Raw genomic sequence first — 282,219 nt, forward strand, 5'->3', positions numbered from 1 at the left:
TATATCCCCCCCGGAAGTGAACTTAAAGTTTTTGTCTCAAAACTGGCGGTAGCACCTGGTGCCCCAAAGGCGGAGACTGGCCTTTGCGTTTGGAAGATTGTGTATGGGTATTTTTGTATTAAAAAATATTTAAAAGCAAAAAAAAAAAAGTCTTTTTAAATTTAAATTTTCATTTCATTTTATACCAGTTACATGCGCATGACTGGAATCGTTTACTAAGAATATATATGATGGTTATATTTTAACTAAATCTAACATCAATCATAAATCTTTTATTATACAGTGGTAACAGGTAATTTAAAAGAAATCTCTTAAGGGTTTAAAATAATCTCTGTCTTTCTTCGCAGGTAAGAATTGAAAGGTATAAATTACCTGGAAAGAGATAACTAATAGCTTTTAGTCAATTTATCAGAAAGGAGCAGCCTCTAGCTAAAACCCAGCTCTAAAAATGCAGGAAACCAGAAAGTATCTATCATACCTACCCTCTTGGTGCCCAGGGGCCTGCTTGGTGCTTCTCCCCATCTGTTTAGTCGTCCTGAGGCCCATAGCACTCTCCAGATCGCGGCCTTATTCTCTGGAATATGCCATGGAAGAAACTAGAGGCTCAGAGAAGAGGGTCCTGCTGAGTGTCGACCTTCTGATGGAGAGCTTGCTGGGGAATTTGTGGGTGGGAGGACGAACTTCCTTTTGGTCTGCCTTCTGACAGGAAGGGAAATTTTTTAAAAGGGTGTTTTAGCATCCATTCTGAGGTTTGGTTTGTGGTTCTTTACTTCTCATGAAGGTGGAATTATTTCTGAGGTTAGTTGTCAAGAACCACATATCAAGTCAGCAACACAACCTCAAGCATTGCTGTAAAGCTGGTTTGCTTTTCAAAACCCACAATTCATTGTTTTATCACTCCCAGTCTTAATATATCAAATAGAAGGCGGGTGGCGGAAACACACGTTAAGGTTAATTTTTTTTTTAAAGAAAATGCACTATATATAATAAAGGTTATTATTCCCTCTCATTCTATTTCTTTGTACCTGATATTATGAATTGCAACTATAACCCCTCATTACTTTATTTTCCCCATGTGTTTGGTGAACTCTAAAGGGTCATGCAAATGGAACTATTTTTTAAATTTACAAAAATCTAATTAAAGAACAACTATCATCCACCAGAGTTCCCAAAGTGCTCCCATACAATCTATTTGTTGTCGCACTGTCCTGCTTTCACTTCTACTGATGCCTGCAGAGTGTTTTAAAACATTCTTTAAAATAGACATGTTTTACTTTTCTTAATAGCACCTAAATTAACTCATGAATCTCAGAATCACAATAAATCACAAAGAGTCAGACATGCTGGGTTTGACTCATGGGTCTCTCACCAAGAGTTTGTGTTACTTTAGCAAGTAATCGAAACTCCAAGTCTGTAAGAATGTGTAGGGTTGTGAAAGTGAAATGAAATCATGTATATATAAAAATCCCCTTCATGGATCACAGCCTTGTCACGGTGAAAGGGCTTTTGTAACTCAGTGAAGTTATAAATCCACCCAAGATCGATGATGAAGAAGGCTGAGTACCAAAAAACTGATGCTTTCAAACTGTGGTGCTGGAGAAGACTCTTGGGAGTCCCTTGGAGTGCAAGGAGATCAAACCAGTCAATTCTAAAGGAAATCAGTCCTGAATATTCATTGGAAGGACTGTTGCTGAAGCTGAAGTTCCAATTCTTTGGCCACCCGATGCAAAGAGCCAACTTATTGGAAAAGAACCTGATGCTAGGAAAGATTAAGGGAAAAAGAGAAGGGAGTGGCAGAGTATGAGATGGTTAGACAGCATCACCAACTCAATGGACAGGAATTTGAGCAAACTCCGGGAGATAGTGGAGGACAGAGGAGCCTGGCGTGCTGCAGTTCATGGAGTTGCAAAGAGTCAGACACAACTTAGCAACTGAACGAGAACAACAAACAAATATATAAAAATACCTAAAAGTGCCTTGCTTATAGTAGGTACAAATAAACCAGCTACCTTCCTGCCTTCATTCTTTCCTTGGAATTTAACGTTACTGTGAGAAGTTCCTATTCCCTTTGTTACAAGAAATGAACCAATATTTGTTATACTGTTCACACATAGCATGGATCAATGGATTGATTGATAGCTCTGTATGCACCAAAGAAAATGCCAAGCCCTGGGAAACCAAAGTAAGAAAGCCCTGAAATTTTAGGAGTCAGATTTGCAAATACTCATCCACAGTAGAACTGAGATGATGAAAGTTTAAAACAGGAAATGGTATGTGTATAAAAAAAGGGACTGAAGACATATGTAAGCCCAAGTGGCTTGGTGGTAACCACCCTCAGACTGACAGTTTGCCATGGAAGCTTTCAGGCAAATTTTGAGACGTTCATTTATAAAGCCTTAAGTGGAAGGACTGATGCTGAAGGTGAAACTCCAATACTTTGGCCACCTCATGCGAAGAGTTGACTCATTGGAAAAGACCCTGATGGTGGGAGGGATTGGGGGCAGGAGGAGAAGAGGACGACAGAGGATGAGATGGCTGGATGGCATCACCGACTTGACGGACATGGGTTTGAGTAAACTCCGGGAGTTGGTGATGGACAGGGAGGCCTGGCATGCTGCGATTCACGGGGTTGCAAGAGTCGGACACAACTGAGCGACTGAACTGAACTGAACTGAAAGTGGAGGGAAGACTGCTGGTCTTGTGTCTTTGCACAGACAATGACAGTGATCAGAAATGTTATCTTCAAAAGGGGAAAACAGCAACTCAAAACACAGCTTATTTGATTCATCACTGAAATATATTGCTTTTGCTCATTTTACATTATTTTGGGTGTTACTTAAATTTATGCAACCTGAGATGAAAAGTTATACTTCCTTATTTCAAAAGGTATGCAGTTAGACCTGCAATGACAGCATGTGGATTTAGGATCATAGGAGACTCCTTACATTCCAGAATGGGACAATCCCTCAGTTGAATTGATTTGATAAACCCTTGAGGCCATATGTGTGGTAGAAGAGGCACAAATGAGGGTTAGTAAGTTCATTTGAACAGGTACTTGCTGATGTTTGACTAGAGTATGTTAAGGCAGTGGTAATGGGTCTCTGTCGTTTTTGCTGTATAACTTCTAATGGGAATGTCAGTTTTCTCCTGGAGAACCATCGTTCCACAGTCAATCCATGTGATCAGGCAATGGCACCATCACCCCTGCCTCCTGACTCTAAGGGTTGGCACATGACCCAGGAATAGCTTTTCTAAGCATTGCTGAACGAGCCAACAAGCCTGGAAGATGCACGGGGCCCTCAGTGGGACAGCTGGGAGATGGGTCTCTTTTTTTTTTTTGGCCACACAGCATCTGGAACCTTAGTTCTCAGACTAGGGATCAGACCCCAGCCCCATTCAGTGGAGTACAGAGTCTTAACCACTGGACCTCCATGGAATTCTCGAGATGGGCCTTTACATACCCCCAAGATCACACAGACTGTGTGCAGTGGAAGAAATGAGCAGGAGTGAAAGTGTGGGAGGGAGAGAGCCTTGAATGACAGACAAAAGCACCTGAAACAATTTTTCAGCAACAGGAAGCCGGGAAGCTAGTGTTTGAAAAGTTGCATATGAAAATTGGTGTTTTTAGAGGATTAGTCTGGCAGCTGTGTGGAGGATAGGATGGGGGTGAGGAGAAAATGCAGGCCAAGAACCATTTCATCTTTACAATACACTGTAATTTACTACAGAGGTGAATTTACATCCTTGTCCAAATGTGAGTGAAACTCATATTTGAAATTTTAAAATGTCTTTTTATGGCCCTTTATTTTGGGTGACCTTTTTAAGCATTCATTGTCTCACACCATTTGATTCCCCTGTAGGTTTGCATATATGCATAAAAATGATGTATTCCCAAATGTCAACAGAGGAACTGAAAAACTTAAATAAGGAAAATATTATCATTTTTGCTGATGTGAATACTGTTTGACAGGGACACAATGTCCTGCTGCATATGTTAAAGCATAAATAGTTCTTGTTCATTGAAATACGGTTGATTTACAATGTTGTGTTAACTTCTGCTGTACAGCGAAGTGATTCATTTATACACATATATATTCTTTTTATATTCTTTTCCATTATGGTTTATCTCAGGATATTAAATATGGTTCCCTGTGCTATACAGTGTAGGTATGTTAGTCCCTCAGTTGTATCTGACTCTTTACAACCCTATGAACCATAGCCTGTCAGGCTCCTCTGTCCATGGAATTCTCCAGGCAAGAACACTGTAGTGGGTAGCCATTCCTTCTCCAGGGAATCTTCCCAATCCAGGGATGGAACCTGGGTCTCCTACATTGCAGGCAGATTCTTTGCTGTCTGAACCATCAGGGAAGCCCATGCTATTCAGTAGGACTTTGTTTATCCATTCTGCATGTAATAGTTTGTATCTACCAATGCCAAACTCCTAGTCCATCCCTCCCCTACACTCTCCCTCTTGGCGGCCACAGGTCTGTTCTCTATGTCCATGAGTCATTTTGTTTCATAGTTAGGTTCATTTGTGTCATAGTTTAGATTATACATATAAGTGGTACCATGTGATAGTTGTCTTTCTCTTTCTGACTTACTTCACTTAGTATAATAATCTCTGGTTGCATCCATGTTGCTGCAAATGGCATTTCCTTCTTTTTATGGCTGAGTAGTATTCCGTTTTATATATGTGCCACCTCTGCTTTATCCCTTCCTCTCTCAATGGACATTTAGGCTGTTTCCATGTCTTGGCTATTGTGAATAATGCTGCTATTAACATACAGCTGCATGTATCTTTTTGAATTATGTTGCTGTTATTGTTCAGTCACTAAGTTGTGTCCAACTCATTTCGACTCTGTGGACTGCAGCACACCAGGCTCCCCTGTCCTTCACCATCTCCTTGAGTTTGCTCAAATTCATGTCTGTCCATTGACTTAGTGATGCTATCTAACCATCTCATCCTCTGTCGTCCCCTTCTCCTCCTGTCCTCAATCTTTCCCAGCATCAGGGTCTTTTCCAATGAGTTGGCTCTTCGCATCAGGTGTGCCAAAGTATTGAAGCTTCAGCTTCAGCATCAGTCCTTCGGATGAATCTCCAGGGTTGATTTCCTTTAGGATTGAATGATTTGATCTCCTAACAGTCCCAAGGGACTCTCAAGAGTCTTCTCCAGCACCACAATTCAAAAGCATCAGTTCTTTTGAGTTCAACATTCTTTATGGTCCAGCTCTCACATCCATACATGACTACTGGAAGAACCATAGCCTTGACTCTGTGGACCTTTGTTGGCAGTGATGTCTCTGCTTTTTAATATGCTGTTTAGGTTAGTCATAATTTTCCTTCCAAGGAGCAAGCATCTTTGAATTTCTTGGCTGCAGTCACTGTCAGCAATGATTTTGGAGCCCAAGAAAATAAAGTCTGTCATTGCTTCTACTTTTCCCCCTTCTATTTTCCATGAAGTGATGGAACCAGATGTCATGATCTTCATCTTTTGAATGTTGAGTTTTAAGCCAGCTTTTTCACTCTCCTCTTTTATCTTCATCAAGAGACTCTTTAGTTCCTCTTAGCTTCCTGCTATTCATGGTATCATCTGCATATCTGAGGTTGTTAATATTTCTCCCAGAAATCTTAATTACAGTTTGTGAGTCATCCAGCCTAGCGTTTCACATGATGTACTCTGCATAGAAGTTAAACAAGCAGGGTGAAAATGTACCACTTTATTGTATTCCTTTCCCAATTTTGATACAGTCTGTTGTTCTATGTCAGGTTCTAACTGTTGCTTCTTGACCTGCATACAGGTTCCTCAGGAGACAGGTGAGGTGATCTGGTATTCTCATCTCTTTAAGAATTTTCCACAGTTTGTTGTGATCCATGTAATCAAAGGCTTTAGTGTAGTCAATGAAGCAGAAGTAGATGCTTTTCTGGAATTCCCTTTGAATTATAGTCTTGTCCAGATATATGCCCAGGAGTGGGATTGCTGGATCCTGTGATATTTCTATTTTTAGTTTTTTAAGGAAACTATCTATTGTTCTCCATAGTGGCTGAAGCAACTTACATTCCCACCAACAATGTAGGAGGGTTCCATTTTCTCCACACCCTCTCCAGCATTTCTTGTCTGTAGGCTTTTTAATGATGACCATTCTGACCATTGTGAGGTGTTACCTCTCTGTAGCTTTGATTTATGCACGAATAGTTTTTAAAGGTTCTTCTACTTTTCAGTTAAGCAATGCCTGCCCTTCTACATACACAAGATTAAATCTCTCTTGTCTACACCTATAAGCTTACTTTGAATTATCTACACATCAAGATGATTGAGCTAGAAAACCACAGCTTTTGTGCTGCGTTTGGCTTCCCCAAAAGGGAACAACACAGTGTGGGTGATTCTCAATATGGCATTTGGCTGAAACACTTAGGATGCCACGGGTGGGGTATGAGAGATGGGAAGAGAAGAAGACGGACAAGGAGAAAAGCTGAGACTGGGCGGCGAGCACTAAAATTTGTTTTAGCAATCCTCCTCCAGCCTCAGGGGTCTCACTCACCACACACATGTGTCATGGTGCCTTGACATGGTATGATTTCCAGCTGCTTTCTTAGTGAATATCTTTATGTATAACAATTTATTTCATGCTCCAGATTTTGAGAGAAAGTCTGTACAAAGAGATGAACAGATATGTTAAAACCTGAAACCCAGCTAACGAAAATCAGCTAGAGGAGATTTTGCTCTGCTTTTGCCGTGAGGAGGGCAAGTGAGCGTTATCAGTGATCAACTAAAAATTGCACAGTCAGCACCTGAGAGCATAATTTCCTGTGTTTCGTACCCTGACAATGTAGAACACAGGCTCAAATTGGTGATTCTGGAATCTACAAAATCACCAATCATTTAAAAAATTAATTTGACGACTTGTCATTTAGAATTTATTCTAAGCTAAAGCACAAAGGTGGATCCAAGTGAGTCAGTTGAGAACTTTTAGAACTAGTGAATCTGGCTCAGACAAGAGAGAAAGTTCCACAGATAGAACACCAACAGCTTTCTTGTACACCAATGAAAACCAGCCGGGCAGGAATGATCTCATTTACAGCAGAAAAGAAAGCTATAGAGTAACTAGGAACAAATTCATGACTGAAGAGATTTAGCATGCATACAATGAATCTAAAGGTTTGATATAAACTGAATCACACTAACAAGACCTTTTCTGGAACATGAACCTGATTGCAAATTCATATGGAAAGGTAATGGCAAGATCACATTGAAAAAGAATAGCAAAGAGAGAGAATGTCCTTCAAGGATGGCAAGATCTTATACATCAATAGTGAGTAACAGTGGATTAATGAAACCTGCTATATGATAGAGACAGTTAAATGGTGAAAAGATGGACAGTTCAAGAAACAGTATTAGGAGGGTATTTTGCTATTTATAGGAACCGTACAATTTGTATTCCTGCCTCACTGTATATACAAAAGTAAGATTCAAATAGATCAAATATCTCACTTTAAAATATTTTAAAAATTATTAAGAGAGAATATGTGAGAATCTCTTAATAACTTTTGTAACAGGTAAAGCTTTCTTTAAGTAGAAAAATCATAAGACATAAAATTCTGATAAACCTGAACACATAAAATTCAAATTCTGTGCCATTAAGACAACAGAAAATCATAAAACAGGGTATAAACTCAGAGAAACTAATTATACAAGTAATGTTCTATTTTAAAATTATAAGATACAAAACAAAATGTAATTATGAAATATTTTATTTATAATTATAAAATAGAATATTATATAATATGTATTATCTAAATTTTTAAGCATTTATTCAAACAAATTAAAATACAATAAAAATTCAATGTAAGGTTAGGCAAAGACTAAATAGAAAATTCCTAGAAGAAACAAAAACGGTCAGTAAAACTATGAAAAGGGATTCAACTTTCTAAAAATAAGAGAAATACAAAAGAAAGCAATAATGAACTAGCAGGTTGGCATAAACTTAAAAGGCTGCTAATATAAATTACTGGTAAGACTGTGGAGAAACAAGTCCTCATATGTTGTAGGAATGTAAATTCATATGATCACATTGGAGAGCAATCTGACCTCTGTACGTTCCCTAAAGGAACTCTTACACGTGATGCAAGGAGACATGCCTGAGACTGCTGCTTGCAGCATTGTTTGTAATAGGAAAGATCAGAAACAACCTAAATGTCCATCAACAGGAGAATGGATAAGTATGATATAATCATGCAATGGAATATTTTACAGAAGTTACCAAAAATAAGCTTAATTTTTAAAAAAATGAAAACAACAAGTTGCAGAATGATGAGGGGTAGGCACAAACCAATCTCTGTTTTCTATAACAACAGATAAAAATTTTTAAATGGACACATGTTAACTTTGCCTCACAGTCAAGATAGAGTAAGAGGGTGCAGATTTATCTTCTTGTTTGAAGCAATAACAACAGCAACAAAGCAGACAAAATACATGAAATGACAGGTTTTTAAGGCACTGCACATCAGACAAAGAAGGAAAGTGATCCACAAGAGCTGGCATATAAACAAGGTGATTCCTAAGATTGCCACAGCTTACTGCCTTGAGAGAATTTCCAGACTGCAGTGCAGAGAAAGGGAACCCAGGCAGAGCCCAATGGACTCCCTGACTTGAAGAGATGCAGCTAGAAGTCTGAGGAGACCCAGGCTGTCCTGTCTAACTCACAGGACAGAGCTCTATAGAGACTGACCAGGAAGATGCCGGGAGATGATGGCGTGTCCCCCTTGACTCCTTAGCATAACACTCACTGATGGTAGGTGCGCTCGTGTTGGAAATGACCCCAAACTCAGGAAAGGACCACTGGGGGGATCTGTGAGAGGATTAGAGGGAGCAGTAATTGGTGCTTACTTGGGGCCAGTAATAGTGCTGTTCGTACCAGTGAGACTGAGAAGAAAACCTTATATTTCATGGGCACTTGGTAGCGCTCACAGAAGAGTTTTGCCTCTTCTGGGACAAAACTTAGTCCCTAGACTAAGCAAGCACTATCTCAGTTCAGCTAGTAGGGCTTAAAAGCAAGACCCAAAAGGATAAAACTTAAAAAATTTTTTAAATTGAAGGATAATTGTTTTACAGAACTTTGTGGATTTCTGTCATACATCAACAAGAATCAGCCATAGGTACACCTATGTCCCCTCCCTCCCAAACCTCCCTCCCATCTCCCTTCCCATCCCACCCTTCAGCCTGTCACAGAGCCCCTGTTTGAGTTCCCTGAGTTACATGGCAGATTCCCATTGGCTATCTATTTTACATGTGGTATTGTAAATTTCTATGTAACTCTCTCCAATATCTCCCCTTCTCCGTCCTCTCCTCCCACCATGTCCACAGGTCTGTTCTCTATGTCTGTTTCTCCATTGCTGCCCTGAAAATAAATTCATCAATGCCCTCTCTTCAGATTCCATACATGTATGTCAGTATACGATATTTATTTGTCTCTTTTAGATTTATTTCACTCTGCAAAATAGGCTCTAGTTTCATCTACCTCATTAGAACAGATTCAAATGTGTTCCTTTTTATGGCTGAGTATATTCCGTTGTGTATATGTACCACAGCTTCTTTACCCATTCATCTGTCAATGGACATCTAAGTTGCTTCCATGTTCTAGCTATTGTAAATAATGCTGCGGTGAACATTGGGGCATCTGTGTCTTTTTCAGTTTTGATTTCCTCAGGGTATATGCCTAGCAGTGGGATTGCTGGGTCATATGGTGGTTTTATTCCTAGCTTTTTAAGGAGTCTCCATCCTTCATAGTGGCTGTAACTGTTTACACTCCCACCAGCAATGCTAGAGTGTTCCCTTTTAAACATTTTTTTAATTGAAGGATAATTGCTTTACAGAATTTTGTGGATTTCAGGATAAAACATTTTTCAAATAACTTAGCTGCATCCCAGAGCTAAGTTACATTCCAAGTAACTTAACTGCATGCTCAAGAAATACAGACTACAGAAACACAGGCACGTCCAGTACCCATAAAGGTATGTGCATGATATCTGGAATACACAGATGGCCAGGTTTGGAAGAAGAAGGAAAATACAGGCTCATACTCAGAAGAAAAATTAGTCAATTGCAACAGACCCAAAATTGACACAGATGTTAGAATTCACAGAGAAGGACATTAGCACTTTTATCATAACTGTATTCTACAGGTTCAATAAGCTAATCAGAGATGTGGTGGTGCATAGAAAATATTAAAAACCCAAAATAGAACTTTCAGAGATTAAAGCTGTAATACCTAAAATGAAATATACACTGACTGGGATTAACAGCTGATAAGGCATTGCAAAAGAAAAGATTAGTGACTTGTGTATGTGCTCAGTCAATAATTTGTATCTGACTGCTTGCAGTCTCATGAACTGTAGCCTGCCAGGCTTCTCTGTCCATGGGATTTTTCAGGCAACAATATTGGAGTAGGTTGCTGTTTCCTCCTCCAAGGTATCTTCCTAACCCAGGTGTCAAACCTCTGTCTCCTGCATTGATAAGCATGTTCTTTACCACTGAGCTACCTGGGAAGTCTTTAGTGACTTGAAGACATAGCAACTGAAAATATTGAAAATGAAACTCAGACAGAAAAAATCATTTTTTTTAAAAAGTGAAAATTAACTGTGGGACAGCTTCAAGTCACCTAGTAAATATGTAACTGAAATCCCTGAAATGAAAGGAAGAAGGGGGACCAAAAATGTTTAAAGAAATAATGGCTGAATGTTTCCCAAATTTGATGAAAACCTTAAACTAACAGATGGAAAAATCTCAGGGAATCCCAAGCCCCAGAAATATGAACATGACTTCACCAAGGCACAACATAATCAACTTATTCAAAGCCATTGATAAAGATAAAAATCTTAAAGCAGCCACAGGAAAAACAAAATGCATTACAGAGAGACAAAAATAAGGATGACAACAGATTTCTCATCCATGCGACCCAGGAGACAGTGGAGCGTCTTTAAATAATTGAAAGAAAACACTGTCAATAGAGTTTATACTCAGTAGAAGTGTTTTTCAAAAATGAAGACAAAATTAACTTTTTCAGACATACAAAACTTAAGTTAGTTTATCTCTGGCAGACCTGCATTACAGAAATTGTTAAAGAAAATCCCTCAGGCAGACAGAATGGCACTAGATGGGAATTTGGATCTATGCAAAGAGTGAAGAGCACCAGAAGTGATGAATATATGGTTAATAAGAAAAGGAGTTTTCTTCTTATTAAGAGTATTTAAAGGCTCATAGATTTTTTTAAAGCAAAAAAGTAACAATGTATGTGGAATTTATACCATGTGTAGAGGTAAAATTAATATCAACAGTGGCTCAAAAACCTGGAAGAGACAAGTAGAAGTATATTCTTCTAAGTTTCTTAGACAGAATTGTTATATCATTTAAAGATATACTGTGACATGTTAAAGATGTATACAATAAACTCTAAAGCAACCACCAAATAACACAATAAAATTTATGGCTAATAAAGCCAATAAAGGAGGTAAAATGAAGTCAGATATAATATAGTTTTGCAGTTTCTTAAAAATTAAATGTACACCTACTATATGATCCACTACTATATGATCCAGTTATTCCACCTTTAGTTATTCACCTAAGGGTAATTAAAGCATATTTAAAACAGGTGTTCATAAATATAAAAACTAACTGTAAAATGTCAAGAAGAAAGCAGAAGAAATTTTTGTGGCTTTGGGTTAAGCAAAGATTTCTTAAGTACAATATCAAAAATACAACATCAATTAAAAAATGGAAATATTGAGCTTCATCCAATTTCAGAATTTTTGCTTTTCTATAGAAACTTAGAATAATGCAAAGACCAGCAACTTCTGGGAGAAAATATTTTCAAGGATGTATTTGACAAAGGGCTTTTATTCAAAAATTAAAAAAACCCTTAACATATAAGGAAACATACAACCCAAAAACAACAAAAGAAACTGGACAAAACCTACAAAGAAATACTTCACCAAAGAAGATGGCAAATAAGTATATGAATAGATGGTCACATCACCAGTCTTTTGAAAAATTCTAATTAAAACCATAATGAGATACTACTTAACACTTGTTAGAATGGCTAAAATATAAAAGACTGACCATATCATGTGGTGGCAAGCATGTGGAGAAACTGGAACTATCCTGTCCTAATGGTTGCCATGTTAAGGGGTACTATCTCTTCAGAAAACCATCTGGCACTTTCTTAAAATTTTACATATACATCTACCACATGATCTTGCTGTGGGTCATACATGGTCCATGTATGATATCTACCCAAGTTTTTAAGAAGCACATGTCTAGACAACAACTTGAACACAAATGTTTACTGTACCTTTATTTGTAATAGCTCTAAACTGAAAACAACTCAAATGTTCATTAACAAGTGGATGAGTAAAAATATTGAGGTTTACCTTTATAATGAAATATGTATGTGCATGCTCAACTCTTTGTGATCCCATGGACTGTAGCCCACTAGATTCCTCTGTCCATTGAATTTTCCAAGCAAGAATACTGGAGTGGGTTGCCATTTCATACTCCAGGGGATCTTCCTGACCCAGGGACTGAACCCAAATCTCTGGCATCTCCTGCATTGGCAGGGGGATTCTTTACCACTAGTGCCACCATAATGAAATACTATTCAGCAATAAAAGGAATGGATTCTTGATACACATAACAACATGGATGCATCTTCAAATGGCCATGCTCAGTGAGAGAGGCCAGGAAAAAAAAGAAAGGAGTACAATACTGTATGGCTCCATTTATATTAACCTATTGAAATTTAAGCTATCTATAGCGACAGAAAGCTGACCAATGGGTTCCTGGGTCTGAGGATGGAAAGGAAGAGTAGATTACAAAGGAAAGTGAGTCAACTTTGGGCATGATGGATATGCTTGCAACATGGTATTTGTGGTGGTGGTTTCATAGGTATAGGCACATGTCAAAACTTATAAAATTGTATATTTTAAATTTGTGCACTTGATTATCAGGCAATTATTCCTCAGTAAAGCTGGTTTTTATTTAAAGAATGGATGTGTGTCAAGCTCATAACAATGGCTGATAATAACTATATCTGGGCAACAGGAAAATGATCAGGAATGAGAAAAAGTAATACTTAAAAGGAGATTTTAGCTTTGCCTGTAATTTATGTATACCTCATTTAATTAAAATTTTTAAATAGAAAATTTGGAAATGATTTTCATAAAGGTGCTTGCTTAACAAAATCAAATTTGATCCAAGAGAATGCTCAGTCACTTCAGTCGTATCTGACTCTTTGCGATCTTATGGACTGTAGCCCGACAGGTTCCTCTGTCCATGGGATTCTCCAGGCAAGAATACTGGAGTGGGTTGCCCTCCTCTAGGGGATCTTCCCAACCCAGGGAAACCTGGGTTTCCTCAAACCCACGTCTCTTACTTCTCCTGCATTGGCAGGTAGGTTCCTTACTGCTAGCATCACCTGGAAAGCCCCCTGATACTCTTGCCCCTCCACACACTGTTTCACAGGCTGATCTATTTGCTAAGCTTCAGTCAACTGCAAGGTTTTCTTTCTTCTCATTTTCCAGACTATGAAATGTTCAAATAAATAAGTAATAGTTGATTTTTTTCATCTATTTTACAGAATAACTGGTGGTTAGCCTATTTAACTTGAGACTTTTCCTTCCTGTATTTACACCATTGGCATTTTGTTCCTTTGTGTTTGTTATATTATTTTGATCCCTTTTTAAAGGTAAACAGTTTTATGCTATTACCGATTAGTTTTATCCAACCAGGTTTTTCTCTGGGGAACATGGGAACATTGTGAAAGGAAGAAAAACTGAAGAGGAGTCAGGAGATGGAAGTTCATAGAGAGGGAAGGCAGGGGGCACCAAAGGCAAACACAACCGCAGAGGACCTGTGTGTGAATTACCATAACCAACGCGGGTGACATAGCAGTCTCAGCGGGAAAACCAGTACTTCTTCATCAGTAAATCACACTGGGCACCAGCAGCATGAAGGGAGGTTTAAATCAGCTAAAACACAAGGGGAAGCTTAGGGTGCACATTGCAGAATAGAATTTCTCATAGGTTAATAGAAATGGATGCACCTTACTTGCATCTTAGATATGTCCATCACCAGTAATTTAATAAAAGCTCTCTCAGTTTCACACCTTCTCACGTCTTCTGTAGAGAGAGGGGATTATACCATTCATTGTTTCAATAGGCAACTTCTTGTGATGTTCAGAGATTTTTTCATTTTAATTCGTGCAACTGCCAGAAGAGACCAGTACCCTTCTCTCTCCACTCCCCACCCCTGTCACAAAAGGATCCAATCGATTATGAATACTTTAGTCATTAAAAAAAAATAGAGTTTGTGATTGAGGATTATGGATGTGAATTTTGAATCTAAGAAGAAAATTATACAAAAAAGTAATTTTCAGTGCAGGAAGATAATCATTTCAGTTGAAGTATAAAAAAGAGATAAATGAAAATAGTAGCACCTAAATATTCAATGATAAGAGAGTGGTTGAATTATGATCCATCCATGATGACCACAGAAGTAGGTCAACACAACAATAAAATAGTCATTTTGCTTTCAATTATGTAAAACTTTATAATGGCAAGCATGTAAGGAACTTGGAAGTCACCACTTCTTCCTAACAGAAAGTTCAACAAAGTGGAACATCAACAATTATTCTTTGATTGATCAAAGGAGTGATGTCATGGAGAAACTGGAGAGACCAATGAATGGGTCAATACAGAGAATCATGATTTACCAGAAGCAGCACACAAACAGACACCTCCATAAGCCAGTACCAGGGTCCTGAACGTGAACCGTGAATGACAAAAATCCTGGAGGTCTCAGTGCAGACCAGTCTGAGAGAGAAGCTCTGGGCGGGGGCAGGGGGCACATTTATGAGTTTTACCTCCAAGATTTTTTCCTTCTTTTTGCTGCACTTCACAGCTTGCAGGAACTTAGTTCCCCAGTCAGGCACTGAAACCAGATCCTCGGCAGTGAGGCTACCGAGTCCTAACCACCGGACCACCAGGGAATTACTCTACCTTCAGGATTTTGGCCAGGTTCTTACAGTGAATATAAGCAGGGGAAGCAGGAAAAGGAATGATTTGAGATACCCAGAGTGAGTGAGTGAAAGTCACTTGGTCGTGTCTGACTCTTTGCGACCTCGTGGACTATACAATCCATGGAATTCTCCAGGCCAGAATACTCTAGTGGGTAGCCGTTCCCTTCTCCAGGGGATCTTTCCAACTCAGGCATCGAACGTAGGTCTCCTGAATTGCAGGCAGATTCTTTACCAGCTGAGCCCCCAGAGAAGCCCTGAGCATTCTATTTTTAGCAAGACCTGCCCTCCAGAGAAACTATCCTACCAAAGCCTAAACCATTGGGGTTTTATAAGAGCCTTACCAGCCTGGGAGAAGAAAATGCCCAAGTCAGGCTGCCTCTAACCTTCCACATGAGGGAAAGGAAATATCCAACTCCAAACTATCAACAAAATCTACAAGAGCTGCTGCTTGGTATCAAAATCTTAATGATGGAAGGCCATATGAACTAAACATGATGATGATGACAATGCCTAAGAAATTAATTAGCAGATCTTTTTGTTTATAAAATGAGTGGTAATTTTTAATTTAATTATCATTTCATTAAAGAGGCATATCCCTTACCTCAAAAAGCTTACATATTCTTGGGAAGATATGTACAGGTAGTGAAATGAAAATATATACAGCTGGATAATGGATTGTCAAATGATTGATACAGACAGTAAATGCTACAAAAAGTTTAGAGGAAGTAAAAATATGACAGAAAGAGATCCTTTTGAGTTGTAAAATTCACAAAACGAACAGAAGTATAGTTAGCCCTTGAATGAATGGGAGCTGGGGTGAGGCGACGTGGGAGCAAATATACAGACGAGAATACAGCGTGGGTCATCATATAGTGAGAAGTCAAACAACGAGGGCAGATGCCTATTAAAGTAAAGGTTCTTGGGACTTCCCTGGTGGTCCAGTGGCTAAGATTCTGCACTCCCAATGTGGGGGGCCGGGGTTTGATGCCTGGTCAGGGAACTAGATTCCACACGTCGCAACCAAAGAGTTTCCATGCCGCACTTAAGAGGTCCCACATGCCACCGTGAAGATCAAAGATCCTGCCTGCTGCAACTAGGACCTAGCACAGCCAAACAAATAAACATTTGTAAAAATTAATAATAAAGTAAAGGTTCTTACAGGAGGTGAGGTTGGAAAGGAGTGGAAGAGTCCGAGAAAGACTTTAAATGTCAGCCGGAGACTTGTTCGTCCTTTTGAAGATGGTAAATATTATGGGTTATATGATAAAGTTTTAATCAGGTTAAAGTTTTAATAAGTTTTAATGTGACAAATTAATTTTGTTTGGATTATGAATGCTTTATAATCAAAATTCTATGTCTGGAAATGCTGGGGTCCAGCCTCGGCAGGATCCAGGGGGTACCCTCAGGATGAACGGCGTCTGCGAGACAGAGAGAAAAGACACGTGAGACTAGCCTTGATAGGGCCAAGTCTGCGAGGGAGAGAGAGAGAGAGAGAGAGAATGACCAGACGGGGGTGTTTGCAGGGTCTGGCAGAGTCTGGCACAGTCTGGCAATGCTTTATATTTTACCATAGCTTTTATACCCTAAGTTAGTACATTTCTAAGGGGATGATAGTTTAACATTACCTCAGCTTGTCCTTCATGAAACCAGGGTGTTTTCTGCATACTTCTTTGTTTATGAGGGTCTTGTACATTATCTTCTGGCCTTGGGGCCTATTAACATTTTATGCAGGTCAGGTGAATGTAAACCTATTTTCTGTTTCTCTGGTGACCATAACTGAAAGGTAGCAGTCTCATAGGGCAACAGTAGAGAGTAGAAGTATAACCTTGTTAACACAAAAATTAATCCTTCTGCAGAAGTTGTCAGTTGCGTTTATCTAAGAAGTTTACCCCACACAGACTCTGCGACTTTGGTGAGGCAGCTTCTGCCTAGCACTCCTGGCTGACAATTAACAACCATCTCATTGTTACCACACTAGGGCTAAGTTCTTATTTCTCTAGATCTTTAACTATATTAACAATGGTTTCTATAACACAACCTTAGCACATTAAAAGCAAAAACACAGCAAGCAAACGTCAACCCAATAACCACCATTAGAATAATTTTTCTTATGTTTTCTAATAGGACTCCTCCACCCCTCAAAAAGGCTCTATGTCTATTAGGGCTTTTATATAATCAGGTTCTTTATGCTAATTTATGATTAGGATATTATAAGCAATCATGCATATTAGTACCAAGGGCATAAATGCATTTGGCTAACAAACTACTAGCCAAGGAGTTTAAATTAAAATACTCCTTTCACCCTGGATAATCTTATAAAATACCACCACCTGAGAAACTTATTGATTAAAGTTCTAAATTGATTCTTATTTGGGTAGAGATCGGGGAAGGCCTTCTGACTGTGTCACAGAAATTAGGGAGTAGTCTATTGAAGCAAGCATCAGAAAAAGATATCATCTTTAAGGTGAGCGCCGGGGGCAGCTTTGGGGCAGCTTTTCGGAATCCCTGAAAACCTGATCCGCCTTGCCCGTCAGGTTTTCTCCTCATGACCTTGTCATGGGTGGGATCTCGTGTGCCGGCTGCCGGCATAGAAAAATATCTTTCAAAAATGAAAATGAAATAAAGACATTTTCAGTCATACAAAAAGTTGAAAGAAATCAGTAGCAAGAGACCCATACTCTAAGAAATGTTAAAAGAAATCCTTTAGATAGAAGGAAAGCAATTATGGTTGGAAATTTAGATCTATACAAAGAATGAAAATCAGTGGAAATGACAACCACATGGGTAAATATATAAAATCTTTTCCTTATGATTAAAATCTTTTAAAAATATAATTGGCGGTTAAATAAAATTTATCATAATACATTGTTGTAAATTTTATTTAACAGCCAGTTATATTTTTAAAGGATTTAAATCATAAGGAAAAGATTTCTGTCACATTAAAACTTTATCATATAACCCATAGTATTTTCCCAAATGGATCACATTGTGTACCATAAAATAAATTTTAAAAGATTCAAGTCATATGAAGCAGATTCTTTGACAACAATTAGATTAAGTTACAAATCAAAAACAAAAACATCAGGCTTACCTGGTGGCTCAGTGGTAAAGAATCTGCCTGCCTATGCAGCAGGGAAACTCAGGTTTAATCCCTGGGTCAGGAAGATTCCCTGGAGAAGGAAATGGCAACCCACTCCAGTATTCTTGCCTGGAAAATCCCATGGACAAAGGAGTCTGGCGGGCTACAATCCATAGGGTCGCAAAAGAGTCAGACATGACTAAAAAACAACAAAGACATCTCTGGAAAGTCGCCAAATACTTAGACTTTAAAGAACACACTCCTAAATAACCTAAGGTACAAAAGAGACATCAAAGGGGGAAAATTAAAACATTTTGAACTAAGTTAAATTGAGAATATAACATATCAAAATTTATGGGATGCCATTAAAGCAGTTTTTAGGGAGAAATTTATATCACTAACACCTAAATCAGAAAAGAAGAATGTCTCAAATCTATGACTTTATTTTAAGAACCAGGAAAAAGGAGCAAATAAAATAAGTAAGCAGAAAAAGGAAATAATAAACATTGGAATGGAAATTAATGAAATAGAAAAGAAAAACAGCAGAGAAAATCAGTGAAACCCAAAGCTGGTTCTTTGAGAAGATCAATAAAATTGATAAACCTGTAGACTGAATAACTAGGAAAAATTATCTTCTCTCTGAAGATATACATTGCCAGTATTAGGAATGACAGAAGTGACATCATTACAGATTCCACATATAGTAAAAGGAAAATGTGAATAATTTTATGCCAATAAATTCAACAATTTAAATGGCTCAGAGCCATTTATTAACTCATTTTTAAAAATTAAAAATAAATTCCTGCATGTTAACATAAATAATATATATTTTGCAAAAAACAACTACTTTTTTCCAAAACAAAAGAAGTCATAAGAAGTGTAGCAATGTTTTAAATGTTTGCAAATCTCCTTGTGCCTGGCTTAAGACAGCAGGATTCTTGTATTTGCCTCTGTATTTAATCTCTTGTGATATGTTTCAATGTAAATATATGAGGAAAACCTAGCCTCACAAAGATGTATGGTAGCAAAATGAAGGGTTATTTTAATTGTATTCTGAAACAGTTTTGAATACTCTTCTTGGATACCAGATCAGAACTTGTAAAAAGAAGCCTATGTTCAGTAATTAATGTTACAGTATCTTATTTTAGTTGGGAATGACCTATTATTTAATAAACTTCTACCATTTAGCTTAATTTAGTAAACTCTAAAGTTTCAAGTTATCAAATTCTGGAGAGATGATTTTTTAATTTTTATTTTTGGCCATGTGGCTTGTGGGATTGTAGTTCCCCAACGAGGAATTGAACACAGGGCCCTGGCAATGAGAGCACTGAATGCTAATCTCTGGATCCCACAGAATTCCCTGGAGAGACTATTTTATAGTAGATATTCCTAAAACATAATTATTCCTAACCAGTATACCTAAAAGCTTTTATGTCATTTATATATATATATGACTCATTGGAAAAGACCCTGATGCTGGGGCGGATTGGGGGCAGGAGAAGGGGACGACAGAGGATGAGACGGTTGGATGGCATCACCGACTCGATGGACATGGGTTTGGGTAAACTCTGGGAGTTGGTGATGGACAGGGAGGCCTGGTGTGCTGCAATTCGTGGGGTCGCAAAGAGTAGGACACGACTGAGCGACTGAACTGACTGACTGATTGACTTATAAAAATTTCATTATACCAAGTTTTTTCTTTTTTTTATGACCAATCACTTTATTTATTGTAGTAAACTACAGGTAACATTAAATTTACCATTATAACCTTTTTAAGTGTACAATTCAATGGTACATTCATATTGATGTGTAATCACTACTACCATTCATCTACAGAAGCCTTTTCATCTTGCAAAATTAAAGTTGTATGCTTATTAAACAATAACTCTTTATTCTCTCCTCCCTCCAGCCCCTGGCAACCACCATATTGATTTTTTTTTTAATTTTTTTTTCCAGTGGGTTTTGTCATACATTGATATGAATCAGCCATGGATTTACATGTATTCCCAATCCCGATCCCCCCTCCCACACCATATTGATATTTTATGCCTCGTGATCTTGACTGTAAGATCTTGACTCTAAGTGACTCTATAAGTTTCTCATATAAGCAGAATCATACAAGTACTTGTCTTTTTTGTAACTAGCTTATTTCACTTAGTACAATGTCCTCAAGGTTTACCCAAGTTGTAATATATGTCATAATTTCATTCCTTGTAAGGGGTGAATAATATTCCATTGTATGTATACATACATTTTGTGTTTCCATTCACCTATATAAGTTATTTTTCTTGCTGACAAATTTTGCAACAGATATAAAAAGATCTTATTTGGCTTCTAGAACCTAAAAGTATTATGCTTAATGTCTGTAATAATTAAAGCAACAAACTTAGACTAACTTTATTACTAAACATGGCCCCACCCAACAGAACAAGACTCAGTTTCCCCCTCAGTCAGTCTCTCCCATCAGAAAGCTTCCATAAGACTCTTTTCCTTATCCATCAGAGGGCAGACAGAATGAAAACTACAATCACAGAAAGCTAACCAAACTGATCACATGGACCACAGCCTTGTCTAGCTCAACAAAACTATGAGCCATGCCATGTAGAGCCACCCAAGGTGGACAGGTCATGGCGGAGACTTCTGACAAAACACGGTCCATTGGAGAAGGGAATGGCAAACCGCTACAGTATTACTGCCTTGAGACCCCATGAACAGTATGAAAAGGCAAAAAGATATGACACTGAGAGATGGAACTTCCCAGGTCGGTAGGTGCCCAATATGCTACTGGAGAAGAGTAAGAAATAAGTACAAAAAAAATGAAGAGACGGAGCCAAAGCAAAAACAACACCCAGTTGTGGATGTGACAGGTGATGGAAGTGAACCCCGAGGTTGTAAAGAGCAATATTGCATAGGAACCTCAAATGTTAGGTCCATGAATCAAAGCAAATTGGAAGTGGTCAAACAGGAGATGGCAAGAGTGCACATCAACATTTTATGAATCAGTGAACTAAAATGGACTGGAATGGGTGAATTTAACTCAGATGACCATTATATCTACTACTATGGGCAAGAATCCCTTAGAAGAAATGGAGTAGCCATCGTAGCCAACAAAAGAGTCTGAAATACAGTACTTTGGGTGCAGTCTCAAAAATGACAGAATGATCTCTGCTCATTTCCAAGGCAAACCATTCAATATCATGGTAATCCAAGTCTATGCCCTGATCAGTGATGCTGAAGAAGCTGAAGTTGAACAGTTCTATGAAGACCTACAAGACCTTTTAGAACTAACACCCAAAAAAGATGTCCTCTTCATTATAGGGGACTGGAATGCAAAAGTATGAAGTCAAGAGATACCTGGAGTAACAGGCAAATTTGGCCTGTACAAAATGAAGCAGGCAAAGGATAACAGAGTCTTGCCAAAAGAATGCACTGGTCATAGCAAACACCCTCTTCCAACATCACAAGAGAAGACTCTACACAAAGACACCACCAGATGATCAATATTGAAATCAGATTGATTATATTCTTCACAGCCAAAGATGGAGAAGCTCTATACAGTCAGCAAAAACAAGACCAGGAGCTGACTGTGGCTCAGATCATGAACTCCTTATTGCCAGATTCAGACTTAAACTGAAGAAAGTAGGGAAAACCACTAGACTATTCAGGTATAACCTAAATCAGATCCCTTATGATTATACAGTGGAAGTGAGAAATAGATTTAAGGGACTAGATTTGATAGACAGGGTTTGATGAACTATGGGCAGAGGTTCGTGACATTGTACAGGAAGCAGTGATCAAGACCATTCCCAAGAAAAAGAAATGCAAAAATGCAAAATGGTTGTCTGAGGAGGCCTTACCAATAACTGAGAAAAGAGAAGTGAAAGGGAAAGGAGGAAAGGAAAGGTATACCCACCTGAAAGCAGAATTCCAAAGAATAGCAAGGAGAGATAAGGAAGCCTTCCTCAGAAATCAATGCAAAGAAATAGAGGAAAACAACAGAATGGGAAAGACTAGAGATATCTTCAAGAAAATTAGAGATACCAAGGGAACATTTCATGCAAAAATGGGCTCAAAAAAGGACAGAAATGGTACGGACCTAACAGAAGCAGAAGATATTAAGAAAAGGTGTCAAGAATACACAGAAGAACTATATAAAAATGATCTACATGACCCATTTAAGCACAGTGGTGTGATCACTTACCTAGAGCCAGACATCCTGGAATGCGAAGTCAAATGGGCCTTAGGAAGCATCACTACAAACAAAGCTAGTGGAGGGGATGGAATTCCAGTTGAGCTGTTTCAAATCCTGAAAGATGATGCTGTGAAAGTGCTGCACTCAATATGCCAGAAAATTTGGAAAACTCAGCAGTGGCCACAGGACTGGAAAAGGTCAGTTTTCCATCCAATCCCAAAGAAAGGCAATGCCAAAGAATGCTCAAACTACCACACAATTACACTCATCTCACACACCAGCAAAGTAATGCTCAAAATCTCCAAGCCAGGCTTCAACAGTACATGAATCATGAACTTCCAGATGTTCAAGCTGGATTTAGAAAAGGCAGAGGGACAAGAGATCAAATTGCCAACATCAGCTGGATCATAGAAAAAGCAAGTTCAGTTCAGTCTCTTAGTCATGTCTGACTCTTTGCGACCCCATGAACCACAGCACGCCAGGCCTCCCTGTCCATCACCAACTCCCAGAGTCCACCCAAACTCATGCCCATCGAGTCGGTGATGCCATCTAACCATCTCAACCTCTGTTTTCCCTTCTCCTCCTTCCCTCAGTCTGCCCTAAAAGCATTAGGGTGTTTTCAAATGAGTCAGCTCTTCGCATCAGGTGGCCAAAGTATTGGAGTTTCAGCTTCAGCATCAGTCCTTCCAATGAATACTCAGGACTAATCTCCTTTAGGATGGACTGGTTGGATCTCCTTGCAGTCCAAGGGACTCTCAAGACTCTTCTCCAACACCACAGTTCAAAGGCATCAATTCTGCGCTCAGCTTTCCTTATAGCCCAACTCTCACATCCATACACGACCACTGGAAAAATCTTAGCTTTGACTAGATGGACCTTTGTTGACAAAGTAATGTCTCTGCTTTTCAATATGCTGTCTAGGGTGGTCATAACTTTCCTTCCAAGGAGCAAAAGTTTTTTTAATTTCATGGCTGCAGTCACCATCTGCAGTGATTTTGGAGCCCAGAAAAATAGTCAGCCACTGTTTCCCCATCTATCTGACATGAAGTGATGGGACCGGATGTCATGATCTTAGTTTTCTGAATGTTCAGTTTCAAGCCAACTTTTTCACTCTCCTCTTTCACTTTCAACCAGAGGCTCTTTAGTTCTTCTTCCCTTTCTGCCATAAGGGTGGTGTCATAAGGGTGCATATCTGAGGTTATTGATATTTCTCCCGGCAATCTTGATTCCAGCTTGTGCTTCCTCCAGCCCAGCATTTCTCATGATGTACTCTGCATATGAGTTAAATAAGCAGGGTGACAATATACAGCCTTGATGTACTCCTTTTCCTATTTGGAACCAGTCTGTTGTTTCATGTCCAGTTCTAACTGTTGCTTCCTGACCTGCATACAGGTTTCTCAAGAGGCAGGTCAGGTGGTCTGGTATTCCCATTTCTTTCAAAATTTTCCACAGTTTATTGTGATCCACACAGTCAAAGGCTTTGGCATAGTCAATAAAGAAGAAATAGATGCTTTTCTGGAACTCTCTTGCTTTTGCGATGATCCAGCGGATATTGGCAATTTGATCTCTGGTTCCTCTGCCTTTTCTAAAACCAGCTTGAATGGTTAACGGTTCATGTATTGCTGAAGCTTGGCTTGGAGAATTTTAGGCATTACTTTACTAGCATGTGAGATGAGTGCAATTGTGTGGTAGTTTGAGCATTCTTTGGCATTGCCTTTCTTTGGGATTGGATGGAAAACTGACCTTTTCCAGTCCTGTGGCCACTGCTGAGTTTTCCAAATTTTCTGGCATATTGAGTGCAGCACTTTCACAGCATCATCTTTCAGGATTTGAAACAGCTCAACTGGAATTCCATCCCCTCCACTAGCTTTGTTCGTACTGATGCTTTCTAAGGCCCACTTGACTTCACATTCCAGGATGTCTGACTCTAGGTGAGTGTGAGTGATCACACCATTGTGATTATCTGGGTCATTCCAGAAAAATATCTACTTCTGCTATATTGACTACACCAATGCCTTTGACTGTGTGGATCACAACAAACTGTGGAAAATTCTGAAAGAAATGGGAATACCAGACCACCTTACTTGCCTCCTGAGAAATCTGTATGCAGGTCAAGAAGCAACAGTTAGAACTGCACATGGAACAACAGACTTGTTCAAAATAGGAAAAGGAGTACATCAAGGCTGTATATTGTCACCCTGCTTATTTAACTCATATGCAGAGTACATCATGAGAAATGCTGGGCTGGAGGAAGCACAAGCTGGAATCAAGATTGCCGGGAGAAATATCAATAACCTCAGATATGCACCCTTATGACACCACCCTTATGGCAGAAAGGGAAGAAGAACTGAAGAGCCTCTGGTTGAAAGTAAAAGAGGAGAGTGAAAAAGTTGGCTTAAAACTGAACATTCAGAAAACTAAGATCATGGCATCCGGTCCCATCACTTCATGACAAACAGATGTGGAAACAATGGAAACAGTGAGAGACTTTATTTTGGGGGGTTCCAAAATCATTGCTGACAGTGACTGCAGCCATGAAATCAAAAGGCACTTGCTCCTTGGAAGAAAAACTATGACCAACCTAGACAGCATATTAAAAAGCAGAGACATTACTTTACCACCAAAGGTCCATCTAGTCAAAACTATGGTTTTTCCAGTAGTCATGTGGATGTGAGAGTTGGACTATAAAGAAAGGTGAGTGCCAAAGAATTGATGCTATTGAACTGTGGTGTTGGAGAAGACTCTTGAAAGTCCCTTGGACTGCAAGGAAAGCCAACCAGTCCATCCTAAAGGAGATCAGTCCTGAGTGGTCATTGGAAGGACTGATGCTGAAGCAGAAACTCCAATACTTTGGCTACCTGATGCAAAGTACTCACTCACTGGAAAAGACCCTGATACTGGGAAAGATTGAAGTTAGGAGAAGGGGATGACAGAGGATGAGATGGTTGGATGGCATCACCGATTCGATGGACATGAGTTTTAGTAAGCACCGGGAGTTGGTGATAGACAGGGAAGCCTGGCATGCTGCAGTCCATGCGGTTGCAAAGAGTCAGACACAACTGAGCGAGTGAACTGAACTGAACTGAACTTTAATATCAAATATTAATTTAATGGTAAATATTTCCCAGTTTATATGAACCTGAAATGTATTGGGGTTAATTTCTTTTGTATTTCTGATAATTTATATATTCTGTTAATTTAATTAAATCTGTTCATTTATAAATAAATTTTGGTAATACCATTCATAGGTAAATATATATCAGGCCTATAATGTATACACAGACATATAGACAGACACAATCAGAGATCTCATTAGCTTCATTTTTAAACAGTCATGAATCAGGTATTACAATATAAAACTCACTAGTTTATAACAGTTGGAATAAGTTAAGTTTACCCATTTGATTTCCAAAAGGATTCGTTTTCCTTTTTTTCCCCCAGTCTCAGGAATTAGAGATGGTCTAGATAGGATAAGAATTTCTGAGAACCCTAGGAGAACATTTACATTTCAAGGCATAGAAAGAGAAATGCAAGCTCCTCTAAAAGGACTTGTTCTCTTAGGGTCAGAGTTCTGAAAAAATGTTATATCAAGCTGACTTTCTCTAATTCTAACTGCATATGCAAAAAACTGGTACTGGATTGTCAAAAGATCCCCATTTTAGCCACTTTCAGCACAAGATTTTCTTTAATTCCTAATTAAGTACTTGTAAGTATAAGTTTCCCTTGTACATAAACCTGGCAGGGGTATTAGTTAGAGACTGGCTTTCTGATGTCCCAAAGCTCAACATTCAGAAAACTAAGATCATGGCATCCAGCCCCATCACTTTATGACAAACAGATGGGGAAACAGTGGAAACATTAGCTGACTTTATTTTGGGGGGCTCCAAAATCACTGCAGATGGTGATTGCAGCCATGAAATTAAAAGACGCTTACTCCTTGGAAGGAAAATCATGACCAACCTAGACAGCACATTAAAAAGCAAGAGACATTACTTTGCCAACAAAGGTCCGTCTGGTCAAGGCTATGGATTTTCCAGTGGTCATGTATGGATGTGAGAACTGGACTATAAAGAAAGCTGAGCGCTGAAAAATTGATGCTTTTGAACTGTGGTGTTGGTGAAGACTCTTGAGAGTCGCTTGGACTGCAAGGAGATCCAACCAGTCCACCCTAAAGGAGATCAGTCCTGGGTGTTCATTGGAAGGACTGATGTTGAAGCTGAAACTCCAATACTCTGGCCACCTGATGTGAAGAGCTGACTCATTGGAAAAGACGCTGATGCTGGGAAAGATTGAGGGAAGAAGGAGAAGGAGACGACAGAGGATGAGATGGTTGGATGGCATCAGTGACTCAATGGACAAGGGTTTGGGTGGACTCCAGGAGTTGGTGATGGACAGGCAGGCCTGGCGTGCTGCGATTCATGGGGTTGCAAAGAGTCGGACACGACTGATCGACTGAACTGAACTGAACTGTTTATGAAAGACATTAGGCCAGCCTCCCACCTAATCACCCCAGTCCAGACCTCTCATTGTGTTTCAGTTGAGCAAATCCCAGAGTATTCCAACCAGGTTCCCCCAGTATTTTTTTCAACTGGGAGGCATTTTTCCCTAGTGTCTTTCAACTGGGTTCTCCCAGTATCTTTCAAAGGTGGCCGGGGGGGGCGGGTCAAGTACTTGTGTTTCATCACCAAATAAGATCATGAACAATAGTTGGGAGATTGGCGAACCAGGAAAGACTCACCCAAATTCATCTGGACTTGCCAAGGAGTCAGATGGGCAAAAAAGCCTGCTGGTACCAAGGCTCCTGATCCTTGTAGAGTTCAGGCAAAGGAGAGAAGTCTGCTCTAGGTCCCTTTAGAGTTGCAAAAACTTGTCAACTGAAATAAAAATGCACAACATGAGACCTGTGAGTTTCAGTTTCATTGAGAAACTTACTGAGGAATATAGCCCAGGATCTAAGAAGAGGTGGCAAGAATACACAGAAGAACTGTACAAAAAAGATCTTCACGACCCAGATAATCACAATGGTGTGATCACTCACCTAGAGCCAGACATTCTGGAATGTGAAGTCAAGTGGGCCTTAGAAAGCATCAGTACGAACAAAGCTAGTGGATGTGATGGAATTCCAGCTGAGCTATCTCAGATCCTGAAAGATAATGCTGTGAAAGTGCTGCACTCAATATGCCAGCAAATTTGGAAAACTCAGCAGTGGCCACAGGACTGGAAAAGGTCAGTTTTCATTCCAATCCCTAAGAAAGGCAATCCCAAAGAATGCTCAAACTACCACACAATTGCACTCATCTCACACACTTGTAAAGTAATGCTCAAAATTCTCCAAGCCAGGCTTCAGCAATACGTTAACCTAGAACTTCCAGATGTTCAAGCTGGTTTTAGAAAAGGCAGAGGAACCAGAGATCAAATTGCCAATATCCGCTGGATCATCGCAAAAGCAAGAGAGTTCCAGAAAAACATCTATTTCTTCTTTATTGACTATGCCAAAGCCTTCGACTGTGTGGATCACAATAAACTGTGGAAAATTCTGAAAGAGATGGGAATACCAGACCACCTGACCTGCCTCTTGAGAAACCTGTATGCAGGTCAGGAAGCAACAGTTAGAACTGGAAATGGAATAACAGACTGGTTCCAAATAGGAAAAGGAGTACATCAAGGTTGTATATTGTCACCCTGCTTATTTAACTTAAATGCAGAGTTCATCATGAGAAATGCTGGGCTGGAGGAACCACAAGCTGGAATCAAGATTGCTGGGAGAAATATCAATAACCTCAGATATGCAGATGACACCACCCTTATTGCAGAGAGTGAAGAGCAACTAAAACGCCTCTTGATGAAAATGAAAGAGGAGAGTGAAAAAGTTGGCTTAAAGCTTAACATTGAGAAAACTAAGATCATGGCATCTGGTCCCATCACCTCATGGGAAATAGATGGGGAGACAGTGGAAACAGTGTCAGACTTTATTTTGGGGGGCTCCAAAATCACTGTGGATGGTGACTGCAGCCATGAAATTAAAAGACACTTACTCCTTGGAAGGAAAGTTATGACCAACCTAGATAGCATATTAAAAAGCAGAGACATTACTTTGCCAACAAAGGTCCGTCTGGTCAAGGCTATGGTTTTTCCAGTGGTCATGTATGGATGTGAGAGTTGGACTGTGAAGAAAGCTGAGTGCCGAAAAATTGATGCTTTTGAACTGTGGTGTTGGAGAAGACTCTTGAGAGTCCCTTGGATTGCAAGGAGATCCAACCAGTCCACCCTAAAGGAGATCAGTCCTGGGTGTTCATTGGAAGGACTGATGCTGAAGCTGAAACTCCAGTACTTTGGCCACCTGATGGAAAGAGCTGACTCGTTGGAAAAGACCCTGATGCTGGGAGGGGTTGGGGGTCTGGAGGAGAAGGGGGTGACAGAGGATGAGATGGCTGGATGGCATCACCGACTCGATGGGCATGAGTTTGGGTAAACTCCGGGAGTTTGTGATGGACAGGGAGGCCTGGGGTGCTGCGATTCATGGGGTCGCAAAGAGTTGGACACGACTGAGCGACTGAACTGAACTGAATTTATTTATTTTAATTGGAGGCTAATTAATTTACAATATTATGGTGGGTTTTCCATACATTGACATGAATCAGCCACAGCTGAACATGGGTACCCCATCCTGAACCCCCCACCCACTTCCCTCCCCATCCCATCCCTCTGAACTGAACTGAACTGAACTGATAGCCCAGAATACAGCCTCTCAGATAGGCTTCAGGCACTGAGGTAGGGGGAGAGGTCAGTTTATTCATGATTTTGGAGAAGGGGTATGTGCAATTAAACACATATCTCAGGAGAAGATTACTGCTAGTCATGGGACACAAAGATCTCAGTTAATGATTTTAGTGCTTTCTAAGCATGGGAATATACCAAGAAAATTGGGTTCGTAACATTTTCTCCTGAAAATATCTGACTACCTGCAGCCCTTTTCTGATAGTTTTCCCAGAGCACAGAGTACCTCATTCCTGATCCAGGGGTGTTGAAGGTCAGTGACTGCAGTGGCTAATGACCTAGCCCTTATAGGGCTGAATGGTGAGTGACATTCTCTAATTGGCAATGTATTATACTAAATGTATATTGCATTGTTTTTCATTTGGTCCTTAAAAAAAAACTGTATAATTTATTAATATAATTTTTATAGATGAGGAACTTGGGCTTAAAGGGGTTAATTAATTTGTCCAAGGTCACATACCCAACAAGTGATAATGCTGGGGTTTGGCCCTAAGTGTGGCTTCCAACATTCTAGCCTTCTCTCGTACTCCGACATTTTCAACTAAAAATCTCTGGGTTTCTCATGGCACTTTAATGTGTGTGAGTCATTTGTGCACAATCCAGGATGTGTTTCCTGGGTAGGAGATGCAAAACCTACTTGGCATTTGAGGTCAGTACATTATAGGAATAAATTGTGCTTGTGTCTAGGCTTTTAAGTATCTAAATGACTGAGACTTTGTCTTCAAAAGGGAAAAATAACAGCCTTGTAAAACAGGATTACCAGTACAGAGCTGAGTGTCTTAGAATCTTTAAGCCTCAGAACACAGAGAGCAGAAGAGAAAAAATGTTTCTAGGTACAAGAGAATTAATGAGCTCCAAAGGAAAGAGCCTGTCCTTTTGCTTAGCAACACCAAAAGCAGATTATTTAGTGCTTGCTCTCTGGGCAAAAGGCAGAAAAACCAAGTGATGAAAAGATACCACCTCATTTAACAGGCACTTAAAGCATTATCACACATGCTACTTTACCAAAAACAGTCTCCATTTTAAACACTAACCTTAGTTGAACACCAAGTGTCTTATGCATGCTGGGTGCTCAACAGACCCACAGTCTCAGAATAATTTTTATCACCACCTAAGATAGCTGTGTACAAATACAGATTGAGAAAGTAAGGCCAAGAGATGAACAACTGGCCCGAGGTCACACAGTTCTTCTCAGTAGAGCTGAAACAGAGCCTAGGTCTGTGGTAGGTAACAACCCTGGACTCGGAAGTCAGACTGCCTCAATCAACTGAGGCAGACTTAAGAGTTGAGGGTTCGGCTCTTACATTTAGTGATAGAGTTACCCAGGCCAGTGTACTTGATCATGCCTGACTCATAGAGTTATAGTGAAGGGTCCTGTGATAATACAAAGGGAAGACTAGCCACGTGGTACATGAGCTCTCTGTAAATTCACTGCCCTTAATGCCATTATTACTGACCAGTTTCTCTGAGCACCCTCTACCACATAGATTGACAGTTCTACACAGCTTGACAGCTCTTTCTTTCTTTTTTTAAAGATTTTTTTTTGTTTTATGTGGACGATTGTTAAAGTCTTTATTGAATTTGTTACAATATTGCTTCTGCTTTGTTTTTTTTTCTTATGCTTTGGTTTTTTTTAGCTTTAAGGTGTGTGGGATCTTAGCTCCCCTACTCAGGATTGAACCTCACTCCTTGCATTGGAAGGTGAAGCCTTTACCACTGGACCACTGGGGAAGTCCCATGACAGCTCTTTCAACAATGTCTTGAAGGCTACCAGACTAGCCATGCCAAAGTATGACTCTTTGGCACATGGATTACCTTCAGCTACAGGGGGCTTTCCCTCACAGCTCAGGTGGTAAAGAATCAGCCTGCAATGCAGGAGACCCGAGTTCGATTCCTGGGTTGGGAAGATCTGCTGAAGAAGGGATAGGCTACCCACTCCAGTATTCTTGGGCTTCCCTTGTGGCTCAGCTGGTAAAGAATCCACCTGCAATGTGGGAGACCTGGGTTCAATCCCTGGGTTGGGAGATGCCCTGGAGAAGGGAACGGCTACCCACTCCAGTATTCTGGCCTAGAGAATTCCATGGACTATACAGTCCATCGGGTCACAGAGTGTCGGACACAACTGAGCGACTTTCACTTTCACAGGGAATTAAGAGCCAACAGATGCAGGAAAAGTTCCTTACCTCCCCTTAACTGACTATAATAGAGTATACATTTCCTCACAAAGGAAATTTCTGGGACTTTCTTTTTGGTCCAGTGCTTAAGACTCTACAATTCGAATGCAGGGCGAAGTGTTCCATCCCTGGTTAGGGAACTAAGATCCCACATGCACATGGTGAGGCCAAAAAATACAAATAAAAGAGAAAAATGCATACATATGGAATTTAGAAAGATGGTAATGATGACCCTATATGCAAGACAGCAAAAGAGATACAGATATAAATAACAGACTCCAGTCTTTAACAGACTCCTTTGGACTCTGAGGGAGAAGGTGATGGTGGGATGATTTGAGAGAATAGCACTGAAACATGTATATTACCATATGTGAAATAGATCACCAGTCCAAGTTCAAGGCATGAAACAGGGCACTCAAAGCTGGTGCACTGGGACAACCCGGAGGGATGGGGTGGGCAGGGAGTTGGGAGGGGGGTTCAGGATGGGGGACACATGTTCACCCATGGCTGATTCATGTCAATGTATGGAAAACCCACCACAATATTGTAAAGTAATTAGCCTCCAATTAAAATAAATAAATTCAGTTCAGTTCAGTCGCTCAGTCATGTCCAACTCTTTGCGACCCCTGCACCCCAGGCCTCCCTGTCTATCACCAACTCCCGGAGTCCACCCAAACCCATGTCCATTGTGTCAGTGATGCCATCCAACTATCTCATCCTCCATCGTCCCCTTCTCCTCCTGCCTTCAATCTTTCCCAGCATTAGGGTCTTTTCAAATCAGCTCTTCCCATGAGGTGGCCAAAGTATTGGAGTTTCAGCTTCAACATCAGTCCTTCCAATGAACACCCAGGACTGATCTCCTTTAGGATGGACTGGTTGGATCTCCTGCAGTCCAAGGGACTCTCAAGAGTCTTCTCCAGCACCACAGTTCAAAAGCATCAATTCTTCAGCACTCAGCTTTCTTTATAGTCCAACTCTCACATCCATACCTGACCACTGGAAAAACCATAGCCTTGATTAGATGAACCTTTGTTGACAAAGTAATATGCTGTCCAGGTTGGTCATAACTTTCCTTCCAAGGAGTAAGTGTCTTTTAATTTCATGGCTGCAATCACCATCTGCAGTGATTTTGGAGCCTAGAAAAATAAAGTCAGCCACTGTTTCCCCATCTGCCATGAAGTGATGGGACCAGATGCCATGATCTTAGTTTTCTGAATGTTGAGCTTTAAGCCAACATTTTTACTCTCCTCTTTCACTTTCATCAAGAGGCTCTTTAGTTCTTCTTTACTTTCTGCCATAAGGGTGGTGTCATCTGCATATCTGAGGTTATTGATATTTCTCCCAGCAATCTTGATTCCAGCTTGTGCTTCCTCCAGCCCAGCATTTCTCATGATGTACTCTGCATATAAGTTAAATAAGCAGGGTGACAAATAAAAGAGGAAATTTCCATTTGTAAAGTTGCTTCAGTGTCAGGAAGAGGACCACCCCTAGAGACAACTCTGATCATCTGAGACCCTTAACTGCACAATATATTTCCTCCCTTCAACTTCTCCTAACTTGCCTCTACTCTCTCAGAAGTGCTGAACTTTTTTTCCTATGTTTAGTCTAAAACAGTCTTTAAGCCTCAATCACTTGGTCATGACTGAAGCGATTTAGCAGCAGCAGCACTTGGCCACAATCTCGAATATATTTTCCTTGTGGAACTCTAACACATCTTAATCCCCACAAGTCTTTTGTCAGTTTAATTCCCAAGGCCCTTCTCAGGTGGCACAGTGGTAAAGAATCCACCTGCCAATACAGGAGATGCAAAAGCCATGGGTTTGATCCCTGGGCCAGGAAAAATCTCCTGGAGTAGGATATGGCAACCCACTCCAGTATTCTTGCCTGGAGAATCCCGTGGACAGAGGAGCCTGGCGGGCTATAGTCCACAGGGTCACAAAGGCGGACATGACTGAGCAACTGCGCGCGTGCACACACACACACACACACACACACAGAGCTGCAGAACCTAGCTGGGCAGAAGAAAAAGGTTTTTGCCTCCTGTACAGTCTGCTTGAAATAAAGTATTTGTTGGGCTCACCTATTAAGGAGAAAATTCTGGGTTCTTTTTAAATACTCCTGCCAAACTTGTAACCTAGCAGGACCCTATAGGGCCTTGCCGGAAGAGGACCACCTCCACCACGTCCTCTGTCTACTTCTTATCTGTAGAGAAACTTTAGCCTCCTAGGTCTTCCCCAAGTTTCAAAGAGGGAATTTAATCAGAGAAGTGAGAAAATACAGAAAGGAAAACAGTCAAACAAGACAAAATAATAATAGTTTAGCCATTAAATAAAGTCAAGAAACTAAAGACTCCTTTAGTTCCTTCTCAAGGGCTATAGATACTATTCTGAGCCATACACTTTAAGTTGTTTTGGGGCTACTGAAACCCTTACCAGGAAGAAGTTAACCACATGCTGCCCAGACTGGCTGGAACCAGAAGGCTGATGACGGTAACTCTCAATTTCCTCACTATCAACCAATAAGAAGAATGTACAGGAGCTAATCAAAAACCCCACAACCCATCTCCCTCACCCAGTCTTTAAAAACCTTTGGTCAAAGAAAGATAAAGATCATTACAGCATACTAACACATATATATGGAATTTAGAAAGATGGTAATGATAACCCTATATGCAAAACAGAAAAAGAGACACAGATGTACAGAACAGACTTTTGGGCTCTGTGGGAGAAGGCGAGGGTGGGATGTTTCGAGAGAACAGCATGTATATTATCTATGGTGAAACAGACCACCGGCCCAGGTGGGATGCATGAGACAGGTGCTCGGGCCAGGTGCACTGGGAGGACCCAGGGGAATCGGGTGGGAGGGGGGGGGGATCCGGATGGGGAATACATGTAACTCCATGGCTGATTCATGTCAGTGTATGACAAAACCCACTGCAATGTTGCGAAGTAATTAGCATCCAACTAATAAAAATAATTGAAAAAAAAAGAAAAACAAAAAACCTTGGCCAAAGGCCTGCAGGCAGTTTGGTCTTTTAAGCACTAGAGGTCCCGGACCCCTTCCTAATAAGCACCTTATATAAACCTGCACTTTCCTTCATCACCACTAGGTGTCAGTAGATTGACTTTACTGCTAAGCTCCTGCGGGCTAGGGGACCCAAGTTTGGTGCCCTAACGAAACCAATAGAAAGTTGTCAGCGACCAGAACTTGGGATTGGAATACTTTGTCACAACCTAAACTTGAACTAGGTTCATTCAGGGATTTTATCAAGAGAAAGACTGCAGAACGGGGCAGACAGCTTCCTTACAGGAGATTCATGTGTGGCAGTTTCATCCGGCAGTCGTGTGAGCAAGGCAACTTGTAAGTAGGTCTTGGTCCTTGTGCTTGCAAATATGGGCTACGCAGGTGCCCGGTTTCTGAAAGCAGCCTCTGTTTACAGTAAGACGAAGGACCGGAGGACAATCCTATTTTCCGATAGTTCAAGCCAGATCCTGGGCCCTCAGGGCTGTGTAAGTTCAGGGCAGAAGTGCAGTATTTAGAGCTTCTAAAGAAGGAGGCGGGACTGCGAGGACGGCAGGTCGGGTGGCAGGGGGCACCGTTCCTTGCGCCCGCACCTCCCTGTTTCGGATGCCCGCGGGGTCCCGCCTCTTTCGCTGAGCTGGCGCAGGAGGCCGGGGAGCTGAGCAGCCCCCTCAGCTGTTCAGTTTCTAGGTTTGCTCGGCCGCAGGCCCCGCCTTCCTTCCTGGGGCGGACTTAGCGGGCCCAGAACCACAATTCCCACAAGGCGCCGCGCTCGGGGGGCGTGGCCAGGAGGGGCGTGGCCAGGAGGGAGAGCGTGGCCTCGGCGGCTGGACGATCAGCGATGCTGAGAGTCTTGGTGCTTACCTTCTCGGCTTCCCTACCGGGCTTCCCAGAGCTGGGGAGCTTTCTCATCCTTGGGGTGATGTCTGATCCTCTGACCCCTAGAGTCACTCAACATCTGGGAGCGTCGCCTCAGACAGGAGCTCGACGGGCAGCATGTGCCAAAGAGTTGTGTGGGAAGCCCAGGGTGGGGACCGTGTTACATGGAAGCTGCTGACGGTCCTGGACTTCGTGGGGGAACCTGTTTGAGACCCAGGAAGTTACAGGTGCTGGTACGGGAATCCCAGGGAAAACTGGGGCCAAAACCAGCACTGCGAGCCGGAAGCCAGCAATAAGAGTAAAGAAAGTGAAAGTCGCTCAGTCGTGTCCCACTCTCTGGGACCCCATGGACTATGCAGCCCATGGAATTCTCCAGGCCAGACTACTGGAGTGGGTAGCTGTTCCCTTTTTCAGGGGATTTTCCCAACTTAGGGATTGAACCCAGGTCTCCCACATTGCAGGCAGATTCTTTATCAGCTGAGCCATCAGGGAAGCCAAAGAGTATTGGAGTGGGTAGCCTATCCCTTCTCTAGCAGACCTTCCCAACGCAGGAAACGAACTGGGGTCTCCTGCATTGCAGGCGGATTCTTTACCTGCTGAGCTACCAGGGAGGCCCAGAAGCCAGCAATAACTCTGCGGAAAATCCCAACCTCTAAGATGCTTGAATTTTGGCAATGAAGATAATCAGGAAAGTTGACAGTGGAATCAATGTGATGTCTGTGGAGCAATGCTGAAACTTTTAGATTTGTCCTCCAGATCTTTCTTAGCTATCATTCATAGCTTTTATCCTTTCATCCCTTGTGTTGCATTCTGAGAGAATACCTTGGCTTGGTATTCCAGCTGTCTGGTTTGATTTTCAGTAGTGGCCATTCTGCTATTCAACCCATCTCTTTCAGTAGCTGTTTGTATTTCCAGTATCTCTGGTTAACTTATTTTCATAACTGCCTGCTCTCATTTCGTGATGTGATATTCTTGTTTATCCCTGTGTTTAAATAATGCTGATTTTAAGGTCCTGATCACTTAAAAAAGTTTCCTCAGGTGTAAATTCTCTTTTAAAAAAAGAAGAAAATGTATGTTGAAGTTGTTCTTTTTTGTTTTGGTTTTCTTGAAATATTTGAGATTGTTGGTTATGTGTCACTTTTTTTTTTTTTTTTTTTTTTTTACCCAAGAACCGTAATTTTTACTCTTTGCAGAGGGAAGAGGGATAAGGAGAGGACACTGGGGTTTAAATATTTTTTTCTTTTAATGAAAGTGGAAAGAAGCAAGATTTGTAGCCTAGTGACTATCTGGGGAACCCCATCCTTCCTAAACCTGGGATTTTGTGTATTTCTCTTACTGAAACTCTCATACTCTTTGCTCCTAGCTGGAAGCAGAGATCCCATCTTCTGCTCCCTGAGAGCCTGTATTTTGTGAAGCCTCTTATTCTGTTATCACAACTAGTTACCTTTCTGTTTCCCTTGGCTCCCTCTCTCCAGGTTTTCAACCCCCTTTCCTCATGTGCGAATGGGGATGGTAGGAAAGAGTGATCCAAGGAGCCTCCCTCAATTATTTCAGTATCTTTTTTCAGTATTTAAAAGGGAACCAACAATCCTCACTAGGATTCTCAAAAGATGAATGAAAAACAATGCCAGTAATAAATCTGCTATAGACATGAAAAGGCATCTGTTCTTTATATTGCATATAAATTTTTTTAATTAACATTATGTGAAACATAAGAATTAGCTTGAGGTAATCATTTCGAAGGGCTTCCCCGGTGGCTCAGATAGTAGAGACTCTGCCTCCAATGTAAGATACCCAGGATCAGTCTCTGGATTGGGAAGATCCCCTGGAGAAGGAGATGGCTACCCAATCCAGTATTCTTGCCTGGAAAATTCCATGGACAGAGGAACCTGGTGGGACACAGTCCATGGGGTTACAAAGATTCTGACATGGCTGAGCGACTTTCACTTCCCGTCACTTCAATCATTTGAAAACTGATGTCCATATACTTTTATATCTTAGTAAACAAAGATGCTGTAGGGTCTTACTGATCATTCTTACTCTATATAAGAACTCTTGGAGTTCTGTTAAGATAACACCATCCATTTAAAAAAAAAAAAAAAAGGTAAAACTGGAACAGTGATCAAGCATTAACTCCTATTTGTGCCCTGAACCCCTGATGGTGGGCATAATTAAAAATTTGAATATTTACCCTTTAAATTAAGAACTTTGAGGGTCTGTTGTTTCAGCACATAAGCACTTCATTGACAGAGGTGTGATTTTCATCATTCTTTAAGCGGGTAGAAGAGGACACACAAAAATAAAGATATTGTTTAGTTTTAGGTAAAAAATAAATAAATAAATTATTATGGTGTGTAAAACCTTTATAGTACCTAGGTTGGCATACTGCATCCCCGTTTTGAATCACAGCAAATTCAGGCTGAACAAATGCTTTTGCTTCCATAACATAGTCATCATCCTCACTCTGGATATTTCTACATCTGCTTTCACAGCTGTAGGCAGGTACCTAAGTTCCCAAGCTCCACTAACGGTAGCAAGTACAGTGTAGAATCAGACTTTATCCACTTCAGAGTTTAATCCTTTTGTGCTTTCTATTTCTCCCTTCTCTTTCAACAGCTAAGAAAACCTTGCTGAGCAAAACTTGTATTTTTGACCAGTTCATGAAAGATACAGTAAAAATACTAAAATCAGTTAACTAGCTATTACTGATTGGTATTAGCCAGTGATAATAGCGGGGGCTTCCCTGGTGACTCAGCTGTAAAGAACCCACCTGCCAATTCAGGAATTGTAGGAGATGCAGTTTCAGTCCTTGGGTTGGAAAGATCCCCTGGAGAAGGAAGTGGCAACCCGTTCCAGTATTCTTGCCTGGGAAATCCCAAGGACAGAGGAGCCTGATGGGCTACAGTCCATGGGGTCGCAGAAGAGCTGGACACGACTTAGCAACTAAACAACAAAACTGATAATTATTATAAATAATTTGAAATGTTGGTGGAAACATTGATGATGAAACTCTTTTCACAGCCTGGTAATAGAGCCAGAGCACAAACAGCTCAGCTATGAAGAATTTACACACACACACAGATGCACTATAAATGTGATTACCAGCTGGATTCCGTTGGTGGTTTCTTCATACCCAACCCCACTCTTGCTTGGGTAGAAGAACTTCAAGCAGCTTCATAACAATCAAATAATTTTATTATTTATTTATTTTTAATTTTTTTGAACTTTTTATTTTGCATTGGGGTATAGCTGATTAACAATGTTGTCATAGTTTCAGGTGGACAGCAAAGGGACTCAGCCACACAGATACATGTTTCTATTCTCCCTCAAATCCCCCTCCTATCCAGGCTACAGCCTCACACTGAGCAGAGTTACAGCAAAGCAAATCAGCTATAAGAGGTTGGTTGGTGCCTTTTTAAGCAACCACTTGGAAGCATCACTATAAACAAAGCTAGTGGAGGTGATGGAATTCCAGCTGAGCTATTTCAAGTCCTAAAAGATGGTGCTGCACTCAATATGCCAGCAAATTTGGAAAACTCAGCAGTGGCCACAGGACTGGAAAAGGTCACTTTTCATCCCAATTTGAAAGAAAGGCGGCAATGCCAAAGAATGTCCAAACTACCGCATAATTGCACTCATCTCACATGCTAGCAAAGTAATGCTCAAAATTCTCCAAGCCGGGCTTCAATAGTATGTGAAGCGAGAACTTCCAGGTGTTCAAGCTGGATTTAGAAAAGGCAGAGGAACCAGAGATCAAATTGCCAACATCCACTGGATCATCGAAAAAGCAAGAGAGTTCCAGAAAAACATCTACTTCTGCTTTATTGACTATGGCCAAGCCTTTGACTATGGCAGAGCCTTTGACTGTGTGGGTCACAACAAACTGTGAATAATTTTTCAAGAGATGGGAATACCAGACCACCTGACCTGCCTCCTGAGAAACCTCTATGAAGGTCAAGAAGCAACAGTTAGAACCAGACACAGAACAATGGACTGGTTCCTAACTGGGAAAGGAGTACGTCAAAGCTGTAAGGTGTCACCCTGCTTATTTAACTTCTATGCAGAGTACGTCATGCAAAATGCTGGGCTGAATGAAGCAGAAGCTAGAATCAAGATTGCTGGGAGAAATATCAATAACCTCAAATATGCAGATGACACCACCCTTATGGCAGAAAGGGAAGAGGAACTGAAGAGCCTCTTGTTGAAAGTGAAAGATGAGAGTGAAAAAGCTGGCTTCAAACTCAACATTCAAAAAACAAAGATCATGGCATCCGGTCCCATCACTTCATGGCAAACAGAAGGGGAAACAGTGCAAACAGTGACAGACTATTTTTTTGAGCTCCAAATCACTGCAGATGGTGACTGCAGCCCTAAAATTAAAAGACGCTTGCTCCTTGGAAGAAAAGCTAAGACCAATGTAAATGGCATATTAAAAAGCGGACACATTACTTTACCGACAAAGTTCTGTCTCATCAAAGCTATGGTTTTTCCGGTAGTCATGTATGGATGTGACAGTTGGACCATAAAGAAATCTGAGCGCTGAAGAATTGATGCTATTGAACTGTGGTGTTGGAGAAGACTCTTGAGAGTCCCTTGGACTGCAAGGAGATCCAACCAATCCATCCTTAAGGAAATCAGCCCTGAATATTCATTGGAAGGACTGATGCTGAAGCTGAAGCTCCAGTACTTTGGCCACCTGCTGTGAAGAACTGATTCTTGGGAAAGATCCTGATGCTGGGAAAGATTGAAGGCAGGATGAGAAGGGGACGACAGAGGATGAGATGGTTGGATGGCATCACCAACTCGATGGACATGAGTTTGAGTAAACTCCAGTTGCTGGCGATGGACAGGGAGTCCTGACATGCTGCAGTCCGTGGGTCACAAAGAGTCAGACACAGCTGAGCGACTGAACTGAACTGAACTGGACTGATGCAGCTATACATATACATATATCCCCTCTTCTTTGGATTTCATTCTTATTCAGGTCACCACAGGGCACTGAGTAGAGTTCCCTGAGCTATACAGTAGGTTCTCGTTAGTTACCTATTTTATCATGTTCATGTTAGTCACTCAGTCATGTCCAACTCTTTGCAACCCCATGGACTGTAGCCTGCCAGGCTCCTCTGTCCATGGAATTTTCCAGGCAAGAATATTGGAGTGGATTGCCATGCCCTTCTCCAGAGGATCTTCCCAAACCAGGGATTGAACCCAGGTCTCCTGCATTGTAGGCAGCTTCTCTACCATCTGAGCCATGAGGTGAGACCCATCTATTTTATGCATAGTATCATTAGTATCTCCTGGAGCTTGCTCAAACTCATGTCCATCGAGTTGGTGATGCCATCCAACCATCTCATCCTCTGTCATCCCCTTCTCATCCTGCCTTCAATCTTTTCCAGCATCAGGGTCTTTTCCAATGAGTCAGTTCTTCGCATCAGGTGGCCAAAACATTGGAGCCTCAGCTTCAGCATCAGTCCTTCCAGTGAATATTCAGGGTTGATTTCCTTTAGGTTTGACTGGTTTGATCTCCTTGCTGTTTGAAGGCATCAAAACCACAATTTGAAGGCATCAATTCTTCAGCACTCAGCCTTTCTTATTGTCCAGATCTCACATCTATACACGACTCCTGGAAAACTCATAGCTTTGACTAGATGAACCTTTGTTGGCAAAGTAACGTCACTGCTTTTTAATATGCTGTCTAGGTTTGTCATAACTTTTCTTCCAAGGAGCAAGCGTCTTTTAATTTCATGGATGCAGTCACTGTCCTCAGTGACTTTGGAGTCCAAGAAAATAAAGTCTGTCACTGTTTCCATTGTTACCCCATCTGTTTGTCATGAAGTGGTAGGACTGGATGCCATGATCTTAGTTTTTTAATGTTTTTTAAATGTTAAAAACATGATCTTAGTCTTTTAAATGTTGGCTTTAAGCCAGATCACTCTCCTCTTTCACCGTCATCGAAGTGAAGTCGCTCAGTTGTGTCCGACTCTTTGCGACCCCATGGACTGTAGCCTACCAGGATCCTCAGTACATGGGATTTTCCAGGCAAGAATACTGGAGTGGGTTGCCATTTCCTTCTCCAGGGAATCTTCCTGACCCAGGGATCGAAGCCAGGTCTCCTGCATTGTAGACAGACACTTTACCATCTGAGATACCAGGGAAGCCCTCGCCTTCATCAAGGGGCTCTTTAATTCCTCTTCCCTTTTTGCCATTAGGGTGGTGTCATTTGCATATCTGAGGTAATTGATATTTCTCCTGGCAATCTTGATTCCAGCTTGTGCTTCCTCCAGTCTGGCATTTTGCATGATGTGCTGTCTTCTGAATATTATTTTAGAAAAGCCTAAATTTAGGATTTCATCCTGGCAATTTGTTAGCACACTTCCTAGAGTAGGGATGAAAGAAAGCACAAATGTGACAAGAACACCTCATTCTTGAACAGATCATATTCTAAGGTGCAGCGTTTGGTAATATAGCCCACCGCACACTCCCTCACCTACAAGCTTCCTCATCTCTCTAGCTCACAGATATCAAGCAGAAACACTGATTTTAGATTTTATTGAATTTTTATTTTACAGATTATATGGTCACATTAACAGAAGTCTTAAAAAGGTAAAAGTTGCCCTAACATTTTGCAAATAAATTAAACTCTTGTTTGAGGTAATTGGTGTTTTCTTTCTAGATTCCACATGCATATTATATGATTTATGTAGTTTTACTTGTAGTTGAATATGAGAACTGTCCACTAACTTATGCTCTCTTTCCCCAAAATTTTTGTTGTCAATCTAACAGTAGAAAATCAAAAGTATATTGCTTTGCAGGTGAAACTTCTTTTGAAATTATTCTATTTAAACTAATTACTGGGAAATTGTTCATTAATGTAAAATTAATGTACAGTGTAAATTAATGAACAGTGAGAGAAGAGAAAGTGCCATCAAATTTCCCATTCAGAAGGAATTTGTTTGAGGTTAGATTATTCTCTTGTGAGAGAGAGAGGAGAGAGAATAAATGACCAACTTAAAATAAGTTCAGACTTACGTTGGAAAATCAAAAGCCCTTTCTAAATGCCTCTCTTATAAATAATTGTATTAAAATAGCAAAACCAATAGAGTACAAATTTATTTGTTCCCAAATACATACCCTTGAACTTTTGTTATCATGTAGAAAGCAATGGCACCCCTCTCCAGTACTCTTGCCTGGAAAATCCCATGGGCGGAGGAGCCTGGTAGGCTGCAGTCCATGGGGTCGCTAAGAGTCGGACACGACTGAGTGACTTCACTTTCACTTTTCACTTTTATGCATTGGAGAAGGAAATGGCAACCCACCCCAGTGTTCTTGTCTGGAGAATCCCAGGGGCGGGGGGAGCCTGGTGGGCTGCCGTCTATGGGGTCGCATAGAGTCAGACACGACTGAAGCGACTTGGCAGCAGCAGCAGCAGAAAATTATCCATTTGCCCTCGGTTGGAATTTTGAAAGGAAGCTAGTGTATAGAATAGGATGGTTTTTAGCATTGAGTGAGGGTGAGGAAATGGGTCCCTTAATACTGCCTGCACAGTGTAGCAGCAACTTTCTGAGGTCACGTTCTGATTTCGGATGGCCATCCTTTCCCTCAAGGAGATCCAAGACTCCGGAGCTGTGCCTATCTCACTCAGTAGTGAATGAGACTTACTGGTGGCTTACTGCTTCAGATATTTGCATGATAGACTCTAGTTAAAATCCACAACCGGCTATTTACAAATTATTACAGGCACTGGACCTTCAGAGACCTTTGAAACCAGGTACAGTCCTGGCTGTTAAGAACATAGAACAGGGTACTATGTAGCATACATTATGTGAAAAAATGACATTAGTATATTCGCTCAGTGGTTTCAGTAAGTTGTTGTCCACTAGACTGTAGGGGTGAGAAACATCTGGAAGTTTCTCAGGAAGTAATGGTTTTAGGGGGAAAGAAGATGAGAGTAGGATTACCAGATTTAGGAGGTAATGAATAAAACTTGAGAGGTAGGCTTGGAATCATGAACTTTTGCTATTGTCTTGGCAGGAGTTGAGGTATAAGAGTGTCCTGGGGCTGCATTGCAGTGAGTCGACCATGGGGAGATGGTGAGGTGACTACACAGGGGAATCACCATTTGGGTTTGGTATCAAGAAGCAATCAAAGAAAAAAAGTAAAAAAAAGAAACTTCTCTGGGCGGCCCAGTGGTTAGCACTCTGAACTTCCAATGCAAGGGGCACAGGTTTGACCCCTTGTGAGGGAACTGAAATCCCACAGGCCGCAAGGTGTGGCCTAAAAATTTAAAAATAAAAAAGAGAAAAGAAAACATCAAAGTAATTTAGCCAGAGAATCCCACTTGCAGGGTGTGTCTGTGTGTTAACTCTTCATAGCTGAGGATACTGTGTTAATTGTTTACAGATACCAGTTGCAACATTCCTTATGTCTGGACTTGGTTCTGCTGTCAACCAGACCTCAGGCAATTCCTCGACCTCTGATTCTATCACAGTGTGATAAGGTCGTGTGTCCCAAGCCCCAGTGTTTGTTTTATCTGTAACCAGTCCTTTGGTCCCTAATCTCTTAACTGGACTGACCATCACAGTGCAGAAGGTGCAGGTGAGAAGAAATGGTTCACTTCCCCTTGAGGAGAGCGGTCAGACCACAAGGGGAAACCAGCTAGCCTCTGGGGGCACTGGGAAGGGTGTGCTGACAACAGACTTCTGGAAGGAGAGCAGGAGATGCCACCGCTGGTTCCGATGCAGTCACAGAACCGGGGTTGGGGGCAGGACGGGGAGGAGGGAGGTGATGGAGCAGCAGCAGGCATGCAGAATGACTTAGCTGAGTAATTAGAAGGGAAATGTCTTGTTATCATTTTTTATTTTATGAGCGTGTATATGTGTGTGTGTGAGAGAGAATGTGTTACGTTTTAAACAAGAGAGATAGGTGATATTTACTTTTGTTTCTGGTAAGATCTTCTCTGTGATAGCAAGAAATTCATATGACTGTAAGTGGAGTGCTGGTGCTGGACCTCATTCACAGTTTCAAAGAGTTGAAGAGGGACATCTGGGGAGTCATTCTCTTCTTTGAAAAATTTTGGTTTGTTTTATTTTGATTTTTATTTTTAATGCAGCATGTGGGATGATAGTTCCCCGACCAGGGATCAAACCCATGCCCCTGCAATCTAAATTAGAGTCCTAACCACTGGACTGCCAGGGAATCCCTCTTTTTATTTAATTTTATTTTTAATTTTTTAATTGAAATATAGTTGATTTACAATCTTGTGTTAGTTTTAGGGGTACAGCAAAGTGACTCAGTTACATATATATATGTCTATGTACATGTATATATATGTGTGTTCTTTTACACATTCTTTTCCCTCATAGGTTATTACAAAATATTGAGTGGAGTTCCCCGTGCTTTACAGTAGGCCCTTGTTGTTTACCTAATTTATATATATGTCTAGAGATCCATTCTCTTAATAAGAGAGGTAAACGCTAGTCACAATAAAATCAGAGGTCCTCCATGACTGATGTCATCTGGACCTTGTCACACAGGTCTGGCTGTTGCAGCACTTTCACAGCATCATCTTTCAGGATTTGAAATAGCTCAGCTGGAATTCCATCACCTCCACTAGCTTTGTTTGTAGAGATGCTTCCTGAGGCCCACTTGACTTCACACTCCAGGATGTCTGGCTCTAGGTGAGTGATCATACCATTGTGGTTTCTGAGTCTTTGAGATCATTTTTGTATAGTTCTTCTGTGTATTCTTGCCACCTTTTCTTAATATCTAATGCTTCTGTTAGGTCCATACAATTTCTGTCCTTTATCGAACCCATCTTTGCATGAAATGTTCCCTTGGTATCTCTAATTCTATTGAAGAGATCTCTAGTCTTTTCCATTCTATTTTTTCCTCTATTTCTTTGCATTGTTCACTTAGGAAGGTTTTCTTATCTTTCCTTATTAGTCTTTGGAACTGTACGTTCAGATGGGTATATCTTTCCTTCTTCTTTGCCTTTTACTTCTCTTCTTTTCTTAGCTATCTGAAAGGGCTCCTCAGAAAACCATTTGCTTTGTTGCATTTCTTCTTCTTGGGGATGATTTTGATCATCCCCTCGGTACAATGTTACAATGTTACAAACCTCTGTTTATAATTCTTTAGGCACTCTATCAGATCTAATCCCTTGAATCTATTTGTAACTTCCAGTGTATAATGCCTGGTGGCTCAAATGGTAAAGAATCAACCTGCAATGGTGGAGACCTGGGTTTGATACCTGGATCGGGAAGATCCCCTGAAGAAGGGCATGGCAACACACTCCAGTATTCTTGCCTGGAGAGTCCCATGGACAGGGGAGCCTGGTGGGCTACAGTCCAGGGGGTCTCAAAGTGTCGGACACAACTGAGCAACTAAGGACAGCACTGTATAATCATAAGGGATTTGATTTAAGTCATTTAATGGCATCTGGTCCCGTCACTTCATGGCAAATAGATGGGGAAACAGTGGAAACAGTGGCTGGCTTTATTTTTCTGGGCTCCAAAATCACTGCAGATGGTGATTGCAGCCATGAAATTAAAAGACGCTTACTCCTTGGAAGGAAAGTTATGACCAACCTAGATAACATATTAAAAAGCAGAGACATTACTTTGCCAACAAAGGTCCGTCTAGTGAAGGCTATGGTTTTTCCAGTGGTCATGTATGGATGTGAGAGTTGGACTGTGAAGAAAGCTGTGAAGAAAGCTGTGGACTGTGAAGAAGCCCTGAAAAATTGATGCTTTTGAACTGTGGTGTTGGAGAAGACTCTTGAGAGTCCCTTGGACTCCAGGGAGATCCAACCAGTCTATCCTAAAGGAGATCAGTCCTGGGTGTTCATTGGAAGGACTGATGCTGAAGCTGAAACTCCAATACTTTGGCCAATGAGCTGACTCATTTGAAAAGACCCTGATGCTGGGAAGGATTGGGGACAGGAGGAGAAGGGGACAACAGAGGATGAGATGGTTGGATGGCATCACCGACTCAATGGACATGCGTTTGGATGAACTCTGGGAGTTGGTGATGGACAGGGAAGCCTGGCGTGCTGCAGTTCATGGGGTCACAAGGAGTCGGACACGACTGAGTGACTGAACTGACTGACTAAATGGTCTAGCGGTTTTCCCTACTTTCTTCGATTGAAGTCTGAATTTTGCAATAAGGAGTTCACGATATGAGTCCCAGTCAGCTCCTGATCTTGTTTTTGCTGACTGTATGGAGCTTTTCTGTCTTCAGCTGCAAAGAATATAATCAATCTGATTTCAGGATTGACCATCTGGTGACGGCCATGTGGAGTTGTCTCTTGTGTTGTTGGAAGAGGGTGTTTTCTATGACCTAAAGGAAATCAACCCTGAATATTCATTGGAAGGACTGATGCTGAAGCTGAAGCTCCAATACTTTGGCCACCTGATGGGAAGAGCCTGACTCAGTAGAGAGGACCCTGATGCTGGGAAAGATTGAAGTCAGGAGGAGAAGGGGATGACAGAGGACAAGATGGTTGGATGGCATCATGGGCTCAATGGACATGAGCTTGAGCAAGCTCCGGGAGATGGTGAAGGACAGAGGAGCCTGGTGTGCCGCAGCACCTGATTCACAAAGGGTCAGACACGACTGAGCGACTCAACAATAACAACTCCTCTTTTCCAGGCACTGTGCTATGACCTGAGTTTATAGAGGTGAAATAAAAGCAGAAATAAAAATAGATGTGGGCTCTACTCCCAATGAAGCTGAAAGCCATCTGTTTTTTTTATTTTTATTACTGTCCATTCTCTTCTGGTCTTCTATGGGCACTATGTAGCCCCTCTAAGCACTTACAGGGGTGAAGTGCCTGATTCTGCGAAAGGATTTCACTGTCCTGTGTTCACAAGGATGGCTCTGCCTTGGTTTTTCACCAGTCAGGGATTGAACCTGTGTCCCCTGTATTGGAAGTATGGAATCTTAACCACTGGACTGCCAGGGAAGTCCCAGGATGGCTCTGCCTTTGAACCTTGGGAGAACATGCAGGGCATTTCTTCCTCATGTTTGTTAGTGATTTTATCATCTGGTGGTGATTTCTGGTTGCTGCAAGGGGGACATTATCTGGCATGGCCAAGTTTATAAGTGCAACATAAGAGTGTTAGAAGATAGATATTGTGGAACAAGAGCAGTCCCTGAGGGGTCCCTTGCACTCACGGGAGAGAAGCAGGTTCCAGGAACTTGATCAGTGACCTGAGGATGGCAGGCGTGCTATGTGGAATGGGTGGGAGATAAGAGACAGCACTAACAGCCTGGTTCTGTGACCTGATTTTCTGAGTGCGTTTACGGGAAGCACCTTGTGCTAGAAGAAGACAGTTTGTGGGACAGAGGGGAAGCTTTAGAAAGGAAGTTTTACCAGTCATTGAATTTATTGCGTCTTTCCATCCTGGGCTCAGCACTCATTAATCTCTAGTCCAGTCAATCTGTTGGTTATAAAAATAAGCTTTCTTCTAACTGGTATTTATCATTTTGTAACCTCTTTGAGCAGTGAATCATTCTAGTTTATCTCCAAATACCTAATCCTGACTAATAAAGAAAACTTGAGAGTTTTATAACTCCATAAACATTTAAGAAAAACAATAGATTCATTCAGGTTACTTTTTAATCCTGTTGATGTGCCAAAGAAAGGAGATAGTAAGTACCAAAAATCTTACTACAAAGCACAAATTGCAATTTATACTTGTCAAGATGCCATCAGTAAATAAATATTCTGCCTTCTCCAAAGCCTGTTACCCACCTTCTAGTATCTCTATTATGCCGTATAAATAAAAGCAGTTACCAGTATCCAGCTGTCATTAACCACAACTCAGCTTTCTCCCAGAAGTATAAATAAACTGTTCATTATGTTTTTATCCCATCACTTTGCCACTGTTGTGGAATTGTTCATTAGCTGATTCCTAAAATCAGGAACCACAAAATTTTAATAGAACAGCAATATCCTTGATGGTCTCATGGAGAGGTAAGTGCCCAGTGTAATTTTCTTAATTTGTAAAATTACATTAAAATTACAGTAGATGGGCCAAGGCCATTGTCAAACCTCCATCAAGAAAGGTCATTAATTTGAGAAATATCCCCTTGTTTTTCACGATGACAGCCTCTGAGTTATTCCATTAGTTGGCACACACATTTGAGATGAGAGCCTTGTGGACTTTTTGACAACTGAACAGCATATCTGTGTTTAAAGCATTCTGATCCTTTTTCTTAATACAAAAATGCCAGTTTTTTCACCCTTCATGTTACTGTCCTCATCAGGAAAGTTCCTGCCTCAGAAGGTTGGACCAGTTCTCCAAGGGAATTTTCAGGAGAACTACCTCCAAAGTGATCACCTGAAATACCTCCAAGATAAAGCTGAAATTCTAAACATCCATAATAACTTTAGTAATATTGATAAGGAAAAGATTTTCCCCTTAATACCATAATACTACATACGTGTATATATATGGAATGGAAGAAAGAATAAGCACAAAATTTCAGAGGAGTTACACCACTGATATCTGAACTCCACGAGAGCAGGATTTTTGCCTTTTTTTTTTTTACACTACTGTGTCACCAGCACCTAGAACAGTGCCTGACACAGTAGCCACTCAAAGTTTGATTGTTTTGAATAAATCACTTTGGCCTTTGATAGTGAAATAGTTCACATCCTCAGGCAAGGGATGGGATTTGGGGTGGGTCAGAGTATATTTCAAACATGATTCATAATGATTGTGGTCTGTTCACATGTTGATTATTTTCTTTCTTTTAAGATTTTTTTTGATGTGGGTCATTTTTAAAGTCTTTATTGAATTTGTTACAATATTGTTTCTGTTTTTATGTTTTGTTTTTTTGGCTGCAAAGCATGTGGGTTCTTAGCTCCCCGACCAGAGATGGAACATTAGAAGGTGAAATCTTAACCACTGTACTTCCAGGGAAGGCCTGATCACTATCCTTTGAAAATGTGAGGCACATAGATGTTGTCCACATTGAATTCTCTTTGTTCATATACAGAATCACAAAACAAGTCATCCTGCCTGGCCTCAACCCATAACCCTCCAGGATTATACACATCTCTCCCCATGTCTTTCTGGGAAATTGGATCTTGAGGATTCAAACCAAAGATGAAAAAGGATTGATGCCCCCTTATTCTGATGGCCCATTCATTTTTGCTTTCTTGGTTTTGGGGTCTACCATAGTTCCTGACTTTCTGAAGATAAGGACCACTTGACTGAGAATGATGTTCACAGAGTCCCTCTGCAGATGTTCACACAGTCCCATGTGGGTCAAGGGCAGGGAACATAATGGATCTCTGGAAGTTTTTAAAAGATGCCTTTGTCCCTGTTGTAAAGGACCATTCAAGACAAAATGTTCAGGTAGAGTAGAGGATGATTAGAAAAGGTGAAGTTATAGCTGCTCACTGATCCTGTAGCTGATGGAGGGACAGAACTATACTCAGCTACAGGGCTGGGGTGTAGAGGTGAAGTATGGGAAGGGAGAGACATAAATCATCTTTGTCTTTCACAACAGCCCCTGAGATCTTCCTCACAATGGAAAATGCCGCAGTGAGGTTCTTCTAAATTCTGGCAGAAGCCTTAAATTGAAGGCTGGGAGACAATTTTCCATTTTCCATTGATCTCACTGTTTCTGCACATCTTGTGAGCAGAGGCACTGAAAGCCCTTGTTCCAGACTGCTTTTCAAAGTTGTTTATGTACTGAACATCCTTGAGACACAGAAGCAATGTCTCTTTGAAGAGCAGAAGACAGGTTTGCTTACTGTCCAGTACAACAAAGATAATGTCTCCATCTAGGGAAAGGTCAGCCAGATTTAAAATCCATTATAAAAGATTTGGGGTCCCTATGTTCAGGGCTCCTCAACTGTAATGCAAACCTACTGAGTGCCCAGCATCTGCCTGGCTGCTCCATGTTACCCCCGAGGAACCTGAGGATTGAAGGTTGGAACCAACATGAACACGAATCTCATGCCCCTTGCTGTGCCTGAGTAATAAAATCCTCTGTTATTTTGACCTAAATATTGAGAAAGCTAATTCTTTGGTCGGTTGATAAGGAGTCCAGGGCCCTCAGGGAGGAGGAAAGGACAAACAGTGTTTCCTACATTGCTTTGTCTTAGTCACATGAGACATTTTTTCTTAAACTTTGAGTTGTTATGACAACAGTCTTTAAGACTGAGTTTCCAAAGACATACTTTCCAAAAAGACATACTCTTTTCCCAATTTTGATCCAGTCTGTTGTTCCATGTCTGGTTCTAACTTGCTTCTTGACCTGCACTTAAAAGTCCAGAGCTAATGATTACACAACAGAACAACTCATCTTGCTTAAGGGTATGTCTTTTCTTAAGCTCTGTACTAATTATTATATAACAACAATGTATATTGCTCAAGGACATGTTTCTCCTTCTGACGATCTTGTTAATTTAAGATGTATTTTGTGGGAGTGGGTCTGGTAAAAGTATATAAGGCCTTGATAAGACTAGTGAGTGGGGCACTCTCCATCTCCCTTCTGATGGCTACGTCAGATGCTTTCTCTGCTCTTTTTCGCTGTAATAAAACTTTTGTCACACAGAAGCTCTGAGTGATCAAGCCTGGTCCCTGGTCCTGAAGCTAAATCTTCTTCAGAGACCATGAATCTGACATCTTTCACTGTAAGCTGTCAATATATTGTATTTTCTGACAACATCCATGAAACTGGCAGGCTAGTTTCCAGGTAGGGTAAAATTTCAGATGCTTACAGTTCTTGGTAAAAAGTCAAGGAAGCAGTTGAATGTATAAGTATGGAGTTCACAGGAATAGTGTGGAAGGTGTAAGTCCTGGAATATCTCTAATTTGTGGATGAAGAGCCTGACCATAGGATGGATAGCTTATCCCTAGTTATGGCAAGATTACAGCAGAGCTGAAACTAGAGTCATGTCTATGTGCTTATTGGTTAAACCTGACTGTAAAGTTCAGCTGTCTCCAGTCTTGGTTCTTTTGCCACTTATTCTCTGACCCTGTTTTGTAATTTAGGAAATAAGGGTAGTAACAGTACCTGCCTTAAAGGGTTATTCTCTCTCTCTTTCTCTCTCTCTTTTTTTCTTCTTTGGTTGTGGTGCCCAGCGTGTGGGATCTTAGTTTCCTGACCAGGGATGGAACCGAGGCCCCCTGCACTGGAAGGACAGAATCTGAACCACTGAACCATCAAGGAGGTCCCTAGAGAGTTATTCTAGTTTTTTATGTTTCAGTCCTTGTCAGACATTTGCCGCAGGGTTTAGCACACACATGGAAAGTGCTTGGCCCTCAAATAACTGTTCTCCAATATTGAGATTACTTATCAGTGCACTTTGTACTCACTGCTAATCGGCTCTTTTGCCAAGAACTGATTAAAGCAGAATTGTCATGTGAGAAACTTCTAAGCCAAACAGTGAAGGCTGTGAGAACCCGGCATCTGGGAGGTTTTGTGTTGGCCACGTACCCATGGTTAGAAGGTGACAGAACAGACCTCAGAAACAGTTCACCCCTTCAGGAGCCAGTAGGTCAGGGACTTTGTAAGAGTGTGAAAGCCTCAAATTGCAAAGACCACCAGGAACAAGGCTGTTGTCTGTTAAAATCAGAGGTATTGACTTAATACAGTGAGAGGAGGGACTTCCCTGGTGGTCCCACATGCCACAGCTAAGAGTTCTCATGCTGAACCAAGACCTAGTGCAGTCAAATAAATTAACTTTAAAAAATACAGTGAGGGGGGCTTCCAAGCTGATGTTGTCGTTGCTCAGTTGCTCAGTCATGGCCAACTCTGAATCCATGGGCTGCAGCACACCAGGCGGTCTGTCATTCACTATATCCCAGAGTTTGCTCAAACTTGTCCATTGAGGCAAAGACATACTCTTTCCCCAATTTTGATCCAGTCTGTTGCTCCATGTCTGGTTCTAACTTGCTTCTTGACCTGCATACAAGTCTCTCAGCAGGCAGGTAAAGTGGTCTGGTATTCCCATCTCTTTGAGAATTTTCCAGTTTATTGTGATCCACCTAGTCAAAGGCTTTAGCATAGTCAATGAAGCAGAAATAGACGTTTTTTTGTTTTTTTGTTTTTAAATTCTCTTGCTTTTTCTATGATCCAACGGATGTTGGCAATTTGATCTCTGGTTCCTCTGCCTTTTCTAAATTCAGGTTTTACATCTTGAAGTTCTCCATTCACATACTGTTGAAGCATAGCTTGAAGGATTTTGAGCATTATCTTGTTAGCATGTGAAATGCGTGCAATTGTGTGATAGTTTGAACATTCTTTGGCATTGCCTTACTTTGGGATTGGAATGAAAACTGACCTTTTCCAGTCCTGTGGCCACTGCTGAGTTTTCCAAATTTGCTGGCATATTGAGTGCAGCACTTTCACAGCATCATCTTTTAGGATTTGAAATAACTCAGATGGAATTCCATTACCTCCACTAGCTTTGTTCGTAGTAATAATTCCTAAGGCCCACTTGACTTTGGACTCCAGGATGTCTGGCTCTAGGTAAATGATCACACCATCGTTGTTATCTGGATCATTAAGACCTTTTTTGTACAGTTCTGTGTATTCTTGCCACCTCTTCTTAATCTTTTCTGTTTCTGTTAGGTCCATACTATTTCTGTCCTTTATTGTGTCCATCTTTGCATGAAATGTTCCCTTGGTGTCTCTAATTTTCTTGAAGGGATCTCTGGTCTTTCCCATTCTATTGTTTTCCTCTATTGCTTTTCATTGATCAATTAAGAAGACTTTCTTATCTCTCTGTGCTATTCTTTGGAACTCTGCATTTACATGGGTGTATCTTTCCCTTTCTCCTTTGCCTTTCACTTCTCTTCTTTTCTCAGTTATTTTATGGCCTTCCTTAGACAACCATTTTGCCTTTTTGCATTTCTTTTTCTTGGGGATGGTTTTGGTCACCAACTACTGTACAACATTACAAATCTCCATCCATATAGTTCTTCAGGCACTCTGTCTATCAGGTCTAATCCATTGAGTCTATTTGTCACTTCCACTGTATAATCTTAGGGATTTGATTTAGGTCATACCTGAATGGCCTAGTGGTTTTCCCTACTTTCATCAACGTAAGTCTGAATTTTGCTTCCCTGGCGGCTCACTGGTAAAGAATCTGCCTGCCAATGCAGGATACATGGGTTTGATCCCTGGTCCAGGAAAGTCCCACGTGCCTCATAGTAACTAATCCTATGTGGTACAACTACTCAGTCTGTGTTCTCAGGGCCCAGAAGCCACAATGACTGAAGCCCATGTGCCCAAGAGCCCGTGCTCTGCAACAGGAGAAACCACTGCAATGAGACGTCCATGCCCTGCAACTAGAGAATAACCACCTGTTCACTGAAACTATAGGGGGAAAAAGCTCTGGCAGCGACGAAGACCAAGTGCAGCCAAAATAAATAAATAAATAGAATTAAACAAAAAACAGTAACACACAGTAAAAGAAGACATTTCTCAGGATGCTGCTGGCCGAGAGGATAGAGGAAAGCATCTTTTGGAAGGGCTGAGCGCCCTCTGAAGGAGTCTGCAGCACACCCAAGGAAAGTGGTTCTGTGCTGGTTGCTCTTTCTGAGGTGGAATTAGTAGGAGAGGGATTAGTTAGGACTTGGGTGCTGTCTTAATGCAGGCTACTGTCAACCACAGATTGGCACTTGTCATGAGCACTTGTCATCTGCCTGTACAAGGATCAAATCACGTGCTGCTGAAGCTGCTGGCCTCCAACAACCCCCTGAAAGAATTCAGGGTGGAGAGCAGAAATGAGGCACTCTGTGCTCTGGGAAAACTGGCAGGACAGGTCTTGAGAGTCAGATATTCTCAGGAACAGATTTTATGAGCCCAGTTCTTGAATCGCCTCTTATCTCGAAAAGCACTAAAATCCTTCATGGTGCCGATTGTTTCTTGTGACTAGCAGAAGCTTCATGAGATCAGAAATTTTCTACAAAAACTATGTGCTTGATTGCATGTACTCCCCCTTTACCAAAATCACATATATGCTATCCTACACCGCTCCTCCCCCCGCACCCCTCTTCCCCCCAAAACCTCTTTGGAGCAGTTTCTCAGAGCTATCCGAGGTGCTGTCTTCTGGGCTGCAGTCCTCACATTGCCCCAAATACTTAACTTGCAACTGTCACGTTGTGCACTTTTTCTTTTTTTCAGCTGACACTAGTATAACAAGTAACCTTGCACTGGGTGGCTTTAAACAACAAACCTTTATTACTCGCGGTTCTGGAGACTACAAATTTCAAGATCAAAGTGCTGGCAGATCAGCTCTGATGTCTGGTGAGGACCCGAATCCTGGTTTGCAGACAACCATCTTCTCATGCTGTCCTCACAGTGTGCACAGCAGAGAGAACACGCTTGCAAGTCTTTTCTTACAAAGACAATTATTCCATTCATGAGGGCTCCATCCCCATGACTTAACCACCCCAAAGACCATGCCTCCTACTCCCATCACTTTGGGGGCTAGGGTTTCAACACATGAATTTGGGGGAGCATAACCATTCAGTCTCCTAACAAGTGCTGCCATGAGAACGGGGTGGTTTAGCAATTGGGTGTCCCCAGTGATTTGTTAATTTTGTTGGTCTTAAAAAAAAAAAACAACTCTTGGTTTTGTTAATTTTCCTTATTGTTTTTCTATTCTCTATTTACCTCAGCTGTAGTTTAAATTGTTTCCTTCCCTCTGCTAGTATTGGGTGTTTGTTTGTTTGTTTTTTCCCAATTTTTTAAGATGTAAAGTTAGATTGTCGATTTGAGATCGCTCTTCTTTTTAATACAAGGACCTGCAGCTCTAAAATTTTCTCTTAGCACTGCTCTCAGTGCATCACATAAGTTCTGTCATTAATGTGTTTAATTTTCTTTTGTCTCAAGATATTTTCCAATTTTCTTTATGATTTCTTCTTTGGATTGTTGGTTAAGAGTTGTTTAATTTCCATGTATCTGTGAATTTTCCTGTGTCCTGCTATTGACTTCTAGTTTCATTCCATTTTAATCAGAAAAGGTGCTTTGTATGAATTCAGTAACTTTTTAACGACTTGTAGCCTACTGGATGGTTTCTCCTGGAGAACATTCCATGCCCCTTGAGAAGAATGTGTATTCTGCCTTTGTTGGGTGGATGTTCTATATATGTCTGTTCACGTGTTCTATTTTCTTATGGACCTCGTGTCTAGTTGTTTTATTCATTATTGAAAGGGGAGTATTGAAGTCTCTTTCTATGATGGTACAGTTGCCTATTTCTCCCTTCAATTTTGTCAGTGTTTGTTTCATATATTGAGGAGCTCTAATTGGTACACATATTTTATATGTATTTTACTTTATAATTGGTACATATATTTTATAATTGTCATGTCTTTTTGGTGAATTGACCTTTCAATCACTATATAATGTCCTTTGTCTCTTGTGATGCTTTTTTATCTAAATCCTACTTTTTAAATTGGTATAGCCACCTCTGTTCCCTTCTGGTTGCTATTTGTATGGAACTAATCATCAACTCTTTCCTCATTTGACAAGTCAGCCAAAAGGCAGGCATAATAGAATGACAATACATTTGCTGGTGTCATGGAAATGCAAATACTAAGTGCAATTTAATTCACCCAATCATTAACATTACAGTAATCTTACAAGGAGCTCTGAAGACTTTGTTGTTAAAAAATATCCTTAGCCATTTGAAGTAGAGCTTCAGAGAAAACTTTGAGCTGACAGGATTCTATGCATTGGTACCAACATGTAGGATAATCAATTAGACATTTTGTCTTTCTGGTGTCCTTTATTTAAAGGAAGCTATAACTCTTTTGTTAACGAAAGATCATTTTCCATCTTACTGCCTTTTCAAGAAATGCGATATTAAGCCACCTAAAAGAAATATTCAAGATATTGGAAAACCAAGATTCACATTTTACTGTTAAAAGTCATAAAATGTATTTTTCTGAAAATGGCCTGAGAAAGAATGTTAGGAAGAACGTCTTAGTGCTTCCTGCCTAAAAAGTAAATTTATGCTAAATATATACTGGTGAAGTTGTAGAACAAAGGTATAAGGTCAGATAGAAAACTAATCATCACACTGATGGTGTATAGGTTGAAGTTTGGGTGAGTAAATTAAACTTCTACAACAAAGAAAATTATATTTCCCAATAATAATCACATAATAAATACACCGAAAGTGAAAATGTTAGTCACTCAGTCGTGTCTGAGTCTTTGTGACCCCATGGACTGTAGCCTGCCAGGCTCCTCTGTCCATGGAATTCTCCAGGCAAGAATACTGGAATGGGTAGCCTTTCCCTTCTCCAGGAGATCTTCCCAGCCGGCTCTCCTGCATTGCATGCAAATTCTTTACCATCTGAGCCACTAGGGAAGGCCAAAATAAACCCAATATCTTACAACTAATATGTAACTATAGATTCAAAGATTAAATTCCATAAGAGACCAAAATTTTATACTTAAAAATAGATTATTACAGGAGGATGTTTTCCTTTTCATAAAAAAAAAATTGTTAGAAGCCCAACTTCATAATGCTAAAATTAAAAGATTCAGAACATATTCAGTCCATTACCCGCTTGTGTCATTATGATGACTGATAATATTTTTCAGCCTTCTCTTTCTCTGTCCAAGAGTGATGACAAGTTTAGTGTTGCTTTCTCAACAGCACTTGCATCATTGATTTTATCCTTTCAAGGAAATGTTATTCTGATCTTCTTTCTTTTTTGCTGATGGCATTGAATTTAGTAAGAACTAAATAAAAATATTTAGGGTTTATAGTTTTCTCTTTCCACAAGGGGCACCAACTCTAGGATGGTCATTTGGGATATCCTTTGAGATTACAAGAAAAATTCATGGACTTTTCTGGTGGTCCAGTGATTAAGACACTGCACTCCCAATGCAGAGGGCATGGGTTTGGTCCCTGGTTGGGAAACTACCCACATGCTACATGGCATAGTCAAGAAAAAGACAAAAGAAAATTCAAACAATACAGTGATTCAGTCAACAAATGTTTATGGGCAACTGTGTATGGGTACTGTGATTAATAATCAGAGAGCTATTACATAAGTAAGGAATTCTCCAAGGACATTACAATCTGGAAATTCCCTGGTGATACATTGGTTAAGTCTCCGAACGTTCAATGCAGCAGCTGTGGGTTCAATCCCAGGTAGGGGAACTAAGATCCCACATGTCTGGTTCAGTTCAGCTCAATTCAGTCACTCACTTGTGTCTGACTCTTTGTGACCCCATGGACTGAAGCATGCCAGGCTTCCCAGTCCATCACCTACTCCCGGAGCTTGCTCAAACTAGTAGCCATTGAGTCAGTGATGCCATCATACCATCTCATCCTCTGTTGTCCCCTTCTCCTGCCTTCAATCTTTCCCAGCATCAGGGTCTTTTCAAATGAGTCAGTTCTTTGCATCAGGTAGCCAAAGTATTGGAGCTTCAGCATCAGTCCTTCCAATGAATATTCACGGTTGATTTCCTTTAGGATGGACTGGGTGGATCTCCTTGCAGTCCAAGGGACTCTCAAGAGTCTTCTCCAACAGCACAGTTCAAAAGCATCAATTCTTCAGCACTCAGTTTTTTTTTTATGGTCCAACTCTCACAGCTATCCATGACTACTGGAAAAATCATAACTTTGATGAGACCAACCTGTCAGCAAAGTAATGTCTCTGCTTTTTAATATGTTTCTAGGTTGGTCATAGTTTTCTTCCAAGGAGCAAGCGTCTTTTAATTTTATGGCTGCAGTCACCATCTGCAGTGATTTTGGAGCCCCCCAAAATAAAGTCTGTCACTGTTTCCATTGTTTCCCCATGTATTTGCCATGAAGTGATGGGACCGGATGCCTTGATCTTAGTTTTCTGAATATTGAGTTTTAAGCCAACTTTTTCACTCTCCTCTTTCACTTTCATCAAGAGGCTCTTCAGTTCCTCTTCGCTTTCTGCCATAAGGGTGGTGTCATCTGCACATCTGAGGTTATTGATATTTCTCCCAGCAACTTTGATTCCAGCTTCTGCTTCATCCAGCCCAGGATTTTGCATGATGTACTCTGCATAGAAGTTAAATAAGCAGTGTGGCAATATAGACAATATACAATCTTGATGTACTCCTTTTCCAGTTTGAAAGCAGTCCATTGTTCCATGTCTGGTTCTAACTGTTTCTTCTAGAACTGCATACAGATTTCTCAGGAGGCAGGTAAGGTGGTCTGTTATTTCCATCTCTTGAAGAATTTTCCAGTTTGTTGTGATCCACACAGTCAAAGGCATTGGTGTAATCATTAAAGCAGAAGTAGATGTTTTTCTGAAACTCGGTTGCTTTTTCCATGATCCAACAAGTGTTGGCAATTTGATCTCTGGTTCCTCTGCCTTTTCTTAATCCATCTTGAACATCTGGAAGTTCTCAGTTCATGTACGGTTGAAGCCTGGCTTGGAGAATTTTGAGCGTTACTTTGCTAGCGTGTGAGATGAGCTGCAGTTGTGTGGTAGTTTGAACACTCTTCAGCATTGCTGCCTTTCTTTGGGATTGGAATGAAAAGTGACCTTTTCCAGTCCTGTGGCCACTGCTGAGTTTTCCAAATTTGCTGGCATATTGAGTGCAGCACTTTCACAGCATCATCTCTTAGGATTTGAAATAGCTCAGCTGGTATTCCATCACCTCCACTAGCTTTGTTTGAAGTGATGCTTCCTGAGGCCCACTTGACTTCGAACTCCAGGATGTCTGGCTCTAGGTGAGTGATCACGCCACTGTGGTTATCTGGGTCATTAAGATCTTTTTTGTATATTTCAGTGTATTCTTGCCATCTTTTCTTAAAATTTTCTGCTTCTATTAAGTCCATACCATTTCTGTCCTTTATTGTGCCCATCTTTGCATGAAATGTTCCCTTGGTATCTCTAATTTTCTTAAAGAAATCTCTAGTCTTTCCCATTCTATAGTTTTCCTCTATATCTTTGCATTGATCGCTGAGGGAGGCTTTCTTCTCTCTCCATGCTATTCTTTGGAATTCTGCTTTCACATGGGTATATCTTTTCTTTCCTCCTTTGCCTTTCACTTTTCTTCTTTTCTCAGCTATTTGTAAGGCCTCTCAGACAACCATTTTGCCTTTTTGCATTTCTTTTTCTTGGGGATGGTCTTGATCCCTGCTTCCAATACAGTGTCATGAACCTCTGTCCATAGTTCTTCAGGCACTCTGTCTATCAGATCTAATCCCTTGAATCTATTTGTTACTTCCACTGCATAATCATAAGGAATTTGATTTAGGTCATACCTGAATGGTCTAGTGGTTTTCCCTACTTTCTTCAATTTCAGTCTGAATTTGGAATAAGGAGTTCATGACCTGAGCCACAGTCAACTTCTGGTCTTGTTTTTGCTGACTATACAGAGCTTCTCCATCTTTGGCTGTGACGAATATAATCAGTCTGATATTGGTATTGAACATCTGGTGATATCCATGTGTAGAGTCATCTCTTGTGCTGTTGGAAGAGGGTATTTGCTATAACCAGTGCATTCCCTTGGCAAAACTCTATTAGTCTGCCCTGCTTCATTCTGTACTCCAAGGGCAAACTTGCCTGTTACTCCAGATATCTCTTGATTTCCTACTTTTGCATTCCATTCCCCTGTGATGAAAAGGACACCTGTTTTTGAGTGTTAGTTCTAGAAGGTCTTGTAGGTCATCACAGAACCTTTCAACTTCACCTTCTTTGGCATTAGTGGTTGGGGCATACACTTGGATTACTGTGATATTGAATGGAAAAAAGCAGAGATCATTCTGTCATTTTTGAGACTGCACCCAAGTACTGCATTTCAGACTCTTTTGTTGACTATGATGGCTACTCCATTTCTTCTAAGGGATTCTTGCCCACAGTAGTAGATATAATGGTCATCTAAGTTAAATTCATCCATTCCAGTCCATTTTTGCTGGGAGCCAACACACAAGACCCTACCCATGACAAGGCCATAAGGGAGAAAACCTGACGGGCAAGGCAGATCAGGTTTTCAGGGGTTTCGAAAAAGTCAGCTCACGAGACTCTACCCCTAACAAGGCCGTAAGGGAGAAAACCTGACGGGCAAGGCGGATCAGGTTTTCAGGGGTTTCAAAAAGGCCAGCTCACGAAATCCCACCCATGACAAGGTCACGAGGAGAAAGCCTGACAGGCAAGGCAGATTAGGTTTTCAGGGATTTTGAAAAGCTGCCCCCGGCGCTCACCTTAAAGATGATATCTGTCTTTCTGATGCCTGCCTCAATGGACTACTCCTAATTTCTGTGCCACAGGCAGAAGGCCTTCCCCGATCTCTTCCCAAATAAGAATCAATTTAGAACTTTAATCAATAAGTTTCCCAGGTGGTGGTATTTTATGAGATTATCCACGGTGAAAGGAGTGTTTTAATTTAAACTCCTTTGCTGGTAGTTTGTTAGCCAAATGCATTTATGCCCTTGGTACTAATATGCATGATTGCTTATAATGTCCTAATCATAAAACAGCATAAAGAACCTGATTATATAAAAGCCCTAATAGACATAGAGCCTTTTTGAGGGGTGGAGGAGTCCTATTAGAAAACATAAGAAAAATTATTCTATAGGTAGTTATTGGTTTGAGATTTGCTTGCTGTGTTTTGCTTGCTGTGTTTTTGCTTTTAATGTGCTAAGGTTGTGTTATAGAAACCATTGTTAATATAGTTTAAGATTAGAGAAATAAGGACTTAGCCCTAGTGTGGTAACAATGAGATGGTTGTTAATTGTCAGCCAGGAGTGCTAGGCAGAGGCTGCCTCACTGAAGCCGCAGAGTCTATATTGCGTAAACTTCTTAGATAAATGCAACTGACAACTTTTGCAGAAGGATTAATTTTTGTATTAACAAGGATATAATTCTACTCTGTACTATTTCCCTATGAGACTGTTACCTTTCAGTTAAGGTCACCATAAAAACGGAAAATAGGTTTATATTCACCTGACCTGCATAAAATGTTAATGGCCCCAAGGCCAGAAGATCATGTGCTAAAATTACTATAAGAATTAGAAAGCAAAAAACATCCTGCTTTTCCTAAAAAACAAAATGATGTAATACTAATCCTGTGTAATCATGAGTAAGCATCTTGTACCTTGAAAACGTTCTGCAAAAGGGTATAAAACCGGTTGTTAAAAAGTAAAACACAGACTTGGCCCTATCAAGGCTAGTCTCACGTGTCTTCTCTCTCTCTCTCTCTCTCTCTTTCTCTCTCTCTCGCAGACGCCGTTCATCCTGAGGGTACCCCCTGGATCCTGCCGAGGCTGGACCCTGGCACATTTTATTTTGCTGAATATCGACATTCACTCTTGCCATCTCCTGTTTGACCACTTTCAATTTGCCTTGATTCATGGACTTAACATTCCAGGTTCTTATGCAATATTGCTCTTTACAGCATCGAACTTCACTTCCATCATCAGTCACATCCACAACTGGACGTGATTTTTCCTTTGGCTCTGTCTCCTCATTCTTTCTGGAGTTATTTCTCTACTCTTCTCCAGTAGCATATTGGGCACCTACCAACCTGGCAAGTTCATCTTTCAGTGTCGTATCTTTTTGACTTTTGATGCTGTCCACACCTGGTAGTGTGACCAAAACAAAACAAAACAAAACAAAAAACCCACACACACAAAAAAAAACAGTGTTACAGTGTGAGTAGGCTAGGAAGCCCACCAAACTCCTCTGCACAAGGGATTTTTCAGGCAAGAATACTGGAGTGGTTTGCCATTTCCTGCTCCAGGAAATCTTCCCAACCCAGGGATCGAATCTGAGTCTCCCTTGTCTCCTGCATTGAAGGTGGATTCTTTACTGGCTGAGCCATTGGTGAAGATGTTGGGTCAAAGAAGAGAAGATTATTTCGACCTGCAATTGTGAGATTGGCTGTACCTCTGGCTAAAGACGGCTTTGGAGCAACTAGAGGAGTTAAAGGATCAGTATCGGATAGAGAGAAGGGAACAGCTAATATTGAAGTGGGAGAAGGGGAGATACTTCCAGAGTAAACTGAAACGATCTGTCATGAATTGAAATGTGCTTTAGTAGGTTGGAAATTAATTTAGTATATTTCTAATATATTGATCTGTGCATATTTTCACAATATCCCTTTGGGAAGGTGGAACATTCATCTCTGACTCTGTTGGCCCCATACAGAGGACTCTGCCAAGGCCATGATGAAATCACCCTACTCCGAGCCTTCCCCCACTCTTGATCTCTTTCATGTCCTAGACTTTCAAGCCAAGCCCCTCTTCCATATCCAATACTTTGTTTCAATATGGATTAGGATTTATAATCTTACCATCATCAGGTCTCACAGAAAATTCCCAGCCTTTGTCTATGTAATGATCTTTTAAATTACAGCACTGCTCAGAATTCCATCTTCTAACAGGACCTGGATCAATGGTCATTTTCACTTCAAAAAATTTCATTAACAGCTTCTCGTTAAAGATTTGAGTTTCAAACTTGAGCCATGATTTTAGTAGTCAGGATCAGAACAAAGAGTGAGTGGGGCTCCAGAAATAAAATAATTAAATTAAAGAATTCAGGGGAAAATTCCACTAATGTCTGCCTGTACACATACACCCCTCCCTGGAGGTCCATTGTAGGGGGCTCAAGAGAAAGATCAGAAGTCCCCTCTCACACCCCCTACCCCACCCCACTTTGTAAGCCAGACAGTCGCCTTCCTCACTAGGGAAAGCTATGATCCCCCGCTGACTGTTGCCAGTAATTTGTGATGCAAACTTCTTTAACTTGCTGGTATCTCAGTATTAACCTCATGGGTTGCTGAGAGAATTAGATAATAACTTCTAAAGGGAAAACAGCAGTGGTGAGCGGCAGCAGCAGTAACCAGCAGAAGCAGCTGCTCACCATATAATCCAATTTCAACCACAGTGTAGCCTTCGTATGGTGGATAGGGGGCTTGCCAGGTGGCACCAGCAGTAAAGAACCTGCCTGCCAATGCAGGAGACTTGGGTTTGACCCCTGGGTTGGGCAAATCCCCTGGATGAAGGGATGGAAACCCACTCCAGTATTCTTGTCTGCAGAATCCCATGGGCAGAAGAGGCTGGCGGGCTATAGTTCATGAGGTTGCAAAGAGTGGGACATGACTGAAGTGACTTAGCATGCACACACGTGATGGATAGGAATGGTACAGAATAGGAAGACGGAGCAAAGAAACTGTGAGAATTCACTGCTTTATTTCTCAAAATTGGTGGAATATCTGTGGAGTTTGAATTGTGAAGATGTTTGATGAGGAGGATGATAATTTCTTTTAGATTAACAGTGTTGTTGTTGTTTAAATAGTTATTTATTTAATTAATTAATTTATTTAGCTGTGCCAGGTCTTGGTGGCAGCATGTGGGATCTAGTTGCCCGACTGGTGATCGAATCCAGGCCCCCTGCATTGGGAGCACAGTCTCAGCCGCTGGACCACCAGGGAAGTCCCAATAGGATCCATCATTTTGAACCCAGATGAATGTATTCCTATTGGTATAATCACCACAGTCTTCATTCAGTATGTTCACCCCATTAACTGGTTACGTTTCAACAGTTTTGTGGATTTGCTACTGCAAGCTTGGACCTAATGGTGCATGTGTTAAATTGTATAAATAGGTAAGAAATCTATGCCATGATGGAGTAGTGGTTCTTAGGCAATTTGGCAGACATTTTTGACTGTCACAACTGGGAAGGTCCTCCGAGCTTTTAGTGGGTAGGCCAGAGACACTGCTAAACATCATACAACGAGCAAGACAGCACCCCACCCCCAACCTCTGCAAAAAGAATTATCTGGCCCCAAATGACTAACTTGCCAAAATTGAGAAACCTGGTGTAGAGGGAGGAATACCAAGACTTAGAGTGATGGGGATGCTGATTTTGAGCCATATGAGTGTTCCTCTCATTTATGACTTCACTATTGTTCCAAAGAGCCAAAAAACATACTTCTATCTCATTGCAGATGAAATTTTTAATTAGGAAACGAGACAACCTGTTTCTCTTGCCAGCCCAGTGTAATCATGAATCTATCATCCCTAGCGGCTGGACTTCGTGTTATGTCAAAGTTCAGTAAGATAGACTTTCAGTCACCAAAGCTGTCACTGTGCAGCTAATTTGCCTAATTTGTGGGCCAGCACAATTCACAATGAGCTCTCTGTCTGGCACCCTGATCTGAGATGACCAGCCAGCTGCCTAGTGGTAGGCCAATAACTCTGGACTCTTTCTTCTCAGAAAGGATAGCAACTTTTCCTCTACTGGGACAGAATCTGGACTTGTGTTTCTACCTGTCCTGTTTCTACCTGTCCTCTCCCAACATCAGTTTCTGTGAATTCACTTTTGCAACAGGAAATGATCAAGAATGAAGTAATGGGATGACAAGGCAGTTTGAACTGTAAACACAGTGGCAATACATTAGAAAGAATAACCAAAGGATTTTTTAAAGATCCTTAATCTGCTGTAAATCGTTTTATGATGGCTCAAACTTGATTTCTTAGGGAAAAGAAATAATATTAAGGCAAGTGTTCAATTAGTCATTGAAATGTTAAGTAACAAATAATGTTCTAACTTTCCTTTGGATAATTTGGAAAAACAGAGTTCTACTTTAAGCAGTACGCTTTTAAAGTAAATTAGAAGTGAGCAGCAGAAACACAGGGATGTAAATCTAGTAACCTTTGTTAAATATTTAAACAACATCACAGAAAAGATTGCAGACTACCTTCCCTCAAGATCACAAGATAGCTGTGAGTAGCTTGTAGGACAAGACATTTCTTCACTTTCTAAATCCCAGTTGTAGAATGAAAGCTCTTCCCATACACCAGACTAAACCAGCTTTGGTCAGTTCCCTATCCCTAAGCCAATAATCACTGCCTGATGTTGTCATGTGTTGATTGCTTCCAACTTGGGTTTCTGATTCTCTTATTGTGTTTGAATAGACTAGTCAGGACTCCTCTCTGTGGCTGGGAATGGGATTTTTATCTCTGAAGTCACATGAGTCCTAAGGGGAATAAATGGATGATTGATGGAAATTGGGGTTCTGACACAAAGGAGGAAGTAAGAAATAGATGCTAAGGGAAGGGTGTCCATTGGAGTAGAACTCTCTTGTAGAGAGAGTCAGGGTCACAATCCCTCCAACACTTATATCTTCCTTCTCATCTGTTTTCCTGATTATGCAAAAAAGCCAAACACAGCCAAGTGGCAGTGTCAACTTTTATTTCAGTGACAGACTTACTATGTCTTGAGGATGGAGTGGGAAGGATGGAGAACATGTCAGTAAAATCTCAGATCACAGAACCAAGACACTGGGGAAAGAAAGCAGGCAGTTAATGAGCTGTAATGGCGTAAAGAATCCTCTTGTCCATCACTCAGTTCTACTCTTGGGTTCCTATATCTGTGCATTTTGCCATGAGAAATATAATATATGCCAATAATTCAAAGCATATGTTGCATCTGAAAGGTGGCAGACAATCCCCCATTGTGTCGCTTTTGATAGCACAGAAAAAGCTAACCACAGAGAAGGGCAGAACAAAGAGAAGACATGAGAAATTAAGCTGAACCTTCGATCAAAATGTGCCTGAAACCTATTCTACCTCTGACTTCATGTTCTTGAATTCTCAAGAGTTCATTGGTTTTGATTCAGTTTTCTAAAATTTAATATTTTATTGAAGTATAGTTGATTTACAATGTTGTGTTAATTTCTGCTGTACAGTAAAAGTTATTCAGTTGTACATATGTATATATGTACATTCACTTTCTTTTTTAAAATACTCTTTTCCATTTTATAGGATATTGAATATATCCTAGGTTTATAGGATGTAGATTTAACATAGGATATTGAATATAGTTCTCTGTGCTATACAGTACAAACTTGTTTGTTCATGCTAACCCAATGAATGAAAGTTTACATACGCTAACTCCAACCTCCCACTCCATCCCTCCCCTAAGCCTTTCCTTCTCGGCTACCAGTCTGTTCTCTATGTCTGTGACTCTGTTTCTCTTTCATGGATAGATTCATTTATGTTCTATTTTAGATTCCACATATAAGTGATATCATATGATATTTGTCTTTCTCTTTCTGACTTACTTCAGTTAGTATGATAATCTCTAGGTCCATTCATTTTGCTGCAAATGGCGTTATTTCATTCTCTTTTATGGCTAAGTAATATTTCATTGTGTATGTGTACCACATCTTCTTTATCAATTCATCTGTCAATGGATATTTGGTTGTTTCCATGTCTTAGCTATTGTGCAATGAATATAGGAGTGCATTTATCTTTTTGAATTAGAGTTTTGTTCAGATGCATGCCAAGGAGTGGGACTGCTGGATCATATGACAACTTTATTTTTAGTTTTTTAAGGAACCTCCATACTATTCTTCATAGTGGCTGCACCAGTTTACATTCTCACCAACAGCGTTGGAGCCTTGCCTTTTATCCATACCCTCTCCAGCATTTGTTAACTGTAGACTTTTTAGTGATGACCATTCTGACAGGTGTGAGGTGGTACCTCTCTATAGTTTTGACTTGCATTTTCTAATAATTAGCAATATTGAGTGGTTTTGATTCAGTTTTAAATGGAATTTCTGTTATTTATTTTCCTCCCCAAAGATCCAAATAAATGTACTGATACAGGGGAGGCCATGAAGAAAGTGGTGAGAATCTGAGGTTCACTCTGGACTCTTCCTTAATTACTATTTCCGATGAGAAAGGTGCTTGAAGACTGCGCTCCTCCTACACTGCCAGAAGAACTGTGGAATATGGTGATGTTGAAATAGAAGTGTGCTTTTTCTTCCCATCATTTAGAGACCAGTCTTCACCTTCCACATGGCACTTGATATCTTAATCCAGTTACTTTAAGATCAGATGGGAAGATGGAATTAAATGTGCAAGAAATTTATTGGGGAAATGCTAATCAGAGAAAATGAGGGAGGAGGCTGGAGATGGTGGCAGGGTGGTGAGACTTGGATACAGGTCTGATTAAAGAAGAGAGAGAAGATAGGAAGGAGGTGGAGGAGCATGGGCTTTGTGCTAACCTAGTGATAGTCCTCAGAGGACAGCATCTGGGCCCTGCAGTTGGAGATCTGAGAGGTGCCTTCCCTTTGGCTGCATAATCAGTGATAGAATGGAACTTGCTGGACTATGCACGCCCACCACCAGGGCAGTGAGATTGGGTTGGGTCAATGATATAGCCTTTCAGGAATTTTCATTTCCAGAAAGAAAACTCATACAGAACTTAAGGTGTCAGAAGCAGAGTGACACAAAGCAGGGCCCACTTCTGCTGAGGACTTCGGTACTGCCTTGGTTGTGTTTCAAGATTTTATGGTTCAACATTTTCTTTAATTATGTGGATATTTCAATATAAGTACAATACATCTCTTTGTTTTGAAGGACTTTAGAGTTATTTTCTACTGCTTATAAACATCAGAGACCCTTGGCTGAGGTAGGAGGAAGGGGTTAGTTTTTAAAATAAGTAAATGCTTTTAGAGAGCTAAAAGCAGGTATTAGTACTGTTTAAAATTTTTTTAATTACATACATGATTTCATATTGAATGTGTCCTGGAAAGTTGCTTTTTTGTTTAGAATTATGTTTAAAGTTTCATCCATGGCTATAGTTCAGAATGAGATTTTCTATTAAATGGATATGTATATTTCATTGAAAGACTGCAGTCTTTTGTAAATACAAAGGTGAATGTATGTTTATGTGGCAACTGTGCAAACATTTCTTGGACTTCCCAGGTGTCTCTAGTTAATGAACACACTTGCCGGTTCAGGAGATGTAAGAGATGAAGGTTCAATCCTTGGGTCGGGCATATCCCCTGGAGGAGGGCATGGCAACCCTCTCCAGTATTCTTGCCTAGAGAATCCCATGGGCAGAGGAGCCTGGTGGGCTATAGTTCACAGTGTCTCAAAGAGCTGGACATGGCTGAAGTGACTTAGCATGCACATATATGCACACAAGCATTTCTACAGAATACATACCTAAGAGAGCGATTGCTGTGTCCTGAGGTAAGCACTTTTTAACTATGATCATATTGCCAATTGCTCTTCATAGTGGTTGTAACAATTTACTCCCCAGTTAGGAATACAGAAATCTCCCATTGCTTCACATCATGGAAATACTTAGTATCTTTAGATTCTTAAATATTGGGTAGTCAAAAATTGAAATATTATCTGGCAGTAAAAAATGAAGTATTGATACTTACCACAACATGGATGAACCTTCAAAATATTACGCTAAGGGAAGGAAATGAGTCCCCAAGGACCACGCATTTTGTATAATTTCATTTATATAAAATGAAGAAGAAGCAAAACTACAGGACAGAAAACATATTAGTGATTGCCAGGGGCTGAGTGGGTTGGAGGGAAACATGCAAAGAGTTACTTTGGAGAGCAATGGAAATACTGTAAAATTTATGTGGTGATGGCGTCACAGTTTTATTTTATAATTTTATTTATTGGTTGATTTAATTTTTGGCTGTACTGGGTCTTTGTTGCTGCACAGGTGTTCCCTAGTCATGGGGAGTGAGGACTACCCTCTAGTTGAGGTGTGGTGGCTTCTCTTGTTGCCAAGTGCCAGCCCTAGGGCCCAAGGGCTTCAGTAGGTGCAGCACATAGGCTCAGAACTTGCAATTCCTGGCCTCCAGAGCACAGGCTCAGGAGTTGGGATGCTCAGGCTTAGTTGCTCTGCAGCATGTGGGACCTTCCCGGATCAGGAATAGAACCCATGTCTTCTACATTGGCAGGTGGATTCTTTACCAATGAGCCACCAGGGAAGCCCCACAGTTTCACTAATATACTAAAGCCATTGAATTATACACTTTAGATGGGTGAATTAGATGATACGTAAATTATGCATCAATAAAACTGTTACCAAAAAAAAGTGTTTGGAGGATGCTGGTCTAAACAGAGCATTGTTAAGTATGTGTTGCGTGTGTTGCGTGCTTAGTTGTGTCCGACTCTTTCCAACCCCATGGACTGTAGTCTGCCGTGCTCCTTTGTCCATGGAATTTTCCAGGCAAGAATACTGGATTGGGTTGCCATTTCCTGCTCCAGAGGATCTTCCCGACCCAGGGACAGAACCCACGTTTCCTGCATTGGCAGGTGGATTCTTTACCTCTGCGCCACCTGGAAAGCAGAGAGTTAACTATAGCAATATAGTTAACAAAGCACCTGATGGAGAAATATGGAAAAAGAAAGCCACAATTTTTTCAAACCGTTAGGCATTTCACACAAGTGAAAGTCCAAATTTTTTTGTTTTATTTTTTGAACATTTTATTTGTGTTGCAATAGTTTCAGGTGAACAGTGAAGGGACTCAGCCATACACATATGCTGGGGTCCAGCCTCGGCAGGATCCAGGGAGTGCCCTCAGGATGAATGGCATCGGCGAGAGAGAGAGAAGACACGTGAGACCCGCCTTGATAGGGCCAAGTCTGCGAGGGAGAGAGAGAGAGAGAGAGAGAGAGAGAATGACCAGACGGGGGTACAGAGAGTCTGGCAGAGTCTGGCAATGCTTTATTTTTTACCATGGCTTTTATACCCTAAATTAGTACATTTCTAAGGGGAAGATAGTTTAACATTACGTCAGCTTGTCCTTCATGAAACCAGGGTGTTTTCTGCATACTTCTTTGTTTATGAGGGTCTTGTACATTATCTTCTGGCCTGGGAGCCTATTAACATTTTATGCAAGTCAGGTGAATGTAAACCTATTTTCTGTTTCTCTGGTGACCATAACTGAAAGGTAGCAGTCTCATAGGGCAACAGTAGAGAGTAGAAGTATAACCTTGTTAACACAAAAATTAATCCTTCTGCAAAAGTTGTCAGTTGCGTTTATCTAAGAAGTTTACCCCACACTGACTCTGCGACTTTGGTGAGGCAGCTTCTGCCTAGCACTCCTGGCTGACAATTAACAACCATCTCATTGTTAGCACACTAGGGCTAAGTCCTTATTTCTCTAGATCTTTAACTATATTAACAATGGTTTCTATAACACAACCTTAGCACATTAAAAGCAAAAACACAGCAAGCAAAACACAGCAAGCAAATCTCAAACCAATAACCACCATTAGAATAATTTTTCTTATGTTTTCTAATAGGACTCCTCCACCCCTCAAAAAGGCTCTATGTCTATTAGGGCTTTTATATAATCAGGTTCTTTATGCTATTTTATGATTAGAATAATATAAGCAATCATGCATATTAGTACCAAGGGCATAAATGCATTTGGCTAACAGACTACCAGCAAAGGAGTTTAAATTAAAACACTCCTTTCCCCCAGGATAATCTCATAAAATACCACCACCTGAGAAACTTATTGATTAAAGTTCTAAATTGATTCTTATTTGGGAAGAGATTGGGGAAGGCCTTCTGCCTGTGTCACAGAAATTAGGAGTAGTCCATTGAGGCAGGCATCAGAAAGACAGATATCATCTTTAAGCTGAGCGCCGGGGGCAGCTTTTCGGAATCCCTGAAAACCTGATCCGCCTTGCCTGTCAGGCTTTCTCCTCGTGACCTTGTCATGGGTGGGATCTCGTGAGCTGGCCTTTTCGAAACCCCTGAAAACCTGATCTGCCTTGCCTGTCAGGTTTTCTCCTCATGACCTTGTCATGGGTGGGATCTCGTGTGCCGGCTCCAGGCACACATACATGTATCCAATTTAAGCCACAATTTTTGATTCCTTATTGGAGATAGAGTAAGATTAGAGGTGACAGATTGCAACCCAGGTAGATGTGCAGACATGTTGTATTATGAATTGAGATGAAGCCAACATAGAGAAAGCATAGATAGCACCGTGTGTCTTCAAAGGCTGTGATATCAGAGTCTGTCAAAGCCTAGTGGTGCTGCATGGCAGAAAGCTTTGGGTGCTGCTTTTCTTTCTGACGTACTGTGATTAGAGTAATATGTGGAAGTTAAAGATAAACAAAGACCACAAGTTGCTTTATAAATATTTAAAAGGACAGAAAGTAATTTTAATTGTGTCAGTGTGGTACAGCAAGGACTAGGATTGCACATATAAGACTTCAAAACACCATGCGTACTTCCTGTTCTTTCTAGATAACACAATTGCTTGTCAGCAAAACTTTCTTGTTCCCAGTAGAAAAATGATAAATACTCCTTATATGATATAGTACATGCCCAAACTGATACTAAACATAACAAAAATCTGTAATTACTGGTCAGTCTCAATTTTGGCTTTGATGATACTATCTTTGTTCATATATACTGAAAGCTAAATGGACTTTCATTATAGATGGAACTATAGTTCTAGTTTTTCCAGAGACTTTGATTTAGCATGGTGTAAGTATTGTCAAGAATGAGTTGTGAAGTAGATCTAAAAATAATACAAAGTAGGATATTCTTTTAGAAAGTATCAAATCTGTAAAACAATAACAACAAACACAGGCCACTTATTCCAATTTGGAGGACTGAAAAACTTCTCATAAAGAATTATCATGAAGAAAATTCTCTCTATGAAGGGTTGTCTTATTCAGTTATGTATCTTCTATTTCAGGAATTTTCAATAGTCCCTTCATAAGTTGGCTACACCTGATCATCATTACAGCTTTCTGCAGGCAAGACTTTGGAACATATTATCTATATAATTCTGGCACTTCATCTGTGAAATGAAACGCAATTCCCTAAAGTCTTAAAGTATATATTTTATGCTCTGAAGACTATTTATCATCAAGTAAGTCCTGCCAAAAGGCCATTTGATAAAATGGATTTTCTGCATGCCTGAAATTCTCATTATTAACACCATTCCCTTAATGGCTTTGAAGGAGATGTTTGCATTTTAGCAAGGCTAAGGGTTTTTTTTTTTTTTAAACCTGGATATAGCCCCTAATTGAGCAAATGAAGTAAACAGATCACCCAGAAAAAGTACTCGACATCTGGTGAAAGGGGCTGATGTCAGGGAAAAGGGGTAAGAGGCTACAATAAGGATGGTCACTTTGGTGGCTATTAGGAGTCCAGGAGGTCTGAACATTAGTGAAATGAGCTGCTGGGGGTGGAAATTGTATTCATGTCTGTTCCAATGACAGCAGCATTTGTTAAACTCCAGCTAATGACTGATTGTGGCATTGTTGTCAGACCTTCAGATTTTTCAATAGGCCAGCAACTTGGATATAACTGTGAACACTTCCATGCCACCTGTGTTGGAAGCATCAAATGTTAACCACTGGACCGCCAGGGAAGTCCCCAAACTCTTCTTATTGCCAAATGTGGACAACTAATAACATTAAAAAGAAAATCTGTAGGTCAACAATTTCCAAGTCAAACAGGTTAGTTCTGTGGGCTGTGTGAAGCCACAGGCCACCAGTTTGAAACTCTCACAGTAGAACATTTCCCAAAGGAAGCTGAAAAATAGTGGGGACAAACACTGGCCTGTTCTCTGTTGAACCCACAGCTGGCATCATAAGGAAGCTCACCTCTGCTCTTTGCAAGTGTTTCTATGAGCTAGGCCAACTCCCTCCCTCAAGATGGAGTTCAAAGACAGTTTTCCACTCTCAACATGTTTAGAACAAGCAGAGGCCCTGTCCTGTCCCAGAAGTCACAAGTCAGTCTTCTGAGTTGAATAGGGGGATACTGCTGTTACTTCTACCAGGGATTTAGAGCATAAAAGTTCCTAGATATTTACCTTGCTCTTCATTCCTCCCATATATTGGTTAGTACTTGGTTTCTTCAGTGACAAATCCGTGGGAGCTGGGAGTATGAAAGTCTAACCAGGGACTCCCCTGGTGGTCCAGTGGCTAAGACTCCAAGCTCCCAATGCAGGGGGCCCAGGTTCAATCCCTGGTCAGGGAACTAGATCCTACATACAACTAAAAGATCCTATGTGCCACAATTAAGAGTACCACATTTAGTTAATCCATTCATCTATTTAGTTAACCCATTGATCTATTGGGTTTTGAAACAACCAGGTATTTCATTTCCAAGGTCTTTAAAAGTTTGAAAAATATATGTAGTCTCTCTTTTTTTTTAATGTTTGAAGATATTAATTATAGTTTCAAAATATCCCCGCGCTGTTGGCTGACTCACTGCAACTCCTTTTGGAGCTGAGGGGAGGAAACCCAGCCTAGAGGACTAGTGTTCAGCCTGCATCTTCCCCTTGCTTTACACGCCCCTTGACTTCCTCCCTTTTTTGCCCCCAGGTCATGGGCTCCTCTGCTTATTTCTCTCACTGCAAATCTCCTGCTCTGCTGGGGACCTGGAGACCATAAGAGAAGATTCCAACTGTCCCAGTGCAACTGTGGAAAAGACTGGCTGAGAAGGAAGGGGGAGGCCAGGGCCCTGTGGAGGATAATAGGAGGGTTCCGAACTTTTCAGGTGTCGCCTAGGGCTACTAGAAGCTGCAAGGAGACTTTTCTGCCCTTTTTAAGTGATTGAGTCACTGATTTTGCACTCTCTTGTCTCCTGAGACTTATGCTCTAGAAGCAGAACAGTCTGGGCCATGGTGGCCAAGAGGTTCCTTGTGGTGGTGGGCTCCCTGGGGCACTCCTCCGAGGCACCCACCAGGATGCACGCGTGGGCACGGATGTTGGCCAGGGCACAAGAACAAGTGCCCAGAACAACCAGGGTAGCCAGGCTGAGGCCTGTGAGGTGGCTGGGGATAGGATGGGCCCTTTGTGTGATTTCTCTGCTACAGAATTTGATGAGGAATGATGACATCATATAAAATATATGTGGGTCAGTATTGGAACTTTTAAATGTATCTGCCATGCCTCTTAACTTTGGGTGAAATTTTTCATCAGCTGCTAGTCTCTTTCACCTATGTTACCCAAAGTGACTCTCTTTTTTAATTGTGGTAAAATTTATACAACATTACCTTTTAACCAACCATTTTACCCTTTTTTAAGAGAACAATTCAGTGGCATTAAGTACATTCATAATTTATATAACCATTATCACTCTTCATTTCCAGAACTTTTTTCATCATCCCAAACAGAAGCCACACCCATTAAACAATAACTCCCCATCTTCCCCTGCCCCAGCCCCTGGAAATTTCTGCTATACTTTCTGTCTCTATGTAATTGCATATTCTAGGTGCCTCATAAAAGAGGGGCCATAAAGCATTTGTCTTTTCATATCTGGCTTACTTCACTTAGCCATAGTGTTCTCAAGTGAAGCATACTTCACTTCATAGTGTTCTCAAGTTCACCCACATTGTAGCCTGTGTCAGAATTTCATTCCTTTTTAAGACTGAAAAAAAGTCCATTGAGTATAGTTACCACATTTAGTTAATCCATTTATCTGTTCATAGCCCCAAGGGATTTTGAAACAACTAGACATTTCATTTCCAAGATCTCTAATATTTTAAAATGTATGTAATAACCTTTCACATATGCGACCTCATTTTATTTTTTATTTTATTTATTTATTTTTTTCACGTATTTTTCTTAGTTGGAAGCTAATTACTTTACAATATTGTAGTGGTTTTTACCATACATTGACATGAATCAGCCATGGATTTACATGTGTTCCCCATCCTGAACCCCCCTCCTACCTCCCTCCCCATCCCATCCCTTTGGGTCATCCCAGTGCACCAGCCCCAAACACTTGTCTAATGCATCCAACCTGGGCTGGCGATCTGTTTCACACTTGATAATATACATGTTTCGATGATATTCTCTCAGATCCTCCCACCCTCGCCTTCTCCCATAGAGTCCAAAAGTCTGTTCTATACATCTGTGTCTCTTTCTGTCTTGCATATAGGGTTATCGTTACCATCTTTCTAAATTCCATATATATGTGTTAGTATACTGTATTGATGTTTATCTTTCTGGCTTACTTGACTCTATATAATTGGCTCCAGTTTCATCCATCTCATTAGAACTGATTCAAATGAATTCTTTTTAATGGCTGAGTAATATTCCATAGTGTATATGTACCATAGCTTTCTTATCCATTCGTCTGCTGATGGGCATCTAGGTTGCTTCCATGTCCTGGCTATTATAAACAGTGCTGCGATGAACATTGGGGTACACGTGCCTCTTTCAGTTCTGGTTTCATCGGTGTGTATGCCAAGGAGTGGGATTCCTGGGTCATATGGCAGTTCTATTTCCAGTTTTTTAAGAAATCTCCACACTGTTCTCCATAGTGGCTGTACTAGTTTGCATTCCCACCAACAGTGTAAAAGGGTTCCCTTTAAAAAAAAAAAAAAAAGGGTTCCCTTTTCTCCACACCCTCTCCAGCATTTATTGCTTGTAGACCTTTGGATGGCAGCCATCCTGACTGGTGTGTAATGGTACCTCATTGTGGTTTTGATTTGCACTTCTCTGATGATGAGTGATGTTGAGCATCTTTTCATGTGTTTGTTAGCCATCTGGATGTCTTCTTTGGAGAAATGTCTGTTTAGATCTTTGGCCCATTTTTTGATTGGGTCATTTATTTTTCTGGAATTGAGCTGCAGGAGTTGCCTGTATATTTTTGAGATTAATCCTTTGTCTGTTGCTTCGTTTGCTTTTATTTTTTCCCATTCTGAAGGCTGTCTTTTCACCTTGCTTATAGTTTCCTTTGTTGTGCAAAAGCTTTTAAGTTTCATTAGGTCCCATTTGTTAGGATCCTGCTGTGATTTATGTCAGAGAGTGTTTTGCCTATGTTCTCCTCTAGGAGTTTTATAGTTTCTGGTCTTACATTTAGATCTTTAATCCATTTTGAGTTTATTTTTGTGTATGGTGTTAGAAAGTGTTCTAGTTTCATTCTTTTACAAGTGGTTGACCAGTTTTCCCAGCACCACTTGTTAAAGAGGTTATCTTTTTTCCATTGTATATTCTTGCCTCCTTTGTCGAAGATAAGGTGTCCATAGGTATGTGGATTTATCTCTGGGCTTTCTATTTTGTTCCATTGATCTATATTTCTGTCTTTGTGCCAGTACCACACTGTCTTGATGACTGTGGCTTTGTAGTCGAGTCTGAAGTCAGGCAGGTTGATTCCTCCAGTTCCATTCTTCCTTCTCAAGATTGTTGTGGCTATTTGAGGTTTTTTGTATTTCCATACAAATTGTGAAATTCTTTGGTCTAGTTCTGTGAAGAATACCGTTGGTAGCTTGATAGGGATTGCATTGGATCTATAGATTGCTTTGGGTAGTATACTCATTTTCACAATATTGATTCTTCCAATCCATGAACATGATATATATGTCCATCTATTTGTGTCCTCTTTGATTTCTTTCATCAGTGTTTTATAGTTTTCTATATATAGGTCTTTTGTTTCTTTAGGTAGATATACCCCTAAGTATTTTATTCTTTTTGTTGCAATGGTGAATGGTATTGTTTCCTTAATTTCTCTTTCTGTTTTCTCATTGTTAGTGTATAGGAATGCAAGGGATTTCTGTGTGTTAATTTTATATCCTGCAACTTTACTATATTCATTGATTAGCTCTAGTAATTTTCTGGTAGAGTCTTTGGGGTTTCCTATGTAGAGGATCATGTCATCTGCAAACAGTGAGAGTTTTACTTCTTCTTTTCCTATCTGGATTCCTTTTATTCCTTTTCCTGCTCTGATTGCTGTGGCCAACACTTCCAAAACTATGTTGAATAGTAGTGGTGAGAGTGGGCACCCTTGTCTTGTTCCTGACTTTAGGGGGAATGCTTTCAATTTTTCACCATTGAGGATAATGTTTGCTGTGGGTTTGTCAAGAGACCTCATTTTAATGTTTGAAGACATTAATATATTCCTGCCCTGTTGTCTCTGCTATCTTTGTGTTCTCCCAAGTCAATAAGTCCCTTTATTTTCTCTCTTCCATAGTGTCAGCTTGCCCCAGGTATGTGGTCATTCTAGATCATGGACTTATCTTCCCAGAAGAGATTCTGTAGAATGTCTATTGCCTTCATTTGTACATCCTCTTGGGAGAGGGGGAGTGAGAATCCAAGGAAACATCACTGACTTATATCTTGGCCAATTCCTGGTGGGAACAAGGGAGACACAGGATGTGATATCCTCACTCACAACTCCAACCAAGAGACAGATGGCCTCCCCTCTTAATGCCCCAGGCCATAAGAGAGATGGGAGGGTCCAGGGCACTGGGCAACCTTTGCTTCAGTCTCCCAACCAATCATCAGCTTAGTGGTTGTCCCAAGTTCTCCTTCTGTGATTGTTTCTCCCACCTCCATTTCCACATCTGTAAAATGGGCATAAAATAGAATGATTCTAATTAACATTATTTTTTTAATCGTCTTTTCTTCAGTATTTCCATTGGAGAGAATTTTTTCTGGCAATATCAAGGATGAATATTTAACTCTTTTTAAAAAAGTATTGTACATTGTACCTATGGGTGTGTGATTCTCTGTGTGTGTGATTTTAAGTAATTCCATGTAAAAAGGAGCTGTGATTTTTAAAATTTATTTATTTTTAATTGGAGGATAATTACTTTACAATATTGTGTTGGTTTCTGCCATACATCGGAACTGCTATTTTTAAGTTATGTTTTCAAAGTGAAAACATTGGAAGTAAATGTTTCAAAAGGAGACATTAAAATATTTACTTAGTGCTAGGAACTGGGGGGTCATACTGTACCCTAAATTAACAATAAAATGATAATCTATTCTTCTTAGGTAAAAATAATTCTGTTCAAGCTATATAAAGAAGTTAACGTAATACTTAAAAATATATAGAGAACATTGATTCAATATAATTGTCAAATTAGTTCTTATCTGGTACAATAACTATAAGTTAAACATGGAGTCAGTGTCTTTAGTAGAGAATTTGTGTGTGTGTGGGGGGGGTGGGGTCGGGGTGCCGGGATGGGATAAAGATTTAATCCTAAACAAGAAAAGACAGGCAGGAAAGACAAATACAAATTTCTAAACCTCATATATGATTTTATGAAAAATAAAAGTAAATGATGATGAAGTAGAATGCTTCAAAGTAACAAGTTTTTAATACAGAATTCCTATTTTAAGTTATCATAATTTGGGGATGAATAAAGTGTTGCAAGCCATACAAAGCCCTAGCAGTTTATAAACCTGCCCTTAAGAAAGCAGGCATTCCTCAGTTCCCAGGCTTTCTGGCCAGGCTCAGCTCAGTACAACCAATGCCAGGATCAGGTTTTGCTCAAATTATCAAAAGTAATCTTTCTTTTTCTTCTTTCCTAATGTCCCTCTTTCTTTTCAGGTGAAAGAAATGTTTGGTCCAAGGATCCTAGGTGTATTTGTCTGGCTCCTAAGATAGAGACAGGGCTTTTAAGATATTTATTTATTTATTTGGCTGCACTGGGTCTTAGTTGGGACCTGGAAACTCTTAGTTGTGGCATGCAGGATCTAGTTCCCTGAGCAGGGGTGGAACCCACGCCCCCTGGACCACCAGAGAGGTCCTGAGACAGGATTTTTAACAAAATGACCTGGAAATAAAAAAAACTTATGTCATTATGTGCTTAGTAGCTTGAGTCATAGCCAACTAACTCTTCACGACCCTATGGACTGTGGCTGCCAGGCTCCTCTGTCCAGGGGATTCCCCAGGCAAGAATATTAGAGTGGGTTGCCATTTCCTACCCCCGAGGATCTTCCCGACCCAGAGATCGAATCTGCGTCTCTGATGTCTCCTGCATTGGCAGGCGGGTTTTTTACTTCTAGCGCTACCTGGGAAACCCATGTAAGGAGACACATTCAACCCTTCCTTTGTAATACAACTACATAACCTGGTAAAAAAGAATAGTTACTAGAACCAAAACTGAATGAACCATGATTAACAATCAATTCAGAAACCACTTTAGCTTGCACCAAACTACTGTCCACTACCTTCCTAATAAGGTTTGAAGAGCCCTTAACTCTGTACGACATATCAAGTAATACATTGCTATTCTGTCTCATTGCTAACCGCATTGCTCATATCTGCAATTATACAATGTGTAGGGTTCAAAGTCAAACACAGAACACTGCTTAAACAAACAAATAGAGTGCCATTAGCATACATTTTCCAAATTCCTCCCTCCTTGGTTGCCTTCCATATCAGGTAGACCGTCAAGCACTGCACTCAGATCCTACAGATGGACAACTTGCTCAGTCGGCTTCTCCAACAAATATTTATCAGGGCTGTTCTTCAAGGCCATTAAGTGACTGGCTTTTAATTGCTTCTTGGCCTGGGACTGAGCATTCAATTAAGATCAACACAGATCCCTGTTCCCGCCTTCATGAAGGTTAAAGTCTGGTGTCATTTGGAAAGTTTTCGCATTCTTACTTTGCAAGTCTTATAATCCAAAATATGGTTAGAGTTCTAGTTCTTGTCTTATGAAGTTGGAATCTCCAATGAATCTTCATTGAAATGAAAGGGAAAATGCCTGGAGATATAGCAAGGAGTCAGTACCAACAAATCTTATGTGTTATTTCATTTTACTCTTGTGGCAGCCTTATCAGACTTAAAGTAGGCAGGTATTATTGTCCTCACTTTACAAATGAGCTTTTATAAAGGGAGGTTGTAGACAACTTGTCATGGTCATAAAAGCTACCAGTGGGTAGAAAAAGGGATCTCAACTTTGGTTTCCTGCCAGACAGCCTACCAGTGAGTGACATGGCAGTTCTTTGTTCCTTTTCAGTAAAATTGCCTTTGTACTTCCTCCAAAGTGTCCAGCTTTGCCTAAAAAAAAAAAAAAAAAAATTCAAGTGTGTCACATCCCAGTGAAAATTAAGTGTGATCAAAATTAGTGTTCCTTGGGCTTCCCTGTGGCTCAGACCGTAATGAATCTGCCTGAAATGAGAGAGACCCAGGTTTGATCCCTGGGTGGGGAAGGTCCTCTGGAGAAGGGAACAGCTACTCACTCCAGTATTCTCGCCTGGAGAATTTCACAGACAGAGGAGCCTGGAAGGCTACAGTCTATGGGGTCCCAAAGAGTCAGACACAACTGAGTGACTAAAACTTTTACTTTCAAGGACCCTTGATGAGTCAGTTGTCTCATCAAATTCCCACTTTAAGACATCCTTTCCAGAGACATTACAAGTTCTGACACTCTGAATTTAGGGCTACTCCTAGAACTGGTAGTAAACCTTCAGCAACAGAAAAGGGCATATAGATATCTATCTAGAAGTTTCCTTAGGTTTGAAAGATCATTTTCTTCAGAAAAAGATTTGCTCAGACTTACCTGCCTGCCCCCATCTGATCTCCCTCTTTCACCAGTAAATCTTTAGTGTTATCACTAACTTTGATATCTTTACTAATTTATTTCATATATAAGGTTAATGTTAATGCATGCTAATGCATGTTAACATGCATTTAACTAAAAAATTTACCTATATTCTTGCAAGCATATCAAATTGCTTTCATTTGTCTGTATTTTCTGTTCAGATCTGATTTATGTGCAAACAAAAGCCATATATAGTTTTTAGTCATGACACAATCTCATATTGGTCTGTATTTATAGCGAATTTAAAATAGGGGGCTAATGTTAACCTGACCTGACAACAAATAACAAAATAATAGCTCCTAATATAATAATAATTCAGAATTTCTAGGTAACAGTACTATTAGTCAAAAGTCTGGAGAAGACTATTCACAATTTCAAATTTTTCTCTAATTTGTATATTTGCATGGTGGTTTGTTTTCAGTTTTTGTTGAGCAAGTGACACGGATGGCTTACTTCCAAGAGTAGAAGTCTGAATACTTCTGCCCACTGTGTCTTGGTGTGGGAGTTGCCAAAAAAAACAAAATGCAGTCAAAGCACTGGATGGAACAACACTTTACTCACATGGAGACAGAGGAGGGGGGCTTCAGCAGTGGGTACTGGCCACCAGGTGCCTCCTGGCTGCCTATTCAGGGCAACTGTCTCTCATGCACCCCTCTTGATCTGCACCAGAAGGATCCCACACCCTCACCATAAGGGACTAGATCAGTGGTGTTAGCCAGGTGTCATATGACCCACATGCTGAAGCAGAACAAAGGGGTACAGGTTGAATCTGAACTAGGGAAAAGGGTTTCCACACAGGATGGTAAGTCCAGCACAGGCTGTACGGACTCTATCTCTTTAGAAGAAAGTGTTCCAGGCTTACTGGGGCAGAGTGGGAGTTGAAAAACTGCACACATGAGACTCCTTTCCCTACAGTTTTAATTTTAGTATCCCCCCACCTTAGATTCAGTTTGCATAAGGCTATTTCATGTAACAGTTACCTAAATGGAGAAGGTTCACAAACTGAGATCAATCCCATTTTCCCTCACTGCATTGGCCTGGGGATACTATTCCTGCTTCTCTTGAATGCATCCCAGAGCCACAGCCTTTGAAGGTACTTTTTAGGTGATGAGATAATGCCATTAATAACTGCCCGAGTACCTACTGTGAGCCTTACAGTGGCACTAACAAGTGAATTACGTCACACGTATCATTCCTAGATCAAGTGTTAGGTTTTGCTTTTGATCTTTCTTCCACTGACTGGCCAAGCTAGAACAGTACACACTGTTCCTTGCTGTCATGAAGTATTTTTATAGAGTTTCCAGTGAACAGGATCCCAGGGCTTCTGGGCTGTTGCTAATAAACTGGACCCACGATGGCCTAGCTATGTAGCACTGAATGGTTCCCTTACCACACATGTTCAAGAAAAGTAAAAACACACTGACAATGTAGTGTTTCCATTTAGATGTAGCAAATCTTGGGAGATTGGAGATTGCTGTTACTTTTCACACTCTATATGGACTCTGTGGATAACATGTGTGTTGTGATGTACTGCAACTTTGTTGGTGGTATACTTCATTGAGCAGAAATCATTAATTTTGTTGTAATAAATGTATCAGGTTTGTGTTTTGAAGTTGTGTTTAATAATTCCTTTTTTTTTTTTTTCTTAATTGGAGTATAGTTGCTTTCCAGTGTCACACAACAAAGTGAATTAGCTATATGCATTTACCTATATCCCTGCCCTTTTTGGACTTCCCTGACTCTCCCCCCAGTCCACCCTCTAGGTTACTATGGAGCACCAAACTGAGCTCCCTACACTACACGGCAGGTTCCCACTAGCTGTCTGCTCTGTACATGGTAGTGCACTCACGGGAACTCTCTTGCACTGTTGGTGAGCATGAAAATTGATATGGCCATGATGGGAAACGGCATGGAATTTCCTTAAAAAACTGAAAAATAGGACCACCATGTGGCCCAGCAAGCTGGTCCTGGACATATACCCTGAGGATACCAAAATTCAGAAGGACACGTGCACCCCCATGTTCACTGCAGCACTGTTTGCAAAAATCCCTTCTCCAAGGATGTTCCAAAGAGGTTCTCCTGTATCACTTTCTACTCTCTTCATAGTTTTACCTCTCAAATTTAGATATTTAATCTTCCCAGAGCCCTTTCATATGGTGTCATGTAGAAATAATTTAATTTTCTTCATACAGTAAACTGGTTTTACCAGTGGCCTATAGTAAATAACTTGTCCTTTTCCCTTTGGTGTGTGGTACTATTTTTATGGTATATTGGGTTCTCATCTATTCACAAATCTATCTCAAAGCTCTCTCTTCTGTTCCCAGGGGGTATTTATCTGTTCTTTGACCTCTGTCACCATTTAAAAATTTATTTTAAATTTTAAGTTATTTCTTTGAGGTATGTCTTAATACCTGAAAGGGAAAGTTTTCCCTCCTTTTTTTAAAAGATTGACTTAATTATTTATGGACCTCTATTTATTAGGTAAAGCTTAAAACTTCCCTAGTAGCTCAGATGGTAAAGAATCTGCCTGCAATGCAGGAGACCCAGGTTTGATCCCTGGGACGGGAACATCCCCTGGAGAAGGAAATGGCAACCTACTCTAGTGTTCTGGCCTGGAGAATTCCATCGACAGAGGAGCCTGGTGGGCTACAGTCCATGTGGTCACAAAGAGTCGGACTTGACTGAGTGACTAACACACACCCCATGATATTGGGTATCACTTGTCTTAAAGCTATCTTGAAGATTTTCCATTAAGTACAATGGTTGTAGTATTTTTGGAATATAAACCTTACTGAATAAAGGATGTTCTCTTCTATTATTAATTTGCTAAGAGTTTTCCCCCTTAATCATAGCTATTGAGCTTCATACTTTCTGCATCCTTTGATGATTATATAGATTTTCTTCTTCCAGTCTTTGATACATTGGATTGTGTTAATTGATTGTTTTTAATGTTATTGCACTCTTACATTCCTGGTATATACTCAATTTTGTCATCTTCTTTATATGCTGCTAGATTCAGCTTGCTAATATTTTATTTGAGATTTTTAACATCTTATTCATGAATGACACTTCCTGTCATTTTCCTTTCCCAAACTGTCTTTGTTTAATCTCACTTTTAAGCTTACACTAGTCTAACAGAATGAATTGGAGACTATTCCCTTTGGAGACTTCCCTCGTGGCTCAGATGGTAAAGCGTCTGCCTACAATGTGGGAGACTCAGGTTTGATCCCTGGGTCAGGAAGATCCTCTGGAGAAGGAAATGACAACCCACTCTGTACTCTTGCCTGGAAAATCCCATGGATGGAGGAGCATCATGTGCTACAGTCCATGAGGTCCCAAAGAGTTGGACATGACTGAGCGACTTCACCTCCCTTTGTCTTTATTTTCCAGAGGAGGTTTTGTAAGTTTGAAACAATCTATTCCTCTCAAATTTGGTAGAATTTGCTTTCAAACTGGCCAGATACAGACATTTTTCTTTCTTAAAAAAAAAAAAAATATATATATATATATATATATGAAAATATATATGTATATACACATGTATGTGATCATACTTTAACTATGTCTTACACAGTTATTTTATATTCAGAATCTGATCATTCCTATATGGGCATACCTAATTTTACTGTGCTTTGCAGATATTGTATTTTTTTTACAAATTGAAGATTTGTTGTTGTTGTTGTTGTTTTTCATTTGCTAAGTTGTGTCTGACTCTTTGTGACCCCATGGACTTCTCAGTCCTCCACTTTCTCCCAGAGTTTGCTCAAATTCATGTCCACTGAGTCTGTGATGCCATCCAATCATTTCATCCTCTGTCACCCTCTTCTTCTCCTGCCTTCAATCTTTCTCAGCATCAGGGTCTTTTCCAATGAGCATCTCTTCGCATCAGGTGGCCAGAGTATTGGAGCTTCAGCTTCAGCCTCGGTCCTTCCAATGAATACTCAGGGTTGATTTCCTTTAGGATTGACTGGTTTGATCTCCTTGCAGTCCAAAGGACTCTGAAGAGTCTTCTCCAGCACCGCAATTCAAAAGCATCAATTCTTCAGTGCTCAGCCTTCTTTATGGTCCAACTCTCAGATCTGTACGTGTGAAGGTCTGTGGCAACCCTACATCCAGTGAATCTGTCAGTGCCACTTTTTCCAACATTAATTGCTCACTTTATGTTTCTGTGTCAAATTTTGGTAATTCTTGCAATACTTCAAACTTGTTATGCTGATCTGTGATCAATAATCTTTGATGTTACTACTATGACTTGCTCAGATGGCTAGCATTATTTAGCAATATGATATTTTAAAATTAAGTTTTATACATTGTTGTTTTTTAGATATAAAGCTATTGAACACTTAGGAGACTACAGTATAGTGTAAACATACTCTTTTCTACACTGGGAAACCAAAAAAAATTGTGTGACTTCCTTTATTGCAATATTCATTTTATTGTGGTCTTCTGAAAATGGACTTATAATATCTCTGGGGTATGCTTACAGTTTGACTCCTCAGAGGTCTAAATCTGTTATTTATTGTTTCTGCTGACTTTTACTAAACTGGTGATTCCTGTGTGCCTGGTGATTTTTTTCAAAATTGTGAGTTTACATTTGACAGTGGTTAACCTGTGGGAATTCATAATGCCTAAACCGGAGTTTTTCCCTTCCAATAGAGGATTTTGACTTTGTTTCTAAAAGGAACAGACAATGGTATCAGCATGAGATCATTTTAGCCTGACTTGAGGGTCTTGGCTACATGGGGAGCCTTAAACTGGACTATTTCATCATGCCAAGGGTTATAGGCTTAATCTAATAATCACAGTAACACTGTCTACAGTTGCCTTGGAGAAAGAACAAATTTCCTTTGTTTTCTGTTCATCAATCAGCTTTCAACTCACTAGTCCTTTTAATATCTTCTTATTCCTTGGTTCCTAGCCTATTTGTTGAAATAACTTCTTTACAGTATAAAGCATAGAACTGCTTCCCCTTCCTCACGGGATAGGACCTTGTTTTGTTTTGATCATATCAGAGCTCTCCAAGCTTGGATTAAGAGAGGCTACTTAATGTTTCCTCTGGAGAAGGGAGGAGGACTCACAAGGAGATGGAGCACTGAGGAAAGATTAATCCAGGCCCTGAAAGTAGATGCACGGAATAGGGTACACAGATAGGAAAACCTCAAAGAGAAATTGATACCAATCGGGGTTCTTGGCCTCCTTAATCAATAGAAATTGATAAGAGTCCAGACAAGAAATTCAGGCAAGGCTTTACTGAGGCTCCTGCTGCAGTAGTGGGGAATAAAAACAAGTAACAGATTCCATTACTCGCTCCCCCATGGGAGTGAGCTGGTTACTTTTATGCAGCGAGGGAAGGGGTGTGTTCAGGGGTTGGGCTGGAGGGGTGGTTTAGGTGGTTTGCTCACCCCTTTGGTGGTGGTGTGTGCAGTGGGGCATGCGCAGTACCCTGCTTTTGCTTCCAGCTCCTTAGATGTGGCAGTGGGGTTTTTGGTATCTTTGTATCTTCTTATCCATAATTTGCCCCACTGTACAGGCACAGTTTTTATTCCCTTATAGTTTCTTTTATTTTTGTTGCTTGAGGAGATGTTTGGCCAGGTACAAGCACTGCAGCAAAGGACCCCAGGTCCCAGCCTGCCTCAAAACCTCAAAGTGGAACACTGGTATAATTTGTTGTTGTTGTTCAGTCACTAAGTCATGTCTGACTCTTCGCGACCCCGTGGACTGCAGCATGCCAGGCTTCATGTCCCTCACTATCTCCCAGAGTTTGCTCAAACTCTTATCTATTGAATCGGTGATGCCATCCAACCATCCCATCCTCTGTCACTCCTTTCTCCTGCCTTCAATCTTTCCTAGAATCAGGGTCTTTTCCCAATGAGTCTGCTCTTCGCATTAGTTGGCCAGAGTACTGGAGTTTCAGCATCAGTTCTTCCAAAGAGTATTCAAGGTTGATTTCCTTTAGGATTAACTAGTTTGATCTTGCTCTCCAAGGGAGTATAATCACTCCACTGATTATGACTGAATTTCTGGTAAACCTCTTTATAAGCCAAAAAGAAGGTTTGAGAGAAAGATGTAGTGGTGAAGCATTTACAGTGCCCATTCCTGGGAGGAGCTCCTGTCCTCCATAAAGTAAAACCACAGGAGGTTGTTTTTTGTTGCTGTTCTTTGTTTGTTTGTTTTGTTTCTGCCACGCCACATGACTTGCAGTACCTTAGTTCCCCTCCCAGGGATTGAACGCAGGCCACCCAGGCCACAGCAGTGGAAGCACTGAATCCTAACCGCTGGACCACCAGGGAATTTCTGTGTTGACGTTTCTGTTGATGTGCCAAACATGAGAGGGAAATTAAGCCAAGGAAATCCCTAATGATATTTGATCTTTTGTTTCAGATGTCTGTTTATTCTGAAAAGCATGCATATAAGAATCAAAATGAAAATCCTATCCCGGACTACAAACACAGCTTGAAAGAATTCGGAGAGATTGACACCCTAGCCATCTCTGGGGATACTGACTCATTGGACATAAGAGACAGCTATTTGACATTCCTATTTAAAGATTGTTGAAATATACTGGGGCTTATATAATACAGATACTCTTTAGCTATTTATTTATTCTGTTGCAATGATTCCTACTAATGTCAACTCCTCCTAGGTGTTGTCAGTTGCTATCTACACAACATGTTTTAGTTCTATAAAGTCAGAAAAACTACAATATCTGTGCCAATTGATACTTTTATTGAGGAACTTGGCTATCCTTTCTCTCTTATAACTCCTTCCCCCCTCCAAGTCAACAGTGTTGAAGAGTTTTGTTGAATCCTTTTTATAAGAGTAACAGCAGACATCAACACAGTCCTTATCCCAGGCTTAATAGGATGAATGGGGATTCAGCAGTGATCAAGTCAAGCACGATCCTTCCTTATTCTCATTGATCTTAAAGTTGTCTCTTCGTTTTTGAAAATCCCACTTTTTTTCTTATTTAACCTCTTTTGTGGTGCTCAAAGTAAAAATGGTTGCCCCAACCTTACCATAAAGTACTCACTGCCTTTGGGAAATCAGACTGAACTTTAACTAAGGAGTGGCAGAACTCCCCGTGCTTCCTTTCCAACTGGGCTTTTTCTGCCTTCACGTATCTGTATGTCCACCAGATGAACCTCTATTCTGAGAGAACCCAAAGAAGTACAGTAGGGAGTCACTAGTTGGAGTCACTAGTCACTAGTTGTTGGATAACAAATGATACAACTTTGGGTTACTTATATTGTGATTCTACATTTTGCCTCTTGACTCTGAACCAACAATAGTGTAGAGAACTTTCCCTCAATGTCTTCTGGTACTTGGAGAACCAGAAAAATCATTCATGGGTTACTTTCACTATTTGTCTTGGTACACTGATTTAGTTGTGCTAAAGAGAAACCTAGACAAAGAAGCTATGACAAGCCTAGACAGCATATGAAAAAGCAGAGACATCACTTGCCAACAAAGTGATGTCTCTGTGACTAAAGTGCCTTATAGTCAAAGCTATGGCTTTTCCAGTAGTCATGTATGGATGTGAGAGTTGGACCATAAAGAAGGCTGAGCACTGAAGAATTGATACTTTCAAATCATGTTGCTGGAGAAGACTCTTAAGAGTCCCTTGACAACAGGGAAATCAAACCAGTCAATCCTAAAGGAAATCAACCCTGAATATCCACTGGAAGGACTGATGCTGAAGCTGAAGTTCCAATACTTTGCCCACCGAAGAACTGACTCATTGCAAAAGACCCTGATGTTGGGAAAGATTGAGTGTAGGAGAAGAAGAGGATGATAGAGGATGTCAATGAACATGAATCTGAGCAAACTCCGGCAGTTGTGAAGGACAGGGAAGCCTGGAGTGCTGCAGTCCATGGGGTCCATGGGGTCGCAAAGAGATACAACTTGGCTAGTGACTGAACAACAACAAAACAGAAAACATAATCTTATCCTTAGCCAGGGCAATTGTATCAATATTACCCTAACTGCTCACAAGGTTTCTTTTGTTAACTGAGGATTGTAGGATTTCTAACTGCATCCTGGATTAGAAAGTATTTGACCACAAGTCTAAACTATTATTCATTCATTCAACAAATGGTTATTGAGTGACTACTCTGACTGTAGAAGATATAACAGAGGACAAATAAAGCAAATATTCCTACTCCTATGGAACTTACATTTGATCTGAAAAGAAAGGAAAGAAGCAAGATAAGTAAAATACTAATTTAAAGTAATGTTAAGGAGAAAATAAAACAGAGGAAAGAGAGAAACACCAGGGAAAGGGGGATTACAATTCTTGATATGAAAAGCTCACCAAGGAATTGTATTTTGAGTGCAGATCTGGAGAAGGTGAAGGAGTGAGCTATGTAAATATTTGGAGGGGAATATGCCAGGCAGAGAAGAGCAGGTGCAAAGGCCCTTGTGAAAGCTTGCTCACTATGTCTGAAGAACAGCAAGGAGGCAAATCTGGCTGAAGATGAATGAGCCAAGGAGAATGTAAATAGAGGTAAAGTTAGAGAAAAATGGGGCAGATTACATAGGGCCTCATAAGTCACTGTGAAAACTTGGGCTTTTATGAGAAGTGAAAAGGGAGCCACTAACGGTTATAAGGAGGAATGACATGATTGATGTATGCTTTAACATGAGTGCTACTATTTTGTTGAACTAAAATTTAAAGAGGGGCAAGGAGGGACTTCCCTGGTGGTCCAGTGGCTAAGACTTCACACTCTCAATGCAGGGGGCCAGAGTTCAATCCCTGGTCAGGAACCTAGATTCTATATGCTGCAACTAAGAGTTTGAATGCCAACTAACAATCCCAAATGCCAAAAAAAAAAAAAAAAAAAAAAACCCATGTGCTGCAGCTAAGACCCAGCACAGTCAAATAAATAATTTTTTTTTTAAAGGAGCAAGGAAAGAAGTAGGAAGAACTGAGGAAGATGTTGCAGTATTCCGTATGAGAAATGATGGTAACTTGAACTCGAGGGGTAGTAGTGGAAATGGTACCAAGTGATCGAATTCTGGATGTATTTTGAAGAGAGAGCCAGTAAGATTTACTTGTTGGATCAGATTGGGGTGAGAGAGAAAGGGAAGACAATAAAACACCAAGGATTTTGGCCTGAGTAACAGGAAGAAAGGAGTTGCCATTTACTGAGATGAGGATGATGGCAAGGACGATAGAGCAGGGATGCTTGTCAGATATCAAAGCAAATGTGCCGAGTAGGCAGGGGAATGTGAGTCTGGAACTGAATGCAGAGGTCTGGGCTGGAGATTGAAATTTGGGAGTCACTGTCATATGATTGCATATAAAGTGACTAGAGGAGGGACTTCCCTGGTGGTTCAGTGACTAAGATTCCTTGCTTCCAATGCAAAGCATCCAGGTCCAATCCCTGGTCAGGGAACTAGCTCCTGCATGCCACTACGAAAGATCCTACCTGCTGCAATTAAGACCTGGTGCAGCCAAATAAAGTTAATTAATTAATTTTAAAAAGTCTAACCAGGGAGCTGGGAGTTGGTGTTCTGTGTATGACTAAAGAGTCGGACACGACTGAGCAACTGAACTGAACTGAAGCCAATCAAGTTTCCGCAAGGTTCTGAAGATTTAGGATTCTGTGCTGCACAGGAGATGAATGATCCTGCCTGCTGTGATTAAGACTCAGAACAGCCAAATAAATAAATATGTATTTAAAAAAAATTTTTAATAAATTTATTAAAAAATAAAGTGACCTCCATGGAAGTGAAAATAAATAAAACAGCATATTCAGAGGTCATGGAGATGAGGAGGAACCAGCAAAGGAGACAGGGGACAAAAACCAGCAGTGTGGTGTTCTGGAAGTGAAGAACGTGTTTCTAGGGGAGAGTGATTAACTGGGCCAAACACTGCTTTAGGTCACGGAAATGAGAACTGAGATGTGACCTCTGGATACAGCAATCTAGAGGCCTGTGGTGAGCTCTGATAAGAGCAGCTGGTGGAAGAGTGAGGACAAAAACTTAATGGGTTCAGGTCAATGAGGAAACAGGATGAGCAAAATTGGACACAGGCGAATGTAGAGAATTAGTTCATGGAGTGTCCTGTAAAAAGAAAGGCATGGCAGAAGCAGGGTCAAGAAAGGGTTCTTAAAGGATGGTTATCAAAAAAAAGGATGGTGCAATGATACTTTGTTCTGTTTTGTTTTGTTTTGTTTTTTTACTGTACCTCTTGGCATGTGGGGTCTTAGTACCCTGAGCAGGGATCAAAACCATGCCCTCTGCAGTGGAAGCATGAAATCTTAACTGCTGGATGACCAAGGTAGTCCCCGACAACATGTCTTTATATATTGATGAATAAGTCTATAGAGTGGCAAGGTGGCACCAGGAAAGAGAAGAGAGAATTTATTAGAGCAATGCTTTTAAATTGACAAAAGGAATAGGGCTAGTGTGTAAGGGGAGGGGTGGGCAATGAAGAAAGGCAGATGCAGGCCCGGTAGATGTTGCAAGAGACATGACTAATTTGGTTTCTATACACTTTTTACAAATGAAATAAAACTTTTGGTTAATGTACTTATACATAATGATAGTGATGGCTGACATATTCACTTTGGGATGACCAGATTATCTTTGTTTTTTTTTTAAGATTTTTTTTATGTAGACCATTTTTAAAGTCTTTATTGAATTTGTTACAACATTGCTTCTGTTTTATGTTTTAGTTTTTTTGTTGGAGAAGCATGTGTGATCTTAGCTCCCTGACCAGGGATTGAACATATACAGCACCCCCTTCTTCATTGGAAAGTGAAGTCTTAACCTCTGGACCACCAGGGAAACCCCAAGAAGATTATCTTTAAAATTTGAAAAGTGTACATGTTGCTAATGCTATTGCCATCAACACTGGGAGCAATGTTACAGTAATATTCCAAGACAGTCTGGTGATCTTCCTCCCAAATTGTTCTTCCTGGATATGCCTCTCTGGTGGTTTTAAAGCGTTTCCTTAATAATCAACTCTACTAAAATAACCCCACAATAATTAGCTCCCTTCATCTAAACACCAGCTATTTTTTAGTTTGGATCTTTGAGTCATAAAGTTTTTCTTTTTTTTTTCCTCAAAGTAGCCTACATTCTTGTTTCCTAAGCTTGATTATAGGTAGTCTAGTCCATTTCAAAAATTGGTAAAATACAGCTGCTGACTGCTCCATTCAGTTAATTTTCAATTTATAGCTACTTTCCAGTTCAAACGATTAAAGGTAGGAACATGAGATAATGGGTCATTTACTAGGTTGTTGATACTGATGCTCATACTGAAAATGGGAAGGGATCATTCTAGAATGCTTAAAATATGTAAGAAAAAGACTTTTTGTTGGTTGGTTGATAAAAGGCTTGGCATAGCTCTCTGTTCTTTCGGTGAGATCACAAAAGTCAGGATTGAAAAACCTCTTAAGGATCACCTGGCCCAATCATTCATTTGATGCTTCAACTCCCCTGTAATATCTCTGCTAAGTGTGTCCACACTTTCCTTAGCTCTAATGCCAGGAAAGTGACTACTTTACTCCTCTACATCATAGAAATTTACATACAAGAACACATATGAAGGTTTCTATTTAATGATGATGAATTGTATGAAAGTTTTCAGGACAGTCAAGAGATTTGTCAGTTGCTACACAAAGGATTATAAATCAGAATTCTGGTTTTACATAGATACAAGCGGGGACATGCAGGTGGAAATGCAGGCATAAGTAATTTGTACAGCAGGCTGAGATGCTGAGAGTCCTAAGCTAATTCTGGTCTGAAGCACTAGTCACTTCACAGTTGAGGGCAGAGGATGATGTGGGAAGTCTGAGCTATAGGCTGATCTCCCAAAGCTATCCTGTGTCTGAATTTTCTTCCTTAAACTTGACAGCATGGCTGACAGCTTTCTTGTCTTTGATTTAGCTCAAGGTACCTGGTTTGCTGCAAGATTTAAAATCCCCCCTTCCTGGTTCATCATTTTGGTCAGAAGATTTAGTTCATAATCATTAATGTTTGATAAGATAACTGGACAAAACTATGCATCCTTTTTCCTCTTAAATACACATAATACAGACAGGGTGAAGTCATTTCAGGTTAATGAAGTTGATGTTTTATTTTTGCTTTAATCAATGTTGTTAGCATTAATTCCAGCTGAAATAATGTTTTCCATTTTTTATATAAACCTCAGGATAGTAAGTTTACTAAAAAATTATTTCACTGGGGAGAGAGGGATGAATAGGTGGAGCACAGAGAATTTTAAGGGCAATGGGACTCTTCTGTGTGTGCGTGCTCAGTTATTTCAGCTGTGTCCAACTCTCTGAGACCCTACGGACTGTAGCTCACCAGGCTCCTCTGTTCACGGGATTCTCCAGGCAAGAATACTGGGATGGGTTGCCATGCCCTCCTCCAGGTGATCCTCCTGACCCAGGTATTGAACCCACGTCTCCTGCATTGCAGGCAGATTCTTTACCGCTGAGCCACCAGGGAAGCCCCGGAACACTTCTGTATGATACGCTAATGATGTCAATGTACACTTATTGAAACTACATTATATATGTAGAACACAAAGAGTGAACCCTAATATAAACTGTGGACTTCGGGCAATAATAATGTGTCTGTATTGGTTCACTGATTGTAACACAGGTACCTCTGTGTTGGGGGATGTTGACAGAAAGGGAGGCTGTCCTTGTAGGGGGCAGGGGTATAAGGTAAGGGGTATTTTCTGCTCAGTTTTGCTGTAAACCCAAAACAGTTTGAAAAATAAATTCTATCAAAAAATGGTTTCACAAAGCCTTCAGGTAGAAACACCAGGTTTTGAAGAAGCACAATTACTCATTTCCAAAATGTTCTTTTGTTGTTAGAAAATTTGGAGTCATTTAAAATAAATTGTTACCAATGGCAATAAAAAACTATAGTGAAAGCATTTACTTCTTTGTTAAATTATTTTGTACAGTGAAGAACCAGTCTTATTTAGTTGTATGATAAACTTAGGGGTGTCTGAAAAAAAGCACCATAGATGAGGAGCATTAGATTTTCAGAATTTTTTTTAAGGCAGAACCTGAATCCTGGGCAGAAAGATTCTCTCAAATAATTGAAAAGTAATCTCTGGGATAACTGGATATTTTCTCTGGGTCTTCTGATGGTTTTATAACCTGGTGGCAACTTCAGACTAGTGAAAATAGGTAGCATTTTCTAAGAAATAGTCAGTTGATTTTATTGTACAGCATGATGGAAAGTGAACCTCTGGAGTCATAGAAGAAAGGAGAGGCATAAATGACCTGTTTCATTCTTGGGAGCTGGGAGAACCCCTGAAATGTAGTTTAGTATGATGCCTCATCCTGCCTCCATGGGTGTCTAAGACAATTGTCGCAAACAATAAGAATTCCACTGGGATTCCAATCCTAAGAGGTATTAGGTGAGGGGCACTTAGAGTGCCTTGTAGAGTATGTGTTATGCTCATCTTTTTCCCAGGAAAGTGCATGGAGTTTTTTGTTTAATTAAAAAAGAAAAAAAAAATTTTTTTTAATTTTTTGGTCGCGTTGAGTCTTTGCTGCTGTGTATGGGCTTTCTCTAGTTGCGGCAAGCAGGAGCCACGCTCTAGTTGCAGTGCTTGGGCTTCTCATTGTGGTGGCTTCTCGTTGCAGAGCACGTGCTTAGTTGCCCAGCTGCCCCACACCATATGGAATCTTCCAGAAGTAGGGATGGAACTCATCCCCTGCACTGGCAAGTGGACTCCAACTACTAAACCATCAGGGAGTCTTTTTTTTTAAGGCACCAAAATTTTTATTAACCCACTTTCTTGCACAATTTTATCATTATAAACCAAATGAATCTCTTTTTGACCCAGAGTTGTGATGGGAATTATCAAATTACAATGTGCTTTTAAGTTTCTCTGGCTCCTCTGAGCCTCTGGCTGTCACTTTTCTTGTCCTCTCTCGCTTAACAGTACATTCCAACCCCTGAAAATAGGGACTAAAACTACCAGTCTCTTTGCTCTGAGGTTTAAGAGAATGCCAAGCACTAAGCCAGGCTCTCAGGAGCATTCAAACTCCAACAGTTCCTCCCCACCCTTTGACAAATCCCCTTCTTCCCTGTCATGGGCTGAGGAACCAATGAACTTGTCATCAAGAACATGGGTCTAAAGTCCACAGGCCAAGCGAGGGCCTGGATGGTAAAGTGCATGGGCATGGTGCCTACCACTGCCAACTTCCCGCCTAAGGAAGGACTAACTAAGTGAGCAGTTAAAAAACCCCTGAGCTCAAGGCTCTTTCCCTGTGGGTAACATCTATATACCTCCATCATGACCAGGGCTTGAGGGAGGACTTTTCAATTCCCCCTCCACACTTGGGACAGCATGAGGAATGCAGCAGAGGCCAAAGACTGAGTGACTAGCCCTAGGGAGTTGGGGTGGGGGGGACATTACTGAACCAATTTCAAAGGTGGTGGCATTTTTGCTCTTGGGGAGGAGAGGTAGGGAGCTTCCCAGGTGGCATGTGGTAAAGACTCCACATGCCAATGCAGGAGATGCCAGAGATGTGGGTTTCATCCCTGGGTGGGGAAGATCCCTTGGAAGAGGAAATGGCAATCCACTCCAGTATTCTGGCCTGGAAAATCCTGTGGACAGAGGAGTCTGGAGGGCTACAGCCCACAGGGTCTCAAAGAGTCAGATGGGACTAAGAGACTGAGCTGCTTGCAGGAGAGGTGGGACCCAGGAAAGGACAGCAACTGGCAAGCAAAGGGCAGGCTTGGTTCTTAGTGGTCAGGCTGGAAGGGGCCATCATGGGACATGCCCAGGTACTGGGCCTGCTTCTCAGTCAGCTTGGTCATTTTCACATTCAGCTTGCCCAGGGGGGCTTTAGCCACTGCTTTATCCAGGTTCTTGGGCAGGAAGTAGATCTCCACAGGGTGCTTATCTGGGTGGGTCCACAGCTCAATCTTCACCAGCACCTGGTTGGTGAAGGAGTCACTCATCATGAAGCCGGGGTGCGCCATGGTGCAGCTGGCCCTTGGCCAGCCCGATGATCAGTGCCCATTCTTCAAGTCCACCTTGGGCTTGATGTTTGCCTTCTCCACAGCATTCTCATTTAGGCACCTGATATCACTCTCCATGTTAAAGCATCTGATTTACACACAGTGGCATCATCTCTCATCTGTTCAAAGTGTGGATTGATGGACGATGTTGATACAGCACATAGTGGTGACAAAATGCTGCCCTCCTGATGGGTCTCATCCATGGTGGTCACCTCACACCCCTCCACGGCAGCCTAAAGTGCATTGATGGAGTCCATCTCCCCTATGATGAATCGGGCCCCGAAATCCCTTAGGGCCTAGGCACAGCCCTTGCCCTTGTTGCCACAGCCCACTTCCACCGCCATCTTACCCGCATTCCTCACGTCAGGAGTCACTGACATTGACAGCAGGCACCTTCAGGATCCCATTGACCATCCTTTTATACAGGTTGTGGACCCCCGTTGTGGTCTCTTCAGAGATGCCTCAGATGTCAGACCGGAGCTGCAGGTACTTGGTGTGGATGCAGTTGGTGAGGTCAGCACCATTGTCCAGCATCATGTTCAAGGGCACATCCCTGAAGCACAGCGTCTGCTGGATGCACCACAGATACCCCTCATCCATGTCACTCTTCCGGGCATGGTATGCCAGCCTTGGCAATGGCAGCTGTTGCGTGGTCCTGGGTGGAGAAGATATTGCAGCTGGACCACTGCACCTCACCACCCAGACCGACGTGGGTCTCACTGAGGACAGCTGTCTCCACGGTCAGGTGCAGACGGACAGCAACATGGCCCCCTTCAGTGACTTGGAGGCGGAGGACATCTCCTGCATGTGTATCAGGCGTGGCATCTCATTCTCCGTGAGGCCCAGGGCTTTGCGTCCCCAGGCAGCCAGGCTGAAGTCAGTGGCTTTGTAAAGCAGCTTGTTGGACAGGCTGGCAGCATTTCTGTTTCTGCAAGAAGTGGTGAATGCCGGCAAAGGGGGCTGAGCCTCAGTCTGGGAATAAGAGCTGGCAGGGCAGCACCGTGCAGGGTGAGAACAGAATTTTTTAGGTAACATTCTAAATGTTGGTCATCTTGCTCAAGTGGTTGTCTTGCTGGTCGTCTTGCTCAAGTGGAAGGGGATACTTGAATGTGTATATATGAGAGAATATAAAAAATAAACAAGCTACAAGGATATATTGTACAGCACAGGGGATATAGCCAATGTCTTATGATAACTTTAAATGGAGTGTAATTTATTTAAAAAATGGAATCACTATGTTTTATACCCAAAACCAATAATCAACTATACATCATTAAAAAAAAAAAAAAAAACAAAGAGTTCCCTGGCAGTTCAGTGGTTAGGACTCTGAGTTCATACTGCTAGGGCATAGGTTCAATCCCTGGTTGAGGAACTAAGATCCTATATGCAATGCATGGCGTGACAAAGAAAGCAAACAAACAAACAGAAAAGTTCCTAAATAGAACAAAGGAAATAATACACAATGGAATCCAGCAAGTATGTGATTCTGTTAAGGCCAAATGGAATCTAAATCTGAGTCAGGATGTTGGCCAATAGGTGAGAATGATGGAATTCAGGTTCTTGCTCAACTGAGACTGGACAATCAAAACCAGACTCTACTGGGGGAAGGGGTTGTGGAAGGGAGACAGTAGGGTAGGAAGGCTGGCGAGAGGAAGTGGGAATGTGACCACTGGAGAAGCAGCAGGACAAAGATGAAGCAGCTGACTGAACTCCATATATAATATATGCTTGATTGGACTCAGGTAAAAGCACTGAATTTGAAGAAACTAAACTTCTTGAGGTTCCCTATTACTGGGGGTACAGATTGACAGGAGGAAAGAACTCAGTCATTGCTGACATAGAAACACCTCCAGCAGGCACTGAATGACCACCTGGAACCATCTCTGCTATCCCCTGTCTGCAGTCACTGTCTCTGTGACTTTGGTACCCTATTCTATTCCCTGGGGTGTTCATTTCTACGTTATGCAAGCATTCTTTCGTGGTCGTGTGCCCTGGTCCCTTTGTGGAGTGGATTGGAATAGGAGAGTGGATAGAAGACAGACAGTGTGCAGGAAGTGAGTAAGGACTTTGTGATTATACAGTCTTTTAAATTCTAGAAATTAGAGTGGGGGGGGGATAAAATCAGCAGAATCATGACTCTAGTTTTTCTATTTACATTTAATAGGAGTTTCCCTGATCACATAATATATGAACTTCTAGAATAATACCATAAAATGTTTGTTATATAAAAGAAAGTTTTATCCAAACTACGTATATCACTATGTAAACTCCTTTAGAAATGGAAACAATTCTGACTCAAGTTTATCAGCTTTAATGCTGTTAAGTGAAAATACGTAAGTGTCACAGCTGAATAAATATTCAAGAAAAACAATGAATGCTTTAGGTAGGCAACGAATAACAAGCCATGGGCCAGCCAAGTTCTGTTTTTAGTACTTTTCATCTCTATTGTGAATTGAAAAGGGGAAGAAATGCCCTCAGTAAAATTCAGAAATCCTATCATCAAGCAAAAATTCTCTTTATTGCTAAGTTACAGGTATAAATTCACTTTTAAAAATGCTGTGGCCAGTTGTTAACACAGAATTACCATCTACAAATACAGTTCTTTAAACACAACAGATTGTCATTACTCAGCAGGTTCATTAATCACAATTCAGCTTGCTATCAGGAGTGAAAATTACTGGTGTTATTAAATTTCCACCCCATTACCTTGACTTTTATTTAGAAACATTAATCAGCAATCTCCTCCTTCATTAGAAGTCACAAGTTAACCAAGCCAAAAAAAAAAAAAGTCATCAAAGAAGCACACCTTGATGATATCTTGGAAATATAAATACTTAACGCAATTTGACTAATTCACAAAGTCTCTTAAGCATTACAGTAATCTACTCTAGACAATTGTCAAGCCTTTGCTTCAACTGTTACCTATGGACATTTCAAAAAGTGCTTGAGAAAAAAACAGAACTCTTGACATAGTAGATTTCTAGTAATTGGTCTCAACCAGTCCTCTGACAATTACTCCTTCAGTTGTCTTTGTTTTTTTGCTAGTCCCCCAATACCCTCTGTTAAAAGAAGTATAATTCACTGCCTTAAAGAAAAGCTGCAGGTTTCATCTTAGTGCCTTCACCAGAAATGTTCTGGTCTAAGGAAGACACTTCCCATCTGTCCACAGGAAAAGTCCTGGGTACCATACCCAGAACTGGTTCTCAGATAGACGTCCTCCAAGATAAATTAAGATCCTAACTGACATTAACCAATCAACAAATGTTTACCAATTACTGCTCATAGGAACTGAGATAGCCGTTAAAGAGAACAAAGAAGCTCGAGTCCTCCACAGCTTTACCCTCTAGATGTCTATAGTATATGTATTCACAGGACAAGCTAATACAGAACAGCAGATTGTTGGTGCTAAAGGAATGTGCTAGGTAGGAACTATCAGAATGAATGTCTGAATGTCTCACTCCTGACTACAGAGATGAGAAAATTTGGTCATCCTCTCAGAGCAGGAGTGAGATATGCAGTGAAAAGTAGGGGAGGGAAATCAAAGGGTCCAGAGAGGCGTATTTGAAAGCAAAGCGAAATCTGCAATAAATATGGGGTTGGCCCAAAATTTCATTTGGGTTTTCCCATAAGAAGCTATGGAAAAGCTTGAACTAACAGTTTGACCAACCCAATATAAATATATTTTTGTGTATGTTGTAAATGTGACAAATTTCAAGTATAAATATTAATCTTGACTTCGCACATTTTGACAGTAATCATTCAAAACGCTGAAGCACACTCAGGTCATCCATGGCTGATTGCTTGGTTACATGAAGAACCATGGGAAACACAGTCATGACTGACCCTAGTAGGATCACCATCGACATGACGATTGTACCTCCAGGTTAACTGCCTCAATAATCTGTCCTAGCCAAATCAATTGTAAATTGCCATTATTTGAAATGAGAGAGTTGTACTGACTGACACTTCTCAGATTAATAGATCTGGGAGGTCTGGAAATATTTTCATTTGAGAAATGTGGTCAATTTTTCTACACCTTCAGTTCAGTTCAGTTCAGTCGCTCAGTCATGTCCGACTTTGCGACCCCATTAACTGCAGCACGCCAGGCCTCCCTGTCCATCACCAACTCCCAGAGTTTACCCAAACCCATGTTCATTTAGTTGGTGATGCCATCCAACCATCTCATCCACTGTCATCCCCTTCTCCTCCTGCCCTCAATCTTTCCCAGCATCAGGGTCTTTTCAAATGAGTCAGCTCTTCGCATCAGGTGGCCAAAGTATTGGAGTTTCAGCTTCAACATCAGTCCTTCCAACGAACACCCAGGACTGATCTCCTTTAGGATGGACTGGTTGGATCTCCTGCAGTCCAAGGGACTCTCAAGAGTCTTCAACACCACAGTTCAAAAGCATCAATTCTTTGGCACTCAGCCCTCTTTATAGTCCAACTCTCACATCCATACATGACCACTGGAAAAACCATAGCCTTGACCAGACGGACCTTTGTTGGCAAAGTAATGTCTCTGCTTTTTAATATGCTGTCTAGGTTAGTCATGACTTTCCTTCCAAGGAGTAAGCGTCTTTTAACTTCATGGCTGCAATCACCATCTGCAGTGATCTTGGAGCCCTAAAAAAACAAAGTCAGCCACTGTTTCCATTGTTTCTCCATCTATTTGCCATAAAGTGATGGGACTGGATGCCATGATCTGAATGTTGAGCTTTAAGCCAACTTTTTCACTCTCCTCTTTCACTTTCATCAAAAGGCTCTTCAGTTCTTCTTCACTTTCGCTTCAGGTAATTAGGGTCATCTAATCCAGATGGTGTTAATAGATAAAAAATTACAGAAAGTACAGAAGGCATTTGTTGTTATTGCTGGTGTTCAGTCACTAAGTCCTGTCTGACTCTTGGTGACAGAAGGCATATTGTTGCTATTTTGGGGCTACCAGTGTCCTGAGGTGTGTTTTTTTGGTATTCTAAGCTCAGGATGTCGGGGGTAATTTAATGAATGTGTGAATACATGCTGAGGTTTAAGGGAAAAAAAGTATGTGCAAAGGGAGTAGCTGAATAAATCCATGACTTTCTGAAAGGGACAACAGTCGGTTTTGTCTGACCAGCATCTTTTTCCCCTTCCATTAATGATTGAAGGCAGTAACACTTACTCTTCATCTGTGTTATCACCTTGTGCTCATCCCACATAGTACTGTACAGTTATCAATCAAATAGCTTGTTCCCTCTCCCCGAGGTAAACTCTAGAAGAAATCTGAATTTTGCTAGGAGGGACAAAGACTAAAATGACTGGAGTTGCTCAATCCAATGTCAGTGTCCTAGAAAAGACTCTACTTGAAGTCTCTGAATGCTGTCCTGATGGACTTTCCTTTCCTGAGGTATGAGCAGCAAAATCTTTCTGCATACTAAAAACTATTCCACACTTTTAAAATTTGCTGAAATTTAATTTTTTTTTTTAAAGCTAGAGCTGATTTTTGTGACTTACAACCAAAGGGAATTAGTGCATTCACTTTACCTCTGTTACAACTTCCAAGCATATCAAGTAAAAACTATTTTTGCTTTTAAGCCAGGGATGAACTAGACATGTTTGGAGGCAGGAGAAAAAGGTGTTGAAGAAAAGGACAGCAGGGCTGACTTCTGGGCATGTGACCTGTGTGTTAATGTTCTGCTGTCATTGTCTTGAAACTCTATTTTTTTTGAGCCAGGACCTTGCATTGTCATTTTGCATTGCTGCTGCTGCTGCTGCTGCTTAGCCACTTCAGTTGTGTCCGACTCTGTGCGACCCCACAGACAGCAGACCACCAGGCTCCACCGTCCCTGGGATTCTCCAGGCGAGAACACGAGTTGGTTGTCATTTCCTTCTCCAATGCATGAAAGTGAAAAGTGAAAGTGAAGTCGCTCAGTTGTGTCCGACTCTTAGCGACCCCACGGACTGCAGCCCACCAGGCCCCTCCGTCCATGGGATTTTCCAGGCAAGAATACTGGAGTGGGTTGCCATTGCCTTCTCCATCATTTTGCACTAGGCCCAGCCAATTATGAAAGTGCTTCATTTGATATAAAGCACTATGTGAAGGCTGATTAATGCCCCCCCAGAGATGCTCACACCCTAATCCCCAGGTCCTGTTAAGTATGTTATCCTATGCGGCAAAAAGGACTTTGCAAATGTGATTATGTTAAGGATTTTGAGTTGGGAAGATTATTTTGGACTATCTGGTGGGCCCAAAGTAATTGCAAGGGTCCTTTACAAGACAGAGGCATAGAATTAGGGTTAGAGAGGGAAAGCATGTGACAACAGAAACAGAGGGAGTGAAATCTGACTGCGCGATGCATGGTTATGAGCTGAGGAATGTAGGTGGCCTCTTTGGTGTTACTCAGTCACTCAGTCGTGTCCGGTTCCTTGAGACCTGTGGGCTTCAGCATGCCAGGCTTCCCTGTCCTTCACTGTTTCCCGGAGTTTGCTCACTCATGTCCATTGAGTCAATGATACCATCCAACCATCTCGTTCTCTGTCTCCCCCCTTCTTCTCCTGCCCTCAATCTTTCCCAGTATTAGGGTCTTTCCCAGTGAGTTGGCTCTTTGAAAAAGCTGGCCAAAGACTGGAACTTCAGTTTCGGCATCAGTCCTTCCAATGAAAAGGCAAGGTAACATATTTTCCCCTAGAGAAAGCCTCTAGAAAAAATGTAGCCCTGCTGATCTTAATTGAACTCCTGATCTCCAGAACTGTAAGATGATAAATTTGTTCTAAGTCACTAAATCTGTGGTAATTTGTTATAAAAGTGACGGGAAACCTACACACTACAAGATTACTACAAGGTCACCTTAAGGTGATGCCTTACTAGTTTACCAGAAATCAAGACTATTAATAAAACTCATAGCAGCTATTTATTGAACATTTCTTTTGTCCTAGGACCATACTAAGCCCTTTATGTATGAAATCTTATGCAATCCTAGAACAATGTTTGAAGTGAGTATGCGTGTATTTAGAGACAGACAAACGGAGGTTCAGAGAGGTTAAGCACTTGTCTAAAGTCACACAATCAACTAGAATGTTTAGAGGTGGGAGCTGAACCCAGTTATCACTCCCAAATTTTCTGTTCAACCCCATTGCCAGATTTTATATAAACGTGGGTTTGTTCCCATCCTTTAACGTGCATTATGTTTGTATGTGTCAACACAGGGGTCGGCGCTTGACCAGTCAGAGGACGACATCCACATCTGGGGCGTGTAAGATGGAGGAGCCCAAGCCAACTCCGCAAGTCTCAGGGGGCTCATCTAGGCACCAGCGATAGATCGGAGGCTACAGAAAAGTGGATGAGCCAAAGAAAGCGCCAGACACTGAACGTCGAAGAGCCCTTGTTTCTCGTTTGCCTGGATCCTGGGCGAATCCTGTAGCCTCGGGGCGGTGCGGGTATCAGGGGACAACGACAGGGGGAAGGGCCCCCGCCGGGTATCCAGTAGCAACTGCCAGGCGAGGGGGCGCGGGCGGTGTTCCGCGGGAAGAGTGGGCGTTCCTCTCCACCCGTCCGCACCGCCTCTTGTTTTGAAGGCCCGCGTGGTCCCGCGTCATTGGCCGCCGTGGAGCCCAGGCTTCGGGGAGGCGGAGCGGTCCCTCAGCGATAGCTCTCCAGTTACCCCCTCCGCCGGCCCCGCCTTCCGGCCGCCGGCGCCCACCGGGCCGCGCTGGACCACAATTCCCACAAGGCCTCGCGCTCAGAGGGGGCGTGGCCGGGCGCAGGGGAAGCCGGGGGCGGGGCCGCCTGGGGGATGAAGTGGGGGCGCTCGGCTCTTCAACCTCACTCACAGCTGCCGGGCGCCGGGGAGAGCGTCCTCCGCCCCTGGACCGGCGTGCTGACCTCTGACCCTGGAGTCTCTCGGCCGCCGGGAACAGTCCCCTTGGGTCGTCGCCCCGGCCGCCCGCCGTTTCCCGGCCCCGAGGGGCCCGGCCGGCCGCGGCGGGGGGAGAGGTCAGCATGAGCCCGGGAGTCCCGCGGGCCGGCGCAGGGCAGGGGGCGGCGGCCGCGGTGCAGCTTCTCGTCACCCTGAGCTTCCTCCCGAGCGTCGTCGAGGCCCAGGTGAGCCGGAGTGATGGCGGCGCGGGGACCCCCGGCCGAACGCCGGCGGTGGAGGCGGCGACCGGGCCGCGATTGAGGCTCAGGCGGGCCGGGGCTGGAGCCCCGAGAGGTTTCTGTCGAGCGGAAAAGCCGGGGGTCTGAAGCCCCGATCATCGAGCCCAGGAAACGCCTGCGAGCCGCTTGCGGTGTGAGGGGTGGCGACACGGGGTGATGGCAGGAAAAAGAGGAAGATGGTGACGGTCCCCTGAGGTGTTTTCGTTTTTATCTTTCTGATGTTTCAGCGGCTCCGAGTGTGGCGGGAGATGGGACGGGGATGAAAATCTCTGCGTCTGTTCTGGGACGAGAGCACACAGAGAAATGGGGACGCTCTCCCCGCGGGGAACTCAGGGGATGGGGGGCAGGTGGGGGGTGGGTGACAGACCCAGCGGCCCTGCAGAAGCCAAGTGGATCGCGAGGGGTACAAGTCTGAACTTCCTTGACTTTTGGACTAGAGAGTCCCTCGCCTCTCTTACTCAGGACCGTTGTATTTTTACCCAGGCTGTACTCCGTCTGCTGAGTGGCATCGCCAGGTGAGCTCAGGTACGAGAGGGGGGTTCGTGTCTGACCTTGTGGCTCCCTCAGCAGTGAGTGATGACCGATAAATTAGAGTTTGGGGGTTCTTTGTGAGGCGTAGCTTACAGAAGGGTTCTCAATATGCTAGAAACCAGAGTTAGCTTCCCAGGGTCTTTTGCCTTAATAAAAGCTTCTTTTTTAATACAGTAGAATTTGAATAAGCTTCTGCCAAGTGCTGTCTAGTGTGCACCTGCTGCAGAGTGGCAAAACTGCTAAGAGCTAAAAAAAAACAAAAACAAAAACAAGAAAAGGTATCTCAGGTGGCCGGGTGATGACTGGAGACATGGTTTGAAGCAATTATTGCTGATGGTTAAGTCAAATTGAAGGTAACTATGACGGTAACAGAGCAAACATGTTTTTCTGACTATATTCAGACACTTTTTTTTCATGACCCTATGGTGTTCTGAACTCCAGAATGCCTGAATACTCAGTTTCTGTCCCTGTATGAATATTTCCTAAATGAGTAATAAAAATAAAAGGGGCAGACTTTTAGTTTGGGAGGGCGCGATGTTAAAAATGCAGATTCTCTGGGCCCACTACCAGCTTTTCTGATTTAGTGGATCTGGATGTGATCCAGGAATCAGCATTTTAAACCAGGCCTGCAAGTAACTAATGTAGTTATCCTTTTAGCTATCTTACAACACCGCTTGGAAACACTTGAAATAGATAATGGCACTCTACCAGACTTACAAAAAGTATGTTTTCTAAATTGTCTTTGATAAAATTACTTTCTAGTTATTACTGGGCTATTTCTTTTTGAATAGAATTTACATTTAGATATTTTTCTAAAATTTGTTTTTTTTTTCTCATTTTCTTTTTAGATAGTATATTTTAATTGGATACTCTCTCACCAATTTAGAAGCTTCATTTTAGGTTCCTGTCACAAATTATGTGTATTAATGTTTTATAATTGCATGTGTACTTTAAATGTTATTATATCCAAATGAATATATATGATTTAAATTTCATTATGTCCAAATGAATATATGTAGTTCAACAGTTAAGGATTTGTGCATATTCAAGGTAGGATGTGCCAAAGAGGCCTCAAAATTGAATACATAGGTTTTTGTTTCCGGTGGTACTTTCTCATATAGTGTTCAATCATATTTTATAATCTGTAACATGTTTAAAAATACATTGTCTCATTTCATTTGACACATCTTTCCCACAGTGAGGTAACTGACATTCAAAGAGCTTACATGATTAATATCGCACATGTTAAGTAAGTGCAGGAGAGTATCTTTCCAGTCTATACCGTTGCATCTCAGTATGCTTGCTTCTTTGTGGTATAGAAATAAAGTAGAGGGAGACCCAGGAAAATAAAAAGGTAGAACTAAGCCAGTTCTTTCTCTTCTCCTTCATTCACTAACTTGGAAGAAAACCAGTAAAAAATAAAGAAAAGAATTAATTTTTTGAAGAATACTTCTGTTCACAAGTAGGCATTTGTACAACATATACCCCATGTTCTTGTAAATGAAATGCAAGTGTGCTTTGTACTGTATTTGAATGAACTTTTTGGCCAACCTTGAGTATGATGAAACACTAGAAACTTAAATAGTAGTGCATACAAATGATGTAACAAGTTAATCTTCCCATAAAGAAGTAACTTCGGATCGATTTTAAATTTTTTCTAAATGCATTTCTGAGCTGGCATGGAATCAAGGAATATATGAAGCCTCCCCCAACCCCCAAAATGGAAAGCCAGAACTTTAAGACTCAGTGCTGCTTCAGTGCCATTACCCTGATGACTTCCCCTGAACTCTGAAGACCTTGAGCTTCTACTCTGACAAACTGCATGGAGTGGTGTAAACAAGAAATAAAACCCGCGTCTGCCCAAACAGAGGGAAGTGAAAGGGGCCCTCACTGTAAGCTTGGACTCCCAAGAGCTAAATCTTAAATATAAGGAGAAGTGAAATCCACCACAAGTAAGGGGAAAATGAACAGACTTGTTAGGGGAAGGGGTGAGGGGGAAGCTGCCTTGATAATTTGTAACCATGAGCTGCCCTTATACAGGTCAAATTCATGCTACCTGTGCTGGGAAAACCTTTAAGTGGAAAATTTAATTTATAGCAATCTCAGGTTGGTGTGCCTGGAAAATCCCATGGATGGAGGAGCCTGGTAGACTGCAGTCCATGGGGTTGCTAAGAGTCGGACACGACTGAGTGACTTCACTTTCACTTTTCACTTTCATGCATTGGAGAAGGAAATGGCAACCCACTCCAGTGTTCTTGCCTGGAGAATCCCAGGGGTAGAGGAGCCTGGTGGGCTGCCGTCTATGGGGTCGCACAAAGTCAGACACGACTGAAGCGACTTAGCAGCCCCAGCAGCAGGTTGGTGTGCTCTGAATTTACAGGTGAAAACAGATATCCATCCTCTCTGGATGGCTTCTCTGGTGGCTCAGTGGTAAAGAATCGCCTGCCAATACAGGAGATTTAGGAGACATGGGTATGTCATCCCTGGGACAGGAAGATCCCCTGGAGAAGGAAATGGCCACACTCCAGTATTCTGATCTGGGAAATTCCATGAGCGAGGAACCTGGTGGTCTACAGTCCATGGGATTGCAAAAGAGTCAGACATAACTTAGTGAGTAAACTATCACTATCACCATCTCCTCTGGAGAAATTCATTGTCTACCCAAGCCTTAAAGAATTTTGGAAGATAGAGTGTCAAAAAAAATAAGCTAATAGTAAAAATCAGAGAATACACAAAGGCAACATGAATGAGATATTTAGAAATATAGATTATAGAAATAGGTCTATAATAAGTGTAGATTTTTTTCAAATAATCAGGTATTATTTAAAATCACCATGTTTAAATGGGGCTTCCCTGGTGGCTCAGACAGTAAAGAATCTGCCTGTAATGAGGGAGACCTGGGTTCAATCCCTAGGTCAGGAAGATCCCCTGGATAAGGGAACAGTTATCCACTCAAGTATTTTTTCCTAGAGAATTCCATAGACAGAAGAGTGGTGGGCTATAGTCTAGTTCAGTTCAGTCACTCAGTTGTGTCTGACTCTTTGCCACCCCATGGACTGCAGCACACCAGGCTTCCCTGTCCATCACCAACTTCCAGAGTGTGCTTTAACTCTAATCAGTGATGCCATCCAACCTTCTCATCTTCTGTCGTCCCCTTCTCCTATTGCCTTCGATCTTTCCCAGCATCAGGGCCTTTTCCAATGAGTCAGTTCTTTGTATCAGGTAGCCAAAGTATTGGAGTTTCAGCTTTAGCATCAGTTCTTCCAATGAACATTCAGGACTGACTTCCTTTAGAATTGACTGGCTGGATCTCCTTGCAGCCCAAGGGACTCTCAAGAATCTTCTCCAACACCACAGTTGAAAAGCATCAATTCTTCAGCACTCAGCTTTCTTTATGGTCCAACTGTCACATCCATACATGACTACTGGAAAAACCATAGCTTTGACTAGACTTACTTTTGTCAGCAAAGTAATGTGTCGCTTTTTAATATGCTATCTATGTTGGTCATAGCTTTTCTTCCAAGGAGCAAGCGTTTTTTAATTTCATGGCTGCAGTCACCATCTGCAGTGATTTTGGAGCTCAGAAAAATAAAGTCTGTCCCTGTTTGCATTGTTTGCCCATCTATTTGCCATGAAGTGATGGGACCAGATGCCATGATCTTAGTTTTCTGAATGTTGAGTTTTAAGCCAACTTTTTCACTCTCCTCTTTCACTTTCATCAAGACGCTCTTTAGTTCTTCACTTTGTGCCATAAAGGTGGTGTCATCTGCATATCTGAAGTTATTGATATTTCTCCCGGCGTTTGTAATTCCAGCTTGTGCTTCATCCAGCTCAGCATTCCATGGGGTCACAAAGAGTCAGACAGGAGTGAGCAACTAACACTTTCACATGTTTAAATATAAAGACTTAAAAGTATGAAAAAGAACAAGAAATTTTAAAGAATGACCCCAAAGTTTAAAACATAATGAAATAGAAGTTTTAGAAATCAAATTAACAACTCGATGGATGAAGTGGTTGATTATATCAGCAGAAAAAAATGATTATTGAATTGAAGAATCATTTTATGTCCTTTTTTTCCTACTTAATCTCCCAATACCTCCTTTTCCATCCTAACTCTTAGCTTCATACTTTTCTAAATTGGAATAATCAGAATAATCCACATCTCTCCACCTACTAGTCTCTGACCCACATATTTTGACTTCTGTAGATTATCATAGATAAACTGTTTGTACTTTTATCAGAGACCAATCCCTCCACTTGGATTTTGGTCCCATTCCTTCTTTCCAATTCAAGGACATGGCTCCAGAAAATTTTCCCTTTCTCTTCTGGTTCATTGATCTTTTTTTTTTTTTTTTTAACCTTCTCTAATGGACTGTTGTTGTTGCTAAGTCATGTCTGACTCTCTTTGTGACCCCGTGGGCTATAGCCCACCAGGCTCTTCTGTCCATGGGATTTCTCAGGCAAGAATACTGGAGTGGATTGCCGTTTCCTTCTCCAGGGGATCTTCCCAATTCATGTATCAAACCTGAGTCTCCTGTATTGGCAGGTGGATTCTTTACCACTGAGCCTGTTACTGTCATCATAAAACATGCTGTTAATTCTACTATTTTAAAGTTCTCTCTTGACCCACCAATCTATTATGACTCCGCTTAGTTTTTATCTTTCCTATAGAAAAACCCCTCAAAAGAGTTTTCTTTACCTTTCCTATTCTGATCATTCACCGCATTTCAGTCTGACTTTTGCCTCTACCACTTTTCCAAAATGGCTCTTGTCAAAATCACTAATGTCTTTCTTGCTGCTAAAGCCAATTTTTTGCTAAAGCTAAGATTTAAAAACTATTTGCAGACTTTTTTCATAGCTCATCACTCACTGTCTTTGACATACTTTTGTTTTGTTTTGTTTTTACTTCCAAGATAGTATATTTTTCTGATTTCTTTCCTTTCTACAGGCCAGTCTTTCTTAGAATTCCTTGCATTTCATCCTCTGCCCTGACTCCTAATTGTTTGAACCTCAAGGTTCAAATCTTATACTCTCTCTTCTCTCCACCTTGGCCATCTCATTTAGTGTCTTGGCTTTAAATACCATCTATATGGTATTTAGTATCTATATCTCAGAATCTCCAGAGTAGGATTCTCAGCTCTAGATCCATACATCTAACTACTTTTTCAGTGTTTCCACTTGGATAGTTAATAGGTTTGACGTATCAAGAACTAAATTCCTGACTTTTTCCCCCTCAAATCTGTTCTTCTCACTGTCTCCTCCCCGTTAAACATATGCTGTAGCTGCACTGACCTTGCTCTCCCTCAAAGCTGGCAGATATGCTCTTGCTTTGAGTCCCTTGGACCTGCAGTTTCCTCTGCATAGCTAACACACTTCTCATGTATTCAGATGATTCACTCGCTCACTTTCTTAGGTTTCTGCTTAAGTGTCACCTTACCTGCCAGTGTCCACTTACCTAAATTGTCACCTTCCATGATCATACAACATGAAAGAGAAACCCTTCATCCTCACCTCGTACTTCTCCATATTCCTTTAGCCTCTGCTTTAAAACTTTTCGGTGGTTTCCTGTGTAACCCAGTGTGGCATAATACAAAAACATGCTTGCTGTTTGTCCCCTGTTGTTGGCACAGAGCTCCTAAAGCCTTGGAATTTCCTGAGAAATAGGAATGCTCCTTTCAGTCATACCTGAGTTTATGCTGTTGAGGTGACTTAGGTGGGAACCCCTAGAGAGCTTAAGGTTCATGATCCTGGTCCAAAAAGGCCAAGTGCTTAGAGGATTAGAACTTTTGTCCCTACCCACTGACCTCTAGGTTTGGGAGAGGATGAGGTAGCTTGAGCTCTGTAAAAACTCTTAAGAGAGTTTTTGATGAGTTTTGATGAGCTCCCAGATTGGTGAACACATAGACTTACTGGGAGGGTAGCTCAGAGGCATGGAAGTTTTGCACGCGCACCCCAATACCTATCCTGTGCATCTCCTCCTTTTGTCTTTTTTTGAGTTGGACCCTTTGCATAAACACAAAGTGTTTTCCTGAGTTCTGTAAGTCATTCTAGCAAATTATCAAACCTGAGAAGGAAGTTGTGGGAACCCCTTTTTATAGCCAGTCAGTACAGGTGACCCAAGGCTTGAAACTGGCATCTGAAGTGGGAGCAGTCCTGTGTGACTGAACCCTTAATCTGTGGATTCTACTCCAATTCTAGATAATATCAAAATTGAATTGGGCACCCAGTTGATGCTGGAGAGTTGGAGAGTTGGCTGGTGTGGGAAAACATTTGACTCAGAAAAGCCAAAATTTTAATAATAGGTCCCTAATTCTCCTTTTGTTGTGGTTTAGTCGCTAAGTCATGTCCGACTCTTTGCAACTCCATGGACTTCCCAACACAGATATTGAACCTGCGTCTCCTGCTGGGAAGGTGAATTCTTTACCAGTGAGCCACCTGGGAAGACCCGATTCTCCTTTTCCCTACTAGATAATCTTCCTTGTTGTTTCCTGTTGTTTTGTGGTGGCATTGGGCCTTACTGCATCAGGGCCTCTGCATTTAGTATTCTCAATGCCTGGAATTCTTTTCACCCTCCCCCTTCAAAAAAAAAAAAAAAAAAGGCTTGATTTGCTCCTTTCCCACTTTAACTTTTGCTGAAACTTCAGTGAGACCTTCTGTACCTGTCTCTCTTCAAAAATGAGTAATCCCAATTTTGTGACACCTGTCTCAATTTTCTAGTTTTCCTCCATATTGCTTTATTATCATCCGACAGACTATACTTTGCTGATGCATTTTTTCCTCTCCTATGAGAATGTTAACACCCGAAGGAGAGAGATTTTTGTCGTTTTCTTTTCTTTTCTTTCTTCGAATATTACATCCCCAGTACTTAGGACAGTGCAGAGCTTATTAGGCTCTCAATAAATACGTTGGGTAAATGAATGGAAAATAAGTGCAAATAAATTATTCATAATGAAGCTCAGAAAGGTAACAGGATAGTAAATGCTATAGAGAGCTTAAGAAACATGAAAAATAAAATAAGAAGGTCTAGTATGATGAGTTCCAGAGGTTAAAATAGAATAGGGAAAAAGCAATATTGATTACTACATTGAAAAAGACAACCCAGTAGAAAAATGAGCAAAAGATATGAACAGAAATTTTGCACAAGCAGAAAGACAAGTGTTTTATAAAACATTAGAACTTTGTACCTCATTAGTGCAAAAAAAAAAAAAAATCAGATATCCTTTACAATCTGTTCTCTGTATTCATGAACTTGGGTTTGTTGTTGTTTTGTTCTGTTTAGACTACACATGAAAGTGAGATCATATGGTATTTATCTTTCTTTGACTTATTTCACTTAGCACAATGTCCTCAAGTTCCATCCATGTTGCAAATGGCCAGATTTTTTTTCCCATTACTGGGTGTATTGTGTATATATCCCACATCTTCTTTATTCATCCTTCGATTGATACTTAGGTCACTTCCATACTTGGTTATTGTAAATAATACTGCAATGAGCATGGGGCTACATATATCTATAAGTTAGTATATTTGTTTTCTTCAGGTGAATACCAAAAGGTGAAATTGCTGGCTTTTGTGGTAGTTCTATTTTAAAGTTTTTCTGTAACCACCATACTCTTCTCCATAGTGGGTGCACCAATATACAGTCCACCAACAGTGCACAAGGGTTTTCTTTTCTCTACATCCTCACCAACACTTGTTACTCTGGTCTTTTTGATAATAGCCATTCTAACAGGTGTGACATGATATCTCATTATAGATTTGATTTTCACTTCCTTGATGTTGGTGATATTGAGCACCTTTTTGTGTACTTGTTGGCCATTCACATGTCTTATTTGGAAAAATATTTAGATCCTTAAATAAAAATATTTTCCCATTTAAAAATATTTTTATTTATTCATTTATTTTTGGCTGTGCTGAGTCTTCACTGTGCACAGGCTTTTCTCTAGCTGCAGTGCCTGGGCTTCTCACTGCGGTGACTTTTCTTGCTGAAGGGCGTGGGCTCTAGGGTTTTCGGTTTCGTTCAGTAGTTGTGGTACAGGGGCCTCGTTGCTCCTTGGCATGTGGGGTCTTCCCAGATTGGGGTTGAACCAGTGCCACCTGCATTGGCAGGTGGGTTCTTTACCACTGAGTCACCAGGGAAACCTCCTCTGCTCATTTTTTAATCAGATTGTTTTTTGCTATTGAGTTGTGTGAGTTCTTTATATATTTTGGATATTAACCCCTTATTAGATATGATTTGCAAATATTTTCTTCAATTCCATAGGTTGTCTTTTCATTTTGTTAGTGTTTTTGCTTTGCTTTACAGAAGCTTTTTAATTTGACATAGTCCTACTTGTTTATTTTTACTTTTGTTACATTTTAATTTTGGTATCAAATCCAGAAAGTCATCACCAAGACTGATGTCAAGGAGCTTAAAATCTGTATTTTCTTCCAATAGTTTTATGGTATCAGGTCTTATTATGTTCAAGTCTTTGATCCGTTTGAGTTAATTTCAAATGTGTATGCTGTAAGGCAGTGGTCCAATTTCATTCATTTGCATGTGGCTGTCTGTCTGGTTTCCTCAAGACTGTTTGTTGAAAAGACTGTCCTTTCCCCATTATATATTCTTGGCTCTGTTGTCAAATATTAATTGACCATATATTCATGGGCTTCTTTCTGGGCTTTTTATTCTGTTTTGTTCTTCTGTGTTTGTTTTTCTGCCAGTATCATACTGTTTTGATGACTATAGGTTTGTAATCTAGTTTGAAATTGGGGCACATGATGCCTCCATCTTTGTTCTTTTTCATGATTGCTTTGACTATTCTAGGTCTTTTATGGTTCCATACAAATCTTTAGGACTGTTCTATTCTGTAAAAATGCTGTTGGAATTTTGACAGGGATGTATTGAGTCTTTATCCTGCTTAGAGTACTAAGGACATTTTAACAATATTTTTCTAATCCATGAGAATGGAATAGCCTTCCAATTATTCAACATTTTCCATCAATATATTACAGTTTATAGGCATTTCACTACTTGGTTTATTTTTTCCCTTTGGTATTATCTTATTCTTTTCAATGTAATTGATTGTAAATGAATTATTTTTTAATTTCTTTGTCTGAAAGTTTGTTATTAGTGTATGGAAACACTGTACACTATTTTCATATATTGATTTTGTGTCCTGGAACTTGCTGAATGTTTTAGTTCTAACTGTTTAAGTGAATGAAGTCTTTAGGATTTTCTGTACATATCATCTGCAAATAGTGAGAGTTTTCTTCTTGCTTTCCAGTTTGGATGCCTTTTATTTTTTTTTTCCTATCTAATTTTAAAAAACTTGGTTATACACAAAGTTTTTGTCTTAATAGTAGTCTTTAGGAGTTAGAAATAAGTACATGGTAATTTTGTATACCTTACTCCAACCGCTACCACAAATAATATGTTTGTAAATGCTGCAGTTTACTAACTAAAAGTCAACAATTTAAGAAAAATTTGTAAAGTATTTTTAAAGCCTAAAAAGCTTTTTGGTATGTATTTTGTTTCCTTTCCCCCCCTATTATTATTTAGGGGCCTAGAGTGTAAATGGGACACATTTACACTCCCAGGGAAACAGCATGAGACAGAAACAACTAGAAAGTTTCCATTTTTTAAATCATTCTTTGCATATATTACTCCTGTGGATCACATGAATAACCTTTAACAGGCTGAATCCCATTTTTATTTTTAAATTCTAGTTTTAATTGTGATAATTGTTCATGCAATTGTGAGAAATAATACATAAAAATGTCATTTACCCTTTATCCAGTTTTTCCCCGGTGGTAACATTTTGTAAGTGCTTCCCAGGTGGCACAGTGGTAAAGAATCTGCCTGCTGATGCAGGAGATGCAAGATATGTGGGTTTGATCCCTGGGTCAGGAAGATCCCCTGGAGTAGAAAATGGCACCCTACTCCAGTATTCTTGTCTAGGAAATCCAAAGAGGAAATCACCAGAGGAGCCTGGTGGGCTACGGTCCATGGGGTCACAAAAAGCCAGACATGACATACACACATTTTGTAAACATATAGTGTAATATTATAAATAGAGCATTGACATTGATGTAATCATGTGTGTTCATTTCACTTGTTTCATTTGTATATCTGTGGATTAGTTCTATACATTTATATCACATGTTTGTTTGTGTGTCCACCGCTGCAGTCAAGATACTGAAAAATGTCATCACTGCATGGATCCTTTCTGCCCCTTTATAGCCACACCTGTCTCCTTGCTTCCCCACTCCAACTCCCATCCCCTACTCCAGTCCCTAAGTGCTGGCAACCAGTTATCTGTTTTTCATTTCTAAAATTTTGTCATTTCAAAAATGTTATATAAATGAAATCTTGTAGTATCTCATCTTTTGGGTTTGTCTTTTTTTTCACTTAGCATAATTCCATAAAGATTCATCCAAGTTGTGCATGTTAATGAGTACCATTTTTAAATTTAGCCGAAGAATGTTTTGTGGAATTTTTCAACTCTGAATTCACTTTGTAAATATCAGTTTCTCTTCTTTGATTACTTTGAGTAGTCGTAAAGATCATTTATTTTAAAGTACAATAGACTTGGGACTAAGTCTTATGTCTACTTTGGAAAAAATTATTTTAACCTTGCTAAACCTTAATTTCCTTTTATGTAAAGTGAGAAGAATAGTGCCATTTCATAAGGTATTTAAAGGGTAAATGTGTTAACATATGTAGCGCTCTTAGCATCATGTCTGTCATAAAAGGGTTCCATAAATTAGAATCTAAAAGAAAGAGTTACTGCAGCAGTATTATTACAGCCTGTGATTTCCAGGTTAATCTTGGAAGTAGTTGCCTTAGTATTCCAGTGACTGTTTGGATTCTGTATATGTTTAGACAAGGGTGAGAGTATTCAATACCATTCTTTTTGACCACTGAACAAGAATGTTTATTTCTTCAGAATGGGTATATATAATCCTTCTGTTGCTTTTTATTTAACTGACCATTGTAAAAAGTGACAGCTTTAAATGTTATATATTTTAATCAGCAAATACTAAGTTGAAGGCATAATTTATCTTATTACATAATAGTACAGATTTTCTAAGGTTGAAACATTAATTTACATCTTTTCTATTATATATGTGTTTTTTTCCCTAGGTCACCGGAGTCTTGGATGACTGCTTGTGTGACATTGATAGCATCGATAACTTCAACACCTTCAAAATCTTCCCCAAAATAAAAAAGCTGCAAGAACGAGACTATTTTCGTTATTACAAGGTATGGTATAACTTTTGATTCCATCGGTACTGAAGATTTTTCTATAGCTTTCTACAGATGTGACTTTTATGACTCGGGAAAATCCTTTTCTATTCTTCTCAGCACTCTGTGTATATCCTTTATCACTGGACTGTATTAACTCTTGTAGTGAAAGCCTTTTAGTCTTTTTGAACATTACGAATCTGAACTCCCTTCCTGTGTTTGGGGAATTTCTCCTTGGTCAGTTTGGGTTTTCAGGCGCAAAGACTCATTCCTCTGTAGACATTGAAAATACCTGAGACTTATTTTGTCAGCCTCCCTTGTGAGTTAGGTTTTGTCATCTAGACACACTTACCCAGGCTTTAAGTTGTGCTGTTGGCAGTGTTGTGTGCTATCAGTGTTAGAGGTGCAGTTCAGTTCAGTCGCTTAGCCGTGTCTGACTCTTTGTCACCCCATGAACCACAGCACACCAGGCCTCCCTGTCCATCACCAACTCCCAGAGTTTACCCAAACTCGTGTCCATTGAGTCAGTGATGCCATCCAACCATTTCATCCTCTGTTGTCCCCTTCTCCTCCCACCTTCAATCTTTCCCAGCATCAGGGTCTTTTCAAAAGAGTCAGCTCTTCGCATCAGGTGGCCAAAGTATTGGTGTTTCAGCTTCAACATCAGTCCTTCCAATAAACACCCAGGACTGATCTCCTTTAGGATGGATTGGTTTGATCTCCTTGCAGTCCAAGGGACTCTCAAGAGTCTTCTCCAGCACCACAGTTCAAAAGCATCAATTCTTTGGCACTCAGCTTTCTTTATAGTTCAACTCTCACGTGCAAAGTCCCAACAAATGTCTTTGTTGGGCGGCTCACTGGAGGAGTGATAGAACAGCCTGAGGACATAAGCAGAACAGCACTGTAGTAAGACTGCAGCATTGGTTCTTAAGTCTGAGGGCCCACTCTCGACCTTCACAGAATAACCAGTGGTAGTTTACAGGCAGTAGCAATAACACAGCTTCAAAAGAACAATAGTTTAAAAGCTGCTGTTATACTTTTTTGCCTCTACTCTTGCTCTCAATATTCATTTGGGTTTATACTTTCTTTGATTTTCATTTTTAGTTTATTTTTAAAATTGAGCATGATTTTTTAAATCCTGTTTCTGTATAGGTTATCTTAGTCTTTTAAATAACTTTGAGGGTTAAAAAATATACTGTATGTGAAGTTTTAAGTTGTACAGAAAGATACCAAAGTAGAGACCTAAAGATTTGGGAACCCGTCCCCTTTTCCCATCAGCACTAAGAATATACAAAAAAGTGGATATATCTCCTCAATACAAAACCCTTTAAAGATGCAGATCCCATAAACTTATTTCAAAAAGAAATCTATGCCTAAGCAAACTGTTCTAATATTTTAGACATTTTTCATACAAACAACACAGGTTAGAATACCTTTTTCTAATTCCTAGTCCAAAATTTATGTCTGTCTGCATTTGTAACTGCTTTCTCTTGCTTCCTTTCTATTACTAGGCTTACCCATATGAAACTGTTGCTTTTAGAAGTTGGAAAGGTTGACTGTTGCCTGTTTCATATGGTTCAGTCTAATACAATGAAGGAAGTGTTCCTTCTGTCAAAGATCATCCCTTCACGGAATGTCCAGATCACATGTCCATTCAAAATGTCGTGGCCTCATTCTCCCACCCCTCCCTTTTTGGAACTGTTTCTTCTGTTTCTGTATCTTCACCCATCTGGTCAGTAATAAGCACTCAAATATTCAAATACGTGGATGAATATCTCATTTAATTGTTCGTTACACTGAAATCCTGTTAGGTCAACATCATCCACATTTTCCAAAAAAGAAACAGTGGTTTACATATCCTAAGGTAGCATACTTTTGTTGGCTTACAAACAAAACAGAAGTTTTAAGAAATGTGAGGCAGCTCACAAAATTGAAAGATAAGCTAAAGAAGTATATTTCAGATGAGACAAAAATTATAGCAGGGATTAATGGCCATTCTCTTTGTGATACCAAAATTTTGAATTAAATTAACCATTGCCCTATGTTTTTATATTATACAAGAGTCAGACTTCTGGGAGGAAAGGTCTAAATTGGTCTTGGTAGGGTTACATAGCCTTACCCCTTGACCAAAAGACAATTTGGTTAATAGTCCTATTTGTATTTGCATATTTGCAAATTGTTTCTCAAAGGAAAATTAGGGCATGTTACAGAAGGAGGAAAAATGAAAGTCAAGTAGGCAGAAATAACAGTGTGCTTGGATAGCCAACATACAGTTCATCCTTATGCATGGGATTTTAAAAATGTTCCAACCAACATATTGAAATTACTCTGAATGTAACCACAGTGTATTCATACCCTCTCCTAGAGGAGAGTAATGCAATGATCTAGTTAATCCGTTAGCTTCAAGTCTAAGATATTTGGGTGCTATCTACTCTTCGAATTCTGTCAACATATGAATTTAAAAAAAAGAGGAAAGCTAAGAGAAAAGGTTAATTTTAAACACACATACAAAAATAAATAAATAAGTAAAATAAACACACATACATAGTTTTGATTCATCTAGCAAGGAAATACAAGTAGAAGTAAGAGCCTAACCTCTGACAACTGATCAGTTGGCTGCTGTAGCTGGTATTTATATTTTCTGTCTTCTACTGTCCATTCCATTCTTTTATTTACCAAATATTTATCAAATTACTTTGTAGCAAGCAAAGTGTATTCTAGGTGCTGTGGATAAAGTGAATAAAACAAAGCCTCCAAACTTATGAAACTTTTTATTATGATTAGACAGACCTTGAACAAGTAGGAAATAAAATATAATTTCCTGTGATAATGTAAATATTATGGAGGAAAATAAAGCAAAGTAAAAGAAATAATAGGGGTGGGGAAGGTAGATAGCCCAGTTTTACAGAAGGTGGTCAGGAAAGGAAGGTATTTTTGGCTGCACCATTGGAGCAAAGACCTACCTAAGGTGAAAGAGTAAACCATGACAAGATCTGGAGAAAGAAGATTTTGGGGAAGGGGAGTAGAACTACAGGTATAAAGGCGTAGGGTGTTTGAAGACCAGTATAGCTGGAGGAAAGTGAATGAGAGGGAGAATTGGAGAGGTAGTTAGGGGCCTGATTTAAAAAGAAAAAAGTTAGGCAATTCCCTTGGTGGTGCAGTAGTAGAGATTCCGTGCTCTCACTGCCAAGGGCATGGGTTTAATCCCTCATCAGTAACTAAGATCCCACATGCCGCACGGTGTGGCCAAAAAATAAAATAAAACTATGCTTTCATCTAAGCATTTAAATCAAAATTTGAGAATTAAACAATGACTTTTAAAAAACTGGAGGGCCGTATTATCGCATAAAGTGTGATAAGAAGCTATTGGAGGAATTTGTGCAAAAGAGACAATAAGGGTGGGAGACAGGAAATGGAGAAGTGATTTCTGAGGCTATTGCAGTAGTTCAGATGAAAGGTGATGTGGATGTAGAATAAGGTGGTAGAGTTGGAAGAGGTGAAAAATGATCCAGTTGATGTCATATGTAAAAGGTAACACAGCACTTTTTTGATGGATTGAATGCAAGGTGTGACAGTAACAGTGAAATCAAAGATGATTTCATGTCTAAGTTTTGCATGTGTTACCAAAAAAATATATCATGACCAAGTGGATTTTATTCCAGGAATGTAAAGATGAGACTTTTAGGTCTTCAACAAGATTCAGTACACATTCTGACTTTTTTTTTTTTTTTTCCTTTGTGACATATTTATTTTTCTTCCTAGTACACGAACAATAAACACAGATCAGAAAAATCAGTTGCACTGAAACACTTCAGCCAACTGTAGAACAGAGAGGGTGTGGACACTGAGAGGGCAGGGGTGGCAATTCCAAACTAGCTTCCCCCAAAGGGCTCGTGGTCCAAGCCCAAAACCAGAGGGTGCTCTGGGCAGGACCGTGCAGTGCAGACTCTGGGCAGGCAGACAAGAAGGACCAGTCACAACAGGGGCTACTGCTGGGCACGAGTTTATTAGCTTCTGGCCTCGCGCTCCTGCTTGATGAAGTTGATCAGCCCATTGGTGGAAGAATCGTGAGAAGTCACTGGGCTGCTGCCGTCAAGCTCAGGTTCAATTTTCTTAGCCAGCTGCTTTCCCAGCTCCACTCCCCACTGGTCAAAGCTGTTGATGTCCCAGATGACGCCCTGAATGAAGATCTTGTGCTCATACATGGCAATCAAGGCTCCAAGAATGAATGGCGTGAGTTTGGTGAACACCATAGAATTGGTCGGGCGATTTCCTTCAAAGACCTTGTGGGGCAACAGCTTCTCAAAGTCCTCTGGACTCCTTCCAGCAGCCTGTAGCTCCTTCCGGGCCTCCTCTGTCGACTTCCCCCTCATCAGGGCCTCAGTCTGGGCCAAGAAGTTGGCCAGGAGGATCTTGTGATGCAAACCATTCCTTATGGGGTGCTGGCTCTGGACCGGGATGAGGAAGTCGCAGGGTATCATCTTGGTACCTTGGTGGATGAGCTGGTAGAAGGCGTGCTGGCCATTGGTCCCTGGCTCCCCCCACACAATGGGGCCTGTCTGGTAGTTCACACGGGCGCCGGACTTGGTGATGTACTTCCCATTGGACTCCATGTCACCCTGCTGGAAGTAGGCAGCAAAGCGGTGCAGGTACTGGTCATAGGGCAGCATGGCGTGCGTCTCACACCCAAAGCAGTTGATGTACCATATGCCCAGCAGAGCCAGCAGCACGGGGGCGTTCTTCTCCAGGGGCGTCGCACATTCTGACTTTTAAAAATGATGAAAGACAAGAGGAATGATAGCCAGTGGTTAAGAGGGGCCAGAGAAACATAAAAGCACATTGTAACTTGATGGTTCCCATCATAACTCTGGGTCAAAAAGAGGTTAATTTGGTTTATAATGTTAAAAGAGCAAGAAGGTGGGTTAATAAAAATTTTGGTGCCTAAAAGAAAAAAAAAAAGGATAAGGAAGTATCTATAATTCTTTCTGGAGAAGGAAATGGCAACCCACTCCAGTGCTCTTGCCTGGAGGATTCCATGGACAGAGGAGCCTGGAGGGCTACAGTCCATGGGATTGCAAAGAGTTGGACGCGACTGTGCGACTGACTTTCACTTTGACTTTTCATAATTCTTTACCCTGATAATTTCAGTCGTAAATCAGCATTGGCAGCATCTTACTTGTGGGGAGACACTAGAATTCTCCCTTAAATCAGGAACCATGCTGAAAAGGCACCTCCTATTTCCTTTAATACTGGACCCTTAAATGAAATAGCACGTGTGTATGTGTATTGTGCTTAGTCAACTCAGCCATGTCCGACTCTTTGTGACCCCATGGACTGTAGCCCGCCAGGCTCCTCTGTCCATGGGATTCTCCAGGCAAGAATACTGGAGTGGGTTACCATGCCGTATTCCAGTAGATGTTGAAATAGCACCTACTATTTCATTTAATATTGGACCATATTGGCCAATAGGGTTGAACACGAAAAAACAACTAGAGACAAAATTCTTAAAAGGATAAATAAAGCCATGTCCATGTATAAATGACAAAAGTAGACCTAGAAAACTCTAAATAATACATTGCACACAAATAATAAAAAATACATTAAGACAGCAGGTTGTAAATTTAATATTGAAAAATCAATATCTTCATAAATACAAGCAATGTTAGAAGATATAATGGAGAAGAAATCCCCATTTACATTAGCAAAAAAGATAAAATATACAGGAATAAATCAATCAAGAAATGCATTTATTATTTCTAAAAGAAGAAAGCTTCAAAACACTTCTTCAAGACACAGAAGTAGGCTCAAACAAATGGGCAGATGTCTTTTGTAGCATAAAGATGTTACCTCTCCCCCATGTTGTGGTTCAGTCCTTAAATTGTGCCTGACTTTTCGCAACCCCATGAACTGTAACCCAGCAGGCTTCTCTGTCTCTGAAGCAACAATACTGGAGTGGATTGCCATTTCCTTCTCCAGGGGATCTTCCTGACCCAGGGATCAATCCTGTGTCTCCTGGGTCTCTTGCATTGGCAGGCAGATTCTTTACCACTGAGCCACTTGGGAAGCCCCAGAGTTAATATATAAATTTAATGTGATCCCCCCAAATAGCAGTAGTTTATTTTTCTGGAGCTGGACAAGTTGTCACAGGTTAAGTTCCTGGGAAGCTGACTCTGAGGCGATGTTTAGCGTCCAGGAGGTTAATTAGGGGCAGCTCTTGGAAACAATGTAGAGAAGGAAAAGGAAGGGAGACTCAGGACTGGGCAAAGGGGGAAATAAAGCTGTGACCTCAGGTGACACTTTGGGGGGAGTTCTTAATTTTTTGAATGTACTTACTTAATTTTGGCTGTGCTGGGTCTTCATTGCTGTGAGGGCTTTTCTCTAGTTGCAGTGAGTGGGGGCTACTCCCCAGTTGCAGTGCTCAGGTTTCTCCTTGTGGTGGCTTCTCTTGTTGCTCTTCTCTGGAGCTTGGGCTTCAGTAGTTGTGGCTTATGGACTCAGTAGTTTTAGCTCCTGAGCTCTAGCGCTCAGGCTTAATAGTTGTGGCACACCAGCCTAGTTGCTCTGAGGCATGTGGGATCTTCCCAGACCAGGGACCAAACTTGTGTCTCCTGCATTAGCAGGTGGGTCCTTGACCACTGAGTCACCAGGGAAGCCCCTAGTGGGGAGTTCTTAAGATAGTACAACCCCCAGAGCTGTCCCCACTTCAGGGGGATGTCTAGCCTTATATTTCCTTACACCAGTCATTGGATGTAGTGACATTGGGCAAAGCGGCTCTCGGTAGCCAAGGTTGGCTGCCTGCGACATTTCCAGGCCTGGGGTAGAGGCCCTTTCTTCCTGAAGGGTACCCTGAGCAGCCTGTTACAGTGTGTGCACAGCCTACGCCTTGCATTTTGTATTAGTTATCTATCACTGTGTAACAGATTAGCCTAAAATGTAGCAATGTAAAACAGCAAACTGAGAAAGTACCATTGGAGCAACCCTCAAGGGAATGAGAAAGCAAGCCTTCTGGCTACCTAAGGAACAAGCGTCAAGGCTCAGGGACCATGGTGTGCTTCATGTATCTGAGGAACAGCAGGAGGAGGCCAGTGCGCAAGGGGCAGGCAGCTAGGGAATCAGCCTGTGGGAGGGGCTCTCAGCCACTGAATTGGACTTGGATTTTGACCTGACCTGATTTTCAGAGGTATCTGTGTGGGGTGAGAGAAGAGTTAGGGTGATCCAGGATTTTGGTCTGAAGAACTAGAATAATGGAGTTGGTATTTACTGAGATGGCAAGAATTACTACAGGGCAGAGCACAGTTTGGGGTGTCTTAGTACATTTGAGATGCCTGTGCCTGTCCTGTGGAGGTGTCAGGGAGGAGCTAGATTTACAAGCCAGCAGCTCAGGGGCACCTGCAGTTTCCAAGGGTGCCAGCTGATCTGGGTATGGCTTACCTCACCTCACATTTATTTTATTGAGGTGTCTATTTTGTGTTGTAGATACTGGGGTAAAATAATGAACCAGGTAAAATCCCTGTCCTTACAGTGAGGGGTTCAGACAATAAGTAGATAATATTCAGGTAGTGATAAATGCTATAATGATACAGTGTGTAGGGTGCATACTGGACACTACTTTAGGGAGTCTGGTCAGAAAGGTCTCTCTGCAGAGGTGATCTTTGAGAGAACCCTGAAGGAGGTGAGGGGATTGAGCCATAAAAGATCTGGAGGAGCCACTGAAAAGGCCCTGAGACAGGGAGGAACTTGGTGTGTTCCCAGCCAGAAGGCCATTGCACCTGGAGGTCTGTGGGAGGAGACAGGTCAGAGAGGTGGTAGGAGGCCAGGCGAATGAGGGCCTGTGGGTTTACTCTAAAGGTGATGGGAAGCTGTGGGACGGTTTTGAGCAGGCCTTGGTATGCTCTGAATTGTGTTTCAAAGAGCTGATTGTAGCTACTGTGTTAGAGACTAGATAGCAGTAGATGCAGGAAGACTTGCAGTAGTCAGGACAGGGCTAGGTGGTGACAGAAGAGATGGTGAAAAGTGAACAATGAATTGTTTTCAGGGGATAAAGAAAAGGGCAGAAATAAGAATAAAGCTTTGAGTTTTGGCTTGAGCAATCCACATGGAGGTCCTATTGAATTAGTGCCTTCCCGTTAAGTTTAGAATATGAAAACCAGAGTTTGTCCCTGCTGACATGTCCTGCATAGTCTTGCCTATCTCTCCCTCATTCCCTGACACTCCCTGCCTTCCCCTCTAAAAGTCAGTGAAACTAAGTCAGCTTCTCAATTCCCAGAACTGTCCCCAGTCCTGTTACCTTTCCATACACACATTTCCACTAACTAAGACACCACCTCCTCAGATGCCTCCAGCCACCAGCCCTGATATTTTCCATCACAGAACTCTGGATTTTCCTTTGTAGTACTTGCCAGAATTTGTAATTAAGTAAACACTCAAATAGGTGATTCCTGGTTCCCCCAGGAGACTATAAGCTGCAGGGAGGGTGTGCTTTTTCTGCCTCTGGAGCCTACACAAGCCTGGTGCAGAATGGGTGCTCAGTGCACGTCTATTAGGGGAGTGGGTGCCTGGGAGAACCTGGCCAGTGGGTGATGGTAAGGAGATGGGAGACATTATAGAGTGGTCCTGTAATGCTTTCCAGGTTCTTCAGATGAGCAGTATGCTTGGACTTCATTCCTTTTTGAAGTGTCAGAGGACTAATAGCATTTATTTATAAAAATTTATATTAGACCTTGGATGTCTGAAAAACTTGAGTGGTTTTACCTTCTGAACTGCACAAATGCCACAGGGTGGGATGCTTTTCCTTCACCACCAGGTCCCTGGTGCCCAGCACAGTGACACTTAGCACTGTAAGACTGTGACACATGTTGGACTGATGCTCATTCATTCTTTCTCTCAAGGTTAACCTGAAGCGACCGTGTCCTTTCTGGGCAGAAGATGGCCATTGTTCAATAAAAGACTGTCATGTGGAACCTTGCCCTGAGGTAAAATAAATTTTTTAAAAATCAAGAAAAGAAATGCTTTGTCTTGGGCTTTTAGATAGGCATGAACTCTACATTTCAGGCTTATGTCAAAGCGTTTGGACTTGGCATCAGATTCACATGCCCTCAGCTTTCTTCTTTTTAACCAGGTTATGGAAGATTTAGTCTGTACTTGCCACCAAAATGCGTTTGAAGACACTCATGTATCCAGTGATGTTGGTGACTAGATGTAGAACTAGAGTCTGATTCTAAAATGGAGGCCTATTCTAGGACAGGATCTACAGTTGACTGTTATTTCATGCTTTATTAAATCTGCATCTTGTTTCACGGGCAAAGAAAATGCTGCTGCTAAGTCACTTCAGTCGTGTCCGACCCTGTGCGACCCCATAGATGGCAGCGCACCAGGCTCCCCTCTCCCTGGGATTCTCCAGGCAAGAACGCTGGAGTGGGTTGCCACTTCCTTCTCCAATGTGTGAAAGTGAAAAGTGAAAGTGAAGTCGCTCAGTCGTGTCCGACTCTTAGGGACCCCATGGACTGCAGCCTACCAGGCTCCTCCGTCCATGGAATTTTCCAGGCAAGAGTACTGGAGTGGGGTGCCATTGCCTTCTCCAAGAAAATGCTACTGGACCTTAAATTTCAAATTTAGAGTAGGAATTAGAGTGCAAAAAGTTGGGAAATTGAAAGCTTGGAATTAGGTCTTCACTTGGTCTTGTTACACTGGGAGGAAAAAGGGCTGTACTTATTAGTAGGGGAATGCTACAGTTCAGACTTTAATTTTTGACATCTAGCATTATTAATTATATTCCTCTTTGACAGTTTCTTGCTGGGAAAATCCCATGGACAGAGGAGCCTGGTGGGCTACAGTCCATAGGGGTCGCAAATAGTCGGACGCGACTGAGCGACTTCACTCTCACTTTTGACAGTAATTAGTTATAAGCTGTATTTTCATTTTACTTTTTTTGTTCTATTACCTAAAATCAGTTAGTCTAGTTTTTGCCTTACAAACAGGAAAAAACATCTGAACCAATGTCCTTTCTAAAGGGAAAATTTCTTTTAAAAATTATTTACGTTTTCCTTTAAGAATAAAATGTTTTAACTCTTCAGTTTGAAATAATTTCAGACCTACAGAAAAGTTGCAAGAATAGTACAAACAATTCCCATATACTTTTTATCCATATTTCCCCAAATGTTAAATGTTGACCAAGTTTCCTTTCTTCTATCTATATGTATATATTAATATTATTATTTTTTGAACCATTTAGATATGTTACCAACATGATCTTTTATCCTTAAATACTTCAGTGTGTATTTCTTAAAAAACAAGATTATTAACCACAGTGTAATTAACAAAATCAGGAAATTAATATTTATGTAATACTAATGTCTATAGCTGTGATTCACGGGGTCGCAAAGAGTCGGACACGACTGAGCGACTGAACTGAACTGAACGTCTATAGACTTTAATCACAGATCACCAGCTGACTTAATCATGTGCTTTTACAGAAATAGCAACAATAACAGCTAAGTTTCTGACCCAGAATCATACCTTGCATTTGGATGTCATATCTCTTTAATCTTCTTTAATCTGGAATAGTCCTTCAGTGTTCCTTTCTCTTTTGTTGTCTCTTTAACAAACCCCTTCCCTCCCTCCTTTCCTTTTTCCCTTCCTCCTTTCCTTAAAATACACCAGTTATTTTGAGACTACCTCTTATTTTGGTTTTTTCTGGCCTTTTCTCATGATTGCATTCAGGTCATGCACTTTGGACAGTACAGCATAGAAGGGATGTTGTGTCCTTCTCAGTGTCCTGTTGGGAGGCACATTACATCATCATGATTACATGATTGGGCTTGTATGGCTGTATTTCTTCATGGTAAACTGGGAAACATTTTTTGAAACTATGAAAACATCCAGTTTTTTTATTGTATTTTTACCATCGTGGTTTTAGCATCCACTCATGATTCTTGCCTGAATTATTTATATGATGATTGTCTGATAGTGATTTTTCTGATTCCATTTCTTCTACATTAGTTGACATTCTACTGCATAAAGAACTTTTCCTTTATTTATTGTATGTTTATGTCAATATGAACTTGAATTATTATTTTAATATCATTACTATCATTATGGTTTTTAATAACAGCTTTATTCAGACATAATTCACCTACCATAGAATTCACTCATTCTAAAGTACACAATTCAGTGAGTTTTAGTATATTACAGAATTGCACAACAGTCATCACTGTCTAGTTGTAATACATTTCACTACCCCAGAAAGAAACCACTATCCATGAGCAGTCATTCCCTGTTTCCTACTCTCTCCTGCTGGAAACCACTAATCCATTCTGTCTCTATGAATTTGCTTATTATGGACACTTCATGTAAATAAAATCATACCGTATGTGATCATTTGTGACTGGTTTCTTTTGCTTAGCATAATGTTTTGAAGGTCCATCCATGCTATAGTGTGTATCAGTACTTCATCCCATTGCTGAGTAATATTCCATTGTATGGGTATACCTCATCTTGTTTATTTATTAGTTGATGGACATTTGGATTGTTTCCACTTTTTGGCTACTATGAATAATGAATAAATATCCAGGCACAGATATTTGTGTGTACATATGTTTTTCAGTTCCCTTAAGTATACTTTGGAGTGAAAGTGCTAGATCATGTAGTAACTTTAACTCTTGAGGAATTGCCAAACTGTTAACGATTATGGCTGCATCATTTTACATGGACTCTAGCAATGTGTGATGGTTCCAGTTTCTATGCATACTTGTCAACACTTATTGCTGTCTTATCTTTTTTTTTTTTGGCATGGGCTTTCTCTAGTTGCGGCAAGTGGGGGCTATTCTTCATTGTGGTGCACAGGCTTGGAAGCCATGACTTCTCTTGTTATGGAGCACAGGCTCTAGGTGTGTGGGCTTCAGTAGTTTCGGCACACAGGCTCAGTAGTTGTGGCCTGTGGACTTAGTTGTTCTGCAGCATGTGGAAGCATGTGGAATCTTCCCAGACCAGGAATTGAACCCATGTCTGCTGCATTGGCAGGCAGATTGCTATCCACTGTGCCACCAGGGAAGTTCTCTGTATTATGTTTTATTTTAGCCGTCCTTACAAATGGCATCTCATTTTGCTTTTGATTTGCATTTCCCTGATATCAGGCATCTTTGCAGTGCTTATTAGCCATTTGTATGTATTCATCAAAAGCATGTCTGTTCAAATATGTTGCCCATTTTTAAATTGAGTTGCTGTTTTATTGCTGAGCTGTAAGAGTTACTTTGCACAGTACATGTTTCTAAGTTGTTTTTATGTTAAAATATCAGTTTCTTTTTGTCTACAGTGGCTTATCCTCTGTAGTCTTAGATTTCTTTTTTTTTTAACTTTTTATTTTGTACTGGGGTATAGCCAATTAACAATGGTGTGATAGTTGCAGGTGAACGGTGAAGAGACTCACCATGCATATACATGTATCCATTCTCTTTCAAACACGCCTTCCATCCAGGCTGCCACGTAACACTGAACAGAGTTCCATGTGCTGTACAGTAGGTCCTTGGTTATCCGTTCTAAATACAGCAGTGTGTACATGTCCAGCCCAAACTCCCTGTCTCTTCCCTCTGCCCTACCCCCATAAGTTCCTTCTCTTAAGTCTGTGAGTCTTTCTATTTTGTAAGTTCATTTGTATCATTTTTTTTAGATTCCACATATAAAGGATGTCATACAGTATTTCTCCTCCTCTGTCTTGTAGTCTTAAATTTCTAACAAAAATAAGTGAAAGTGTTTATTTGCATGTAAATCCCCAACATAAGAAATCTAACACAAGTATTTAAAAATTTGTCTCTTCCCTTCCCAATGCCATCTTCTTTCATTTCTTTCTGGAGATAAAAACTATCCCTTTATGTTGGTTCTTTTAACTAATGTGAGGATGTTTGTATTTCTCTCTCTTTGGGGGAGGATTTAGTAGGCATTTCATATTGAACCCGAACTTGTCATGATATGGAGTTGCAATTTGCATTCTATAATTTGAAGTCTAATTTAATCATGAGGCTCAGTTAATTTTGTAATTTGCCTACTGCTTCATATTGTTAGTGGCAATGGCGAGGTTTATTTCATGTTTGATTTTAGTTATTAGCTTTACATTTGTCATTGCATTCCCTTTTGTGATTTTTATGTTATACATGACTATCATCTGTGGTGCCTATCCCAATATTTCTCAATAGCCTGTATTAAGATTCACTTAAGTCACAAGTTACTGCATTTAGCATCAAACCTTTTAAAAAGCTGCAAGTACACTTTTATTTTAGCATATTATGTGAGTAGAAGACAACAGTGAGAGGGCACTTTTGATAAGTATTTCATACTTTAAATTCAGGGTCTGATAACTGTAACTGTTATATTTGGCTTGAGTTTTATAGTTTTCTCTCTTCTGCCCTCTGTTAGTGGTGCTAGAAGACACTGAAATTATAAAATGTTGGCAGCAAGTAATGTTTTACTACATGATCTCTTTGTTCATTGGGGAAAAATTTTTTATCATTATTGTTACTTACATTCTTCAGCCTGACAGAAAAATATTTATTCTGAAAATTTGATTAAGTTTTATCTATGAAACATGAAAAAGTTTTAATAGGTAATTTGCTATTAATTTGTTAATCCATAGATTCAGATGTTGGAAATCAGTCCCCTGGTATGATCCGAGGATCAACCCGAGACTGTCTGCTTTCAGATATGATTTTTGTTTAAGATTGTGCTTGATAAACCAGTTGTAATGATTCATAGATTTATTTATGCTTGAAATGAATTATTGGTTTTACAGAAAAGATAGACCTATATACAGTTCTTAACACTGATGCAGTTCTTACATTGGTAAACCTTTAGGTTAATCATGAACCAAAGAGCTTACTCTTTAAAAAAAAATTATTGAAGTGTGGTTGATTTTGTTGTTTAGACATTACATCATGTTCACAATGTTGATAATTTCTGCTGTATAGCAAAGTTACTCAGTTATACATATAATACTTTTTAATATTTTTTCCCATTTTGTTTTTTCACAGGATGCTGAATTTAGTTCCCTATGCTATACAGTAGGGCCTTGTTGTTTATCCATCCTACATACAGTAGTTTTTATCTCCTAACCCCAAACTGCCAATCCTTCCCTCCCCCACACCCTCCCCCTTGCCAACCACAGTTCTGTCAAAGAACTTACTCTTGCTTTTTAGTATTAATTCAAAATTATCTAAACTTTAAATGTCAACTTTGAGCAAAACTTTTAATTGAACATAATAAATTTCAAATAATTTTGAATTTTTAAGAAGTTTCTGTGGAAAGAAAGTTTATGGAAAAAGTGATTTTGCTAGGGTCTTTTTGAACCTAAAAATTATATAAACTATTATTTACTGCGTTGAGAGTTATTAGAGCTGATTATGACAACCTTTGTCTTTCAGTTTTCTGTACTATGATTTACAAGCCTGTACATTGGGGTAGTTCTTTACCTTTCATCTCAAGAGGTAGTATGAAAATAGAATTTGAATGAATGTATATTTTCTCCTCGTGGACTAAAACAGTTTTTGAATTAGGATAATGGCATTCATAATCTGTGAAAAAAATCTCAAGAAATAGAAAGATCATTTTCTAAATTTTTATTGTTGTTCTTTTAAGAGTAAAATTCCAGTTGGAATTAAAGCTGGGAATTCTAATAAGGTAAGTCACTTTTCTTCATTAAATATTTCTGCTTTACGTAGTGAAACTTGCCCCCTACTGGTTGATGTGGTTGCAAAAGAGAACCATGATATGGTTAGCTGAGAACAGACACATTTTTGCCTGAAAATCCCAAATCCCTAATTTTGTAGCAAGTCATGAGGTGTAATATATTCTTACAATTAAATTATATAGCATCTTTTGAAATACTTTAGTTCTGTTTTTAGAACTTCTAGAAGAACTATAAAACATAACTACAGTGTCAGTTTACCTAATCAGCAGGTGTTTTATCAGGCATGTGTTTTTACTCTTCTTTTTCAACAAGATAATCATACCCTCTCTCTGCTTCCTAATGCATTTGCTCTCCATTTTGTTCTTATACTCTCTATCATTTGCAGTCTTTTGTGCTCACCCTTTTTTATGTATTTTTGTTTCAGATCTAAAATAAATAGTATAAAGATAATTGAAATCCCTTCTGAACTCTGTCCCAAGTCCCATTATATAATAATATTTCCTCCCTCCTTAGAGCTAGTCACTTTGCTGAAGTTGTCGTGTATCCTTCTGTGATACTTTTTATGATGTATTACACACGTATCTACAAGTAAGATATAGAGCTTTTACTTGAAATTTTTGAAACTTTAAAATAAATTTATATTTTGTGTTTCTTCAAGTTAAAAACATTCTTTACTTAATAGTTTTACTCAGTATTGACTTTTAACATTTTGTCTCTGCTGATATATGTAGATTTTGTTAATTTTAGTAGCTGTAAAATACTCAGTTGTATAGATATTTGTATAATTGTGTGACTAGCCATTCCTCTGTTGATAGACATTTCAATTGTTTTCAGGTTTTTGCTATTACAAACAATGACGCACTGGCATCTTTGTCTTTCGTCGAATTGTGCACATATGTAAGAGTTTCTTTAGGTCTATATTTAGAAGTAAGATTGCTGGGCCAAAGGGTATGCATATCTCAACATTATGAGAGAGTACCAAATAATTTTCTAGAGTGATTCTTGTTTTTAAATGTTGCTCTGGATATAGATGCAGCTGTAGGACTGCTGGCTCAAGGATTTATTCATATTTGCAGCTCTACATAAATGTTGTTACTTTCCCAAGAGGGTCTTCTCAGTTCACATCATCACCAACATACCAATGCAAACTGCTATATTTTTAATGTCTTTGCTTACTTATTAGGTGGAAATTTGTGACATATTTTCATTTGTATTTCTTCTGTATGTTAGGGATTTTGATGATAAGATGTATCTATATTTAGTATATATTATCATTGACAAATTGACTCTTCTGCCAATGGAAAATGAAATAAAGATAATAATAATCACTAAACTTACTTATTATGAACTTCCTTTCAGTATTCAAAAGTGGCAAATAATACCAAAGAATTAGAAGACTGTGAGCAAGCTAGTAAACTGGGAGCAATTAACAGCACATTAAGGTAAATTTATTTTAGTAGTGTTAAGAAAATATTCTCTTGTTTAATTTATTTGCATTAGAAATCTTTTATTTTTCTTGTGATTTTGATTAAATACTAGTTTCAACTAATTTTTAAAAGGAAGAAGTTACTCTTTATCCTACATTGCATGATAGCTTTCCTTCTTCTTGTTTAATTTGTTCTTAAATTTCTGTCATCAATAATGACTATATTGTCATCAACAATGACAATAATGACTATTAAAAAAGACTATTAAAAAAGGCAGTTTATCAGCTAACAGGGTTTATGGGTCATTCTTTATGATTATTATAGGAAAAGAAACTTGAATATCTAAGTTTTTTTAAAATAGCAATTCATTGCAGGAAGGGGAGGGTGAGATGATTTAAGAGAGTAGCACTGAAACATATGTATTACCATATATAAAATAGATAGACAGTGGGGATTTGCTATATTCCTAAAGCCAGTGCTCTCTGACAACCTGGAGGGTTGGGATGGGGAGGGAGGTCTAGGAGGGAGGGACATACGTATACCTGTGACTGATTCATGTTGATGTGTGGCAGAAATCATCACAATATTATAATTATCCTCCAATTAAAAGTAAAAATGGTAATTCAATCTATATGTTGCATTTTGACTATTAAAGGTTTCTATTAACATAACTGTTACAATTCATAATTTTTTTTTCTGTTGACTTTTCTTTATTTGCTCTAAGTACAAACCTGCTTTTGAAGGCCAACATAAATAATTTGCAAGTGGTCTCAGATAATGCAGTATAAAATGACTGAGCAGTATTCTAGAAATGATTTTTCTTGTTTAGATATGTAGTTGTGTACTATAAATGTTAAAGACTTAATAAAGTTAGCAGTTTTATGTATCTGATTTACTGATGAAAATTCTAATGTAGAAAAGTAGAAATGATGGTATAATAAACACCCATATATCCACTACTCCAAATGAATTAAGTGTTAATGTTGTCTACTATGTTTTTGAGAAGAATGTCAAAGACAAATTTGAAATTCCACATGTTTCTTTCTCAGTACCTGTTTTCTTCCCTTTTTTCTCAGAAGTAAATGAATTTGGTGTATATGTAGTCCATATTTTTGTTTTTAGTTTTTAATATAAACTATATGTAGATACATAGATGTAGTTTGTGTAGAAGATTTTATTTTTCCTTTATGTAAATTATGTGTTAAATAACATTCTGAAACTTTCTTTTTACACTGCACATTTTGCTTTCTAGATATATCCATGTTAAAACTCAGAGATTTGCCTCTTTCTCTTAGCTCATGAATGGTTTTCATCATATAAAGTGAAAGTGAAAGTCACTCAGTCATGTCTAACTCTTTGGGACCCCCGGGACTATCTACAGTCCATAGAATTCTCTAGGCCAGGATACTGGAGTGGGTAGCCTATCCCTTCTCCAGTGGATCTTCCTGACCTAGGAATCAAACTGGGGTCCCCTGCATTGCAGGTGGATGCTTTACCAACCGAGGGAAAGCTGTCAGGGAAGCCCAATGTTCATCAGTGGGCAATAGACAAGTAAAATATGGTATTCCCCTACTGATGAACATTTTTTACTTTTACAAATTGTTGCTATTACAAATTTTTTACTTTTACGAATTATGCCACTTTGATCATCCTTGATAATTTTTTTAATATACACCAGAAGTGAAATTGTTGAATCTTAGGACTGCCCTCTTACAACTGCTCTTTTTTTTTTTTAAATGTTTCTTGGCATATAGTTGCTTAGCTGTTCTTGATATTGCCTAATGGCTTTCTAAAATACTTATGTGGCTGTGTGTTGCCTCCAACACCAAGAACTTGTTTTGTTGTCCACATCTTTGACAAAAATTGATAATGTTTAACTGTGAAATAGTATCTCATTTCTCATTTTTGTTTAATTTATATTTTTTTGATTACCAGTGAGTTTGGGCATTTTTTCCCTCTGTTTATTGGGCATTTGAGTTTCTTATTCATTCAACAAATGAATGCCAGGCACTATCCTAGGGATATAGCAGTGTACATGAGAAACAGATTCCTGCCCATGTACAGCTTATAACAAGTAAAGTCAATGAGAAGTAAGTCAAATGATGATGAGTGCCAGGGAGAAAATAATGCAGGGAAGACTGAGAGAGGGCTTGGAGTGAAGGTGCTTGGAGTGAAGGTGCTTGCACTGTTTTAAATTGGTGGTCCAGTGGTTAAGAGTCTGCCTTCCAATACAGGGAGCCCACTTTTGATCCCTGGTCAGGGAACTAAGATCCCACATGCCTCGAGGTGCAGCAGTAGATAAATAAATAGTCCAAGAAGACCAGAGTGATAACAGACAAAGTGCTCTTGAAGGCATGAGTCATGATAATATGGCTGCAGGGGAGGGGGTGGTGGTGTTGGGGTTGGTGGGTGGGGGAGATGAGTACTCCAGGCATGCATAATGGTTAGTAAAAGGCCCTGAGGTTGGAGTGTTCCTTGACTTCTTGAGGAATCACATGGCCAGTGTGGCTAGAGTACAGTGAACAAGAACAAAATAGAAGAAGATAAGATCAAAAGGGGCTGGGGGAGGAGTGGCCAAGGGCAGGGTAGGGTGGAGATCTCATAGAGTCTTGAAGACACTTAACTATGAATATTGATTTCAAACTGAGTGGAATGAAAAATTACTGGAGGATTTTGAGAGAGTGGGTTTGGCGGAGCCAGGTTTTTGGAAGCCTGGTTGTATAGTTATAGTAGTATCCTGCTAAGACATGATGGTGGTTTAGTTTAGACTGGAGTGATAGCAGTAGAATCCCCAGGGAATTTGGAGAGTAGTGGGATTTGATTCAGTTCAGTCAGTTCAGGCGCTCAGTCCATGTCTGACTCTTTGCCACCCCACAGACTGCAGCACAAGACTCCTTGTCCATCACCAACTCCCGGAGTTTACTCAACCTCATGTCCATTGAGCCGGTCATGCCATCCAACCATCTCATCTTCTGTCATCCCCTTCTCCTCCCGCCTTTAATCTTTCCCAGCATCAGGGTCTCTTCAAATGAATCAGTTCTTCGCATCAGGTGGCCAAAGTATTGGAGTTTCAGCTTCAATATCAGTCCTTCAATGAATATCCAGGACTGATTTCCTTTACGATGGACTGGTTGAATCTCCTTGCAGTCCAAGGGACTCTCCAAGAGTCTTCTCCAACACCACAGTTCAAAAACATTAATTCTTCAGCTCTCAGCTTTCTTTATAGTCCAACTCTCACGTCCATATATGACTACTGGAAAAACCATAGCCTTGACTAGATGGACCTTTGTTGGCAAAGTAGTATCTCTGCTTTTTAATATGCTGTCTATGTTGGTCATAACTTTCCTTCCAAGGAGCAAGAGTCGTTTAATTTCATGGCTGCAGTCACCATCTGCAGTGATTTTGGAGTCCCCAAAAATAAAGTCTGCCACTTTTTCTATTGTTTCCCCATCTATTTGCCATGAAGTGATGGGACCAGATGCCATGATCTTTTCTGAATGTTGAGCTTTAAGTCAAACTTTTTCACTTTCCTCTTTCACTTTCCTCAAAAGGCTCTTTAGTTCTTTGCTTTCTACCATAAGGGTGGTGTCATCTGCGTATTTAAGGTTATTGATATTTCTCCCAGGATTCTTGATTACAGCTTGTGCTTCATCCAGCCCAGCGTTTCTCATCATGTACTCTGCATATAAGTTAAATAAGCAGGGTGACAATATACAGCCTTGACCTACTCCTTTTCCTATTTGAAACCAGTCTATTGTTCTATGTCCAATTCTAACTGTTGCTTCCTGACCTGCATACTGATTTCTCAGGAGGCAGGTCAGGTGGTCTGGTATTCCTGTCTCTTTCAGAATTGTCCACAGTTTGTTGTGATCCACACAGTCAAAGGCTTTGGCATAGTCAATAAAGCAGAAGTAGATATTTTTCTGGAACTCTCTTGCTTTTTCGATGATCCAGCGGATGTTGGCAATTTGATCTCTGGTTCCTCTGCCTTTCCTAAAACCAGCTTGAACATCTGGAAGTTCACGGTTCACGAACTGTTGAAGCCTGGCTTGGAGAATTTTGAGTATTCCTTTACTAGGTTGTGACATGAGTGCAATTGTGTGGTAGTTTGAGCATTCTTTGGCATTGCCTTTCTTTGGGATTGGAATGAAAACTGATGTTTTCCAGTCCTGTGACTCCTGCTGAGTTTTCCAAATTTGCTGGCATATTGAGTGTAGCAAAGGGATTTGATTACAGAACTTAATACAGGACTGGGGGAACAGACTCTTGGAGGGCACAAACAAAACCTTGTGTGCACCTGAACCCAGGAGAAAGCAGTGGCTCCACCAGAGACTGACCCAGACTTGCCTATGAGTGTCCAGGAGTCTCTGGTGGAGGTGTGGGTTGGTGGTAGCCTGCTACAGGGTCAGGGGCACTGAGTGTGGCACTGCATTCCTGGGACCGCACGCATGGGACCTTTTGAAGGAGGTCACCATTATCCTCATTACCTCCACCATAGTTTGGTCCCAGGTCAAACAAGAGGGAGGGAACACAGCCCCGCCCATCAACAGATAATTGGATTAAAGATTTACTGAGCATGACCCATCAGCAGAAAAAGACCCAGTTTACCCCATAGTCAGTCTCTCCCATCAGGAAGCTTCCATAAGCCTCTTATCCTTATCCATCAGAGGGCAGACAGAATAAAAACCACAAATCACAGAAAACTAATCAAACTGATCACATAGACCATAATCTGTCTAACTCAGTGAAACTATGAGCCATGATGTGTAGGACTACCCAAGAGAGATGGGTCATCATGGAGAGGTCTCACAAAACGTGGTCCACTGGAGAAGGCAGTGGCAAACCACTTCAGTATTCTTGCCTTGAGAACCCCATGAACAGTATGAAAAGGCAAAAAGATATGACACTGAAAGATGAACTCCCCAGGTCGGTAGGTGCCCAGTATACTACTGGAGAAGAGTGGAGAAATAACACCAGGAAGAATGAAGGGATGGAGCCAAAGCGAAAACAATGCCCAGTTGTGGATGTCACAGGTGATGGAAGTCAAGTCCGATGCTGTAAGGAACAATACTGCGTAGGAACCTGGAATGTTAGGTCCATGAATCAAGGTAAATTGAAAGTGGTCAAACAGGAGATGGCAAGAGTGAACATTGACATTTTAGGAATTAGTGAACTAAAATGGACTGGAATGGGTGAATTTAACTCAGATGATCATTATACCTACTTCTGTGGGCAACAATCCCTTAGAAGAAATGGAGTAGCCATCATAGTCAACAAGAGAGTCCAAAGTGCAGTACTTGGGTGCAATCTCAAAAATGACAGAATGATCTCTGTTTGTTTCCAAGGCAAGCCATTCAATATCATAGTAATCCAAGTCTCTGCCTCAACCACTAATGCTGAAGAAGCTGAAGTTGAACAGTTCTATAAAGACTTACAAGACCTTCTAGAACTAACACCCAAAAAAGATGTCCTTTTCATTATAGGGGACTGGAGTGCAAAAGTAGGAAATCAAGAAATACCTGGAGTAACAGGCAAGTTTGACCTTTAAGTACAAAATGAAGCAGGGCAAATGCTAACAGAATTTTGCCAAGAGAACGCACTGGTCATAGCAAACACCCTCTTCCAACAACACAAGAGAAGAGTACACATGGACATCACCAGAGGGTCAATACCGAAATCAGATTGATTATATTCTTCACAGCCAAAGATGGAGAAGCTCTATATAGTCAGCAAAAATGAGACCAGGCATTGACTGTGGCTCAGATCATGAACTTCTTATTGCCAAATTCAGACTGAAATTGAAGAAAGTAGGGAAAACCACTAGACCATTCAGGTATGACTTAAATCAGATCCCTTCCGATTATGCAGTGGAAGAGACAAATAGATTCAAGGGATTAGATCTGATAGACAGAGTGCCTGAAGAACTATGGACAGAGGTTCATGACACTGTATCGGAAGCAGGGGTCAAGACCATCCCCAAGAAAAAGAAATGCAAAAAGGCAAAATGGTTGTCTGAGGAGGCCTTACAAATAGCTGAGAAAAGAAGAGAAGCAAAAGGCAAAGGAGGAAAGAAAAGGTATACCCATGTGAAAGCAGAGTTCCAAAGAATAGCGTGAAGAGATAAGAAAGCCTTCCTCAATGATCAGTGCAAAGAGATAGAGGAAAGCAATAGAATGGGAAAGACTAGAGATCTCTTCAAGAAAATTGTGATACCAAGGGAACATTTCATGCAAAGATGGACTCAATAAAGGACAGAAATGGTATGGACCTAACAGAAGCAGAAGATATTAAGAAGAGGTGGCAAGAATACACAGAAGAAGTATTCAAAAAAGATCTTAATGACCCAGATAAGCACAGTGGTGTGATCACTCACCTAGAGCCAGACATCCTGGAATGTGAAGTCAAGTGGGCCTCAGGAAGCATCACTATGAACAAAGCTAGTGGAAGTGATGTAATTCTAGTTGAGCTATTTCAAACCCTAAAAGATGATGCTGTGAAAGTGCTGCACTCAATATGAAAGCAAGTTTGGAAAACTCAGCAGTGGCCGCAGGACTGGAAAAGGTCAGTTTTCATTCCAATCCCAAAGGAAAGGCGGCAGTGCCAAAGAACGTTCAAACTACCGCACAATTGCACTCATCTCACACGCTAGCAAAGTAATGCTCAAAATTCTACAAGCGAAGCTTCAACAATACATGCACTGAGAACTTCCAGATGTTCAAGCTGGGTTTAGAAAAGGCAGAGGAACCAGGGATCAACTTGCCAACATCCGTTGGATCATCAAAAAAACAAAAGAGTTCCAGGAAAACATATTTCAGCTTTATAGACTACACCAAAGCCTTTGACTGTGTGGATCACAACAAACTCTGGAGAATTCTTCAAGAGATGGGACTACCAGACCACTTGACCTGCCTCCTGAGAAATCTGTTTGCAGGTCAGGAAGCAACAGTTAGAACTGGACATGGAACAACAGACTGGTTCCAAATAGGAAAAGGAGTACGTCAAGGTTGTACATTGTCACCCTGCTTATTTAACTTATATGCAGAGTATATCATGCAAAATGCCAGGCTGGATGAAGCCCAAGCTGGAATCTGATTGCCATGAGAAATATCAATAACCTCAGATATGCAGATGATACCACCCTTACGGCAGAAAGCGAAGAAGAAGAGCCTCCCGATGAAAGTGAAAGAGGAGAGTGAAAAGTTGGCTTAAAGCTCAACATTCAGAAAAGATCATGGCATCTGGTCCCATCACTTCATGGCAGATAGGTGGGGAAATAATGGAAACAGTGACAGACTTTATTTTTGGGGACTCCAAAATCACTGCAGATGGTGACTGCAGCCATGAAAATAAAAGACGCTTGCTCCTTGGGAAAAAAGATATGACCAACCTAGGCAGCATATTAAAAAGCAGAGACATTACTTTGCCAACAAAGGTCCTTCTAGTGAAAGCTATGGTTTTTCCAGTAGTATGTATAGATGTGAGAGTTGGACTATGGTAACTGCAGCCATGAAATTAAAAGACACTTGCTCCTTGGAGGAAATGCTATGATAAACCTAGACAGCATATTAAAAAGTAGGGGCATTACTTCACCGATGAAAGTCTGTATACTCAAAGCTGTGGTTTTTCCAGTAGTCATGTATGGATGTGAGAGTTGGACTATAAAGAAAGCTGAGCACTGAAGAATTGATGCTTTTGAACTGTGGAGTTGGAGAAGACTCTTGAGAGTCCCTTGGACTGCAAAGAGATCCAACCAGTCCATCCTAAAGGAGATCAGTCCTGAATATTCACTGGGGGGACTGATGCTGAAGCTGAAACTCCAATACTCTAGCCACCTAATGTGAAGAACTGACTCATTGGAAAAGACCCTGATGCTGGGAAAGATTGAAGGTGGGAGGAGAAGGGGACAACAGAGGATGAAATGGTTGGATGGCATCACTGACTCTGTGGTCATGAGTTTGAGTAAGCTCTGGGAGTTGGTGATGGACAGGAACCCTGGCATGCTGCAGTCCATGGGGTTGCAAATAGTCTGACACGACTGAGCAAGTGACCTGACCTGATAGCAGTGGAAACAGTGAGAGGTGGTCAGATTCAGAGTAGATTTTGAAGGTAGAGCTGATAGTATTTGCTGAAGGATTGAATGTAGTATATGAAAACAGATAGGAGCTGTGAATAATTACAAGATTTGGAACTGAGAAAATGAAGCTGCATTTGCTGCACTGCAGACATCTACAAGGGAAGCAAGTTTGATGGGAAATTTTAGTTCGACCTTGTACTAGTTAAGTTTGAACTGCCTATGGAGATGTCAAGCAGGCAGATATACAAGTCTCAATTTCAGGGGAGAGGTCTGGACTGGAGAGAAAATGTGGGAGTGATTCAGTGACTATGTGATATTTAAAAACCATAAACCTGAGTGAGATTACCAAGGAGAAATTATAAATAGACAAGTGATCCAGGGACTGGGCCTTAAGTAATCATAAGATTTTTGAGGTAAATGACCTGTTCATATTCCTTGCTATTTTTCTCTCCTTTGGGGAAAGGGTACATTTCTAAATTAATTTGTAGACACTCTTCATATAATCTGATAATATTTCTTTGTTGGTTATATGGGATGTTAGGGCTTGTCTTTTGATTTCACTTACAGATTTTTGTTGTTGAACCATAGTTATTAATTTTTTTAACTTTTAAGTTTAGCACACATATAATAAAGTATACAAGCCTAAGTATAAAAGTCAATTTAATTTTACAGAGTGGACCAACTCCATTAGCCACCATCCAGAACAAGATACTTGCACCCAGGAGATCACCTTATGTACTTTCATAGCCATTATCACTTTCCAGAGTTAACCATGATTTTGAGTTATATTAGCAAAGATTAGTTTTGCCAACTTATATAAGTAGAATAATACAGTGTATCTTCTTTTGTATCTGGCTTATTTTATGCAACATTATGTTGAATAATATGCTGGATGTTTTGGCCATTTCACAAAACATTTAGGTAGCTATTTGGTCATACATTTGTATGCATTCCTGTGGAGAAGTATACCTACAGGAAATTGTTTAGTCACTGAGTCGTGTCCAATCCTTTTGTGACCCCACGGACTATAGCTTGCCAGGCTTCCCTGTCCATGGCATTTCCCAGGCAAGAATACTGGAGTAGATTGCCATTTCCTTCCACAGAGGAATCTTTGAACCTGCATTGCCTGCATTGGCAGGCAGATTTTTTTTTACCACTGAGCCACCAGGGAATTAAGAACTGCCAGGTGGTTTTCCAAAATGACTGTACCAAAATATATTGCTGCTAGTAGTACTGTACAGGAATTCTTCATCCCATAACTTCTTTGACTACCAGTAGTGCTTTATAGAAGTGTAATTGACATACAATACACTATACCTATTCAAAATGTACAATGTGATGTTTTGACAAGTGTACACTCACAAAAATCAGCACAAGCAAGATAATTATACCTACACTCCCCAAAGTCTTCTCATGCCCCTGTGTAATCCCTCCATCCCATCCCTTCCTGCCCATTTCCCACTTTAAAGATGACTACTTTAACTCACAGCAGCATCTTGATACGAAGCCCTAGGTTAAGCCCAAGAAATTCTTCTGTAAGTACTGTGGCATTGATCTTCAAGCTGACTTTTTAGAAAAGCTGGACTAGATGGTCTCTAAATTTCCTTCCAACTCATTTTGAAACCAAACTGGGCCAGCTCTATTAGCATTAGATTAGCATTCCATACCTTTTCTGCTACCATGGCTTTAAGGAAGGGTTAGATGAAACAATTAGCAAACCTCGTCAAATAAAGGTCCTAAAAGTTCCTCTAAGTTAGTCATATTGCTAATAAGAAAATAGGCATTTATATCAAAATTGCTTTGTTCCTTACTATTTTCAGGAGAAGACTTATCTGATTAAACATGACTATAGTTATCATTTTAGTTGTAACTGGAACTTAGGCATTTTTGTTTTATGGCATCATATATTTCAACTGAGTCACTTATGGTATAAATTTTTTTATTAACTTTTATTTAATTATATATTCCCATAGGAGAAAATTCCATGGTAAATTAAATTGGAGATTTTTATTGGTAAGGTGGTTGTAGTGCAGACAGCCTTATATACGTCATACATTGGTTACGCTATGCAGCAGCTTCTCAAATGCAAAATAAATTATTGGCTATGACAGTACCACATTTAGGAATACCTGATTTATACTTAGTACATAATTTTTTTGTCTTTTTTTTTTCTTTTTGTGTAGTGAGTAAAGAAGGGTAATAATACTTCTTTTATATATGCTGCCACTGTGTATTTAAGATAGAGAAGATCTGAATATCTATTAAAGGAAATATAGGCCAGGGTTTATTTTGAGTGTAGTTGTTCCTTTATCAGTTCTCATGGACAGAAATCTTGTCATAGATTTTGTTAAATGTGAGGTAATGTGTAAAATGAATAATACAGTGTGATAAAAGTGACATTGATGTTACTAAGGGGTGTTGGATGGAAGATCCTAGAAATGCATTTTTTTTTTAGTATTTTTGAATATAATATAAGTACAGAAGCAATTTAAATTAAAAGAATCTTGAAAGTTAATTTAATTCCTACTTAGGAAAAAATAATACATGTTTACCTCATTTCTAAGTCAACTGAAAAGACCAGCTTGAGTTTTGTATTTAATTGAATCTTGTATGTATTTGTAAATTAGTTTTCTGGTCTAAGTAATCATCATTGAACTAGGCCTAAAATAGTTTTAATATAGTTAAAAAGTAAAAATCACTCATGGAAATTAATATCTCTGTCTTTTATATCACTTGTTTTAATCATTGCTTCATGTGACCACTAACTGAATTTGTAATGCCATCTAATTAATGAAGAAGTGATCTCAGATTATCTATTTTTAATACACTAGAATACAGTGTCAAACTTCTCAACTCCAAATTTAATCCTTTTTCTCTTTTATTCCTCCTTCCCCTAGTAATCAAAGCAAAGAAGCTTTCATTGACTGGGCAAGATATGATGATTCACAGGATCACTTTTGTGAACTTGATGGTAATAAAATAAACTATTGTAATTACATTATTTTAACTTTATCCCTTTTAAGATACTCAAATCAGTGAAAATACAGTCAAAGTTATAGCTTTAATACACAGGATGTTGTATGTGGATCTTATTATAGTATTTATTAAGAACTGGTATTCCAGGCCTTGTACTAAGTGCCTTAAATTCATCATTTCTTAGCTTTACGACTACACTGATAGGTGTGTATTATTTTATATCTGAGGAAACTGAGTCTCAAAAAGACTAAAACTTGCCCAAGATCACACAGTAGCAAGAGCTGAGTCAGGATTCAATCCTAGATCTCATTCCCACACATGTCTTCTTTCCATTATGACACCCCCATCTCCTATGGACCTTTAATTCAAGCCACTTAGTTGTAGGTCTGCAACCATATTATAGAAATGTTCACAATGAAATTAGTTGGAAGTCTCAACAAACTAACATAAAGACACCTTCCAATATTGGAGAGGACTCTAACTTGATCCCCACAGCCCTGTTTGGAATGGAATAAAGCCAGGCCGTCACGGTTCAATAGTAACTACCATTTCTTTCAGCAGAAGATAATTGATGTGTCTCCAGATCTTTTGTCTACAGGAGAATACTCCCAATAATTGTGTTGCGTAGGCTTAGCACAATTCATTCGGCTTCTCTTTACCTTTTACCTTGGTATTGTTATATTTTTTTCAGTGGAAAAGGATTTGAGGTTCAAGCATGCATAATTAACAGGCAGCAGAAGTTCTTCTGAATTTTTAAAGCATCTAAAGTGGTCCACTTTCTAAACATTTTTAAAAGATTCATATGTAGAATTGTGCTGTTAATACAGTCTGTAATGGGATACTTACAGGGCACTTCTCCAGTATTATAGTAAATTGAGGAGACACTGGGAGAGGAAGTGTTATTACCACAGTTTATATGGTTTCAGCAAGGAAATTGTTAAGAAATCTGAACAGTTTTTTTGGATATAGTGATAGTTAAATTCATAAAATATCCCTGTTGTGATATTTAGAATTGGCAAAGGTTTCATCAAAGCAAGTCACTATACCTGGGTAAGCACTCACATGGCTACCTACATAAAATCATCTTTAAAAAATTTTAGGATTACATAATTAAAATAACTGGTAGTTTTTATAGTCTGTGTAGGTCTTAAACATGTGAAACCATGCTACTAGTTGGATTACCACTTCTTCTGGGTAGTAATATTCATGTGTGTCCCAAAGATTTTTTCACCTACAATTAAAAAAAAATACCATCAGAGTAGCTTTGGTGTCATTGTTATTTCAATAATCTAAATCATTAGATTAAAGCAAAAAATCTAAAGAATGTTCACGCCAGTGTATTGGAATATAGCCAAACACCCCTGTTATCTGCTGATTTGTTTTTGGCTTTGTTCTTATTTGAAAGGAAGACGATCCGTATAGATCAAATAGTAGGTTTTTAAATAATTAAGTGGTTTAAGGTAGGCAGGCTGCTCTCCCTACCCCTCTCTATTTTTTTATTTTTTTGTTATTGTTTTTATGCGTGAGTTGCTGCTTCCTTTGCCTCAGTCTCTGCTCAGATGTCACTTCTTTAGAGAAGCTGCTGTCATAAAAGAGCAACCACTTTCCCTCTGTCTCTGCATTGCTGCCTGCTCTCAGAGCACTAAGAACTATGTGTGAGACGTTAGTTAACTGTTTATTGTCTGTCTTCAGCTAGACTGTGAGCCACTTGAGGGCAAGGACTTTGTCTTTTTGTTCATAACTGTGTCCCTAGTGTCTAGAACACTGCCTGGCTATGGTTCATTTCCAATAAATATCTGTTGATTGGAGTAGTTGGTTCATATGGTAGTAGTAGTTACTCAATCATGTCCGACTCTTTGTGAACCCACACACTGTAGCTCACCAGGCTCCTCTGTCCATGGGATTCTCCAGGCAAGCATACTGGAGTGAATTGCCATTCCCTTTTCTAGAGGATGTTCCCAACCCAGGGATCAAACCCAGATCTCCTGCATTGCAGGCAGATTCTTTACCTTTTGAACCACAGGGGAGTCCTAGTTGGTTCATAAATAGCCAAAATAATGTGATAGATTTTTACTTTTTTAATTTTCCCCTTTCAACAGATTCATTGATATGTTAAAAATACCGCTTGAAACAAGAGTTTCTAAATCTGGCTGTATATCAAAATTACTTGGGTGCTTTATAAACTATAGTTTCTCCTTGACTGAGGAAATTATGTTTTAATAGTAAATCGCAGTTTGGGGTAGCTTTAGAGATAGAAGATTGTGGGCTCAGTCCTGAGTCTGTAACCTAATATTTTTGATCTGTGCCCATAAGCAAAAAGCCTGCATAATTAAGTTGGCCTCTGCAACCATTACGTTTTAAGAGATACATGGGTCAGGAGGGCTAGAGAATGCAATGTAGCCTCAGAACACTAATACTACATTAGAGCAGTGAAAGGAAAGTTCAATCGGATAAAAGGTGTACTTGAGGAGGAAGAAGAAATATTAGTTCAAGTTGACGAATTTACAGAATTAGGTATTTTGACTGAACAGAAATTCTTTGAATCCTTAGGTAATTGTTAGAATAGTCAGAAAGAAGGGATAGCTTTGGAGCAGGTTTGTAGAGGGAAGAAGAAGACAAAACTTTCTGAGGGGAGGGTTTATTAGGGATCTAAGAGAACTGTCTGAATGAAAATAGTCGTACAAATGAAAAGAAATTCTAGTTTAGGAACAAATTCATTAACATCATGTCACAGGTGACCCCAGGAGTAAGAATGGGTGTGTTTTGTAGGGGACCTCAACCTGTGTATGCTTTTTCCCACATATGTTCTTCATTCTGGATGTCATGAAATTCTTGTCAGTATAGGTCAGGAGTTGACAAACTTTTTCTTTTGTAAATGGGCAGATAGTAAATATTTTAGATAAACCATAAATATTATATATATTAGATAGACCATAATTTACATGGCCTCGGTTGTAACTGCTCAAGTCTGTCATAATAGTGTGAAAGCAGTACATAGGCAAATGAACAAGACTTGTGTTCCCATAGAACTTTCTTTACAAAAATACTTAGCAGACCAGACTTGTCTTGTGGACCATAGTTTGCTAACCCTTTCTATAGGTTAACAAAACCCACCTTTTTCATGATTTGAAAAAGTATTAAATTTTTTAAAACAACTTTTGGTTGAATTAAAGGAATACACATTAAGAACATGAAGAATGTAAGTTTTACTTAATTTTAAAACCTGTATAATTGATTTTGCTCATGTGACTTTCTACTCCCTTGAAGTATACTTTAAATCCATATACTTTAATATCTGAATCCAAGGATTTTTTTCTTTCCTGTTTAGTTGGTTTAATTGGGTGAAAAGGGTGATATTAATCCAGTCTGCACATTCATAGATGATTCTACATAAGTGTAGGCTTATATCTGTGCACACATGTACTTTATACAGATGGAATATATATGAGTATATATTTATGATATTAGTATTTAAGTTCGTATACATAACTCAGTTTTGTAAGGTGAACTAAGAAAGGCTCAAAGAAATTTAAAATAATTAACAGAAATTAGTTATTATAAAGCTTTTAAAATTTTACTATAAAAGTAAAATTCATTAACTTAATTATTTAAATTTTAATTTGTTAATTAAAAATTTAAAATTAATTAAATTAAAATTAAAAATTTAAAATTAGTCTTAAGTCTTGATTAAGAAATGTCCTTAGACAGTTTCTGTTCTTCCATTTACAAATAAACTGTTTTCTATGCCTTAATTTACATAGTGGAGTATCTGTATAATATTAGTGCTAGAAATAGAACCAGTATTCTTTAAAAATCATGTTTCCATCATCTGTGAGATACCACTCATTTACTAATGGGAAGTTGAAATTATCTTTGTATTCTTCCTACATCATGAAAGTACCAGGTAGTTCTCAGAAGACATGTGTCAGGATGCTCTTTTTTTTCCCTTGAGATTTGTGGATAATCTTAATCTATGGTCATTGAATGGCCAGTGGATATTTTTGACTGACAGGTAATGAAACTAAGAGGGACTATATTTTAATGACCATATTTGGTCTTGTTTCAAGTCAGGTGACTATATATTAATGTCATTGATTAATACCATGACACCAAAAAGTAGGAAGCATATAAATAAAAGAATACATCTGTGCCAACATACATAGCACTTCAGCCTATAAGTATTATCAGAATAGATTTGTGAAGCATAGTCATTATAATTTTTATATAGGTAAGAAAACCTATACTTCCCTTTTCTACCCAAAATATGAACCTCAATAATTAAGATGATTTTTCCTTTTATCTCTCTCAAAATATTGTCCAAATAGTGGAGATCTAGTAAATACTCATTTGGGTTTCAACATGGAAAGTCATTATTTAATTTTAAATGTGCTAATAAGTTCTTGAAGTTGTGCCTACTAACCAATATGTTAACCAGTTAATATGTTGAATAATATATTAACATTGCTAAAAATAAATTTGTAACTTTTTTTTTACTAGAACATGGTGTAACTCTGAATGATCAAATTTGAATCTCAAAGTTATTGTACCATTTACTTTCTAAGTCCAAGCAGAGAGTAACAGAGAGATCTTTTAAAATATAATATGTACTAACATGTCTCAAGTATGTGTTTAGGTGGCTGTATACATGGAGGGGGCAAACACATGAAATATTAAAACAGGTTATGATTTGGTTAGGTCTTTTCAGTCTTGGTGGTTTAAACTTAAGAAGTAATTAATGCCTCTAATTAAGGTAAGGGATGTTATATTACTTAAAAGATCACTGAGCATCCAAAAGAAAGGGAGAAGTTATTTTTTCTCTCTTAAGCTCAAGTTATTATAAATCCTGGGTACAGGACAGTCACAAGCGTGCTAACCACTCTGCCCTGTAACTTGGAGATGACTTGAAAGGGCAGTCTTTCTCTAACTTTCGTGTAGCCCTGCTTGCTTTGTAAGGTAAGCTTTGCATAGGTGATGACATATAGATGGCTTTATGAATTGTTTCTTGTCCAGATGAGCGGTCTCCAGCTGCCCAATATGTAGACCTGCTGCTGAATCCCGAGCGTTACACCGGCTATAAAGGGTCTTCTGCGTGGAGAGTGTGGAACAGCATCTATGAAGAGAACTGTTTCAAGTACCTGGGGGCGGGGGGTGGGGAGTGGGGAGGAGGATTGACTAGAGGGGAGGTGGGAGAAAGGGAATATTTGTTTCCTTTGGAAAAAATTACATCGAAATGTCAAACCACTTTACGTCTGAATTTTGTACTTTTCTTTTTCAGGCCTCGATCTGTTTATCGTCCTTTAAATCCTCTGGCACCCAGCCGAGGTGGGTGTCTCATACATTTTCATGTTTTTGGATATTGTTTACAAAATATCTTTGTAACTATATATTGAGAAAATTTTCAGCTATTTTGTATATTTGCTCATTTGAATGATTAAAAGAGTAAGCTTAGTTCATAGTTGTATCAAGATTTCCACATGTTTTGTATAATTACTATCCTTTATTGACTGCTTGATATGTGCCAGGCCCTAAACTGGGAGTTTTATATAAAATAAATTAGAAATATGAATAATCCATATATATTAGAGGTTCTGGGGAACTCCTGAAAATCTGGATGTCCAGGCCTTATCCCATACCAGTTGTCAGAATCTGTGGAATCACGATCCAGGTGTTGGTGATTTTAAAGCTTTCTAGATGCTTCTAGTATGCAGCCAGGTTTGAGAACCAGTGGCTCCTCCTGTGCTTTTCAGACTTTAGTGTGCATACAGATCACCTTGGAGCCTTGTGAGATACCAGGTTCTGATTCTGTAGGTCTTGGGTGAGGCTCCCAAGTGATGCCCACGTGCTGATCTGTGCACAGCACTCTGAGTCAGAAGGATGTAGAGAAGTACCAGAAAGTTAGGTTGCCACTTGCCACGTCAGGCTGTTGAGCACAGAAAATGTGCTTCTGTGAAACTAAATTTCCCATTTTATGTAATTTAGTTCATTTAAATTAAAACACTAAAGCAGTATAAAATATTTTTGCCCTTAACCAGAATCTTATTGTTTTGGTAGAACCACTTTAACTCTTGCATCACAAAGCGAATTGTTGATGTACTTAATGCATGTATACCATTTACTTTTCAAAATGTGGATATGAGAAAACATTACATTTTTATTAGAAAAATATTTTAATCACATACATGGCTGGTATTATAGTCCTATGCGGCAGCTTTATCGTACACAGTTGGAGGTTGTTCAATGTAAAATTATTAGACATATCTTCAATCTGTTCTCAGTGAGGACCCAAACCCTGGGAGCAGCCCTGTGATTGATATTCGAATGCTTTCTTTAGACCAGGATTGATTTAGGAACTTGAATTTCCTGGTCTAGATTCATCTTTTTAGGCATTTCTCAAAACCAGAGAGATTTGGGAAGGTGGAATGAATGGACTGCTCTCAGATGTGCCCTCTGTCACAGGGTGGCATATAGTCTTCCCAAATTCATTCTGAAACTGCCTGGACAAGGTAATTGGAGTATGAAGACAATATGGATGGCTTCCTCCCCTTTCTCTCTTTTTACTACTTTTACTTCATAGCTTTTCTATTTTCAACTTAAATGTTTTTATTATGTAAGATTTTATGAAAATTGAAACAATACAAAAATAACATAAAGTAAAAAGAGGACACCCCCCCCATTCCTACCTGCCTCCACACTTTTTCTCTTCCATAGTACAGTTTGGAAGGTGTCCTTCCAGACCTTTTCTATAATAACTTACTCTTTAAAAATGTTTATTTATTTATTTATTTTATTTTTGGCTGTGCGGGCTTTTCTGTAGTTGCAGCAAGCAGGGGCTACTCTCTGGCTGTGGTGCTTGGGTCTCTCTTGTGGCAGAGCACAGGCTCTAGGGTGCTGGGGCTCAGTAGTTGTGTTCCGAGGGCTCGGTAGCTGTGGCTCCCGGGCTTTAGAGCACAGGCCCAGCAGTTGTGGCGCACAGGCTTCGTTGCTCCATGGCATGTGGAGTCTCCCCAGATCAGGGATCAAACCCATGTCTCCTGCACTGGCAGGCAGATTTTTTACCACTGAGCCACCAAGGAAGACCATATGATCACTTGTAAAGCAGAAAGTACAATTGTTCATTTAATAAAAGCATCAAATCCTAAGAAACACTTCACTTCCATATTATGATAAACTAAGACTTGAAACTGTAGAAGAGATGAGGAGAGGAAGGGAAGTGCTCAGAAAAGAAGATAGAGGGAGGAAAGAGGAGTAGAAAAGAGAAAACAAGTGTAGAAGAGGGAGACAAAAGATTGGGTAAGGGAGAGAATGGGTTCCAGGTGATGGTGGTACCCTAGGAAGTAATGAAACAGCTCTTGCTAATGCTGTTGATGAGCTTTCTTCACTCAAACTGTGAATTGTTGATGAACAGCTGTTTAATATTCTTAACTATGTTTCTTCCACGCTATTCCTGAGCTATAACAGCTGGGTTTCTACAACTAGCTTTTGAACAGTTTTTGTGCAACAGAACTTTTTTTCAAAAATAAATCTTATGTCAGAATTCCACATGTAAAGCCAATAAAGGCAGGGCTGCTGTGGAGCCCGATAGTCCATCTTTCTGGCCTCTTCCCCATGTCTGGGCAGTCCCACAGCACCTGCAAGGATGCTTTCATTGACAACAGTTTGGGAAGGGCTTTTATTCAGATGATTGTGTGCTGAGGAGCAGTAATTTAAGAAAGAAAAGTGCTCCAGTCTGAAAACACATGTTCAGAAAGAGTTGTGTGCATAACAATTAAAGGAGTAACTTTGTATATTTGTTAATTATTGAAACTAGTGGTTTTTATGATTACTTGCTCTCTGATATATTTATTGCGTAAAACATATATGAAAATCTTGTGCTGTTTCGCTTTTATTCTTATTAAGTCTTATTTGTAGAATAACTACAAGCCAACCAAAGTTAATGGTATGATTAATAGTTTAACACACAGTAAGTTTTAATCGCATATTAAAATAAATTGGATTGGAATCTGAACTGTGGAAGACATTTTCTGATAGCCTATCTATTTATTTTATCTTTCAGGAGAAGATGATGGTGAGTTAAAACTCTCATTTTATGTTTGCTTCAAGTGTAGAAGAAATGTCTTTAATGATCAAAATTTGATTTTTTCCTGTTTTTAATTCAAAGGTATTTATCCTATTTTTTTTCAGAAAATAACTACCAATCAATGGTGACCCAAAAAATGAGAGGTTTTTTTAGTATATATAATTCAAAGTTACCCTATGTTAAAAACAGTATAACAACCATTCTACTTACATGTTTAGTATAGAAACAGGATCACATTCCAAGTTCCCCTATTTTTTGGTTATTGTGATCTATTTGAATATGTTCTAAAGAAATGGAGGGAAATTAAAATAGTTTTATCAGATATTTGTCTTGTGATTTCTTTATATTCTTGATTTTGTAATTTATAACCTCAGTCATCATTATTACACTTAATCTGATGAATGATAATTTGTCAACAGTAGGTTATTCCAGATTTCTAAATGAAAATCAGTTATAACATGCCCCAAAACAGCCAAAATAATTATTTCATTTACTTAGCTGTGTTCAGGAGCACCATGATGAGCATTGTACACATTGTACAGGATGGAAAGATGTATAAAACATATATTTTCTCTAGGAGCTAAAAATATGTACAGTAGTAATGATAAGCACTATTCATAAGAGAGGATAAAGAATTATTACATACATAGTACAGACAGTAAGTGATGTAGTAGTTTGTTCAGAGGTGGAATAGATCCTATCTCACTTGGAATATTACTGGGAAAGGTGGCATTTGAGATGGACAAATAATGGACCGATTTAAGCTAGTAGAATTGGATAGTATGTTCTACTTGAATGACAGCATGGACCAAGGAGTTGAAAAAGCAAAAACCAAGGCATGTTTTGGGAGACCCTGTTAGCAGTTGGAAAGACTTCACATAGGGTAGTTTAAATTAGAAAGATGAGTAGAGGACAGATTGTTGAGGACCTTGGAAGCTAGACTTTTGCTATTAACTGTTGGGGCTTTCTGAATAAATGAGTGAGATAATGAATGATCCTTTGTAAGGGTATCATCTAAGTAAGAGCATGTTGAATGAATGAATCTCTAGGGAAAATATTTGTGTTGTTGCAAAGGGTGAAGACTCAGGAGACAAAGTAATTCCCCACCATCTTAATTTATCCCCTATACTCCTTGCTCAGCCATCTGTGTGCTGAGTTTTCATCTTCATGCTTTGCTTTTCACAACTGAAATAAGGATAAGTAACTTGGGAAGTATATTAACTATTTTTATCCGTATTGACTGCCATTTTTCTTTTCACTCAGAACAATAGTGGGCTAGGATTAGTTCTTTTAGCATGGTACACATAGTAAGGCCCCTTCATATTCTGGTCATTAACTTTTCTGAAGAATTATCTTGAAAACTAGAGAACTTTTTTTATTATCCCTTGAAACTTGGTATTTTTAGATAATTAAGGAAGTATATGTAGCTTTACTGGTTCAGAAAAAATAGGATAATTAGTAATTTGATTTTTGTATTAATTATAATTCACTTTTTTTCTGGAAGTTTTGAACAGTGCTATGGTTGTTATCATCAAAGGCAAACTTAAGATTGTTTCTCTTCAATCTTATGGATATTTAAGCCTTTAAGTAAATATGTATATATAATTTTGATTGTTTTTGCTTTGTTTTTTAGGAGAATCATTCTACACATGGCTAGAAGGTAACCTAATGTCTACATTTTAAACATATTGGCATCTTACAAAAAGATATATTTAGTATATATTTGTAAGTTTCAGGATTCATTACCTAGACAACTAATCTTGACAGTGTTTGAAAGAAAATAACATGTTTTATGTTATTGTAGTTTAGGATAAAATTATTTGAAAATGTTGAGGATATTGGTCAGCTAAAAACCAGTGTTATGAAAATACACAGGGCAGATATGGTCATCACATTTTCATAACTGGTTTCCAGTCTTATTTCCATTCTGTATGTAATACTCATCCAAACGACTTTTCTAGGAAGCATTATGCAAGTCTGGTTTGTTAAGTAGAGACATTCATTTTGAAAGAAAGTGGATTTTTTTGTATATGAAATTAAGGGAAGATGAATTTGAATTCAGAAGATTTTAAACATGTTTAAACATACAGTCTAAACTGTCTAACTAAAGCATAAAGTAATATAGATCCCAATATACTAGATTCTTATGTGTGTTAGTCATGTTATATTATGAATGGGATTTCTCTTTTTTAAATGAATTATTTTCGATGTGCAAATACTGCTAGGAATTACACTGACAAATGGCCAATGTGGGAAAAGATGCTTAGCTTTGTTTAATTAGCTTTATTCTAAAAGTACAATTGCAAAAAATAGCATTTAGTTCAAAAGAGGTGGGTAATGGAGGATAAGAATGAAATTTATGGGCAGTGTCAAATTCTAGAATATATACTATACACCCCAGAATCTCCTAGTATCCTATTGATGGGAGTCATTGATACATGGTTCAGTGAGCACTCCCATTTGTAGGCAACTGACTCAATTTCTCTGAGATTCAGGCTGCTGATCTGGGGCACGAGAGTGGCAATAGCCATCCAGCTTACCTACACTGTGAGTGTAGATGATGCCTGTGAAAATTGCTTTGAGAATCACTAAACAATGTACAAATGCCAAATAATAGTATTACAGTAAATCTAGTCCTTTTGTGAGAAAAAAAGTATATATTGTTGTCCTATAGTTTGGTTGGTGAAAATGAATTTGAATGAAATTAAGTCCAGAAGAAAAAGAGGAGAACCACTTTCTAAAGTCAGCAGTTGGATTTGCTAGGCATTGGCCTGGCAGCAGACTGCAGGCGGGGGTCAGCTCTCCAGCACTTTCCTGCTAAGAGTATTGTATGTCTTCTTGGTGCATTCACTTGGCACATCTTTTATTGTTAAGATTTTTCTTGAAGTTGCCTAATTTTCAGTTTATGGAAGTTTAGATTTTTCTTCCTTCCTTCCCACTTACCACCCATCCCTGTTTTAGGTAAGGAGCTTTGTGGACTTTGCAAATTTGAATTGCCTCCTAGTTTTTCATGTTCTCATTTTTAGGCATATGAATTTTCATGAGCTTTGCTTTGCTTATTTTCCATTCTCTTATCTTTAGATATTTTACTGCTTAGGTTGAAAGGAAGAAAAAGTGAACCTCAAATCTGATCATTTTGCCTCTTGATAACAGATTTGATTTGAAGTTTTACTACAGGAGAATTTAGTACCTAATGTTTTATCAGTTATTCACATTGTTTATATCCCTTGTTACCATAAACTTGGCCATATGCTTTTTTTTAAAGAGGTAAATGCTGCATTTAATTTTTATTTATTGTGAGGAAACCACAAAATAGAATTTAATTTCTACCTTTATCCATGGGGCTTCCCAGGTGGCGCTAGTGGTAAAGAACTGCATGCCATTGCAGGAGACGTAAGAGACGCAGGTTCGATCCCTAGGTCAGGAAGATCCCCTGCAGGAGGGCATGTCAACCCACTCCAGTATTCTTAGCTGGAGAATCCTGTGGACAGAGGAGCCTGGTGGGTTACAGTCCATAGGGTCGCAAAGAGTTGGACACAACTGAAGTGACTTAGCATGCACACACACTCTATCCATGAGATGAGATGAGAATATTCTAGGAAGAATTCTGAATTAGGGAATGAAATCTCAAAATAATTATTTTTTCCTATTAGAAGCTACTTGCTTCAGAGTCATCTGTTGTAGAACACAAAGGGAAAGTAAGTTGAAGATCTAAAAGATCCTAAAAAGATGCAAAGTAAGCCACATACATACTCTTAATGTCTTAAAAAGCCTTCAGCATATAAATGAGATTATTTCTTAGTTTTCAATGTTGGAGCCCATTTTTCCCCATGGCGGGGGGCGGGGGAAGCAAAAAAGACAAAAACAAACTCTGTTGAGTGGTAGAAAAGGGAAAAAGCTCATTGTTCTGGAGCTGATGGATTCTTAAAGACTAATTTTTGCATTTTTACTTTAAAAATTTTCTATAAAGAATATTTTCTAAAAATATTGTTCCTTTTTTATTGTGGAAAATACAGTATAAAATTTACTTTCTTGGGCATTTCAAATTTTACTTAATAGCATTAAGTACATTCATAATATGTATTACTCTTATAATAAGAGAAAATATTTTTAAATGGAGGCAGGGGTAGGAGAGGATGACGAAATCATCTTGACCTCTGTTTTGAGCAAAAGCCTATGGGGCTTAAGAAGGCTACATAAGATAAACTTCCATCACAGTCCTAAACTCCATCTTGATGTGGTTTTATTCACATAGTAAATAGCACACATTTTTTTATTGGCTGGATGTCTGTCTTCTAGGTCTGGGCTCCTGAGAAGCAGAACACATAGTTAAGTAGAGAAATCCAGGACAAAGGATTAATAAGACACAGTAAAGAATCTAGAAGAAGGGGAATTCCCTGGTGGTCCATTGGTTAGGATTCCCCGCTTTCACTGCTGAGGGCCTGGCTTCAATAATAATAATAATAATCTAGAAGAAGGAGAGAATTCAGTTTCAGTCTCTACTTCCTCCACTATCAAGTATGTTTAAATAAGACATCTGTAGGGAAGGGAAAAGGAGAAACAGCTATTGTTAAGCCGAAGCAGTGACTTTATGTCTGCTTTAGTTTAGCCTAAACCACAAAGTATGTGTGCTATTGCCTTCTGGGTAACATGTGGACTTTAACCAAGTGCATCTGCTCGAGTGTTTGGATCTTCAGAAGTCCAGACATTTGTATCTTATTCTGCATTAAGTTATCATATTCAGTTACCTCCATGCTGAAGTCAAAATCTTATTTTATCTGCTAGTGAGAGAATCTCAAACTAATTATTTTATATTGTTCCTTGATTTATTTTTAATGTCCTTGAATATTAACTTTAAAAATAAGCCTGCCTACCGAATCCTCTTGATTCAGTATTTCTGTTATCTAAATGGAATAATTTCTTTTTCAATATTTTTCTGACTAGGTTTGTGTCTGGAGAAAAGAGTCTTCTATAAGCTTATATCGGGACTTCATGCTAGTATTAATTTACATCTGTGTGCAAATTATCTTTTGGAAGGTAATCACATTTTTTCTATTAGTATAAAAATTGTTGGGGAAAAGAATATATTCTCTAGAGAAAAAAAAATCTTATTTATTAAAAGTACATAATATATTTCTTTTTTAGAAACCTGGGGTAAACCTAGCTGGGGACCTAACATGAAAGAATTTAAACGCCGATTCGACCCTGTGGAGACCAAGGGAGAAGGCCCAAGAAGGCTAAAGAATCTGTACTTCCTATATTTAATTGAGCTTCGAGCTTTATCAAAAGTGGCCCCATACTTTGAGCGCTCAATTGTCGACCTTTACACTGGAAATGTGCAAGAAGATGCTGACACAAAAACCCTTCTACTGAATATCTTTCAAGATACAAAGTAAGACTTGAATTATCAGTGATCTGAAACTCTCCACTCTGTAATTGAATGAGGTAGTTCTTGAAATACAACAAAAACTGACTCCTGAAAGCTGGTTAGGAACAGGGAGAATTAGAACTGAGAAAGACAGTGTTCCATTGGATGGCAGCGTTTTAAAATTTTTTTCTCAATATGTTGACCGAAAAGTTTTATTGCATAAACTTTCACACTTGAGAATAGGCTGTATTTTTAAATATTAACTTTAAATTTTATGTAGTGCCAAAATTTAATGTTATTTTAGTGTTCTTTCTACCAATTTTGTTTTCTTTCAGTTGCTATTTAAATTCATCGTAATATGTGTTAGCATAAGGATAGATTACCTAAGAGAACATTAGCTTTACATTCTACAGTTTAACCTTAAAAAAAATATCCTGGGTCTATGAAATTGCAGTTTACTAATTGTTAAAATGAGCATGGAGGAAAGTTGGTTAAGAAATGCTTAAGGTAAATTGTGCATTAAATTTTTTGAAATGCTAACAGAATGTTTTACATTTTTCACATAAATTGTTATTAATTTTTTTAGGTTATTTCTGTCATATAATTTCTTCAAAACCTTACAGTCTTACAAATTACAAAGCCCTCTTTTATTGAATAGTTATATGTAAACTGTTGCCACCTTCTCATGTTACCAAACCTTACACATGAGTAAATTATGAATTTTAAATATTTTTAGGGATAGAAAATTCTACCAGAACTTGAATTTTTCATCTGTAACTTATAATATTTTCCTTTCATCAGGTCCTTTCCCATGCACTTTGATGAGAAATCCATGTTTGCAGGTGACAAAAAGGGGGCCAAGTCGTTAAAGGTAAAAAGTTCTTGATTGGTGGACACAGTGGAGAGCAGCTGACTGGTTGTGTTTTAATTTTTTTTCTCTAAACTTCCTTTCCCAGTTCTCAATCTGGTTGGTCTGATTGGATTTTACTGTAAATGATACAAAAAACTCTTCTCAATTCCTTTTTTCTCTCTAGTTTGCCCCCCTGCTTAGTGAATCTTCAGTTGTAACTCTAATGACACCTTTCTAATTGTCTTTTTAAAAGACATTATTTTGAGAGGAAGTTTTCTTTCTTTTCTTTCTTGTTGTTTTGATGCATCTTAAAAGCAGTCACACACTGTTAGCCACTTCGAAGATAGTAATAGCATATTTTCAAAAGTTTATTTTATGAACTATTAGTTTTTCAAACTATTATGTTTTTGTACTTATGGATTAACATATAAGGCAAAAATTATCTGTTGACTTGGTATATCAGAAAGAGACTATATTTTAGGAATATTATGAAACTTCACATTAGGAGCACTTCATTTTCATTTGCTTACAGCAGAGGGCCCCAGTCTCCCAGATCTAATACTTGATGATCTGAGGTGGAGCTGATGAAATAAAGTGCACAATAAATGTAATGTGTTTGAATCATCCTGAAACCATCCCCCCTCCCTGTGCATGGAAAAATTGTCTTCCATGAAATCGGTCCCTAGTGCCTAAAAGGCTAGGGACCACTGGCTTATAGTAACTAAGGAATACATTATACCTTTACAGTTTGATTCCTGGAGAAGGAAATGGCAACCCACTCCAGTATTCTTGCTTGGAAAATCCCATGGATGAAGAAGCCCAGTAAACTACAGTCCATGGGGTCGCAAAGAGTTGGACACGACTGAGCAACTTCACTTTGCAGTTTGATAAAAGTATTTGAAATGGACTGGCAAATAGTCTTCTACTATAGCACTATAATTTTTTATATGCAATTCTGAAATCCAAAAGCTCCAACCACTGGAACATTTTTCTTATGTTTGGTGCAAATTAATTTGTTAGCAAAACCTAACCTGAACTGATGTAAAGATAGTTATAGAAAGTGAAAGTGAAGTCACTCAGTCGTGTCCAACTCTTTGTGACCCCATGGACTGTAGCCTGCCAGGTTCCTCTGTCCATGGAATTTTCCAGGCAAGAATATTGGAGTGGGTTGCCATTTCCTTCTCCAGGAGATCTTCCCAACCCAGGGATTGAACCTGGGTCTCCCGCATTGTAGGCAGATGCTTTACCATCTGAGCCACCAAGGAAGTCTAACCTGAACTGATGTAAAGATAGTTACAGTGTTTTTTTAAAAAATTCTGCTTTGTGTGACTATTATTACATTTTGCTACAAAAACAATCATATACTTGATTATAAGGGGTTGCCATATACTCCATTGGGGTGTTTCATAATAAACAGTGTTGTGTACTTTATTTCTAAAATCTGAAAAATTCTGAATTCTGAAACATACTTGGCCCCAGGATATTTTAGATGTAGACATGCTACAAGAATGAATAAATTAGTCAGAGTTGCTTGGTATTTCTGAAATGAAGTAGTTTAGCCACACTGTATTTTAGTTTTAGAAGGTTGTTTTGATTTATGGTTGTTTTAGAGGTATATTAATATTATGGTATTTAACATAATGTTAATTCATTTTTTAATGCTTCCTACTTTATAAGTGTTTATATAAATTTTATACTTTTGATCAAGACAACTATAATTATGTATCTTTTTTTATAGACGAGGAAGGTAAGATTGAGACCTGACTAAAGTTTCACAACTAGCTTTTAAAGTGTAAAATGCTGGAAATTTGATTTGCTACTTTTCAAAGGTATATAAAGGAGAATTTAAATCCATTTTCCATCTGCTCCAAAGCATGAGAATTCTATGAGAGCACAAAGGAGTTTTTGGAATGTTTCTGTTGTCTTTCTTTTGGCCAAGCTACAGATTCCTCCCAAACACTTTGGGCAGTGGGGCTGGGCTTTTGATGGGCCAGAGTTTTCAGGTGACTCACTCCAGCTCTTTGCAATGAAACGTTTGCCTCAGTACAATAAAATGATGTTTATTTTCTACATTTGCCCAATGAAAAGGATTAGGAAACTTTCTCTTAGTTAGTGTTGTCCTCAGAGAAGCTGAGACTGACCTTAGTGTCACAGAAACCTGTGCACAGATCACAGGCAGAAGAGTTACCTAATTGTGTGGGAAACTAATACAGCACCGTTCAAGGATCCAGTAAGTGAGCATCCCTGCAGAAGCAGCCTTAGCGAATGTGGGGGACTGCGAGACCACACACCGTGGTCATCCATGCTGACAGAGCATGTGCACAAACATGGGGTAGCCCTAAGGAGAGACATGGGAACTGATCATTGTTCCAGGACTAGCTTCTGATTTACACTTACACAAAGCAGTGCATCCAAAATAAATAAAAGATAATGTAGATATGTCTTTGCCACTGGTTGTATGCAGATATCAAAGGGAAGCAGCAGTTAAGCTCCTTCAAAGTAAAAACCATGCATGATTTACTCTTGTGTCCCCCACAGTGAACATGTTGGTGCCTTGCATGGAGTAGCCTCTCATTAAAAAATTGGTTGAATTAATATGTGGAGTGAATTTTATAAAATGCTATTAATGTTAGCTATTTCATATGCATGCTATGCTGTACAACTACAGATGATTTTCTTCATTGTTGAAAAATACAACTCATTCATTAATTAGCTTCAAAATGTTTTTAGAATTCAGACAAGTGCAGTTTAATTTTTAATGTCTAATTAGAATGAAAATATTTTCTGCACATTAGGAGGAATTCCGGTTACATTTCAAGAATATCTCCCGTATAATGGACTGCGTGGGATGTGACAAATGCAGATTATGGGGGAAGTTACAGGTTTGTGTGTTGTTTTCTGTTCTGAAACTATTACTAACCTTAAATTTCTGCACTGAGAAGTTGACAGCTTTTGTTAAAATGTCTTCGTTGTTCATTGAATTAGAGATCCAAAGTGTGGTTTTGCTATTTTATTTATGAAAAAAATTAGTGTGTCATATGTATGTGTATACGGTTGTTTTTTCTGTTATTCTGGGTTAATGATTTTGGTTTTATTGTATCTGTTTCTGTTGGTACAATATCAGATTTCATTCTGAAGTTGGGTGATTATAAATAGATTGTACTGGTATTTTACATACCTGTTTAGAAGGTAAAATATAATTGTATAAAAAACTTAATTATCAAATTTTAATCACTGACTTGGTATTAGTGATCAGAAGGAGGTCCCCATATCACAAAATAGGGAAGCCTGCACAGCAGGGCCATCTCCCTGTGTATTTCAGTGTGAAAAGGCTTGTGTGATATTTTCTGTCGTCTTTTTACAAAGATGATAGTAAGTCATAGAAAATCAGGAGATGGAATATTTTTTAATGGTGACTACACTGAAATCAGACTTTTCTTTTTCTCTAGTGCTAATAATTGAGAAATTATTAAGTGTAGGTATCACTAAGAACTTATAATGATTTCTAAGTTTTGAATTGCTAGGGGCTAGAAAAAATGCTTTCAAGGTTACATATTGAACACTTCTAATCCTAATGTGATATTTTCTTGGTTAAAAAAATGGCTTTTTAGTAATTTGGAATAGTATGATATGTATCCAAAAGGTGTGAAACTTTTCAGGTTTCCTTAACAGCTTCAATAAATTTATCATATGCATAATCTGTGAGAAGTAGAAACTATGTTTTGCATAGCTGAATATTTTGGTGAAAAGTTCAGTTCATTTGAATTTCCTACCTTCTCATCACAATGACAGAATGTTTCTTTAAACTTTTATAGCAATTATTATGTGAATTTAATTGCAAGTTTATCACTATTTTCTTTAGACTCAGGGTTTAGGAACTGCCCTGAAGATATTATTCTCTGAAAAAGAAATCCAAAAGCTTCCAGAGAACAGCCCATCTAAAGGCTTCCAACTCACTCGACAGGAAATAGTTGCTCTCTTAAATGCTTTTGGAAGGTGAGAACTCTTCTCATCGGCTTCCCTGGTGGCTCAAATGGTAAAGAATCCTCCTGCAATGCAGGAAACCTGCATTCGATCCCTGGGTCAGGGAGATTCCCTGGAGAAGGAAATGGCAATCCACTCCAGTATTCTTGCCTGGAAATTTGATGGACTGTAGCCTGGTAGGCTACAGTCCGTGGGTTGCAAGAGACAGACATGACTTAGTGACTAAACAACACCACCACACGACAACAACTCCATTTATAGTTACTATAAAATGTTGGCTGTATTCCTGTGTGGTACAATGTATCCTTGTAGTTTATTTTATGTATAGTAGTTTGTACCTTTAACTTGTTACCCCTGTATTATCCCTTTCCCTTTCCTCTCCCCCACTGGTCACCACTAGTTCTCTGTAGCTGTGAATCTTCTTCTTTAAATATATTTAAATCTAAATAAAATTAAATTGAGAAAGAACCAGATATCAACTTCCGCAGAATGTCTCTCAATCTCATAAGGAATATTCACAAATGCAGCCCTTCCAGCTTCAGTTCTCTAGCACAGTTCAGTTCAGTCGCTCAGTCGTGTCTGACTCTTTGCGACCCCATGAACTGCAGTAGCCAGGCTTCCCTGTCCATCACCAACTCCCGGAGCTTACTCAAACTCACGTCCATTGAGTCAGTGATGCCATCCAACCATCTCATCCTCTGTCATCCCCTTCTCCTCTCACCTTCAATCCTTCCAGCATCAGGGTCTTTTCCAGTGAGTCAGTTCTTCACATCAGCTGGCCAAAGTATTGGAGTTTCAGCTTCAGCATCAGTCCTTCCAATGAATATTCAGGATTGATCTCCTTTAGGATTGACTGGTTTGATCTCCTTGCAGTCCAAGGGACTCTCAAGAGTCTTCTCCAACACCACGATTCAAAAGCATCAATTCTTTGGCGCTCAGCTTTCTTTATTGTTCAACTCTCACATCCACACATGACTATTGGAAAAGCCATAGCTTTGACTAGAAGGACCTTTGTCGACAAAGTAATGTCTCTGGCTTTTTAATGTGCTGTCTAGGTTGGTCATAGCTTTTCTTCCAAGGAGCAAGCGTCTTTTAATTTCCTGGCTCCAGTCACCATCTGCAGGGATTTTGGAGCCCCCCCAAAATAAAGTCTGTCACTGTTTCCATTGTGTCCCTGTCTATTTGCCATGAAGTGATGGGACTGGATGCCATGATCTTTGTTTTCTGAATGTTGAGTTTTAGGCCAGCTTTTTCATTCTCCTCTTTCTCTTTCATCAAGAGGCTCTTTAGTTCTTTTTCACTTTCAGCCATAAAGGTGGTGTCATCTGAGTATCTGAGGTTCTTGATATTTCTCCCTACAATCTTGATTCCAGCCTGTGCTTCATCCAGCCCAGCATTTCTTATGAAGTACTCTGCATATAAGTTAAATAAGCAGGGTGACAATATACAGCCTTGACGTACTCCTTTTCCTATTTGGAATCAGCCTGTTGTTCCATGTCCAGTTCTAACTGTTGCTTCTTAACCTGCATACAGGTTTCTCAGGAGGCAGGTTAGGTGGTCTGGTATTCCCATCTCTTTAAGAATTTTCCACAGAGGCTGTTTTACCTTTTATTGTTCTCTACAGAGTACTGGGCTCAGAGTTAGATATTAGCATTCTGGAATCCTGGCCCTGCCATTTACTGGCAGCATGAGCTCAGGTACATCATTCCTTTCTTCCAGTTTGTTTCCTTTCTCTGTACCATGAAGATAAGTAAAAATCTTTCCCATGGAGTTAACATGAAGATAAAATGAGGTTCCATGTGACACTTTTAAAATAATTACAAGATGCTCTCTGAAGTCCATGGCAGTAGGGGTGGTGGTGATGGTGATTTACAAACATCACTGGATGTTCAGTGCTCCAGTATGTTCAGTACTTAAAAGTCTGTCTCATTTTTTTATGACTAGAGTAGATGTGAGAAACCTTTCTTTTCTTAAGGGTTATGATACTCAGGGTGGGATGGTTACACAAATAAGGGACAACCTAATTTAGTCACCCTTATCCTCCCAGGGAAAACAAATCACAGCCATCTGCTTTTTAAAGCTCTTTTAAAATATTAATCTTTCTCTACCCTTAATTATTAAAGAATTCATGGTCATTATATAAAATTTAGAAAAACATGTGAAAGTATAATTTAGTAAATAAATGTAAAAATCATCCATATGCCTACCACTTAGGACTATTTCAACATTTGTTGTATTTTTAATGTGTATTTTCTCACTACTTACACACTTTGTATACTTTCTTATCCTTCTTTACTTGGCATTATGTTGTGATCATTTCCCAATATTATTTTTTCATAAGCATTATTTTTTTCCTTAGGGTATACTTGATATATATAGCATTATATTATCTTCAGGTGTGTAACATAATGATTCGGTATTGGTATATGTTGCTAAATGATCACCACAATAAGCCTACTTAATATCCATCACCATACATAATTACAGAATTTTTTTCTTATGATGAGAACTTCTGAGATTTACTCTTTTAGCAATTTTCAAATACATAAACACTGTTTTTATTTTATTTTTTTTTTCTTTCCTCCATGTCTCCCCATTCACAATACAGACCAGGTAAAGGGCCTGCCTGGGCTGAGGTGTATATGGGGTGGATTTACTCTGCCTCCTCTTTCTATACAGTCAGTGTAAGAACACAGCCTGTGGTAAGCATCGGGAGGCCAACACTGTTTTTAATATAGGCCAATATTCTGTTACATGGACATACCAAAATTTAGCCATTCTTTTTTCTCTTCATCAAGTTTTATTGTTTCCTTCATATGTATTCTATACATTGCTTATTTTTTTCCTTTAAAAATATTATAGTTACTCTTAATAATTGTTAATCAGATCTGTTTATTGTATCTTCCACCTGATTTATCAGTTCATTTATATAGGAAATGATTTTGGCTGCAGTAACCACACAATTACTGTGTTATACTTTGGGGAGTTTGTGCACTCGTTCTCAAATGAACTGGGAGTTTTCTTGGTCTAACAACCTGTATAATACAGTTCTACCTCAGCTAGGGCACCCAGTGCAGCATTGCTCTGTCCATGATGCTAGTGGGCAGAGACATACAGTGAACGCCGTTTTTGGTTCTGGCCACAGAATGCTGGGAAATGTGTTTTCTTTATCTTGAATACTCTGCAAATGTCTTTCCTACACTAGCAGCCAATTTTTGATAGTGTCAGCATTTCTATCAAATGGTTTATTTTCCTGGGTACAAATAGAAAGGGTATTAATAACCTGTTGAGTCTTACAGCACATTTTAGTCTCCCTCTGAAAGTACCAGTGAAGCAGCAGATCGATGCAGCCCTGCTGTGTCTGTCTGAGAATAGTAACAGGGAGTGTGGGCGCTCTCTCCCTGTGTCTTAACGTGTGAGCTCTCGGATGCATCTTCACGGAGACTCAGGTCCCACACGGTGCTGCTGAGTCTGTGCTCTCCTGGTGAAATGTTAGCTTGTATAAAACCTTGAGTTTTCTGATACTCTCCATTTTTGTATCTAAATCAGACTTTGAGCATACTTTTTTCAACTGCTGCTCTTTACCGAGCTCTCTCCCCTTTAGTTAAGGGTCTTGGTCTCTACCGTATCTTCATATGTATTTTGATAGCTTTTTTTTTCTTAATGGGTACTTTGAGGTACAGAATATGATTTTACACATTTATTTTGCTTAATAATATTTTCTCCTTATAAACACTTTCACTTCTCTACTATTCTGAGGATTTGAGTAAGAATTCATTTTCTGTTCATCTACAGCTTGTAAGAGTATAAAGAAAATGTTTTTGAGACCATAGAGAACATAGATTTTTTTGAGAGGCCGTATGGTCCTGGGATCTGATGAGCTGGTTAGAATCCTACCCAGTAGTTGAGTGACCCTGAGAAAATTACTTGATTTATTTAAGCCTCAGGGTTCCTAAATGGGCGTCCCAGGTGGTAATAGTGGTAAACAACCTGCCTGCCAATGCAGGAGACCTAAGAGACGTGGGTTTGAGCCCTGGGTTGGGAAGATCCCCTGACGGAGGGCATGGCAACTCACTCCAGTGTTCTCGTCTGGAGAATCCCTTGGACAGAAGAGCCTGGTGGGCTATGGTCCATAGGGTCGCAAAGAGTCCGACACAATGGAAGCAACTTAGCATGCACAGTGTTCTTAAAATGTAAAATCAGGATTAATTTTATCTACTTTGTAGGGATTTTTGTTTTGTTTAAAGTTAATGAGATTACATGTGTGATGAGCTCAGAACATTGCCTACCATACCTTAGGCTCTCAATATAAGAAAAGTTATTACTTATTATGTACTTAAAGGCGGTCAGAAATAAATAAAAATAAAGGCTCAGTACTGTTCTATATCATCTTAAGTTACAGAAAGAAAAACGTTAGATTTCTATTGTGTAAACCTGAATTGTACATAAGGATAATTGAGCTTATAGAATTTCTTTTTTAATGATTCGCATTTCAGAGTTTTACTTCTGAGTTTGGGCTTAGAAGTATTTTATTCATTCAGTCAGCCAGCCAGTAATTATTTATTGAACACTATAAATATGGGTCCCTGGAGAAGGAAATGGCAACCCACTCCAGTATTCTTTGCCTGGGAAATGCCATGGACAGAGGAGCCTGGTGGGCTACAGTCTATGGGATTGAAAAGTTGAATACGAATAAGTGACTAACAACAACAAATAAATACAGGTGGCTGGAGGGCATAGGGATTCAACAGTAGACAGATAAATAGAATCTGTACCTTTGTGTTAAAACAGATCAGTGTTTGTGTTAAAACAAATCCATGTTTGGGGAGCAATAAGAAAGAATTGGATATTTACAGAGGAGTGTGCAAAATGAATTTTTAAGGCCAAACGTAAATGATTTGGGATTCTTTATTATAATGAATTATCATATCACTGTTCCCATCATTGATCTAGAATTTGTTGCTAATAGGAAGTAAGTTTGCCCCTTCTAAATCAAAAGTAACAAACTATAGCTCTGTTTTGCCAGTTTTTAATAATTATAGCATATGCTTTAAAAAATGGAAGCTTCATTGTTCAGTGTTGTTTAATTTTATTTTCAATTTGATTTCAAATTATAGTCCATATGATAGCATCAATAATATGAAATGTCTACACATCATATTAGCTGTACTAATATGCTTTTTTTTCTCTTGTAGGCTTTCTACAAGTATAAGAGAGTTACAGAATTTCAAAGTTTTATTACAACACAGTAGGTAATAGAGGCTTTTATATGTCTAATTAGAGACATAAAGTGACTGTGTGAAGCCTTTTTAGTCTTGGACATTTCAGCAAAAGAAGACTAATCAGACTTCAAGAATTCTGAGCTCTTAAAGAGAAAATTCAAATGTTCACTTGAATATTTATGCTTCTTAATAGATTATCAACTAGAGATATTTATAAGTGAAGTATATACTTTTAAGACATGTAAGTTATACTAATTCTGTGTTTAATTCCATGTGTTACCATCTGTTGAATATATTCTGAACAACAGAATATTCACAAAGAATTGGCTTTGTGTTTATTCTGTCCTTTATTTCCAGTAGTCAGACTTAAAAATGTCTATGTCTCCGTCCAAGTAACACTGTTAACGGTCTGTTACAGAAAAGGAGCGCTAGAGAGCACATGATGCTTAGGGCCGGTATCAGTAACAAAAACTTGTCAATGGTTTTTAACTGTATTCAGCCTTGCCTAGCTTGGTGTGTCACCATCTATCACATGGGAGTGTCTGAGTGACAAATGACCCTTTCAGTGTATAATTACTGTAGTTACTTAAGAATTCCCAAGACTTCAACTTCAGTTTCACTGGTTTTAAGATTTTTACTTGCTGTCGTTGTTGCTGTTCTGTTTTGGTCTAAAGGTGAATAAATACTTTCAGCAAAGGTGAGTAAGTACTGTCCCCTGTGCTACCCATCCAGACTTCCTGTGCCTGCAGGGGGCTGGCTCAAGAGGGTTCTTTACTGAGAACCTAGAAAACAGTTTCTGTTGGTTTTGTGTCTCTTTGCCCCTACTCCAACTTTAGAAATTTTTGTTTAAGAAAACAAAAATGGCATAAATACTTAAGTTTCCATATTGATAAAATTTGAATGGGATTATATGGATTTATAACACCAGTTGGAAACATATACACAAAACTTACTATTTTAAAGTAAGCATTTTTAAAGGATTTTATTTTTGAATACAGTCTATGCAATCCTCTCTCAACCTGATTTTCTTTGGTATTTAAATAATTAGTTCATACTTCTGTAAGCTTCCTTTTTCTCTACCTTTTTTTAGTTCTTTGTATATAAATGAACGTGCAACTTGTACCAACAGATGACTTTATAAGTCCTAAACTGTCATTTTCTAAACCTGGGATTTAAATATCTTTAATATTTAAAATATTGATTATTGTTGAAGGTGTTACTGTATATATAATGTGATTAATTTGAAAGGTTGCATCTGTGTAGAAGTAATGCGGGTATCAGTCTTTTATGAAGTAAATAAGTGCTCTTAAATCCACATCTTATCCTGCCAAAGTCTGAAATGTCTTCATTGATGGTTTAGTGGCATATTTTAAATTGTACTTAGTTGGTTCATCCCCCCTTTAAAAATATGTAGCTATCCCTTGGAGGGATATGGTTGGGGGGGAGTAAGAGCTCACTAGTTATTTCCTTACCCAATTTCTAACCCTTGTAGACCTGGAGTTTTCATGTTGTTGACGGTGGTGGTGGTATATTTTTGTTGAATAAAACAGACTGATTTGGTTGGAGCCTCCTCCACTTTTTCTTTTCATTTTTAGGGATACAAGTACTGTCTGGTGGGAAAGGGGGACCTTACGGTAAATTCGTCTAAAAAGTTGAATATCTAGGTAATCTTGCTGGTAGATTAATAAGAATTATTCTTAGTGTTTTTCAAAGTCTAGGAAATGTGAATGTTTTGCACTTTGTTTATTATTACTGTAAGTTTAAAAATCTTTTTGGAAAAAAAAAATCTTTTTGGTAGTGTTACTTCACCATTCTCCCAGTTAAAGATAAAGGCTGTTATTTAAGTTCTATTTCCTGGAAAAAATCTTTGGTCATTTCCATTTGTTTTCTTTACTGTGATTTGTTTCAAGCTTAGTTAAAATTGTGTCTTAGAGTGAGTTCTAGGAATTAAAAAATCTAGTTAGGGTAAAAAATTCTTTTAAAGGTTTTAACAAATCTTTCACTATCAAGAAAATAGACAAATGAAGTAGTCTTAAGCTGAAATCTATTTGATTAACTTTACCATAAATGAGACTGTGGGGGGGAACCTACATTTTTGTGTATGTGTGTATTTCTTAAATGAATGTGATAGAAATCTCTGTTTTGTGAGCCTGGTGATGTTTTATGATCCCTGTGATACAAACTCTTTTCCAACTCCTACTTTTTATTGTGAAGTGATATTAGAGTACTGACTGCATTGTGACATGCTTGGCTGGCAATACCTCTTGGCATTTTGTCTTTATCTCATCACCTAGTTTAAAAATCCAGCACTTGATAATATAACTTGACAGAAATGATTGTACCAGCTGATAAAGTAATGAAAATGAAGAGAAGGAACATATTCCTTCCTTCAATAGCATGAGTTTTTTTTCCCCTTAAGTGACATCTGTGTAAATTAGAAATACTCTGTATTAAAACTGATAAATGTTTCTCTTGTGTTGATTCTTAGATTATGAGGAGGATCAGACAGAATATTAGAATGGTTTTTTACAGTTTTGAAATTTGATAAGTCAAATGTTTTATTTTGACACTTTAACGTTGTGAATTGTTCAATACTTGTAATCTCTGTATGTCTATGAAACACTGTGCCATATTCTCCAACTTTACCTAGGTGCCACTGTATATAAGCAAGGACAGCTATTTTGATCTCCATCAGCATTGCCTTCATCTGGAAATTTGGGAACAGTTCACAGTAAACCTCCTAGCAGTTTTGCAAACTGAAGTACCTGCAGAAACCATAGCTATTCACCAAAATACACAGACTGGGTGCATGGTATCATGGAAATTATTTGGTAAAACAAAAACAACACAGACACATACCAGGTTTATGTGTATTATATTTGAAGTAACATCTACAGGTGCAGCTTTGATTTTGAACAGAATTCCAAATGATTTGCTGTTGTACCCACAAGATTATAGAAAATGTGAATTAAAGTAAATGTTTCTGCAATCTTCTTATCCTGTTTTTTTTAAACCCCTTTTAAATGTTTCCTTTTATGAGATGAAAATTTGGTTATAATTGGTAGCAAAGTAGTCTGTGGTTGTTTCCTTTTTAAAATCATAATTGCAAGCATTGGCAGCCACTGTTGAAGGGCTTTGCGTGGGTTTATCTTCTCAGGAGCCCTAGCAGGTAGGTACAATTACTTCTCTGTTTTTAAATCAGAAAACCGAGGAGAAGAGAGGCTAAGTAATTTGTCTACAGTCACATTCTAGGTTGTGGGACTAGAACTTGAAACTAGAAAGTCTTACTCTGGTGCCTCTGTTCAGAATGTGGTATATTTGTGTTATTTTAGAAACTGGCTTATTACCAATCAACTAAAACTTAGGGCGCTTTTAGTATCTTTTGACTTGTACTGAATCTCATAAAGCTTTTTAAATATATTTTAATTTTTTGAATAACTAATACATTCACATAGTTCAAAACCCCCAAAATATAAAAAGCTATACAGTGGAATGTCTTCTTTCTGTCTTTGGCCCGACTTTCCATACTGCACAGCCTTCCCCCGCCCTTACCACAAGTAACCTCTGTTCTTGGTTTCTTGTATTTCCATCTATACATTTTTAAGGCATATACAAACAAACACAAATGGAAAGTCTCATTTTTTCCCTCACTTTTACCCAAAGAGTGGTGGTATATACATACTGTTTGCTTTTTTTCACTTAGTTTTTCTTGGCAGTCTTCCCATGTCAATAGATAACTTAATCACTCTTCCTTTTTTAAGGTAACTGCTTAGTATTCTATTGTATGAATGTACAAGGCTTCCCTCATAGCTCAGCTGGTAAAGAATCCGCCTGCAATGCAGGAGACCCAGTTGGATTCCTGGGTTGGGAAGATCTGCTGGAGAAGGGATAGGCTACCCACTCCAATATTCTTGGGCTTCCCTTGTGGCTCAGCTGGTAAAGAATCCGCCTGCAATGCGGGAGACCTGGGTTCAATCCCTGGGTTGGGAAGCTCCCATGGAGAAGGGAAAGGCTACCTACCCACTCCAGTATTCTGGCCTGGAGAATTCCATGGACTATATGGTCCATGGGGTCCCAAAGAGTTGGACACGACTGAGCGACTTTCACACTTCACACACTTCACACTTCACAAATGAATGTACAATTGTTTAGTTAGCCAGTCTTCTATTAATGGGTATTTAGATTGTTCCCAGACATTCTATATATGTCATTTTACACATATGTAAATATGTACTTGTAGTCTAAATTCTTGCAAATGGAATTTTTAGGTCAAAGACCATGTGCATTTATAATTGTGAAAGATATTAGTATATGCCCTCCACAGGAGATGGTTACCAGATGACACTCATGCAATTTCAAGTAATGCCTGCTTGCGTACAACCTGACCAACATGAGTATTATTAAAATGTTGGATTTTTGCTATCCTGATAAGATGCAAAATTATGTATCAGTGTGTTTTAGTTTTTTCCTTATCACAGGTAAGGCTTACTACCTTTCATTTGTTTAAGGTTTATTGTTTATCTGTATAATTTCCTTTTGTGTTTGTATCTTTTCCCCATTTTTCTACTGCACTATTGATCTTACCAATTTCTAGAAGTGTTTTATTTGTCAGGGATATTAATCCTCTGGGGGCTTCCCAAGTGGCTCAGTGGTAAAGAATCCACCTGCCAATGCAAGGAGATGTGAGTTTAATCCCTGGGTCAGGGTTAATCTCCATTCCCTGGAGAAGGAAATGGCAACCCATTTCAGTATTCTTTCCTGGGAAATCTCATGGACAGAGGAGTCTGGTGGGCTACAGTCCATGGGGTCGCAAAGAGTTGAACATTACTGAGCATGCCCACCCCTGTTAATCCTCTGTCTACAATAAGCTGTACACTTTTTCCCCCCAATTTTTTGTCTATCTTCTGACTTTGCTTATGGTGGTTTTGTCATGGAATTTTTAAAAATTTTTATGCAGTTTATTGATTTTTTTTAGTGACTTCTGGACTTTGATAGTTAAGAATGCCTTGTTCACAGCAATAGTTCATCTATATGTTCTTCTAGAACATTCATGGTTTTATTTTTTTTAGATCTAAATTTTGATTCCTTGGAGTGTATCCTAGTATAAAGTGCAAATTAAGTATCCAACCTATTTTTCTCCCAGATGATTACCCAGTTATGCCAGTACCATTCATCTTTTCCTCACTAATTTGAGATGCTATGTGTAATCATATCTAAAATTCTAGGTTCTCTATTCCATTGGTCTGTTATTCCTATACCTGTTCCACACTGTTTTAATTACTCAGGGCCTAGGTTTTAATAGCTATTGCATTCGTCCCCGTCTACCCCCACACCCCTTTAAAATAATTTTTTAAACCTGTTCTTATTCCATTAATGCTTCAAAGAAAAAAAAATCCTTTAACATATGAATGATGCTAAAACTCTGCCCACCTCAAGTGTTTGGAGGGTTGCACTTTTTTTTTTTCTTTTTTATTAGTTGGAGGCTAATTACTTCACAACATTTCAGTGGGTTTTGTCATACATTGATATGAATCAGCCATAGAGTTACACGTATTCCCCATCCCGATCCCCCTCCCACCTCCCTCTCCACCCGATTCCCCTGGGTCTTCCCAGTGCACCAGGCCTGATCACTTGTCTCATGCATCCCACCTGGGCTGGTGATCTGTTTCACCATAGATAATATACATGCTGTTCTTTTGAAACATCCCACCCTCACCTTCTCCCACAGAGTTCAAAAGTCTGTTCTGTACTTCTGTGTCTATTTTTCTGTTTTGCATATAGGGTTATCGTTACCATCTTTCTAAATTCCATATATATGTGTTAGTATGCTGTAATGTTCTTTATCTTTCTGGCTTACTTCACTCTGTATAAGGGGCTCCAGTTTCATCCATCTCATTAGAACTGATTCAAATGAATTCTTTTTAACGGCTGAGTAATATTCCATGGTGTATATGTACCACAGCTTCCTTATCCATTCATCTGCTGATGGGCATCTAGGTTGCTTCCATGTCCTGGCTATTATAAACAGTGCTGCAGTGAACATTGGGGTGCATGTGTCTCTTTCAGATCTGGTTTCCTCAGTGTGTATGCCCAGGAGTGGGATTGCTGGGTCATATGGCAGTTCTATTTCCAGTTTTTTAAGAAATCTCCACACTGTTTTCCATAGTGGCTGTACTAGTTTGCATTCCGCATTCCCACCAACAGTGAAAGAGGGTTCCCTTTTCTCCACAGCCTCTCCAGCATTTATTGCTTGTAGACTTTTGGATAGCAGCCATCCTGACTGGCGTGTAATGGTACCTCATTGTGGTTTTGATTTGCATTTCTCTGATAATGAGTGATGTTGAGCATCTTTTCATGTGTTTGTTAGCCATCTGTATGTCTTCTTTGCAGAAATGTCTGTTTAGTTCTTTGGCCCATTTTTTGATTGGGTCATTTATTTTTCTGGAATTGAGCTTCAGGAGTTGCTTATATATTTTTGAGATTAATCCTTTGTCTGTTTCTTCATTTGCTATTATTTTCTCCCAATCTGAGGGCTGTCTTTTCACCTTACTTATAGTTTCCTTTGTAGTGCAAAAGCTTTTAAGTTTCATTAGGTCCCATTTGTTTAGTTTTGCTTTTATTTCCAATATTCTGGGAGGTGGGTCATAGAGGATCTTGCTGTGATTTCTGTCAGAGAGTGTTTTGCCTATGTTCTCCTCTAGGAGTTTTATAGTTTCTGGCCTTACATTTAGATCTTTAATCCATTTTGAGTTTATTTTTGTGTATGGTGTTAGAAAGTGTTCTAGTTTCATTCTTTTACAAGTGGTTGACCAGTTTTCCCAGCACCACTTGTTAAAGAGGTTGTCTTTTTTCCATTGTATATCCTTGCCTCCTTTGTCAAAGATAAGGTGTCCATGAGGGTTGCACTTTTAACCACAATATGTCACTGTCCTTTTTATACTTCACTTGATAAAAAATCTATTTTTTACTATGTGCTGTGTTAATCACATCAGTATTCTATTTGTCAGTGCCCAAACAGGTAAGGACAAAGAGACAGAACATGCAGTTGAGACTCAGCTTCTAAGAATGATTTCAGAATGATCTTTGTATACAATCCTTACTTGGTTTTTTATTCCATTATGGATTCTTTGTACAAAAGTTAGATATCTGTCAAAGATTCATGAAAAAACAGGGAGGGGCCCTTAAATGAGTATTAAACTTATAAAATCTATATGCAGTGGATAAAAATGCAAGTGTAAGAAGTCACCTTGAAAAAACCCCAATAACTTGTCAGAATAATAGGATCTGAGTATTCGCTCGCTCTTCTAGGAGCTGGACATATAGCAGTGAACAAAACAAATAGCCCTGCCTTCAGGTAACTTAAGAATACCGTAACCTCACTGGGTTATATCTAATTTATAATAAGAATACACCCAAAGAAAGAATACAGTTGACCCTTGAACAATATGGGTTGGAACTGCATGAGTCCACTTGGAAACACGTGGGTTTTCTTCAATATATACATAGGTGTGGTTGGCTGAATCTACAAATTTGGAACTACAGATACAGAGAGCTGATTATAAAGTTACACATGGATTTGACTCCGTGGGGCTCAGCCCCCACTAACCTTCGTAATGTTCAGTAATCAACTGTATTTTAATAGAAGAGGAATAGGTAACATAGAAACTTGTCTAGTGGAGAAGGTACCCTCCATGCCCAAATCACTGCAGACAGTGACTGCTGCCATGAAATTAAAAGGCTGGCTCCTTGGAAGAAAAGCTATGACAAACAGCATATTAAAAAGCAGAGACATCACTTTGCTGACAGAGGTTTGTATAGACAAAGCTGTGGTTCTTCCAGTAGTCATATATGAATGTGAGACTTGGACCATAAAGATGGCTGAGTGCTGAAGAATTGATGCTTTCTAATTGTGCTAGAGAAGACTCTGGAGAACCCCTTGGACAGCAAGGAGATCAAACCAGTTGTTCCTAAAGGAAATCACCCTTGAATATTCACTGGAAGGACTGATGCTGAAGCTGAAGTTCCAATACTTTGGTCACCTGATGCGAGGAGCAGACTTATTAGAAAAGACCCTGATGCTGGAGGGCAGGAGGAGAAGGGGGCACCAGAGGATGAGATGGTTGGATGGCATTACCGACTCAGTAGACATGAATCTGAGCAAACTCCAGGAGATAGTGAAGGACAGGGAAGCCTGGTGTGCTGCAGTCCATGGGGTCGCAAAGAGTCGGACATGATTGAGCGACTGAACAACTGTGTGAATGAATCTTAGTGTCTGCTTGAAAGTGCCATCAATTTGTCACAGATTAATTAAAATCAATTAAAACAATCTACCTACCACCCCTTGGCCAGGGCAGAGTCAGCATTCACCACGCATCATTCTAATATTTAAGTTTTCCATGCTGATTTCCTTCACAGACCATATCTCCAAATGGTTAAGTGTTCTGTTCTTTTTGACAGGTTTTCAGTCTGCAGGCCTGAAGCCCAGACTCTGGGCTAGTGAATGCACCGAGGGATATATAGTGGCATAAACTGAAAGGTGCTGGTAAAGCAGCACCTGTTTATGCTAAATGTACCCCGTATATACTTCAATTAATCCTTTCAAGGGTACTTATGACTGCAAAGAGACAGGACGGACTGTTGTAGCTTAGCAAGGTTCGTGGGAAATAGAGGGTCAGAGTGAAGAAGGGTCAGAGTGACAGGAATCAGTGGAGAAAGAGGCAGATTTTGGAGGTCATACAGGCTAAAAAGAAACAGGTCACAGATCTAGCTGAAAAGATCAGGCCACTCATCTGAAGTCTGGGGTGGGCTTTTAAAGTTCAGAGAGAGAATCTGTTCTACAGATGGAAGAGTCTAATATTCTGCATGGCAGGGCAGCCTCTGACCTGTCAAAAGAACATATCAGAATTGGAGGATAAAGAAGGAACGCTGGCAAGGAAAACAGAGGGGAGATCCAGCCACAGGTCAAGGGACAGAGGGAAGGAACCCAGGTTTAGAGAAACCAGGCAGATAGCATTAGGAGCTCTTGAGTCAATGGGCTTGCAACTAAGGACTCTGGCTGCCAGGTCATCAAGTAGGGGTTTCAGTCTCAGAACCCCACTCGGAATGAGCCCACATAAGTAGTGCCCAGGCCCTGGGAGGACCTGGGTGACAGGAATGGGGAATGCACACAGTTATCTAGGTTGGGGGCACATGGACGACATTACCTAATGTTAAGGTATTTTGACCCTTTGATGCAAGGGCTCTTCTTATGTGCCTGCTTAGGGGCAAGAGCAGGGTTAATGTAAGGACTATGCTGACTGGACCCATAAATACCAAGCCCAGGGTTTAGCACATAGTAAGTGTCAATTCCACTTCCTTACCCTCACTGTCCCTTAAAAAAATGTTAAATGTTTCCTCACTTTAATCAGTTTGTTTGTAGTCTGAGAATTCCACTATTTAGCTTGATCATTTCCAAAAGTTCCTCCATCTGTACTATGAAAAGTCTTAAGTAATATTACGCACAGTTAACAATGCTTTTAATTAACAAAATTCTCACCTATATGGGATAAAAATTAGAAATACATATTAGATGTGTCTTTGATCAGCCTTATGCTGGTCTATATTTTATCATGCAGTAATCGAAAGCAAAGCAAATTAAAAAAAAAAAGTTTCTTGGAAATCTTGACAGCTTCAAATATTTAGACCCATTTAGTTCTAATACAAGTTCATCTTTATTGTCAAAAAGTAAAAGCAATATTTTTGTAATACTTAACTACGTAAATGTAAATGAGAACCTTTTTCTCAAAGTACTTATCATGCACTAGGATTTCCTAATTCTTACTCCTTTCCTCTTAAATAGGGGTTAATTGTTCAAGGCCAACAAAGAGCAGTTCTTTTGGATTTTGGTAGAGAGAAAATTTGGGGATATATTAGCAAGCGTGACTGATGTAAGCAGCTAAACACAATAGCCAGCATAGTTATTAACACTGCCTAACATATTCAAGAAAGAACTGGCATAGCTAAATGTGACTGATGTGTGTATATTGTCAGAATCAAAACTTAGAGTTCACAGTTGTGTGTGAACACACTAGATGTTTTAATCATCAGCTCAATTAAATGGGTTCACTGTAGAAAGGGAAAAAAGCCAATGAAAGATATCTACAGGCAGACCTCATTTTACTGTGCTTCATGTTACTGCCCTGCAGATACTGCATTTTCTACAAATTGAACGTCTGAGGCAACCCTATGTGGCTCAAGTCTTCCGATGCCATTTTTCCAACAGCATTGGTGTCTCTGTCACACTTTGGTAATTCTCACAATATTTCAAATATTTTTCATTATTATTGTCATTGTAACATGTGGTCAGTGATCTTTGTTACTATATCTTGCTGAAGATTCAGATCATGGTTAACATTTTTTAGCAGTAAAATATTTTTTAATTAAGGTATGTGCGTTGTTTTTTATATAATGCTACTGTGCACTTAAAAGTATAAACGTAACTTTAAAAAAAATATAGACCATTGTTATTTATTGAATTTGTTACAATATCGCTTCAGTTTTTTATGTTTTGGTTTTTTGGCTACTCAGCATGTGGAGTCTTATCTCCCCGACCAGGGAATGAACCCTCACCCACTGCAGTGGCAAAGCCCTAACCACTGGACTGCCAAGGAAAATCCCTAATTTTTTATGCACTGGGAAACCAAATTTGTGATTCATTTTTTTGCAGTATTTTGCTTTACTGCAGTGGTTTGGAACCACACCTGCAATCTGCAAGGTCTGTCTGTACACAAACCAGTTGGCATTCTTTAGACAGTTAACTCCATAATTAATCCTATTGTGTATATTTCCAGTGGATGCACAAGAATATTCATATGCAGCCTTTTAGTGTTGAATCAGACTTAGCTAAATGACGGTACAAAATTTTTGGTGATATGGCCTCTACCCCATTCTTAAACTTTCACATTATGGGTGGGGAGGGGATAATTTCATCACATTGCCTTAAAACAAGAGGATGTTTGGGTATTTTAGAACCAATAATCTCCATTTCTTGTCTTCTCATGACCTTTAGTATTTCACCTAGGAGTAGGGCTGTTAGTGTACTTGGCAGCACAAGTAAATAGAAATTTAAGGGAAACTTAATTTTCCTTTCCATACCATACGTGCAACATTTCAGAGTAAAAGTGATCATTTACTATGAGAGAGAGTTTGTTACAATCACAGTTTTTTATATTCTAGATGTGTTTACAATTGTACTTTAGCATTACTTTTGAAAGGGAAGAGAAAAATAGGCACTTAGGACATTTTTATCTTTTCCAATAAAAATAATAGTTCAAATAATACTAGCAGCTTAATCATAAAAACAGACTATCAGTTAATGCTGAGTATTTCAATCTTCCTGCCAATAACAACAGAATAATAAAATATTTGTATGTCATAGGATGAATATAGGACTTGTATGATTTTAGTAATGTTTTAAAAAATATTATCTACCCTTCAATGACCTAATACTGAAGAACTGCACTACTTCTTGAAAGCATGACTTAGAGGATTTTTAAGCGTTTTCTGAGTCTTCATTTAAATTCTAAGTATCATTAACAAAAATAGTATGAGAAGTAGGGTGTTCTTAAAGCTATTTAGAATAACAGCTTATAATATTTTAAGGCAACCTGAATTATCAGTGCAAATTTTGCTTCACTGTAGAGTTTTCCCTGGCAGTAATTATTTTAAATATGTGACCCAAATTCTTCCACATATTGGAAAGCTTTCAAAGAAGTTGTTGTGTGATTATGCAGGGTGAAGGTATCCCATACACAAGAAAAACCCTATTGTGACCCACTGAAAACTCGAAATTCTGATTTTAAATACCATCAGAGTAAGAGAAACAGACTTGATCCCTATGAAGTCAATGCCCAGAGATAAGTTATTTCTGAAGGTCAAACTGGGAAGTAAGATATCAGAAATGGGTTTCTCCATGAGGACGGAACTTACTAAGTTCCTTTTCACCTGCCCCTCCCTCTCCCAAAATATGGTACTTTCTCTTTGGTAATAATACTTCCTCAGTACCTTAACCCCCCGACACAACCATGTACAGCCTTTTATTATAGGCAGTTTTATACCTGCAGGCTATATATATATATAGTCTTGGAGATCTTTAGAATGGCACTTATGGTTGGGGAACTATTTTTATGACCTGTGCTTCACTTAGATGACAACTTACAAGTAGTGGTCTGGAACATGCCCTTTTCCATGACTTAAGAGGCAGGCTTCATGCTATAGAATATTGCAATGCTACTATTAATACCTTTTTAAACATGCAGCTTCCAGTAGGCTGCTTTCAGAGCTATTTAAAAAGAAAGGGTATAATTTTAATATGGTTGGAAACTAAAATAAAACTGTTAGAATTCCACATAGACATTCTGGCTCAAAGATGCAGGGATATCCCTATTCATCCCCTCTTAAGAACTTCTTTGTTCAGTCACAAATGTTCAGTAAGGTGGAAAAGGTGCAGTCTTACATTTTGAGGTAATGGCTATTAGATTCACTGGGCTGACAAACTATGCAAAAATCTCTGAATACAGAAGAGGAGGTTTAATAGTGTAAGTCAATTCTATCCATGTTTTTAACATTATCAACTTATCATTGAAGTGTGTACCTCAGCACCCTGTTGAAAGGATTAAATTTTGGCAAAATTTAGGAGATTCTTTGAGGAACCAACCATCTGTGCTTTTCACACTGTAAGGAACCAACTACCTACTGTGTAGTCTGCTGACATTCTGCTGCATTATAAATTTCAACACTTGAGTTGCAATTGGCTTCCTAGATGTCAACTATACTTAGAGTCTAACAGAATCTTAGTGACCTGACGAGGTAAGGGTCTGAGGAATACTTTAGTCCAAAAGCCTTTAAAAAAAAAAAAAACAAAACCATCAGACTATATACTGTATACTTTTAAAGTGAATTATGCATAAAAGTCTGTGCAAACTATGACATATATTGCAATAATATTCTCAAAAAATCCTAGAATATTTTAGCATTAAGTTATATAAAATACATCTTTATAAAAGTACAGAATTTTTTAAAGTTTAAATTATACTCACGGAATAGGCAGCCAGGCTCACTTTTTAGTACTAAAATAAGATTTTATCAATCTAAATTATTGCTTAGTCCTATGGAGCCATCAGAAACCTGTAACAAATTCAAGTCCTATTTCTTAAGGAATCATGCCCTAAAAATTCAGCTGTCATTAAGTTAGTCCTTCTGAAACATTTCGACTGAGGCATATCTTCCATAAAACTGTTAACTGACGCTACCCATGGCTTGGTTTGTCAGGATCCAGAATTGAGTCTGGTTGTAAAGTTCCTACTTGTGCCAGGAAGCTGTTCGCTGTTTGTTGTCCCCAGTCGTAGTAGTCTGGAGCAAAACTTGAAAAGGAAAAGAGAGATTTCAATGACTTGAAACATTATGCTGACTGTTGATGACAGGCCTATTTTAGGTCGACAGAAGTGGGCTTCTTATAGATAATCCTAAAGCTTTTCAAGGTAGTTTCTTGAAGCTAGTTTTCCCACACCAGTGCTAGCTATGCACAGCGGCTAGAATACCTCCCACAAAAGTCACCTCAACTCTTCAGAGCCTGGAAGAGTAGTGTTACTGATATACATAGTAATACCAATCACTATGTATATCACAATGCTTTAGCCACAAACTGTATCTGAATCCTAATGGAGAGTCTAACTCACTACCAGTGTGTTTTTGGACAAATAACTTCTGTGCCTCAATGTTAATCTCTGTTAGGATGGGAGTAATATTAGGAACTAACTTGTTGGGCTTTTGTGAGTTAAACTTTTAGAACTGTAAAACTTTTAGAACATACAGTATCGTAATATACAGTCACCACTCAGTCATGCACATTGAATTATTGGTGTTCTATTACCGTTTTCCCCTATGTAATGGAAAGGTCTGGCAGGTAAGGGGTTAGGGCTGCTCCAGCAGATACAGGGGGACATAAATAGGGAGCCGGCACTGCAAGGGGGTGACTGGATAAGAGGACAGTTTTAGGGAAGAGAGTTAGGACACCTTTGACTTCAGGAAGTCCTTCTAGTTCTCCCTTCCTTATCTGTGTTCTTTAGACCTTCTGACCGGATGGATGGTTCTGCTCTTTTTCCCTAATGCCATCTTTTCCTCTATCTGACCAGGATGTCTGCACTCCCTGATCCACTGAGAGAGCAAGGTATTCTCCCAGCTTTTCCTGAATTCTCCTGTGCCTACAGTAAGGGCTCGTTTCAGACTTCTTATGAGGTTTTCTAAGGATTTTACTGTTGGTAATAAAGAGCAGAAAAGCAAGCATATCCTCTATCATTTTACCCCAGGAGGAAAAGAATTTACCTTAAAATGTTAATGACAGGTCTTTAAATTCACAAAGGATTACATAAGACTGGCTTTCACTGCAAAAAACCCCACTCGGCCTGAAGCTGTCCTTTCATAGGAACAGCCAGCAGAGAGAGGAGAGAGGAGCTTGGCAAGCATGAGGTCAACGCTTTCTGCTCCTCTCTCCCCTGCTGGCCTTAAAGCCCCAGAGTGAAAGAGGGCACAGGAGCACTGGGCCGTGGAGTGTGGCTGAAATGTCCCTGGGCTGGGGCGGGGGAGCAGGAGGGAGAGCAGGGGGCAGAGAAGAGAACCCAGGAGCTACCCCACCTCCTGTTTGCAGACCGTGACCACAACCATGACCTTGGCAGACGGTAAAGCACATGGTCGCTGGAGGGAGGGTCTCGACTCTGGCTGCAGTTAGTCTCACCACTCAGGTGTTTCCCCTCCTTTTTCTGTCTGCCTCACCTCCCAGCTCCAGGGTTTTAAGCAGACATTCTGCGTCACCCCCCACCCACCTCTTAGTCTGAATCTATCTCATTGGCTGGGCCCTCAGCCCCCTAGCCATGCCCGCCCAGTAGGAACTAGGTAGGGTCTTACCTTCCCTGAAGTCCCTGAGGGGCAATGTTCCAGGCAAGGTCATCATCACTGTCATACCTTCGAGGGTTGTCAAAGAAGTAAGATCTGGGGCCAAATCCATGGCTGGGGACCATTCCAGGGTTTGTCTGGAGGGACAGTTTAATTGTTCAGTGTACTTTCAGTCACTGTGCCTTGCACAAGGCAAAGATAAATGACATCGCTTTCTTGCAGGAGACTAAAGATGCTGTATTCAGCTGAGTGCACACACCTGTTCAGCTGGAGTGTTCACTTCAGTTGCTTTTATATTGAAGAGGATTAACTTTTTCTCTTATCGGTATGGACAAAATCTCGCAGAGTTCTGCTTGAAGCAGTGAATTGTTGTTGTGTTACTCACTTGGTCATGTCTGACTCTTTGTGACCCCATGGACTGTAGCCCACCAGGCTCCTCTGTCCATGGGATTTCCCAGGCAAGAATATTAGAGTGGGATGCCATTTCCTTCTCCGTGGGATCTTCCCGACCCAGCGTCGAACCTGGGTCTCCTGCATCACAGGCAGATTCTTTACAGCCTAAGCCATCAGGGAAGCCCCACAGCAAAGAATTATCACTGTGTTTAATCTCTCACAGAAAAACTAGACAATACCCCAATCAGCCAAACTAGACAGTCCCAAATAAGATCTAAATCTGTATAATCATGTGGGCATTCACAGCAATGAATTAAAATAATGAAATGACGAAATTTTAAGAGTTTCTTAGCCAGTTTATACAATGTGCCTCTCCTGTTTCTGTCCCCAAGCTGAGTTTACCGCGTAAGAAAATCACAGTTACCCACAGGGCACTGGTTCTAGGACCCCACACAGATACCCAAATCCAAGAGTGCTGAGATCCCTTTTATAAAATTATATAGTACAGTCAGCCCTCAGTCTACGCGGCCTCCACATCTGTGGATTCAACCTGGCCTTTGTTTGGCATCTTTGTCCATATCACTAGTGGGCCATTTAAAAGTTAACCAACAGAGTTTGAAAAAAGGTTATTATGGGATGGGTATCTATATGTGAATTTCTGCTTTTCTAAGGCTAATCTAGCCAAACACAGGAAGCAAAGCAGAACTTATACAAGGTGGAACACCTTCAACTTTACTGTTTGTAGCAGTTCAAGAATATCTATACATAGAATGAAGTTGAACGCTTACAGCACACACGCATACAAAAAGTAACTCAAAATGTATCAAAGACCTAAACATAAGAGTAAAAACTATAAAATTCTAAGAAGAAAATATAGGGGCAAATCTTCATGACCTGGCAAAGAATTTTTAGATATGTCACCAAAAACAAGCAACAAACCAAAAAACATAATCTGGATTTCATCAAAATTAAGTGTTTTTGCTTCAAAAGATACCATCAAAAATGTGAAAAGACAGCCACACAGAGAGAAATTATTTGCAAGTGATGTATCTTACAGGAGTATCTAAAATATATAAGAACTCTTACAATTCAATAGTAAAACTACAACACAATAGGAAAAAGTCAACTCAATGCAGGGAGCTCAAATCAGGTGCTCTGTGACAACCTAGAAGGGTGGGAGATGGGAGGGAGTTCAAGAGGGAGGGGACATATGTATACCTATGGCTGATTCATGTTGATGAATAGTAGGAACCAACCCAATATTGTAAAGCAATTATCCTCCAATTTAAAAAAATGTTTAAGTGGGCAAAGGATCTAAACAGCCATTTTTCCAAGGAAGTTATACAAATGGCCAAATAAATACATTAAAAAAAATACTTGACATCTGTAGTCATCAGTGAAATGCAAATTAAAAGACAAAATGAGATACCTATCACGGTGTCCAGAATCAAAAAGCCAGATAACGACAAGCACTGGGGAGGATGTGGAGGAAACTTCACTATTGGGAATAAAAACTCTCTGGCAGTTTTTCAAAAAGTTAAACCTAGAATACCAAATGACCCAAGCAATTGTACTGCTAGATCCATACTGAAGAGACACGAAGACCTATGTTCAAACAGAAACTTGTAATGAATATTTATAGCAGCATTATTCATAACAGTCAAGAGATGGAAACGACCCAAATGTGCATCAGTGGATGGATAAACAAGATGTGGCATATCTGCACAACGAAATACTGGCCATAAAAAGGAATGAGGTACTAATACATACTACGGTGTGGATGGACCTTGAAAACACTCTGCCAAGCGGAAGAACCAGTGACAGAAAGTGGCATGTTATATGATCCCATTCTTATCAAAGTCCACAATAGGGAAATCTGTAGACACAGAATGGAGATCAGTAGTTGCTTGGGGACAGGGGGATGGGGCATGGTAGATAAAGGGTATGACGTTTCTTTCTGAGGTGATAAAAAATGTTCTAAAAATGGTGGTGATAATTGCACATACCTGAATATATCAAAAACCATTTAATTACACACATGAAATGGGTAAACAGTTTGTTATATGGAAATTATATCTCAAAGCTGTTTAAAATATGTGTATTTAAAATACGTGTGTATATATATACACACACACATATAAAATGGAGATTCTCAAACTTTACAGTGCATTCAAATCACTTGGGGTGCTTATTAAATTATTTAAAATGTAGATTCCCAGAGCCTACCCTGAGAGATTCTCAACTGAGTCCAGGACATGGCCTAAGCATCAATACTTTGACCAAGCAAGCACCCCTTGGGGTTCTGATGTGGATCCAAAGAACCACACCTCTACTACACTGTTACACTGGCTCCAGTGATGTCAAGTATAGAGGCTTGGTTATACCCATTGTATTCTGGATACAAATGGTAGAGAACATTTTTTAAAAACACCCCACCTGCAGGATGTGCTCTTTTAAAAGTCAATGAGTATTAGTTAAATTACAAGTTTCTCCCCAAAAGAATATCTTACTTTTTTGTCAAATTACAGAAGTTACAGATTGTTATTCAGTTGCTGAGTCATATCCAACTCTTTGTGACCCCATGGACTGCAGCACTCCAGGCTTCCCTGTCCTTCACTATCTCCTGGAGTTTGCTCAAACTCATGTCCATTGACTGAGTGATGCCATCCAACCATCTTATCCTCTATCGCCTCCTTCTCCTCTTGCCCTCGATCTTTCCCAGCATCAGGGTCAAAGTTACAGATAGTAATAGGACTATTACTGAGTCATTAGGAATTTAGTTTCTTCTCCAAACCTTATTATGCTGAGGAAAGCCACAGTGCAGGACAGAATTAAAATCATGGGCCTGACTTCCCTTTCAAGATGGTGGCATAGAAGGACCTGTGCGCATCACCTCCTGCGAAAGCACCAAAACTGCAACTAGCTGTTGAACAACCATTGATAGCAGGATGCCAGAATCCACCAATAAAAGATACCCCACATCCAAAGATGACGAAGCCACAGCAAGATGGTAGGAGGGGTGCAATCACAATGAAAAAATCCCATACCCGCCAGGTGGGTGACCCACAGACTGGAGAAGAATAATACCAAAGAAGTTCTCACACTGTTGTGAAGATTCTAAACGCCATATCAGGCTTCCCAGCCTGGGGATCCAACATAGGGACTAGGAATCCCCAGGGAACCTGGCCTTGAGGGTCAGCAGGATTTGATAATAGGACTTCCAGAGGACTGGGGGAAATAGAGACTCCAGTCTTGGAGGGCACAAACAAAACTGCGTGCACCAAGACCCAGAGGAAATGAGCAGCGACCCCACAGGAGACTGGACCAAAATCCCTGCTAGTACTAGAGGGCCTCCTGTGAGGGCATGGGCTGGCAGGGGTGTACCACCGGGATGGGGGGCACTGGACGGTCCCCGTTGGCATAAACCCTCTTGGAGTTTGCCACTAACCACACCATAGAGGTTAGACCCCAGGACTGGGTCGCCTCAGGCCAAACAACTACCAGGGAGGGAGTGCAACCCCACCCATCATCAGATAATTGGATTAAAGCTTTACTGAGCAAGACTTAGTTTTTCCCAGTTCCTCCCATCAAGAAGCTTACACAAGCCTCTTAGCCTCATCCTCAGAGGGCAGACAGAAGCAGCAAGAAGAAACACAGTCCCACAGCAGCTAAAACAAAAACCATAGTACAGAAAGTTAATCATGATGAAAAAGCAGAAAGTTATGTCCCAGATGAAAGGACAAGATAAAACCCCAGAAAAACAACTAAATAAAGTGGAGATAGGCAACCTTCCAGAAAAAAATTCAGGATAATGACAGGAAAGATGATGCAGGATCTCGGGAAAAGAATAGAGGCAAAGATTGAGAAGATATAAGAAATGTTTACCTAAGACCTACAAGAACTAAAGAACTAACAAACAGAGATGAATAATACACTAGAAGGAATCAATAGCAGAATAACTGAGGCAGAAGAACTGATAAATGACCTGGAGGACAGAACACAGCCACAGAACTGAATATAGAAAAAAGAATGAAAAGAAGACAGTCTAAGAGACCTCTGGGACAACATTAAATGCATCAACATTCTCACTATAGGGGTCCCAGAAGAAGGAGAGAGAGAGACAGGACATGAGAAAATATTGGAAGAGATAATAGCTGAAAAATTCCTGAACATGGGAAAGTCCAGGAAGTACAGAGAGTCCCAGGCAGAATAAACCCAAGGAGGAACACACCAAGACACACAGTAATCAAACTGACAAAATTAAAGGCAGAGATAAAATATTAAAAGCAACAAGGGAAAAACAACAAATAACATACAACGGAACTCCCATCAGGCTATCAGCTGATTTCTCAAGAGAAACTCTCCAAGCCAGAAGAGAATGGCACGACATATTTAAAGTGATGAAGGGGAAGAACCAACAACTAAGAATACTCTACCCAGCAAGACTCTCCTTCAGATTTGAAGGAGAAATCAAAAGCTTTCCAGACAAGCAAAAGTTAAGAGAATTCAGCACCACCAAACCAGTTTTACAACAAATGCCAAAGGAACTTCTCTAGGCAAGAAACACAAGAGAAGGTCTTTTACCTACAGAAAATAAACCCAAAACAATTAAGAAAATGGTAATAGGATCATACATATCGATAATTACCTTAAATGTAAATGGATTAAACGCACCAACCAAAAGACATAGACTGGTTGGGTGGATGAAAACGTGCATGTATGCACTTCCATTTACCACATCACTCTACCTGATGCCCCCAAATTGTACATAATTATTTTATATTTTTAAGTTAGTCATGTTCCCATTATGGCTTGCAATTATAATTATCTTTTATTTTTTGTCTGGCTATTGACTGTGAAAACTGATAAACATCTTTTACTATTGTGATTATGTGACTATTACTCACTTAATACCATTGTATCATGATTGGTCAACAGAAAAATAAAAGAACTCTGTCACCAAAACTAGGATCTAATAGAAAAACCTATAATCATTTTTTAAAATCCAGATACATATAAGAATTATCTTGAATTTTTTTGAAAAATACAAATGCTCAGTCATTGCTTTTTTTCTCCAGAGCTCCAGATGTGTTTCTAATGAACAGTCATGCTTAAAAACATCTGGACTACATGATGATCTTCTACTTTTATCTAGTTTGTTTCACTTTTTCTATTTCATATTCAGTGCCCCCATTTCATTTAGTTTATGTTCTCCAATTTCTCCATCTCTCTTTTTTTAATATTCTTTCTCAAGCCTTTATCAGGTATAGTAGAAAAGCTTTTGTATACATAAATATAAATATGTATAATATATATATTTTGGAAAACATGAATTTTTGCCTAACTTAAAAAACTATGACATTTTGATTCCACTTGTTTGACTTAGTATAAATAGAATGCTAGATTTCTAACTAAAAAAATAGATAAGCAGCAAAGGTTTAATGTATAGCATAGGGAACTATAGTCAATATCTTGTAATAATCTATGATGGAAAATAATTTAAAAAATAACACGTGTACTTGTATAACCGTATCGCCTTGCTGAGCACCTGAAACACTGTAAATCAACTATACTTAATAAACACATATATTAAAAAAAAATCATGGACCTGGGAACCAGGATGCCTCAGTTTGAATTGGCGCTCTGTCCCCTACCAGCCATGACTCTGGGCCTCAGTTTCCTCATCTCAAAATGAGTATTATATTCATCTAGTTTACAGAGCTATTGTGAGAATTAAAGAATTTAGTATATTTAAAATGCTTAGAACGAGGCCTAGCACATATAAGTGCTACACAGTTGTTAGCTATTTTTACCAAATACTGTATGTAATAATGCTTTTAACCCTGGCGGTCTTGCCCAGGGGTATTTTATGAACACCAGGGCTTCACCAAGCCAAACCTGACACTCAGATTTACCTGCTAATGAGAATTACTTCATGACTACAATATAAAAAAATGGGAAGGGCTTCCTATTTATGATTTTACATTGTTCATGCTGAATTCACTCTCTCGGGATGAATCAGGAGATAATGTCCTTTAGGGAATAAAGAATCATTTTCACTCATTAACACGCTACTGCAGATGAGCCCAACAACTGCTGGAGGTTCCTGGGATGCTTTCAAGGATCAACAAGGTCATACCTATTTGCATAATTAGCATATTAAGAAGCTATTTACCTTTTCTATTGTGTTGACACTGGTACCAGTGATGCAAAAGCTGTAGTTAGCAAAAAAAAAAAGCACGTTTCAAAGCAGTGACACCAACTGTTCTAGCAGTTACTGTGCTCCTCACCACCACACAGTCACAGTTTAAAGAACATTCACTTAACAAAGCAGAAAAAACTGGCCACTGTAATTTTATTACCAGAAAAAGAACTTGTACAACTCTGAGCTATATTTATTTTTTTCACGCAACATGACGGCTTCATGACAACCCTGGTTTTTCAGCTGTGGACATTTGGCAGACACCCTCTCAAAAATGAATGAACTGAGCTGTAAATTCAAGGAAAACATGTGACTATTTGTTTTCACTGATCAAATTTCACCTTTTAAGCAAACAAAGCTTTGGAAACCTTGTATTCTCCACCGTGAGGTTGACAGGTTCCCAATATTTGATTTTTCTGATGATCAGTGGTGAGATTAATGAATGAGATGTTTTTCTTATATTGTATAATGGAAATATAACTTTTGAAAGATATGCATAACTCAATAAACCAAAATTTTCCAAGTGACCAATACATGACATGACAAAACCATGCATGGGTATAAAGATCCATTCAAAGTGCAAGGTAGACGGGGAGGAGAGAAGATGGCGGAGGAATAGGACAGGGAGATCACTTTCTCCCCCACAAATTCATCAAAAGATCATTTGAACGCTGAGCAAATATCAAAGTGCAGGGTAAACCAACAGATGTTAACATAGAAAACAACATGAAAAGTTCACTGATACAGTTTTAGATTCCAAATTGCAGCTAAGGAATCTTAAGAAACCATACCTCATTGAGTTTGAGTGTATATTAAAAAATACTCACATTTATATTAAAATGTGAGACTTGATTTTCTTCATATACTTCAAAACAGCATTTCACAACAGAAGCAGATAGGAGAATCCAGCTGTCTTCTATTAAGCTAGACATTAAAAAGAGTCACAAAATTTAAACAATGAAGAAGAACTAAAGAACCTCTTGATGAAAGTGAAAGAGGCGAGTGGAAAAGTTGGCTTAAAGCTCAACATTTAGAAAACTGAGATCATGGCATCTGGTCCCATCACTTCATGGGAAATAGATGGGGAAACAGTGGAAATAGTGGCTGACTTTATTTTTTTGGGCTCCAAGATCACTGCAGATATGATTGCAGCCATGAAATTAAAAGATGCTTACTCCTTGGGAGGAAAGTTATGACCAATCTAGACAGCAGATTAAAAAGCAGAGACATTACTTTGCCAACAAAGGTCCGTCTAGTCAAGGCTGTGGTTTTTCCAGTAGTCATGTATGGATGTGAGAGTTGGACTATAAAGAAAGCTGAGCACCAAAGAACTGATGCCTTTGAACTGTGGTGTTGGAGAAGACTCTTGAGAGTCCCTTGGTCTGCAAGGAGATCCAACCAGTCCATCCTAAAGGAGATCAGTCCTGAGTGTTCATTGAAAGGACTGATGTAGAAGCTGAAACTCCAACTTTGGCTACCTGATGCAAAGAGCTGACTCATTTGAAAAGACCTGGATGCTGGGAGAGACTGAGGGCAGGAGGAGAGGGGGACAACAGAGGATGAGATGGTTGGAAGGCATCACTGACTCAATGGACATGAGTCTGAGTGAACTCTGGGAGTTGTTGATGGACAGGGAGGCCTGGCGTGCTGTGGTCCATGGGGTCATAGAGTCGGACACAACTGAGTGGCTGAACTGAACTGAACTCTCCTCACTAATTTGTTTTGGAGAATATAGTTCTTTTTCATAAAAAAAATTATGGTAACACATTATGGGTTTATTTATAATTAATTAACAAATATTTTTAAAAATTACACATATACACAGCTCCAAACTAGCTTGTTGGTGTACTCAATAACTTATCGATGCGACCCCAAATAGCCAAAGCAATCTTGAAAAAAAGGAACAAAGCTGGAGTAGGCATCATGCCCCCTGATTTCAAACTATTTTACAAAGCTATAGTAATCAAAACAGTATGGTATTGGCATAGAAACAAGACACATAGATCAACAGAACAGTATAGAGAGCCCAGAAAGAAACCTATGAATATACGGTCAACTAATTTACCACAAAGCAGTCAAGAAGAGGCACTAAGGAAAGAACAGTCTCTTCAATGAATGGTGCTGGGAAAACTGGACTATAATCTTACATCATACACAAAAATTAACTCCAAATGGATGGAAGACTTGCATGTAAGACCTGAAGCCATAAAACTAGAAAAAAGGATTGGCAGTAAGTTCCTCGACATTCATCTTGATGATGATTTTGGGGTCTAACTCCAAAAGCAAAGGAAACAAAATAAAAAATAAACAAGTGGGACTACATCAAACTAAACAGGTTCTGCACAGCAAAGGAAAACCATTAACAAAATGAAAAGGCAACCTACCAAATGGGAGACAATATCTGCAAGTCCTAGACCAGATAAGGAGTTGATATACAAAATATGTAAAGAACTCATACAACTCAATAGGAAAAACAAATGGTACCACTGCACTCCTGTCAGAATAGCTACTATCAAAAGGAAAAGTGTTAATGAGGATGCAGAGAAAAGGGAATCATTGTGTATTGTTGGTGAGAATATAAATTAATGCAATCACTATAGAGGTTCCTCAAAAAATTAAAAACAGAACTACCACATAATCCAGCAGTTCCTCTTTTGCATACTTATCTGAAGAAAATGAAAATATTAATTCAAAAGGATATACACATCCCCATGTTCACTGAAGCATTATTTATAACAGCCAAGATATGGAGACAAACCAAATGTCCACCAATGCATGAATGGATAAAGAAACTGATATGCACGCAAACAAAATATTCAGTCATAAAAAGAATGAAACCTCCTGATAAACCACAATGGCAAAGAATATGACAGAGAATACATATATGGATAACTGAGTCACTTCTCTGTACAGCAGAAATTAATACAACACTGGAAATCAACTATACTACATTTTTTTTTAAAGAATGAAATCTCACTATTTGCAAAAATATGGTTGAACCTTGAGGGCACTATGTTAAGTGAAATAAGTCAACTAGAAAAAGGTAAAAGATAAATAGCATATCATCTCACTTATATAGGGAATCTAAAAACAAACACCAAGCTCACAGATACAGAGAACAGATTGGTGGCTGCCTGAGATAGGAAGGAGGTGGGCGAAATGGGTGAAAGGGGTCAAAAGATACAAACTTCCAGTTATAAAAATGAATGAGTCATGAGGATTCACATACAGCATGGTGACGATAGTTAATACTGTACTGCATATTTGAAAGTAGCTGAAAGAGTAGATCTTCGAAGTTCCTATCACATACACAAAAATTTGTAGACTATGTGTGGTAATACATTAGTTGGACCTATTGTGGTGATCATCTTGCAATATATATAAATGTCAAATCATTACACTGTATACCTAGAACTACTAAATCAATTATACCTCAATAAACAAATAACAACTAATAATGTATCAGTGTAAAGTATCCTGAGGCCAAAAAGTTTGGGAACCACTGCTCTAGATAATACCCTAAACAGTAGATATATTCAAACACAAGAGCCAAGTAACCCCATATACACATAGGGTGTATTAAGGCTGCACACGTCCCTGGATAATGCGACCTGAGAGGACAGATGAACTACCCATTTTATTCTGTCTTCATTTAACTCATTATTTACCATGGAATTTTGCAGAAACTAATGCCTGTGGCTGGCGATTTTTATTTTGGCCAGCCAAAAAGTAATTCTGCTATTTCACTAACACTTTGTGGGTTGTTATGTTCAGTGATTGCACCTGTCACACCTGTAAAGTCTCCTCCGGCACCGTGAGCTTCATTTTCCCTTTCCATATCAGAACCAATCACTTAGGCTTTCTGTCTTCTTTTGGGCTAATATTCACAATGTCTGAATCAGAACTGTATTTTGCAGAACTATCATCTTTGGAGACACTAGTATACAGGTCACTCAGATAATCAGAGAAAGGATCTGCATAAAATTCACCAGAAAATTCTTCATTCAAAATTTCGAGATGCATCATTTTGAAAATTTTACAGTAATAAATTTGCATTTATAATATACACAGGGTTGGAACAAAAATCTAATGGAGCAAAATGTGAATGATAATGACAATCATAAGCTATAGAAGGAACCCTTGATTAATTTTAAGCTCTAACAACTTGGCACAGTGATGTCAACTGTACCACTCTCTAAAAACATGTTGTCTCTGGTCAGTAATGTTTGGGTAACAAAAGACATATTAATGCATCTCCAGTCAATAATGTGTTAATAAAATAGTACTTTGAATGACAGTCTTTCACTCCTTAGGACTCAGATGTCCACTCTCTCCTTCAGACTGCCTTGGATTTTGGGAGTATAGTTGCTAAGCCTCTGACATACTAGGAAGTGGTGAGAAGGCTATGGAAAGCCAAGGAGAAGCATAGAGAACAGCGGGATTTTTGTTAAGAGGCTCCTCCCAGAAAACTTCAACTTCTTCAGAAAAGGAAGAAAAATAATGCACTGGACTCTAGCCTAGAGTCCAATGCCCACTCTCCACATGTTTCTCTGCTACCAATGCAAAAGAATTTGAGTCTGACTTTACAGAAGCCGTCAGGTGTTTCCAATGTCAGGAAAAGTCAGCGGGGGCATAGAATTGCTGTTCTGAAGCTAAAAATGGCAAAAGGAGAGGAAACTGACCCTCAGATCTGGAAAATGGTGCCCACTGCCACTCTATCTTCAGGGGCTCATGGGTCAGGCTGCAGTTCTCCACCAACCACCCCATTCCAGTCTTTTATTTTATTTTTTCCTATTCCTGGCTCATCCAGAGATGAATAAGAAATAGAAAACGCAAGTTGGTCATGAAAACCAATGCTTTCCTTGCCACCCACACTGTGCTCACGTTGACCAAAAACCATCACTCTACTTTTCTGTCTGCTTCCCTGGTGGCTCAGACAGTAAAGAATCTGCCTGCAATGCATGAGACCCGGGTTCGATCCCTGGGTTGGAAGATCCCCTGGAGAAGGGAATGGCAACCCACTCCAGTATTCTTGCCTGGAGAATCGGATGGACAGAGGAGCCTGGCGGGCTATAGTCCATTGGGTCGCAGAGTCGGACACGACCAAGCGAGTCACACACACACACACATTTTCTGTGGGCTTCACAGATCACTGTTCTACCACTAGTTCCTCTGGGTGGAACAGTTCATGGAGCAAAACTTCCACGGGCTCCCTCACACTACCAGGTTTTGCATTTTCTGCCCCACTCCCATAAGGACATTTATATGAAGCTGGTTGACCAGAAATGTGACTGAGTTCGGGGAGTGATTTAAGCATTCTTCACAATAAAGCTGTATTCCCTACCACCCCCTCCCCTAATCACCATCCAGCTCAACACAGGGGTGAAGAGCTGAATTACCATTCTCTATTTTCCTTGGCTAAAATAAAAGCTTCTATATTTGGTTCATAGCAAGTCAAGGCACAAATACTAGTGAGGCAGCTATTTCATTAGAAAAAAGTTAATCACTATCTCTAGGATTCAAGATGCAATTTTTTTTTTTTTTGGTAAAATTAAACTGAAAAACAAATTTCCCTCAAAAGATAATGAATGGAAAAAAGTCTCAATTAAACAAAGGAACTTTTCATATTAGAATAAGATGGAAGAAGATATCAAAAATCTAAGAAAAAATTCCAACTGTAGGCTTTGTCATTAGAATTAGGAGATGTTTTCTGCAAAGAATCCACCTGCAATGCAGGAGATCCCAGTTCAATTCCTGGGTCAGGAAGATCTGCTGGTGAAGGGATAGGCTACCCACTCCAGTATTCTTGAGCTTCTCTTGTGGCTCAGCTGGTGAAGAATCAGGAGACCTGCGTTTGATCCCTACGTTGGGAATATCCTTGGGAGAAGGGAAAGGCTACCCACTCCAGCATTCTGGCCTGGAGAATTCCATGGACTGTATAGTCCATAGCGTCGCAAAGAGTCAGACACAACTGAGCGACTTTCACACTCACTTTCTGCAAATACAAAGTGGTTTACTTACAAGGTCCTTTGTAGAATTTCTGACTCGGAAGAAGTAGACTACTAAGGTGGTAGGTAAGAGTTCCCACACAAAGAGGACCACTCCAAACACTATGTATCCAGCATCTCCCAGCTGATTCTTCAAATCTGCCTATTGAAAAGAGAGGGAAAAAATGGAGAGTCACCAGACTGAGGACAGAATAAGTTTGATTCAGTTCTAGTATGACAGAGACTAAATCTAATACAGTGTAATTTCTTCCCCCTAAAACACGCATGTTGAAATCAGGTACTGTTAATACTACTGTGCCAGACCTTGGTGGTGGGATGAGGGGTGGCGGGGTGGGGGGGCAGTTATTTAAACCATAGTGGATAGATAATTTTAAAAATGTTTTATTTAGTTTTTGACTGCTGGGTCTTCATTAATGCATGGGCTTTTCTCTAGCCATGGTGAGTGGGGGCTACTCTCTAGCTATGGCGCTCAGGTTTCTCACTGCAGTGGGTTCTCTTGTAGAGCGGAGGCTCTAGGGCTTGCAGGCTCAGTAGTTGTGGCACACACACTTAGTTGCCCCTTGGCAGGGTGGGTCTTTTGGGACCAGGGATTGAACCCACGTCCCCTGCATTAGCAGGCAGATTCTTAACCACTGGACCACCAGGGAAGTCCCAGGATAGACAATTATCTTCTTCGAAATACTCAAAGACAGTAACTGCCAATCTCTGATGCTTCATTCCTTCACCCTCCAGGAATCTTCCTTACATCCAAATAAAGTCTCTATGCTGACTTTTCTTCAACAACTGAATAATGATAATGTCCTGCTGCCTTCTCCCAATTCGTTTTTAAAATCATTTTTTGGCTGCACTGTGTGTCATGCGGGATCCTAGTTCCCCAGCCAGGAATCAAACCTGTGCCCCTTGCATTAGAAACATGGAATTCTAACTACTAGACCACCAAGGAAGTCCCTCTCCCAATTCTTTTATTAATATTTATTTATTTATTTGGCTGCACCAGGTCTTAGGTGCAGCATGTGAGATCTATCTAGTTCCCTCACCAGGGATCGAACCCAGGCACCCTGCATTGGGAATGCAGTTTTAGCCACTGGACCATGAGGGAAGTCCCCCACCTCCCAGTTCTCAAGAGCAGCATATCACAATAATAAGCCTTAGTCTCATCTTTGGAATAAACGTGTCAGTTTTTAAATTTCTCTTCACATTAACCACATACTATTATTTACATTTTAAAGCCTCCAGCAGGTTAGACTGCCTAGAAAAGCCTCCCAGTCCAGGATGCTGGCCTCCTGGACCAGTGAGACAGTTGAGCAGATGGGGTGTAGCAGTGCTCTTCCCTCTGAAGGGCAGAGGGATGGTGTGTGAGGCTACTTCTGGGCAAGTCTATCAGAAAGGCCGGCATTTCAAAGGAAGACAGAAACGTCATCAAACCATAAAGGGGCAATCCCCTAAACGGAATCCTCTTACCTTCTCTACCATATTATGTTTAAAGTATATGCATACACGCTAAGTCGCTTCAGTCTTGTCTGACTCTTTGTGGCCTCATGAACTTGTACCCTGCCAGGCTCCTCTGTCCATGGGATTCTCCAGGCAAGAATATTGGAGTGGGTTTGCCATGCCCTTCTCCAGGGGATCTTCCTGACCCAGAGATGGAACCCAGGTCTCCTGCATTGGCAGGCAGGTTCTTTACCACTAGCACTGCCTGGGAAGCCTTCAAGTACAGTACCCAAAACCAACCTCATTCCTCTTCAGAAAGATGACTCAAACTCTGCCCTGAAACTCCACCCACATGTCTCAAAAGTGTGTTGTGTGTGCTTCTACCATTCTACACAAATAACCTGCAACTTGGGGCCATCTGCTTGCTCCTAGATTATTCTGGCTGCAACACATAGATCTAGATATCTATAAACAAACAGCCACCCAAAACAACAGAATTGTGTTGTTTGTGATAAAAATTTGTGATATTTTAAATTCACTGTAATTATAAGCTCTTACTTGAAAGAAGCATTGAAATAAGTATCTTGTTAAAACCAAATCCTTGTCGTTTAACGGGGAGAGAGTCTCAGATTGGGAAGATGAGGATGTTCTGGAGATGGATGGTGGTGATGGTTGCATGACACAGTGAATGTACTTTAATGCCACTGGACTGTGCACTTAGAAATGATTAAAGTAGTCAATTGTACCTACATGTTACCACGATCAAAATCCTCTGTGTATCATGAATAAGTCTCTAATTTATCACTGCTGAACGTTTAGATTTTTATGTATTTATTTCACACAACAGGGCACAGCTCCACCAGTGCCCTGCCCACCTTCCTGCCATCCTACATTTGTGCTGTTGGTTTGATTGGTGGTGATTATTATTGTTGTGGTTTGAATCCAGTCTAATGCTTTCTACGAGCCTCTTACAGATTTCATCTTGCCCTCAGCTGCTGTTGTTTTTTGGTAGAATATGTCTGTCTGTCTATTTAAGCTGCACCGTGTGGGATTTTAGTTCCCTGATCAGGGATGGAACCCGAGTCCCCTGCACTGGGAGGGTGAAGGCTTAACCACTGAACCAACAGGGAAGTCCCTGCCATCAGTTTTAACTTATCACAGTCATTTTCTTCTTTCCTCCAGAGTGTTAATTCAAGGTTTGACCACTGTTGGGATTTTAGAGGTGGATTTGTCTATCGTTGGATATTCAGTGTTTACCCAGGAAAATCTCAGGAGCATTTGCAATTCAACCCAGTAAACTCCTACTACAGAAGCTTCTATTTCTTTGCCATAATGGCTTCCCTGTGCGGCTCTTTTCTTCAGTGGACATAAACTCCTACATGGAAGGATGGGTCTGTTCATTTTTGTGTCTCTGGCACGTTGTCCAGGGCTGAAGACAAAGAAATGATACTTTTCAAACTAGAGAACACTGATTAATTCTCATTCTTTTTTTTCCTTCTCTTTCTGTTTGGCCGTACCATGCAGCATGTGGAATCTTAATTCCCCAAGCAGGGACTGAACCCATGACCCCTGCAGTGGAAGCACCGAGTCTTAACCACTGAACAGCCTGGGAATTCCCCTCTCAGTCGTTTACATTTTGAGCTTTTGCGAACATGGATGCCATACTATATTTCATTACCTTTGTTCATTTGTTTATGAATTTCTAGAATACATTATAAAAAAAGTAAGAGTTTCATACTGAGATGTAAAATGGGCTCTTTCTAACCCCTTAATATCCTTGGTCACTTTTGTCTACATTTCTTTCGCTTACTGCTCCATTAAAAAAAAAAAAATTCATTGTTTTATGTGTTTTCTAACCTGAATACAATTCATTTTTATCTTTGCAAATTTCACCCTTTAATTACATTTATATAAAAACACTTAAAAATTTTAAGTACTGCTTGACAAAATCCCCAGAATGTAGCAAGGAGAAGTGTGTCTGTTTTCTAATTTTCTCAGAAGATGTGTGAGCTGGAATAAGGCAGGTACTATGATCCCGTTTGACAGGTGAGGATGTAGACACCACCCAGTTAAGTGACTCCCAAGGTCACCCAGCTCTTTAGCAGCAGGAGCAAGGCGCTGACACCTCTCTGCCACAAGGCATGCTGCCAAGGCAAGGATCCAGTGCCCACTGACCTGGTCTGACACATTGTACCAGTCGTAATCAAAGGAATGGACATTCTTGCTCTGAGAGAACGACAGGATGAACAGGTTGTAGCAGGCCCGAGAGGTGTAGAGCAGGATGACAGTCACGCCGATGGCGGTCACCTGGCACACGGAGGAGCCCTGGAAAAGCCGGAACCGTGAACGGGGTCCCCAATCCGGGCCCAAGACCACAGCCCCCTCCCAAGCATGGCCTGTGTTCAGAATGGCTAAACCCTCCCAGCTTCTCTTCCACTCCCAGACTTTCAACCCAACTGCAAGCCTCCCCTCACTACACACCCACCCTAAAACTTCCAATTCTCTTCAGAGAGATGCTTCAAAACCTGAAAACATGAACTATTTGCCTAAGACCTAGGCTTGGAAGAGCAAGACAGTCAGATGACCTATTTGGTTAAATCTCTAAGTGCCGCTGCTCAGCTCCAAGGATGCTCTGAGCTTATGAGCTCAGGGCCTGCCCCCTGGCTTGGAGACAACAAAACCACCTCAGAGGGACGGCAGTCTGGGGACAGTGGAGCTGTGGACAGTGGCTCTGGGTGAGGAGCATGTCTTCAAGACCCAACTATCCTAGGCTGGGAAGGCTGGAGTCCCAGTGTGATTCAGAGCTTGGGAGTGCGTGAAAATTGGTCATCTGTGCCCCCACTAATGAAGCTATCAGTGTCCAAAGTTAGCTAAATGAGCTCTAACTAGAAACAGTTGTTGTCATTTAGTCACTAAGTCATGTCCCGCTCTTCTGCAGCCCCGTGGACTGTAGTCCACCAGGCTCCTCTGTGCTTGGGATTTCTCAGGCACGAATACTGGAGTGGGTTGCTGTTTCCTTCTTCAGAGGATCGTCCTGACCCTGGGATCAAACCTGTGTCTCCCACACTGGCATGTGGATTCTTTACCACTGAGCCACCAGGGAAGCCCTGGTGCTCAAAACAGTTAACCAAAAAACTAAAATTCATTTTTGAGTTTTGCACTTGGAAGTCACTAACTAAATCTAAGCTATTATTTTATTTTGCCAGTGGTAGTCTATCAGATTGTCTGCACAGAGGTGATCTAAATCTGACAATCTAAAATGTGACCTCTCCTATTAAAACCACAGTTCTGTTTTGTTTTGGCCGCACTACAAGGCATGCAGCATCTTAACTCCCTGACCAGGAATCGAACGTGAGCCCTCTGCACTGGAAGCATGGAGTCTTAACCACTGGATCACCAGGGAAGTCCCCATAATTCTGTTTTCAAAAAGCCTTGAATAGACCTTATACAGGAGACAGTGTAAATAATAAAGTTAAGGCAAAGTCAAGTATAAAATTTGTCAACATTTATCAATGAAAAAAGGACCCTGCCACACTAACTTTTCAGATTTTGCAAAAGCTCAGGCAAATCACAGGCTACCTTGATGAAGAAGGCTTTGTAATTCTGAAGTTAGAGGCACAGATTTTAACCTCCTGATGGCTGCTGAAGACCAAGTATCCTAAGACGCAGAGCTGCTCAGGTCTTCAGACCAGCAACATTACAACCACATGGGTTCCCTGGCAAGGGTTAGGGTACCACAGAATTTCAGAAGCAGAGGAGCTATGAAATCACTCAACCACCTTACATGTGAGAAAACCAAGGCTCAGTGGGCAACGTGCTGGTGGGGCCAGGGGCCCATGGCCAAGTGAGAGCCCAGAGCATGCGCTCTCAACTCTACACATCACCAGGCTCCTAATGAGGGGGAACTGGGGACCAGGCTGGTGAGGGGCACTTCAGAACCACCGCACCAGGCAGCACATCTGCCCCTGTCTGTAACTCTGGGGGAAGAAAGGAGAAAACAGGGACTCCAGGGCTGGGGGCACAGCAGTGAAACCAGAGAATGTGAGGGACTGCCCTCTCAGGGTGCGGTCAGGCCACTCAAGGGGACTGTTCTACTGGTCTCTGCACATGCCCTGCCCGACCAGCGCCTGCTTCTCCTACACCCATTCACACGACTGACCTTCCTATGGACTTGTCCCCAGGCCCAGCTGGTGACTGTTCTTATCAAAGTGGTGGCGAGTGTCATGCCCCTCTGCTGTTTTCCCTGGTAACTGACAAGCCCATGCGTGCTCAGTCGCTTCAGTCATGTCTGACTCTTCGTGACCCCATGGACTGCAGCCTGCCAGGCTCCTCTGTCCATAGGATACTCCAGACAAGAATACTGGAGTGGGTTGCCATGCCCTCCTCCAGGGCATCTTCCCAATCCAGGGATCAAACCAGTGTCCCAAGCATCTCCTGCATTGCAGACATATTCTTTACCATTGAGCCACGGATCACACCTGACATCAATTCCCTCTGCAACTGCTCATCCTCCTTCCCCACCCCCGACATTGGCGCAAAGCCCGCCAGCACATCCTGCTGCCGTCCACTGCACATGTGGAATGTTGCTCCATGACACTGCTTCAGACGTGTAAGATCCCCGATCCATTAAGCCATGGCTGACTCCAGGCTCTTTCCTCAGTACTGAAACTGGGCATGACCTGGCCTTGCAGGCCTATGGGGTGCGGCCCAACACACGGTCTGTCCAACTCCATCTCTGAACCGTCACCATGAGAGGCCTGCTGTCCTGAACCCCAGGAGCAGCTCCCCCTGTTAAGGGGGACCCTCTCAGGGGCACAGTCAAGGCAGGGGTGCTCCTGGATCTGAGTGTCTGCACGACGACCTGGTGGTAAAGAGGACAGACCCCAGAGCCTAGAGCCAGGCTGCTGCAGCCACACCATGGCTCTGAATCTCCTGGCTTGTGTAACCGAGGCCGAGCCTCTGACATCCCGTGCCTTCGTTTCCCTAGGTAGGTGGCACCTATTCCCCCTGAATTTTGAAGGTTACAGTCCTAGCTACATGCAGAGTGCTTATAAAAGGGCTAGGAACAAAGGGAATACAAGCTGTGTGTTTCTAACAATATTAGTGGCATAGTCAATGCCAGGGGTCCTCTAAACTCTCATCTAAGCCTCTGTATCCAGAAACCAGAGATTTACCTCTCTGCCTGGAACTCCGCACACTCCAGTAAACCTCGAGCCACCACGAGTCAATTCTTCTCACAGAGTTCAATGAACTACACGGCTCTGTGTCTTGGCAACCACACCACAGCTAATCATTTGCAAGAGGTCAGGTGGGAGAGGCATTGGTTGATTTCTGTTTTCTCTTGCAAACCAGGGAACTTCTTTTGGTGGAGGTGAGCCTCACTGCACAGTATGTGGGATCTTAGTTCCCCAACAATGGATAGAACCTGTGCCCCCTGCATTAGGAGTGCCAAATCATAACCAATGGACTACCAGGGAAATCCCAGAAAACTCTTTTGAGAATAAGTCTAATGGTCGGATCTCAACCACGTGTCCGCCTTACCTTAGACTCCAAGTAAATGTTGGCCAAGGACATCTTGGAGATTTTGTAGAGGCAGATGGACAGGGAGACGGCACACAGCACAAAGAGCGTGTCGTTGATGGCCACGCGCACGGACACGATCACCTTCCTCTCCCAGGTGCCCGTCTTCACCAGCACCGCACAGGTTAAATTCACCAACAGGAAAACAAGGCTGATGAAGAGCGAGGCCAGGTAGAGGGGTAACCTGGGAAGGAAGAGAGAGAGGCTGAAGGCAGCCTTCCCAACAAGCTTCCTGTACATTCTAAATCAATCCCCAAGGAAACTGTGGATTTTTGAGGTTTTTTTGTTTGTTCGGTTTTTGGTTAAATGCTAGAAGCAGAACATGCCAAAGTTAACACTTAAGAGCTCGGAGTTTGGGGTTGGATAGATGCAAACTATTCCATTTAGAATGGATAAACAACAAGGTCCTACTGCATAGCACAGGGAACTCTACCGAAAATCATGTGATAAATCTTAATGGAAAAGAACGTATATATGTGTATAACTGAGCCACTCGGCTGTACACTAGAGACTGGCACAACACTGTAAATCAACATTTATGCTGCAATGAAAAAAAGGGTTCGGACTTTGGAGGGTCCCCAGATTTAAACGACAAATCAACTACAAGCAGTGCCCTCGCGGAGGTCCTCTACCTGGGCCCCGCTTCCCCACTCCCCGGAGGCTGTGAGGGTCGGAGGGGCTGTGTGGACGTGGGCTGATGCATGCGCCACTCACAAGGATGGCAGAGCAGGGCCGGGCTCCGAGGCAGGGATGGGATTCGGGGGGAGCACCAGCCATTCTGCATACCGAGAGCCTGGGCAAGGTGGCCCTGGGTGAGCCCTGGTGTCACCATCAGAAAACAGCCCAAATGACGCCGACCTTGCCGGCAGCTTCTGAGGATTAGGTGAGATAATGTTTTAAAAGGGTTTTAGCCCCCAAAATCATCACTTCTGGGCAGCATCCCCTCTGCATGGGAACACTCACTAGTACTAAAACTATCCCCAAGCTTTTGGGCACCAGGGACCAATTTTGTGGAAGACAATTTTTCCATGGACCAGGGTGCGGGATGGTTTCGGGATGATTCAAGCACATTTTATTTATTGTGCACTTTATTTCTTATTATTACATCAGTTCCACCTCAGATCATCAGGCATTATTAGATCCTGGAGGCTGGGACCCCTGCACTAGCCTCGGGGCAATGGTGGTGGCCATTTTTAACTTGCAGTTTCTCAGAGCTGCATGCTGCCTACGTGACCTGTGCAAGGTCTAGGGAGACACTTCTCACATTTACCAACATGGAAATCAGTTCAAGTTTCTCTCTAGGAATGTCCACATTGTGTTTACTTCAGGTAGGTATCACTCAAGCAGCAAATATTGGTTTGGTTCAAGAACAGACCACTTAGGTACTGATGAACCTATTTGCAGGGCAGGAATAGAGACCAGACTTGTGGACACAGCAGGGGATGGGAGAGGGTGGGAGGAACTGAGAAAATAGCATTAAATGTATATATTAACATATGTCAAACAGATAGCCAGTGGGAAGTTGCTACATAGTACAGGGAGCTCACCCAGTGCTCTGTGATAACCGAGAGGTGTGGGATGGGATGGGGAGATGGAGGGAGGTCAAGAGGGAAGGGACGTATGTATACTTATGACTGATTCACATGTTGTATGGCAGAAACCAACACAACATTGTAAAGCAATCATCATTTAAAAATAAAAATTTTTTTTTTTAAAAAGTCATATTCTACACTATTTTTTTAAACTTAACAAAACAGACCATTTAAGTTGAATATGTCTGCATCTGCCCAAAGGGTTGCTGAGGCAAGGGGAGAGAATGGACATCGGGCATTAGCACAGCATGTAGCTCATGGTAAATTAGCCACAAAACCTTAAATTATGAAGGTTTTCATTAGCTCTCTACACATTCCCATAGTGATGGAGGGAATCAGGGATGTAGAGAGAGACAGAGGCAGGACCAACTGGGAGTCACCAAAAATCTGCAATCTGCTTCCTCAAAACCCCTATTTCTTATTGTTCTATTATTGTCTGCTGTGCTGTGAAGAATACAATTTGGAAACATCTAGAACCTCTGGAATCAGCCCTCTGTTCTTGACCCCTTGCTGGTGTGGATGCACACGTTCTATCCATGTGACGGCAATGAACCTCCAGAAAGAAGCATAATATGGACATTCAGCTTTTCCAAAGGACTCCTCCTGGGCGTTGTTTTAAATGCTATGCTAAGTCCTGTCCAACCCTTTGTGACCCCGTGGACTGTAGCGTGCCAGGCTCCTCTGACCATGGGATTCGCAGAATACTGGAGTGGGTTGCCATGCCCTCCTGCAGGGTAGCTTCTGGACCCAGGAATTGAACCTGTGTCTCTTACAAGACATCTCCTGCACTGGCAGGTGGGTTCTTTACCACTAGCGCCACCTGGGAAGCCCAAAAGTCTTTATTGAATTTGTTACAATATTGCTTCTGCATTATGTTTGGTTTTTTCAAAACAAGGCTTGTGGGATCTCAGCTCCCTGACCAGGGATTGAACCCGCACCGCCTGAATAGGAAGGTAAAGTCTTAACCACTACGGTGAGTATACATTCCTACTCCTCTTTCTTCACTGTGAAAACTCTATGGGACAGTACTGGGAACAGAGAAAGCAAAAGACAACCAGACCCCGCTTACCACCCACACTGCTGCAGTGTGGCCCCCGGCCACCCACTGAGCTTCTGTGCCCCCTCCTCACCTCAACTGCTCTGCTTGCGTCTGCTGGGTGTGACCCTGAGAGCAAGGGCCACAGATGCGACCCCAGGCAAGTCCTCGGCCACTCAGGCCTGCTGTGCCCTCACATCTGTAACACAGAGCTGACCCCTCCTCTCCTGCCTCCAAGAACTGCCATGAGAACTCAAGAGACCCTGTGCTTCTCCTCCGATGTCACCCAGGGAGGAGTGAGGAGTCATCCTCACCCTCAAGAGCAACTTCTAGAAAAAGGTGTCACCTCCTGCCTCATTACCTCCTCTGCAGGTACCCCCTGCTGGCCCCGCCTCCTCCCACCATCTTCTCCCTGACCTCAAAAGTGTGACCCCCGCTCCATCCTTCCCCAATCTGAGCCTGTCTCTGGAGGCCCCTGGTCCCTCTTCCTCCTCTTCGTCCCCCAGAGTGACAGTGTCCGTGTCTCTCTGCCCTGCATCCTCTTCCTCGGGAAATACATTCCCTCCTCCAGCCTCTGTTACAGCTCTTGTTCAACTAAGTTCCAAAGCTCTTGTCTTGAACCACTGCCTCTGCCCAAATCAACTCACATTCCAAACAGCTTCCTTTGAAGCCCACATCCAAGCTCAATTCTTAATGTTCCCCCTCCTACCTCTCCCCAAGTTTTCCTATCATAGCAATCATAACTCGGTATCTGCAAGGGACACCTTTCAGGCCCCCATAGCCAACACTGAAACCCAAAGATACTCAACTCCCTTACAGAGAATGCTGCAGTTCATGTCATATAAGGCATATCGGGCCCTCCCACCCTCTGTATCCACAGGTGTGGAATCCTCGGATACAGAATCCTTTACAGGACTGACTGTAAAGTGTTGTTACTTTAAACTGACCTTCTTAGAATCAACAGTCTGGCAGAAACATGAACTGAACTTCTCAAAACGCAGTGAAGGGACAAAGAGGACAGACTGTGGTTGTAAGAGGAAGGGAAGGATTGGGAGTCTGGGATTAGCAGACCCAGCCTAGCATATACAGGAAGGATAAACACCAAGGTCCTACTATAGAGCACAGGGAATTATATTCAATATCTTGTGATAAAGCATAGAAAAGGACATGCAAAAGAAGTCATTCTGCCGTATGGCAGAAATTAACACAACGTTATAAATCAGCTATACTTCGCTCATTTTTTTTAAACAGTGAAGGGAGACAGCAAGATCAGATGAAAAACAAAAACACAGCAGACAAGTCTCATCACTTGTGTCTTGGCCTGAGAACACTGTCACCTACCTTCCTGAACTTCAGCTTCCTCGGATACAAGAGGGGGATCAGAATACACACTTTGAGAACTTTAAATAAACAGTCTTTGTGAATTTAAGATGATACCTGTTTAAATGGTGGCTCAGGCAGTAAAGAATCTGCCTGTAATGCAGGAGACTGGGTTCGATCCCTGAGTTGGGAAGATCCCCTGGAGAAGGAAATGGCTACCCACTCCAGTATTCTACCCACTCCAGTATTCTTGCCTAGAGAAGCCCATGGACAGAGGAGCCTGGCAGGCTACAGTCTACGGGGTTGCAAAGAGTCAGACATGACTGAGTGACTAACCCTTTCCCTTTCAACGTGTTTAAATAAAATATAATAGGAATATAGTTTTACATATTTGTAAAGTAATAAAATAATTAAAATTTCACTTTGACTCAAGAAGGTAAGAGGCCAAAGTCTGCTTCCCAGAAGTGTGCCTGGACAGTCGAGCTCTCCTGGGCAGAGACCTGAGACACCCTGACTAACGTGGCGACTGTCTCATGCCTTCTTGACACCTTGTCTCCCTTCCCCTTCTGGCCGAGGCTGGCCATTCAAGCCACGGGGAAGTCAACAGGTCTCTTTGAAAACCGGGGGCAAGTAACAGATGCTGCCCACAGGAAAATATGCAAGTCCACCTCGTGCAATAAATTCAGCCTATGATTTCAGGCCTCCTCTGGTCCAAATTATGAGCCTCTCTTACTCAGCCCTGCCCAGATCTCAGCGCATCTGCAGCCAGAGGGTGGGGAGGGGGTCGCCTGGCTACACAGACATCTTCAGGGAGCCCCTCTTCCTTCTGCTGAGGCCCGTTCCATCCCAAGTGCCTCCAAAAGGTTTAAACACCATGTGCACGGCTTACTTCCCTTTCTGCTCCCTGGTAGGAAGGAAACCAGACTCTCATTTCTTTTTTTACTTTTGGCAGTTCCACGTGGCATGTTGGATCTTAGTCCCCCAACAGGGATTCAACCCGAGTCTTCCATTGGAAGCGCCAAACCTTAATCACCGGACCACCAGGAAGTCCCTTCTAGACTTTTGTTTCTAATCAAGGCCAATATGCTGCAAGGCCTGTTAAGTGGTGGCTCAGTGACAAGTGAACTTGACCCCTGGCAAGCAGGCATGTCACAGAGGAGTGATGTGTAAAAATCCTGGCTGGAAATACAGTTATCTGCAGCCACAAAGAGAATTGCCTCAGGGGGTACTTACCGGTATTTGAGTAATTCTGGAGAATATTTTGACTTGGCTTTAAAAATCACCTGAAATGACAAAAAGAAAAAAACAAACAATATACTTGTACTGACAAACTAACATCATTGCTTGGAACTTCTCTCTCCCTTCATGCCCAGGTGCCGGGTCACTGTCTCTAAAACGGAAATGTCTATTTTGTAATAAAGTTCGTGAAGCTAAACATTTTCTAGGTTGTGCCTAATTTTTTTAAAAAATTGTAATTAATTTACTTTTATTGAAGGATAATTGCTCTACAATACAGAGTTGGTCTCTGCCAAACATCAACATGAATCGCCTGTAGGTGTACTTATGTCCCCCACTTGCACCTCCCTCCCCCTGCCCTCCCCTTCCCACCCCTCTAGGTTGTTACAGAGCCCAGGGTTGAGTCTCCTGAGCCATACAGCATTTTGTCGCTCACACTGTGATGCACTTGGGATCCTAGTTCCCCTACCAGGGGAATCTGTACCCTCTGCAGTGGAAGCATGGAGTCTTAACCACTGAACCACCAGAGAAGTCCTCAGTCAGTCAGTTCAGTTCAGTCCCTCAGTCGTGTCTGACTCTCTGCAACCCCATGGACTGCAGCACACCAGGCTTCCCTGTCCATCACCAACTCCTGGAGCTTGCTCAAACTCATGTCCATCGAGTTGGTGATGTCACCCAACCATCTCATCCTCTGTCGTCCCCTTCTCCTCCTGCCTTCAGTCTTTCCCAGTAACAGGGTCTTTTCCAATGAGTCAGTTCTTCGCATCAGTGGTCCAAGTATTGGAGTTTCAGCTTCAGCATCAGTCCCTCCAATGAATATTCTGGACTGATCTCCTTTAGGACAGACTGGTTTGATCTCCTTGCTGTCCAAGGGACTCTCAAGAGTCTTCTCCAACACCACAGTTCAAAGGCATCAGTTCTTTGGTGCTCAGCTTTCTTTATAGTCCAACTCTCACATCCATACATGACTACTGGAAAAAACACAGCTTTGACTAGACAGACCTTTGTCGGCAAAGTAATGTCTCTACTTTTTAGCATGCTGTTTAGGTTGGTCATAGCTTTTCTTTCAAGGAGCAAGCACCTTTTAATTTCATGGCTGCCATCACCATCTACAGTGATTTTGGAGCCCAAGAAAATAAAGTCTGTCACTGTTTCCATTGTTTCCCCATCTATTTGCCATGAAGTGATGGGACTGGATGCCATGATCTTAGTTTTTTTAATCTTGCACTGTTAAGAAAGTTCTAGGACTCACAACAGATTTCCCAACCTGGGGATCTGGCAAAGTGACTAGGATCCCCCAGGGAAGTCCTCAAGCTTTGCCTAAATTTTAATTTAAATTAAATTTTAAAAGGAAAAGTATTAAAAAATGGTTAAATTTTTTTTTTTAAAGTATTACTGGTCTACCACTGCCTAGTACCAGCTCTTATTTTAAGATTTGCATTTGAGCCCATACTTCCCCCAGAGACAAACAACGCACTCTCACACTTTATTAGGATTTTCATTGGTACCAAAAGAATGTGGTTTCAATGTATGTGTCCATCGACTCAGGCCTTAAAATTGGCAGCCCACTGGACTATAGGAGTGTCAAACTCAATTGTTATCTATGGATGAAACATTGCTTGTGGGAATTTCTCCAGATTTTCAGAGCCTACACAATTGTTAATGTGCTCCACCCAGGGGGCAGAGGCTGGCCTGGCAGAGCCTGTGGCGCGCGAGAAAGTGAAGGGGAGACAGAATGCAGGTGTCAGCCCAGGCCCCAGCCCCACCAGACACGTGGCTCTGCCCGTGGTGTGCGCGAGGGAGCCTGAGGCGGTCACCGGTCGGGGTCCGGCTGCGGGTGAGGAGGGGCAGCAGGACACCTGCTCACACATTTGCTCTCCTGACCCCTGGTGTTTGGGGGGCGGGGTGGGAGCAGGACAAGAAGAAGGAAAGGAAGGGCATGGGAAAGTGAGGGTATTCGTTCAGAGATGCTCGTGCTGCGGACGGAGGGGACCAGATGGCCTGCCTCCAGGCACCCCCTCTCCACGGAGCTCCTAACACAGGCCCTGGTCCCCACCTTGCCTCGTGCTGGCCCTGAGGGCTGCCGTGACCCTCTGGGAACCCACTGTCCCCCGTTGGGCCCGCCTTCCTGGCCCCACCCCTCCTCACTAATCTGCTGCCACCACATGCAGTCCGGATCCTCAGTCCGCAGGGCCCCTGGTACTTCCCTAGAGATCTGCTCAGTGCCTCCACTTCCAAGCACCTGTATAAGGGGGAGAAATCATACCTGATGGTGAGGAGCAAAGGACAAGAGGAAAACAGGATGGGGAGTGAGGGCATGGTCCTGGCAACAGGGGAGGAGGGGACAGGCAGCTCTAGGATGCAGTGGGGGGTGGGCGGTGGTCACAGGGGTCTGATGCTGTCATCCTTCTGTCTGAGGAGCAAGCAGTGAGAATCAGCTTGCTAGAGGGGTATGTGAACGTAATCTAGGGGAAGACTTCACTGGATCCAAATGCCTGGTGGTGTGTCTGGGGGTGCAGCCAGATGTCACAAGGGGCAGCAAGCCTCCAGGTGACTCTAAGGGCCAATTCCCACAACCCATGTGCAATAGAAGTAGCCAATCCCCTTGGAATCTTTTTAGAGACACTCTTCTGAGGACCGTCAGTAGTAATTCTCCAACTTACATGCATATAGGAACTGCCCAGAAAACTTGCTAAAGATGCACATCCCAGGGCCCCACTTTCAGAGATGCCAAGCCAGTGGGCCTGCACTGGGGCCCAGGAATCTGCATTTTAATACAGTGTCCACCTCGAGTAATTCAGATTTGCCTAGCCCAAGGACTGCGTGTGTGCGTTCATTCGCTCAGTCATGTCCTACTCTTTGCGACCCCATGGACTATAGGTTACCAGGGTCCTCTGACCATGGAATTTTCCAGGTAAGAATACTGGAGTGGGTTGCCATTTCCTTCTCCAGGGGATCTTCCCAACCCAGGGATGGAAACTGAGTCTCTTGCCTGCACTGGCAGGTAGATTCTTTACCACAGTGCCACCTGGAAAGCCCAGCCCAAGGACTACCTCTTAGGAAATATTAAAGAGATTAAATTGCCTGACCTAATATCCTTTTCTTACTTTTAAAGATAGCCAAATATCAAATAGGTTTTTTGTGTGTGTTTTTTTAAACCACCTACGGTTTATTGCTTAGAATGCCCTCTCCCCATCTGGCCAGCAGAAATCCTATGCATCTTTGTTTTTTTTGCTGCATGACATGTGGGATCTTAGTTTCCTGACCAGAGATCGAACCTGAGCCCCCTGCAGCGGAAGCACAGAGTCTTAACCACTGGCCCACCAGGGAAATCCTTGACCCAATATTCTTAAACAGCTTTGTGATCATTCATTTCAAACACACTGAAATAGGTGATCACAGTAATCAGGTGACACCAAGAGTCCAGGTAGGAATGCCAAGCACGGAGATCAGGAGAAGCTCCGAGTCCATGGGCAGGACCCCCTCCCCAAGCCTCAAACTTACCCTAACGTGCCACCAGTCATGGGCAGGACCCCCTCCCCAAGCCTCAAACTTACCCTAAAGTGCCACCAATCATGGGTGGGACCCTCTCCCCAAGCCTCAAACTTACCCTAAAGTGCCACCAATCATGGGTGGGACCCTCTCCCCAAGCCTCAAACTTACCCTAAAGTGCCACCAATCATGGGTGGGACCCCCTCCCCAAGCCTCAAACTTACACTAATGTGCCACCAATCAAGAACTCTAATCTGCAGAATCCACATCTGGGGGAGAAGGGACTGCAGATATTCCTATAGACTCTCCAATAAGCAAATCCACACCTCACTTTTTAAAACACATTTCAGATTGTCACAGGGGAGCATTCCAGACTTACAGAAGAATCATTTTGTTTCTGACATGAGTTTTATCTCTGTCCTAAATCCTTTTTGGAAGGAGGTAGGAAGTAGCAGTTCACATCGTAAATAAAGTGCCCAGTGATAACACAAAGAGATGACGTGAGTACACCGCCCTTACGTCAAACAGGCCCCTAGCTCAGCTTTCTCTGACAAGCTCCCATGGGATTTTAGGCAAGTCACATCACCTCTGGTATTTCTCTTCAGTCCATAAAGAGAAATGTTATAAAAACAACCTCTCTTAGGAAAAAGGCATAGATTAGTAAGTGACTCCAAAGTTCTGTTACAAAATAAAATCCTGACCCATGCAACATATAACAATGTTCTCAGAAAAACGCTATTAGCACTTTTACATAGTACATAGTACTTGAGGATCTTGCTTTTAAATAATCAAGAGAATTCTTCACAGATATCAGGGTGAGGAGATGAAACTACAGCATTTTAAAACCACTTTTAAAAATTGAAGTATATCTAATTTACAAATTTCCTGTTAGTTTCAGGTGTACAACAAAGTGATTCAGTTATTCACACACATACGTCACTGTCTAGGTTTGTCATAACTTTTCTTCCAAGGAGCAGGCATGTTTTAATTTCATGGCTGCAGTCACCATCCACACACACACACACACATATATATATATTCTTTTTCAGATTCTTTTCCATTACAGGTATCACAAGATTGTGAACACAGTTCCCTGTGCTATACAGTAGGTCCTTATTGTTTACCTATTTTATACATAGTAGTTGTATCTGTTAATCCCTGCTAATGCCTAATTTATCCCCATCTCTTCAGTAACCATAAATTTGCTTTCTACGCCTGTGAGTCTATTCTGTTTTGAAAATAAGTGAAATTGTGTCTTTTTTTTTTTTAGATTACATATAAGTGATGTCATATGATATTGAAACTACAGTATCTTTTTAAAGTGTCTGAACTTACCAAGGAAATACACAAATAATGTTTTAATACACTTTGGGGGTGCTTACTCAGTGGCAGGTAACTCAGCTGACTCATACCAGGGCCACTGCCGGGCTCCTGAGAACCACCCACAGGTGGTTCTATGCTATGGACTCAGCTCTGTGCAAAGTGCTGTCGGGGATGAAAGAAAAATTTGACCCATTCTGCCTTCAACAGGCTTATGGTCCTCCTGGCGAGGCAAGACCTGGACAGGGCAAAGGACAAGAGGAGATGTAACCCAGGAAGGCTGTGGACTCAGGTGGTCGGCGCACAGGAGGCTGATCTGCAGGTCAGAGGCTCAGCCTTGTGGTGGGCACAGTGGCTCATTCTGCTCATCTCACAGAGACGGCTCCTGGTCCCACCAGGATGGCACAAGGGCACGTGTGGATCAGAGTCAAGTCACGGCCCAGCGGTTGCCCAGCTCCCTGCCACCACTTGCCCAGTACTGGGTCTTGGGGGCAAAACCAGCTGAGTCCTCCCAACCGAAAGCATAGCCCACCTGCACACCATCCTCCTCTATAAACAGAACAAAAGCCATTTGTTTACTTCCCACAGCTGGATGGGGCATGACCTGAAAGACAGTCAGGCATGGGAGGACAGCCTGGACCCCAGAGGCTCCTTCCTGGAACACGGCAAAGGGTTCCCAGCCATGACCATCAGATATCTGGGCCGGGGCTCAAACTTTATAAACCATCACATGCTTTGCCCCCACAATTCTCCTTTCAAGAAATGACTCTGAGGTTGGGCTTCTCAAGGTGCACCTACAGAACTGGGAAATCACAAGGGTGACTAGAAAAACAGGTCATATTAGGAAACAAATTTAGACCCTGCTAGGCTACCCAGCTTTTCACTGCAGGAATTCCCAGAGCCTTTAAAAGGCTTTGCTCTACATTGTAAACCTTCAAGGGAAATGCACAGTATGCAGCAGTTTTCCGAAGATACCTGGCCACTGAAGATGTGCCTAGAGAGTGTTCCAGGAAACAGAGTTTGGGAAACACTGCCTTTAAGGCACTAAACCTGGGTAGAATGTTCACTGCAGCCTTAATAATTGCAATCATCATCACCACTATCGCCACAACAGACAGGAAACAATGATAACTTTAAACCACACTCAGCCTTCAACCCCATGAACACAGGCACCAACCAACCAAGGCAGTGGGCACGAGGGGCCCCCAGGTCAAGCGTTCTTCTGCAAAAGGGACCCAGCGCCCCACCTTGTAAAAAGATGGGGGAACCCCACAACTCATACCCTCTTAAAATCCACACCCCTGCCTGAAGGAGAAACGTCATTACCGGGTAAGGGCACCATCTGATACACAGTATTAATAAACTGTTTGACCCTCTTGAAGCTAAAAGCAAAGGTGACAGATAATGACCTCAAAATAAAAGCCTCTGCCGTGATTTGTAAAAGCTCTGTCCACTCTTTGTAGTTTGTGACAATTACTGGTGACCCCTGAACAACAAAGGAATTAGGAGCACCCACCGTCCACCCAGGTGAAAATCTGAGTAGAATTCATCATGGGCCCTCAGTGTAAAGACAGCTTCTATGTATCTATGGATTCAATCAACAGGAGATGGTGTAGGTCTGTAGTATCTACTGCAGAAAAAAATCCACATCAAAGCGGACCCGTGCTGTTCAAGAAGCAAATGTTTATGTCTTGGGACTTGCCTGGTAGTCCTGTGATTAAAACCGTGCACTTCCATTGCAGGAGGCACGGGTTTGATCCCTGCTCAGGGAACTAAGATCTCACATGCTGTGCAGCACAGCTAAAAAATTAATTATTAAAAACTTTAATTAAAAAATGTTTATGTCTTGAATTCAACTGGGCCTTTCCAAGCTGTACTTAAAAAATTAAAAACTCTGCCCTGTCCTTCAAGTTAACCCTTAAACCTAAGTTCCTTAAAGCTGTATTTAAATTCCTGGCATTTGAAACTCACATAGTATATATTTAACTTTTGCCCTCATTAAATAAAGTACATAAATGTCTGGACAAAGTTTTTAAAAAAGAAAATCCAAACTCTCCTACTCATCCCTCCCCTCTTCCTGTCTATGCTCCAGGGAATTTCATTAAAGACTGATTAGTGCTCAGAAGTAGAGCTAACCCTCCTGGGCTGACTCCAGCTCTCTTATCGGGCTGCCCATCTCCTAGAGTCTGCGCTGGCTCCTGCTGACCTCCGCAGGAACTGGCTAGGAAGGGGACAGGGTTCCTGAGGGAGGGGGCAGATAAGGATGAACTATTCCTCCATATTTTACAGCTACTGCTACTGACAATGTGAGCTCAGGCTGCTCCCTGTAAAACCAGACCCACATAATGGGAGGGTAGGATGACAGGGACCATCAGAAGGGCTGGGGAACAAGTGAGACCAGATAAAAACTCCAATTCTCCCCACACTCAGATTGGTGGTATTTGTGGTAGATCAACTGACACTGAGCACCAAATCTGAGATTAACAATTAAGAAAAGACAGAAAGGCTGGTCCCTGACCTCGACAAACTCACAACCAGAGACAGACATGGTGTGAGGAGGTATAAGGAGACGTAAGAAGATATGAGGAAGTGTGAGGTGATGTGAGGAAACCTGAGGAAATGTGAGGAGGTGAGAGGAGACATGAGAAGTTGTAAGGAGATTTGAGGAGGTGAGAGGAGACATGAAGAGGTGTAAGGAGACCTGAAGAGGTATAAGGAGGCGTGAAGACTTGGGAAGAGGTAGGAGATGTGTGGAGGTGAAAGGTGTGAGGCGATTCGAGGTGGTGTGAGGAGACATGAGGAGGTGTGAGGAGGTATGAAGAGATGTGTGGAGGTGTGGGGTGTGAGATGATGTGAGGAGACATGAAGAGGTGTGAGGAGATGTGTGGAGGTGTGGGGTGTGAGGTGGTGTGAGGAGACATGAGGAAGTGTGAGGAGACGTGAAGAGGTGTGAGGAGACATGAAGAGGTATATGGAGATGTGTGGAGGCACGGGGTGTGAGATGATGTGAGGTGGTTCGAGGAGACATGAAGAGGTGTGAGGAGACATGAGGAGGTGTGAGGAGACATGAGGAGGTGTGAGGAGATGTGTGGAAGTGTGGGATGTCAGATGATGTGAGGAGGTGTGAGGAGACATGAGGAGGTGTGAGGAGATGTGTGGAAGTGTGGGATGTCAGATGATGTGAGGAGGTGTGAGGAGACATGAGGAGGTATGAGGAGATGTGTGGAAGTGTGGGGTGTCAGATGATGTGGGGTAGTGTGGGGAGACATGAAGAGGTATGAGGAGACGTGAGAAAGTATGAGGAGATGTGTGGAGGTGTGAGGTGATGTGAGGAGGTATGAAGAGACATGAGGAGGTACGAGGTGATGTGAGGAGGTGTGAAGTATGAGAAAGTGAGATTATGGGGAGATGAGGCTGTCTGAGGGGAACCTGGACTCCCTGGGATGGGTCAGAGGGGCAGCAGGCTAGGCTGGGATGCGAGTCCAGGTGAGGAAGAGGAAGGAGGCAGCAGCCTGAAGTCAGTTAAGACAGGTGCATGCCCCTGGTAAGAGATCACAGAAGGTTTTCAGTAGAATCGACACAATCACAAATCAGAGCTGTGCTTCAAGGTCGGGGGTGGGGGTGGAAGGGGACCAGAGTCAAAGGACCAGACTAGCGGTTCAGAGAGAAGTTTGTGAAAACAGAGGTGGGTGTTTATATGGAAATCGAAGACGGAATGTAGTCGAGGGGATGCCTGGGTCTGGGGGCTTGGGGAGAAATGGGGTGACTGCCAAGGGTTCCAGGATTTCTTCTGAGGGTGACAAAAAGTGTTATGAACTTTTATGAAACAAAACAGACTCAAAGACATAGAGAACAGACTTGGGGTTGCCAAGGGGGATGGGGTGGAAGGGATGGATTGGGAGTTTGGGGTTAGCAGGTACAAACTATTACATTTAGAATGGATAAACAAGATTCTGCTGTATAGACAGGGAACTACATTCAACATCCTGGAATAAACCATAATGGAAATGAATACAAAAGAGTGTATGTATGTGTGTGTGTGTGTATATATATATATGTACATGAGTGTGTGTGTGCATAACTGAGTCACTTTGCTGTACAGCAGAAATCAACACAACTTTGTAAATCAACAATACTTCAACTTTTTTTAACTGTTCTGAAACCAATGGTGGTGATGGCTGTTCAAGTCTGTGAACATTCAACTTTAAATGGGGAACTGTATAGAGTGTGAATTTGTCTCAATCAACATAAAGTAGCAGAAAGGCAAGAAAGAGGCAGGCAGCAGAGGGGTGGGGGAGCAGCACATGGGTGGGTAAATGGGGAGAAGGAAACCCGGGTGCAGGACCATCAGGGTGTTGGATGCAGCCCACAAGAGGGACAGGATAACTGCAGAGAGCTGGGCCTGGCTCTGGCAGATGGGAACACGCCTGCAGGAGGAAGTGGGGAATGCTGGATGGAAGGAGGCAGGAGGAAGTGGGAGTGGGGAGTCTATTCTAGAGCGTCAGCTACTCTTTAAAAATGTCTTTGTGAAATGAAAGAGAGATTATTCAAGGGCACTAGGACCAGGTTTAAGATCAGCAGTACAGCCCCGGGATTACAGAGCAGAGGGAGGGAGAGGCGGGAGGCTGGGATGCAGAGGACAGAGAGGAGCTGAGGAGCAGTTTCCATGGAAACGCCCATCCTGTGGTGGGAATAATGCATCTTCCTCTCACGGATGCCTGTTGGTCTCAGCATCATTTCCACAGCCTTTAAAAGTCCTACTTATAACAGATGTCCATGACAGGAAAGTCAAGTGACATTCTGAAGATTTAATTCAGGTTTGGGGAAGCAGAAAGATCACCCCCAAGTTGGCCTGAAGGAGGCTAGGGTGGGTGGGGGACAGCACACCTCTGTTCCCAGCCACCCCCCACTCTCCTTTCTCCCCCACCAGCCCCTCAACCAGATGCAGGCTCTGTGCCCTCTTGGCAACCTCAGGCCCTTCCCATCACCTCTCAGATGACGCAGGAGGGCCCAGAGAGCCACAGCCTATGACGTACTCTCTTGACAGAAGCACAAAGGTTCCAGAAGCAGCCGCTGCCCTGGGCCTCCCTCCCCTCATAAATTACAGCCCCTGTCCGCCTCACTGATTCTATTCCCAGCCTTTGAAGTCCTGCCTGCCTGCCTTTTCCTCCTACCAACCCCAGCTGGCCTTTGCTGCTTCACAGTAATTTCTCCTCAGGTCATACTGGCTGTTTTCTGGCAGGAAGGTCTGAGGCTCTTTCCTGTGGGGATGACAAGGTCCCTTGTGCATTAAGCGAAACTAAACAAAAGTAACCTCTTCTGTCCCCAGAGGCAGAGGCTGTGATGGCTCAATGAAGCACTATACCTCCAGACCTGTACGTGATTCACAATTTCTCTAGGTAGCCACTTTGCTTTACAAAGTCCAGCCCCCGCCCCCCTCCCCAAGGCACGGCCCATGTCAACAGAGTTTCCATTTCGGTGCCACCACCTCCTGAAGGGCTGTCCCCTTAGAAGCAAACAGGCAGGTGAGCACTTTGCAACCTTCCCACCCTGAACAGGCTTCAGACCCCAGGCCCAGGCTGGACTCTTGGTCCTACATCTGTGATCCTACCAGGGGGCTAAGGCCCCTGGAGACTCTCAGAGCAACTGAGAGGGTCTGCAATCCTATGTGCACCAAACACAGACCCGTGTCTAAACCAATCTCTGCCACCCCCATACTGCTGTTAACTGTATGTATGCAAATTCGTTTGAAAATGTTACACATTTATGGTAGGTTTAAACTTTACTATAAACCATGTCACCTACACAAAGAAATAACCTAACCAAAACTCTTGAACCAACCATGAAGTTCAGTTCCTTTGACACTGTTCTGCTTGCTCCAGGGCATTTTCTTTTATTTACTTTTTAAAAGATTTTATTTTGATGTAGACCATTTTTTAAATCTTTATTGAATTTGTTACAATACTGCATCTGTTTTATGTTTTTGGTGTTTTTTGGCCATGAGGCATGTGGGATCTTGGCTCCCCAACCAGGGATTGAACCCACACTCCCTACATTGGAAGGTGAAGTCTTAACCTGGAAACTGGGTTTCCAGAGAAGTCCTGAATTTTATTTCTAATCAAAAAAGAAAACACACCATTGAAGCCCCCAGCATCTCTCTCCTTGGCTCTGATCCCACAGAACAGAGAGAATGTCCACCTGACTCGGGTGTTCTGAGGGCCAGCAGGCTCCTACTTTTAAGAGGATAAATAATACATAGTCCGGTCTTGCATGGTGTCTCACTTAGAATCAATGCTTTCCATCCCCTTCTGCAACTTGTCTGTTCACCTGTCATGAGGAGTTTGCAATGTATCAATGCCGAAACACGTGGTTCTCCTTCACGTGTTCTCACTAAGGGCGGTATCCCACTGTCTGTAGGTCACAGATGTGTGTCCATTTCAGCAGAGAGACATCTAAGGATTGTTAAGAGTGTGGGACTTCCCTGGTAACTCCAGCGGTTAGGACTCAGCTCACAGACAGAGCCCAGGTTTGATCCCTGGTCAGGGAACTAAGATCCTGCAATCCATGCAGGATATATTTAGATATACATAAAACTTAAAAGGGGCTTCCCTGGTGGCTCAGATGGTAAAGAATCCACCTTCAACGTGGGAGACCCAGGTTTGACCCCGGGGTCAGGTAGCTACCCTGGAGAAGGAAATGGCGGCCCACTCCAGTATCCTTGCCTGGAAAATTCCATGGACAGAGGAGCCTGACAGACCATAGTCGACGGGGTCACCATGACAAAGAGTCAGATATGACTGAGTGACTAAGCAAACACACACACCAAAAAAAAAAAAAAAATGTTAAAAAAGTGTGGACTCTGGACCTGGTTTCCCTGGGCTTGAATCCTGGCTCTACCAGGGATCAGCTGTGTGACTTTAGAAAAGTTACCTAACCTCTCTGTGCTTCAAGAGCCTCATCTGTAAAATGAAACAAATAACACTGCCCATCTCATAGGTTTCTCTGAGGGTGAGGAGAACTCACACAGAGCACTCACCTCTCAGATACCTTCTCAGTGTTTACGTGCGTGGCCTCTGCTGTTCTGATTATTATTAGTTCCGGCTTTTGCTCTCAAACCACGAGTCTAAGCGCACAACTACCAAACTGTGATCATAAATGCTCTCTTGACCATAAAAGGCATTTTCATACTCAAAGAGGCTGGGAACCACTGACACATTCACCATGTGTGCGCGTGATCCCTCTGCGCTGCCCACTTCCTGATATATTGGGGAAATTATGCAAAGCCTGAGGCCCCGGGCTCCCTGGCTGACAGTCATTAGTCTGTGTTTCCACATGCTGAGCATCCTCCTTCACCACAGCAGGGTGGCTCAACCTGCATTTTGTTCATTTCTGGAACCTGCTGAATCCAAATGTAGTTGTCTCCCTTTCTGTAGCAATCCCTGAAGAGCAAGACGGGTCCAGCATTTCAGGTCTCTTCTCTGAGACCACAAGGGCCGGGGTGACGTCTCTACGTCTGCGGACACTGGCCATGTGTTTAAAGCCATAAGATATATGAAATAGACAACCACCAGAGACCTATGACATAGCAGAGGGAACTCTACTCAGTATTCTGTAATAGCCTAAATGGGAAAAGAATTTGAAAAAGAGTAGATATATGTAAAATGGAATCAGTTTGCTGTAAACCTGAAACACATTTTTTTAATTAATTCATTTTAATTGGAGAATAATTACTTCATAATATTGTGATGGTTTTTGCCATACATCAACATGAACCAGCCACCGGTATACATATGCCCTCCCCCTATTTCTGAACCCCCCTCCCATCTCCCTCCCCACCCTATCCCTCTGGGTTTTTCCAGAGCACCGGTTTTGAGTGCTTCATGCATCGAACTTGCACTGGTCATCTATTTTACATATAGTAATGTACACGTTTCAATGCTATTCTCTCAAATCATCCCACCCGTGCCTTCTCCCACTGAGTCCAAAAGTCTGCTCTTTACGTCTGTGTCTCCTTTGCTACCCTTCATGTAGGATCGTCGGTACTGTCTTTCTAAATTCTATATATATGTGTTAATATACAGTATTTTTCTTTCTCTTTCTGACTTACTTCACTCTGTATAATGGCATCAGGTTCATCCACCTCATTAGAACTGACTCAAATGCATTCCTTTTTATAGCCAAGTAATATTCCATTGTATATATGTACCACAACTTCCTTATCCATTCATCTGCCAATGGACATCTAGGTTGCTTCCATGTCTTAGCTATTGTAAATAGTGTTACGATGAACACTGGGGTACATGTGTCTCTTTCAATTCTAATTTTCTTGGGGTGTATGCCCAGCGTTGGGATTGCTGGGTCACATGGCAGTTCTAGTCCCAGTTTTTTACGGACTCTCCACACTGTTCTTCATAGTGGCTGTACCAGTTTGCATTCCTACCAACAACTAAAACAAAACTGTAAATCAATAAAATTAAAAAAAAAAATTTTAAGCCATGGAACCCCATGATAGAAAAAGGTGTATGCTGTCCACATCATGACATTCTGGGTGCAGCAGCCAGGAGCCAAGGCATGGTCTGTGTCCCCACCTGGCTGGGTGTGACAGCCCCCAGGGAGCCGACTAGCTCCCAAGGGCAGGTCTTCACCCTGTCACCTCCTGCCTTTGAACTTGGCAAGTGCAGGGCTCAAGGAGCGAGTCCTGCTCACTGCCCAGTCTCAGACTGACCACTGGGACACAGAGCCCCCTTAGGCGAACTGCTTTCACATGCGAGGGGCTTCTCAGGGGGCTCAGTGGTAAAGACCTCACGTGCCAATGCAGGAGACAGGGGTTTGATCTCTGGGTTGGGAAGATGCCCTGGAGAAGGAAATGGCAACCCACTCCAGTATTCTTCCTGAAGAATCCTGTGGACAGAGGAGCCTGGAGGGCTACAGTCCATGGGGTCACAGACAGTCAGCCACGACTGAGAATGCATGTTTCACATGTGATCTTGGGATCAACAATGACGCTGCCTCTTCTCTGAACCTCAGTAAAGCCCAGAACTCCCTGGGAACATCCTCAGCCTTCATCCGCCCTCCTGAGAGCTTTCCCGCCCAGTCCTGTCCTGTCCAGCTGAGCCAGCACCCGATAGCCCTCCTTAGGTTCATGCACATTTGCACCCTACCCCCAAAGTCAGCCTGGGAGCCCCAAGCAGGCAGGAACTCAGCCTCATACCTAGCCCCCACTTCTCTGAGGGCCCTGTCATAAATGATGAAGGGACGAGGTCTCAGTGGAGAAGGGCATCTCCACCTGACCCCTCCCTTCCTGAAAGCGCCTCTCCTCTAGTTCCCAGTGGTTCAGCCAAGCTCCTCTCTCCTCCAGCCCTGCCCCAGCAGCTCACCAGAGCCTCCCTGTCCCCATCAACTGAACCGTGGCTCCATCTACCTGCGCAACACCCTCCAGGCAGCCCTGCAAGTTCATGGCTCCACAGTGGCCAAGTCAGGCCCGCAGGCACCACCCATGAGGGCTGGTGACCATCTCAAGGCCTTGAAGGGTACGCTTGTCCAAACAGCCTCAAAGTCACCTAACACGGCACCAAATCTGCCCTTCAGTTGCCCTGCTTTTTCCAGTGGCTCTCTTGCCACCCGAACATCTGTGTCCAGGTGTGGAGCTGGCCAGACTGCCATGAACTTGCCATTTTTGTTGCTGGTTGCACTTGGCTTACTGCATCTCAGTTCCCCAACCAAGGACTGAACCTGGGCTCTCAGCAGTGAAAACCCTGAGTCCTAACCACTGGACTTCCAGGAATTCCCTAAGCCTGCTTTTCTTCTCGTCCCTGAGAAACTCTCTCTACCTTCCCGGGCCTCAGTGCTTCCCGTAAGATAAGGGGGTCAGAACTAGAGTTCATCACGGTGACTTCTGCTTTTCAAACTGTGACGCAAACTTCTCAAGAGGGCAGCCCCACAGGGACTGGCAGTCTTGCTTCAACTGGGGATGGGCCCAAACTGGTGCGGAGGAGGGAAGGGATGTGGGGCCAGCCACCCCTAGGGCTTCCCCGGGTCCCCTCACTGGTGCGGGTGGAGACGGAACAAGACCCACGAGCCTTCCTGGCACACATCTCCCTCCCTGGACTCATAAATGGGAAGGGCTGTGGCCACGCAAGGTACCATCATGCTTATATGTTTCTGAATTGCTCCTGCCACCATCCCAGCTCACAGTTTACCAGCCAGGGCCCTGCCCATAATTGTTCTAAATGTGCTTAAATACGGTGACGCATCATTGCAGGGTGGGATACATTTCTCCACCCGGAAGCCTACATGCGTTACCAGCCAGCCAGACCCCACGGCTCTAGGAAGAAGGTTCTGGTGTGGCCACAGCAGCCTTGTGCTGTCTCACCACTGGACCCCGATCCTCGAAGCAAATGATGTATAACTACGAAACAGGTTAACAGTGAAGAAGCCTCAAGTGTATTTTTTTTCCTGCAGAAAATAACTTTCTGCCTCAGAAGGAAGGAGAATTCTGAGAATTCTCTTGTCCTTCCTGGGAGCAGGGTGGTATTTATTTTGAACTTTGCATCCCCAGTTAATTCACAAGTTGAAATCCTAACCCCCACGGTGATGGTGTTAGGAGGTGAGGGCTCTGAGCACTGAGGTCACACGAATGGAGCCTTCACAGGTGGGATTTGTGCGCTTATCAAAAGGAACTCAAGGAGCCCCCTCTCTGCTCTCCACCACGTGAGGACATGATGAGAGGTCAGCTGTCCACAGGCAGGAAGAGGCCGTTGCTAGAACCTGACCCTGCTGACACCCCGTCCTTGGACGACTATCAAAAAGTCTACAAACAATAAATGCTGAGAGAGGGTGGAGAAAAGGGAATGCCCCTACACTGCTGCTGGGAATGTAAGTGGGTGCAGCCACTATGGTAAACAGTATGGAGCTTCCTTAAAAACTAAAAACAGAGCTAGCATATGACCCAGCAATCCCATTCCTGGGCATATATCTGGAAAAAAAAAACAATTAAAAAAAGATACACATACCCCATCGCCAAGACATGGAAGTAACCTAAATGTCCATCGACAAATGAATGGATAAAGAAGATGTGGTATGTATATACAATAGAGTACTACTCAATCATAAAAAAGAATGAAATAATGCCATTTGCAGCAACATGGATGGGCCTAGAAATGATCACACTGAGTCAGACAGATAAAGACAAATATATGACCTCACTTATATGTGGAATTTAAATTAAAAAGAGATACAAAAGAACTTATTTACAAAATGGAAACAGACTCACTGATTTAGAAAACAAACTTATGGTTACCCAAGGGGAAAGACTGGGAGGAGAGAGAGAAATTAGTGGAGTTTGGGATTAACATACACATACCACTATAAATAAAACAGGAAACTAACAAGGACCTACTGCATAGCACAGGGAACTCTATTCAACATTCTGTAATAACTTAAATGGGAAAAGAACGTGAAGAAGAATAGATACATGTATATGTGTAACTGAAACACTGTGCTGTAGACCTGAAACTGACATGACATTGTAAATCAGCTGTACTCTGATATAAAATAAAAATTAAAAAAGAAAGCAATGGATTGATGATAAAAAAAAAAAAAAGGAAGAAAAAGAAAAGAAATATCTGGTGTTGAAGCTGCCCCAGTCGGCAGTATTCCATTGTAGGAGCCAAGCAGATTTAGGGTCAGAGGATGCTCCAGTATCCTGCCCAGAGAACTGCCAGGGGGACCCCCTCCAAGAGAAGGAATGTGCTGACAGAAATTGCTCATGGGAGCGAGACACAGGTCTGCAGCTAGGCTGCCCCCAACTCACTTCGGGACACCAGGCAGGGACACACATGACAGCAACCAGGGCGGAGGGGGACAAACTCACATCCCATCAGAAGCAATAAAGGGGAACTTCTCTGGTGGTCCAGTGGTTAAGACTCTGTGCTTCCAATGCAGGGGCGTGTGGGTTCAAACCCTGGTTGGGGAACCAAGATCCCACATGCCATATGGCACGGCCAAAAAAATTTGAAAATAAAAATTAAAAAAAGAAGCAAGGAAGGGAACTGAGAACATCCCAACCCAAGTAGGGACAATTCAAGAGGAAGCAACGAGTGCCACCAACCCTGCAAAGAACAGTGTGTTATGGGAAGGTTGACACCATTCACAGGGGCCCCGAGAGTCAGGGCCAGCCCTCCCACCTTTGCATCCCTGGTGGTGGCCTGGATCCCAGGAAGCTGCCGTGAACAAAGGAGGGTAAAAGGATCTGACTTACACTAATAGTAGCAAGGGGCTTCCCCAGCGCCAGTGCACACACTGGTTTGATCCCCAGGTTGGGAAGATCCCCTGGAGAAGGACATGGCAACCCACTCCAGGATTCCTGTCTGGGAAACCCCATGGAGAGAGGAGCCTGGCGGGCCACAGTCCACAGGGCTGCAGAAGAGTCAGACATGACTTAGTGACTAAACATGACAACAAGTAGCAAAGCCACCTGTTCTTTGTCAAGCATGTGTCCTGCAGGCAGAATTACAGAGATGATGGAGTGAATCAAGGCCCCAACCTTCCCTCGGAAACATCTCACTCACGGTGTCACCACCGTGAGGACCGTCACTGAGTCACAGGGGCCGCTGGCACCAGAGAGACAGAACTTATGTGGCCTGTTCTCCCCACTCAACGCCAAGTCCCCTGAAGGCGGGAACCACATGTGACCATCACCTGGTCTGCACAGCCTGCAGGGAATAACAGGTCTCAGAAGAATGTGGTAAGTGTCCCTCCAAGGATCAGCACTTAAGTCACCTGTGGAAGATGCTTACGGCGGCATACCATCCAGCCCTGAAAAGGAAGGAGCCAGTGACCCACACTATGAGGCGGATGAACCCTGAAAACATCGTGCTAAGTGAGAGAAGCCAGACACGAAAGGCCACTTGGTGTGTGTTCTGGATGTGAGTATCCAGAACGGGGGGTCTCCCAGGTGGCGCTAGTGGCAAAGATCCTGCCTGCCAATGCGGGAGATATGAGACTCAGGTTTGACCCCCAATTCAGGAAGATCCCCTGGAGGAGGGCATGGCAACCCACCCCAGGATTCTTGCCTGGAGAATCCCATGGACAGAGAAGCCTGGCAGACTACAGTCCACGGGGTCGCAGAGTCGAACTCAACTGAAGCGACTTAGCATGCACGCACGCATGCACATCCAGAGCAGACGGAGGGGGCTGGGGTGAGTGGGAAAAGTGGACTGACTGCTGAATGAGCACAGAGGCTGTTCCTGGAGTGACAAAAACGTTCTGGAACTGGACAGCAGTGACCATGGCACAAAAATGGGCCACACTAAGTCGTACATATTAGAAGGGTTAATTTTACGGCACAGGAATGCCACCCCAATCCACTTGTCAAGTGAATGAAACAAATCTCCAAATTCATGTCCGCAGACTGCATGACTCAGGATGGGGGTTCAGGGGCCAGCCAGGCTCCCATTCAGCTCACGCGCCTCCCTGTCCACTGCTGGTCACACACCACCATGGACCGCCACATCACCTGATGGGCAGCGCGACCTCTGGCATCTTTTAGGTCTGGGAAGCCGGGGGAGGGCATATGAGGCAGGGCATAGGCCAGGGAGCTGATTTCAGCCCATGTAGACATTTACCCTGTGTTTAACACACTATGTAGCTTGATTGGTGGGTCTGTCATTAGAAGGCGGGGAGCGGAGGACATCATAAGACGTCCAGCCCAAGGCCCCTCACCTGTGTCTCCCCCGGCTCCGCAGGCGGGGAGAGGACCCTCTCTGGGTGCCGTGGGTGGCATGCGGCTCTGTTTGTGTCTGTCTTCCCCTACAGTCTGCGGCCCCTCAGGGCACAAATCCAGCTGTCTCTGATCCCGGACACCTGCACACAGGTGACTGATGTGTTCGCTGAGGAAACAACACTCTGTAACCAGGAGATGAGAAGCCACAGCCTGTTATGGCTTGTTTCTAAAGTGCCTGAAGGACCTGCCCCCAAAACAGCGAGGCCACACACATTCGACTTGTCCGAAGTTTGTCCCAAGGACCGAGTCCAGCCTGCAATCTGTTATCCTAGGGCCTATGAGCCTAGAACAGCATTTTTTTTTTTTAATCTTTTTAAAGAGATGTCTTAAAAAAAAAAATTACACAACAGAGACCATGTGTACCTACAAGGCCTAAAATATTGATGTGGACACCATCACAACTTCCTTTCCTGTGCTTTCCACACCCAAGTTTAAGGAAACGAGCCACCAAGAGTAAAACCACGGGGTCATCTGTCCTCAGAGATTAACAGACTCTAAACTTCAGCCATGGGAGAAATCAAAAGTGAAATATTTACAAGCCGCTGTAGACCTCCAGGGGCGCATACATGCCAGGGATGGTCAGCACTGTGTGCGGAGCCCATCCATCCGGAGAAAATCGACCCGTCAGACCCACAACCAAGAGGCTTCTCTCCTCTCCCTGGAGCTGCAAGACAATCAGAAATCGGGGGATGACAGCGGATTTGGGATCACATACTATGTCGTTCTCAAAAACCTAAGACTGAGGGATGTCATTCAGATGAGGGGCTGTCAATTTCATCAACGCGGCTCTCCGATCATCCTGCCCCTCGGTGCTTCACCCCGCACCTCCGAGCTGATGGCTCTGCGGACGGGAGAATGGGGTATGGCACAGGCCTCCGGTGGGGAGGGCACGTTGGACATGCCAGCACAACCCACCTGAGCAACCAAGAGCCTTAGAACGGTGCTCTCTTTCTGCCCACCTGCTAGTTCCTGCTTGTTTGACCGCGGGAAAGTCAGGAAGGCAAAAGGATGCAGCAAAACCCTACAGGTGTGAGGGTTTGGGGGCCCCAAACTCAGGCTCTCAGTCACGTCCGCCTCTGTGTGTGTGTTTAATCTCTCAGGCATGTCCGACTCTCTGCGACGCTTTGGATCGGAGCCCGCCAGGCTCCTCAGTCCATGAGATTTTCAGGCAAGAATACTGGAGAGGGTTGCCATTTCCTTCTCCAAGGGATCTTCCTGACCCAGGGATCGAACCTGCATCCCCTGTGTCTCCTGCATTGCAGGCGGATTCTTTACCCGCTGAGCCACTGGGGAAGCCCCTCAGATATGCTGAGAGGAGGCTAACTTTTCCCACAAGTGCCGAAGCCGTGAAATTTGGTTCCCCTGCTGCTGCTGCCCTAATACACAGAAGCAGCCAAGAGTCAGGGGAGAGAGAACAAAGGGTGAGGGCTTCGAGGAAAGATCCGGGGAGACTGGGCTGTAAAAGTAGAAGGCTGCTTTTTGGGGGTGGGGGATTTTTAGCAGTAAAATTAGGAGTTGACTTCCTGGGGGCTGCTGGTGGTAAATGGTAGACTGACCACTAATAAGGAAAACGTCTCACGAACCTGTGCGTGTGTACACACACATGCCACACACACAGCTCTGGCGGCTGTGAGCCCACTGAGTGGCCACAAGGAGCCGGTGCGGGGGCCAGGAAGCCACAGTGTGGTGCAGACGTGAGGATTCCCTGCGTGTGACTGCGTGGGCCCAGTTCTGAAATAAAGTCCTTGGGACCAACAAACGCCTGCCCTGTGTGTGCCTAAGCTTCTTACTCCTTCATAATCACCAAGAGGCCTAGAAGCTTCCCTCTTCACAACTCCTAGATGAGGGCCTGGCACACAACAGATTCAGTAAATGTTCTTGATGAAATGGACTGCCAAGAACCACAGCGAGATCCACTTAGGCCTGAGGTCACCACCGCCTCCTCCCTCGGCCTGGTGGAGGTAAAGACAGGGTCCCCGGATTAGATTTTCAGATGCCTCCTTGTTTCCTGTCAACAGAGATAAGGACCAGGATGCATTTTAAGGGGCCGGGGGAGGTGGGGGGGTTGTTGTGTCCAGCAGGCACTCTTCCTGGCTCTGCGTGCCTAGCCGGGGACCCTGGACAAGTCACCAGGATCCTTGAGGCCTCGGTTGGCTGTGTGCAGAATGAAGGTGGGGCTTCTGGACCTCCCAGGCCCGTCAGCTCTTGGGGTCAGGAGCTGCAGCCATGAGGAACCAATGACTTCCAACCTCTTTCCAAGGAAAGGCCCAGTGTCACTGCCATTCGACAAACATGAAAGTTGCAGGTTGGAGGGAAAAGTCATTTCAGTGACACAGTAGGTAATGAAGGGCCGAGCCAGTGCTGGGGCCTGACCTTCAGGACTGCAGTTTGGCCAGAGTCTGGGCTCTGGCTATTAAAAGCTGCAGACAGAGCATCTCAACTGAGGGAGAGGAGAGGATGAGGGATGCAGCGCCAACACACCTCCTTTTACCTGCTCCAACCCGGAGGGCGGGCACTAGGGCCACCCTTGTCCTACAGCAGGTGAGTAATCCAGCTCTGCCCAGAGAGCCCAAGGAGGGCTGGCTCCTTAGGCTCCGGCCCCTGATTCACAGGTCTTTGCAAGCCCACCATGACTCCCTGGTCCACCACAGTCCCAAGCCCTCACCGTGAACTCTAACCTCCACCATGACCCCTAGGATCCCACAATGAGATGCAACACCCATCATGACCCCTAGGCCTACACCATGAGTTCCAACCCCCACCTTGACCCCCAGACTCCCACCATGAGCTCCAACACCCAACATGACCCCAGACTCCCACCATGAATTCCAACCCCCACCATGACCCCTAGACACCCACCATGAGATCTAACCCCCACCATGACTCCCTGGCCCCCAGCAAGAGCCTCAGACACCCACAGGAAAACCCCTGAAACCTCGCACCCACAGTCTTAAGGCATAGCAGGTTCTGACTCCTGCGTCACTGTCCGTTAGTCAAACCACCTCTTTCCCACAGGAGGGTTCTCTTCTTTTTCTTCCTCAAACTGGCCTGTAATGGCAGGAATCTGTCTCAGGGCTCAAGATGAGGCTGTACCAGGGGGAAGCTGAGCCCGCCACACTCCTTCACACCCAGGAACCCCAGGAGTCAGAGGTCCAAGCCCAAAATTCTAAGGGGGGACAACTGGGGGACATACCCACCCAGGTGTCACTGAGCTGCCAGGACCCTCAGACTCAGTTCTACAGACAGACCTGCCTCGCAGGGGACTTCACTGGCCCAGAAGCTGGCGGCCTTGGCCCTGGTGCCTCTACTGTACAGCCTGTGGGCAGAGGACCTACCACACCTCATGCACAGAGACTCCTGTTTACCTCAGGCCTCAGGGTCCTGCCCCTTCTAAGCCCCCTTTAAAAAGCAAATGAGCACTGAGCTAGAAGAACAGATTCTGGAGTAAATGCCTCCACTCCAGCCTCGGCCCTGCAAACTCCTAGAGCAGGAGTCTGCTGGACCCAGCAGGGCCCAGAGCTGGAAACAACTCAGTGCCTGGGGCTTCAAGGAGAGCACAGACACTCGGAGCCAGACACACAGACGCAGGGCCTGCTAACGACTGAACCGGTCCCACCAGGAGCTGGAGAGAGCAATCTCCTGCAGTCTTCGGAACTGAAATATACTCTCCCCTAAATCCCTTGACTTTTATTACTCAGCTGTGTTGGATGTACACTCGGCATCTCCTCAATTGGATGCCAAGCTCCCAGAGGACACAATGTGACATTCAGAGCAGGGTATGCTTTCCCACTGTAAGAGGTTTCAAATACTGTACCATGAAGGATAAGCCTGGCACTCTGATGTCACGGACGTGGCTGTGATTCCTGGCTCTAGGGCTCACTGGCCATGTGACCCTGAGGGAGTCATATATAACCTCCCTGGCCCTTCTCTGAAAATGGGGACATCACCCACCGTTCCTTCAGAGGGTAGTTGGGAAGAATAAATAAGACTGCTCAGAATCGTGCCTAGCACACAGCACAGGATTCTTCATTGTTAGCCACTATCCCTCACCCTCCAAAACTTGATTTACTTGCTCTGAGAGGGGGCTCAGGCCGCAGTAATCCTTAATGCTCCCTGGCCATTCCAGTGGTTGAAGAACCTGACCTAACAGAAGGCATGGGGGAGGGGCAGGGGGAGAGGGATGCTGGAGCTGGGAGTCAAAGGGCGACCCATTTACAGCTCCCTGGAAGGATCAGACTGTTTGCCAGGAAGCCAGGGAACAGCTCGTCTGCCAGGGTGTCTGTGATGCCAGTAGTCGGTACCACCTCCTCCTGTCAGCCACCCTGGAGATACAAAGAAAACAAGACCTGGGAGTCATCAAGAAGCCAGGGCGGTGGCTTGTGGCCTCTCGGCTTGCGAGGCTGTCGGCCTGGTCACTCTTTCCCTCACTCAGCATTTACTCGCCAACCAGCAGATGGTGCAGAAAATGTGTGGCTCTGCGCCTAATCCAGCTCTGAGGGCAAAATTTGCATGTGACTACCAGACAGCCATGGCCGTGCTCTAAACTGTCCTTTTTTCTTCTCAAAAGGGGACCTGATCACAACATGCAATCAGACCTCTGCCACAGTTCTTGAAGGAACATCAACATACCTGAATCTTCCTGGAATCACCTGCTTTGGATCCAAAAAAAAGAAAAAAGAGTCAGAGTGTCTGTACTGTAGCTGACTGCCTGAACTGGTTTTTGTATTTAAAAGCTGTATTTGGACAGATGGCATACATGACTTGTGGACTGGAAAATATGTTGATACACTGGACGGAGGAGACTGCTTTATCTGTAGATCCCTTTTGGTAAAATTACAATAGCTACTTATGCTAGTTTTTAGCCAAAAGTGTGGCCTCCAGATTGTCATTCAGGGGCTCCCATTACACCAGAGTAATTCTTATTCTACCTTTTCTTCCTTTTTTTTTTTTTCTTTTTTCCAACAACAGCATTTTTTTTCAAGATTTTTTTGAATGTGGACCACTTTTAAAGTTTTTATTGAATTTGTTACAATACTGCTTCTGTTTTATGTTTTGGATTTTTGGCTGCAAGGCATGTGGAATCTTAGCTCCCCAACCAGGGATCAAACCTGCACCCCCTGCATTGGAAGGTGAAGCCCCAACAGCATTTTCTTTTAATAAATAAGGACACTATTAAAAGGAATGTAATGCTTGCTGGCACAAAGCGTCTAGCCAAGCGACAGTTCTTAAACTCCCCTTACCAGGTGACATCACTGGCCTTCTCCCTGGACAGGGTCCTAGTGAAAATGGAAATTTTAGTGCTTGGAAAGCTAATTGGAAGCAGAGATGATGATGCCGATGACAGTATTGTACTATTACACCTTCATACAATATTTAACATGCTCTTTGCAAGACACTTCCAATTATTGTACTTAAGCGTCACAGCGGCCAAGTCAATTCGCACGTTCTCCCATTAACTTATTAACAATCTGCTCATAAAAAGACTCCCCAGTGCCTATAAAAGGGCGCCAGGAAACTTACGGCTCTTTCTCGGGGCCTCTCTGATGAGCTCAGGGCAACCCTGAGCTCTTGAGGCATCAGCTCGGGAGCTGGGTGCTACCCCGACGGCTGTGTAGCAATCCCGTGGAATGAGTGAGCAGGCTGCCCTTCAGCAGGGCTCCTATGCTGGAGGCCCCAAACATCCCATCCAAATCAGGGCAGTCCCACTCTGTCCTCAAAAAATGCCAGCGTCTGGCCCCAATCTGGAGGCCAAGGTGGCAGCGATTTTTCCAGGCTGGTGGTCAGATGCTTTGGGAAGAGGGGACAGAGGGGAAACTGGAGTGCCAGTCTCCTTGGTGGGCACAACTCCCATCAGTACCGAGTCTGATGTGTGCATGGAGATGCTGGGGCGCCCCGCGCGCTGAGTGCTGCCGACCTGCGGGCAGAGGATGACTGGTGGCCGCCAGCCCTCGCTCTCCTTTCCCTTCCCCTTCTCCGCCTTCGGGAATGAGACGGCGTTACCTGGGACAAAGGCCTGCAGGTAGGACAGGGCTCGGACCGCCCCAGAATCAATGCTTCCCCCCCGCCCCCGCCACACACACACACTTGGCCCCGGGGCTCTGTGACCCGCTCCCGCGGCTGCCACCGCCCCCGCCAGGTGAGCGCCCGCCAGGTGTCTCCGCCGGCGGGGGCGGCCTCCCGCGACTCACCTGCGTGAAATACAAGTTCATCAGCGTAAGGGTGAAGAACTGGAGGCAGACGGGGAAGCAGTAGAGCAGCCAGAAGACGAAGGGGCTGAGCGCGTTGGCCGCCACGAAGTCTCTGAAGTAGAAGGAGAAGAGCACGGTCCGCAGGGAGGCCCAGAAGAGGCAGAGGAAGAGGAAGACGCTCTGGTAGCTGAGCCGCTTGTGGCGGTAGCGCAGCACCAGCCAGAGCTGCACGTAGATGAACACGAAGAGCAGCGAGTAGAACACGGTGTAGACGATGGTGAGGCCGAGCTTCACGTAGGGGGGCACGGCCGGGGTCAGCGTGGGCGGCAGCGAGTCGTTACGGACGGGGTCCCACGGCTGGGCCTCCATCGGGCCAGGGGCGCTGCGGCGCGACCCGGGCGCTCCGGCTTCATCTGGGCTCGCAGCCGCCGCCGCCACCCCCGCGGGGGTCTCCGCGCATCGCGCTCCACCCGGAGCCCGGCGACTGGAGGAAAGAAAACAAGCCGCACTTCCTCCCCCGGCACCACATGATTCACTGGGGCGGCCTTTGTCTGCGATTGGCAGCGCCGCGCCCGCCGCCCCCGCGCGCCCGCCAGCCCCGCGCGCCCCGGCTCTGCCCCGCGCGCCCCCTCGAGCACCGCCCCCGCGCCGCGCCCCCCGCCCGCCCCGCCCCGCCCCCTGCCCGGCCGCCAGGCCCCCGGAGCCCCGCCCCCCGCCCCGCGCGCTCCGCGCCCCTCCTGCTCGGCGCGCCCCCGCGCGCCCCCGCGCGCGCCGCCCGCCTGTAGCCCCCCAGAACCACCCGCTGCAGCGTCGCCCACCGCGCAGATCCCCCGCGCTTCGCGCTCTCCGCTGATGGTTACTTGTTGCTTTGCAACAAGAAGTTATTTTATTTCAACAATGACAAACGTTACAAAAAAATTTCTTTTTAACTTTCAAAATAAAACTTTACGACTCTGTGGCGATGAAGTGACTGCCGTTTTTCCTTTTTCATGCTGGAGTGATGTTTACTTCTAAATCCAGAAATGCCAAAGACAGGCTTTGTGTTTGTGAGGTCAGGTTTGTATACGCCGAGTGAGGAAAAGAATGGTCCCTATGACTGCCGCCTGCTCTCGGTGGTAAGCAGGGCTGTTTCCTCCCGGAGATCCACAGGGAGCGCCCCACACGGGGCTCCCGCGGCGGGGTGGGGATGCTCACCTCTCACCTCCCGGGAAAGCAGCTGGGGCACCGGAGGGAGCCCCCCGGACCTCAGAGTGGGGGTGATCGCCTCTGATTCCGATGCAACCCGCGGTCTTGCGCATCGGACAGACAAGCGCTCTGGTTTGCCGTGGCAGAGGAGTCGCTCCTCGAAGGCCGTGACTCAGTTTACATCCCCAGGGGGGCTCTGTAGCATCACCTTAGGGGTGCTGGAGTTGTAGAGTGCCGTGGGAGAGAGCGCTCGCCAAGCTGCCCTCCGGAAGCCGCTGCCCTAGGCAAGCGATTTCGGTAAACAGAAGGAAGAGACCGGTATCTCCAAGACTCCAGTAATAGCTTGTGATTTATTTTTTCATCTCAAGTTAAGAGTCGACTTTGTTCCTAATCGTGTGTTCTCTTTCATTAAAACGGCGTCCTCCCCTCCTGGCCCCGCACCGGTGGAACATAGACCAGCCCTGCTTTTCCAACCAATTATTGAGTGCTTGCACCCTGCTCACATGTTTCAGGTGCTTCATCAGGTTGCCTTTGGTGCCAAGCTCCTTTTCTAGTTACTCTCTCCTTTCCCTTTCTCGCTTGCCCCATTGTTCTGAGGATAAAGTCCAAACTCCTACCCTAGCTCACCTCACTGACTTGTCCCTTAAGAGGTGTTAATGAATGTTAACACCTCTTAACTACTGTTGCCAAGGAAACCCTTTCCACCCCTTACTGTTGGACAGCTGGCCAAATCCTATTCATCTGTAAGGGGGTTGGTTACTTCCTCCAGAAAGTCTTTCCTAACCACAACACCAGGGTCTCAGTATTAGGGTGGGTGCAAGGAATAAGCTTTCCCTGGCGGCTCAGTTGGTAAAGAATCTGCCGGCAATGCAGGAGACCATCTGCAATGCAGGTGACCTGGGTTCTACCCCTGGGTGGGGAAGATCCCCTGGAGAAGGAAATGACAACCCGCTCCAGTATTCTTGCCTGGAGAATCCCATGGACAAAGGAGCCTGGCAGGCTATAGTCCATGGAGTCGGAACAGTCGGACACAACTTAGTGAGTAAACCACCACCATCAAGAAACAAGTGAGATGAGTGACAGTTATGCAAGGATGCCTTCGTCTTCACATGTGTTCTGTGTCCAAATTTCCTTTTTATACTAACTCCAGGGCTTCCCTAATAGCTCAGTTGGTAAACAATCCACCTGCAATACAGGAGACCCCGGTTCAATTCCTGGGTTGGGAAGATCCACCAGGATTCTTGGGCTTCCCTTGTGGCTCAATTGGTAAAAAAATCCACCTGCAATGTGGGAGACCTGGGTTCAATCCCTGGGTTGGAAAGATCCCCTGGAAAAGGGAAAGGCTACCCACTCCAGTATTCTGGCCTGGAGAAGTCCATGGACTGGGTTGCAAAGAGTTGGACACAGCTGAGCGACTTTCACTTTCACCAGTCATGTTAGATTAGGACCCACTCTAATAACCTCATCTTTTATTATTACTATTGTTATTATTAACTTGGGTAAATGTATTTTATATATTATTAACACAAATATAATATAACATGCATATAACACAGCAAGGAATTGAGTCCTCAGGCCCTCGTAATCTCCCAATTCTTACTCTTTCCAATTGGTCCCCTAACCATCCATGAAAGACAAGAGAAGGTTGTGATTAAAGTCAGATATTTTAAGTCAGGAACCCACATAACCTCTCTTTTGGTTTAGTTGTGGTTGCGAAAGATAAGATACGATTTTAGCATAGTCAGTGAAAGTCCCTGGTTTCCAGACTGCCTGGAACTAGAATTTAAGATCCTGCCAATGGCTTCCCCAGTGGCTCAGATGGTAAAGAGTCTGCCTGCAATGCAGGAGACCCAGGTTCAACCCCTGGATGGGGAAGATCCCCTAGTGAAGAGAATGGCTACCCACTCCAGTGTTCTTACCTGGAGAATTCCTTGGACAGAGGAGCAAAGAGTCAGACATGACCGAGTGACTAACACAACTACAATCACTTCTTAAGCTTTCTGGACTTCGCATCAGCTGCTCCACCCCACAGTTTTCCAGTCCTTTGTGCCCTTCATGCCATTCTCTGGCAGCCACCCCTTGGTTTCTCAATGCCTTAACTTCAATGGGACCTCCACTCTGCTGGGTGACCTTCACACAAGCAACCACAAGTGACATTGTGCCTGTCTTAACACAACTTGAATTTTACCGCCCTTAGATTCAACCGGACAATCAATCTCAAATTCAACCCCATCCCCTGACCCTGCTGTTGATTTCAGTACTTCTCAGGATTCTTGACTACCAACAAGAGAAATAAATTGTGTTTAATTTCTTTTACCCCAATCTCTGCCTTCTTCTTCATATGTGTTCTCTCGTTGTCCAAGTTTCCTCTTTTTCAACTGACTCCAGTCATATTGGATTAGGACCCACTCTATTGACCTCATCTTTGATTATTAAACTTTGGTAAATCTAAGCAGAAAAAGAATGTATTAAAAGGTACTTTATGTAGCTCACAAAATCCTCAGGAGCTCTGGAGGAGTTTGGAAGCTAAGAAAGAAGAATGACGCCCAAGATAATCCTGCAGAACTGGTTCTGTAGGAACACTGTTGCTGCCACCCCAGCCTCTTACCTGGTAGTTTACACCACAGACCTCCCCAGTGCTGGACACTGGAAATGGCCTCTATCAACTTTGAATGAAGATAATGCAAACGATAGAAAACCTGGCTAATAATGGGTTAAACACAAGTGCTTATTTTTCTCATTTGTCTAGAAGTTAGTAGCTGCAAACATGGAATCAACTCTAAAAAATCTGCCAGGAATACTGGCTCTTTCAGTCTGCTTTACTACCCTTAGTTTATTGGCTTTAATCTTCAGAGTTGTTCCCCCCTGGTTGCAAGATAGCTGCTGCAGCCCTAGATATTGCATATATATTCAAGTTAGAAATTGAGAGAAGACAGAAAGGGTGATTCCTGTATCAAGAAGACAAAAGTTTTCCAGAAATCTCAAGACAAAGCTCCATCTATATCTCCCCAGCCAGAAGTGTGCATATAGCATTCCAGAGAGAAGTTAGGAGTGCATGCCCAGCCTGGATGAGGCTTAGAAAAAGGTTGGTAAAGGGTGTTGGGGGAGTGAATCCCTGTCTAGAATGGAGTATGTAGTTCATGCTGCTCTGAATCAAGAGCTTCCAATTAGAAGTCTAGGGCAGATCCACTTGATGGACTGAGCCTAGACCACGTGCCCACATCCCAGCAGCAATAGTGGCTAGGAACTTGAGAATGTAGCATCTTCTGCTTCCACGGTGGGTGCTTCTGCTTCCGAGAGTAGGAAACTCCCCAGTGTAGCAAGGGAGTTCAGATGCTGAGGGTACAAATGGTGGCAAATAATTTCCTATACAGCTATAGATTTCCCCAGTTGATTATATGTGTGCTCAGTCGCTCAGTTGTGCCCAACTCTTTGTGACCCCGTGGACTGTAGCCGGCCAGGCTCCTCTGTCCATGGGATTTTCTAGGCCAGAACACTGCAGGGGGTTGCCATTTCCTACTCCAGGGGATCTTCCTGACCCAGAGATTGAACCCACATCTCTTGCGTCTCCTGCATTGGCAGGCAGGTTCTTCCTACTGCACCACCTGGGAAGCACTAGATGATTATATGCACATAGTTAAAAATTAAGATGTAACTTTTTGGAAAAGGGATATAACATTTGCATGAAATTATCTCTTTTAAATTATCTGCCAGCTATCCTCAGAAATTCTTTTTTTTTTAATTGTGGGGTGTTTTTTGTTTTGTTTTGTTTTTTTAAATTTCTTAGCCATGCCCCATGGCATGCAAGATCTTGGTTCCCTGATCAGGAATTTTACCTGTACCCCCTGCAGTGGAAGCTCGAAGTCTTAACCAATGGACTGCCAGAGAAGTCCCTCAGAAATTCTTTTAAATATTTAAAGGGTGAGAAGAAGGCAAGCCAAAGAAGGAATTTCTGTTTTGCCTCTTGGCTGGTCAATGAGATCCAACTATTACTGGGCATCTCTCCCAGCTCTGAACTTCCTGTCCTGACAGGGTGCCCAGGTAGCCAGGACCCCCAGCTGTGCAACAGCCCCGGGCCTGCTGACCCGGACAAGCCCAGCCTCCAGACCTTTGTCACACCTCCAGCCAGGCTCCACACCAGGTTGATCGTGTCTGTTTGTGTTCCACTTCAGAGAACTAGGACTTCCAAGGTGGTAAGTAGTAATAGCTCAGTGTGCGTTCGCAGTCACTGAGTCGTGTCGGACTCTTTGCGACCCCATGGACTGTAGTCCATCAGGTTCTGCTGTCCATGGGATTTCCCAGGCAAGAATAATGGAGTGGTTGCCATTTCCTCTACAGTAGCTTATTTCAATAAATAAATCCTTGTTGGCATTTTCCTGGGAAAGAGCCCTCCTCGGTACTGCTGATTCCAGCTAGAGAAATGTATGATAGTTAGAAACAACAGGACTAACCACAGCCTGCTCAATCTAGGACATTAAGACAGACACCTAGAAGGGTCATACTAACCAGGAACTGGGTCAACTAAAGAGGGAACACCCCCTGCACAATGGACGCTGGGCTTATTTGTATTCATAGATGTAAATTGTTAGGTGAAACTGCTCGGCCATTACAGTAGCCACAGAATTATTGCTTTTCTACATTTTAAAAATTCAACCCCTGAACACTTTGTGTCTTGTGGCTTTCAGCCTTCAGATTCCACTCCTAACAAGACTGGCTTTATTGGTTTGGTCTGGTTTTTGCTCTAAGTGACACGTCCTGCTTTGCCAAATGTAAAGTGATTTTAAAAAATGACAATCCCTTCGTTTCTATGATTAACACAACACATAGTTAGGTATGTTTGATTAATTACTGAATGAGCAATGAATTTGCTGGCAGTGATTTTCTCAGCAATTCAGGACAAAGTCAACATCACTTGTGAGTTTTTGTTTATTGTGTGTTTTTTTTTTTTTTGGTCTAAATTGCAATCAAACTTTGAAAGCTAAGGGTGTCAAAGGTTTCAGGAATGCTAAGAGATTCAAGGGGTGAGATAGCAAAAGTGATAAGGGTTTTGCAAGCTGATTCTCATGGGAAAGTTTTTTCAACAAATACAGCTCACGTTTTGTGAAATATGATTCACTTATCTACTTTTCTCAACCTCATGTTTGTAATTCCTAAGTGTAAAGACCATGAAACATATTAGAGTTTTAAAACAACTTTATGGGATCATAAAATTCACCCATTTCAAGTGCACAACTCAATGATTTTTAGTAACTTCACCTTGTGGGGCAACTATCATCATAAATCTATGTTGAACTGTTTCATCCCCTCCCTCCCAATAATAAGCATAACAGATTTTAATTCGGCCAGGTATGGGATTATTTATAGCAAACTCTAAATCTAGGGCAATCCTTGACCACTGTCTACGCAAACAGGCAGATGATCCAGCCCTCCTAGTGTTGCTCAGACGTATTCTTTTAATGATTCAATAATCTCATTAAAACTTTGGCATTAAGTAAACTTTGGCAAAAGTTTCCCAATCAGGACTTGAACCTGAGCTCCTGCATTGGAAACAAGAAGTCTTAACCACTGGACTAACAGGAAAGTCCTTTCTAGGAATTCCTGCAAAGGCATGGTGCTGGCTAATGTTCTGTGATCTTATAGGTTCCACCCTTTCAACTCCAGAAATAGCACTTCAGGTGGCTTGACTCCAAGAGCACATGGATTTTACCCATGGAACTTCATTCTGTCTCAGGGCCTGAGAATGGCCACATCTTATTTCCAGGGGTGTCTGTACTGCAGGAAAATGATCTATTATGATGGCACCATTGGTCTCCCCGGCACACATATGGTCAGCCCCCAAGAGGGGTTGGAGTTTCTAGGTCCAGTGAACTATGGAGATAGACTGGCCGATACCCCCAGGGCCGAACCAAAAGGATGAAGGAGAGATCTCTTGAAAATCCTTCTGGATTTCCCTGATGGTCCAGTGGTTAGGAATTCACCTGCCAATGCAGGGAACATGGGTTCCATCCCTGGTCTGGGAAGATTCCGTATGCCATGGGGCAACTAAGCCCATGTGCCGCAGCTAGAGCCTGTGAGCTGCAGTTACTGAGCCCATGTACCCTAGAGCCCGCGCCCCGCAAGAGAGCGCCGCAATGAGAGGCCCAAGCACTGCAGCTAGAGAGCAGCTCGCGTGCAGCAAGGAAGAATTAGTGCAGCCAAAAATAGATAAATGTTCATCTTAAAAAAAAATAAAAAACTATTAAGATTTTTCTTAAAAAAAAAAAAAAACAAAGGCCTTCTGAGAAGGTAGTTCAAGAGGTTGAACTACATCCAATTTCTGTGAGTCTTGAAGCTTCTTCCTCACTGTTAGAGATCTTCTTTAGGAAAAGAACAACAAAACTACAAATACAAAATTGGGTACTAAAGTGAATCATTTATTTAGAATAACACATCACATTTAAGAAGCCTATCAGTCCCATGAACACCATAAAATCCAGAAGAATCGTGAATATTTTCACTTATCTGAAACATCTCTAAATTCCCTTTCCTTACATTTTTCTTTGGTCTTCATACTCCTCTTTGTATAAGAGTGGTTCTGCAATATAATTTTCTGTAGAGAAATAGAATTCTCTTTCTATAATAGACAGAGAATTCTTTTCTCTAGCCCAGTTGATAAAACACTGCTTTTATTATTGAAGTTCAGGAGAGTTTCAGCCACACAACTCGTTATTGTTAGTCATGGGGATTTTTAGGATTGTTGTCAGTTTGGGAAAACCTCAATGAGCTTTTTTCTTTCTTTTTTTGAGCTTTCTTTTTTAAATTAAGTAATTGATTTATTGGCTGTGCTGGGTCTTCGTTGCAGCGAGGGCAGGGCTTTTCCTAGTTGCGGTGAGCAGGAGCCACTCTCTAGTGCAGGGCATGGGATTTTCATTGCGGGGCTTCTCTTGTTGCGACACACATGCTCTAGAAGCACGGGGCTTCAGTAGTTGTGGCTCCCACGCTCTAGGGCATAGACTCAGTAGCTGTGGTCCACAGGCTTAGTTCGGGAGACGGTGGGGGACAGAGAAGCCTGGCGTGCTGCAGTCCGTGGGGTAGCAAAGAGTCAGACGTGACTGGGCAACAACAACGGGCTCAGTCACCCCAAGGTATGTGGGAACTTCCTGGTCCATCAAACCCATGTCCCAGCATTGGCAGGTGGCTTCTCAACAAGACTTTCTCGCTTGTGATCTGTAGCTTTCAGGGCATCTCAAGTTTTCTCGTGTGGTGATACATCTTAGGGAGTCTTGGAGTTGGTGGCAATCCTTACCCAGTGTGCTGTGAAGTCTAGGTCATGGTGTATTGAGTTTTGAGGTCCCTCAGTATTTCAGGCCAGTCTGCTGAAAGTGAAAACAAAGGCCTCCTTAAGGAAAAATGCCTGCCAGCTCCTGGAGCCCAGACTCACCACATCCAGAGCCTCATTTGCAGTTTTTCTCTGTGAGACAGTGCATAGAGATTGCTTTGTGTTTAGAAAGGGAAGAATGAGTTCCCTGCCTGCAGTGCCAGGACGCGCCCCCCGCATCCTCTGGTCCTCCATCTGGAGACCAGGGAAAAGGGAGGAAGAGGATGCAAAGAAAGCAGTCCAGGATAAAGGCCAGGCTCTGGGGGTCCAGCCAGGGGCTGGTAGGGTCCCAGAGATGCCGTGGGAATGGACCGACACTTCTATAGTAGACAGAGAATTTAAACTTGATCCAAGAACACCAGAAGCAGACCCTTTACAGAGTGCTTGCCGGCTGTGCTTCTGAAATAGGAAAACAGCCCTTGGGACACTAATTTCAACCTTTGTATCTTACCTTGGATTGAGAATAAGGAAACTAACTGTATTAGTTTGTAAGGGCTGACATAACAAGATACCACCGTCTGGAGGCTTAAATGACAGAAGTTTATTGCTCAGTTCTGGAGGCTGGAAAGTCCAAGCTCAAGGGGCCAGCATGGTGGGGTTCTGCTGAGGCTCTCCTCCTGGTTTGCATGCAACCATCTTCTCCCTCTCCTCATGTGGCAGAGAGACAGTGAGTTCTCTGGTCTCTTCTTATAAGGGTGCTAACCTCATCATGAGGGCCCCATCCTCATGACCTCACCTAACCCTAATTATCTCCCAAAGGTCCCACATCCAAATATCATCACCTTAGGGGTTAGGGCTTCCATGGGTGAATTTTAGGAAAGGGGGAGACACAATTAGGTTCTTAGTAGCACCAACTAAAGGGAGGGAATGGAAAAACCTGGAAAAGGGTTCAGGTGAGTTGGGGAGAAGCAGTCATAGGTATTGAGAGGCAGCTTGGGGAGCCAGTGGGTGGGTGAACGGCTGCTCCCCTCTACTCTCAGTGACAGCACAAAGCCGTACCGTAGCCACAACAGACTTGGCCTGACCAACAAGTGCTGCCTCAGCACGTCCAGGCCCCGGGAACACTGCCAGCCTTCTGCTTTGACAAGCTCAAGAACCAGGCTGCAGAGCAATGGCCACAGTAATGCAGGGAGTAAAAAGTGAGGGTGAAAGTGTTAGTCGATGAGGGCTGCCTGACTCTTTGTGACCCCATGGACTGTAGCCTACCAGGTTCCTCTGTCCATGGAATTCTCCAGGCAAGAATACTGGAGTGGGTAGCCATTCCCTTCTCCAGGGGATCTTCCCAACCCAGGGGACAAACCTGGGTCTCCTGCACTGCAGGCTGACTCTTTACCATGTGAGGCACAAGGGAAGCCCAGTGCAGGCAGAGCCCCCAGCAGCTCAGGGCACACAGCCTGAGCCCCTCCCAGCAATGAGCTGAGTAGGTGGCTGTGGAGACGTGAGGCCCCTGAATAGGAGGCAGGCCCCTGGCAGCCCCAGTGCCAAGCTGTTGGGGCAAGAAACGGGTTGCTCTGGCCTCTGCCCGTGATGGATACCTGTGCCTCATGGATTGACTGAATGTTTTTTTGGCCATGCATGTGGGATCTTAATTCCCCTCACCCCCTGCACTGGAAGCACAGAGTCTTAAACACTGGACCGCCAGGGAAGCCCCACCTCACTGATTTAAACACAGCCTTGCTGATAACCGTGGCTCTTCTTGTCCAGACTAAGTGATCAGCCTCAGGGCTGCTGTGAACATGAAGTAAGATAACGCTCAGGAGCGCTGAGCCCTGGGTCTGGGAGAGCCCCCCACTGGGAACGGGGAGCGGTGTCAACGCTGAAGGTCAACCCAGCGCGTGGTGGACAGGGGCCGCCTTTACCTTAAGATGAGGGGTGCACTGGCCTGTCTGTCTCCTCTTATCTGGTTCCCTGTTGTAACAAAAGTGACTCAGCTGGAGCTTCCCTGGTGGTCCAGTGGTAAAGACTCTGTGCTTCCAATGCAGAGGGAGTGGGTTTGATCTCTGGTTGGGGAACTAGGATCCTGCATTCTGCACAATGTGGCCAAAGGGGGAAAAAAAGTGACTCAGCTGCATGGTGGCCCCGAGATGACCAGGCACTTGGGAGCTGTGTCATCCCCCAGCTCCAGGACCAAGAGTCACGAGGTCAGGATGGAAGGAGAAGGAAGTGTCTGGAGTTAGGGAGGGCTCAGGAAACAAGGAGTGTGAACAGAGAGAGAAACGTTTGGTGAACAGCCGAGTAGAAGGGTCGGGTATCACAGGTCATGACAACTTTAAGGGTGGACAACAGGCAGGTTTGGGATTATCCCAAGGAGGCTTGGACAGAGGAGCCTGGAAAACTACAGTCTATAGGGTCGCTAAGAGTCGGACACGACTGAAGTGATTTAGCATGCATGAACGCATGAGGAAGTCAGAACATGAGGAGATGGGGATGGGGAGAGCCAGGAATAGAATTCAACAGGCTCAAGGAAAACCAAACCAACTAAGCAACCACAAGCACTTTTAAGGTGTTCAAATAAAACATTTTCATGCCTATTATTTCAGGAATTCCTAAGCATGTCCCCATTCATTTATAACATGGTTCTCTCTGGCTGATGAGTGATAAAGGGCTCGAGAGGTTAGGGGGCTTCCCTAAAGGCACACAGCATCCTGAGGGCAAAGCTGGCCCAGAAGGCCCCGTGTCTAATTCTGAGCTACCACACAAAGCTGTCCAGAGAGCACAGGGATGGTCCCCACCTTCCAGTCTGGGGTGAGCCCACAGCTCCGGCCTTTGGAGCTGCTGACTTTATGAACCGTAACATCCTCCGTCTTTTAATGAGCAGCCAGGAGCTGAACTCTGGTCAGCTCACAGAGGGTGGAAAGCCCAGGCCGGCAGGCAGCTCAGTTCTGCTCCAGTACAAGCTGCCCAGTGACTGCTCTGCAAAAAGGCATCATAGCCACGAATTTCTTTACAGGCCTGTTCTGGGTCCCACGTGACTCTTTAATAGCGGTCACGTCGAGACAGTCATCTGAGCGACTCGGTGCTGGCCCAGGGCTGCTGTCTGTGAGCTCAACCAGACTCAGGGGAGTGAGCAGCAAACCACCAGGGACACAGGAGAGCGTGCACAGATGTCCCCACAGTTGTCGATGCAACACAACACAGGCTGGGCCTCGAGGAGCCGAGACAGACGAGCTTGCAAGGCCGTGTGACACGTGGAGCCCAGCAGAGGGAGGCTCAGCCGCTGGTGGAGAATCCGAGCAGAGTCCCTGGAGGGGGCGGCTGGGTGGGTGTCAGCAGGCACTGCACAGTGAGGCTGGCTCTTCTGGTGGAAGGCCTGTCTGGGGGTCCCTGGGGTGAGAGAGGCCCCCAGATCCTGGAGCATCCTTGCACCACCAGGGCCACAGGGAGAGGGAGGCTGGAGCTCAGCCAGCAGCTGCTGACTGAGGACCTTATTCTGCAGAGACGTATTTGTCAGGACACTCTGCAAGTGTATCCTGGTAGCCCGCTTGGTAAAGGACCTACCTGCCAATGCGGGAGAGGGAAGAGACAAGGGTTCAGTCCCCAGGTCGGGAAGATCCCCTGGAGGAGACATGGCAACCATCTCTAGAATTCTTGCCTGGAGAATCCCATGGACAGAGGAGCCTGGCGGGCTATAGTCCACAGGGTCGCAATGAGTCGGACACGACTGAGTGTGCACGCCATGTTTGCAAACTTAGACACCATCTTGATTCACTTAAACACAAAGAGATGAGCCGAGGAGTCAAAGCTCAGGGCAGGCAGAGGTGGGGTGAACCCCTCAGAGGGGTTGGGTGAAGGCAGGACTCCAGACAGCCATCTGCTGTGTCTCTTTTGGGGTCAGCTTCTCAGGCAGGGCAGTGGCTGTTACCTCTCTGCACACACCCCTTCAAGGAGCTGGCCAGGAGGGTGTGTCCTTCCCCAGGCGCAGCTGAGAAATCTTGGGGTAGTGTTCAGCAGTCTGCCCTGTGGTGCACATTCCTCCCGCCCCCCTTCTGGGTGGAAACACCTTCACAGATGCCTGGCGTACCCTTGTGTTCTTGTGATGGCAGACACCTGGCTCTAAAAGCTAAACACAAGTCTTCTCTATTTTAATATGTTTGGGAAATGAAGGGCTAAAATGGGTGTCTTTGTTTGCACAGGCTTCCTTCACAAAATCCCAGAGTTGGTAGCTTAACCAATAGAAGTTCCTTGTCCCATAGTTCTAGAGGCTGGAAGTCCCAGATCAAGGTGTCAGTGGGGTTGGTTTTTTCTAAGGCCTTTCTCCTTGGTTTTTCGACAGTCATCTTCTCCCATATCTCCATATCTTCTCCCATATCTCCACGTGGTCTTTCCTCTGAGTGTCTGTGTCCTAATCTCCTCTTCTTATAAGGGCACCAGTCAGATTGGATAACTTAATGACCTCCTTTTACCATAATTACCTGTCTAAGGGACCAAATCTCCAAATGCAATTGCTTTCTGGGGCATGGGGGTGGTGAGGGCCGCAACATCTGAACTTCAGAGGGACAGAATTCAACCCATGATGCAGAATTAATAGGTCACCTGAGGTGAGTGGTGGGTAGGATATAGGAGTAATAATAATTTCTAGTGATCCCAGGGTTTCATCTTTGTGCCAGACTCTGTTCTAAGCCCTTGACATGATGTCACACATATTATCCTTGTAACAACCATGGAGTTGAGATGTTCCCAAAAAACTACTTACCTCCATTAAATAAAAAGCTGAATGAAACAAAGTTCCAGATGTTGGGGTTAGTCTTGCATGGGAGCAGGAAAGAGGTAGGCAGGTGGGACAGTCTGAATTCAGCATGAGCATCCACTCATCTTTAATGTATATCATGAAGTCATGTTCCTTCTTGTTCAATTTTTTGTTACAGTTGTATGTAGTTGTTCAGTCGTATCCAACTCTTTGAGACCCCATGGACTGTAGCCCACCAGGGTCCTCTGTCCATTGGATTTCCCAGGCAAGAACACTGGAGTGGATTGCTACTTTCTTCCCCAGGGAATCTTCCCGATCCAGGAATCAAACCCTCATCTCCTGCATTAGCGGAGATTCTTTACCCACCAAGCCATCGGGGAAGCCCACTTAGTGTCACTTATAACTAATTTTGTTATAATATCCATTAGTTAATCAAATTCATCAACAGATACTGACTACAGACTCTCAGTACTGGACCCAGAGTAAGGTAGTTGGAAAACTGCAAGTGTAAGACACGCTCCTTCGAGGGAAAATCATTTCATGTTTTTGTTTGGATATGGATAGAGAAGCTCTGGAATGTGACAAGAGGGATGCATGGTGGTGCTAGCTGTGGGGGGACTGGATGTGGACAGAGGATTGAAGGCGGATTGTCACTTTACACCCTTCTGTATAACTATGTATCTGTATGGGCTATTCACAAAATGAGGGTTTTAAAAAAAGAGTGAAACATGAGTTTGGGGAACCCCCTGGCAGCCCAGTGCTTTCACTGCTGTGGCCCAGGTTCAGTCCTTGGTTGGGGAACTAAGATCCCACAAGCTGAGCACGGCACAGCCAAAAAAGAATAAAATTATTCCGCTATCTTCACCAAAGAATATGTAGGCCCAGACCTGTCATCCTGGCTTAGCAAGTAAAACACCGAGGCCAGGAGAGGGTGCGGACTCGATGACTCAGCCAGGGGCTCACTGACCCTAAACCGGGGAATAGCTCTCTGATTCCTCTTCACTACACACATGGTTGGTTCTTAGAAAATGAGGACAGTGGGCATGACTACTATCAATTGTTCAACAGGAAACCATCCTACACTGCTGGTGGGAATGCAAACTTGTACAGCCATGGTGGAGACCAGTATGCGGGTTCTTTAAAAAACTAAAAATAGAGCTACCATATGATCCAGTAATCTCATTCCTGGGATGTATCCAGAGAAAACCATAATTTGAAAGGATACATGCACTCCAGTGTCCAATGAATCACTATTTGCAGTAGCTAGGACATGGAAGAAACCTGAATGTTCATCAACAGAGGAATGGATTAAGCAGATGTGGTACATATAAACAATGGGATATTACTCAGCCATAAAAGAGAATGAAATAATGCCACTTGCAGCCACATGGATAGACCTAGAAATTGTCACACTGAGTGAAATAAGTCAGACAGAGACAGACAGATATCATGATACCACTTACATGTGGGATCTAAGAAAATGGTATAAATGGACTATTAACAAAATAGAAATATAGTCACAGATGTAGAAAACAAACTTTTGGTTCCCAAAGGGGAAGGCTGGGGAAGGACAAATTGGGAGATTAGAATTGACATATACACACTACAACTCATAAAATAAATAAGTAATTAGGACCTACTATATAGCACAGGGAATTATATTCAATACCCTGTAATGACCTATATGAGAATAGAATCTAAAAAGAGTGGGCATATGTCCATGTATAACTAATTCACTTTGCTGTACAGCTGAAACAAATACAACATTGTGAATCAATTATATTCCAACAAAAATTAATTTAAAAAGTCATTCAACAAATACATTTTGAGTCTCTGGTTAACTAGACGCACATAGTGCCCAACCTTTGGGGTTTACCTTCTGGTGGAAAGCAAGCAGATACTCAAATGAGCATATAATTACACGTCATGGAAAATTCTATAAAAGGGAATAAAGAAATGCCATGAGAAAACAACAGAGTACATTTATACACGATGCTATTGTGTTAAATATTCATAAATTGCTAGTAAGTACAAAATGGAAAATCCTCCCAGTAAACGTTTGAGCCTAGTAAGTGTCCCTGTCTACAGACATGTTAAAAGTCCCTTCCTTAAAACCAAATAATCATTAATCAGGATGCCACACCCATTGTCCCCTGGACCAGGGTACTTCCCTGTTGAGGTGGATAAGAGGACCTCTTGAGCCATCTGACAACCAGGAGCTTGTCATGTGATACCCGGGGCGGAGAGGAAAAAACAATCAGGGCATACCATAGGACAGAAAAAAACCTTCTTCTACCTATCACAGGTTCTCAGATGAAACTGTATAATACAATGACAGATTAGCAATAAAAAGCAAAACAAGTTTATTAACATGTTTATCTTATACATACATGGGAAAGGATAACTGGAAAAGAGGTGGCTTAGAGTTCTTGGTTATATAACACCTTCAACAACAACAAAGCAATAAATTGATAAGGAAATGAAAAGAAGGGAGAGTAAGAGAGAGAATAACCAGGGATGACACTTGACGTCGGGTGACCTGGGAACAGAATGTCATTTGTAGGTGCTCTGCGGGCCCATCACCTATCCCACATGTGATAATGAGCTCAGCTTGGCACCAGGTTCGGGGAGGAAAAACACAGTAGGAAACATGCTCCTTGACCTCAAAAACCTGCTTGGAGAGCTGAAAGTGATCTGTGAATCAGAGAGGTGTAGAAAGGGGGGACTGGGGAAGAAAGAATGAGGGATGGAGCTGGGTGTGACTTGTTCAGTAGATGGAGATACAGCAAAGGCCAGATGGGCAGGAATTGAGGCTGGTGGATCTGGTTATGCAGAGAGGCAGAGAGAGATCCTGAGGTCAGGAGTGACTCCTCCACGCACCAGTGGAGTGACATTGGAAAGTAATGTTTTCCCTCTGATCCTCAGTTTCCTAATCTAGAAATGAAATCTTATGTTTATTATTCCTTATATGGTTGTGAATAAACATGAAGTAAGATATATGCAGGGATTTAGAGGGTGAGATGCCCCTAACTCACAGTCATCTAGAACCTGGGCGTGCAGCCCCTCCCGGGGCAGCCCTTGGTGAATTTCCAGTGTCTGCTGCAGCCGCCAACTCAGCCTTCGAGCTGGTGATGAACCAGTCTGCGGGCTGGCAAGTGGTCCAGATCTGTGCCACCTGATTAAAGGTCTTGATTAAATGAGAGGTGGGGTTTGTGTGAAGCATGATCTAGATCCATAAAGGAAAATCAGTCCTCTCCTTCTCTCTCCCCCGTCCCTTCCCCACCATTGCCCCCCTTCCCCTCCTTTCTCCCCCTACCCACTCCTTCCTCTTCATCCCCTCCGCCTCCCTCTCTCCCTTCTCTCTCCCCTCCCCCCACCCTCCTTTCCTCCTGGCAGCAGCTCAGGTCTCCTTCAGTACAGCCATCTTTCAGAGAACTCTGAATAGGAGCTCTCTTGCATGAATTAATCAAATATATAATTTACTTCAACTCATAACACATGAAGATGGTGAAAACCAAGGGTGCAACTACAATTCTTTCTTCCAGGGAGGCTCCTTGAATGACTTGGGCACTCACATATGCAGCCGTCATCTGAGAGCAGGTCAAGATCGTGGGTGGGTGCAGGGGAGGCTGTGAGTACTCGCCCAGAGAGAGGACTCAGCCTTTGCTTTGATATCTTGGAAAATGAGGATCCATTTATCCTTAAAAGTGTGGAACAAGCCTTTGAATGCAAATGTTTCCTGTTTCTGAAATTTAGAATTGAAAGAGATCTAAATATCCTTTGTTTTACACATGAATAAGGCTCCCGGGCCTTATGAAGTCACAGGGCCAGTTAGTGGCAGATCTAGAAACACACAGAAGTTGAGTATCCCGATGTAGATAAGATTTCGTTCAGCTACACTGCTCTGTCCATGTTGTGTGAGTTCTTGTGGGCTAAGATTAATCAAGAGTGGACAGAGGCCCCCTGGCCCAGGGAGGACAGAGTGACCCCTCACCCATGCCCACCCACCGACTGCTCCCTCTCTGGGGGATGGAGTCAGGAGAGGAGCCCCTCCAGCCCTGGATTTCTTCACTATTGTGGCATGGCCTTCTAACGCCAACTATAGTGAAAATTTCCAGCTTCAGGGTATTTGTAAAGTGCTTTCTGATAATAAGTCTTTCCGAGTGTAGGATCCCGGACTCTGTTTTCTTTTGCCTCATCACGTGGCATGAGGGATCTTAGTTCTTCCCCCAGGATTTTCAGATTGCCATCCAGACACCAATCTGTTTTCTAGAGCTGCTTATATTTATTTACTTATTATACAAATGAAAGCTATTATATACTCAACACTGAGATATAGAGAGGTTAAGCAAGATCTTTGCCATCCAAGAGCTTGCCCTGCGGTGGGAGAGACACAGGCACACAGGCATTATGACACCATTTCCAGAATGGAGTGACCACCTGTATGGAGATGTTGAGCCACGAGGCAGTCTGATTTGCCAACGCCGGAAATCCAAATGGTTCTACATTATAGTTCATAAAGGGGTGAGGGTAAGAATAGTGTTAGGGGTCACCAGGGGCCATATTACAAGGAGCATTCTGCACTTAACCAAGGAGGTTAGTTTTTATCTTGTCAATTCAAGCCACGTTTGCAGGCCTGAGGGCAGGATTTGGTTTCCCTGTTAGAAAGATCCCACTGGTCCAAAGGGCAATCCAAGAGGCAGCAAAATCAGCCAGGCAGTTCTTGCAACTATCGATGGAATAGGGATGAATTTCTGAGCCAGGAGGAGACATCCGAAGACCCAAGAGGTGGGAGGAAACCCAAGGGAAAATATGTTACAGAAATAGCAGGGGAGGAGACTTGCAGGAAGGACTGAAAAACAGGATCCCAGATGATACAGACCAGAAGCCAGACACAACCAGGACACAGCCCCATGAGACTTGACCACCAGGAAGGGCTGGCAGCCCCAGTGCGGCCAGTTGCAGGGCAGTCATGGCAGAAGCCAGGCTGCAAGTTTGACGGAGAAAATGGGAAGGGGGATGAGGGGAGAGGAAGAAAGCCTCGGGTTCCTCACCTGACCAGTAATAACATGTGTTGTGAGACTGTGGATTCACCAGCTTCCAGAGATGTAAGAACATTCTGGAGATGGATGGTAGTGATGGCTGCACAACAGTGTAAATGTAGTGAGTGCCACTAAAGCGAAAACGGTTAAAACAGTACATTTTATCTTATATATATTTTTACTACAATTTTTTAAAAAGTAAAAAAGAGCTTGTAGAAAACTATAGCATTTTGTGCACATTTTTTTGTGTGTAAAATATCTCAACAATAATTTGACCTATGGATTACATGTGGAAATGATAATATTTAGGATCTATTGCACAATAAAGGACAGAAATGGTATGGACCTAACAGAAGCAGAAGATATTAAGAAGAGGTGGCAAGAATACACAGAAGAACTATACCAAAAAGATCTTCACAGCCCAGATAACCACGATGATGTGATCACTCGCCTACAGCCAGACATCCTGGAATGCTAAGTCAAGTGGGCCTTAGGAAGCATCACCACAAACAAAGCTAATGGAGGTGATGGAATTCCAGTTGAGCTATTTCAAATACTAAAAGATGATGCTGTTAAAGTGCTGCACTCAATATGCCAGCAAATTTGGAAAACCCAGCAGTGGTCACAGGACTGAAAAAGGTCAGTTCATTCCAATCCCAAAGAAAGGCAATGCCAAAGAATATTCAAACTACCACACAATTGCACTCATCTCACACACTAGCAAAGTAATGCTCGAAATTCTCCAAGCCAGCCTTCAATAGTAACTGAGCCATGAACTTCCAGATATTCAAGCTGGATTTAGAAAAGTGAAAATGAAAGTCACTCAGTCTTGTCCAACTCTTTGCAACCCCATGGACTATGCAGTCCATGGAATTTTCCAGGCCAGAATACTGGAGTGGGTAGCCTTTCCCTTCTCCAGGGAAATTTTCCCAACCCAGGGATTGAACCCAGGTCTCCCACATTGCAGGCAGATTCTTTACCAGCTGAACCATAAGGGAAGCCTAAGAATACTGGAGTGGGTAGCCTATCCCTTCTCCAGCAGATCTTCCTGACCCAGGAATAAAACAGGGGTCTCCTGCATTGCAGGTAGATTCTTTACCAACTCAGCTATCAGAGAATTAGAAAAGGCAGAAATCAAATTGCCAACATTTATTGGATCATGGAAAAAGCAAGAGAATTCCAGAAAAACATCTATTTCTGCTTTCTTGACTATGCCAAAGCCTTTGACTGTGTGGATCACAAAAAACTGTGGAAAATTCTTAAAGAGATGGAAATACCAGACCATTTCACCTGCCTCTTGAGAAATCTGTATGTAGGTCAAGAAGCAACAGTTAGAACTGGACATGGAACAACAGACTGGTTCCAAATCGGGAAAGGGGTACATCAAGGATGTATATTGTCATCCTGCTTATTTAACTTATATGCAGAGTACATCATGAGAAATGCCAGGCTGGAGGAAGCACAAGCTGGAATCAAGATTGCTGGGAGAAATATCAATAACCTCAGGTATACAGATGACACCACCCTTATGGCAGAAAGCGAAGAAGAATAAAAGAGCCTCTTGAGAAAAGTGAAAGAGGAGAGTGAAACAGTTGGCTTAAAACTCAACATTCAGAAAATGAAGATCATAGCATCTGGTCCCATCACTTCATGGCAAATAGATGGGTAAACAGTGGAAACAGTGACAGACTTTATTTTGGGGTGCTCCAAAATCCCTGCAGATTGTGACTGCAGCCATGAAATTAAAAGACGCTTGCTCCTTGGAAAAAAAGCTATGACCAACCTAGACAGCATATTAAAAAGCAGAGACATTACTTTGTTGACAAAGGTCCATCTAGTCAAAGCTATGGTTTTTTCCAATAGTCATGTGTGGATGTGAGAGTTGGACTATAAAGAAAGCTGAGCACTGAAGAATTGATGCTTTTGAACTGTGGTGTTGGAGAGGACTCTTGAAAGTCCCTTGGACAGCAAGGAGATCCAACCAGTCAATCCTAAAGGAAATCAGTCCTGAATCTTCATTGGAAGTACTGATGCTGAAGCTGAAACTCCAATACTTTGGCCACCTGATGTGAAGAACTGACTCATTAGAAGAGACCCTGATGCTGGGAAAGACTGAAGGCAGGAGAAGGGGACAACAGAGGATGAGATGGTTGGATGGTATCATCGACTAGATGAACATAAGTTTGAGCAAGCTCCAGGAGTTGGTGATGGACAGGGAAGCCTGGCGTGCTGCAGTCCATGGAGTTGCAAAGAATTGGACACGACTGAGCAACTGAACTGAACTGATTGGGCTACATAAGCTGTATTATTAAAATTATTGCTACCTTTCTGGTGGCTCAGATGATAAAGAATCTGCCTGCAATGGAGGAGATCTGGGTTCAATCCCTGGGTCAGGACGATTCCCTGAGGAAGGGGAGGGTAACCCACTCTGGTATTCTTGCCTAAAAAATTCCATGGACAGGGGCTACAGTCCATGGGGTCGCAAAGAGTCGGACACAACTGAGAGACTAACACACACACAAAATCCTTAAAGGTATATATGGGGTTAAACTTTGCAACTTGAATTACGTTTGTATTGGACTGTCTACCCTAGACTCTCAGACAACATGGAAGATTCTATGACTTCACTGTGTGTGTGTGTGCATTTTAAGCCTCATGACTGGCACTGCTCTAAGGGACCACAGAGAAGGGGGCCAACTGTAGCCACCGGTATCCTGAGCGGGATAACTGGCTATAGGACATTAGTCATAGAAAGGACTTTAGAAAAAGTCAAATTAACACATCTCAGAAAAAAATGATGAAATTTTGCCAATTGCAGTGACATGGATGAACTTGGAGGATATTATGGTAACTGAAATAAACTAGAGAAAGACAAATAACTTACATGTAGACTCTAAAAAATATGACAAACTAGTGAATATAACAAAAAAACCAGCATGCTCATAAATACAGAGAGCAAACTAGTGGTGACCAGTGGGGAGAGGGAAGGAGGGAGGGACAAAAAAGGGCTAGAGGATTAAGATGTCCAGACTATTAGGTATAAAATAAGCCTCGAGGATACATTGTACAACACAGGGAACAGAGCCAATATTTTATAATAACTATAAATGGAGTATAATCTTTAAAAACTGTGAATTACTATATTATACACCTGTAATTTATATGATATTGTACAACAACTCTACTTCAACCTTAAAAAAGAGTCAGGGACCTCCCTGGAGGTCAGTCCGGGCTTTCACTGCTGTGGGTGGGGATTCGATCCTGATCCAGGAATAAGATCCCACAGCCCTTGTGTAGTCCAGGGCTCTGCGTCTTGGGGGTGCAGTTCTGATATTCTGGCTTCTGTGACAATCGCTAGCCCCAGATCCATTTACTCACAGGCATTCTAAGGAGTTAAGTGTCTGTTGAGGATGGAAGGGCTTCAGAGTTTTCAAGATGCTTCCCATAAGTAATAGTCATCCAATGAGGTGGGAAAACATCCATTTGGCAGATGGGAATACCAAGGCCCCAGAGGCAAAAACCCTTGTGTTAAATAACACTGTTCACTCTGTCTACACCAAATTTTAAAAATAAATGTTCTGACTCCAGGAATGATGTCTTTGAGGAATTATGATTCACCCTTGGAAATGTCTGAGAAAATGAGTTGGCAGAGACCAGAAGGCAAACATGAGATGAATGTAATTAAAGAGACCACTGATTGGGATAAAATGCTTATTTACCCCAGGCAGCTTTCAAAGAGAAAAGTCAAAGAAAGCAAGTTGTCAGTTGAACATTAAAAAAAGAAAAGAAAAAAAAAAAAGAAGAAGAAACAAGTCAAAGAAAAACTCCCATGCTAGAGTAAGTAGATACATCAAAAAGCCAGAAAGATAATTAAAGATGAGAATCTAATTACAGTGTATACAAGTTTAGACTAATAATCAAAAGCTCTGCAAACACATTTGGAAAGAGAAGGAAGAAAAAAAATGTTGAAATCAGGGAAGGAAGTCCCACTAGTGCAGTTACTTCATTCCCCTGAACCTCAATTCCCTCATCTATAATGCTCTCCAAGACCCCTTTAAAATTCACATTTAGGATTCAAGATACACAACAGCTAACTGAAAAATTTTATTATTAACTAAAAAATTACATAGCTATTTTTTTGTAGATAAAGTAAAAATTACCTTTGAGGAGGAAAGGAAAGTAAAAATCATCAATCTTACCACCCAGAGAAAGCTACTGTGGATATTTTAATGTATCATCTCCCAGATTTATATATATATATATACACATATATACATATGTGTGTATTATGTATACATAATATGTATGAATTTTATCAACTCTTTTTCCAGTCACCAAAATATTTCAAGGAATTTCTTGTCATAGCTTTGTTTCCATGCCATTGTTGGTGATGGCTGCCATATATTACAGTTTAAACAAAGGCATCAGAGTATCATGTTAGTCGTAGGTATGTTATAGTGCAAATGTGGGTGTGTGCGGATAGGAAAAGACGAAGTTGAGGAAAGAAATGAATGACATCTTCTAATTTACAAAAGATTTTTACATCAAAGTTTTATAACTTACAAAAGGTTTTTACATCTTCTTTACAACTGCCTAGCAAGCACGGTGTCTAATATTTAGAAACTATCAATCAACATTGAATAAGTGAAACAAAAAATATGCGTTACCTTATTTAGTCCTCATATAGCTGTGATGAGATAGGCACAATTGTGGTCATTTTGCAAGTTGCCTCTGTTATGTTGGTAAACTCCATTATGATTTATGTAGCATTGTCAGTGGTGAAGAACCCATCTGCCAGTGCAGGAGACACAAGAGACTCGGGTTGGATCCCCGAGTCAGGAAGCTGCCCTGGAGGAGGAAACAGCAGCCCACCCCAGTATTCTTGCCTGGAGAATCCCATGGACAGAGGAGCCTGGTCAGCTACAGTCCATGGGGTCGTGAAGAGTCACACACGACTGAGCACACACGTATACATACGTTGCACAAAACCAACTCATTTGAGCTTCACAACTGCTCTGTAGCTAAGTAGGATTTTAGTCCCATTAAAGAAAGATTTGACTGCCTGAAAGAAATCAACCCTGAATATTCACTGGAAGGACTGATGCTGAAGCTGCAACTCCAGTACTCTGACCATCTGTTGCAAAGAACCAACTCATTGGAAAAGACGCTGATGCTGGGAAAGACTGCGGGCAGGAGGAGAAGGGGACAGAGGAAGAGATAATTGGATGGCATCACTGATTCAATGGCATGAGTTTGAGCAAACTCCAGGAGATGATGGACAGGGAAGCCTGGCATGCTGCAGTCTATGGGGTTGCAGAGCCGGACACAACTGAGTGACTGAACAACAATATAGAAAGATGGATCATAACACTGTTAAATGGCTATACTCCAATATAAAATAAAAAGTTTAAAAATTAAAAAGAATAAAGAAAGATGGAAACTGTGGCTGAAGTAGTCAGAGCCAGGTAGTCAATAAGTGAAAGAGTTGGACCTTGACTCCAAAGTGAAAGTTGCTCAGTCATGTCCGACACATTGTGACCGCATAGACTATAGTTCTCCAGGCCAGAATACTGGAGTGGGTAGCCCTTCCCTTCTCCAGGGGATCTTCCCAACCCAGGGATCGAATCCAGGTCTCCCACACTGTAGGTTGATTTTTTACCAGTTGAACCACCAGGGAAGCCCAAGAACATTGGAGTGGGCAGCCTATCTCTAAATGGCAACCCACTCCAGTGTTCTTGCCTGGAGAATCCCAGGGACAGCCTGGTGGGCTGCCGTCTCTGGGGTAGCATAGAGTCAGACACGACTGAAGCGACTTAGCAGCAGCAACAGCCGCCTATCCCTTCTCCACCGGATCCTCCCAACCCAGGAATCGAACTGGGGTCTCCTGCATGGCTGGTGGATTCTTTACTAGCTGAGCTTCTAGGGAAGCGTGACATTTGCCATTGCTTCCCACCTGTGAAATGTTCTACAATTTGCAATCCTGAAAGCTGCTAGCTACACCAACCAAAGCTACAACCCTTGGGGCTATTTTTCCCCCCACTCATCTTACTGGGGACTTCCTACTGAGGATCTTCACTAGAATTGGTCTGTGCTGTTACAAAAACGTCACTTTTTGGAGCGGGGGGCGGGGGGCTGAGGGGTAAAGCATGCTGACTGGGAAACGGTAGAGAACAAGGAGGAAGGTAGAGAAAAAGGAGGAAGGTAGAGAAAAGGTAGACTTTGGCGCCATCTTCTGTGAACTGCTGTTTTTACAAGCCATGCATGAATTAAGTAAAATTGACAAGAAATTTTGTATTCTATTCTCTGATACGCGGTCCATTTTGAAAATCTCTTGTAAGAAGAAATATGGAAAACAGAAACCTAATAAAGCACTAGTTAAATGCTAAGCTTCTCCCCTACTAAAACACTGATCAAATCTGCTACCAGATTGAAGTTTTACTCAGCTTACCCTCCAACCCTCCTCTCAAACACTAATGTCCTGTAGAATAACGATTAGAGAAGAGAGAAAGGAAAAAGGCAAAGACTGTGTAAAGCCACTGACCTGGAGAAACTGAGAATCGATTCTAGGAGCAAAGCTAGCACAACTCGCACTCTTAGGGGGAGGAGAGAAATGTACTTCCAGCAACTTCTAAAAAACAGGTAACCACAGCAGAGCGGAATCAAGGAAAGACAGGCCAGCTGCCTGCAGCAACGTCTCACTCGCAGCATCTTGGCTGGAGAGCCTCTCGCGCTGCTGTCCCGGGCCGGAGCTGGGATCCCCGGGTCCCTCCTTCGCGGATGCTCTGAACAAGTTACCTCCGCGGAGCCGGACCTCGCGGCTTCATTTGACGCCGAGGAGGAACTTCAGACAAGCTCAGGATACTTTTCTCCTCTTCCTCTCTTGAGTTAAACTTCATTCACAATCATTTTCAACGACTTATTTGTAGGACACTGATCATCACCGCCCCCCACCTTCCACCCCGGAAGACTAGACCTATTTTCCCAGTGATATTACCCAGTACTTGCGCATCGTTTGATGCTTTTCAAAGGCCGTCAAGGTGTTAGCTCACAGCACCACGCGAGGTGAGCCGAAAGGTGCTGCTCTGCTCTTAATGCCACGCAGGAGAAACCGAGGCTCCGAGTGGACGGAGTGCGTGGTCCAGACGCCGCAGAGCCATCACCCAGGTTGCCTCGTGGGGACCCGGCGGCTTGTGCGGTGTGGAGTGGAGACGGGGCCACCCGGACCAAGCCTGGGTGACCTGCTCTTACTGCCACCCCCCACCCCAGGCTGCCGGAGCCGGTGCTCGGTGGAGCGGGAGGTAGGCAGGGAGGGCGGAAACCCGGCGGAACCTGCTAAGAACACCCGAGCTGAGCGCGGGATGGACTGACCGTCACGGGCCGGTTGTTGAGCACCTTCCAGGCGCTGCTGCCGCCGGAACCCGAAGCTGGGCTGGGCCCCGCGCTGTCCTAGGGGCGTTCCGTTACACAGGGCACAAAATGGTTACGAATAACCGTGATACAAAGCAGAAAACCGTCATTATCATAAGAGAAGAGGTTCCTTTCCGCTGGGAGCTGGGCAGGGACGACAGCAGAAGGTGGGGGCAGGGGTAGAACCAGGGGTGGGGCTCACGGGGGCCTGGAAATGTGTGAGGGATGGTGTGAGATCAGACGCACACACTCAGCCACACTCACATACACTCACGTGCACTGGCAGAGGCAGCCTCTGCGCCTGGCCCAACCAGGGGCCCAGCTCCATATAAAACCCTATGGAGCAAGTCACAGAGGTATTGATGAGGCTGAAATTCATGACGATTTTCTCCAAAACTGATGATGACAAAGGCCTTTCTCTCTTCACTTTTTCACAACGTGGATCTGTTTTGGCTTTGCTGGAACCGTGCGGATGGACTCTAGGCCGCCAGGCTCCTCTGTCCCTGGGATTCTCCAGGCCAGAATACTGGAGTGGGTTGCCATGCCCTCCTCCAGGGGATCTTCCCAACCCAGGGGTCGACCCGAGTCTCTTGTGTATCCTGCATTGGCAAGCGGGTTCTTTACCATAAGGCCACCTGGGAAGCTTGCTGGGACCAGGCTCTGCAAAGTGTCATCGGCTTGGGCCAATGAGGCAGCTTGGCCTTGGTTCTGGAACCAAGGGGCCTGGTGGTGAATTATAGGCCTGGGAGCTATTTCTGTTTGCTGGGGTCTCCAGAGGTTCCTGGAGATGGGATGGTGATCACTGAAATTGGTCCACGGTGGAGTGTGTGCATCTGGGCAGCAGGAACTCTCCATCAAGGGGGCACCCTGCCTGTGACATGTGTCATGCCCCTTTCCCCCCTCCCCCATGGCATGACTGCTTAAAGAGCTTGGCAGATGGGGGAGGTTCCTGAAAACACCTGTGGCAATTCCTCTTGGATGTTTAGAACACAGGAAGCAAGGAAGTGATTTCAGGTGTTCAAAAGTGAACTGCAGTTTCCATTTTGACGTTCAAGGCATCACCAAGATCAAAGATAGGTTCTGTCAGTAGGAGAAAGCAAAATCCTACCTTTCTTGGCCTGAAAAATTTCTTCCTAATAGTATCAAGATGGCAGTGAGGTAATTCCCTGAAGGTCTGGTGATTAGGACTCTGTGCTTTCACTGCCAAGGGCACATGTTCAATCCCCAGTCAGAGAACTAAGAGTGCACAGGAAAAAAAAATTTTTCCTAATTAAAAAAAAAAAAGATTTTTATCTGGATCCTCGAGTTTTGCCTCACAACACCAAGGGAAATCTGACTCCCCTGTTGCACCTCTAGAACAAGCCTGAGTTCCCCACCTCAGATGGACAGGAGGCCTGAAACCCCTTTTCCAACTTGAGAGGAAAGTGGAGTTCCGTGCCTCAACAGGTTAAGAGGCCTGACTCCCCTTTTGAAACTCCATAGGAACCCCGAGATCCCTGCTGCAACCGAAGAGGAACACTGAGTTTCCCGCCTCAACTTGAGATGAGGCCCTATTCCCTGCAGTGACTTGAGATCAATCCCACATTCCTCCTCACAACTCGAATGGAGGCTTGACTCCCTTTATGCAACTCCAGAGGTTCCCTGAGATATCCATCACAACTTGAGAGGACCCCCGAGTTCATGTGGAGACCCATTGCTGTGAGTGCAGTGCTGGTCCCCAAAATATACTTTGGGCTTTTCTTGGAATCCTCTGTGGATACTAGTTGGAGAACAGGAGGCTGGTCTCTCAATGGAGAGTTTATTCTTGTTCCTCACTTCTCTTTTCAATCCATAAATTGTATCAGAAGTAGAATTCAGATTTGTTCATTCATTTGACATTTATTTAACACGTACCTGGAGCACGCCTTATCTTAGGCATTAGAAATGCAATATGCATTTAGAACCTGGTCCCAGGCCTATGGGATAAGTTACATCCTAAAAGTATATTTAACATGAACCAAGAACTCGTCAATGCCTTCTCCCTGTCTCATTTTCCACCCCTTGTGCTTAGCACAGTGTCTGAGGTTTAAGTGACGGAGCTCAGGTAGGGTTTATTTAATGACTAATTGGCCAGTGACTGAGAATCTACTTGTACCCATGGCAACAAATCTGCTTGAGAAAAGAAATGACAATTCTAGGGTAACTAACACCCAGGTAAAGGAATGATCACTACTGCTTATTAAGAAATAAAGTAATATGAGCACAGGGGGAAAGACATTTAATTCTGCCTGGGAGAATTGGGATGTCACAAGAGAAAAACTCACTGTGTTTCTCTTCTATGACCACTCTTCTGTTGACACATCTGGATACCAAATAGGAGAGGGGTTTTCTCCCTCTCCAAAAGATTCTCCACCACCTGCTGGGTGTCCTCCAGCTCACCTCAGTTCTGACACTATCTCCCAGAGGTGGCATCAGCTCCCACGGGTTAAGGGCCCTGTCCCACGAAACTGACCTCCTGCCCTCGCTTCAGACACCAACCTCAAGTCCAGGTTGTTACCCACGCTTCTGACTAACTATAAATTGAGGGTTCCCACGAACCCCTCTTTGGGTTCAATAATTTGCTAGAATGGCTACAGAACCCAGGAAAACAGTTTGCTTACAGTTCGATTGTAGTCATTGTTGTTTAGTCACTAAATCCTCTCCAACTCTTTGCGACCCCCAAGGACTGTAGCCTGCCCACCAGGTTCCTCTGTCCATGGAATTTTCCAGGCAAGAATACTGGAGTGGGTTGCCATTTCCTCCGTGAGGGGATATTACCCACCCAGGGATTGAACCTGCATCTTCTGCATTGGCAGGCAGATTCTTTGCCACTGAACCACCAGGGAAGCCTCCCTGTCAGGTGATTGTTGCTGTTCCGTGGCTAAGTTGAGTCCAACTCTTTGCAAACTTGACTGCAGCAAGTCAGGCTTCCCAGTCCTTCACCATCTCCTGGAGTTTGCTCAAACTCATGTCCATTGAGTCGGTGATGCCATCCAGCCATCTCATCCTCTGTTTCCCTCTTCTCCTCCTTCCCTGATTACTGGTTTATAATTTAAAAATACAACTCAGGAACAGCCAGAAGGAGGAGATGCACAGGCCACCTGTGTAGGGGAGGGGCACGGAGCTTCCATGCCCTCCCTGGGACGCCTCCCAGCATCTCCATGGGAGGAGATAGCAGAAAGTATCTGAATAGCATCCCTTAGGGATTTTCATAGAAACTTCATTACATAGGCATGCTTGATAAATCACTGGCCATTTGGTGATTGATTCAACCTCCAGCCCCTCTCCTCTCCCTGGAGGTGTGGAGGCTGACAATTCCAACTCTCTCATCCATCATTGGTCCCCTGGGAACAAGCACTTATCCTGAGGGACTTTCCAAAAGTCACCTCATTAACATCAACTTGTGTGTGGTTGAAAGGGTCGTCTGATAAATACAAAAGACACTTCTTTTAATTCTCTTATCACTTCAGAAATCCCAAGATTTCAGGGGCTCCATGACAGGAACTGGACTGGACAAAAACCAAATCGATATTTCTTATTATACACTACAGAATCACAAATGTCTTCACAGGGAAATTCTCATCTAAGCTGAGTCTTAAAGGACAAGTAGAATTCATAGAAGGTAGAAAGGCAGGTCCCAGGAAATAACTTGGGAAAAGTCCATAAAACGTGAAAGGTCATAACCCCCCATGGAGCAGATGGAAATACAGGACATGTGTGGGCAAGCAGGGAGATGATGCTGAGAATCTGGGCAAAGGAATTTGTCAGCCTTTCTCTTATCAGTTCAGTCTCTTAGTTCTGTCTGACTATTTGCGATCCCATGGACTGCAGCACACCAGGCTTCCCTGTCCATCACCAACTCCTGGAGCTTACTCAAACTCACGTCCATTGAGTCAGTGATGCCATCCAACCATCTTATCCTCTGTCGTCCCCTTCTCCTCCTACCCTCAATCTTTCCCAGCATCAGGGTCTTTTCAGATGAGTCAGTTCTTCACATCAGGTGGCCAAAGTATTGGAGTTTCAGCTTCAGCATCAGTACTTCCAATGAACACCCAGGACTGATCTCTTTTAGGATGGACCGGTTGGATCTCCTTGCAGTCCAAGGGACTCTCAAGAGTCCTCTCCAACACCACAGTTCAAAAGCATCAATTCTTCAGAGCTCAGCTTTCTTTATAGTCCAACTCTCACATCCACACATGACTACTGGAAAAAACATAGCTTTGACTAGATGGACCTTTGTCGGCAAAGTAATGTCTGTGCTTTTTGATATGCTGTCTAGGTTGGTCATAACTTTTCTTCCAAGGAGCAAGCGTCTTTTAATGTAATGGCTGCAGTTACCATCTGCAGGGTGATTTTGGAACCCAAGAAAATAAAGTCTGCCACTGTTTCCATTGTTTTCCCATCTATTTGCCATGAAGTGATGGGACCAGATACCATGATCTTAGTTTTCTGAATGTTGAGCTTTAAGCCAACTGTTTCACTCTCCTCTTTCACCTTCCTCAAGAGGCTCTTTAGTTCTTCTTCACTTTCTGCCATAAGGGTGGTGTCATCTGCATACCTGAGGTTATTGATAATTCTCCCAGCAATCTTGATTCCAGCTTGTGCTTCCTCCAGCCTGGCATTCTCATGATGTACTCTGCATACAAGTTAAATAAGCTGGGTGATAATATTCAGCCTTGATATAGTCCTTTTCCAATTTGGAACCAGTCTGTTGTTCCATGTCCAGTTCTATCTGCTGCTTCCTGACCTGCATACAGATTTCTCAGGAGGCAGGTCAGGTGGTCTGGTATTCCCATCTCTTTCAGTTTTTCCATAGCCTGTTGTGATCCACACAGTCAAAGGCTTTGCCGTAGTCAATAAAGCAGACATAGATGTTTTTCTGGAACTCTCATGCTTTTTTGATGATCCTGTGCCTTTTCTAAATCCAGCTTGAACATCTGGAAGTTCACGGTTCACATACTGTTGAAGCCTGACTTGTAGAATTTTGAGCATTACTTTGCTTGCATGTAAGATGAATACAATTGTGTGGTAGTTTGAACTTTCTTTGGCATTGCCTTTGGGATTGGAATGAAAACTGACCTTTTCCAGTGCTGTGGCCACTGCTGAGTTTTCCAGATTTGCTGGCATATTGCGTGCAGCACTTTCACAGCATCATCTTTAAGGATTTGAAATAGCACAACTGGATTTCTATCACCACCACTAACTTTGTTCACAGTAATGCTTCTGAAGGCCTACTTGACTTCCCATTCCAGGATGTCTGGCTCTAGGTCACACCATCGTGGTTATCTGGGTCATGATGATCTTTTTTGTGTAGTTCTTCTGTGTATTCTTGCCACCTCTTCTTAATATCCTCTGCTTCTGTTAGAGCCATACCATTTCTGTCCTTTATTGTGCCCATCTTTGCATGACATGTTCCCTTGGTAGCTCTAATTTTCTTGACGAGATCTCTAGTCTTTCCCATTCTATTGTTTTCCTCTATTTCTTTGCATTGATCACTGAGGAAGGCTTTCTTATCCCTCCTTGCTATTCTTTGGAACTCTGCATTCAAATGGGTATATCTTTCCTTTTCTCCTTTGCCTGTCACGTCTTTTCGTTTCTCAGAGATTTGTAAGGCTTCCCTGGACAACCATTTTGCCTTTTTGCATTTCTTTTTCTTGGGGATGATCTTGATCACTGCCTCCTGTACAACGTCATGAACCTCTGTCCATAGTTCTTCAGGCACTCTGTCTATCAGATCTAATCCCTTGAATCTATTTGTCTCTTCCACTGTATAATTGTATGGGATTTGATTCAGGTCATACCTGAATGGTCTAGTGCTTTTCCCTACTTTCTTCAATTTAAGTCTGAATTTTGCAATAAGGGGTTCATGACCTGAGCCACAGTCAGCTCCCAGTCTTGTTTTTGCTGACTATATAGAGCTTCTCCATCTTTGGTTGCAAAGAATATAATCAACTAGAGTCTCCTCTTGTGTTGTTGGAAGAGGGTGTTTGCTATGACCAGTGCGTTCTCTTGGCAAAACTCTGTTAGCCTTTGACCTGCTTTGTTTTGTACTCCAAGGTCAAATTTGCCTGTTACTCCAGGTATCTCTTGACTTCCTACTTTTGCATTCCAGTCCCCTACAATGAGAAGGACATCTTTTTTGGGTGTTAGTTCTAGAAGGTTTTGTAAGGCTTCATAAAACCGTTCAACTTCAGCTTCTTCAGCATTACTGGTCGGGGCATAAAATTGGATTATTGTGATATTGAATGGGTTGCCTTGGAAATGAACAGAGATCATTCTGTCACATTTGAGATTGAAATGCAAGCACTGCATTTCAGACTCTTTTGTTGACTATGATGACTATTCCATTTTTTCTAAGGGATTCTTGCCCACAGTAGTAGATATAATGGTCATCTGAGTTAAATTCACCCATTCCAGTCCATTTTAGTTCACTGATTCCTAAGATGGTGATGTTCACCCTTGCCATCTCCTGTTTGACCACTTCCAATTTGCCTTGATTCATGGACCTAACATTCCAGGATCCTATGCAGTATTGTTCTTTATAGCATTGGACTTTACTTCCATCACCAGTCACGTCCACAACTGGGTGTTGTTTTTGCTTTGGCTCCATCTCTTCATTCTCTCCAGAAAGAGTTATTTCTCTACTTTCTCTTATAGATGGTGCCAAACCATTGAAAGGTTTTAGATCTCATTAGCAATATGGAGGGAGAAGGCAATGGCAACCCACTCCAGTACTCTTGCCTGGAAAACCCCATGGACAGAGAAGCCTGGTAGGCTGCAGTCCATGGGGTTCCGCAGAGTCAGACATGACTGAGCGACTTCCCTTTCACTTTTCACTTTAATACACTGGAGAAGGAAATGGCAACCCACTCCAGTGTTCTTGCCTGGAGAATCCCAGGGACAGCGGAGCCTGGTGGGCTGCTGTGTATGGGGTCGCACAGAGTTGGACACGACTGAAGTGACTTAGCAGCAGCAGCAGCAGCAATATGGAGGTGGAGGCTAGAAGCTGGAGATTTAATAGAAGATAGCATTGGTCCATGTGAGAAATGATGCAAGCAAAAAAAAGGCCATCTCAGGAGATGGAAAAAAAGGATGCAGAGGAGAGACTGTTTAGAACAAGTGATCAAGGCTGGTGCAGGCTGGTGACAAAGAGCTTGAACTTTGGAATTAAACAGATCCAAGTTTCAGCCCAATTGTCTATTAACTCTGTGACCTTAAGCAAGCAATCTCTTTATTTGTCTCTTCATGTATAAAGCACTGCTAATCAGAGTACCTACCTTGTACAATAGGTGTTTCAGATGAAAATGTGTGGGATTAGTATAGTGTCTGGCATAATATACTAATGTGCCCATTCAATATTGGCTGTAATTATTACTACTGATTGGGCTTCCCTGGTAGCTCAGCAGTAAAGAATCTGCCTGCAATGCAGGAGACTGGGACTTGATCCCTGGGTCCAGAAGATCCCCTGGAGAAGGAAATGGCAACCCACTCCAGTTTTCTTGCCTGTGAAATCTCATGGACAGAGGAGCCTGGTGGGCTACCTGATTCATTGGGTTACAAGAGTGAACCACAACTCAGCAACTAAATCATCGATCACCAGCATGACTACTAATTAGACATGGGAGTGGAAGGAGATGAGAAGGGAGAGGTTGAAGACTCAGGTTTTGAGACAGAAAGTAGGGGAAAGACAGTGTCCAGACCCAGGTGAGGAATCCAGGTAGAAGAGCACACTTCGGGGAGGGAGTTTCGAGTTCCAGTTTTGGATATGCTGAAGATGTCTGTGGGACATTAGCAGAAATGTCCAGCAGGCATTTGGTAGAGAGATTTGCACAGGAGTTGAAGAACTGGAGGACACACAGCACAAAAGAGGAAGTTTAAGCCAGTAGAGCAGGGTTCCCCAACCTCTGGAATCTAATGGCTGATGATCTGAGGTGGAGCTGATGTAATAACAGAAATGAAGTGCACAACAAATGTAATGTGCTTGAATCATCCTGAAACCATCTCCCCGTTTCTGGGTCATGGAAAAACTGTCTTCCACAAAACTGGCCCTGGTGCCAAAATGGTTGGGGACTGCTGCTGGACTTCTAAATGAAGTCAGTTAGAAAAAGGCCTTCAAGTAGGCAGAGGAGAAAACTTGAAGGACACTAGCATGAAGAGGGGGCAGAAGAAGGGCCCCCAACAAGGATGCTGGGATAGTTGCTGATGGAAGAGGGAGGCCCCCCCTAGAAGAGGTGCTGCCATCCAGTGGGCGGGTGCCTGCTTTTTGCAGGGCAGCTCACACAGACAGATAGGACAAACACTTAGAAGAAGAAGCTTACAAGAAGGCTCCAGGAGCCCCTCAAACGTCCCTTTAATGGGCTGCGATTCTGTTTCAGTTTCCTCTTTGCTTTCTTCTCTCTTCCTTATGAATAAAAAAAAAAAAATCACTTGCAATTTTTCTGCCTGTCTCTGCTCATAGGATGGAGGCTGTGTGAGCCCCCATGTAGAGGGCAGATCCTCTGAATGCATTACATGGGCGGACCAGGGAGACCAGATGTCCCACGTCACCTCCCAGCCCCAGACAGTCAGTACTTTGAGAAGTGGGTTAAATACTCTAGCCAGGAAGGAAGGAAGTGTTGGAGGTCTGTGGGAATGCAATGAAGTTGCTTTACCATCTTTGGCATTGCAGAGGACACATGCATTTCAAATTAACTTTAAAGCTTGTCTCATGTTGAGACAATGCCATGCATGTCTGGGGCAGGCAAGAGGCTATATTTATGTAATTTGATTAAGTATAACTACATGTTCAGAGTTTGACTGAGCGGGACTAATGGGTGGGAACCCTTAACATTTGTTGCCACTGTCAGCAGATTAGTGTGGAACTCTACCTGTCCTGGGCTTCCCAGGAGACGCTAGCGGTAAAGAACTGACCTGCCAATGTAGGAGGCCTAACAGACCTGGGTTTGATCCCTGGGTTGGAACGATCCCTTGGAGGAGGTCATGGCAACCTAACTCCATTATTCTTGTCTGGAGAATCTCATGCTCAGAGGAGCCTGGTGGGCTACAGTCCATGGGGTCGTGAGAGAGTTGGGCACAACTGAAGCGACTACCTCTGCCGCTCCATTGACTGCCAAATTCTGCCTCCCACCATGAAAGGGTGTCCTAGTGAAAAACTGAAAAACTGCAAAAGATGCTCCTTAAAGCTCCCTCCATGGACTAGACAACTGTGTCTCAGAATCAAAGGCTGGGGTACTTGCCCCAGGATGGCTCGTGCCCCCCACTATGCTGAGTGTGCACAGACCCTCAGTATCATCCAGACAGTTATTTTGGGTACTGTGCAAGGAAATCTTGGGATGCCAGTGAAATCCAGTTTAGTTGACTTCTGGGTCCATAGTGACGAGGATGATGGGGAAAGAATAGCAAACCCATCCCTGATGCTTAATGGACCCAGACATTATTTATAGTATTTTACATGTAATAACTTCATCCTTGTGAAACAGGAGGGAAGGGGCAGGGCAATCCATTTCTCACCTATCACTTTGTCTCTTACTGAATTCTTTCTGTGACCAGACATAAAGAACTCGAGCTTCATTAAGTCCTGAGATCAGGTGTGTGATTTCAATTAAAAGACAGTGGGTTCAAGTCCCACTGACAGGGCCAACTATAAATTAAGATAATCATGTATGGGTGGGGAGGGCCTTTGTTGCTCCATACCTTCTCTCCAAGGTTTTCAGATGGAAACAGTTGTCACTCCAAAGGGGAGATTTCCCCTCTGTAGACACAATGATGTGAAGACTCTTCTATATTGTTCGTGTTCATGCTCACTCAGTCATGTCCGACTCTTTGCAACCCCAAGAGCTATAACCGGCCAGGCTCCTCTGTCCATGGGATTTCCCAGGCAAGAATACTGGAACAGGTTGCCATTTCCTCCTCCAGGGGATCTTCCCAATCCAGGGACTGAACCCACATCTCTTGCACCTCCTGTATTGGCAGGTGGATTTTTTTTTTTAAACCACCGAGTCACCTGGGAAGCCTGTATTGTCGTGAGAGCACAAACTGGTACAATATTTTCAGAACAGAATTCCACAATATGCAAAAATTTGAAATGCACATGCCCTTTTCCTTAGCAACCCAGTTCTATAACCCTATGACATGGAAGTGCTAGCAAAAAAAAATCTATGTAGAAGGATGCACATTGCCCCGTTGTAAGAACAAAGATTGAAAACAACTTCAATGCCCATCATAAGGCTTGGTTCAATGAATTACATTCATTGAATGAATGACATTCATTGAATTACATTCATTCCATTCCATTCCCTGGAATATAGTGAGCTAAGAGGCGACATAAACTAGATATGTCTATATTGACATAGGGAGACCTACTCAATATATTGCTAAATGGAAAATCTATGTCTGGAATGATACCACTAATATTATTAATAGTATCATTAAATGATACCATTAAAGAAAGTGTGGGGGGCAGAGATAGCTAGTTGTTTGCAGGGTCCCTTCTTTATTTCCTTTAGTAATAGAATTCAGGTCCCCTCCCACTCTTGTCCATTTTATTAATAAGTGGGTAGCTAAAGATGACATTGGGTTTCCCTGATGGCTCAGATGGTAAAGAATCTGCCTGCAATACCAGGAGACTTGTGTTCGATCCCTGGGTTGGGAAGATCTCCTGGAGAAGGGAATGGCTACTCCCTCCAGTATTCTTGTCTGGAGAATCCCATGGACAGAGGAGCCTGGTGGGCTACGGTCCATGGGGTCAGTCGCCAGGTGTCGGACACGACTAAGCGACTAATGCACAAAGACCACATTAGCTTAGGTGGGGGTGATGTAGCCCAATCCTACATTTAAGTGGGTGACCAAAGCTCCCTTTTAGCCAGCTTTGGCAGAGAGCCTAAATTCTGGCCAATGGGATGCAAGCAGAAGTAATTTGTGCAACCAAATGGTCACATCCTTCTAAAGGAAGTTAGTGGTTCACTTCCTCTATCCCCTTCCTGCAGCTGTGCCCAGAGATAAGGCTTTGATGCAGACAAGGACCCCTAGTAGGGGATGAAACCTGATGGAACAGAGGCAACTACCTGCCCTCTACCACTCCTTCAAACACTTCTAGAAAGAGAAAGAAACATCTATCTTGTTTGATTTACTGTAGTTCGGGGCCTCTGTGACAACAGTTAACCCTATATTCTAAGTAACATGGTATGTATTTATGGTATTACCACTGCTAATAACTGTAATGAGCATACATCTAGTGCTTATTACGTGCCATGCACTCCAGGCACTGTACATGCAATAGCTTGTTTAATCCTCACAACAGCCCTATGAGGTGAGTACTGTAATTGTCCCCATTTTACAGATGCGAAAACTGAAACATGAGGAGATCAAGGGACTTGCCCAGGGTCTTCCAAGAAGCATGGCGGAGTTGCACCCAGGCACTGACCCCAGAGGCCACGTTCCTAAGAGAAGTCCATAGCAATCTAGAGTATGGGATGCAGGCAGCGGGAAGGAGAAACTTCCCTTTTAACATTATAGAGGCTAGACTGTTTGAAGTTTTTATAATAGGCATGCACCTGTTTTCATAATTTAGAAAAGGGAAGTTTAGGTCTAGATATTTTAGTGGAAAATACACACCATGGAGAGAGGTAACATTAGCTTAAAATGCAGCTCAGAAAAGAAGACAGGGACTTCCCTGGTGGGCTAAGACGTCTAGTGGCTAAGACTCCGTTTCCCAATGCAGGGGGCCTGGGGTTCAGTCCCTGGTCAGGAAACTAGATCCCTCATGCCACAACAAAGACCTGGCAGAGCCAAACAAATAAATGTTTTTTTAAAAAATAGAAGACAATCCACTTCTGGGTTCTAATGGCACCCTCACCCTCAGAGAGAGCAGGGAAGTGGGTGGACGGCCCTGATGCTGTAACGGGACAGTAGCAAAGGGTGGACCGAATGCTAAGACAAGCAGAGTGAGACCGAACTGCCCCACAGATGGCCAGATGAGCCAGCTGGTGAGTGTTGTCCAAACAACCGGTTCAATATGCTTCTCATTTTTCATCATTTGTTTTGCCATAAGCTATCATTAGTATAAACCTAGAAAGCAAAAAAAAATCCCGTCTCAGTTAAACACTCCTCCCCTGAGAGGATCTCAGGCATACTGTCTCTCTTTACATTTGTAAATATTTAGCACTCAAGTTCCTGGAAGAAGAAAAGTACTTGACTTTCCTAAACCTCCCTGGGCTGCGGGACAACCCCATGGGGCATATGTTCCGAACCAAAATGTCACACCATATTTGGGCTGAAATGAGTGGATGGCTGATGGGTTTTGTTTCAGATCTTCTAATGTGAATGAAGACTATTAGGTCTACACAGTTACCAGACATAAATAAACTGTATAAACTGTATGGGTAGTAGATCTGTACACTCACAAAAATAAATGACCTCAGGCGTTTCTGGCCATTTATTTATCTGCAGGGTTTCGAGGCCAAGAGGAAATTCATGTGCGTTACACACAACATCATTGGAGTCCCAAGCTGGCAGACATATATAGTTACATACACATTTCTATATTCTTTATGTGGGTCTTCCCTGGTGGCTTAGCAGGTAAAGAATTGGCCTGCAATGTGGGAGACCTGGGTTCGATCCCTGGGTTGGGAAGATCCCCTGGAGAAGGGAAAGGCTACCCACTCCAATGTTCTGGCCTAGAGAATTCCATGAACTGTATAGTCCATGGGGTCGCAAAGAGTTGGACACGACTAAGTGACTTTCACTTTCACTCCTTGGTGGCTCAGATGGAAAAGAATTTGCTTGCAATATAGGAGACCCAGGTTTGATCCCCTGGTTGGAAGATCCCCTGGAGAAGCAAATGGCAGCCCACTCCAGTGTTCTTGCCTGGAGAATCCCATGGACAGAAGAGCCTGGCAGGCTACAGGCCACAGGATCACAAAGAGTCAGACACAACTGAGCAACTAACACGTTCACTTTTCATTCTTTAAGTGTATTTTTCATAGTTAACCATATTCAGTTAAAAGAACTCTTCTTGATTCTGACCCTGTGTAATTCCTATATTTGAGTGTGAAATTATCCTGTCATTTATCAAATGATGGTGATGACCATAGAAAGTTGCTGATTCTATGTTGAGCCCTTCAAATTTCACTTTAAATTTCATAGATCTAGGATTCCACAATTCTGGAAGCTAGTAAAAGAGATATTAATAATAGGGTCCCAGATGGTCTGGCTGCACTAGGTGATGCCCTAAAATAGAAAGCGCCATCTGTGTTCCCCTCCTTTTGGTACACATAGGCTGGGGGTGGGGGTGGGGTGGGTCTTTCCTTTCTCAGGATGTGGTTCATTTTTTCTCTCCTACAGTGAAGATCCTGAAAAACAACCACCCAAAATATCCATCCCCCTCCCATTTGTCCTTTCACCTCTAATAGGAAATCGTCTATTTTTCCCTTCATTTCCAATCTGAGAGGTTAACTGATGTTCTAGTGAGTTTTTGACTCCCCCTTAAAACAGAGGCCCTGCTCATTAGCTTGTATTCCTAACTCTAACTCTTCCCCACAGGCCAGGAGAGGGGGCAGGCCTGGGTCAAGCCACTGCACAGACTGGAGAGGATCAGGTGAGATGACCCTGGGCAAGGACTCATAGCAGATCCTTTATGGTTTGATTGGGAGGAGCAGAACAGAATCAGGCTCAGAAAATGAGGCAGAATTCAGATACCAGGTGGTGGCCCTTTCAGCAGTTGCTCTTCATACCCCAAACACCACAGAAGAACACATATACACACCACACACACTCACATATACATGCACACACACATGAGTCTACACACTGACCTCACCTACCATTCCTCTCTCTCACCCTGGCTCAGCCACTCTGACTGCCTCACATACCAGGCCTGTTCCTGCCTCAGGACCTTTGCATGGACGGTTCCCTCTGCCTGGAATACTCCTAGCACATTCCTTGGCTTCCTCTTAGTTTTTCCTCAGTTGACACCTTTACAGTGAGACCTTCCTTGACCACCTTATTTAAAACTCACACTTCCCTATGGCAGAAAGCAACCCAATATTGTAAAGAAACTATACTTCAATAAATAAACAAAATCCACACTTTCCTTCTATCACTACATTCCCAATACCCAGTTCATCTCTGTTTTCTTGATAGCACTTAGCCCTTTTTACATATTAGATAATTTACTTATTATATTTATTTTCTGTCTCTCTCAATTAGAATGTAAATTCCATGATAAAAGGAAAGTTCATCTCTTTCATTCAACGCTCTATCCCCAGTGCCTAAAACCAGGGGTCAGCAAATAATAGCCACTGGCCAAACCCCACCCACCTTAGTTTTAGTAATAGTCAGTAAGCTCAGAAATATTTTTACATCTTATTATTTTACTATATATTATTTATTTTGATGGAAAAGCAGTTTAATGAAATGACTGAAAAATAAGCTTACATGAAATAATTATTGACTTAGCCAGGGATATAGAATGCCAAGACCAGTGAATTTCTAAACTGAAAGTTGAAATAAGAACTTTAAAATTTCTTTTAAGCTGTAAAAGTAGCTTACTTTTTTTGGGGGGGAGACTGACACCATTCAATATTTAGTCTCAGAATCCACAAGTGTTCATGATACATTCAGATAATTAAGACCAATTTAGACCATTGTTTAATTTATTAGAGAGGTCACCCACACATCTATATCATTATCTATATTTCATTTGAATATAGATTTAATATAAGTTTAATGCAGAAATTTTTTACATTAAAAAATTTTTTTAAAAAAACAAACCAAAATAACAACAAAAACTCACTATTTAGCCTTTTGGAGAGAAAATTGTTTTAAGAGCTGAGGTCATTACCTCTTGACCCACAAAGACTAAAGTCTTTACTATTTGGCCCTTTACAGAAAGCATTCACCTATCCCAGGCTAAAACATTACCCAGCACATAGCAGATGCTGAAAGAATGAACAAACAAATAAATGAACACCATTTTCCTTTTAATCAAATAACTCAGTAGAGATCAGACCTGCGGTTGCCAAGGTGAGGTATGGACTGAAACCCACCAGGCTCCTCTGTCTATGGAATTCTCCAGGCAAGAATACTGGAGTGTGTTGCCATTTCCTCCTCCAGGTGATCTTCCCAACCCAGGCAGAAGCATCTGAGCTACCAGGGAAGCCCAAGTTTGAGATCACCAGCTTCAAACTAGTATGCATAAGATGGAGAAAAAACAAGGTCCTATTATATAGAACAGGGAACTATATTCAATATCCTATGATAAACTATAATGGAAAAAATATGAAAAGTAATGTATACATATGTATAACTGAATCACTTTGCTGTATAGCATAAATTAACCTAATGTTATAAATCAACTATCCTTCAATAAAATAAACTTTAAAAAAAAAGAGTGAAGAAAGGTTGAAATGCCCCTCCTTGATATCTTTCCAATGTCTGGGTTTAAATTTTGTTTGTTCTTACAACTTCCTTTGTGCATAAGGAATGGGTCACTTGTAATCAGAACTAAATGGAGTGATGGGAATTATCTGGAATGGAGCCTGAGGAGAAAGTCCAATTCCAACAGTCAGCAGATGGGCAGCTTTGATCAATGATTCTCCATCTGTCCAGCCCCTTCCTTCCCACCTTGCTGTCCCACCTACTTCCCAGACCTGGGCACACCCCCAAGCTTACTGGAATCCAGGGAAGGGAATTTTGACCCCACACCCCTTCTCCTTGCCTCTCACCTCTCAGCCTACCCTGCTGGGAACCACTCTTCTGGAAGACAGTGTTTTTTTCTGGAACCTGGTGGAGTTTCTGAAAGCTGAAGAGGCTACCTGGCCAAGTGTAGCGGTCAGCATTCTTTCAAAAAGCCAATGTAGCCAACTCTTGGGCAGCAGCCTCTTCGGACGAAGACCAAATGGTCACTAGTGATCCGAGTTGTCCTCTTATAGCTCTTTAAAGGGAAGAGCCCTGCCTTTGAAGACCAAGCACTGCCTCTTGATAATTGAGTGTCCCTGAGCCAAGTATTTACTCTGAACCTCAGTTTCCTCATCTGTAAGATGAGGTTTAAAGTACTCTTGCAAAAAATAAATAAATAAAGTACTCCTGCAGATTAGGTGAGATTGTAGATATACTTTGTAAACTAAAGAGTTCTCAGCCAAGATGAGATGTGGCTATAATCATTGATCTAGTAGAGTACGAGGGCTTCCCTGGTGGCTTAGCAGTAAATACACCTGCTAATGCAGGAGACTCAGGTTCAGTTCCTGGGTCGGGAAGATCCCCTGGAGGAAATGGCAAACTGCTCCAGTATTCTGGCCTGGGAAATCCCAAGGACAGAGGAGACTGGCAAGCTATAGTCCATGTGGTTGCAAAGGGTCGGACATGACTGAGCACCCATGTGCACACACACACACACACAGAAAAAGTAAAAGGTACATGTCTCATTTCTCCAGTGTCGGTGGTGATTTTGTCCACATTCTACCTCTCACCTCTCCCTACCCTCACTCCCAACAGTGGCAATACATTATCAAAGACCATAAAAACGTTCACATTCTTTAACCCAGCAATTCTATTTGGGGAAGAAGATTGGAAGAAATAATGCCCAGAGAGAAAGAGCAATATTCACTGCAGATGTTTTTTAGTAATAGTTCCCCAAAAGGAAACACCCTAAATGTTAACAGATGGGAAATGCTCAGCTTAATTAAGTGCTAATAGATGCAATGTTTGCAAAGTAATAATTGCGAAAGCTTTGTCACAGCATGAACATTATCATGCTATCTGGAAAAAAGTGAATATAAAGTGGTGGTGGCTCAGTGGTAAAGAAACCGCCTGCCAATACAGGAGATGCAGGTTTGAACCTTGGGTCAGAAGGATTCTCTGGAGAGGAAATGGCAACCCACTTCAGTATTCTTGCCTGGGAAATCCCATGGACAGAGAAGCCTGGCAGGCTATAGTCCATGGGGTTGCAAAGAGCCAGAGGCGACTTAGTGACTAAACAACAACAATGTAACCTCTAATGGCAGTTTTGTATAGAATATTTGCATATATGAGCAGATTAGAATACAAAAAAATACTTCTATTTCAGGAATGGTCTTCTGTTCAGTTGCTCAGTCATGTCCGACTCTTTGTGACCCCCATGGACTGCAGCACACCAGGCTTCCCCATCCATCACCAGCTCCCGGAGCTTACTCAAACTCATGTCCATCGAGTCAGCAATGCCATCCAACCATCTTATCCTCTGTCGTCCCCTTCTCCTCTTGCCTTCAATCCTTCCCAGCATCAGGGTCTTTTCTAATGAGTCAGTTCTTCACATCAGGTGGCCAAAGTATTGGAGCTTCAGCTTCAGCATCAGTCCTTCCAATGAATATTCATGCCTGATTTCTTTTAGGATGGACTGGTTTGATCTCCTTGCTGTCCAAGGGACTCTCAAGAGTCTTCTCCAACACCACAGTTCCAAAGCATCAATTCTTTAGCACTCAGCTTTATTTATAGTCCAACTCTCACATCCACACATGACTACTGGAAAAACCATAGCTTTGACTAGATGGACCTTTGTCAGCAAAGGAATAGTCTTAGACTGGCTTTAAAAATGTTTACACAAACAGTCGAATATAATTACATGAGTAGAAAGAGTATTCTGCTTGCTGTTAGAAGAAGACCACGTTCTTTAACCTCAGCTATAACATTTATTAGCTATTGAGACCTTGGGCAACCATTTAAATACTGAGTCCCAGTTTGCTCACCAGTAAAATGAAGACAGTCATATACCCTCACAAGGCTGCTATAATGGTTAGTGCACGCTCAGTCACTCAGTCGTGTCCGACTCTATGCAACTCCCATGGACTGTAGCCCGCCAGGCTCCTCTGTCCATGGAATTTTCCAGGCAAGAATACTGGAGAGGGTTGCCATTTCCCACACCATGGAATCTTCCCGACCCAGGGATCGAACCTTAGTCTCCTGTGCCTCCTGCACTGGCAGGCCAATTCTTTACCACTGGGCCACCTGGGAAGCCCTGTGATACATACCGGGTTGGTAAAAAAGTTCATTTAGATTTTCCATAAGATCGTGCAGAAAAAGCTGAATGGACTTTTTGGCCAGCCCGAGTACTTTGTGAATGGCACAGAGGTAACCATCCCCTTTGACCACCAGGCGGTAAGTCAGCTGGTCCCCAACCTGGACCCATTTTCTTGGGCCTAAGGAGGATCAAGGGAGCAGGAGAAGGCAGGGAGGACCATCAGACTCAGAACAGGTCTCACACCTGTAACAGGAGGCGGGGGAAGCAGGAGGACGGTGGGAAGACCCTCAGGCTGTGGCGTGACTCTTGGCCACGTCACCTGAAGGAGGTGAAGGAAGCTTCCTGCAGGAGTGGGACTGCTCATCAAACTCAGGAGAGGGGGACCTGGCCGGATGTGGCATGGGGGCGGGGGGCCTGCAACCCGTTCCGTCAGTCGGCTGTCCTCCCTGCATCAGATCAGAGCAGCGCCCTTCCGTGGCTACCACAACCCCCTGTTCCTTTCTCCCCTGCTTGAGTTCATCTCCATGATGGATTGATATCTCTCCATTGTCCCAGACACTCCCATTTTCATGACATTTCTTCACTAATTCCATTTAAAGCATACTGATAGAGACAACTCCACTATGTCACCACTCAGACACTATCAGACACTCCTCATTGCCTGAAAATATACCCCCATCTCTGACCTGTGTGATAAGCTAGGCCAGGCCTGCTCTTCCAGCCTCTTGACGCCCTAGACTGACCTTTCTTATCTATTAACTGATCATCATGACGTAGCTGCAATGTGATTGTTCCTAGGGTTGTTATTTAACCCATAGAAAACACAAGAAGTCGGTTCTGGTTATGCAGTAAGAAACTGTACTTGGATTTTATCTTCAGGGAAGATGGGCTTGCTTTTGCAACCCAGTAGTTTCAGGAGGAGTGAATGGGTATGTAAGAGGTTTGATAAGACCCCACTTGAGGTATTCTACAACCTGGCAGCATTTCACCTGGAGAGGTGGAAAACCACCAGCAAAAATTACCTTCTGACAGCAAAGAACTCACTAGAAAAGAAGGGTACTGAAAGTCAGCCAGTGGAAGTAAGTTCAGAGAGGTACATTAGGGTCAAATGCAGCAGAACTCTGAATGTCCAGAGGGACAGCTGGGAGAGCCTAAAGTCAGGATTTTGACATAGAAGTCTTATACAAGTCAGAGCTGACTAGCACAAGCACATTCCCTTTCTTAGGGAATGGCTGGCTGAAGAATTTTCTGGAATATCATTTCCCAAATCACCCCCAACTGCCTCATGGAAAACCACATGGGCTGGTGGTTACTGAATTATTTTCAGGTGATGGCCAACTGTCCAAAGCCCTTACTGGGGCTCATTCAGTTCTGCCTCCTTGGTCCAATCGCTATTCTTTGAACAGAGGGAGTCCCTTCTCGTTCAGGAACTTGAAATCTGCACTTCCTGGTGCCCCAGTGCAGCCCTGCCCAGACATTCAGTTGGAAATCTCCTTCACCCTGCACCCCTACAGCTCACTCCCTCACTTCCTCAGACCTCTACTCCAAAGACAGATCCTTGAATATGGCTTCCCTAATCACCCCAATCAAACTATCTCTCACACCCACCTGTGTAAATTCTTTTTTAAAAACTGGAGCATAATTGCTTTACAATGTTGTGTGAGTTCCTGCTGTACAATGAAGTGAACCCGCTATGTGTATACATATATCCCATCCCTCTTGGACCTCCCTCCCAAACCTCCATCCCACCCATCTAGGTCATCACAAAGCACTGAGCTAGGCTTCCTGTGACTGTGGCTCAGATCATGAGCTCCTTATTGCAAAATTCAGACTTAAATTGAAGAAAGTAGAGAAAACCACTAGACCATTCAGGTATGACCTGAATCAAATACCTTATGATTATACAGTAGAAGTGACAAATAGATTCAAGGGATTAGATCTGACAGAGTGCCTGAAGAACTATGGACAGAGGTTCATGACACTGTACAGGAGGCAGTGATCAAGATCATCCCCAAGAAAAAGAAATGCAAAAAGGCAAAATGGTTGTCCAGGGAAGCCTTACAAATCTCTGAGAAACGAAAAGACGTGACAGGCAAAGGAGAAAAGGAAAGATATACCCATTTGAATGCAGAGTTCCAAAGAATAGCAAGGAGGGATAAGAAAGCCTTCCTCAGTGATCAATGCAAAGAAATAGAGGAAAACAATAGAATGGGAAAGACTAGAGATCTATTCAAGAAAATTAGAGATACCAAGGGAACATGTCATGCAAAGATGGGCACAATAAAGGACAGAAATGGTATGGCTCTAACAGAAGCAGAGGATATTAAGAAGAGGTGGCAAGAATACACAGAAGAACTACACAAAAAAGATCATCATGACCCAGATAACCACGATGGTGTGACCTAGAGCCAGACATCCTGGAATGGGAAGTCAAGTAGGCCTTCAGAAGCATTACTGTGAACAAAGTTAGTGGTGGTGATAGAAATCCAGTTGTGCTATTTCAAATCCTTAAAGATGATGCTGTGAAAGTGCTGCACGCAATACGCCAGCAAATCTGGAAAACTCAGCAGTGGCCACAGCACTGGAAAAGGTCAGTTTTCATTCCAATCCCAAAGGCAATGTAATGCTCAAAATTCTACAAGCCAGGCTTCAATAGCATGTGAACCGTGAACTTCCAGATGTTCAAGCTGGCTTTAGAAAAGGCAGAGGAACCAGAGATAAAATTGCCAACACAGAGAAAGCAAGAGAATTCCAGAAAAACATCTACTTCTGCATTATTAACTACTCCAAGGCCTTTGACTGTATGGATCACAATAAACTATGGAAAATTCTTGTAATAGAGATGGGAATACCAGACCAGCTGACCTGCCTCCTGAGAAATCTGCAGGTCAGGAAGCAACAGATAGAACTGGACATGGAACAACAGACTAGTTACAACTTGGGAAAGGAGTATGTCAATGCTACATATCGTCACCCAGCTTATTTAACTTATATGCAGAGTACATCATGTGAAATGCTGGGCTGGATGAAACACAAGCTGGAATCAAGATTGCTGGGAGAAATACCAATAACCTCAGATATGCAGATGACACTACTCTTATGGCAGAAAGCAAGGAGGAACTAAAGAGCCTTTTGATGAAAGTGAAAGAGGAGAGTGAAAAACTGGCTTAAAACTCAACATTCAGAAAACGAAGATCATGGCATCTGGTCCCGTCACTTCATGGCAAATAGATGGGGAAACAATGGAAACAGTAACAGACTTTATTTTCTTGGGTTCCAAAATCACTGCAGATGGTGACTGCAGCCATGAAATTAAAAGACACCTGCTCATTGGAAGAAAAGCTATGACCAATCTAGACAGCATATTAAAAAGCAAAGACATTACTTTGCTGACAAAGGTCCATCTAGTCAAAGCTATGGTTTTTCCAGTAGTCACATTTGGGTGTGAGAGCTAGACCATAAAGAAAGCTGAGCTCCGAAGAATTGATGCTCTTGAACTGTGGTGTTGGAGAAGACTCCTGAGAGTCCCATGGACAGCAAGCAGATCCAACCAGTCCATCCTAAAGGAAATCAGTCCTGAATATTCATTGGAAGGACGGATGTTGAAGCTGAAGCTCCAATACTTTGGCCACCTGATGTGAAGAGCTGACTCATTAGAAAAGACCCTGATGCTGGGAAAAAAATGAAGGCAGGAGGAGAAGGGGACGACAGAGGATGAGATGGTTGGATGGCATCACCAACTCGATGGACATGAGTTTGAGCAAGCTCCAGGAGTTGGTGATGGACAGGGAAGCCTGGTGTGCTGCAGTCCATGGGGTCACAAAGAGTCATACACGATTGAGTGACTGAACTGAACTAGCTATTTTACACCTGATAGCATATATATGTCCATCCTCATCTCCTAATTCACCCACCCTCCCCCTCCACCCCTGGTGGCTCAGAGGTTAAAGCGTCTGCCTGCAGTGCAGGAGACCTGGGTTCAATCCCTGAGTCGGGAAGATCCCCTGGAGAAGGAAATGGCAACCCAGTCCAGTATTCTTGCCTGGCGAATCCCATGGACGGAGGAGCCTGGTAGGCTACAGTCCGTGGGGTCACAAAGAGTTGGACACGACTGAGCGACTTCACTCACTCACTCACTCACTCACTCCCCCTCCACCCCTGTGTTCCCAGGTCCATTCCCTACATCTGCATCTCTATTCCTGCCCTGGAAATAGGTTCGTCAGTACCATTTTTCTAGATTCCACATATATGCATTAACACACAATATTTGCTTTTCTCTTTCTGAATTATTAAGTCTGTGTGACAAACTCTAGGTCCATTCACACCTCTACAAATGACCCAATTTTATTCATCTTAATGGCTATATAATATTCCATCCACCATTTAAATTATTATCCTAATTTCCTCTCTAATTTATTTTTATTCACATCACAGAACAGCATCAGGTACCTAGTAGGTTCTCAACAAATACTGATTGATGATAAATTATCAGTATAGGCTATTAATGGTATAATCATCAAATGCTAGATAAAATTATTTGGCATCAATTAACCCATCAAAAATTATGCCCTGTCCTGAATATTTGAATGGATACACCCAGCGGACCCCCATGGGCCTGTGAAATAGGCCAATCGTGTCTTAAGCATCCTGATTGTCCCAGGCTATTATTTTTGTTTTCAATGGTGTTCTCTCATGCCTCTTTTAGCCCCTTGAAATTCTGTTATGTCAAAACATGCTTTTCATAACTCACAAACTTAGGTGGCCAATTATTTTAGTTGGAAGGAAAACCTCAAGCTCAACAAGCAAAATTAAAAACAGTTGGTAAATCAGGAATTGGAGTCTTTCATACGCTCTGAAATAGTCCCATGAAGGCAGTTGTCTCATCTATGAAGTCAGTTGTCTAGTCTATTTTATAGAAAGATAAAATATCTGGAGAGATGTTTACAATGCAATATTGCCCAGAAGGTACAGCTTCTAAGCACTAAAGGGATGATATGTAGCCTGTATTACAGAACTAGGTGGTCCAAAGATGTTCTAGCTCAACATACTTTTTTTTTTAAACTTTATGCCCCTAAGTATACTTGATGTCATATGGAAACAAACTTTAATTTTTTTTTTAAATTTTGGAAAATCTGTTCACCACTCACTTTGTTCAATGGTTAGTTGGTCTCAGCATCAAACATAGAACCAGAGGCCAAATGGTGACGACTGCTTAATCCCACTCCAACAAGGACATTTTTCATAAACATACTTTTGTAATTACTTGTCGTCTAACTAGTTAAGACGAAGTAATGAGCTATCAAGGTCTAACAATCTCCTTACCACACAGTCAGTCATCACATCAGTCATCACAATTCATGCTGAATTTACTTCATTGTGTAATTTTGACCTGTTTAGTTTTGTTACAATAAACTTTACTACGTGAAAATGGGACTTTATGAAGATTTAGTAACAAAAGAAAATCAAGAAAAGATAACTTTATTTGCACTTAACTCAGATTGAGTGATATTCAACAATCTTGGGCCATGAGTGTGATCTAGCACAAATCACTATTTTTTCCTTTCTTTTGCTTGTTTTGGCAGTATTGAGTATTGCTGTGGTGTGCAGGTCTCTCTTGTTGTGGAGCATGGGCTCTAGAGCGTGAGGGCTCAGTAGCTGTGCCGCACAGGTTTAGTTGCCCCTCGACATGTGGGATCTTAGTTCTCTGACCAGGGATCAAACCCACTTCCCCTGCATTAAAAGGCAGATTCTTAACCACTGGACCAAGGAAGTCCCACAACCAATATTTTCAATGAAACATACATGTGTGTCATCTAAAGTGATCATGGGTTACAATATTAAAAGTCTTTGCTATTCTCTCATAGAAGTAGAGTAGAACGGTGGTTACCAGAGGGTGGAAAGTGAAGAAAATGGGAAGATGCTGGTCAAAAGGTACACATTTTCAGTTATAAGATGACTAAGTTCTGGGGATGTAATGTACAGCATGGTGACTATAGTCAATACTGCATTACAGAATACTGGAGTGGGTAGCCTTTCCCTTCTCCAGGAGATCCTCCCAACCCAGAGATCGAACCGAGGTCTACCTCACTGCAGACGGATTCTTTACCAGCTGAGCCATAAGGGAAGCCCAACAATATTAGAGTGGGTAACCTATCCCTTCTCCTGGGGTTCTTCCTGACCCAGGAATCGAACTGGGGTCTCCTGCATTGCAGGCAGATTCTTTACCAGCTGAGCTATCAGGGAAGCCCCATTGTGGAACTGAAATTTGCTAAAACAGTCAATTTTACGTGTTCTTACCACAAACACAAACACACACAAAATGGCAATGATGTGAAATGGCAGGTGTGTTAATTATGATAATTGTGATAGATGTGTTTATTACATGGTCATGGTAATTATTTCACAAGTATATCATAGCACATTGTACAGCTTAAGTATATACAATTTTAATTTGTCAATTATATCTCCATAAGGATAGAAAAAATAATACAGGTAATTAAATTAACATATGAAAATCCATTACTGGAATAAGAAAATTATGAACTGGAGCTGAAAAGTCATTAATATAAGCTTTTGGGCTAATCTCCTAAATTTCCTGTAGTATTGTCTTGGGATGAACATATCTTGGAATTCAATGTGGTTATAACTGTTATTCTCACAAATGATTTTGGAGAGGAAAATTTATATGAAGTGAAAAATTTGAAAAATAGAGATTGGAAATGGAACTAAATATATGCAGATGTTTTACAAACCGTGAAAATGGGAAAGATGATAAGATTTTATAAACAACAAGAGTAATACTTCTGGTGCTTAAGGAAACCTTACTAGCTAATTTTACTTTTGAAAAAAAATCAAGTGGAAAAACCTGGCATACACTACTTGAATCAACTGATCAAAGTTAACATGCATGTCAATGTCATTATTTCAACTATTATATTGTGGCTATGTAAGAGAATGTTTCAGTTTTTAGGAAATACACATCAAAGTATTTAGAGACAAAGAAACATCATGGTCAAACGTATCCTCAATCATCTGGATAAAACTTGTGTGAGTATCTATCTATATACAGAGAGAGAGAGAAAGGAGACAGAAAAAGCAATTATGGTAAAATGTTAAGAGGAAATTTGGGTGAAGGGTACATGAGAGTTTTTGTATTACTCTTGCAACATTTACGTAAGTCTGTAAATTACATAAATCAAAATAAAAATAATAAAACAATGACAAGAGGCAGGTTATGCTGGAGGTCTGATGAACCAGCATAATGTACAGATTTGAAGACAGGATGTAGAAATAGAAGGATTAAACTTTATCCTGGAAACTGTGGTGTCTTCCAAACGAAATACGTTGATGGACATAACCGCATTTCCTCTAAATACTTTTAATTCAAATCTCCTTTGAAAAGACAATAGATTGAGCACCAAATCCTGCTTGATTCTCATCGTCTAGTAGGGATGGTCATTTAATTTATAGTATCCTTGGCACAGTGGTAAATGTGCCAATGCAAGGGGCCCAAGAGACACAAGTTTGATCCCTGGAGTGGGAAGATCCCCTGGAGAAGGAAATGGCTCCCCGTTTCGGTATTCTTACCTGGAAAAATCCCATGGACAGAAGACCTGGTGGGCTATAGTCCATGGGGTCCCAAAGAGTCAGACGCAACTGAGCAACTGAACACACACGCACACATCCTTATAACAACTGAGCTTAAGTTTTTTAAAATAGCAATCACCTTATTCCTGAATTAAGTGAGTTTCCCTGGAATTGAAACACTAATATATTGAACTCTGCGTGACATCTGGTAAATAAAGCTTCCCTGGCCATGTGGGGTCAGTGGCCAAACCTCACAGGAGAGGGAGACTATAATAGATGTCTCCTTCAGCGAAACAGACAACTGAGCTATTTTTCTGCTCAATTGCCTGGATATCTGTCTGAATAAGCCAAATAGAAAAGATACCTTGGCTACTTACAGCTACAGCCTGCTTTTTAAATTTTGTCTTCTTGCCTCATCTGATTATAGCTGTCAACAAAAGAGTGCGCATCTCAAAAGTATAGGGTTTAACTTCAAAACACGATGAAAACTGGTGGGGCTTCTCTGGTGGCTCAGTAGTAAAGAATCTGCCTGCCAATGCAGGAGACACAGGTTCAACCTGTGGTCTGGGAGGATTCCCACATGCCACAGAGCAACTAGGCCCATGTGCCAAAACTACTGAGCCTGTGCTCTAGGGCCCAGA

The 282,219-nt window shown here is 41.9% G+C and overlaps 2 protein-coding genes, 1 non-coding gene and 1 pseudogene across 5 annotated transcripts; 1 reads left to right on the plus strand and 3 right to left on the minus strand.

The window, feature by feature from the left end:
- Nucleotides 1-94,977: 94,977 nt before the first annotated feature.
- On the minus strand, nt 94,978-96,159 carry LOC122709538 (annotated as a pseudogene).
- Nucleotides 96,160-103,006: 6,847 nt separating this feature from the next.
- ERO1B (endoplasmic reticulum oxidoreductase 1 beta) lies at nt 103,007-168,783 on the plus strand. Of its 3 annotated transcripts, XM_043925667.1 has the most exons (18): nt 103,007-103,330; nt 115,041-115,160; nt 124,031-124,114; nt 129,765-129,806; nt 131,176-131,258; nt 142,215-142,288; nt 147,304-147,424; nt 147,569-147,615; nt 150,347-150,358; nt 152,004-152,030; nt 155,315-155,407; nt 155,516-155,762; nt 156,540-156,609; nt 159,384-159,470; nt 160,451-160,584; nt 165,768-165,824; nt 167,390-167,458; nt 168,445-168,783. In XM_043925667.1, exons 1-17 carry the CDS (start codon nt 103,229-103,231, stop codon nt 167,430-167,432), a joined length of 1,443 nt encoding a protein of 480 aa, XP_043781602.1. In that variant the 5' UTR covers nt 103,007-103,228; the 3' UTR covers nt 167,433-167,458; nt 168,445-168,783. The 3 variants fall into 3 exon arrangements, with proteins under 3 accessions (XP_043781602.1, XP_043781601.1, XP_043781603.1); XM_043925666.1 differs by having other exon boundaries at nt 167,390-168,783; XM_043925668.1 differs by lacking the exon at nt 167,390-167,458.
- Nucleotides 163,156-163,291, minus strand: LOC122709762. The gene has a single exon (XR_006345724.1). It is a non-coding gene; the product is annotated as a small nucleolar RNA SNORA51 (small nucleolar RNA).
- Nucleotides 168,784-175,292: 6,509 nt separating the features above from the next.
- Nucleotides 175,293-230,940, minus strand: GPR137B (G protein-coupled receptor 137B). The gene is given in 8 exon segments (XM_043925886.1): nt 175,293-179,194; nt 180,735-180,859; nt 193,339-193,467; nt 196,932-197,081; nt 200,298-200,520; nt 205,518-205,567; nt 230,304-230,698; nt 230,701-230,940. Coding segments are annotated over 8 exon segments (1,203 nt in total). The 5' UTR covers nt 230,717-230,940; the 3' UTR covers nt 175,293-179,079.
- Nucleotides 230,941-282,219: the final 51,279 nt, after the last annotated feature.

Source organism: Cervus elaphus, chromosome 15, assembly GCF_910594005.1.
Source record: "Cervus elaphus chromosome 15, mCerEla1.1, whole genome shotgun sequence".
NCBI lineage: Eukaryota > Metazoa > Chordata > Mammalia > Artiodactyla > Cervidae > Cervus > Cervus elaphus.

Coding starts and splice junctions, on each gene's coding strand:
- ERO1B (XM_043925666.1), top strand. CDS start 103,229: ATGAGCCCGGGAGTCCCGCGGGCCGGCGCAGGGCAGGGGGCGGCGGCC. Junction 155,408..155,515: donor TGCAAATTATCTTTTGGAAG/GTAATCACATTT, acceptor TTTCTTTTTTAG/AAACCTGGGGTAAACCTAGC. Junction 159,471..160,450: donor GATTATGGGGGAAGTTACAG/GTTTGTGTGTTG, acceptor TATTTTCTTTAG/ACTCAGGGTTTAGGAACTGC.